We start from the raw sequence: 288,358 nt of genomic DNA on the forward strand, positions 1-288,358 counted from the left end.
TGCAAGGTAATTGCACTTGTGGTTGCCTGTTTAGTAGTAAAATATAGCATAGCTCTTGTATATTTACTTTATTTTTAACGTGTGATGTTTATTACAACATTTAGAGTTTGACCTTAAAGACCAAATAGATTACATTGAAAAAATCAATCCAATAAATGCCTACAAAGTGCAAAGAAAGGTACTGAAGCATGAATAGGAAATGCCACAAACCTTCTAAGGCTAAAACATCTGGTTTACACAACTAAGTAATAAAAGGCAAGCATTCCAACATACTGTCAGAAGCTGTATACCTTTTCCCTGGGAAGAGATCTTATTTTTGAGAGTGAATGAGGCTTAAACAGTGTGAACAGCTCCGGTAGAAGTATTGTAAATGTGTGCAGCAAGGGGAGTTAACAAAAAAAAAGTTTCACACAAAAGCAAATGAATACAGTAATTTGACTATCGGAACTGATAAGAGCCGCTTTGTAAGATATATTAACTACAAGAGATTTCACAAGCTCAGTGCAAGCTCTGTGCAGGCGAAACCTAAAAATTGGCTGTTCAATACTACTGATCATTACACGGTATGCTGTTACCACCGCACTCATGCTGCTTAACTCCTGGTGAAGTCAGTAGCCTTCTACCACTATAAGGATATCTCTAGGGGTGCCCCTCCTGGTCCAACAAGACCGCAATCCGTCAGAAAAGCCTATGTCATGATGCATATGCATAGTCCATGTTTGCCTATGAGAACAAAAATCAGCATTAGAGATCCATACATCAGTAAAGTTGGGCACTCAAGGAAGTGGTGCATGTCTATTTCCATGTAGAGGACGTTTCCATCGCAACATGGTCTCACTTAGAAGTACATCCAGGATCAAAAGCAGAACTCATGTCTGTCTGGAATGCCCCTGCAGTTATATTTTTCTATAGCCTGTACAAAATAAAACCACTTTTTGAGTCAAACTTGGTGATAAGTGGCGCGTGTGACTGCTTCATCAAAGTGAAATGGCGTCCCATATTCACTGTTATATAGCTATTATGTCAGACAGAAAACGCAGCACTTATCAAGGTCAAGTTACATGCAATTGTCAGGATCTGACCAGTTTTCTAGTGATCACACCAATGCAGCTATACACTTTGCAAATCTTGTGATGAAACAGAAATTAAAAACCATGACCAGAGCACTCCTCGGCAAAGCACTTTGGGGCACATGCATCAAGCATTTTTGTCTTCGCAAAAGGGCCGATTTCGATATTAAAAAATGCTTTTCAGAGGCAGCCAACTCTATTTTGCGGTTCGGTAACCTGTTACGGAATCGCAAAATAGGTTTGTACTTCGCTATTAGGAAGGGGCGTGTTTAGGGCATCTGTTCTAATACCGAATCGCATTGGTATGTAGGAATGTTTTGTGAACGAAATGTGATCGCAAAACATTCAAATTTAACACCTACTTTAAGTCGGTGGTAACCCATTCGCATATGGGAAGGGGTCCCCCAGGGACCCATTCCCCTTTGTGTATGTTTGTTACAGCGTTTTTTTAAGAGCAGGCAGTGTCTCAACAGACCACTACCTACTCGTACAAAAAAGAAAGATAACTTTTCATTTTTGTTTTTTGAACACTGTCAGTCAGTCAAACAAAACTTTATTTGGTTTGTTAAAACCTTAAAAGTACATTTTCCACATTCCGCAAAAAGAAGAAAGAACAGCAGCATAACATGACAGTATTCAGCCAAGAGAGAGAACAGCAGCATAACATGACAGTATTAAAACCCAATTACACCTCAAGATACGTGTAATTTAACTTCTCTTGTTCCTTTTAAAACGTAGTATTATAACATTTATTTGTTAAAATCGCTAAAATCTTACCTATACATAACTTCTTCAGAATGCAGTTTTTACTACTATTATACCTAAGTATCTCTACCTTTATTCGGTGGTAGGGGCTGCACTATACGTGTTCTTCTGCGCATTTGAGGAACAACTTAACTTTATTCATATATTTCCCCAGCGCACAGGCTATATCTAAATTCTCCATTTCCACCAAAAGAGTAGCAGCTTGCATTCTGTGCGTAATCTTATATTTTTTTTAAATCGGACATAAAAACTCCTTTCGAAAATCTAAAAATCTCGTGCAATCTAATAAAATATGTAAAATATCACAGGTGGTTCCTAAAGTGCAAGTGCATTTCCCATTACATCCTATCATTAGGTTTTGGACCCCGTTATTCGCATAACCTGGGTTTATACCAATTCGCATTTTCAAGACTTCTCGCCTCAGACTTTGGCTGGGTAGCCGATCCACGTAGGGGAAGTGTTGGCTACTCGCCCAAGCCACTTTCTTGTGTGCTACCGAGGACTTTTGAGCAAGGTAGTCCCGATCGTAGCTACGGGACATATTGACCCCATGAATCTTTAATTCTTTTTTCCCAAATATTATGGGGTCTTGCGGCAAGCATACCTTCAAATCTAACACCCCATAAGACTTACTTATTGAAGTTCTCACCTCTTTTGCCCAGGGTAGCTCACTGATGGTAATTTCCTCCTTAGCCCATTGGGAGATTTTAGTAAGTTCCCCTACTCCCAACCGCTGCCAGAAGCGTACAAGGCTCATACAAGCTGTTATGGCCCAGGAGGTTATTCCCAACTCCAATCGTGCTGCCTGCACCATGGATGATTTAGGCAGCGCGAATAAGCATTTTTATATATTTCCCTCCTCTCTATCCCAGGAGGTCTTGCCACTAAGGTAAAGAACCTCGGCTCCATACAAAAATTGTGGGGGGACCATTGCTTGATAGGCTTTTAACACCGGCCTATCTGACCTTTCCCCATAGGTATTATTAAATCTTTTTAGGCCTTTGACCGACGCCAATGCCCTTATTTTTAATGCTTGCAGGTGTGTGTGCCATTTCAAGTTACCTGAGAACCACATTCCCAAATATCTGTAATTGGTTACCCTCCCAAGCAAAACTGTGCCAAGATACCACGAGAACTTCGCTTTCCTTCTCCCAAAACATATAATTTTAGTCTTATCCATATTTACCACTAATTGTTTACTCATACAATATTCTTTAAACCTATTTAGTTTTCTATGGAGGCCTATCTCCGTTTGGTCCATAATGACCAGGTCATCGGCATAAAGTAGGCACGATATGTGCTTTCCTCCCAACTTCGGGTTCGCCCCTCTGACATCTCTTAATACTTGGGGTAGGTCAGCTAAAAACAGGGCGAACAGCAGGGGGGCTAGGACGCACCCCTGCCTTAAGCCGTTCCCAATAGGGATTTTCCCAGTCAGTCCTCCGTCCGTGTCCAATATTATCTGTGCCCAGTTTTCTGTATGTAGTGCTTGGATAAGGACCAGCAGGTCATCCTGTGGTTCATACCCTACTAGTGTTGACCACAGCTGCTCCCTGTCCACAAGATCAAAGGCTGCACGGAAGTCAACGAAACAGCAGAATAAATTACCCCTCTGATCAATCGACTTCCGTACAATGGACCACAGAGCAAAACAATGGTCAATCGTTGAGTGGCCTTCTTTGAATCCCCCTGCTCTGGGGGTATTATCTGTTTGTATTCCACCCACTCCTTTAGTAGCCCTAGAATTACCTTGGAAAAGACCTTTTCCCCTATATCCAGAAGGTTTATTAAGCGGTAATTTTTGGGGGAGTTTACATCTCCTTTTTTATGGATTGGCCTAACAATAGCCCCTTTCCAATTTGCAGGAAATTCACCTGTATTTAGGATCCCTAGAAACATGTTTGAAAAGAACTCTGCCCACCATTCTATGTTTGTTTTTATTATGACAGTTGGCAGGTTGTCTGGGCCAGCTGCCCGTGTTTGGTTTAGCCTAGTTATTATGTTTCTAATTCGATCTGGGGAAAAGTGGATTTTTAATTCTTCACTTATTCCTGGCCAAACATTTGCCATTATTCCCTCCCTCATTGGCCATTTCCCATAAATTTCCTCTAGGTAGGTCAGCCACTTGTCCTCTGGCACTGAGCATTGCATGGTCCCTTGTACTTTTCCCGTACAGTCCTGTATTAACCTCCAAAAGCCTTTCACATTTTTATCTTCAATTACCTCGAGTAAGTTATCCCAACATTTGTCCTTAAAACTCCTTTTTTTATCTCTGATAACTATCTTATATTTTAACTTCAATATTCTGAGTTCTAATACCACTTCCTTACTGTAGTTACCTCTGAGGCGTCTTTCTTGTTTCTTAATACTGGCCTTTAATTCCGGGCATTCAGCATCAAACCAATGTTTGGTATTGTTAGGGTGTAATGTTGCATTGTTTACTGATATGCGATTATTACACTTTAATTTAATCCGGAGGCATTCCACCAGTTGCCTTATTATACCCTCGTACCAGACTATGCTCTCTTCTGGTACAAGGTTACCCAAATTCACAGTAAGCTGATATGCACTTAGTTTCTGTATGTATTCATCGGTGATTCGTGTTGTTAGCCGCTTGGGGTATTCTACATCTACTAATAGCACTTTTTATCTTTGCGGGGGGCTATTTACCTGAAGTTCAACCTGTAATGGATAGTGATCACTACCCTCCACCCCCAGAATTTCAGACTGTTTAATAAGATGGAAATGCCAGGCCTGTATGAATACGTAATCCATGGGGCACAATTGTTGCCCTACCTTAAAAGTACGCTTCGCTGGCCTGTCCGCTTTCTTTCTACCGTTGGAACATACAAATCCCATAACCCCCAACAATTTCCCAAGCTCATCATCTTTAGTTGAAGTATCGCAGCAGGGAAATTGCGCCCGCTCTATTTTATATGCATCCAACAAGTCCTTCAGCCAGGAGTCCATTCTTTTAGGGTTCAATTTATGGTTGAAGTCTCCCAATATCATGAGCACATCCCTTGGAAAACGGTTACACACCTCTTCTAGGTCAGTTTTTAAGCGTTCCAAGTCTGCCTTATACTCATTTGCTTTCCCTTTCTGAATATACACATTTATAATGCATAGGCTTTCACCCCCCAACATATTATTTATTGTTCGCACTCTATTGCCCAGTGCCCAGTTGCACTTTAGTTCCAGGGGTTCAATGTCCTTGGCTATCCTTGTTGAAATCAACGTCATCAAACCCCCTGAGGGTCTACCCACCATATTCCTTTTAGCTGCTTTTACATAATGAGTGAAACCTAGCGATTTTAAAAAATGCTTTTCAGAGGCAGCCAACTCTATTTTGCGGTTCGGTAACCTGTTACGGAATCGCAAAATAGGTTTGTACTTCGCTAGTGGAAGGGGCGTGTTTAGGGCATCTGTTCTAATACCGAATCGCATTGGTATGTAGGAATGTTTTGTGAACGAAATGTGGTCGCAAAACATTCAAATTTTACCACCTACTTTAAGTCGGTGGTAACCCATTCGCATATGGGAAGGGGTCCCCCAGGGACCCATTCCCCTTTGTGTATGTTTGTTACAGCGTTTTTTTAAGAGCAGGCAGTGTCCCAACAGACCACTACCTACTCATACAAAAAAGAAAGATAACTTTTCATTTTTGTTTTTTAAACACATCTCGTTTTCCTTTAAGGAAAACGGGCTGCATTGAAGAAAAACAATTGCTTTATTTAAAAGCAATCACAGACACAGTGGTCTGCTAACCCCAACAGGCCACCATCCCTGTGATTTTTTAGATTCCTAGGGGGTCTTAAATTGCAATCTACCTCATTAATATTCATGAGGTTGGTCATTTGCGAACCCCCAGGAATCGCAAAAAGTGTTCAACACACTTTCATGCAAGCCGTTTTGAGATTTCTTAAATGCGAATCATAAGGATTCGCAATTAGGAAATCACAAAACGGTTTCTGCATGCATCTGGTCCTTTTTCTTTTTTCTAGCATAGACATAACGTTTATCAATGACATACTTTTCTGTCAAAAACATAGTCCACAATATATGCATGGTTCAGGGGGTGCCCCACCCCCAACCTGAACCTCTTTATCCCACTGGGGGGAATCCCATGAACATTGAGACCTGTTGCACCACTTATTCATAGTCTAAGTAGAGCATCTGTCCCCCTGGGACAAGTCAGAACCTATGCACAGGGGTGGGGGTGTGACTTTAGCTGAATTCTCTCATCAGTCCATTGGAAGACTTCCTCGGTTGAGGGTCTGCGAGTTGTCGTTGTTGCTGTACCATCCTAGTGTAATCTGGAAATATCATGATAGTGTGAGGTTGGTAGGTGAGCTTATCCTAGAGCTGGGTGTGCTTGAGGATAGCATCTCGATCCGTATAATCTGAGAACCAAGCTATCAAAGGTCAGAGCTGAGCCCCACGAGGAGGGGCTCCACAAATGCTCTGTGAGCTCGTTCAACAAAGAAGCAGAAGGACAGAGCCACTGAGGGCATCAAGAAACGTAGCCATTGGTCAGTAAAGTGGTCTATCACAGGGACCTTTCACCCCTCAGGGAAGCCCTCAAACCTCAAGGTATTGCGGCGAGCCCTGCCCTCCACATTCTCCACCTGTGCCACCAGCTCCTTGGTCGCAACTGTAAGTTTAGTCACCATCTATTGCAGGGAAGCAACGGAGTATTCTACCCCAGAGACCCTGGTTTCTGCCTCCATAATCCACTCGACGGCCTTCCTGAGGTCATGGCAGAGCAAAGTAACAACAGCACCTACTTCTCCAATGTTAGTATCCAGTATGTCTTGTGACTGCGTGATAGCCAATAGGAGCGTGGCATTGTCAAGAATTGAGCCATCGTGACTACAAGCCCCAGAAAGAAAAAGAGGCCCCTCGGGCAGAGCATACTTTTCCATGGTACTTTGTTTGCCAAGATAAGGAAGGTGGCTGGGAACACAGCAACCTCCTCACTTGAGCCTGCAGAACCACCATGACCTAGCGTGGGGGGCGGCACAAGCAGTCAGGGGCCGAGGCAGTCCCCGGCTGCAGCAATAAGGGAGTCTCAATGAAGATCCCTAAAAAGTCCAGGAGAAAAACAGGAGGAGGCACACTGCCACAAACCACAACGAGACCTGGCTTGGTCATCTCTGCAACAGTAGGCCTTCCCCTAGTGCGGCCCGTTATTGAGGTCACACACCAAATGATGAGTAGACCCATTGGGAACACCTGGGAATAGAGACAGGAAGCGGAAGAGAGAAACAGAACATATCAGGGGTATCAGTTGTCCACACCACAGGTATCTTAGGGCTCACCTTCTCTAGAATAGCGTGTGGTTTAGGGGCCCCACCGGACAAGGAGAAGTCAAGGTAGGGACCATATGAAGGCAAGTCCAACATTAAAAGCTAGGGCAATGAATATTATGCAGTCCGGGGACACTATCATGTGCCCCTGGTGAAGGATTCTGCAGCACCCCCTATGTCCAGGTGATGGGGGAAGGAAGGGAGTAATATGTGAAAAGGGCAGGAGAAAGCCAGGGTGGCATATCTTATGGTCATAAATCACTCCCCATTGGAAATGGAGAAAGGGATAAAAGGGCTGCTGCTTCTGTGGCAAAAGTGCAAGTGCTATGCACCATTCTGTGTCTCCCGATGTCCCCCAGGACCTGCCTGTACCTCTGCTGCAGTTACCAATTCCACAGGATTGGGCCCAGCTCAAGAGGCATGCCCCCAGCATCGGTCATCTGTAGGCCGTAGGGTGGCAGGAAGCACTGGCCACTGCGCAGGCCCACAATGAACATTTTTCACTGGTGCGGGACTACAAGGCACCCCGTAGAGTCAAGAGGGCAGGGGGCCTCCTGATGGCATTCACCACTACTCCTCCCCCAGACCCAGTGCCATGGGGACAGGATATGCTGCATAGCTGGCCTCAGAACACTGCCAGCCGCACTGCAAGGCCACTCCTCCTGCCAGCGTCTGGCGGCATCCTCCACTAAATTGCCCCAGAGGCCGATACTTTCCCCAAACCTCACCTCTGACGTCCCCACAGCCCAGTGGTGCATAGTGCATCAACTTGGCAGAGCTTGCAGTGCGATGTGGGCGAGGATGGTGTAAAGTATGCCGTAACCGCACAGAGCTGCCTTAAGGTGCAGCAGTCATGGTGGGCGGTCAAGCTATGTCCCCACATAGCGTGAACTTTTGATAAATATGCCTATCTATCTTTATGAATATCTCCTTTCTGCTTATGATTTTTCATTTAAAATCCAGGTTTTGTTTTTGTTTTTAAATCTTAAGCTTTAATTATGTACTGTGTCATGCCTCTCAGCTTGGCTGCTGATTCTGGCAGCAGGCATTGTGAAGTTAGAACTCAACTGTAATAAGTTATTATAATTGAGCAGCTAGGTTATTTCCTTATTACAGGTGACTAGAGATGCCACAAGTCACCTATAATAAGGAAATTAGAGACACACATTTGTATAGGGATAGCAGGCTCCTATCTATTTCCACTGAGTTCCATGACCTTCTAAAAGAACTAGGCCTTCCTCCCTGTTCCTATATATGATCATGGAACCCCTCTATGGCTTACAATATACTTATAATATAGATTGGGGTATTTTATTCCATGTAATACATGGTCATGGCATCAAACTTCCCACAAAACGTTTAAATCCTTACAGCATCATTCACAAAGGAATACTTATACTTTTGTGTCAGTTTACATTTTTTTGCAATCCACATATGATTCTACAAGTAGTATCTTTATGACTGCCCTGTCTTTTTATTTGTGGAGTTTCCACCACGAGTGTGGGGACTTCACAATTGTAAATATACTACTCATAAAATTTGTTTATGAGTAGCAAAACATTATAAACTTCCACAAAAGTGTCTACCTTTATGAATCAGGCCCCTAGTGTTTTGCTCTTTAATATGAAAGACATTTGATGTCTACAGACATGAAGAATCTGTACTGTAAAATTCAATTCACCAAAAACCAGTTCGATGTTTGTTGCAAAGGGATAATGGAATCCGTTTAATGTAAGTCACATTTAAAAACTACCCAGGGAGTGTAGAAACATGCATATATTCTCTCTCTCCAATAGATACCTAAAGTGTGCAAAAAAAGCATATACCATAAATATCGCCTTTCTGCTGACCATGCTCAAGTAGAAACACGGATTAGAAGAAGGAAAAGCCATGTTTTATTTTTATTGTTTAAACTGCAGCTTTAATTTTGCTCAATGTCCTGTTTTCCCTCTGTTCTGGCTCTGGAAATAATAACTTAATACAGTTGAGAAGCTATGTCATTTATTTATAAGAGCTACCCTGGTATACAGCAATGTTACTGTGGTATACCACAGCACAATATATTACACCGGGTCTGATTTGCAAAGGTAGACTTAAACTAAGTTTACGATAGTTTGATATTGACTAAAGGATTTACGAGTACTATCTTTACAAGTGCGCTTTCTCCACTCATAAAAAGACCTATCTTTTTATGTGCTGAGACTCTGCACTCGTAAAGACACTACTCGGAAATCTCTTTGTGAATAGCAAACAATCATAAAATTACACAAGAGTGTATGTTTACCTTTGTGAATCAGGCCGTAAGTATTTTAAAACATAACTTTAACACTACTTACACTATTTACAAATACTACAAAAAATGAACATTTACACCTTATAATCTTTATTCCTGGGACATTACATTTACAGCCGCTCACCCAATGTCAACTACTTTACTCTACTCTATGACATTCCACTCTACACTGTTACACTCTGCGCCACTCAACTCTACATCATTAGACTATGTGCCACTGCATTCTACACTAACCACTACGTCACTCCACGCTACACCAATACACTATAAACTTCTCCACTGTACCCAATAAACTCAATGCCATTCCATCCACCGACACTGCAGTTTATGCTACTGCACTGTACATCTCTCTACCATAGGCTACTCCACTCTATACTATTTCAGTGTATGCAACTACACTCTAGACACTGCATTCTATGTTAATCCAGTTTATGCCACTCCAGTGTACACCACTGCCTTGTATGCTATTCCACTTTACACCACTCCACATTGCACCACTCCGCTAAACGCCACTTTAGTACAACACTCGACTCTATGACACATCACTGAATGGTATTACAGTTTAACCACTCCTCTCTAAACCACTTCCATGTACACCACTCTGCTTTATGCTACTGCAGTCTACACTATTCCACCATACAACACTCCACTCAATGGCACTCTAATCTATGCTATTTTTCTATATGGCATCAACTCTATCTGTCACTCCACAGTGCGTCACTACACTTAATAATATTCTACTTTATAACACTACCCTGTATGCTATTTCACTGTATGCCAATCCCCTATATGACACTCCACCCTATGCTACTACTATCTGTGATATTCCACTCTATGACACTCCACTCTAAGCCACTGCATTCTATGACAGTCCAGAGGCAGCTCCGCCAGGGCTCGCGGCTCCGAGAGAACTGGAGCAGCGGCGAGTCACTATCCTGGGGGCCCGACGAGATCTGCAGCAGAGTGGCACCTATTCTCATCTGAAGAGCTGGAGAGGTGAACCTGTGCGAGAGGCTGCGGGCCCGTCAACGTTCCCAGTGAGTCGCTCTAAACCGTCGGGTCTTCCTGCCCCTAATATGGCCGCCCGCCTTCCAAAACTCAAGAAGATCAAGGACACAAAGTGAGCCCAAAATTCATCGAATGGGCCTCTGCACCCCCAGCCCGACATCGCTGATTGAGGATCTAAGCGCCGATCCACAGGGGCGCCTTACCCTGTCCTCCACACAAGAACCATCTCCGTCCACACACAAAGGGCCGCCTGTCCCTAATATGGCCACCACGATGGACATAAATTGGTCATGGAAACCGGACTTGTTTTGGCCGATTTCAGGTTACTAATGGCTTTCACCTCAGCAGACCAATTTCCCCTAGCAAAGGGGCATCGGAGGTCCCATAATTAGCAGCGACTCTTACTCCTGATTATGTAGCAGAGTCCCCACCTCTGGAAAACACTGGCCTCATCTAAACCTATCTCACTTCTCACTTAAAGGGCCGCCTGCCCCTAAAATGGCCGCTGATTCATTGAAACATAGAGTTTTAATCGGAGGTGGAATAACGTCACCCAGCGAAGATGCAGTGGAGGTCTCAGGCTAAGCTGCGACCCCTGCTCTCACCTGATTTTGCAGCAGAGACACCCCCTATTGACAACGCCGGTCACCCCAAAACCAACCGGCTTCACTCTCTAAGGGTCGCCTGTCCCTAAAATGGCCACCAAGATGGACATGTCCGGCCCGACTTCTTGAATTAAAGGACGTTAAACGAGGTGAATCAATTTCTCCCAGCGAAGATATAGCGGAGGTCAGAGGCTAAGCTGCGACCCCAACACTCACCCGATTTTGCAGCAAGGTCTCCCCCACTTGTCAATGCTGGCCACCTCAGCGGTTTGGCATTTTGCCTCTCTCCCTCGGGGTTGCCTGCCCCCATTTTGACCACCCGCCAGCGCCCGCCAGACTGAAAAGGACCCCCTCTATCACCTGCTCCGGCTAGAAGATTTGGGGAACCTCGCAACGACCCCAAGGGTTCCTAACTCACCACCACGCTCAACGCCCTCTAGCTCCAGCCCATTTCTCAGCAGGTAGGCTGCCTGACTTTAAAGCGTTGACATGTTTAGACTCCAAGTGTTCATCCAAGAAACTTGAAGCTCGTTGCTATCCCCCCTAACACATGATCGCCCTCCCCCACCCGCCGCGTGAACAAATCAACCCCACGCGAACTGTGAGATTGGCGCAGTCGAGGCTCACCCATTAGGTCACTCAGCCCCAGCTCTCACCCTCACAAAGGGGCTGCACGTTCTCTATTTGATGGCCATCTGAGTTAATCAATTGAGCTGAGGACCTCTGCATTCCTGGACTCAGGGCCCCGCCCTCAGAGAGGTCCCCTGACCACTCCTCCTACTCCCCCCGCCTCATAGGCATTCTGCCTCCTTCCCCCCTCCCACCTCCAGACCACCCCTTCTAAGCCTCCTCAGTGCGTAACACCCCATCACCTACCTCGGCGAACAGCCCAACCCCCCCCCACCGGCTTGACACCCCTTTACCTACTGCGCCGAACAGCCCAGACCCCCTCCGTCCTACTCCCTCCCTCGCCACAGAGGACCCACGCCTCCCCTAGTCCAGCTAGGATGCCCCCGGCCGTGCAATTAGACACGCATCCCTGCCCTTCACTCAATCACCTGTCACCTCTAGGACAGAACGCCTTCGCTATGACATTCCCACACAGTCTTTCCTTCAAAGCAAAAAAACGCTTTAAACAGAATTTAATCAGGCAACATCCCGAAACACTAGTTGTTGACACTTACCACTGCTCATCTAGAGGACAGAGGAAAATGGACTTCATTTTCCACACCAACAGGCCTGACCTTTGGGCCACCATCTTTAACTCACTATTTCCCATCTCCAAAACCACCTTCACAGAACACAACCGTAAACTAACAATCACCCCCCTGATCCAATAGTCCCTGACCGGAGACATCTCCATCACCATTTTCGTGAATGTCACCGTACTAATTCAGGCGAAAGTCGAGAACCTAGAGTTCTTCGACTCTCTCTTCCCCACACTTAAGATGGCAACTTCTCACTACCCACACCTTCAGATCCCCTCCCCCCCTAGTGGCTCCTCACAAACTCCAAGTCTTCGGAGTACGCTTTCGTCACCACAGCGACCCCACCCCCGTGCATAGTCACTCCACCAGTCATACGTCACCCTCAGCCTTAGCTACCCCTATCCCCCAACCCCCGTCCTCCACCCATCTCACCCAACCTCCCAGAACTCAGCCTCCTCTCATCCCCAACTGACCCCCAACCCCCCATCCCCCAGCTCCCGAAGCACTCCTAGTTCTCAGTCTCCCACCCTGAGAGATCCCAGATCCCCAAACAACTCCGATGCACAGCCCCCGCTAACCCCCACTCCACTAGTTCACATTGTCCTCCTCAGTGAAGAAAATATCACCTCCAACAGGACCCCAACCCCCCTCCCTCCCTAGCCTTCCCACAGTCGAACTCTAAACCTGAACCAGTTCCCCCCCTGTTAACCCCCCTAGTAGGGACTCGTCCCAAAGCCCCTCACACTCAGGGCCCAGCTCCGCCCACCCTCCCCTCCTCTCCCCCTCACTCAAGCTGACGCAACGCCTTGACCTTCTAGAAGCGCAGATCGCTACCCTGATTCATGGCCTGAAGGAAACCTTATCCTCCCTAGGGAAACTCCAGCTGCCCTCCCCTCACTCCGCAACACCCCACATCCCTCCGCCTCGCATTAGGAATGACTCACCGCACCTTAACCGGTCCCTGCCCCCCCAGGTTCCCGGCCTCCACTCACTAAACCCCAGACTGAGTCACGAGCAGACAATCCCAGAAGAACTATTCCCACCCTCTCCCCCCAGGAAGTGATCGCACTCGTCTCATCATACGAGCTCCCCTCTAACCAGCTAGCTCAGGCTCCACATCTTAACTCTACATCATTCTCCTCGATCCAAGTCATAACTGGAGTGGGCAGGGACCCGTCGCCCCCGAAGAGCCACTAGACCCCCAACTAATCTATCCTCCATACCCAGAGCCAAGCCTGACAATCTGATATCAAAGGAAGACCCTCCCATTAACTGTATGCTTATCAACAGCCGGTCCGCCGTCAAACATGCAATGGAAATAGCTGAAGCCATCCTCTCACATGACCTGGATGTAGCTTTCATCACGGAAACATGGCTAAACACCCTGTCCCACCCCATTCTGGACAAGCTAGTGCCGCCCGGTTTTTCAATAATCCACAAAGACAGGCCCGAACACAAAGGTGGCGGCATAGCAATTATTCACAAAAGTGACCTCTCCATCTCAGAAACCCCCGCCTGGGTGTATAACTCCTTCGAATGCCTATCGGTCAACTTCAAATCGCCCACTCATAGTTCACTTCAATGCCATCTCCTATACCATCCTCCAGGCAATTCCAAAGAATTTGAAGCGCAGCTGTCGGATCTGATCACCCAATCCGCACTCAACAGCGACTACAGAATATTTCTGGCCGACCTCAATATAAGATGGAACGAAACAAATAACCCGCTCATTCAATCGCTCAACACCCTCCTGCAAAACAACAATATGATCCAACACTGTTCAGAGGAAACGCACCATAGAGGAGCGATCCTGGATGCAATCCTTGCGGACAAAAATGCAATCACGATTGATTACATCATCCCGGTGGACTGATCAGACCATCACATCATTCTTTTTCGTATCAACCGTCCGTCCCTATCCCTCCCACCCACTCAAGCCTCTCCTAAATGGGTCAGAAACACGTCCAGAGTCCCCCAAGACAAGCTAAAAGAAGGACTTAGCTCACTCCTCCCCAACACGACGGAGCTCCTCTCAACCACGGAACTCATCTCGCTCTACCATTCCAACTTGGAGCTCACCCTGGATCAGCTGGCACCTCTGAAACTAAAAAAACCCAGAAACATCCCCTCTAGGTCTTAGTTCTCCACAGACATTAATGAGGAAAGAAGACACCTCAGATCCCTGGAAATAACCTGGAGGAACAACCCCTCCTCCCTCCACCGGGATCAACTTAAGGCAGCACGCAAAAACTACTATAATCATATCAAGAGCAAAAAGTCATCCTTCTTCTGTTCTGCTTTAGATAATGCTAAAACCCACCCCAAAGAACTCTTCAACATCATCAGGAGTCAAACCTCCAATCCAGTGACAGCCAACATAATGGCGTCCAAAACCCATTGTGACAACTTTGCAAGCTTTGTCAATGAAAAAGTCGCCAAGATTGAACGTTCATTCAGCTCTAAGCCCTCCTCCCGCTCAGAGACCCTGACTCCAGCAACTAACCAGAACATCCCAGTAACCTCGTCTATCCGCTGGTCATCCTTCCGGCCCGTCCAGGATGAAGTGATAAGCAATCTAATCGCCTCCGCTAAACCCTCGTCACACTCCCTTGATCAGCTACCCTTGAGACTGACCAAAGACCTTTAGCTTACCCTAGCCCCAATCTGGGGCAGGATCATCAACAGCTCTTTGAGCGAGGGATCCATTCCAGATTGCCTCAAAATAGGACAAGTCATGCCGCTTCTAAAAAACCTGGCCTTGACCCCAAGGACATGAACAACTTCAGACCGGTATCGAACCTCCCTCTCTTATCCAAAATTCTCGAAAGATGTGTGCTGTCACAGTTAACCCAACACCTAGAGAACACTAATCTACTTGGCCCACACCACTCAGGATTCAGAAAGGGCTGCAGCCCTGAAACCGCAACCCTAAATGTCCTGGATGATCTGCACATGTCACTCGACTCCAACCAATGCAGCCTTCTCATCCTCTTAGACCTCTCGGCTGCGTTCGACATAGTTGATCATACCCTGCTACTCAATGTCCTCCAGGAGAGAGCTGGCATTAAAAAGACGGTTCTAAAATGGTTCTCCTGCTTTCTCAACAACCGCACACAAAGATAAATTAACCAACACTCCGTTCTATCAAAGTAGAACGGAGTGTTGGTTTATTTATCGTATGTTTTAATATAATGTTATTTACATATTTTGAATATCTGTTTATGTGGCCCTTTATCTATTTTTTCCAGTACCCCTGAGGAAGAACTAACATTAAGTTCGAAATGCATTGGGTTTTGACACTGGTTGTTCGACAGGATGTTGAAAGCACATGTCTGTGGTAAAGCTTCGGCAACATTAGACATTTGAAAATGCAAATTAAAACATTCAAGTTTCACCTGGCTGCCTCTGGAGTGATTTACTTTTGAAATATACGAAGCATGAAAAAGACAAAAAAATCTATGGATGAATATGGATTAATAGGATGAAATATGACAAAATGACTCTATTCACGAGGAAAGTTCCCTCATTAACGCAGTGCAGCAGATTGGGACGCAAATCGCGAACCCCTCCTCTCATAATCTTTAGATCACTGTGTCGGGACAAACACAGTTCTGTTTTGCACGCAAGGACCTACTGCAAAAAAAGTTGAAGATAAAATAGATAAGAAAGGGAAGGTGTGCGCACGCTATTCTTTAATGATGCGCTCCAGAATTGACCATGGCATTGCAGCTCTGACTGGAACAGCCAAATCTCACCTGGGACCTCTTACCACTACCCTCAACGCCGCAGCAGGAATGGTCACAGGAACAAAGAAATATGAGCACATCTCACCGGCACTCAAGGAACTGAAGTGGCTCCCTATAGACCAACGAGCCCTGCACACAGGCAAACCAGAATATCTGGCCACCAAACTCAAAAGAGCCGGTCAGTCTAGGAACCTCAGAAGTTCCAACACGCTCCTACTCATCCCTCTGAAATCATGGAAACACAAAACCTCAAATAAATACTTTGCGGGAAATGCTCCCAGGATCTGGAACTCCATCCCCCCCATATCAGAATGACCGCCTCCTTCCCGAAATTCAAGACTCTACTCAAAGCCCTCTTCATCGAGCGCTCTGGAGCGTAACGAGAAACCCACATTTGTCTGTGAATGACCGCTATCTCTTTGATCACAGAGCCGGATGATTCGCTCTTGATCTTCGCCCTGCAGTGCGCTCAAGTTGATGTTGCGCAGACTTTTACTTCCTGCTTGTGTTCCTTGTTCTTGTTTATCGTCCACATTTTCTTTTTGATGCATATCTGTATTTGCTGTGAAGCGCTCTGATACCCTTGGGTCCAGCTAGCGCTATACAAAACTTAAATAAATAAATAAAAAAAACTCCAGTCTACAACCCTGAATGCTACTCCTCTCTACGCAATTCTACTGTATGCAACTCCACTCTACACTATTCCACTCTATGACACACAAATCTATGTAACTCCACTCTACTTCACTTCACTTTATGCAATTCCACTATACACCGCTGTACTATACCTCACTCCACTCTGCACCTATCCACTTTACCACTCTATTCCACAGTAAGTAACTTCACTCTACACCATTCCAGGCTACCCCACTGTATGCTATTCCACTGCATTATACAACACTCTACCACACTATGCCACTCCATTCAAAACACCTCCATTGTATGCTAATCTGCTCTATGCCAGCCCATTGCACCCCACTCTACTCCAGTCTATGCGACTCCATTACATTCTATGCCATAGCACTCTATGCCACTACACTCCACTCCACTGTATGCCACTTCAGTCTAGGCCAATCCACTGTACCCCGCTCTATGCTACTGCAGTCTACACTATTCCACTGCACAACTCTCCACTATATGCCCCTCCAATCTATGTTGTTCCACTATATGGCACTCAACGCTATGTCACTCCACAGTACGTCTCTACACTTAACGTTATTCTACTCTACAACAGTAACTTGTACGCTGCTTCACTGCAGGCCAATGCACTCTAGGGTGTGCCAATCCACTATATGCTCTTCCACTGTGTGGAACTACACTCTATGCCACTACACTTAACACTATTCCACTGTATGCCACTCCACTCCACTCTACCAAACTCCACTCTATGCCACTCCACTGTATGGTATTCCACTGTACAATATTACACTGTACATCACAACACTGTATGCTACACCACTCTCTACTATTCCACTCTACTGTACTACCCTCTACACTACTCAACTGTACGCTATGCCACTCTTTCTCTTTGCCACTCCACTTTATACCACTACACTGTGCACCCGTACACTGTATACTACCCTGTTTACCACTCCACTTTATGGTGATCCACTCTACTCTATTTAACTGTATGACACTCCACTGTACACTCCTACATTTTAGGCAACTCCAGTGTATGCTACTCCACACCACACTATCCCACTATACTACACTTCACTCTATGCCACTCCATTCTATGCTATTCCACTGTATGCCACTCCAGTCTACGCCACTACACTGCACACCACTCAACTCTATGCTATTCCACAGTATGCCACTCCCCTCTATGACAATCCAATGTACGCTATTTCACTGTATGGCACTCCACTATATGCTACTACACTGGTTACAGCACTCCACTCCCCACCACCTCACTCCACTCTACACTATTGTATTATACACCACTTTACTGTATGACACTAGACTGTACACTATTCCACTGTACGCCACTCCACTTTACACCACTTCAGTGTATACCATTCCACTCTCAGCTATTCCAGTGTATGCCACTCCACTCTCCGACACTCCACTCGACAAAACTCAATTACACGCTGTTCCAATGTATCCCATTCCAGTCTATGATACTCCACCCGACTCAATTCCACTGTATACTACTCCACTCTATGCCACTGGACTGTACTCCACTACAGTTAATGTTATTCTACTTGACACCATCCCACTCTATGCTACTCCACTGTATCCCACTAAATTCTACTCTATTCATCTCTACAACACTGCACTCTATGCCATTCCACTGTACATCACTCTATTCTACACTATTACACCATTCGCCACCACACTGTACCCCACTGCAGTGTACCCTATTCCACTCTGCACAATTGCACTCTACGCCACTGCACTCTACGCCACTCCACTGTTTGACACTGCTGTCTACACCACTCCACTGTGCAGTATTTCACGCTATGCTACTCACCTGTACGCTATGCCACTGTATGTTACTACCCTCTACACTATTCCACCTTATGCTGCCACTACAATTTACACCGCTCTACTGCATACCACTACAACGAACACTATTAAACTCTACACCCCTACAATTTACTCTACTTGACTGTATGCCACCTCACTCTAGGGCACTCCACTCTATGCCACTAAAGTGTATGCTAATCCATGCTGCGCCACTCCACTCTACACTATTATACTGTGTGCAACTACACTCTACCCCACTAAACTGTAACCCACACGCTATTCCATTCGACTCTAATGCACTCTACGCCACTCCACTCTTTACCACTCCAGTCTAAGCCACTCCATTGTGCCACACTCCCCTCTACCCCACCCCACTGTATGCTATTGCACTGTACTCCAATTCTACTGTATGCCACTCCTCTATACACTATTCCACTTTATGCCAATCTAGTCTATGCCACTCCACTATACACAACTCTACTGTACCCTATTCCACTGTACGCCACTTCACTCTATGCCACTACACTACACAACACTTCGCTCTACACCATTTGATTCTGAGTAGGGGTGGGTGGAATTTGCTTAATCACGTTCTATGTACACCACTATACTTGACCACACTCCTCTCTGTGTCACGCTGCTCTACACCACTTCCCTCTACACCACTCCACTCTATGCCGCTTCACTCTATCACACTTCATTTTATGGTACTCCACTGTATGCTGTTGCACTATACCATACTCTACTCTAATCCTCTGTTCAACACTAGACTTTACAGCACTACATTCTATGACACTCTCCTCCACTATACTCTGCATAACTCCACTTAACAATAAACTGAATGACACTCAACTCTACAATTTGAAACATTTATACCAAAAATAAAAACCATTTAAAGTTAATGAAAAACACAAACATTAAGGCTAAGTTATAGTTAGGAAAACATTATTTATTCTTTCTATACAAACATAACTTAAAGTATGCAAAGTTTAAAAATGATAAAGTTATAGTTATAACTTTCATTTCTGATTCGTGCATCACCAGTTATACCTTAGATTTACAATTTACACACCACCTTTAATTTGCTATACATCCTGCACCTCCATCCACAGTCTTATTGCATCACTCACCATACTACATTAACTGAAACTTGCCATTTCTCAATGCACTGGTTATACCTTTGCATATTATATAACTTATGCCATGTAAAATCATGAGTCATAATAAATAACACTTAGTACATTTCTAATGACATAGGGCCATATGTATCAAGGAACCATTTTGCGATTCTGTAATAGCGATTTTTAAGAAATCGCTATTTCAGAATTGCAAAATGGTATGTATCAAGAATTTTTTTTTTTGCGATTTCTTGATATTCCTTAATTGCGAATTCGCAAATTGCGAATTCGCAATTAAGGAAAACTTCCCCATTCATTTCTGAGGAGGCCCATAGGAAGGAATGGGAATTTCCTCTCAATTTGCGATTCGCAATTTGCTAATCGCAAATTGAGAATAATTTCGAGGGTGCAGGGGTGTCCAAAGGACACCCTGTTGCACCCCTGAAATAAGCATAGGTGCACATGTGGTTCACATACATGCCCTAAAGACATGTATGTGCGTCACATGGCACTTTGAAAAATGCAAAAATGTGCATTTTTCAAGGAATTCGCAACTTACCACCAACTAGAAGTTGGTGGTAATTTGCAATTCCTTAAGGCCATTTAGCAAAATTTGTTGCCTTCTTACATTGCATTTAAGGAATCGCTAAATTTGCGATTCCTTAAATGCAATCGCAAAATAAGGAATCGCAATTTTGCAATTCCTTATTTTGCATCGGGATTTCCTTCATACATATCATTTTGCGAATTCGCATTCGCAAAGGCCGAAATTCTGCGAATTTCGGCCTTTGCGAATGCGAATTTCAATGATACATATGGCCCATATCAGCCTGATTCATGTACAGGCCGTTTTGCGTGGCCCTAATAGCGAATCATAGCGACTCGCTATTGAGGACACGCAAAACGGCATTCATGTAGGAATTGCTAATTAAATAGCGATTCCTACATGTTCTTTATTTGCGAGTAGCAATTTGCTACTCGCAAAAACTCCCCATTCATTCCTATGGGCCAAGAGGCCCATAGGAATGAATGGGGAGTATCCCTTAATTGCGAGTAGCAATTTGCTACTCGCAAATAAGATAGCGATTTTAAGGGTGCCAGGGGTGTCCAAAGGACACCCTGTAGCACCCCTAAAAAGCACATTTCAACAGGTGTTGCGCACACACATGTCCAAAGGACATGTGTGTGTGCAACATGCAACTTAGAAAAATGCTTTTAAAAGCATTTCTCTGAGTTTTTGCTATTTACCGAGAGGTCTGACCTCTCGGTAAATAGCGGCCCCAAAAGCGCTAAATCGCAATTTCTTGATGTGTCATGAATAGCATTTGAGGAATCTCTAATAGAGATTCCTTAAATGCTATTCCTCGCATATTTGCTAATTCTTAAATAGCGATTTTTGCATTTGGGATCATGAATACCAAATGCAAAAATCGCACTCGCAAAGGGCCAGATTCTCAGAATCTGGCCCTTTTGCGAGCGCTATTGGCTACATGAATCAGGCTGATAATGTCTGAGAACACTGTGCACTGTAAAATGCAAGCTATAGTTAATTATATGTGGTGAGTGATGCATCAAGACTGTACGGAAGTGTGCGATGTATAGTAAATTGAAGGTTGTGCATAAATTATAAATGTACATTATTACTGGTGATGCACAAATTTGAAATTAAAGGTAGAACTTTGTATACTTTGTTTGGTTTGTATAGAAAGAATAAATAATGTTGCCAGTAGGTAGTTAGAATAAGACGTAGTTCCCATAGCCACAGAGTTTTTTATTTTGCTAATAAATTTGGTGCCGTTTGATGAATCTTCACGAAAGTTTCAAAACTAGTATGCTAATCACTTCAGCTGCTGTCGGGAAAGTTTTGGGTGATCTGTCAAGCGGGGGTCGAAAAAAAGGGAGGTCCCATATGCATTTTCCTCATGCAATTTCCTATAGGGATTATTGACACGATTACAGCCCAAATTGCTGAATGGAATTACACCAAATTTGGCAGAAAGCTAGATCTTGGTCCAGAAGGAGTGCTTTTTTAATTTGGTGTAAATCCATTCAGTAGATTAGGAGTCATTAAAGAAAAAAAGATTTATAGATATCTAGGGACGCAAACCCTCCAAGGATCTGATCTTATCATGAGATCTGATTGGCTGCCACCACTTCAACTATTTCATGAATTCATTCATGACTCCAAAGGCAGCAACTACATTCGTTACTTTACATGGACCTCTAGGCATACTTTATTGCATGCAATGAACTGTATAAAAAAAGGATGCAGACCGATTGTAAATTGAGACAGTCCTGTGACCCTATGCCTATAACTGAACTCCTGGCTGCAAGGTTTAATTAAACTAACACTTCCTGTTTTTTCCATACACTATTGTTTTTTGCCAATGTGTTTCATGTTCAATCAAGATTTTTGTGAGCCCTAACCGGAGGTGATTGGAACCTTGAACCCGACTACAGCCAAAGGAAGGGGAACTTGCCCGGATAAATGTATATTTGTGCAGCAAGGAAGGTGAGCAGACACCACAATTGATTGAAAGTTCTGCTGAGTCTGCAGGGTGAAGGCCCCTCCTGAAGCAGCCATCACAGAGGGTAAGAGCCTACAACAGAACCTAAATTTGAAGCATTGGGTGTATGGCAAACTAGGTAGAGGAGAAGTGTAAAAAGATAACCTGAGCTCCCTACCACTGACAGAATCTGGCATACTACCTACTTTCTAGGTCCTAGCTGACTAGTCATAAGGCGGCCTTGGACACGATCCTGCAGAAGTCACTTTTTTTCGATAGTTAGCACGCTCGGAAAGGTGAATATGTTTTGTATAGCACTTTATGGCTCCCAGGATGATATTTTAGTGATAAAGCTATCCTGATTGGGCAGAGGTGGCACCTCAATCTCATATTCTTCAGTCTAAAGGGGTTCTCAGTGCCAATGGTTTCTTAACACCGCTGGTGTCTGAAAGAAGTGAGAGCTGTTGGTTGCTTGGACCGCTGGTCATGACACAGATGGTCCCTGGGTGTGATACAGGGTGCGACATTTAGGAATTTAGGAAAAAAGATTTGGACCTCAGAAACGAGGTGTGACTTGTGTGTAGCCAAGAGGCACCTGTGGTTCTCGAGTTATTCCTTATTCCATATCTATTACCATTGTCCCGGAGCTGATACTGGCAGGCTATCAGGCTCACTTAGTACAGTGTACCACACAGAGCTGCCCCTGGTCACAGCATAGCATGCATTAGGAGCAAGCTAAGAGATTTTTGGCAAAGCCATTTTTTTCTGTCCATTTTTTGTTGAATTGGTAATGTACAAGATGTTATGGTGCTACTATTTATTGCAAATTGTATATAGTTGATATCATGTCACTGCTGTCCTTAGTTTCATGTTTTGTCATGTATGTTTTACACTTCATGAGGGTGCTGTTATTCATTAGAAACGTTATTTTGCGAAGAGTTGACACTGTGTAAATACTGTTTCATTGTATTGTTTTCACCTGTGTTGCAACCCTTTATATGCTTTGTTTTCTGTGTTTTTGAAATTTTCATATTGAATTGTTTGATGCATCTGTAGATAGCATTGAACTCATAGTACATAAAACTGTAAGAGTGCACCTTAAATGTTTGTCCCCATGATTAGATCAACACAAAGATTGAGTAGCATATTTTTCCACAAAATCACTAGAGTTATCATGGACTCCCCATTGAAACACATGAAGACCAGGTTCCCCACACAGGCAAAGAATCTTACTATGTTTTGCAAAGAATGGCACGCACACACAAAGGCACACACATTTCCCTGGCCTAAAGAGGGAATTTTTGATACTAATGCAATTGAACATATGAGAATACACATACAAACAAAATACATAGGTCAAAAGACCGACAGGAGAAAGGCATTACTAAAGTTATGGGCCATATCGAAGAGGCCCAAGTTGACAGTCCTACACAACCGATAGCAAGCAAGGCATCAGCGCCCCCCCACCATATGAAGGAAAGAAAGTGCTTACGCCAGCTCTGCCTGCATTAGGCTATCCCAATCCAACAATAGTAGGAGCCGGCGGGCCCCCAACCGAAAGATGTACAGTTAGGCTCAAGTACGAGAAACTAACAGGTTAGCATGCCCAGATAATTCCAGCAAAATCCAAGTCCCTTGAGACAGTCCCCAGAAGCCCGACCGCCATCTACCATGTCCAACACATAAAACATGAGCAGCATGGAGAATACGCACTCCCACTGATACAGGAACACATACATGAGTGACATGGAGATTTGTGCCAGTTCTGGACTGCAACACAGTAAGTAGGAGGGAGGAAGGGAGCCCTAGTGACCCAGAATCGATGACGAGGGTGAGGATAAAGGATTTCTCCCAGCTAACCAAGGGGGAAGAATGGAAACTGATGGTTTAAGAGGAAAAGGCACAAAACCACACATGCCCCATGCTCTCAACCATGGGCTGACCCGAGGAACAACCCGTCGTCACAGTAATCGTGAACAATACACTAAACTGCTTCCTTATAGACATCAGGCAACCAGGTTATTTTTAAAGGACGGGAGGTTCCCCTTATCGGAAAACACCACAGTCATGCAGGGATTTCTGATTCCAATGACAAGGGTCCCCTTCACGAAACCCCTTGTACTGGATATAGGAGGTTGTTCCATAAGAGGACAGTTATTATATTTTCCCTCGTACCTGAGCAATCTTTTGGGACAAGACTTAATGGCCAAACTAAAATTGACAATCCAGTTCTCTGATGATAGAACTATGGAGTATACCTCCCCAGAAGCATCTTCACTTGGACCTGTGTCATTAAAATACCCCACTATCACAGGCAGACACACGAAGACATCACCTGCCAACCAGACAGGCTTCACTGAGACAGTCTTGGAGAACATGAAAAACTTCTCGGATCTTTGTGATATTGTTAGGCAGTGGGTATGTCACACCCACCACCTCCTACTTGATACTACTAAAGTGGCAAAAGTCTCCATAGCCAATAAAGTATTGGAGATGAAGAAGAGCCATGCCTGCGCTACATATGTGCACCCTTGGCCTCCTGTGACAAATCTGGAAACTGAGGTGAGACATACGGAAACTATGGCTGCAACAGCTAAAATGTACACACCTTTAGAAAAGCTGACCTCAGCCTAAGCCACCACCACAGCTCCCCCATACACCTGGAGTTGGTGAAGGCAAGGCTACCTGGTGCTATGCGGGGCACTCACCATGTCTTTACCTCTTTCAGCTGTCCATTATTACTTTACCCAAACGCATAGCTGTAGTAAAGTGTGCAGCGCATATAGGGACTAGAAACTCATCACAAGAAAATGTCCCCACTCTGCGACCCACCGGGACCATCCCCAAACATCAGCAAGCCCAAAGAGATGCTGCAAAATTGGTCCAACACAAATTGAATAGGACCGACTTTATGGAGCCACATTGGTTCGACTAAGCAAATGTCACCAGTCTCCAGGGGGACGGACCCCCAGAGGGTTCCAACCCAGCTGTGGTGAAGACACAAGGGAGGTTGGCAACAACCGGACCCTTGGGAGTGTTACTATTGCCACAGCCTGGGTCACCTGGCACACAGATGACGGTTAAAGGCCTACCACGAGCAGAGATCGATGGCCAGCGACACCCACCACAAAAGACCCTAAATTCACAAAACCAAGCTCAGCAGGATCAGAATGCAGCCTACACTCACTTCTCTGGGAGGTCCACCATCCGCCACAACCCCAAAGCACTGGTCAGGTGGTTGGACAAGCACATGGCAGCAACAGCAGCAGACAGGGAGGGAACTCACCCCAACAGGGACTGTGGCCACAACCTTGGCAGGGAGAGGTAACTGTCATCGGAGGTAGCGCCTCCAAGCAAACACAGAGCCAATATGTGCAGTAATATAAACCCCTGCATAAGTAAACACCCTTTCACCCTGTTCCCTAAAAAGACTGTACCAAAAGAAGGACCAATGAGACACCACTGAAAATTCAAACTTTGACTTGCTTTCAGGGATTACGAGTGACCGAGCCCTGCTGTATATGTTCTGTTTACTGGGTATCCTCACTAAAGTTCAACATCAAAGGTGCCTCTGAAAAACAAGGCCCCACTCTGCTGCTGGTCCGGAGGGGTGGGGTTGGCTGATCATACCGGGGGGAGGGCATTCTGATGAGGGTGGCTCCCAGAAAAAATATCCCTGTTCTCTGCGTACAAAGTTAATGGGGACGGGTTCCAATCACCAAGTCGAAAGGTCCCCATTCTCGGATATCTGGCCCGGGACCTGCTTCCATTAAAGCATGGAGTTCTAACAGTGCCGTCTAAGGGTTAGAAGCCTCCACCCAAAGGAGGCTCCCTTTCAGTTCTTCAATGAAGCTGTCCTCAGCAGTGGGAACCAGAAACCTTGTGAGCCTCCGATAGTGGAATCCCTACAAACTCCACAGTGCATGCACAAAGAGCCAAAAAGCGGCAAGGGGTCTGCATGGAGTCGAGTCAGTTGGAGGTTTCACCACAGTGCCCAGGCTTCCCAGAATTGCCGAGGCGGTAAACAGCCATAACAACGCGGGCATTACTACGCTGCTTTTACAACGCAAGTCGTTACAACGACTTGCGCTGGAGGGCGCTTTTGGATAGGGAATATTTTAATTTTCTATTCCAACACCTTTCCTACTGTAACGTGGACTGGAGTTGGAATAGAAAATTAAACTATTCCACTATCCAGCGCTTACAGAGCAAGTCGTTATAACGACTTGCGTTGTAAAAACCGTGTTGTAATGGCACGTGGGGTAAAAGCTCGCATTGTAATGCCATACAACCGCTGAGGCAGTCCCAGTTTATCATCACCCAGCAGATTTTGTCAACAATTTCTGGTCAAAGCACCGGGTTTTCCACGTTGTTGTTCCCAGACCTGTTTTTTTCAATATTTTCAATTTCCAAAGTCTGACCACCATGCCATACACCTCCAAAATATCAACAAAAGCATACAAGATCATTAGGAGTTCCCAGCCATAAGCCAGGGACAGCAGGCCTAAATGCATTGAAAGGCATTGAAAGGCAGCAGGATGTGGTCTGAGGGTAGGGGGTGCCTGGGAGAGGGGATCCCCAATGTCCACAGCAGCTCCAGGCGAAGGTAGGACACTGGATGCGCTAGCCCACATATCAGTCCTAGCGACTAAGAGAAGCTCCAAGCCTTGCATGCACCATCCAGAAAAAGCTGTAGACCCGACCTCTGTGACCACAAGATGTCATAGGTAGGGGTAAATAGGTACAGCGGAGTAACCTCTGATCCCCTGCGCTTCATGGTAAATGAAGTAGTAGATCAAGCAAGACTTAGGGACAATGCCCAAATGTAATAAAAACAGCCCAATGCTAGCCCAAAAAAGAAGCTTCCACAATAAGGGCGTAGTCAAGATATCTGGTGCCACAAGGGAGGATCACATTGCATGCCACATGTCGGCAATGGGGAGATACAGACAATTGCAACACACCTCTTCTTCGCATATTCCTGCACACATGTAGGTTGGTTAACACAACTCACATCCATGGCGCATCCATGCGCACACCAAGTGATACACGTTCTTAGGTAGTTAGTGGTGCCCATGGAACACCCGCTAAAGCATAAAGTGATCTATCCCTGTGCTCACGAGTCTACCCCATAAACCTTTTGCACTAATCTAAGCAACCACTTAGGTACGAAGGAAGGAGGGGGCTCAATGGCTCATAAAAGAGATTAATCTGTCTGGTAATCAATAACTACACCTAAATTCCCCCCCCAAAAAAATCAAAAGGTACCCGGACTGGGGCCACCTTCCGGTGTCTCACTAAAATTGCGACTGGTGGAGTGTGGAGAACATACTCCTAAGGAAAATACACAGACCCCAGAAAAACTATTGACTGCAGCTAGCATGTAATATTTCTGAATTTACAAATGAGCCGATTTCTTATCCAACAGGGCAATAACAGAATCTCCAAGTGAACTACCACTCAGCTGTCACATCCACACAGCACGGATAATGAAAACTACAAATCAAAACTTTTGAACTAAAAACCGCATACTTTTTGTTTGAACTGATAAGGGAAACAACAGGCATTGGAGGACCACAGTTGCCTCCCAAAGGATCCATACTCAGACCTGCAATGTCCAATAGTAAGTTATGTATTATTACATTGTTATGTACCCTCTGTCTTTTAAGGGTGCTGCCACACCTATTCACTTTTGAGAAACTGCCTAGTCAAATGGAGTCTGTTAAAAAGTTATCAAAGTGCTAGCTTCGAGATCTCTCCCATGTCACTTATAATTTCACCAATCCAAACTCTAGCATCCCACATTCACTACAGAGCACCCTTTTGCACAACACATGGTTTCAGCATAACTGCAGAGGCTCCCAATGATCAGCCTGGTAATTTTACATCTATTCATTGATACCGCATGCAGTAGACACACAACAGACTTTAAACATCCAAAGAGGTAGCCCCCGAAAAAGCAAAATGCCTTCATTACTTATATCTATACAGAATTAGGGCCAAAATCCAACCCAGCAAATTAGAACCCCACAGTGTAGTAGTGAATCTGACCAGATACGAAACCAACCCAACAGCGTAATACCTTTTCACCGAGCCTAGTGATATCCAAATTGAGCTGGACAGGATGCACTTCATAGGGCAAGATACTGTTTGGTCCAACACTTCCCAGAGTAGAGATTCTTGGAGGTAGCAAACCCCCCAACTCAATGAACAAACACATCCGCCCCACCTCCATTTGTGGACTAAGGGCGACTATTAGTGTATCTGGGACAGTCTTCTTTAACAACAAGTGGACACGCCCATCATGGTAGTCCTGTGTAAGGGCGCCCATCTCAAGGATATGAAGGGGAATCAGTTGCAGGGGGGACTGGATGAGAGCATGACACCCCCTGTCAGGAAATCTAGCACACCGAGGTGGGTGGATACACTTGGCTAGAAGGGAAGGGGCAACCCCTAATTGTACGGGTACTTATACTGTATTCCTTGTGTTTCAACCGTAAAGGAAGGCTTCCAATGGGCATGAATGAAAACTGTGGCATGATCATGCATCTTCCGGATATGCAATGGGTCACCTCCCTGCTGATAGATTTCTACACTCAGCTCATCCCTCGATGGTGCAAACTCTGTTCCCTAATCACCATATACACCCGACCTTTGCTATCGAACCAATACCAGTACCCATTAAGGAAGAAGACAACCTTGCTGCACGGGACTCGCGCGAAAAGAACTGGGGACTATTTTGGCAGGGCTCAGTACAAGGACATTCCCGAAGAAGTCGACTGTTCACTAACACACAATTTGCAGCAGGAGGGTTGATGCCCTGCTTCACTCTGCAGACAAAAGCCAGCACCTGCTGGTTTCAAATAACTAGGTGAGAAATGCTTAACACGATGATTATTTAACAACAAGGGGTGGTGATGGACAGAGTTTCCGAATTAAGCAGAATACTCTCACCCAGTCAAGAGATCAGGGCTAGATCCAACACCGTTTTTTAGCTCACTGCACCATCCCAGTTCAGAACCTGGCTATATGCAAATTAGTCTGTTCCTGTCCCAGTGCATGATGGGAACAGGGCAAACCAAACTACCAAGCCAATTCTTACACTGGGAAGGAAACAAGCTTCCGCGGACCGGTTTCTGCCATTTCAGGCGTCGTCGGCCCAGCTTGCTTGAATCCTGATGGTGCAATGAGCAAGGGACTCACATCTGAGTATACCCTTCCACGCTTAGGGTGGACAAAATATTTAACAACAAGGGGTGGTGATGGACAGAGTTTCTGAATTAAGCAGAATACTCTCACCCAGTCAAGAGATCAGGGCTAGATCCAACACCGTTTTTTAGCTCACTGCACCATCCCAGTTCAGAACCTGGCTATATGCAAATTAGTCTGTTCCTGTCCCAGTGCATGATGGGAACAGGGCAAACCAAACTACCAAGCCAATTCTTACACTGGGAAGGAAACAAGCTTCCGGGGACCGGTTTCTGCCATTTCAGGCGTCGTCAGCCCGGCTTGCTTGAATCCTGATGGTGCAATGAGCAAGGGACTCACATCTGAGTATACCCTTCCACGCTTAGGGTGGACAAAATATTTAACAACAAGGGGTGGTGATGGACAGAGTTTCTGAATTAAGCAGAATACTCTCACCCAGTCAAGAGATCAGGGCTAGATCCAACACCGTTTTTTAGCTCACTGCACCATCCCAGTTCAGAACCTGGCTATATGCAAATTAGTCTGTTCCTGTCCCAGTGCATGATGGGAACAGGGCAAACCAAACTACCAAGCCAATTCTTACACTGGGAAGGAAACAAGCTTCCGGGGACCGGTTTCTGCCATTTCAGGCGTCGTCGCCCCGGCTTCCTTGAATCCTGATGGTGCAATGAGCAAGGGACTCACATCTGAGTATACCCTTCCACGCTCAGGGTGGACAAAATATTTAACAACAAGGGGTGGTGATGGACAGAGTTTCTGAATTAAGCAGAATACTCTCACCCAGTCAAGAGATCAGGGCTAGATCCAACACCGTTTTTTAGCTCACTGCACCATCCCAGTTCAGAACCTGGCTATATGCAAATTAGTCTGTTCCTGTCCCAGTGCATGATGGGAACAGGGCAAACCAAACTACCAAGCCAATTCTTACACTGGGAAGGAAACAAGCTTCCGGGGACCGGTTTCTGCCATTTCAGGCGTCGTCGGCCCGGCTTGCTTGAATCCTGATGGTGCAATGAGCAAGGGACTCACATCTGAGTATACCCTTCCACGCTTAGGGTGGACAAAATATTTAACAACAAGGGGTGGTGATGGACAGAGTTTCTGAATTAAGCAGACTACTCTCACCCAGTCAAGAGATCAGGGCTAGATCCAACACCGTTTTTTAGCTCACTGCACCATCCCAGTTCAGAACCTGGCTATATGCAAATTAGTCTGTTCCTGTCCCTGTGCATGATGGGAACAGGGCAAACCAAACTACCAAGCCAATTCTTACACTGGGAAGGAAACAAGCTTCCGGGGACCGGTTTCTGCCATATCAGGCGTCGTCGGCCCGGCTTGCTTGAATCCTGATGGTGCAATGAGCAAGGGACTCACATCTGAGTATACCCTTCCACGCTTAGGGTGGACAAAATATTTAACAACAAGGGGTGGTGATGGACAGAGTTTCTGAATTAAGCAGAATACTCTCACCCAGTCAAGAGATCAGGGCTAGATCCAACACCGTTTTTTAGCTCACTGCACCATCCCAGTTCAGAACCTGGCTATATGCAAATTAGTCTGTTCCTGTCCCAGTGCATGATGGGAACAGGGCAAACCAAACTACCAAGCCAATTCTTACACTGGGAAGGAAACAAGCTTCCGGGGACCGGTTTCTGCCATTTCAGGCGTCGTCGGCCCGGCTTGCTTGAATCCTGATGGTGCATTGAGCAAGGGACTCACATCTGAGTATACCCTTCCACGCTTAGGGTGGACAAAATATTTAACAACAAGGGGTGGTGATGGACAGAGTTTCTGAATTAAGCAGAATACTCTCACCCAGTCAAGAGATCAGGGCTAGATCCAACACCGTTTTTTAGCTCACTGCACCATCCCAGTTCAGAACCTGGCTATATGCAAATTAGTCTGTTCCTGTCCCAGTGCATGATGGGAACAGGGCAAACCAAACTACCAAGCCAATTCTTACACTGGGAAGGAAACAAGCTTCCGGGGACCGGTTTCTGCCATTTCAGGCGTCGTCGGCCCGGCTTGCTTGAATCCTGATGGTGCAATGAGCAAGGGACTCACATCTGAGTATACCCTTCCACGCTTAGGGTGGACAAAATATTTAACAACAAGGGGTGGTGATGGACAGAGTTTCTGAATTAAGCAGAATACTCTCACCCAGTCAAGAGATCAGGGCTAGATCCAACACCGTTAATGCCAAAAACCGGTCCCCGGTAGCTTGTCTCCTTTCTGGTGAAGAATTGGCTTGGTAGTTTGGTCTGCCCTGTTCCCATGATGCACTGGGCCAGGGACAGACTAATTTGCATATAGCCAGGTTCTGAGCTGGGATGGGGCAGTGAGCTAAATAATGGTGATGGATCAAGCCCTGATCTTTGGACTGGGTAAGAGTGGTCTGCTTAATTCAGACACTCTGTTCATCACCACCCCCTTTTCTGGATCGTTTTTGGCCACTATAGGTGTGGCAGGGTATACTCAGACATGAGTCCCTTGCTCACTGCTCCATCAGGATTCAAGCAAGCCGGGCCGACGAGGCTGAAATGCCAGAAACCGGTCCCCGGTAGCTTGTCTCCTTTCTGGTGAAGAATTGGCTTGGTAGTTTGGTCTGCCCTGTTCCCATGATGCACTGGGCCAGGGACAGACTAATTTGCATATAGCCAGGTTCTGAGCTGGGATGGGGCAGTGAGCTAAATAACGGTGATGGATCAAGCCCTGATCTTTGGACTGGGTAAGAGTGGTCTGCTTAATTCAGACACTCTGTTCATCACCACCCCCTTTTCTGAATCGTAAAATGATGATTAGCACTGAACTCAGCCTTAATTTAATCAAGGAAGAACAATGAGCAATCTGCTCTTGGTAACGACCATGATGGTGGGTAGAAGTATATGCCAAGATCGGTGTGGCCTGCTGCACCTTCATTCCATGGAACGACGCAGACAATGGGACATTGCCATTTGCCACAGATGCTGTACTACTTACAAAGAGACATGCATGAGGAGGAAGGTGCCCTTGAGCAGGAGTGGTTTTCGAAAGAGCTCTCCTGGCTCCCCCGGTGTATCACTGATTTGTGCAGATCGTTGTTGCCAGTTTTTATTTGTGCTCCTGTTTTTGTGTGAATCTGTACAATTGGGGATTACTTGCTGTAAAAACACAGTCCTAAAAATGGGTAAATTGCAAGTAACTAGGAAGATAGTAATTGTCGTGAGCGATCATACAAAGCAACATATCCCCAATAAAATAAATGTAAAAAATTGTGAGTCAGACAGTGTAGTTGACAAATCAACTAGAGGGAGGAATGTTACTATTGAAAAGTTGATGTTTTTATGAAAAATGATACATTCAAGTATAAGAACCAAATTGCATCTTTATTGATGAATTTGCCCGTTGTAAATTCCACATCAACTCCGACTCGCAAATATGTAGTCAGGCAGGCAGGCAGGCTCGGAGACCTAGGCCCAAGGTCAGTGATTGATAGGTCACAGATGAGGTGGCACGTAGCTGATAAACATACTCGCGGACAGGAAATCCCAGATCAATCCCACACATAGGCGCATTGACACCACAATGGTCCTGGGAGATTGGCCCTAGCAAAGCATACATAGCCAAAGGGGTATGCGCAGTCGCAAAAACAACATAAAGTCAGATGTCACATTTTAGGAACCTACAGCCAATCATGACACAGCACATGCAGTGATCACACGCTCCCCTTGCCGGACATCTGAACACGTTATCCACTGGCTGCATTGTGTCCATGCAAGGTTGACGCCCAAGTCAGTAACTACATTCCTTACCTTACATAGACCTCCGGACATACTGTATTCCTTACAACAAACTGTAAAAATAGAGGCCGCAGGCTGATTGTAAATAGAGACAGTCCTCAGACCCTGTGCCGGTAACTGATCTCGCGGTCACAATGTTTAATTAAAGAAATTGTTCCTGTTTTGCCAAACACCTCTCGCCTAACCCTGGGCAAAGGAAAACCACGATGGGAGCACACTGCTAGCCCCTCCTCCGGATCGCCCCTCTGCATTCTGGTATATGCAATGCGTACAAATAGAAGAGTTTCGAAAAAAGTTCGTGAATGTTTCACCAAAGTTGATGCAAGTAAGTACTTGATATTTCCATTATCTCTAGACATGAGACATGGCTCGTGTTTCGGGATAGTATCCCTCATCAGTAGAGAAAAGTTCTGGAGTGGTTGAGAAGGCTGCCAAACAACCGTCACTGGCTTCGTTGCCTCTCTGGCGCACAGGTGCATCTCCAAAAGCTTGTCAGCTTAGGGGCTCACGGGAGTCCTTTAACAGGAAAACCACGATGGGAGCACACTGCTAGCCCCTCCTCCGGATTGCCCCTCTGCATTCTGGTATATGCAGTGCGTACAAATAGAAGAGTTTCGAAAAAAGTTCATGAATGTTTCACCAAAGTTGGTGCAAGTAAGTACTTGATATTTCCAGTATCTCTAGACACGAGACATGGGCAAAGCACTACGCAATGCTCGCGTAGTTGGCAAAGTTTGCGCTACTTCACACAATGTGAATTGCACGTAGCACAGTGCAAACATTCGTAGCATAGTGCAGCAGACATTTTTTGCTTGCTCGCGGTCCTCACCGGCAAGTTGCCGACCGCGAGACTTTTTCCTCGTTCGCGATCATCAACATCAAGTTGCCGATCGCAAAAATAAACCTCCCGGTGAGATTCTCAATGCGGGGAGGTCAGGTTTCTCATTTTGAGTGGTCGTGTATGCTCGCGATCGCTCGCGATGAGAAAATACCAGTCCGCGTAGAGAAAGCTGTCACTCGAGTAGAAATCTCCTCGAGCGACAGAAAACGACCGCTTGCACTGTGCAAGATGCGGTTTGCACTGATTGCACAGTGCGGACAAGCATCCGGCACTGTGCAATTGGTGCGAACAGCATTTTGCACAGTGCACTATGCAGTTCGCGTAGCTACGCGTAGCTACGCATACCTCGCGTATTGCGAAGTGCACTTCGCGTAGCTACGCATAGTGCTACTACGCAAACTACGCCCAGGGTTACTCTTGTGCCTTGTTTTTTCCAAGACATTCCATGTTCAAGCAACAAGCTATTCTTTGGTCTCTTGCGATAAGTGATCGATTCTCGTGTGGGTCTCTCCATTCGTATCTGAGGTTTACTGACAGAATATTGACCACAAAAATATAGCTGTAAAAAATATCGAGGTAACAATATAGAATGCAAAAATATCTACTCCTTACACTTAAACAGGTATGTAAAAAAATATCGAAAAAAATATAGTTTACAAAAATATAGTTGTATTAAATATCGAATTTAAAATATATATAATTTAAAATATTAAAATAAACATAAATGAAATACTAACTTTGATTTATAAAAAATATATAATTAAATGTATATTTGAACAAATAAACTTATTTAAAATGTGTAAATGTGTAAACACACACATATGAATATTTATACATATGTAAAAAGTATTTTCTAATATTTTAATTAATGATATACTTTTAAAAATCTTAAACAGCATAATATTATCAAAAATATATTTAAACATATTTAAAGATACTAAAAACATAAAATATTAAAAACAGGAATACATTTAATTTAAAATAAAATTAAACAAAACACATATTTTACAATTTAAAAAAATATATTTTACAAACAAAAAATATTGCAAATTATATTATTATTAATATAATAAATAAAACACATAATTATATAAATTGCAACATAAAATACATTATTATAAATTAAAATAAATATATAGATAAATTTCCCACCACATTAAAAAGAAAATATTTTTCTACTATATAAACATAATTACTACCACCTAAAACAACACAATAGTAACAAAATATTTTACACCACACAAAAATAAGATTTACTCTTCTAACTACAATAAATATAAAATACATAGAATGTAACATTACAAAATACTACAATTTACTATTCCCATTACACTTAACACGACCACTTTTTTATATAAAAACAAAAAAAGCAATTCCCACTCCAGTCAGTAGAACAGTAGGGATAGTGCAGGACTGCAGAGGGGTAAAATGTACTATTCCCACACCAGTCAGTACAACAGTAAGGAAAGTGTCGGATTGCGGAGGGGTAAAATGTACTATTCCCACTCCAGTCAGTACAACAGTAGGGAAAGTGCTGGATTGCAAAGGGTACAATTTGCTATTCCCACACCAGTAAATGCAACAGTAGGGAAAGGGTTGGACATCAGTGGGGTTTGATTTACTATTCCCACTCCAGTCAGTTCAACATTAAAAACAAACAAAATACTTTCAACAAAATAAAAATGTTTTAAAAACAAAGTAAATAAAAACAGATATAAATATGTTGAAAATATATATATATATTCAAAAAAATAAAAAATAAAAACATATTATAATGTTAAATACATATCAGAAATACCTCCAAATATTATTATAAATGAAATACAAAAATGATTTTCATACAAATAAATATTTTTATTTAGAAATTATTATTTAAAAAAACATGAATTATTACATACATTTAGTTTCCTTACTTCCCACCCTGTAACAACACAAAAGTCACAACCTGCACCTAAAAAATGTATTTATGCTATTATTATAAATATTTCTCACCAAATACATTTTAATTAATTAAGTATTTATTATTAATTCATTATAGTTAATGTACTCCCACAATCTACCCCACAAAACACGCAACACAATTATTAAAATAATAATAAAAATCATTTTTTTAATTAATTGCTTAAAATTGATTTACCTCCCATCCATATCCCTACAAAACTCAGAACCCACACCTAAAATGTAAAAAAAACATTATTTGCACAATTAACATAATTATCAATTAAGCAAATATTATTAATTAAAAACCAAATTATAATTAATTAAAATTAATTAACTTCCCACCCTTTACCCCAAAAATCCCCACAACCCGCACCTAAAATGTTACTTTAAAAACATTAGTTATACAATTAAAATTCATTTTAATTGTATTGAACAACTATTTTCAAATTAAACTCAAATTAATTTTCTCCCCACCCTTTACCCCTATAAACTCAAATCCCAGACCCAAAGAAAATGTAATTAAACAATTAACATAATTAAATATCAATTAATTAATTAATATTATTTAACAACTAATTATTAATTAATTACAAATAAATTACTTCCTACCCTTTCTCCTATTAACCCCGCAACCCGCACCTAAAAATGTACACAATTACCATAATTAATTATCTAGTCAAGTCAAGTTAAATAGCTTTATTTCGATAGCAAGTATCATAAAAGCATCAGACAATCCTTTAGTACAAAAAGGAGAAAATACAATGTATTAAAATTAATAAAATATAGCAATACATAGATTAAAAGCAATCAGGATATAAAACTGTTTCATCTTGAATTGAACATTCCATTTTTTTAATTAATAGGATAAAAACGATAAAAGCATGATTAGAAATAAGGGTATTTGATGTTCCATATAGGAGATAGTGTATAAAAATTTAGATTACATTGGTCCTCCACTTTGGCTCAGCTGTGCATACTCGTAGAGGTTCTGGATCAAGATCAGGTCGCCCTTCATATAGCTCTTTGCCTGATTATCCAGGCACAGCCTAGGAAATTGGCGACTCCGCAAACAAAGAGGGTTCTCGGATCAGATTTTAATGTACTTAAAGCAACTCAATGATCGAGAGTGCCTGGTTGTTTGCAGATTGGCTCAAGCCACCTAGACCTAGCATTTGCGAACTCTGCGCATTAATTAATTATCTATTAATTAATATTATTTAACAACTTATTATTCATTAATTAAAAATAAATTACTAAAAGACACAAAATGTAATTAATTTAAATGTAATAACTACTAGAAATGTAAAACATATATTAAAAAACATTAAACAATGCAAAATAATTACAACAGACATGTAAAATATATACTAAAATACATAACACTAATTAAAAAATTGTTACTATAAACAACTATATTTTTGCAAATTATATTAATTACATTCAAGTTTTTTAAAATCAATATTACTTACCTTCAAATCGATATTCTTCACAGGAATATTCTTGCACTCGATATTTCCATTCCCAGATATTTCCAACTCAATGTTATTGTAGTTCTAATGTTTTGCCTCGATATTCTGTCTCATTACCATATCTGATGTTCCACTCCCACTCGCCCTATCCCTTGTTCCGCCCTGGATGATCTTGTCCTTACCTGTCTGTTAACTGATCGTGTCTGCTACTGGTGAGATATCCTTTAGTCTTTTGGCAGTCCCAGCTCAGTTTTATCTGTACGTTGAGTCCAGTTCTCACACAGCACAGGTCTCTTCTAGATCCATCCCATGCCTCCTGTGGAGTTTCAAAGAAGTGGGGTTTTGTTTGATATATTACTTTAGGCTTAGCTGGAAAAAATAACATGTTCTTAAGTCCAAAGACCCTCAGCTTCTGTTTTACCTGCACATAGGTTTTCCATTGGTTCTCTACTGCTTTTATATAAACAGGAAATATAATTATTTTCCTCTATTCAAGGAGTACTTCTCTTTTCAATCCAGACTTTCAAAGGATCATATTCCATGTTGATGATTGAGAAATCAGGCAATTATCTGCCTTGGGGGCCCCGGAAGGCCGTAGCGTAATTACGGCTCGATGTACCTATTCTATAATGAAGCAGTAAGAAAGGTTCCTTACCTCAATATTAGAGATCAGCCAGTCTTCTAGGAGCCCTGTTGGATAGTTGCCCTCTCCAGAAATCAGATGAAGCAGATGTTAGCTATTCAAGAGAAACCGTCTGCATTTTCTGCTAGGGTCACCATTTCTGTGGATGTCGGCACCAGCTGAGTCACTGTCGTCTGAAGTTCCTGAACCATATGTTCTAGCATGGATATGTGGTCGTCAGTACCCATCAATCATTCTGCCACATTTCTAACATTTTAGTTAAAGAGCATCACTTCCAACCCAACTTCTCTGATCCTATGCTTAAATGTCTCTTTGGATACCTGTATTGCTAACAAAATCTTCTCCGTTGCCAGCCTTTGGGGGTAATTTTCTTCTCTCATCTTTTCTCCCTGTGCGTCCATGCTCATGCCCTAGGTTTCTGGCATTATTTGAATGAATTTATATATTTTCCTTGTTTGGAGGCCTTTACCTCTTGTCTTTGGCCTTATGAAATTCACTGGCATCATCAGCGCCCAGACGCAGCCGCCTTAGTTCCACTCATAGCAGGCCATCTTTCCCACTTTCTATGATGCAGGACTATGAACTTATGACTCCAGGGGTTATCCAACTCGTCTGAATCTAGTTGCCTCAGCATGCTCAATTGTCCTACTGAGCTGTGACACACCTTCTTTAAGATTGCTGAGTAAAGATTTCCAATCAGCCACTCACATCCATTGTGGTCTAGCCTATATGGCTCTTCTATGCACTCCAGGTGTCCAACTGGTGTTATCTTCCCCATCAATTATCAGTACAACTCCTCCCACTTGCCCCTCATAGCAGCGGGTAGCATGAGCAGTTGGACTCTCCACTGAATCTGGCAGTTTTGTAGGGTTTCCATAAGCATTCTTAGTCCACATGCATTAGCAGGGTTCAGGCCTTTCTTGCTTTTTGGAGACCTCAATCCGCTTCCAGACCCTTGTACCCATCACATGGACTACCACAGACCTCTGTACAACCTTGAAGGCCTCCTTGGTATTATACTATCCATGCAAGGGCCACCCCACAAATTTGTGTTCTTATTTTGGGGTAATCTGACAGTCAAAGTCACCATGCCAACACTACATCTGTGTCCAGCAACCCCAGATCTTGTTTTGAGGTCTTGGGGATAGAGAAGAGCTACTTTGTGTGAAGTTAACAGACAATTTTCAAATTGAAGGAGATGCCCACCACTAGCGGCCTGGCTGTATTCTGCTATCTCAACCCCGCAGACCACCCATGCCCCTCTTGAGGGCTTGACTCACCATTATGTTGCCACAATCAACAGCCCCACGTCCCACAGTCAGGGGAGCATCTGTGCCTCCCAACACAAAGCTTCTTGCTGCCTTCATAAGTGCCCAGGTGAACCTCAGGTCTCATATTTCCTACCCGTAGTAACCTACTTTTCATCCATCCCAATTCAAGATGGCGGACGGAGTGTGTCAAAGTCCCTACTGTGCAAACACTAGGCTTCACAGCAGACTCCTTACATGAAAAGGCCAACTGCCACCTCCACACTCTTTGAGGTGTTGGACTCCATTGGTGAAATGCCAGGAGATTCCCCTGCAGCTCATGATTTGACAAGATTCATTGCAACATTAATGGAGCCGAAGCGCACCACATCCGATTGGCCATCTTGCTGGCCATGCCTTCCAATGATACTTATCAACGTTTTATACTTAAAAGTTAAATAAAACCTGAATGACCTGAATTTAGCACTCTCCCATTGTTAGCTGTGCCCTGCAGAGAACAGCTTCAACCAGTTATCTTATTACAGGCAGAAGGTGCTTTCTAAAAATCCAAAATGTATTTTTCTCTAAAATTAGTATCACAACTAAACAACTAGCATTACTACCAACTAAAATTAGTAAACAACCAGAGAGTATGGTCAAGTATTTCACTTAGTGTTTTCAATAAACTTTTAAGCTTGCGGCACAGCAAGCTTAGGGAATAAAACATCGGCCACGGTCATAGGAGGCTCAGCAAGAGGCAGGGTGCATAGACACATCACAAATAGTCTGTACACATGTGTGCATGCCAGTTTGCAAGCTATAGAAAAATAGAACAAACTAATTTGGTTTTGCTGGTGAATGTTTCCATTGTGAACAGAAATCAGGTTCTGATTCCGATGAGTTGTTACCTTTGCAGTGAAGAAGAAGGGGTAAAGCTATGTCCCTGAATCTGTCCTGGGGTTGTAATGGACCTGCATATTTGGATGCTATCATGCAGGGCTGGCAGCATTATAGAAACTAACTGCCAAGGTTTCTGATTTCTGAAGAATTGGTAGGGTGGGGTATTGTGGGGAAAAATAATAGTCAGTGCCATTCCCATTAATTCATGAACATTCTGTAGTTATGGCCAGGTGTTTCTCTGTATTTTGAGGTATTCTGTATGTTGCAAAATATATATGAATATCCATATAAATTCATGTGTATGTACTTCAAAAGATATCATGCTTAGACAGATCACATTAACATGAGACCTGGAGCTCAAAAGGGCTTCCTATCTGAGCATGACTGGACAAGCTTCAACAAGCTATTCTGTACCCCCTTAGAGGTCACCTTGCTTGTCCTGACTACATGATATTACTTATTCTGGTTGTGCAAGTTGCTTACACAGTGCTGAGCCAGCCTTTCTGGGTGTTTATAATTTGCATGGTGCTGACATTGCACATCCATGTTAGCCATATTTGGCGTGGTGCCTTATTCTAGTTCCGCTGACATGGCATTACTCAATGTATATAGCACCTAGAAACCTGTCACTCAGGGAAGAAGCAGTCTGAGAGCCCCTAAGGTGGCAGATCTGACTTCTTCCTTGCTAATTAGCAAGGATGCATGCTTTTTGTACCAATAAATACATTTCACTCTGTTTCTGAGCAAACCTGCTATGTCTGGTGAGTTTCGTTCATTTGCTCCTGGGAGGGTGCCAGTATTTCCCCATCACCTCATCTAAATAATGTGCAGTTGTTACTCGGATTTAAAAATGTTGCTATGGATGCAGCTGTTTGTTGCCATCCACGGGTTGTGGTGTAAATTACCTGGCCAGCCTCTCTTCCATGGGGATAGAGTAATTTAATCTGTACCTATGTCAGACCCCAGGGTACCCAACCATAATTTAAATCTGACCCTTTTTTTTTTATGGAGCTCAAAATTATCTAGTGAGGCAAGCCTGAAGCTGTATCTGAGGAAATTACATTGAAATCAAGCACAGTTGACACAGGTCCCCCTAATGACTCTAGTACCCACATTCAGGGTTTCTGGAATTGTTCCTCTGGGTCAATTCTAAGGTGACAACACTTATAGGCCAAGACTCACTCCAGCAGAGGCCACCAGCAAAGTCCAGTCCAGGTCCGGTTGGTATTGGGAAACTGGTCACTTCGGGAAAAAGGGTTCTTGCAACTTGTTGTGTCCCTCTAATCACACTGTAGGGCAGCTAGCCGACCCGTGGAGTCCTTGTCCTGGGTACAAGAGGGAGAAAACACAGTCATTCAGAGCTCTGACCTGGTCACATACCACAGGTGCTGTCCTATTCTAATCTTATGCATGTGATAGAACCTAGGCTCACCTGCTCAACATACTCACCTGGGCCCATATGTTTATATATACATTAAACAGGTAAACCTACACTCAAATCAATTTGGGGCTTTTTACCATTTGGATTTTTGTACCATTTATCTTACCAATCCAAGTCACCGATACCTAAAATCTTAAAGGATCAAGGGAGTTTGAGAGAAAATAGGTAGCAATAATAACATTTAGCATTGCATAAATAACCACAAACTCAGGAAAGGTTTAAAATCTTTAACTAAGTAAATCTTTGAAAAACTCATGAAACTCAAATTAATTTCTTATTCTGTTTAGACTAATGCAGATTTAAAACATAACATTTGCAATAACTTGGAGACAAAATTTCATTAAGCATTTGAGCAGAGGGTGGGTAAGAGAAAAAGGGAAAACAGTACAATGAAAAACCCAAACTTAATAGTTGCCTATTTCGGTGTGATGACCAACCCTGGTCATAGGCTGAGACAAAGAAATAGAATCCCAAAGTACACAGCAGAAAAGAACAGGTGCAAACCAGAATCAGGACAGGTTACGGACCAAATTGGATCAGGATAGCACCATCACAGGCTAAGACCAGCACCACAGTTAAAGTTCTAAACGCCAGCGTTGTAAACTCTCTCTGCAGCTAACAGTCGAACCCCGATTGGGTTATCGATCTCCTCCCCAGAACCCCGATTGGGTTATCGAATCTTCTGACAGAGTGCTCCTCCAGTAACTCTGCTCCCGATCACATACTGAGTGCGTTTGGGTCAGTGACAGGTCAGCTATTCGGACAAGTCGGACACTCTAACTAACTAAGCCTACCCTAGTTATACTATTTTTAAGGTCAGTGTAACCCCAAATATTGCAAATGTGTGAATCCCACAATTTTATTGGACAAAGAACAAGGAGTAGCCATCACACCATACGTTTCTAGAAGCAACTTGTCAATCATGTATTTAAGTCGTTCCCTCCTATAACTTTATCTACCCATGTTCTTTATTCCTCCCGGTAGTGGAATGTGTCAATGATCATTTTAAAACAATTTAGTCAATTCAGCTTCCTCTGGCAAGGCAAGGAGTTCACTCTTCTCCGCCTTCCATGTCCGTCTTGGCCATGATTCAAGGCTACAGCGTCTGTGGCTTCAGGACATTTGTCGCACAGGCGCAGTTTCTCCAAAGATGGAGTTCAGCAAAGCATTTAGGCCCATAATTTTGATAACATGTAAAAATAGAAGAGAAACAGTTTTAGAAACACAGAATAAATGAATGCACTGTATACCACTTCTTTCTACTCTATTCCCATTATTTTTTTATACTATTGCGTTAAATGTTAAGCGAAAACAAACAGCTTAGCAAGCTTCTTGCACATTAGGACACATAATAGCCATCTTAGTTCTATTGCGCAGAAGCAAAGGTTTTCCCACCAAGCATGTCACGTGGGCATGACAGACGCATGCGCCAGAGAAAATCCCGCGGAGCAGCAGCCATTTCAGTGCAAGCGGATTATAGTTAGTAAAAGCACACTGGCAAGCTTCCCCTAGATATCTAATATGTCATGTAACGCAATATTAATAAGACAAAATATGTTAGTTAGTACATTAATATTATTTTGGAGAGGGTTGAGTACGAGCAAGTCACTTTACGTGTAAAATCTTGCTCCATCAATCCCCTCTTTGATGATATTTCATATGATCACTAATTAATGAAACAGATGCCAACTTTTATACTTCACCCATCTCAATTTCTTCAAACTTTCTGTTAATATTCTTTTCATTCTTCATATGGAGGTCTTTCACCTTTTTGTACAAATGTCTATTATATTCTTCTAATTGTATTTCATTGATATTTCTTTTCTTTCCCTTTTTATTTATTGAATATGTCTTTTTATGTTTGCGACATCTACAACAAATTATTATCCCTAAAATCATTAAGGCTATTCCCAACATTGGCATCAGTATTTTACCTACAAAACTTTTCCCTACATTAGAAAACCAACTACCTATAGAGAAAAGACCATCTGTTAGACTTTTCCATACACTATCAACCTCCAGTGGTTTAAGTTATTTTTCTAAATATGTAATATTCGTTACATACCCTTTCAGTTCTACACTTTTGTCAGGTATGTAAGTATAACAATGTTGCGCTTTCAGCATTCAGCAGACTCCGCCCTCTGTTGCCAACAATGTATCAAGAGCAAGTCGATTTTGTAAAACCATTGATCTTACCGCAACTAATTCTGTATTAATCATTAAGAACCTCCAGCAGTGTCTGTTGATAAACGTTCTACTACTGTTGATAATTTACAAATTCTTTGTGTATTTAAAACCACTCTCACCGAAGGTATCAATGCACTAAATATGTCACCTACAATTTCTGCTATACTTGCTCTTTTACCACATAGTCCATTAGTATCTTCATTACTTCCAGTGATTCTATTTATATGGTATTCTTTTGGGAATACTATTCCAAAATAGCAATTCCCATACCAATGACTAGCTCAATTTGTAATACGCTTTGTTCCCACAGATATAATAAATTTCAGGAAACACCGGTTCAGTTCCATCTTTGAAATCCCAACCCCCAATTATTGTATAATTGTGTTCACATTCACTGGAACCAATGAATATATTGTTATAATAACTTGTTCTCTCCCTGTGGAGACAGAGTTTCCCTTTCTTTTCAAAGTCCAGCAACATAGCAGCCTGAGTTTTGCCATTCAAGGGGTACTCTTTATTTTCTGCCCATTTAGGAATCTTTCGTTTCTGTACTATAGCTTTTCTTTGGAAATCCTCTCTCCTTTTCTCAACTAAATTCAAAAATATCTTCTCTTCTTCGTGTAAAATGCATGTTAAATTATTCTTGTGTGCTTCAGCTATATCTATTGTACCTATTGTCAGAAAATATTCTCCCATATAACGAGCTATGTTACCTTTACTATGTACGGAATTCAGGTTATTATGAATAGGAAGTTCAGAGAAAATCACATCTATATTAGAATAATAATATTGTAAGGGTCCTCTCTTGTAAAATAAGCTAGCTAAAATACTACATGAAATACCAAAGTCAGGTGCAAATGATGATAAGTGACGCCTTCCGCTACAGACTATGGTAGCTCCATACATACGTAGCAATCGCTTATTTCCATTGCCTCTACATAGTGTACTAATAGATTTGCAAATACATTCAAATGTGTTCTATTTCTAACTTTATCGTAATGCAATCCTTCCTCCTCTGATACTTCTACTTCTATTCTTTGCTGCCTAACATTGTCTATATTCCCATGTGTGTCTAATTTTGCAGGTACATCTACCTTCTCATGAATGTTAGTATCATTCTTTTCACTTTTATTCATTAGATAAGGAATAGCTACTGTCAGTCCTAACCATACTATAAGTACTATTACTATAGTACCTGTGCATATTCTACAGCATGTTTTTAAGCAATTTCTTTTCGGTTTACCATTAACAGTATGATCAGCCATTTTTTCGATTAGGGAGACTTAGCCCCTCTTTGAGACTTTTTCACAGAATTCCAACCTGTGAAATTTTCAAGTTGGTCTTACCTTGAAGGACTGGGTTCTTAAGGCCCAGCGGTGCCAGGGAACAACACCTGAAACCTTCGTGGGTTACCTGCTCTGGCGTACAAGTGACAGAGACACGGGACACTTCCTTCGGCGTCAAAGATCAGCGTTTATTACTGCAGGGATACAGAAATCGCAAGAAGTACAACATAGTGTAGGTTCTGAGAGTCTGCTTCAACTTGCATATGTGGAATCGCTCCTTTTATACACATTTTCGTCATTGCACAACGTAATGAACAAAAGGTTACAACTCAGTTCCCACAGTAAAACTTCAAAAGGATTGCATTCATGTTTTCAGAAGCCCGGAACATAATTACAGTGACATTGCCGGTTCCCAACTGTAAAAGCACATCATCTCGCCATAAGGCACATTCCACTCTAGTTGTAAACAGGCGAAAGAAAGAGACAGGAACAGGTGCAAGAAAGACAGACAACCGTAACAGAAGAGTGTGGGGGCAATATCGGAAGCGTGATCACAGGATCAAAGGACTCAAACCTAACACATGTAAAGCTGAAACAATAGACCAACAAGGCAGAATAAGCCTCAAGCTGAGCCATCTGCCTTTGCCGTGTCATTCCCCCGGTCGTAAAGATGACCTCAAAGAATATTCATCTTCCGCCAGAGCTTGGGAATCCCAGGGTCACGAAGCGGACATTGTCCCTTCGCTGGCTACGTGAGGGCAAGAAACAAAATGGATGCCGTATCTAAAATGGAACCCGAGGGTTCAGATGGAAAAACCTGTAAAGGAGACGAACCCTTCTAAGTAGTGTAGCGTAAACGCATACACCTACTAATCTAGTCATTTACGGTTCATAGATATCAAACTCGTCCATATCCGAGCATGCCCAAAACGTCGTAATAATTCTCACGGAACCTCAGACGCTCCTTTTGCCCTCAGGTAGGCAAGCACTAGTCGAAATCAGAATCAATTTCGATATTCATCAGATCATTCAGGTGTTGTTGAAACATCATCCTATCCATCAATGTCTCTTTGGTCACAGATGGCCTTCTTATACACGTTGTAGCACAAAGGCCACATAAGGCAGGACCACACTGCACGCAAAGACAACATGTGAACAGAAACGCTACAACGACTCCTATGATCATCAGAAGCTTCCAACCCCAAGTCGACATCAGACCCCAAACCCATCCTAGAAGCGTCCAATCTCCCTCGTCCACGTGTATGGACTCCGAGATTTTATGCAACTTTGAGATGGCTTGATAAACAGTTGGAGCATTATCAGGGATGAAAATGCAGCAGCTCGAATGGATTACCTGGCACACACCACCTCTATCTGCAAGTACAACGTCTAGAACCATACGGTTCTGTAGCGTCATAAGTCTATCCGCTTGAAGCTCTGCTGTCAGGTTACCAAGGGCACTTGCAGTGATATTAGCAGTCAATTCCACCACACGAGTCAACTGTCTCAAGTTCCTACTATTAATCATAGGACCCCAAAACGGTAGGAAACCCTTAAAGAAGTCTCCTGCCTCTTGACTAGCAGTGTCCTCTTTACTAACAACGCCTCTTACAACTCTGGTCTTGTGATAGTTTGAGGCAACCGTAAAAGTTGGTGGTAAAAGATTTGCGATATAGCAGGTGCCTGAAAAGTCACGAGGCAACCACGTATAAGCACGATCGTAACACACAAAATAAGTACCCTTGGCAGTCAGGAAGACAGGGGAAGAGAGCATCGGTAAGACATACGTCTCAGTACAAGCACTCTTCCCAAGCTGAGCTCTTGGATTTCGACCAAGGCCTTGCAGACAGAAATGGCCGAGATGAGGTACGATCCAAATCGGAGATGAGCTCTTAAGCTGTCTATCACTTACTGACATACTATACTCAACCTCACTCAGATCTCTGTAAGCTCGCACCTCTTCCTCTGGGATAATTGTTGCATCAAAAATATCTTTATCTAAATCAGCAATCGCTATCGCCAAAGGCTTGTGATACGGGCCAGAACTAAGGTCTGTGGAGCGAGGCTCTCGACGGGGGTAGGAATCTAGTGCACTACGGAACATAGTTTGGAATGCTCGAGCTGACCCCTGGGTGCTGTAAGGAAGAACCAAATACGGAATACCTTTCTCCATAGTATGTGGCATTAACCCACACACCCAACAATTGGTAGTATTCATCACCAACTGATGCTGATGCAGGAGTTGGACAAAGGAATTGTTCATAAATTCCGCACGTCTGGCCTGTTCATGTTGAGGCAGAAGATGAAAGGAATGCGGTGAAATAGTGGAAACAGAATTTAGGTCAAGTGAGAAGGAAACGGGTGAAATGGAAGGCAATAATAATTGAATCCCAAAGTACACTCCACCCACTAGTAGCATAGAAACAGTCAGGAACAACATAAAAACCTGAAACAGAAAACATTTTGTTCGAAACATCTTATGCAATTTGGATCTTTGTACCGCCATTTTGTCTATTTCCGACAGCTTAGAAAACTCCATCCTCTAAAAACCGTTCGTGACGTTCTTGACGCACTTCGTTCTGAGTAGCGATTATCAATTCCCAGGAGTTCCCAGAAATTGACAAAAGGCAATCGACCTAGTGTCAGAAACCTGCTAAACAGAAGGAGGTACCCGCACGGCCCTACGGTCAACCCAGATGGTAGGTCTAATCAATTTATCTCTTAATTAACATAAGTCTTCTAGCTGCAGAAGGAAAAAAGTACACACACAATATGCAAAATCATAACATTCATGGCAACTGTAGGGGGTAACGTGAATTCAAAAATAAACAAATGCATTAGTCTTTATTTTATTTATTTATTTAAGCTTATATCGCGCACAGCTACCCACAATGGGTTTCCCGGCGCCAGGGATAGACTGTAGAAGAAGGAGGGTGTATCACCTGACTTGAGGCCACAGCCGACTATTGTTCACGCTTAGTAAAAAGCAGAGTCTTCAGAGCCTTACGGAAGCAAAGCAGGTTGGTCTCTGATTTTAGTGCTAAAGGGAGGGAGTTCCAGTATTTAGGACCCAAAGTAGAAAAGGAGCGGCCTCCCATTTTTGTCAGCTTCCATCTTGGCACTGTGAAATTACCAGTGTCCGATGACCTTAGTGAGCGCAGGGGACTGTAAGGTTTTACCAGCCCTTGAATATATGCTGGGGCGCTGCCCTGCTTGGCCTTGAACATGTAGCAGAGTACCTTGAATTTAACACGTTCAGGGATGCTCAGCCAGTGGAGGTCACGTAAGGCGGCAGTGGCTGAAGTACGTCTAGGGACGTTCTTTAGCAGGCGCGCAGCTGCATTTTGCGCAACCAGCAGCACATGTATGGTGGCTTTATCTGCGCCCAAGTAGAGAATGTTGCCATAGTCCAGGCGTGATGTTACAAGTGCCTGGACTACGGTTCTGCGGGAGGAGAGGGAAAGCATCCACAGAATCTTATAAAGCCACCGCAGCGTTGAGAAACAAATAGCTGCAACCTTAGTAGCCTGTTGCCTCATGGTTAGCCTGTCGTCAATAATGACACCCAGGTTACGAACTGCAGTAGATGGTGTAGGCGCCTTTCCCAGTTCGGTGGGCCAATGGTGGGGACCCCATAGATGTTTGTTCCGTCCCAGAATGACCACCTCGGTCTTCTCCCCATTCAGCTTGAGACAGTTTCTCCGCATCCAATCGGCCACAAGAGTGAGGCCCGACTTGAGTGCGGAGATATTGTTCTCGTCTCTCCCTGATAAGGAGAAGACAATCTGGGTGTCATCTGCGTAGGAAAACAGGGTTAGCCCAGCCTGTTCAACTATGGTTGCCAAAGGTTTAACATAAATGTTAAATAATAAAGGGCTAAGGATTGAGCCCTGAGGGACGCCGCGGGTAGATGAACAGATGGTGGAAGCTGCTTTAGAAGAGAACACTTGAAAGCTTTGGTCGTTGAGAAAAGACACCAGCCAGGCCAAGGCCTGGCCTGCCACACCTAGGGATTTCAGAGAGTCAATGAGGATGGAGTGCGACACGGTGTCGAAGGCTGCGCTCAAATCCAGCAGGATGAGCGCCATGGTGTTTCCCTGATCGACACCGTGCCTAAGACTCTCTGTTACCCCCAGGAGGGCTGTCTCAGTTGAGTGCCTTGGCCGAAAACCCGACTGAGAAGGATGGAGAAAAGCAGTGTTTTCGACCAGTTTAGAAAGCTGGGAATTTATATGTCTCTCCAATATCTTCGAGAAGATTGGCAACAGAGATATAGGGCGAAAATTGGCAGGGTTGGAAGAATCTGCACCCAGTTTTTTTAATAAAGGTACCACCATGGCGTGCTTCCAAGGTTGGGGGACATGGGCCTCACTCAACGAAGCGTTTAGTAATTTGATAATGGTGGGGTGAGTGAGGGGATCTAATAGTTTCAGTATTTTGGCCGGGAGAGCGTCCCGTGGGGAGCCCGATCGCACACTATTTAGGCAGGAAACAAAGGAAGTGGCATCTAAAGGCTGCCGGATGGTAATTGCAGCATCAGTGGCCGTAATTTCTGGTTCCTGGACCATATCAGGGACAGTAGAAATAGTCCCTTGAAGTATAGTAAAATGGTCGTAAATAAGATCAACTTTATTTATAAAGTAATCTGCTAAGGACTGACACTGGGTGGCATCAAGTGCCGGAGGAGGAGGAGTAGAATTTGCACCAGTCAATTTTTTAACAATGGAGAATAGCACCTTTGGGCAATTTTGTGCATCCGTCACTGTTTTTTTAGTGTAGTCTGCTTTGGCAGTTTTACAGCTGTTGTGGTACTTCTTCAAGGCTTCTTTATATGTAACTTTGCGTGAGGGAGAATAGCCTTGTCTCCATTTACGCTCCAAGGTCTTACATTGTGAGCGGAGGCTTTTCAGTTGTTCCGAGTACCATGGAGCCGGGGGATGGTGTGAGAGTGCGGACTTTGATGTCATCGGTAGCGCTAAATTGACCGCATTGGTTAGCCAGAGTTCAGTGGCGCAATTGAGTGCAGTAACTGGTAGTTCAGCGCACGGGAGAGTTTTGATCAATAGCTTATTGAGTTCAGGTATATTGATCTTCCCCCAATTCCGAACTGGCCTCGTAGTTTCCACCTTGGGTCTTATTGCTGTTTCAGCTATATCTAAGGAGAAGGGGACAGCTAAGTGGTCGGACCAGGCAATTTGTAGAGCTTCGCGAGAACAATGTTGTTCTCGCGATCGAAGAAAATACTGAGTTTTCCCAGGTCGAGTTTGCTCTTCAAATAACGGTTCTGATGACAAAACAGTGTTCGATTGTTCAGGTAACAGTTCAGAACTTGAACTCTTCAATGCTGATGATAACGGTATTGTTTTCGATGATTCAACAGGGATATCTGATTGAACTAAATCGTTCCCTACAGGCTGGGCATCACTAAATGGTACATAGTGCAAAGGAGTCTCTGTTTCAGTCGAGGCGATTCCTTTCTTCATCCATGCGTCTACTGGCAAAGGAAGCGGAACCTTCTTGGTGTGGGTGGCATGCACCCAGTGCTTTCTTCCTTCTAGTCGAACTGCAGTCCTCGTCGCCAGTAACACCTGGTGGGGTCCCACGAATCTTGGCTCAAGATTGCGTTTTCGTCCAAAATTTCGGGTAACGACCCAATCGCCAGGTTGGAGCCGATGACCAGGCCCTTCTGTTTGCGCCGGTAGAGTCTCGTAAACCTGTTGGTGAATCAAACTCAATTTAGCAGTCAGATCATGTAGATAGTCAATCAACATTGGATATTCAAGTCTGTTAAATTCCTTAGGCCTTGGGACTCCCCAAATGTTCGCAGGACGGCCGAACACAATCTCATATGGGCTAAGCCCTACTCGAGAGTGCACAGTCGCTCTGGTCGATAAGAGGGCTAGAGGCAAAGCATCTGGCCATGATAAACCAGTCGTGGCCTGGATTTTGGCAAGTTTCAGTTTCAGGGTACCATTGTATCCTTCCACTAAACCCGCTGACTGAGGATGATTAGCACTATGGTATTTTTGATGAATACCAAGGCCACTGCATACACTTTTCATCACACTTCCCACAAACTCACTTCCGTTATCCGACCATACAATCCGTGGCATGCCATACCTAGGGAAATACTCTTTGAGCAACACTTTTGCTGTAGATAGGGCAGTATTATCTTTAAGGGGGTAAGCCTCGATCCATCTAGAGAATGTACAAACTACAACCAAGACATACTTCAGGTTGTTGCATCTCTCCATATGGATGAAATCCAACTGAATAATTTCAAAGGGACATGTAGGAGGGGCAAAATGACCAGGTGGAGTAGGAGTGCCCTTGCCAGGATTGTACATCAAACATATCATGCAATTCTTAACCACTCTCTCCGCACACTTAGTAATTCCCTCATTCTTCCATACTGGGGACAACAACTTACATATGCCTTTTGTGCTAATATGTGACGTGCCATGAGCCATGGTAACAACGGCAAGCACATATGCATCCGGTAACATCCATCTCTGCCTTTCTGAAAAATCAACCCAACATCCACTCTCATCTAACTTCCCCGTGCTTTCTTTCCACTGAGTCTTTTCCATCTCGGTAGCCTCATTCTGTATCTCCTTCACACTCTCAACTGTGTCTTCACACATACCAGTCTCCGCTGGCCATCTTACTGAACTCGTAACGTACATTCGATTTGTCAGATCTCTAGCTGTCTCCTTAGCAATCTCATCCGCAAACGCATTACCGCGGCCAACATCATCTGTCACTTTCCGATGCGCACTGCATTTGATTATTGCCACCTGTTTAGGCAATGTAAGTGCATCCAAAAGGTCATTCACAAGCTGCCCATGCTGTATCTTCGTGCCATGCGACGTAAAGAACCCACGTTCTCTCCACAATCGACCAAAACTATGCGCTACACCAAATGCATACTGACTATCGGTAAACACATTCACCCGCTTTCCTCTAGACAACACACACGCTCTCGTCAACGCGATCAATTCAGCTGCTTGGGCTGAATTCTGACTCAATCTCGCAGTTTCCACAACCGTACTCAACGTCACTACAGCATACGCAGTCGTCGTATCACCATTCGGCAACTTAAAGCACGAACCATCAACATACAAAGTACCATCGGGATCTACCAATGGGGTGTTTTTCAGGTCAATGCGACCCTTCGTCTCTTCTTCAGTTCTCAAGTAACAATCATGTGGTGCTACTTCTTCTGATTCCATGTTGATCGGCAACAATGTTGCTGGGTTCAACACATTACAACGCTTTATCCGTATATGACTTGCCAAAAGTGTCAGCTCATACCCAGACAACCTTGCGCTCGTCAGGTGTTGAGTTTTTGTTCGGTTTAGAAGAGTGTCAACTGCATGCGGAACCATCACCGTAAGCATATTATCCATGACCAAACCTGCGGACTGTCGAATGGACACCGCAGCTGCTGCTGTTGCTTTCAGACAACTCGGTAATGCTCTAGCTACTGGGTCTAAGGTTGAGGAAAAATACGCACATGGGCGTTGGTTGTCGCCAAATTGTTGCGTCAAGACACTCAACGCACAACCATCCCTCTCGTGAACGTACAGTGTGAACGGCTTACTGTAATCTGGAGTACCTAACACAGGAGCCGAACACAACGCATCACGTAATTCCGAAAAACTTTGCTGACACTCTTCAGTCCAAGGCAAAGGAGTCGAAACATCCTTGCACGTGAGAGCTAACAATGGCTTCGCTAATAATGAAAAATTTGGAATCCATTGTCTGCAGTATGACGTAATACCTAGAAAGGCACGCACATCTCTCTGAGTTTTTGGCACAGTCATTCGCGCAATCGCTGCAATTCTTTCTGGGGTCAACCTTCTCCCTTCTTTTGACAATAAGTGACCCAAATAGGTTACTTCTTGACAACAATATTGCAGCTTAGAAGGTGACACCTTGTGATGTAAGTCACATAAATGCTGCAACAACGACACTGTAGTGGTTCTGCAAATAACCTCGGTATCAGCAGCCACTAATAAGTCATCAACATACTGAATCAAAGCTGCACCCGTTGGTAATACAAATGCATCCAGTTGACTTTTAAGAGCTTGACTGTAAATCGATGGACTCTCACAATAACCCTGTGGTGCGCGTTTAAATCTAAAACTGCGACCACCTAATGAGAATCCGAATAGATCTCTGCTTTCCTCAGCAATCGGAATGCTAAAGAAAGCATTCTTTAGGTCGATCACCGTGAACCAGGAGGCAGAAGCTGGAATTAAGGTCAACAAGGCCGTGATATCTGGCACTACAGGAAATTGTGGAACCACGATCTTATTCACCTCCCTTAAATCAATTACAAAACGGTACACAGGAGGCTTAGATGGATCAGTTCGTTTCAGGATGGGTAACACAGGACTATTACACACATTTCCCCAAGTTTCTTCAATGACATCCTTTTTGATCAGGTCATAAACGATCGCTAATAGTGCTCGCTCACCATCAAGAGAAATACGATACTGAGGTATACGTGGTAATCGCACATTTGATTTCAACTGGACCACATAAGGGGAAATGTCCAACAAACCCACATCATTGGGGCCCGTGGCCCATAGTGACGCAGGAAGGGAACTCAGTTCCGGTGGGAACTTATCGATCGATAAGTACATAGGAGAGATTATTTTCTGACCTAATGTAAGCTCCACTCCCGCAGGAGAGCAGTACAAAGTCGCATATAACCGTTTTAACAAATCCAAACCCAAAAGATTCTCGCCACAACCAGTGGAGAGAATCAATGGAGCTTCCAGCTCACGAGGACCAATCGTAAGGGGCAAAGGGCTGGAGACAGGATTGCTAACAGGGGCGCCAGAGAATCCAACGGAAACATTCGTTAAGCCAGACAAAGGTGCGCCAGAGAGTTTTGAATGCATGATGGAACTTTTTGCTGCACCAGTGTCCAACAGAAAAGGCTCAACTACGCCAGATGTAGCAACTGCGACGTAAGGCCCTCTCTGATCAACCGGAACTGACACTACTCCCTCTCTTTGTCGGTGGCTGTCCTAGTAACGATCACCTACCTCAATCTCATGTCCAATGTAATAATCGTCCACATGGTACTGTGCCGATCTATCGGACCTCACATTTCGCTGGTCAAAACAATTATTCGTATCCAACGAAATAGGAGAGCGCTCATTCTGATTCTGAGAGTTACCACGACCTCTACCTCGAAATGCCTGTTGGGGACCACCACGTCCCCCTCGAGCCAAAACATGATTATAGCGATCACGTAAAGAGGGACAATTAAATTTGATATGTCCCTCTCCCCTACAATATGCACACTGATTATATCCAAGCATAGATCTAAAGTCAGAAGAGTCAGAGCGTGACTGCATCCTGGAAGACTGTGCCTGTGGCCGATACTGCTGTTGCGAATCATTTTGATTCGAACGCAGAGGATACGCTTGTTGCAACAAAACCTTTGTTTTAAGTTCCTTCGTTTTCTTATCTGAGCGATCACTTTCTTCTTTTTCCCTATTTTCGTAGTATTGAGCCGTCGCTAGTATTTGAGCAGTGGTTGAAACGGCCCATGCACTTTCTGAATTTTTCAATTTGTTGCATAGTTCAGGCAACAAATTTAACACAAACTTATCAACAAATAACCGCTGGCCTCCTTCCGTACTCATGTCCTGACCACTATGATCAATGAATGCTTCCTCAAATCTAGTAAAGAAATCGGAGACACTTTCGTCTTTCTTTTGCTTACAAGCCGACAATTTGTCCCAATTCACCCTCATCGCTGGCATAAGCGTTTTCATGAGCGTAATGATTCTTTGGGGCAAATCCGTAATTAACTGCTCGGGCTTAGCCCCACCAATTTGTCGTCCATCAGCCGCTAATAGCGTAGCCCAATCACCACCCAACTCAGCTAAATGATTCTCTTGGCGGATTTTTGCCCAAATCGGTTGCGGTACAATATTACCAAACAACATGTCGATGTCAGCAAGGTTCATAATAGAAGCATCCACCAGTTGGGATAACTCCTTATAATAACCTGCCGGATTTTTGCGTGGATCAGGCAAGGATTGCTTCACCTGTAAGACTTCCGATCGCTTCCATGGGAGGTGTATCCAAACCCTTTGGAAATACGGCAGAATCACAGGATTAGCGTTCGGATCCCCTGGCATCCAAACTGGCGGAACCTCTCTCATAGGATACTGACCGGAGTTCGCTTTTGGAGTATCGGAATCGTCATCAAACGACACCCGAGAAGGCACTGTAGACCTAAAGGCTAATAATCGCTCTAATGCACGTCGTACATCTGCACCTACGATCATACCATTCAAAAAACGACTCTGAAGTTCGGTCATCTCGGGCGGTACATCATCTAAGTCATCATTATCCCACTCTTCCCTCAAGGAGTTGCACATTTCTTCAAACACAAATCTCTGTGTTGGCTCATTGAACTGAGAAAATGTATCGAAAACTATGTGTGAGGTGTATTTAACAGGGTGTCTAATCCATCTACGCGCCATAGTTTCTAACGTCGCTCTCTCTCTTCCACCAGGGATTTGACTTCGTCTCTGGGGAGTTTCAGAGACATCGGATTGAAGTAACGATCCGGAAAGTGGGGAGTAGAGGGTAGCAACAGAGTTAGGGATACGATTACGAACGGAAGGAGAAGAGGAAAAAAGAACAGGAGCAACAACATTAGAAGTAGTCGTAGGATCAGTGGGGGTAGCAGGAACAATAAACTGAGAAGGTACAGGCAAAGAAGCAGTAGGGAGAGGAACAGGTAGAGGAGCAAGAACAGGACCAACAACAGGCTGACCAGCAGCCACCAAAACAACAGGAGGGGGAACAGGAGGAACTACAGGAGCCGTAGCACCCTGTGCATAAGGAGGTGGTGATTTCATTAAATACGCTAACAAAGGATCCTCTTTCGAGTCTTCCTCCTTTTTATCAAGATTTGACGATAACACCGGATAACATTTATCCACCCACATGTGATGCAGTCTAACTGAAACTTCCGTTTCTTTATCTGCTTTATCTTGATGGTGACGTTCTGCATCTTGCATTATCGTAATAATACTACTTTCTTTCTTATTTTTCTTAAGCTGCTTGATTTCTTTCTGCCTGGCCTCTTTGCGCCATAACCGAAAGGAATCGAACATAGCCGGCCTAGATTTTCTTTTAAACAGTTTCGCTTCGAGATTATCTAAAATTTTTGTGTCGAAACTTCCATGTGGTGGCCAACTAAGGTCACCGTCATTTTTCGTATAACGAATCCAATATTCATTATATATAATAGGGCCCACACCATGTCGACTATAGAGCTCATATATCGGAGTTCCAACTGGAGGTATCGGACACGAGTCCTCCAACCGGGAGTCCAGACTGTGACATTTAAAGAAACCAAGGAAACCACTATGGCCAGGCATCTTGCACGCTAACCTAGTATCAAACTTCAAGGGTTATCGAAGTACAAAATCTTCGTGAAATACAAAACCCTCGGTTTTTGGCAATTGCAACTGTCAAATAACAACTAAGAACCAACAACTAAGAACCACAAATGCAATGGAACCATGCAAAACGACTAAGCACCAACAACAACCAAGGATACTGGGAGCGACCCACAAATACTTAACTGAGAGCTCAATGGCGTCACCAGGAAGGCCCGTCTATCGTCTCGCCGTACAAAGGACTACGCCAGGCGCCAAAACAGGTCGACAGTCAGAGCATCGGTCCGTCGCAACCGTCAAGAGGCGGGGATCTTCGCAGGAAAAGTCTTCGGACCACTTATTTCGACAACAGGATCGATGAAGCGGGGTGCACCTTTCCTCAGAGATTTCACACGAAGTTCCTCACGATCGTCAGGTTTTGGACCGGTACCGCTGATGTCGCCCTACGTTGGGCACCAACTGAAGGACTGGGTTCTTAAGGCCCAGCGGTGCCAGGGAACAACACCTGAAACCTTCGTGGGTTACCTGCTCTGGCGTACAAGTGACAGAGACACGGGACACTTCCTTCGGCGTCAAAGATCAGCGTTTATTACTGCAGGGATACAGAAATCGCAAGAAGTACAACATAGTGTAGGTTCTGAGAGTCTGCTTCAACTTGCATATGTGGAATCGCTCCTTTTATACACATTTTCCTCATTGCACAACGTAATGAACAAAAGGTTACAACTCAGTTCCCACAGTAAAACTTCAAAAGGATTGCATTCATGTTTTCAGAAGCCCGGAACATAATTACAGTGACATTGCCGGTTCCCAACTGTAAAAGCACATCATCTCGCCATAAGGCACATTCCACTCTAGTTGTAAACAGGCGAAAGAAAGAGACAGGAACAGGTGCAAGAAAGACAGACAACCGTAACAGAAGAGTGTGGGGGCAATATCGGAAGCGTGATCACAGGATCAAAGGACTCAAACCTAACACATGTAAAGCTGAAACAATAGACCAACAAGGCAGAATAAGCCTCAAGCTGAGCCATCTGCCTTTGCCGTGTCATTCCCCCGGTCGTAAAGATGACCTCAAAGAATATTCATCTTCTGCCAGAGCTTGGGAATCCCAGGGTCACGAAGCGGACATTGTCCCTTCGCTGGCTACGTGAGGGCAAGAAACAAAATGGATGCCGTATCTAAAATGGAACCCGAGGGTTCAGATGGAAAAACCTGTAAAGGAGACGAACCCTTCTAAGTAGTGTAGCGTAAACGCATACACCTACTAATCTCGTCATTTACGGTTCATAGATATCAAACTCGTCCATATCCGAGCATGCCCAAAACGTCGTAATAATTCTCACGGAACCTCAACCTCTTCGTCTGTTGGTTCATCAATTAATTCATCATCATCATCACTCAGTTCTAATCTTTTAAGATCTTCAAGGATGACATAAGTCCATTCAGGACCTCTGAACTTATTATTCAGTTTTTTCAATCTCTGACTTTTTCTTTTTGGTTGCTCCGTGGAAACCTCAGTTTGACTTGATCTTTCGTTTACTTGCTCTGGTTCTTCATTTATTGATTTAAGACGAACTTTTAGTTTTTTAACAAAACCAGGCCAATTATCTCCTCTTCTGAGTCTTTTAGCTGGCACTATGCTTTGTTTTTCTTCAATTGTTACTTTGTTTTCATTGGATGTATGATATTACAACGCATGCTTTTACATCGCATGCCTTTACAACGCGGTTTTTACAACGCAAACCTTTACAACGCATAGCGCTTTGGGGTGCTGGATAGTGAATAGTTTAATTTACTATTCCAACTCCAGTCCCCGTGGACACTAGGGAAGGTGTTGGATAGTAAATTAAACTTATTCCCTATCCTAGAGTGCCCCCCAGCGCAATGCGTTGTAATGGTTTGCGTTGTAAAAGTTGCTTCGTAAAGGCACTGCGTGGTAAATGTTGCGTTGTAAAGGATGTTTCCCGTTTTCATTCAGTTGTGTCACAATTTGTATATCTTCGTCATCTGTAGCCCTCTCTATCTGACTTCGTCCAGGTCTTTCTTCTATTTCTTCTGCCTGGATACTAATCTGGCCTTGTTCAGGTACGTGCTGCAATTGACTTTGATTTGGTTTGTTTTCTTCTTCCTGAACACATTTATCTACATCTATCTGATCCTGCTCATGTATCTCAATCTCTTGCTCTTCTTCTTCCTGAGCCCTCGCCCTTCTACTTATCTGTCCCTTCTCAGACTCTGAAACTGTGACAGGTTTTTGGAATGTCTGAGTATATTGATCTTTCCTTATCTGTTCCTCCTCAGAATTACTTTTGCCTTTGAGTTGTGTAATCTGAGTACGTTCTTCTATTCCTGTCTCATCCTCACTATTAATTTGTCTATCTAAATAAGTCTGGCTTCTTGTTCTCACAACATCTGCAGGAATGTCAATCACTGGAATCCATTCATCCTGACTGGTGCTCGGTTGTTCATCATCAACTACTTCGGAATCACTTTCTCGAGATCCCTCACCTGCACAACCTTCAGCTTCAGTTTCATCAGGTTCAGCCACTCTTTTTGTATGGTTCGCATGAATCCAATTCGGAACTCCTTTATACTTTACTGCTGTAGTGGTAACTAATATCACTTGTGTTGATTTTCCCCCACCTTGGAGCTAGACAAGATTCTCGTGTATGTTCTTTTATTACAACCAAGTCACCTGGAATCAGATTGTGTGCTGGAGTTGTTTGCCTGGTGACAGCGTCTTCTCCAGCCTGGTGAGAGATAGAATGCACTTGGTCAGCCAGTTCTTTGCAGTACTCTAGTACTAAGTCATCAGATATATTTATCAACTTATGTCCTGGCACCCATGCCTGCCTCATTGCTCTTCCCATGAGTATTATATGAGGACTCAAACCTGCTTTCTGTCTGGAATGCTTCTGAGTCCCATCAGAACAAGAGGTAAAGCATCTAGCCATTCCAATCGAGTTGATTCATAAATCTTTCCCAATCTTGATTTGATTGTGCCATTCAGTTGTTCTACCACTCCAGAAGCCTCTGGGCGGTATGCACAGTGCAGCTTTTGCTCAATTTTAAATACTTCACAGATTAGACCAATTATTTCATTATTGAAATGTCTTCCTCAGTCTGATTCAATCGTTACTGGAAAACCGAAAAGTGGTATGAGCTCTCTAAGTAATAGTTTGGCTACTGTGATGCTATCATTCCTACGTGTAGGATATGCGTCCACCCATTTTAAAAATAAGCAGACAATGACAAGGACGTACTTCATTCCTCTGCAAAGGGGTAACTGAATGAAATCAATCTGAAGTTGAATAAAAGGACCTTCTGCCTTTCCAATCTTTCCTGACAATACTACAGTTCTTTTCCCAGGATTAATTTGTTGGCACACCAAACACCTATGGCAAAGACTCTCTGCAATGTTCCTGAACCTTGCATTTAACCAAGTTTGTCTGCATAGTCTTACCATAGCATCTCGCCCTAGATGAGAATCACCATGATACATCCTAGCCATAGGAGCAAGCATACAGTTTGGCAACACAGGCCTCACATCAAGGTAAACAATGACACCATCTTCAGCCCTACTCTGATATCCTATTTTTTTACACTCTTCCTTCTCTTCATCATTTTGCAAATCTCTCACTTCTTCCCACATTTTCACTTTCTCAAGCAACATAAGTTGGCAGCTGTTTCTTTTTGGTTCAATTTTCGTGTTTATTGCCATTTTATTCTTGGCACAATATTGAGCTAGTTGGTCAGCATATCGGTTACCTGCTGTCACTTTGTCATTGCCATATTGGTGAGCAGCACACTTGACCACAGCTACTGTTTCTGGTAATTGAATTGCTTTTAGTAAATCTTTCACAAAATGTCCATGTTTAATTGGAGTACCTGATGAAGTCAGAAACTCTCTTTGCATCCAGAGTTGACCAAAATCATGCACAACTCCATAGCCATATTGGCTATCAGTAAAAATATTCACTTTCAAATTTTTCCCAAATTTACAAGCTTTTGTCAACACAATTAATTCTGCTACCTGTGCAGATTTTACTCCAGGTAAATATGATGCTTCAACTGGACCCCATAAAGTGCAAACTGCATAAGCAGCACTCAAACCTCCTTTCTCATGTCGCATACATGAACTATCTACAAATAGCTCATGTTCTGAATTTATTAATGGCTCTTCTCTTATGTCTGGTTGTGGTTTAGTGCTGTATTCGGTAAGGTCAATACAATTATGTTCAATTTCATTTTTGACTTCTGCAAATTGTGATTCACGCAACAATGTTGCTGGGTTCAGAATGTTACACCTAGCAATTGTCACATTCTCTGCACCTACAAGAATTCGTTCATACTTAGTCAGCCGACTAGGTGTTAAATACTGCGTTTTAGTCCTAGTTAGTAAAATCACAACTGCATGTGGAACATACACTGTTACTGGATGTCCCATGATAATGGACTCACTTTGCTCAAGACTCGCTCAAGTTGCTGCTACTGCTTTCAGACATCCTGGCAATGCTGCTGCCACTGGCTCTAGAGTAGAGGAAAAATATGCAACAGGTAGTCTCATCAGACCATGAGTCTGAGTCAGAACTGAAAGTGCACAATTGTCTCGTTTGTCACAAAACAATGCAAAATCTTTTGTATAATCAGGCATCCCTAATGCTGGAGCTGAACACAAACAATCTCGTAATTTTAGAAAAGATGACATGCTTTCATCATCCCATTCTACTGGGTCCTTTAATCTTTTCCTTGTCATTTGTATTAATGGTTTTGCTAGACCTGCAAATCCCACAATCCATTGCCTGCAAAGCTGATTAAATACGTGGTCATTAAACACACTAAAGGTTACAACATCATTGACAGAAAGAGTCTTGTAAGTATAAGTAATGACCGTGTTGAGGGGAGAAAGAAAGAAGCGAATACCCTCTCATATTTGAACAGCAATACTCGATAATGGGCCCAATCATTAGGAATACCAAGAAAAAGGTGACTGCCCTCTCAAGTTAGAACTACACTTCACGATAAAGCGCCCAGCCATTGTCAATACGTAAAACACAATTTCACCAATCGTTTCCTATCCCTATTCACAAACACCTCTAGCGCCTGCGGATGGGCGGAAACAAAGCCATACTGTAGATAGTTACCTTGAGGTCCATACTCTCAGGGATCCAGGGAAGTGATTCTGTAGGTAAACTAAGCGAAAGCTGCTTCAATATTTGCCTGCTCTGTGCTTAAATCTAGCATGAGAAAGGGGAAAATGCCGTTAAATAACAACCCGCGTATACTAACAATACTCTATTGTTGACCAAGGGGGGACCCCTCCCATTTCAAACTTACCACAGTAGTGGCTGTATCACCGTCCCACAAGATCGCATCAGTGAGATGGCAGGCGAAGCAGAATTGAACTATTTAAAGGCAGCCGCAGCACGTCACCAGCGCGTGAGGCTGCACCAGCTAAATGCCCGCATGTCGCGTCATACTGTACCATCGGAAAAATAACGGACACAGAAAAAAGACTGATCATATCGTAAAGACTCATGTAAATTAACCAGGATGACGAAGGCCGCTCAACCTAATAGGTATAAGTGAGGGTCAAACAAACTATTTAGGGACGCCAGAGTAATTATATTGTTTATAGATTGGCAAAACCAACAGCGTTGTAGCAATGGTTAGAAAATTAGAACAGGCCAGATAAATGCACAAAGGTCAACTAAAGTAATAACCATTAAACATCCCATTGGGAAGGGTAAAGTAAGCTGATGGGCAGAAAACAACTGTATTACGTCAAAGGGGCAATATAGTGGCCAATAGTGAAGTGAATTGTCGGGCAAAAACATATTGGGTAGGCGTTGGAGCACGTGGTGAGTTACATGGTGTGGCTTACAGGGAATAAACAAGATATTTGTACAAAATGATTTAACAGGCAACAAACAGAATCGGAAGCAGATTTACATCTACAAAGATACATGCATCACACACAATTGATTACATATGTTCATCTGTGATTGTCCTGCAAGTGGGAGAGAGAGAAGAAAGGGAGAAACACAGTTTCTAATCCAGATAACTAGATCACCTAATCAGAAGCACCTCAGTTAAGGCACGCAAGTTGGGCGTAACTGGCATCCTGCTCATTTAACCCATTCATAATGGTGTCAAAACGCGTCATCCATTTACTTTCGCGTAAATTGAGAATGGAGCCTACATTGCCACCCCTGGGACCTAAGGACACTTTCTCAATTACCACCCAGTTCATGGCATCTATTCCATGGCCAGAGCTCTTCCAATGTTCTACTAGAGGTGGCCCCTGTAAATCACACCGTATTCTGCTTTGATGTTGTAGAATACGTGTTTTAATTTTTTGTTGAATTTGGCCTATGTAGGCCAGGCCACAGGGACACGTAATAGTTAGTGTTGCAATTAGTAAACGCTTTTAGGTCTACGTTATGGTGTTTGTAGATGAACGTTTTGGTTTGAGTGCATGTAGGACATGCCTTACAGTTCCCATATCTAAAATGTCCATTGACTGTAGGTAAGTTCCACATAGTTTGTAGGGTAGGTGGTTCAGGGGTATCCAGGAAGGAGGAAACTACATGGTCTCTTACGCTCTTGGATTTTTTGAAAGAGTGCATAGGTAGTTCACGTTGGTCAATGTCCTCTGCAATCAATGCCCAATGTTTGTTGATGATTTTACAAATGGTATTACTTTGTGTACAATAGGTAGTCACACAGATCATCCTCTCCATCATTGCGTCATCCTTCTCTTGTTGCATGAGGAGGTCTTCTCGAGGGCTGTACCATGCCCGTTTGTGTGCTCTTTTGACAAGTCGTCGTCGGTACCCTCTGTCTAATAGTCTGGCACTCAAATCTTCTGATTCCTTGAAGTAGTCTCCTCTCCTTGTGCACTTACGCCGTATCCGTAGGAATTGTCCTACAGGCCAATTATCCCTCAAGCCTCGTGGGTGGTGGCTGCTGTAGAGTAACAGCGAATTACGTTCAGCTGGTTTACGGTAGAGGGTAGTGGAGAGCTTGCTATCTTCATGGAAGATGGTGATCTCAAGGAAATCTATTTTATTACTGTTGGATTGTATTGTGAATTGAATATCCTCACTCCGCTGGTTCAACCAGTGATAGAATAAATGAAGGTCTTCCTTTGTGCCTGTCCATAACAAAAGCACATCGTCTAGGTATCAACGCCAAATGGTTACATTGTCCTGGTAGGGGTTGGTTTGGTTCAGCACCTGTTTCTGTTCGAAATTGTCCATATAAATAATGGCCAGGCCCGGCGTGAAGGCTGCCCCCATCGCGACGCCCTTGGTCTGCAGGTAGAAATCGCCCTGGAATATAAAAAAGTTCTTTGTCATTGCAATGGTAAGTAGTGCAACGATGAATTCTGTTGGTACTGCCATGGGTGCTGGTCGTCTGTCCAATACTTCTCTAATAATGTTCAAGGCTTCTGTCCGAGGAATGCTGGTATACAGCGAGACTATGTCACAAGTTACTAGAAGTTGTGTTGCTGTATCAAAGTCCCTACCATCCACCAGTCTGATAGTCTGAACTGTATCTCTTAGATATGTTGTAGTTCCTTCAGCAATGGGTTTAAGGAAAATGTCGACGTATCTGCAGAGTGGCTCTAGAATAGAACCACAACCCGATACAATCGGTCGTCCAGGATGTTCCTCCATACTCTTGTGAATCTTGGGTAGAGTATATATGGTTGGTGTACGAGGGTCATTCTGATTAGGGTATTTAAACTCAAGTTCACTCACAAAACCTTGGTCCTTGTCTGACATGGTTAAGTCGAGAATCTCACGTGCCATGGCTTTGGTGGGGTCACCGCGTAGTTTTTTGTAACTCACTCCATCCCCAAGTTGTCGGACCCATGACAAGGGCATTTTTTCTTAGCCTCTTCGCGATTAAATTTAGCTTTAAGTTTATTACCATTTCCATCTCCTTGGGTCTGCATGTTTTTTAATTGAAGTTCTTGTTGCTCTGCTAATTTTACCTGTACCCACATTACTTTTTCTTTCAAATTCTTTCGTTTATTATCCAATTCGTCTTCACAATATTTTGCATATTTCAGTGTTTCATCTTCAGGTTTGGCCTGCCGATAGATTTTATTATCCTTAATCTATTGTGAAATTTCTGGTCTTAATCCAGATACAAACCGATAGATAAAATGCGTCATATCTTTGGTGTCAATATTTTTTAAACCACTATACTGTTTAAAAACTTGCAAAAGACGTTCATAATATGCATGCACAGATTCAGCTTTATTCTGCGTAGTTCTGTCTATTCTAGTCCAGTCTGTCTCTTTTGGAGGTACTTTCCCTTTCAAATACAGTATAACCTGATTATACTTCCTCATCACCTCCTCTGATGGTGCTCCTGTTTTCGGGTCTCTAGGGTACTCATCATTTGGCCAGTTTACTGCAATTTTACATTCTGTCCTTAAATGGACAGGAACAACGATGTCAAATTACCCGTCTAGATCTTTTAATAACACTTTAGAAACCTTTACAAATCTCTCAACCTGTCTGTACCAATCTACAGGTTTCTCTCTGAGTTTTGGAAATTCAATTGTAAATGACAATATATCTTGTCGGGACCATGGAACATGCACATAACCACCACCTGGTACTTCTCTCATTGGACACAACCTTTCCACTTTTTCTGTTTCTTTCAACATATATTCTGATACAGTGCTTTTCCCTTGTGCTTCTTCCTTTTTCTTTAACCATCTAGCTTTCCATCTGTCTATGAGACCCCATTTTTGCAACAATGATAACAGTTCTTTTATTTGTAATTTACGACCTGACACATTCATATTTTCTAAAACTTTGTAAGAAAATTCAGCTCGATATGGTTTCTGTAACACTTTTGATATACCAACGTCAATCCCCATTTCACTTGCTAAACTCGTTAATTTTTCATGAAATGTTTTTGTATTTCGAGTAATACTTCAACATATAAACAACTATTCATCTTCATTTAATACATTCAATCGATCTAATCCCACATTCCCAGCAATCATTTCTTCTAATTCAACTCTTAGTTTAAAAATATCCAATGTCTTTGACCATGATTTTGTTTTTTCTATTTCTCGGGACCATCTTTCAATTTCTTCTGGAGTAACTACAGTTGCACTTCTTGTACCTGAAGAGGTTTCTATTTGTACTTCTCTAGTATTTACAGGTGTAGTTTTCCTAGATGAGCTACTTACTGGTTCTCTTATAGGTAAATCCATCAAAGACATTTCTGACCCACATTCACTTGCTTGGTCATCCACTATTAATGTTTCTTTCCTTGGCTGTACTACAGGTGGAGTTAAAACAGGAGGTCTGGGACTAGTCTGTTTTTCTCCATATAAAGGAACAACTGGGCCTATAGTCACCGGAATTGTCAAGGCTTCAGGACTGATATTTAACTGTGTTATTTTCTGAATTAACTCATTCCTTTGCTTAATTATTGCTTCTCGTTCCTTTTCCTGCAGCACTTTTTCTAACGATGCCTCATGTAATACTTGTGGAACTAAAGGTGGCTTTAAAAACGGAGCACTAGCTTTTGTCGGATTCTGCTCCTCATTATAAGGTGGCGGATTTTTCATTAATAAATCCTCCAAGTAATCATCTTCTGGATCAGCACTTGTCATTACATTTTTCTTTTTCTCAGTACTTTTACTCCCTGTTTGTTCTTCTAATACTCGGACACGATATAATCCTTCCACCAGCATGGACTGTCTCCATTGTTTCATCTGCTTATCTCTTGTCTCTTTAGAAAATTTAGGATAAAATGTACTAATACTTTTATCACTTCTGGATATGTCTCGCTCAAAAGCTTCTGTTTCCCATTCCTCCAATGCCTCATATTGGGTTAACCTAGGTCTTGGATCTAATTCATTCATAAGTGCTCTTAAACTGTGCAAAACTCTACCATTAAAGGTACCATTTTCTGGGAATGCCAAAATTCCATCATCTTTTGTGTATTTTATCCAGTTTTCTAACCATATGCAAGTATGATAGCCCCTTTAAACCATCATTTATGATGCGGGCGTATTCGGTGGTGGAATAATAATCCCTTCTCTGGTTTTATTCGGTTCATCCTTTTTAAAGAAATGTTTAACTTTCTTGACAAATGACTTTTTTTTTTCTCCGTACATGAAATGAATGAAATTAAATTAAATGAAATGAATGAAATGAAAAGGGGTTTTATTAAGCGCGACTGCTGCCCTAAGGCGTCCAAGCGCTAAGAAGAAGAATAGTGTCTCGTGAGGTCACAGCTTAGAAAAAAGTTTAATTGGTGAAGAGGAAAGTTATACGTTGTTTGCGGAAGGATGGTAGGTTGGGATTAGATCTTAGGTGTATGGGGAGTGAGTTCCACAGCTTGGCCGCGTTGAACGTGAAGGATCTTCCTCCTGCTCTTGACCTTTTGATCTGGGGGACTGCCGCCAAAAAAGCTTGGGTGTAGCGGAGCTGCCTATTGGGGCCATACGGGGAGAGAAGGGAGTGGTTGATCTTGGGACCGGTTCTCCAGAAGGCTTGATGGGACACGCACATAGCCTTAAATTTTATTCTCTCCCTAACTGGGAGCCAGTGTAGGGTTCTCAGTCCAGTTTCTATTGAGGTTCTACGTGGGATCTGAAGCAGCATGCATGCAGCACAGTTCTGGACTCACTGGAGTTTTAGCAGCACATATTCAGGTGCCCCCACATATAAGGCATTGCTGAAGTCGAGTCGAGATTGTATTAGATCCTGTATCACGATCTGTTTAGCTTCAAAAGGAAGGACTGTGAGGATTTTTTTGAGCATCCTAATAAGGCCAAAACAAGTTGCGGATGTTTTGGTAGCTTGGGTATTAGGAGTTAGGGATTTATCCAGCCAGACCGCTAGACTTTTGATATTGTCTTTCGGGGTAGGCGGAGTGCCCAAGCTGATGGGCCAAAGGTGATCCAAGGTCGGCAGCGCTGGGGGACCGAGTAACATAAGCTCGGTTTTGTCCCCGTTGAGTTTAAGGGAGGAAGTAGTTATCCATGCCCTAACCTCCTCCATGCATGCCGCTAGATTGGTCTGTGTGGGCACGCTGTTCTTCTGTGCAAGGGACACCACTAACTGAGTATCGTCCGCGTATGAGATGATCTTGATGTCATATGGGCGGACGATCTCAGCCAGCGGCTTCATGTACACATTGAACAGCGTGGGGCTTAGTGACGAGCCCTGTGGTACCCCGCAGTCCAGAGGTCTGCTCGTGGAGGAAGAGTCTCACTCAAAGACTTGAAAAGTGCTTCCGCTCAAAAAGGATCTCAGCCAAGTCAGAGCATCCCCGGACACTCCCAAGTTGGAGAGTCGACACAGCAGGGTTTTATGGCAAACCGTGTCGAATGCGGCACTCAGGTCGAGGAGGATCACTGCCACTGATCCTCCTCGGTCCAGAATCCGCCTGGCTTCCTCCGTTACGGCTAGGAGGGCCGTTTCTGTTCCGTGTTTGGGACGGAAGCCTGTCTGCGAGGTATCGAGTAGATGGTTAGACTCGAGGAATCTGGATAGGTGTAGGTTGATATGTTTCTCCAGTATCTTACTCGCCCAAGGCAGCAAGGAGATGGGGCGATAGTTGTTGAGGTTATTAGGGTCCAGGTTGGGCTTTTTCAGGAGTGCTCTCACCATAGCTTTCTTCCAGCCAGGTGGAACAGTACTCTTTATTATGGAGTTATTGAGTAGCTCCATAAGGGTGGGGAGAATAACTTGGCTGGCCGCAACCATGGTGCGTGGGGGAGCTGGATCACAGGGGATCCTGATTTTACCTGGAGTGACAAGTTTTCCAGAGTCTCTAGGTCTAGCAGAGGGATATAAGGTCTCCCTCTTATCATTTGTTCTTTAGCAAAACCTAGATATTTTCTATCTGGTCTACTTCCTATGAATTCTGGATCTAAATGCCACATATATTTTATGCCGCTTTACTTCGTAATGACACTAAGGGGCACATTAGGATTGCGGTTAATCCGCATCCTCCGGGCCGGCGGAAGCCACCGCTGGCCCGGAGGATGCGGATTAACCGCTGCCGACAGAAAAAAGACTTCCGCCAGATTAGGATGGCTGGGGGATCTTTTTTCCATCCGCCGCTTTTCCGCCGCGGTCGCCTCCCGTCCGCGGCGGAAAAGCACTAACATGGCTGGCGGTGTCTATCAGTGTCTATGCGGACGGTCCCTCCTCCTCCGGGGTGGCGGACGGACGAAAGTCCGTCCGCCATCCTAATGAGCCCCTAAGTTTGTTTACAAGAAACCTCCAATACCAAAACGTTTCTTATTTTCAATGACCAATCAACAATTAGAATCCAAAATATATTCAACCAATGGTTGCGTGGCTTTTTCCCATGAGACGAGCTCTCGCGCTCCTGTACTCACCCCTCCTTTACAAAAATTACCTCAGCTACACACCCGCTGTATTAACCAATACCAGCGCAGCTCTGAGTGATGTCAGCGCAGCTCTGCAACTGACTCTCTCCTTTGCAAGGTAATACGAGAGATTTATTTTAAATGCTCATTTTCATTAATTAACAACGTAAAAACATTCTCCACTGTGTCCGAGTAACTATTTCGAAAGAAAAGACTGATTTTTATTCTTTGCGAGTAACTTCCTTCCGTTTACTCTTCATACACTACAAGTAGATCTCTTCCGTCCACCTTTCACGCAAGCATCGGAGAACCTGTTACTCCCTCGGGCTTACCTTTTTTAGGTTATGCAAGGCCAAAGTTTCACCAACTAATCCCTTTGCTGTCAATCAAGCTCAGAAGAACCTGCTACTCCTCCAGTGTGACCCTTTCTAGGTGATATCCCACCAAGGTTTTACTAGCGAACTCTTTGCTATCAATTATTCACACATATATTCAGGAAAATCCCTGAAAGAGTGCTTCCGGTTTTACCTAACCATGCACTTACTACCTCGAACAAGTGACCTCCCTACAGAATGGCTTACATTTACCAGCTGTTATTCTGCCCTCGGGGTTTCCAGACAAAACATAAAAGCAGGTACGAACAGTTTTGGTTAATACATAAATTCAATAAAATCGATATCTAATAATCAATCAATAATCAATATTTACTAACTACCTATCTACACTAATCCTTAACCTTGCCTCTGCTACCAAAATAACTGATAGAGCGCAGGCTCACCTGCTCAAGATACTCACCTGGGCCCATATGTTTATATATACATTAAACAGGTAAACCTACACTCAAATCAATTTCGGGCTTTTTACCATTTGGATTTTTGTACCATTTATCTTACCAATCCAAGTCACCGATACCTAAAGTCTTAAAGGATCAAGGGAGTTAGAGAGAAAATAGGTAGCGATAATAACATTTAGCATTACATAATTAACCACAAACTCGGGAAAGGTTTAAAATCTTTATCTAAGTAAATCTTTGAAAAACTCATGAAACTCAAATTAATTTCTTATTCTGTTTAGACTAATGCAGATTTAAAAGATAACATTTGTATTAAATTGGAGAGAAAATGTCGTTAAGCATTTGAACAGAGGGTGGGTAAGAGAAAAAGGGAAAACAGTGCAATGACAAACCCACACTTAATAGTTACCTATTTCGGTGTGATGACCAACCCTGGTCATAGGCTGAGACAAAGAAATAGAATCCCAAAGTACAGGTGCCAGCAGAAAAGAACAGGTGCAAGCCAGAATCAGGACAGGTTACGGACCAAATTGGATCAGGATAGGACCACCACAGGCTAAGACCAGCACCACAGTTAAAGTTCTAAACACCAGCGTTGTAGACCCTCTCTGCAGCTAAAAGTCGAACCCCGATTGGGTCATCGATCTCCTCCCCAGAACCCTGATTGGGTTATCGAATCTTCTGAAAGAGAGCTCCACCAGCAACTCTGCTCCCGATCACCTATTGAGTGCTTTGGGTCAGTGACAGGTCAGCTATTCGGACAAGTCGGACAATCTAACTAACTAAGCCTACCCTAGTTATACTATTTTTCAGGTCAGTGTACCACCCCCAAATGTTGCAAATGTGTGAATCCCACAATTTTATTGGACAAAGTACGAGGAGTAGCCATCACACCATACTTTTCTAGAAGCAACATGTCAATCATGTATTCAAGTCGTTCCCTCCCATAACTTTATCTACCGATGTTCTTTATTCCTCCGGTAGTGAAATGTATCAATGATACTTTTAAAACAATGTAATCAATTCAGCTTCCTCAGGCAAGGAGTTCACTCTTCTCTGCCTTCCATGTCCGTCTTGGCCAAGATTCAAGGCTACAGCTTCTGTGGCTTCAGGACATTTGTCGCACAGGCGCAGTTTCTCCAAAATTGGAGTTCAGCAAAGCATTTAGGTCCATAATTTTGATAACATGTAAAAACAGAAAAGAAACAGTTTTAGAAACACAGAATAAATGAATGCACTGTATACAACTTCTTTCTACTCTATTCCCGTTATTTTATTTTATACTATTGCTTTAAATGTTAAGCGAAAACAAACAGCCTAGCAAAGCAGCGATGCAAGCTTCTTGCACATTAGGACACATAATAGCCATCTTAGTTCTATTGCGCAGAAACAAAAGTTTTCCCACCAAGCATGTCACGTGGGCATGACAGACGCATGCGCCATAGAAAACCCCGCATAGCAGCAGCCATTTTAGTGCAAGCGGATTATAGTTACTAAAAGCACATTGGCAAGCTTCCCCTAGATATCTAATATGTTGTGTAATGCAATATTAATAAGACAAAACAAGTTAGTTAGTACATTAATATTATTTTCGAGAAGGTTGAGTACGAGCAAGTCACTTTATGTGTAAAACCTTGCTCCATCACATGTCCATAAAGAGTTCTGAGTAGAGTTCCTTGGGTGCTATATTTTTGATTGCCACTAGCCAGTTATTGAGGTGACTCCTGGAAACTCCCAAAACAATGGGAAAAAGTTCTGAGGAGCAGCCCTACCCACTTTTTCAACAATGTTTGTCTTCCCTACAGCAAACAACCCCACATTGCCCCTAACTTTTAAAATCCAATATTAGGAAATCATTTCTCCCTTGTACTGACATCTTGTGTCCACCCAGATGAGTGGTCAGGGAAGTAGTCAGACTCCTTACCTGTGTCCACTCCAAACCAGTTCTGGGGTAGCTTCCTTTCTATTGAATTTTGGACCAGCATGAAAGGGAGGACAAATAATTTTATTTTTCAGGTCTCACCTTTCACTTACTTGTGAAAGGGTAGACACCTTTACAAGTTAAGGATGTTCCCTGGTCCATCCAAACTGGTCTTCCTGCAAAGGAAAGAGAAACACTTCTCCATACCAAGATCTTTGTTCCTGCCCTGTTTTCACGTCTCATAGAGGCTCAGCACTGGTTGGGCAGCTGCTGGAGAGCTAATACAAATCCAATCAGAGGAAATTTAACTTTATAGAAGTCATTTTGTCCTAAACATTTATTACAAATCTAACTTCACCAATGAATTGGATTTTTATTAAATATGAAAAATAGCTTTGAATGACTATTTTAGCTGTTTGCTACACAAATATAACAGATTAAAGTTAATAATTTGTACTTTGACATTTTCAGGTATTGAGCAATAGCCCTGCCAGTGAAAATAGCTTTTGAGGACTAGTCACTGGAGGAACATGCCAACTTTTATTCCACACATGTTCCACTTTAAATATCAGGCACCCTACCTTGCTGGCAACAAGGTTTACTTAGGGGTGACTTATTATTAATATTTAAAAGTCAAAAGGGTTATCTTCACAGGGTTGATAGCAGGTTTTTAGACTGCTGCAGTCTGGTTACAGATGATATGCTGGAAACCATGTTTTATATGCCCAATCTGGGGATGGCACAAAAGATGCTGCAGTTCACAGGCGGTATTTAACATACAGGCCCTCAATGCATTACCATATACTTCGGACCAAAATGCTAGTTAAATATGTTAGTCATGGATTGACCAATTTTTTCCAAGTTTAAAGTGAGAGCACAAATGTACCAACCTAATGGCACATGTTCCTGTAATGTTTTATTTCAATGCAAACTCAAAAAAAGAGTTATTAATAAAAATAAAGTGGGAGCATAGGTACTTTTTTCCTGCTTTGCAGGAGTAACTGTGAACACAGATTTCGTCCAGCAAAAATAGGACATCGAGAATGTGTACAATCTGGGTTGACCATGCAGAAAAAGCGGATTTCATATAGATGCATGATTGGGCAAGGTTTTTCAGAGGCATCAAATGGGTTCTTTCTCTTTCTATCTACTGAGGCTATTTTAATTTCAAGTAGAAAATTCATATTTGAAAGGATTCTCTTAATGTATAACATTCTACATTCAAATATACACTGCCAAAATATGTGATCTCCAAAGCTTTTTAATGCACCCATTTAGCGTAGGGCAGTAACAGGACATCTGCTTAATGGCAGATCTCCTCTCTGCCCTGGTGTACTAACAGCATCCCTGGAAGATGACAACAAGCAGCGATCTCAAAGCCACTGTATCACCATGCCTTCTGTCGTCTTTACATGTAAGAGAATAATGGCAGCAATGGCTCACCAGAAAAAAATTTGCAAATAATTGAGAACACTCATAGCAGAGTATGGTTATTTTGAATATGGGTGCTGAAAAATGTGCCTCCCCTGTCAGTATATGTTTGCTGGACCAACAGTGGCCCAGAGAAGTGTGTTTGCAAAAAAGGAGCAGAGTCGAGAGCAGTACACAGGACCGCTTGTCTTGTACAATGGATTAGAAAGGTCAGACAAGAATAGCTAAAGTGTATTTTGCCTTAAAGGTTCACGTTTCAGGGGAGAAAGGCTAAGTGCACCCTCGAGAACTAAACTTTGTCAGTTCTTCCACAGCTGGTGTGGCTGGGTGTGTGACTCCCTTACTCCAGTAGTTCAATTGTGGAATTTATACCAAAAGTAAGTCCCTTAAATTTGAAGGTCGCAAAATCGACAATCTACAGTTAACGACTGTGGTAGGCGCATAATTCTTTTAGCTGCTGGCGACTGATGCATCTGCTTGGAAAAAAACAACCAATGGCAAAGCCAATAGGTCTGGCATTGGCTGCTAGACCTTCAGCTTTGTTAGTTGCTCAATTTGTTGTGGTTTTAGCAAAACCTTATGGTTGGGTAAGCTGCTGAGCCCCTGTCAAGCTAAAATAAAATGGATAACTTAGGTTTCAAAACGTACACAGTGCCATAGTTGTCCAGGCACTCAGGGAAGCTACTTCAGTGTGGATGTGCTTCCTGTGAAAGGGCAAAATGTCATCACTCACAGTAAGATTTGCAAGGGCTGAAGTGGGCTGCCCATGCAGAATACTTTAGTAGTTGGAAGAAAAATGTGAATGACTCAGAGGGTCGACCTTGGGCATGAGCGAGCTGTGCCCAGGCCCAGGGCGCCAATATTCCAAGGGGCGCAGCAGGGAGCTGCCTGACTTAATGTCATGCAAACAGCAGCTCGACCATCACACTTGGCCTCAATCTGGTCCCGTTAAAGTTTTTGCAATCAGCCCTTAATATATCTCAGTGTTATTGTTAGCACCCCATCAACTCCTGCCCTCCTCCCATCTTTCTCACACCTCCGGCCATCACATCGCAACAACACCCCACAAAAACTCCCACATTTTCTTTACACCCAGGGCACTGTACCCGTCAATTTTAATTTAGGGCCGGCCCTGATGACACAATAATAGACCAATGGTGAAGCTGGCTGATTGAAAGCCCCCACTAAGTAAGCACATTACAGATAATCTTTGCAAAATCAAAATATCTTGGATAAAGACAGAACTAATCAGCTGCGGTAGCTGGAAAAGATGGACGTGGTTGCCTGTGGTGATGTATAAATTAATCTTTCAGTTACAAAAAGTACCTCCACAGTGTTAACTGTCATTCCATTCTAGACACAGGAGGAAGGTACTCAAAACTCGAGCAACTAGAGATTAGTGTGAAGGAGCCTTGTGGAAAGGCAGTTCTAAAGGCACTAAAGAAACAAATAAGCACAGATACACAGAGAAAGGTAGCATGGGGGTTGAGGATAGACTATGTCCATGAACTAGGAGATACAAAGAAAAAGATTTGAACAAAAACACTATTGCAACCTAGATCAGGAAACACAGTAGAATGAAACTCTGGCACACACCCATAGAGATTGATTAGCAGGAACCAAGTATGGTCACCCAAACACTAACGATTAATGGCCAACCCTGCTGCTTTAGCCGACACAGGGTAACTGTGGTGAGTCCCATCCCCATGCAATCTTGCAGACAAACAACAAAGAGAAATTCCATGACATAGTTCACACTTACAGAGGTTAGTGCGTAAGGTCGCAAGATCTTCTCCATCTCCTATGGAGAACCACCAAAAGCAAACCTCTACCTACAGTCTCACTCTCAAAGGTCAGAAGAAGGTTTGGTGTACCATCACAGCAAGTCTCTCCTTCACAGATACCCTCTGTCTGGGAAACCCACAAATTGCGGGCCTGAAACTGCCAGCCAAGAACCTAAATTCGTCAAGAAGCAAAGTAAATGGTGAAAGCGGTGCTATACAACAGTATTAGATCAAATAAACTAAGTTGATCTTACAAGCCGGATCTCGAGTTTACCATAATGTTGGTAATTTAAAGCCCCTAGTGACAGTCATTCCTTGCTGCATGAATTACCGTGAACCTCAGAAAACATCAGATCCGCAAAGTGGTAGTAATGGGGAGGGGACCTGGGTGCCTGTGTATTGAAACGGCCTGTCTGGGGCCTTAAGGAGGCAGGCATTATCCAGCCACTCCCTGCACAACAAGCACTTACCTGGCACTTTAGAAGCGTGCCACTAACAACAACGGCATGTAGGAAAACAGTTTAATGGAACTGGAAAAGTGTCAGAGCGAAGTTTAGATTGGTAGATAGTGTAAAACAATTGTGCGGCTGGAGAAGTGTCTGTGCAGGGATTAGGCTAAAGGAGGGAGGTGGGGCAGGAAAAAAGCAGAACACCCTTGAGACGAGATAAACATCCTAACAAGCAGAATTTTCCAGAGCGAGGCTTACTGTTGTTCAACTGGCCGAAGCGGCAATTTAAAATGCACTTTGAGAGGAGGAATCCACTTTACTTGTTGGTAATCAGGTAACACAGCAGGTAAATTAAGCTGTCGGATTTCTGAATGGGTCTTGTTTTGCTTCATTAATTGAGATGTGTTTGCGCGCCTGGCCATTCACAGCGAAAAGACTTTGAATCTCGAGATAATATCAAAGCAGGCAACATGTCTACCATTTGATATGGTTTATGTCCTGAAGCACAATACCTCAAGCAGGGGATTACTTAACCTTAGACAGGCCCTGTCAATCACGCCGTGCAAGCGCTGAGAGGAAATATGTAGAGGCCGCCGTTCTCGGAAAGATATTTGTGTGCGAGGCAGGCACTGTCTGTGGGCTTTAGCAGCACGGAGCCTTGCCGGCTGTCTGTGTGTTTTATGAATATCACTGCTTTGGGGCAGCGAGTCGACGTTTAAGAGACATTATAGTCCTTTACAGAGTAAAAATATTGTCAAGGGCCCTACAATGTATATACTCACCGTTTATTGTATATGCTAAATAAATATCAATTGTTTTAGTCTAATAATAAAAATAAACAAAGCAAACTTATAGAAAGTATAGTTATTTTGAGCCATATTGTTTGTTACAAGCTTCCAGGGCCAACAGGTTGTGTTTTTGGTTTTTTTAAAGAAATATGCTGTACTATATATTCACCCTCATTGCTTTTTTTACTGGTGCCCTGGCACCCACTTTGTTGTAGTTAAATGCAAGTAGACTCATTAAGTTTGCAGCTAAATAATGAAAAACAATTATAGATATTTGACCAGTTCTGCGCCGCTTTTTTGCAGTTTAAATCTTTAATAACACGATTGTGAGAACAAACCATTGAGTAGGTATGGAAGTGAACCCATAAAATATCATTAAGATCTTTTTGGCACATATGCAACATTAGAATTCGAAAATATTGACAGTTGCGCCGTTTGTGGCCTACTGATGTCCCTAAAGCCCAGTCTCCTAGAGCGCCATGAAAACAGCCAATCCCACAAGGCATGAGATGCAGGTCCCAGCGCGTGCCTTCTCACGTCCGCGTCACCCGTCATCAAGCAGGAAGACGCTCAACCGTCTCACAGAGTAAACCGGCGCCTTGTGTGGCACACTGAACGGGCGACAGGGAGGCTGTTTGATTCTGGTGCCAAGATCACAGTGGTAGGACTTCTGCACGTACTTAGGTTTTCAGCCAGCGTTTGCTTTTGGGCAGAGCCGTTCTCTGAGAGTTCCTCGTAGAGTGACATATTGACTCACAGTTGGCAGTTTGTAGCCCTGATGTCGCTCATTCTTCTTTCTGCCGGTAGTGAATGCCAGCCGTACATGTGTGCAAATTTCTCAAAAGGAAAAGGTCTTTTTACATGAGTCATTATGCTGTCAGATCAAGCACTGCATTTAGGTATTTAAAATGTTTTTACAGGTATAATGTTACTTTAGCAGAGAAATCCATGAGTAACAGCCTTTTCAGTACTGGCAGAATTATTTCTTCGGTTCCTTTGATACAGTTCTGGTAATTTCTTCTCTCATGGGAATGATATGTTATATCAAGGCTAAAAGTTCTAAAGTTCAGAGGAGCATCGCCCCAGTAACTAAATTGCCCCCAGAGATGAAAAATAAAATGGTAATAAAGTCATTTTATTACCATTTTATTTTTCCATAGCCCAATCCTGAGCCGAGCGTCAGGGCGGGCCCACTGCTGGCAGGCAGCACCAGAGAGCAGTGATGGGCATGGCACTTTAACTTACGTCAGCCGGTCAGACATGCACATTTTAAATCTAAACAGCTGGGTTAGAGAAAGCACAGGCCTCCAGTGCTCTTAGTAGCGTTTAGAGAGCCCACTCTATCCAATCCTGACACTGCTCTCTTGTTGGTTAACAGAATGAGAGCAGCAGCAGGATTGGTTAAGGGAGCTGCCTGGAGCCTCGGGGAGAGAAGAGGACCGAAGCAAGAGGACGTGTTGTGCAGGCTGCAGCAAGCAAGTGAAGTCATTTTTTATTTTATTTCCTAGGCGACTTGCATCTAGCGCTGGTGAATACTCCCACCCAGCACCCATTTGCCTCACCTCTCTCAGAATTGCCAGCCGTCACTGCTAAAGCTATAAATCCAGCATATGTTCCACTGGTTGGGGCAATGCTCTTTGCTTGTCATAATGGAAGTTAAGATGTGTCAGCATAAATATGAGCAGGGGCGGCTCCTCCATTAGAGTGGAGGAGCGTCATCCCACTGACTAAATTGTCCTCAGAGATTAAAAATAAAACTCCATGCGTAGCACCAATGAAGACTGCTGACGCGGTTGTATCACTGCTTCAAGGAAACGCATTTAAAGCGAATCATTGTTGTCATATGACTCATCATTATTCGGAATTCTGTAATTAACTGGGAGAACTTGATTTTTTGAACTTCTAACTCATTGATCGATGGGTCTTGTCTGTTCAAAAGAATTGTTTTGTCCTGAAGATGATCTCATAGATTTTCACTAGAGAGACCGAAACGTCAACGTCTTAACCCAATTTGTTTTTTAGTTATTGTTAAAATTCAACTGGGGAGATTTTGATCCTATGCTGGCTCTGGGTCTCAATGTACGGGATTTTGTCACACAGAAGGCACTAGAATTTCACCAGGAATCTCGATCAGCCCAATAAACAATAATTTGTGCTCACCACAAGTGAGACCCCGGTCTCCGGCAAAGTACAGCAATCGGCTTCCCCAGAAGTACCACCCTGCTGGAGTTCGTCATGAGCCTCAGACCTTGGACACTTCATGGCGATCTCAGGGTGTTTACTGCCTCAGGGATTAACCAAGGGATATCTCACTAGAGGGCTGCCAGTAATTCGATCTGGGTCTTTAGGTGTGGCTAAGGGTGGTAGTGTGGTACGCCTTGACTCGCTTGCACCCATCGGCCTTGTGGATTGGGTCAGCACAAGCAGCCGCAGCAATAACTGGGGGGTGATAAGGAGTTGTTGTTGCAACAGTCTCTCCTGTGTGGGAATACAATGACACCCCATCACAGACGGTTCGCACATTATGGCAGGCAGTCCATCCCCACAGTGGCTGGCCCCTCACCCCGAAGAGGCCACATGGAGACTCCTGCCGCACAGTTGCCACCTTGTTCATGGTCTACTGGGATCCGCTTTAGAAGGGACGGAGAATAAGGGGGAGCTCAGAGGTTGCCAGGAGCCTCTCTCTCTAGAGCCTGCAAGCGACCCTCAGCTTCACGTGGAAATGTTCTAGACTTGTGTGCTGGCTGGGAGGGGGGCACCACGTCTCACTGGGCTCAAAGTAGTGCCACCTTGGGCCCAAGCCCAGCAGGAATCTAGTCATCCAGTTGCCCAACGGAACTCTGAAGGTTTTTTTTTCTCCAGGGATGTGCAGTGGTTTGGCGGGTACGTGATTGAGATTTTATCATCCTGGATCAATCAGGAAGGCAGCGGATGGCGGAGAAGGCGATGGGGAATTTCTAAAACATATCTGCCATCTTGCCTGCTTCACACTTTCAATGGATTAGTTAGTATATTTTGTTAACTTTTTGCTGATGGAAAATTAATATTTATCATTCAAATGCTTTAATCTTTCCTGGAACCATAGAAAATCATGCAATCAATTGCTCCAACCTACTGTTGGATTTGTAGAATATAATTACTATAGCCTTTAATATTCCCAAATCAATTTTAAACCCCAGAAACCAAAGGGAATACAGAGGTTTATTTTACCTGGCATCCTAAATGTTCCAAATTCTCATTAAGTGGGCACAATGCTCACATTCTTACCTGCTATTTTTCCTTTCTTTTCTATGTGTATATAAGATAATTCATCTTCATTTAAACTACTGTGTTTTCCTATCAGTTAATTCAATCTTTCATAATGAACCCTCTCTTCTTCGATTTTTTCTACTTTAATGTCTACAGTCCACCCTGTTTTCCTGTCTTCCTTCCATTTTATTCATGTAACTATTTAAACATTAGCAGTTTTTTATAGCACTGAATTGAGTCAGCATGTGACAGAGCGATTCATACAAGACCAAGTAATAGTTACTAGCTACAGAGAAGACTACATGAATGTAAAAAAATAAAGCCAGAGCATGGTATCAAATTGAAAAACAAGTTATACAACACGTAAGTGTGTGCACGAACAATATAGATATATGTACAATGATGTGGGGATGCGCTACAAGCAATGTAAAGAGTGCGTAAAATAGTTTGGGCAAAATATAATTTATAATTGAAGAATGCAGGCTTTACAGGAGCAAGACATCTGGTGTACATACAAGAATCTCCGGATGCGAGGTGGCATTGAAACATCAAACTTATCCGACGGGAGGGGGGGTCAGGGGGGGGGGGGGATGAGGCCCACTCAGTATGGGCACTGCCTCTGATGCATTGCTTTACTGTTTTTAATGTCATTAGGAGTTCAGCGAAGCAGGAGCGCTGACATTAATTGACAGAGCTGCTATTTTGCCAAACTTTTGGAAGCCCGCCTCATTTAGAAGTGGGGCAGCCTGTGTGTTTCCAACAGAGGAACCACAGGGTATGGTCCATCAGTGCTTCCACCAGAGGGTCACCAGCGAGTGTCTCTTCCTTTTTATAGTGTGGCAGCCATCACTCATTTTCCGCATGCAAGGCATGACGGATCCGTACATGATACATGCAATGAGTTCACCACACACAGATTGAACTCTCTGTTTGTCATTACCACTGTTATGTTGTATTTCAGCCTCAAACCCCCAATTTCTGGAGTCTGTGGCTGAAAATGATAAGAGAATGGCTAGGAAGCTGAAAAACATGGTGATGAAAATGCACCAATTTCCTCCCGACATCCATGTTTACCTTATACCTTCCTTTTTCCCTTCATTTATTTGTTCCATTCTTCATTGCTTCCCTTTTTTCTATTGTTCTCCTTCCTTCCATTTATTCCTTCCTTTCCTTCCTTCCTTCCGCCTCTCAAAAGCTCTCTTTTCTCTCCATCGTTCATCCTTCCTTCCACTCGTAATCCTGCGACTTGCATTAGAGGACCACCTGCTGTGATATTTTAGTCTTGCAATGCAGCTCATACCAATTCATCCCAAAACGCATGTTGCTAAATTCTAAATCTCACTTTGCTTTGAATTTTATCTTCTTTCCACTCCCTAATCCACCGTGTGGCTCCTTGATCTCTCGAAGTCTGGGCTCATCTGTTGAACAAATGTCACTGTCACAATCCTTAGAAATATTTGAGTCTGACAGCTGCAACTGCCCGAAGGCAATTCTACTTTTAAGAAAAGAAGCTGAGTGTTTTCAACAAAAGAAAGCGCACTTGTGAAGGACCTTGAACAAATATTTATTAAAGACGTTAACCTCTCAATGGAATAGATGTCCAGTGTACAAAATCAAAATGACTTGAAAAGGCATGTGCTTGTGTGTATTTTTGTTAATATCGATGGATACAATATCAATGTACACCATGATATATGCATGCCCAACAGCGGCAGTACCAATAAATGCCATGTCGATGTACGCCATAAACTATGCATGCATAACAATGTCAATAACACTAAAAGCAACGTCAAAATACACTATACAACTGTATGTATAATAATGAGAATGTTGGTTAATACGATATCAATGACTTACATTTTCTATGTACATGCAATAATGAACTCGTATTGTTGCTATCAAATTCATCCAAAGGGACCTCCCCTTCAGCCCCGAGTCAGAGATATATAGTCAGACTGGCCCTATGACCCAAACCCAGGACTACAGATTGATGGGCTACAGGTGGGGTTACACTCAACCCAAAGACAACAACCAGGGTAAACCCATATCGATCCCATAGATAAGCAGTTACACCACAAGCAGGTCAGAGGAAACTGGCCTCAATAAAACATGTTTGGCCAATGACGGATCCAAAATACCACAAAGTTAGATACCACATGTAGTCAGGAACACTCAGGCAATCAGGACACGGTTTGCACACCACACATAATGATCATGCGTTGCCTATGCCGGACATCTGGACACATACACACTAGCTCTCCCTGAGGTCGAGAGCCACCTGTGTCCCCCCTTATCAGATGGTTGTATTCATGATTTGTGACGAGGCCCAGACACACATGCTCTCTAAGATAGTACAATTGTTTTATTGTACCTCACAAACTGTATATATGATCAGCCAAAACTTCTGTACATTGGGACTGTCTTCAGATGCAACTCTGTCAATGCTCTACCGGTCACTGCATTTAATTAAACCAACCTGTTCCTGTTTTGCCATATGCCTCTTGTCTTTTCATTTTTTCAAGGTAAATTCATATCCGAGCAACATTTTATTTAGCATTTCAGCTGGTATCCTGCAAAATTAATTCATATTTCTTTTCCAAGACTTTCCTTTTATTGCATACTCACCTAAGATACATATAGCACACCTGCTGTGGGAAATGACTTCCCTAAGACAGTGAACTTTAAATTAAAATGGTGTCAGACATGGTCAGAGACGTTACTTCGGGTGAGCCAGGGATTGCAACTTCTGCGCCTTGCTTATCCCTTAGTACGCCGGGTGTCAGAGATCATAAAGGCAGTGACAAACACAGAATGCATGATGAGTGGCAAGAGACTTGTTTACTTCCTGTAATGTCCACACTTAACTTATAACTTGTCTCCCAACAGTAAATAGGAAGCTATTAACCACATGAGCGCTAGCGAAATTCCGCTCCTGTGCTCATGTTTTAAAAAACCCATTATTCATGACGAGCTGGGCTCGTCATGAGCGTGCTGGGAGGCTACCTCATGACGAGCCCAGCTCGTCATGAGCGTCGAAGGGGTTAAGGGTCATGGGATGGGACAAGGGGAGTCCTGTGACGTCATTTGAAGTCAAAAGGTCTGAGATATCCTCCTATTACTGCTGGTGTTTTGGTGAATTGACATCCATGGGCATGGCAGAGGTAGTTTGCTCTCACCCCAGTAGGTTTGCTTGCAGATCTTTCAAACTTAGGGCCTGAGTTAGAGTTTTGCGGATGGGTTACTCCATCACAAACATGACAGATATCCTATCCGTTGTATTACAAGTGCTGTAGGATAATATGGACTTGTAATACGGCAGACGGGATAACCGGCACGTTTGTGACAGAGTAACCGATCTGCCTAACTGCAAATCAGGCTCTTACTAGAAATATCTTTTAATGTTCCTTCTCTTTAAGCATCATGTGCTTTTGTTTCCTCAAGTGACAACATGATGGCAGAGGCATTGGCTCTCTCTTTTACTAACAGCTGTGAAGGAATTAAGACCCGTTCAAACATATTGACATAGTTTTCAAGGGGTAGGAGTCTGAGTTTCACATCGTCTTCAAAGACTTCCTCCTCTGGCTTGACAACTGTCATGGCTATCAACTGGCTCTCGAGCTTGTCACACCTTGTCACACCTCACTACCCCAATTCTTGAAATTGCCTGTAGTTGTATGTTAATGGGTTTAGGATGTAAAATTGTCCTAGCGTAATGTTGTCTTTTTCATGATTACCTAACCTCGAACTGAACTCATCCGAATTACTGATGATTCCTTGAACCATGTAGGCCTTTCTGTTGGAGACGCTCATGTTGTCAAATACATGAAAAAACACATAAACATACAGGACCCTAACTGTTCTAACTCCAAATATGTACAATACATTTCTGAAAAAATTGCATTTTGGGATACCAACATATCTCATTTTGTGAAAATATAAGACTGATAGAGTAGCTTTTAACAATAAGCCGTATTGTGTGAGGATCTATACACTACCGTCAACTCTCAGAGCTTCAGGAATCTCTGAATGCCTGCATGAATCAGTTTCAGTAGAAAGATTTTGGAAGCATCCACCAAAATTGTATTCTGCTCTTCAGCCACTTTATTTCCGTTAGTGCTAAATTGTTTTTCAGGCCATTTGGCATTATCTGTCACCTTATTTTGACAATTTCTTTTTGTTCCAGTGGCCTTGCTACAGCACCGGCCTTGGTAAGAAAAAAGGCTCCCCACCAGCTTCACATGAAGGGCGTGGTGAACCCTACAGGTCAAACAGAATAGAGCACCTCGCAGGAGGCGATTGGCCATCCTGACCTAATGTCATGCAGCCAAATGAACTAACTTTTATCCATGAAAAGCTTTTTGACAAACAAAAAGACTTGATGTGAGCACAGGGTGATGACAACTACAAAATGCAAATGTTAAAGCAGAGAGATATTTAAGTTAATATTTTGTAAATATTTGCATATGCCTTTTAGTAGAAAGACATTGAATGCAGCCCCATTAAGTGAGATTTATGGCCTTTCGTACTCACTTGAATTAGGATGGTAAGTGCTGAAACATGGATTACATACTAAGTATCAAGGGCTTAGAGCTACAAGTGAAAACATTTACAATAGCATTTAGCACATTACGTTTGATTCGATTTGAAAATATCTCATCTATGTGGTTGTTGTTGATTGTATGTGGTCTTATATTGGTCAGGCATATTTGTATCATTGCTTCTGTATACGTTTAGGGTGATCAGGTTGAGCTCGTAAGATGTTAGAGGGTGTGTTAGCATTTCTATGCTGAGATGGTCTAGGATTTTGGCCACCAGGATTAACTCAGCAATTGATATTTTCTGGGTATCAGGTATAGGGGTTTGGGTCCAGATGTACGACCATTTTTTGCAGTTGCAAATGAGAAATCAGCCAATTTGCGACCGCAAAGTTGGTATGCCATATGTACAAACCATATTTTGCGAGTCTGTAATCTATTACTGACTCGCAAAATAGGGTTTGCGTCTCGTTATTAGGAAGGGGCGTGCCAAGGGCGTCCCTTCCTGATAGCGACTCGCACTTCAAGGTATGATAGTTTTGCGACTGCAATTGCGGGCGCAAAACGCTCACAGTTTACCACCTACTAAGTAGGTGGTAATTCACTCGCAAATGGGAAGGGGTCCACAGGGGACCCCTTCCTCTTTATGAATGGATGCAAAAATATTTTTTAAGAGCAGGCAGTGGTCCCACAGACCACTGCCTGCTCTTTAAAAATAAAACAGAACTGTTTCATTTTTCTTTTTTAAATGCATCATGTTTACATTTAAGGAAAACGGAATGAACCTGCTTGATTTAAAAAGCAGTCACAGACATGATGGTCTGCTGACCCCAGCAGGCCACCATCCCTGGGAGTGCTAGCCATTCCCAAATGGGTCACAAATTGCACCTGCCTCATGAATATTAATGAGCCAGGCAATTTGCGACCCCATTAGGAATTACAAACAGTGTCTGAGACACTGTTCTACATTACATTTAGGGAGTCGCAAATTGTGAGTCGCAAAACTGAGCAATATGCATCTCGCAAATTGCAAGGGTCGTACATCTGGCCCTAAATCTGTTGTTGGGTAGTTGAGGATCTTGGACCATTCCCCCATAGTAGTTGGTGCTGTGATGTTTTGTGATGACCAGGCATGCTTCTCTAGTGAGTTGGTGGATTTAGGTGACGGGTTGCATTTCAGTTTTAGGTCTGTGTGGGTGCAGGTGGCTATTTTCAGACCTGCGCTTTGTCGACATTGGGAAACTGGACTCAGAGATAGAAACTTTAATAGAAAACAACAATACAAAATCTTCAGCTATATTGTATACAAATGACAGCTTCTATATTTTTAAAAGCAAAACTTTATTACAGTGTTTTACATGGACAGTTTCATTTTTATTTCAACTACATTAAATTATAGGAGAAGTTCACATTGCATACTAATCAGGTGGAAGATGGTATCTCGTCTGATATTTTTACCCTGTTTTGGTTGTAAAACAAAATATCGAGTGTAAAATTATCATATTGTAAAAATTTAATTGCAGAAATACTGCAGTACATAACATCGACTTTTCAAAGCATTTATAAAAATAACAAAAATATTGACAACAAATATATCAGCGATAAAATTATTGTGAAACAAACACCATTGAAAACAAAAATATCAAAAATAAAATCAAATGCAACGCAACCTAAATATTGATACCTAGAGCTTTAAATGGGATGAACAACTGTGGGGGTCTCTCAAAGGCGCTGTAATTAAGGGTGTGGCTTAAAAATACCAAAGCTAAAAATATGTGCTTACCAATGTGTCGCCCCACTACTATTTTGCTGCTTCTGTCAATGCATCCAGACATATATTACAACAAGTAACATTACACCTACAACAAGCCAGGACTATTGGCTTTGTCAATGGTTATTAGTTGTGTTGCATAAGATAAATAAGCAACAACTATGGGTTCGTTGTATATAATATTGAAAATGCTTCAGTTATGAAATGACGAGACTGTGAAAGTATTATACAGAGTCTCTTTGAAGTTACATCAAAGGATGTGGAGCAGGGGCTACTCCTCCATTAGGGCGAAGGAGCGTCGCTCCACTGTTTTCTTGCAGTGCGATAAGCAGAAACATAATTATACCATTTTATGTTTCTGCTTCTCACGCTGAGAGAAAGCAAAACGGTATGCCTGGTTGGGGGCGGGCGAGTGGGCGGGTCGGGGAGGAGTGGCGTGCACAATGCTGTGGGCCTTAACTGTTTGGTCGACCCCCAAAATATGTAAACACATGTTAAACTACAGTGATATAAAATAAAATATATATAAAAAGATTCCCATTTGCTAAAAGATACAAAGAAAAACAAATTAATTAGCATCTCGAATGTAAGTTAAAAACAAAACAAAAACAATCAGTCTTTAGCCAATTAAATTTGAAGGTAAACAATCCATGCCTAAAAGCCTCACAACTCGTGTTTTGAAAACATGGCTGGACTCCGAGGGCCTTTATGTCTTCGCTAAACTGGCTATTTCTAAATCACACACAGCTGTAGGCTTTATGTATGCCCCTGTCACAGAGAAAGTTTGGCAAATCTCCGATGATTCTTGGAGGGGATGGTTGTGTGACACCTGATGCCATAACAGACAGATCAGGACAGGCTGACAAACCTCACACAATAAATCCATACCTTCTTCAAGATCTTAAAAACGACCATGCACTACTGGAGTCATGGGAATTAATCCATCTCACAGAAAGGGAGTAAATCAGCGGTGGCTGCCTCTGAAAAGGTGTGGTGGGGGAATGGATCAAAAAAATTAAATAAATGAACTTACCTTCCCTTCGTCTCAGCTGCTGCCGGATGCCTTTCCTCCGTCCTCTTTGTATGCACTGGAAGCACCGGAAGCAGACTCTCCCAGCCAATCAAGACCCTGCATGAGCAGCGTCATGATTGGTCTGACCAGCCTGTTTGCCTGCTCAGGCCGTGCTTGGAAGCCTGGGCATGTTCTCCATTGGGCTGTGCAACACAGCCAGATGGAGAACATGGTAAGTGCGCATGAATGTTTGGCCACCCAAGACGTCTGGCCAAACATTCATAAGCACTTAGGGAGTGCAAACCATTCCTCTCTTTGCTCAACCTCGCCCACTCCGACCTGGCTCCAGTACCACACAGAAAAATAAAATTTTAATAACGTCTTGTTATTATCATTTCATTTGTATCTTTTTGCACTACTCAAATAGTAGTGTGGTGACGCTCCTCTGCTTTGGTGGAGGAACCGCCACTGGAGTAAATGTCCTCGTACAGTGTCCAAAGCATCCAATTATGAACTGATTACTTTCTGATCTCTGGCACTATACTTCCCAAACTTACTCAGTGCTCAATACTTGAACACAGGGTCTCTGACTATTACTTGTTTAGTCTTGCCCTCCATTTAGATCTACTAACCTCGACTTCATTCAAATGGCGATTATCAACATTAATATTTGGAGACCCAAAAGGGAAAATAATTTACAGACCTACTTGAAAGACTGCCTGGCGGTGAGCAAACACTCAGTAGCCTTCCCACAGATCCTCTGGGCCAATTGCAAAGCCTTCATGATAGGCAGCTGATGCAACATGCAGTCAAAACTGAAAGAAATTTTCGACCAAAGCAGTCAGATCTGGAAAAGGAGATTACAGAAATTATTTAAAATCACTGAGAAAAGTCTACTCAAGAGCTCTTGCGCACAATTACCAGATCCAAACTGCTGTACAACTCCATATTGTCACAGAAAGCTGAATGGGCACTGAACCAAACCACATGTATACAATTTGAAGAAGCAGAAGAAACTGAACACCTCTTGCCCTGGCAACTAAAGCAGAATGAAACATCAAAAATGATATGAGCTGTCTGCTCATACGTCCGATTGAAATCGCCACATAATTCAGTGCTTTCTTTTCATCACTCTATAATTCAGAGGCAGGACTTTCAAATTAACTGGAGCATGGATTTCTCAATGATATGCCCCTTTTGACACTGACTTCAGAATCAGCAGAGCTTCTCGAAGGGGAAATCTTGGAAGAGGACATTTTAGATGCAAATAAGATCTTACTGACCAACAGAGCCCCTGTGAGGATGGTCTGCCAAACACATTTTATAAAATCAGTACAACAATTTTGACCCCTCTGATATATAAAGTCTTTCCAGAAGCATCAACTGAGAATGGTTTCAGCTATAATTCAGTTAAGTTATTATCACTCGCATTCCATAGGAAGGAAAAGATCCTACTATATGTACCAACTTAGGCCTATAAACGTTGACATGAAAATCCTAGTCAAGATGTTGGCAAATACCCTGTAAAAATACATAACATTGTTGTTCCATAAAAAAAATGCAGGGTTTGTTCCAGTAAGGTCCCCAAACCATCTTATTAGGTTCCAACACTTGCTGTAGCAGGGAAAAAGGTGACCATAGAGAATCCCTTGCAGCCTCATTAGACACCAAGAAGGCCATTGTCCTCGTTGAGTGTTCATACATTTCTGCATGATAAAGGTGAATGGGCTAGGGCCGAAGTTCATACGTACATTTGATTGATTATAGAAGCAGACAGCTGTAATAGTATACAGTAATGGCTTCATATCAGAAGATTTCCAGATCCACTGATGCACCAGCAAGGGCTGTTCCCTGCCACCCTTACTCTTTCCTGCTTGCATGTCTTTTTCCTTGCAGGTGCGTTCACATGGTTTGGTAGTTTGGGAATAAATACAAGCAGTGCTTAATTTGAGCCGGTGGTTTTTGGTGCTCGGCAACGGCACTTAATTGTCTACACCGCACATATGACAGTCTGGCACATGATGGCACTGCTCATCTAATTTCGAGATGAGCAGCGCAACAGTTGTGTATTGATACAATATACTTAAAAAATTACTAATACCTGCCTCCCCAGCCATTCCTTAAACTTTCGGGACCTGGAATATCAACACTGTCGCACTTGCAGATGAGAGAGATGGTTAATAGTTGTCTTGGTACTGCCATTGGCAGCGATGACGGACAATGGGTGGTGCAAGCTGCAGTGGCCTCCTGGTCAGGGCCCTGGCACTTATTATTTTGCAAATCAAGCACTGGATACAACACTGCACGAGCGATAGGGAGAGAGCCTGATAAGAAGACCTTGACAAGGAACATGGAGAGCCTAAACGTTAACTGAAAGGTCCTATTCAACACTGCTGCAATGTGGCTTTGGTGACCAAGGATGATGTCATTCCCATGTTCAGTGTGGGATATTTCGTAAATGCTGTCGCTTATAACGTGAGAATGAAAAAAAAACAAAGGAACCCCGGATGATGCGAACAGAGGGGTGTTACCTGATTGATTCTGGTGGAAACAACTAGTGTTCACCCTGATGTTACACCACTTTTCCTCGGTCTTTGAGAGGTTTAGACCTCTAGGCTTTCCCTTTGACTCTTCCAGAGTCTGGCTTCGGCTAACACTTAATTCCACTGACCCAAGAAGACTCTTGACTGATCTTCTCAGATACTCACACCTTCTTTTATTTTCCCAAACCTTCCTGTATATTCCTATTTTTCTGCATTTTCCCTGAATTTTGAGATCTCTTTAGACTATTGAAACATCGTCTTAGTTTGGAGTTTAACTTGGACGATTTTAAATTTTACTCATTAATGTAAGAGAGAATCAGAAACTCTTCTGTAAACACCAAATCCTGTTTTGACCTTTTGTTCTGCTGTCACTGAACTACTTGTTTGCTTTATACTGGTACACCTAAATTTCTTTAGGAGATTGGGTTTCCTGGTTGTTGTTCTGTGCCTTTACAGCACGGTGCTAAGATTTGTGTATCTTAACTTGCCTGCTAACTTGTAAAAAACCTTTCTAAGTATAGTCACTGATGCCTGGTCCTTATTGTGTAGCCAAATGGATTACCCTGTTAATTGAAATTGATTGATTTAATGCTAACTCCCTTCACCTCACAGATGGTGAAGAAAAGGTCCATCAGAGAACAAATGGTATGGGGGTTGCCCAGAGTTCTGCACCACTGCCCAGCATGGAACTGTACTATACATCTCTCACACTTGGTCCAATGGGGAACATCCTTTACAACGCGGATTTTACTCAGCAAGGCTTTCACAACGCGTCCGTTACAACGCAAGTCGTAACCACGACTTGCGCTGGAGGGTGCTAGAGGATTAAGAATAGTATATTTACTATTCCAACACCTTCCCTAGTGTCCACGGGGACTGGTGTTAGAATAGTAAATTATACTATTCTCAATCCGCGCCCCCAACGCAAGTCGTGGTAACGACTTGTAAGGGACGTGTTGTGAAAGCACGCGTTGTAATGGAACGCGTCGTAACGTCCTACATCCGGTCCAATACGTGGCTGCAGCAACTGACACATCTGACTGAGTTCCTATTGAGCTCCACTGACTGGAGTCTTCACCAAACCTTTTGCCACCCTACTATGATACTAAAAACACCATCTATTCATATAAGCTGATGCTACTAGAAACAGAGAAATTGTAGCTTGACGTTCATAAGAGGACAAGACTAAATGACCTTGAACATCTTTCCACAGCCATATGGAAACACAATGTCGTTATAATTGACTGGGCAATGCTAACCTGGTCAGAATGTTTGAGGAAAATTTGTCATCTCCCTAGACCACATTTTTCAGGATGAAAAGTTACTACCCTTAGTTTGCCTTCAAGACAATTTCAGCTTCAACAACAGCCAATACTGGAGATATCTTCACGCGAAACACTATTTAAAGAGCAGATTTGGGAAACCTAAAGCCGAGATTACTCTCACTGCTTCATCAGTACCTCATCAGATGGTGGGACTGTAAAAGCCTGGTGACAGGTCTTTACAAAATACTGAGAGAGGAGCTTAACTCCAAGCAGCAAAGACTTACACTTAACATGTTTTGGCAAACCAAACTTTCACATGACGTCACAGATGAGGAATAGAATGATTTATTAGTAAAGCATGACCATGGCGTCAGAGAATCCCTACTAAAACATACTTTTTCAGGATACCTAACTCCTAACTGCATAATTAAGCAATTCTTTCATGTGCTGAATATGTGGTGACCAGGGAGCTGATACAGAACATATTCTCCACTTCTGTAGTAAGCTGCAACTTTTCAAACAACAAGAGTGGGGGATGATAACATCCATAGATGGACTGACCATAATACCCTCCCTGTGAATACCAATACTCCATGACACTTCCTAAGGGAAGGGAGTGACAAATCACTGGAAGTGATGGCCCAGTACCCCTCTGGCTATTGACAAGATGTGTATTCTACAGAAATTGAAGATTGAACAAGGGACCTAGCAATAGCAACTCATACAAAAACATAGATTATAGACTGGTGTACAACATCAGATATTTGACCAGATTTTGGGATTGTTTCTACAAGATCTGCAGTAGAGTAACTCCTGTACTAGTGACTTCGAATTACATTTCATCATGTCCTAACCTCTACTTATCCTTTCTTTCTTTTGTACACCGAGTATTATGCTAACAGGGACATTACGTCTTTCCTGCTGATGGATTTCCCTCTCCCCAGGCATCATTTGAAAAGCGCTGTCTTTTGATTATTACTTTTTTTGTTTCTTTTCTTTCCAATTCATTTCACTTCTCCTTTCTTCATGGGTCACTTCGACCACGCCTGACAAACCAGAAATGGGTCTGGAATTCCTGAGTGAAACCAAAACTGTGATTCTTATTTTAATTTGTAATAGGTAAATCTCCTTGCATCTGTCCGGAGAATTTGTTTCAAATGATGCAGCATGATCAAAAACATAGAAAAATGCATTACCATTATATACTCTGTCTTTCATTACTTGAACAAATCAATAAATGATATTAAAAACAGTTAACAAATTGAAATGGAGCACGAATTACTAAATAAAATAACACAAAAAGAACAGAAGAATAAACCAAACTTCTGCACACGAAGTCAGCTTCTCGTGAGATTGTTAGAGAGAAAGGCCACCAGGAACAACTTCAGCAATTGAAAACAGCAAATTATTCTAAATTTCGCAAAAGTAAGTAAATTACTGATATTTAAAAAACTTGAACCTAATACATCAATAATCACAAATATATTGAGCATGTAAACATCTAAGAGTAATTATGGTTGTATATTATTGTCACAACCTCTTTCAGAGGGCCACAGGGCAAGCAAGGGTTACTATGCCCAACCATGGTGGTTGTGACCTTTTACTCCTGCTGTCCCGGATTAGACTTACTATGGGTCCTGAGTAACTGGCCAAGTACTTGACTCTCAGTGGTAGCTCAGGTTGAGCAGTCAAATACTCTTCAAGGAGAGGTAGGTTCAAGGTAGCAGCAGGCTCAAGATTCAAAATGCCCACAGTGACCCCAATAATACGACTGTCCAGTCCAATACTTACTTTTAGTGGGAAAGCAGTATTTCTAAGCACAAAACACAATACACTAAATAATCCACAGATCCAACCTCTCAAGGCTAGCACCCTAGCTCTTATCTGGGCAATGTCCCCCTTCAGATTCTCTACCCCCTCCTCCTCCATGCTAACCAAAGTGTCCCTGGTAGATCTATAAAGGTGACCACCCAGTGCTGCCCACCTTAGAAGTGTGAATTAAAGTGTGCCTTTGGCCTTGGTAGTTCAACTCTTCTACTGCTACTCTGTCAAGCTTGTGCTAGTCTCACAAGGGCCTGAGGCTCTGCTCTAGTCACATCTGACTGCTTCCTTTGCAATTGTAAGGGAGCCAGGGCACGTGTTCCGGTAATGAGCAGCTTACACTGCATCCTACTGCAGTCAGAGGCGTGACATACTGAGATTGTCTCAGGCAGCCACAGCTTCAGTGTGCAACAACTTCTTTGTCCTCATGGTTCCTGCCGGTAAGGTAGTGGAGAAGCAACAATACTGAAGGGTGACTTCTGATCATGATCCTGAGTCACTCTGCTGATCGCATAAACATCTTTCTGCATGGCCAATGTCCCCAACGGTTCCAGTGGCCCCCTTCCTGGCATCCAAGGATCAAGTGCATGGGAGACAGCCCCAATTATGTCAGTTGTATGGGGCAATGGCCCAAACAGTTTCAATAGCCCCTCCTGTCATAGACAAGGGCAACAACCCCAAGAAAGGCAATTGCCCTCTCCTGACATACAGGGGTTACAGACACAATGATGGCCCAAATGAAGGCAATTACAACTGTCGATGACCCACAACTTCACATCAGCCCTGTCGGGGATTCCAACTTCTGTAAGAGAGCAGACAGCTTTCTCGCAACATCAGTCCCGAATGGACAATGTGCCTCACACTCTGGTCACCAGAATCCACTCACCAGGATCTCTCCTCCTCCTCGAAGGTTACTCCTGGCAGGCAGGCAAGAATGCTGTTGTTCCAAATACAAGGCAAGTACTCTTGACTTCCTCGGTGATATCCAAGTTTCCCAGCCCCAGTTGCAGCACCTCAAAGTCTTGGCAATCTTATTTCTCTGATGAACAGTGCTGCTGAGCCAAGTGTGGAGCTCAGCTCCCACCTATATAGTCCAAATCCAGACACAAATGTGAATTCATCTCTACTCCTTTGAAATGTCAGTTCCTTTGAAGTGCTCTCTATTCTGCTCTGCCTTTTGCCAAAGGGATAGTCTGTCACTGCAGGAGTGGCTCCAATTCTGAATGGCCCACAACACAGGCAAGGGAGTAACTGGGGCTCACATCCGACTGTCAGCCTCTACAGAAATATGCCTCACAAAGGTTCAAAGGCCTAAGCCTTCCTCACTATAAAGATTCCCTGGCCCACAATACCAACTTTACCAGTACCACCATTTTCATGAGAATGAGACCTGGAACCATCTGCCAGTAACTCTTCCTGGAATCAAAGAGACATTTGATGTGTACAGATGATGCTCTGCTCCCTTTCCCACCCAAGCCCTCCAGAATGCCAGCAATCATCTTCTCCTCTCTGGTGGTTGCAGTCCTCACCTCCACTGTCCTTTCTAGGCCTCTATGTTATGTACCATACATAGGCACGCAGATATCCCTTGACACAGGAACAACAGTCTTTTCACATTACTGATCAGTACTAAACATACAACGGGTATGCTGTCAATTAACTTCAGGTACGGGTAGAAGCCTCGAACAAAATGAGGGTAGCGCTTGTGGTCCAAACTGGGGTGGCGAAGTGAGCTAAAGAACAATGATGGATTCAACCCAGATCTGAGACTGGGGGTGAGTGTCTGAAAAAGTTTCAGTACTCCGTCCATCATCTTCTTGTGTTTGCTTTGTTCACTCTAAGTTGGCAGGGTATGCCCAGACGTGGGTCCCTTGCTCACTTTGACATTGGATTCAAGCTAGCCTGGCTGATGAGGGGTGTTACCTCGAAACCGGTCCCACGATGCTTATTTCCGGTCCAGGGAGGACCTGGCCTGGCAGTTCGGGCTGGACTGTTCCCATGAGGCACAGGGTCAAGACTGATTTGCATATGGCTGGGTCCAAACTGGGTTGGCGAAGTGAGCTAAACAACAATGATGGACTCAACCCAGATCTGTGACTGGGGGTGAGTGTCTGAAAAGTTTCAGCCCTCCGTCCATCATCTCCTTGTGTTTGCTTTGTGCGCCCTAAGTTGGCAGGGTATGCCCAGACATGGGTCTCTTGCTCACTTTGCCACTGGATTCAAGCTAGCCTGGCTGATATAGGGTGTTGCCCCGAAACCGGTCCCAGGGTGCTTGTTTCTGGGCCAGGGAGGACCTGGCCTAGCAGTTCTGGCTGGACTGTTCCCATGAGGCACAGGGTCAAGACTGATTTGCATATTGCTGGGTCCAAACTGGGGTGGCAAACTGAGCTAAAGAATGATAATGGATTCAACCCAGATCTGTAACTGGGGATGAGTGTCTGGTAAGTTTCAGCACTCCATCCATCATCTCCTTGTGTTTGCTTTGAACCACCTAAACCTTAACACAGATAATTCTGAACTGATGATAGTTGGAAAAAAACATCGGGAGTGACATATGGTGGCCTCTGGAATTTGAAACCTTCTCCTCCTCCAGCTTATGCTAAGAATCTAGGTGTGACATTTAATAGGCAGTTCTCTTTTAAACATCTAATTTTGTCAGATTCTTCCACTTTCTTTAGACTTTTTAAATTCCGCTGCTAAGTGTTAGAATTTCTCCCCCTCAAGGCCAGAATGAGGGTGATCCATGCATTAATAACATCAAGGCTGGATTATTATAATGCTTATATCTTGGCCTTCACAAGCGACCTACTAATAAACATCAGCAGCCAAGGTCCTCCAACATCTAACCAGATATTTGGTATCAACTAAATTAAAGGCCCTGCTTTGGCTTCCCATTCAAATGAGAGTTTCATTTAAAAAATCGGTCCACATACTAACAGCAGTTTTACAATCTGGTCCATTTAGTCTTTGAAAAACTGTTTACATTTCATGTTCCTTGCAGATCCCTTAGATCCTCATAAACTTTCCTAATTCTGCCCCCCCCCGCCCCGATGCAGCAGTACTCAGTTGGAAGGGTTCTGTGCTGCTGTGGCTGAAGCTAAAATCTGGAAATCTCTATAGTTATTTTTTTGCTTTGAGCCCAATAGAGCCAGGTTCACCAAGAACCTGAAAACCTTTCTCTTTGCAAAAGAATTGATCTCTGCCACCCTCCCCCTACTCTGTACTGTTGCTTCTATGTTTTCTGACTTCCTTGAGATTTTAGCACCTTGAAGCTCTTTCTTGAGCATAAGTTCAGCTTGACAAATTCTATTTGAATTCAATTCAATGTAGTAACTATAACTAAAATGGATGATATAGGGGAGCAGCGACTGTTAACAGAGTAGGAAAAGATTAACTACCCTCCCAACATAACAGACGTGCAAGTATGAAACAGTAGTGCAAAACCTAAGGAAGGCAAGAACAGGTTCTTCTGTTCCAACAAAAGCAATATTAAAAGATGTAATAACAAAGCAATTGGCACTGGGGAAGCTGCAAAAAATGTCTAACTTAGAAAATACCCATAACTAGAATCAGAAAAGCCGCCAGACAACACATAAGACCCCCGCCAAGGGTCTTTAGAGAAATAGTAGTTACAGGCAATTTAAAAGTCACACATATGAACCAAAACAAGGGGAGCGACCCTTGACCCCACCAGGTAGATCGCTCCCACTCCCCACAGCACCGTCTGTGTGTCCCTGACCCAGCTGTAACTGCTGAGGAAGTTCGAGGCCCTCCACCACTCGCAGGTTACCACCTGCGCATCATCCCTGGTGGCCAGTGGTAGGCCGTAGGTAGGTTTGTTCATCCTCCGCTTTATTGCTTTTATTGTATTGCCTGTATTTTCATTGTTGTGTCTGTGACTGCTGTTGTCTGTCTTCCCCCGCTGCCTGTACATGGTCCGTGCCCTTTTTTCGTCCCTCTGTTCCCCTTGCTGACCCAGTGCACTCTCTGCCTGGTCTTTCCTTCTGTACCCCTCGCTGCCCCCGTGTCTCTGCCCGGTTTTCCCTTCTGTTCCCCTCGCTGCCCCGTGTCTCTGCCCGGTTTTCCCTTCTGTTCCCCTCGCTGCCCCCGTGCTTCTCTGCCTGTTCTGCCTTCTGTTCTTAGCTGCCCCTGTATTTCTGTGTTCTATATTTTGCCTCTGTGCCACTTGTTTTTCCGGTATTTCTGTGCCCTTTTGTCCTCTGTGCCACTCGTTTTTCCCTTGTTTTTTTTCCCCTTTTGCCTTCTGTTTCACTAGTTTTTTGTGCCCGTCTCCCTTTTGTGCCATTTGTCTTTTCCCTCGTTTTTGTGCTCCTTTTGCCTTCTGTTCCACTCTTTTTGTGCCCTTCTGCCCTCTGTTCAACTCGTTTTTTGTGTCCTTTTGCCTTCTGTGCCACTCGTTTTTCCCTTGTTTTTGTGCCCCATTTGCCTTCTGTTCCACTAGTTTTTTGTGCCCTTTTGCCTTCTCTTTCACTCATTTTTTGTGCCCTTCTGCCCTCTGTGCCACTCGTTTTTCCCTTTTTTCTGTGCCCCTTATGCCTCTGTTCCACTCGTTTTTTGTGCCCTTTTGCCTTCTATGCCACTCATTTTCCCCTCAATTTTGTGCCCCTTTTTCCTTCTGTTACCTTCGTTGTCCCTCACCGCCCTCGCCGCTGCATCCCCTGCGGCCCGCACCCCTGACTGCCCACTGCCCATTTGCTGCCCCACCTCCCAGCTGCTCCTCCGCACAGCACCACCGGTGTGTCCCTGCCCCAGCTGCCATTGCTGAGGAAGTTCGAGGCCCTCCACCACCCACAGGATACCACCTGCGCCTCATCCATGGTGGCCAGTGGTAGGCCGTAGGTAGGTTTGTTCATCCTCCGTTTTATTGCTTTTATTGTATTGCCTGTATTTTCATTGTTGTGTCTGTGACTGCTGTTGTCTGTCTTCCCCTGCTGCCTGTACGTGGTTCATGCCCCTTTTTCTTCCCTCTGTTCCCCTCGCTGTCCCCATGCTCTCTCTGCCCGGTCCTTCCTTCTGTACCCCTCGCTGCCCCTGTGTCTCTGCCCGGTTTTCCCTTCTGTTCCCCTCGCTGCCCCCGTGTCTCTGCTGCCTGGTCTGCCTTCTGTTCTCAGCTGCCCCTGTATTTCTGTGTTCTATATTTTGCCTCTGTGCCACTCGTTTTCCTGGTATTTTTGTGCCCTTTTGTCTTCTGTGCCACTCGTTTTTCCCTCGTTTTTGCGCCCCTTTTGCCTTCTGTTCCACTTGTTTTATGTGCCCGTCTCCCTTTTGTGCCATTTGTCTTTTCCCTCGCTTTTGTGCCCCTTTTGCCTTCTGTTCCACTCGTTTTTTTGTGCCCTTTTGCCCTCTGTTCCACTCGTTTTTTGTGTCCTTCTGCCTTTGGTGCCACTCGTTTTTCTCTTGTTTTGTGCCCCTTTTGCCTTCTGTTCCTCTCGTTTTTTGTGCCCTTTTGCCTTCTGTGCCACTCATTTTTCCCTTGTTTCTGTGCCCCTTATGCCTCTGTTCCACTCGTTTTTTGTGCCCTTTTGCCTTCTGTGCCACTAATTTTTCCCTCAATTTTGTGCCCCTTTTTCCTTCTGTTACCTTAGTTGTCCCTCACCGCTGCGTCCCCTGCGGCCCAGCCCCCCTGACTGCCCACTGCCCATTTGCTGCTCTGCCTCCCAGCTGCTCCTCCCTCCCACCTCCCCATATAGGCCGGCAACTGTGCGGTGAGGAGAGTGACCCTTGACCCCGCTAGGTAGGTCGCTCCCCCTCCGCACAGGACCAACAGTGTGTGCCTGCCCCAGCTGCCACTGCTGAGGAAGTTCGAGGCCCTCCACCACCCACAGGCTGCCACCTGCGCCTCATCTTTGGTGGCAAGTGGTAGGCTGTAGGTAGGTTTGTTCATCCTCTGCTTTATTGCTTTTATTGTATTGCCTGTATTTACATTGTTGTGTCTGTGACTGCTGTTGTCTGTCTTCCTCCGCTGCCTGTAAGTGGTCCGTGCCCCTTGTCCTCCCCTCTGTTCCCCTCGCTGTCCCCGTGCTCTCTCTGCCCGGTCTTTCCTTCTGTTCCCCTCGCTGCCCCGTGTCTCTGCCCGGTTTTCCCTTCTGTTCCCCTCACTGTCCCTGTGTCTCTGCCCGGTTTTCCCTTCTGTTCCCCTCGACGCCCCGTGCCTCTCTGCCTGTTCTTCCTTCTGTTCTTAGCTGCCCCTGTATTTCTGTGTTCTGTATTTTGCCTCTATGCCACTTGTTTTTCCGGTATTTCTCTGCCCTTTTGCCTTCTGTGCGACTCATTTTTCCCTTGTTTTTGTGCCCCTTTTCCCTTCTGACACACTCGTTTTTTGTGCCCGTCTGCCTTCTGTGCCACTCAATTTGTCCCTCGTTTTTGGGTCCCTTTTGCCTTCTGTTCCACTAGTTTTTTGTGCCCTTCTGCCCTCTGTTCCACTCGTTTTTTTGTGCCCTTCAGCCCTCTGTACCACTCGTTTTTCCCTCGTTTTCTGCCCCTTTTGCCTTCTGTTCCACTCATTGTTTGTGTCCTTCTGCCTTCTGTGCCACTTGTTATTCCCTTGTTTTTGTGCCCCTTTTGCCTTCTGTTCCACTCGTTTTTGTGCCCTTCTGCCCTCTGTTCCACTCGTTTTTTTGTGCCCTTCTGCCCTCTGTGTAACTAATTTTTCCCTAGTTTCTGTGCCCCTTTTGCCTTCTGTTCCACTCGTTTTTTGTGCCCTTTTGCCTTCTGTGCCACTTGTATTTCCCTCGATTTTGTGCCCATTTATCCTTCTGTTACCTCCTTTGTCCCTCACCGTCCTTGCCGCTGCGTCCCCTGCGGCCCCGCCCCCAGATGACCCACTGCCCATTCGCTGCCCTCGCTGTCTTTGCCCGGTTTTCCCTTGTTTCCCTCGCTGCCCCGTGTCTCTGCCTGGTTTTCCCTTCTGATCCCCTCACTCGCCCCTTGCCTCTCTGCCTGTTCTGCCTTCTGTTCTTAGCTGCTCCTGTATTTCTGTGTTCTATATTTTGCCTCTGTGCCACTCGTTTGTCCGGTATTTCTGTGCCCTTTTGCCTTCTGTGTCACTCGTTTTTCCCTTGTTTTTGTGCCCCTTTTGCCTTCTGTTCCAGTCGTTTTTTGTGCCCATCTCCCTTTTGTGCCATTCGTTTTTCCCTCCTTTTTGTGCCCCTTTTGCCTTCTGTTCAACTCGTTGTTTGAGCCCTTCTGCCACCTGTTCCACTCGTTTTTGTGCCCTGCTGCCCTCTGTGCCACTCGTTTTTCCCTTGTTTTTGTGCCCCTTTTGCCTTTTGTTCCACTCGTTTTTTCTGCCCTTCTGCCCTCTGTCCCACTCGTTTATTGTGCCCTCCTGCCCTCTGTGTCACTCGTTTTCCCCTTGGTTTTAGTGCCCCTTTTGCCTTCTGTTTCACTCGTTTTTTTGTGCCCTTCATCCCTCTGTGCCACTCGTTTTTCCCTTGTTTCTGTGCCCCTTTTGCCTCTGTTCCAATCGTTTTTTGTGCCCTTTTGCCTTCTGTGCCACTCGTTTTTCCCCTCAATTTTGTGCCCCTTTTTCCTTCTGTTACCTTCGTTGTCCCTCACCGCCCTCGCCGCTGCGTCCCCTGTGGCCCCGCCCCCTGACTGCCCACTGCCCATTTGCTGCCCCACCTCCCAGATGCTCCTCCCTCCCACCTCCCCATATAGGCCGGCCACTGCGCGGTGAGGAGAGCGACCCTTGACCCCGCCAGGTAGGTCGCTCCCCCTCCACACAGCACCGCCTGTGTGTTCCTGCCCCAGCTGCCACTGCTGAGGAAGTTCGAGGCCCTCCACCACCCAAAGGCTACCACCTGCGCCTCATCTTTGGTGGCAAGTGGTAGGCTGTAGGTAGGTTTGTTCATCCTCTGCTTTATTGCTTTTATTGTATTGCCTGTATTTACATTGTTGTTTCTATGACTGCTGCTGTCTGTCTTCCCCCGCTGCCTGTACATGGTCTGTGCCCCTTGTTCTCCCCTCTGTTCCCCTCGCTGTCTCCGTGCTCTCTCTGCCAGGTATTTCCTTCTTTACCCCTCGCTGCCCCTGTGTCTCTCCCCGGTTTTCCCTTCTGTTCCCCTCGCTGTCCTCGTGTCTCTGCCCGGTTTTCCCTTCTGTTCCCCTCGACGCCCCCGTACTTCTCTGCCTGTTCTGCCTTCTGTTCTTAGCTGCCCCTGTATTTCTGTGTTCTGTAGTTTGCCTCTATGCCACTCGTTTTTCCGGTATTTCTGTGCCCTTTTGCCTTCTGTGGCAATCGTTTTCCCCTCGTTTTTGAGCCCCTTTTGCCTTCTGTTCCACTAGTTTTTTGTGCCCTTCTGCCCTCTGTTCCAATCGTTTTTTGTGCCCTTCAGCCCTCTGTGCCACTCGTTTTTCTCTCATTTTTGTGCCCCTTTTGCCTTCTGTTCCACTCGGTTTTCGTGCCCTTCTGCCCTCTGTTCCACTCGTTTTTTTGTGCCCTTCTGCCCTCGGTTCCAGTCATTTTTTGTGCCCTTTTGCCTTCTGTGCCACTCGTTTTTCCCTCGATTTTTGTGCCCCTTTTGCCTTCTGTTCCACTTGTTTTTTGTGCCCGTCTCCCTTTTGTGCCATTCTTTTTTCCCCTCATTTTGGTGCCCCTTTTGCCTTCTGTTCCACTCATTTTTTGTGCCATTCTGCCCTCTGTTCCACTCGTTTTTTGTGCCCTTCTGCCCCCTGTGCCACTCATTTTCCCTCGTTTTTGTGCCCCTTTTGCCTTCTGTTCCACTCATTTTTGTGCCCTTCTGCCTTCTGTGCCACTCGTTTTTCCCTAGGTTTTGTGCCCCTTTTGCCTTCTGTTCCACTCATTTTTTGTGCCCTTCTGCCCTCTATGCCACTCGTTTTTCCCTTGTTTTTTTGTCCTTTTTGCCTTCTGTTCCACTCGTTTTTTGTACCCTTTTGTCCTCTGTTCCACTCATTTTTTTGTGGCCTTCTGCCCTCTGTGCCACTCGTTTTTTCCTCATTTTTGTGCCCCTTTTGCCTTCTGTTCCACTCGTTTTTTGTGCCCGTCCCCGTTTTGTGCCATTCGTTTTTTCCCTCGTTTTAGTGACCCTTTTGCCTTCTGTTCCACACGTTTTTGTGCCCTTCTGCCCTCTGTTCCACTCGTTTTTATGTGCCCTTCTGCACTCTGTGCCGCTCGTTTTCCCTCGTTTTTGTGCCCCTTTTGCCTTCTGTTCCACTCGTTTTTTGTTCCATTCTGCCTTCTGTGTCACTCGTTTTTCCCTAGTTTTTGTGCCCCTTTTGCCTTCTGTTCCACTTTTTTGTGCTCTTCTGCCATCTGTGCCACTCGTTTTTCCCTCGTTTCTGTGTCCCTTTTGCCTTCTATTCCACACGTTTTTGTGCCCTTCTGCCCTCTGTTCCACTCGTTTTTATGTGCCCTTCTGCACTCTGTGCCACTCGTTTTCCCTTGTTTTTGTGCCCCTTTTGCCTTCGGTCCACTCGTTTTTTGTTCCATACTGCCTTCTGTGTCACTCGTTTTTCCCTAGTTTTTGTGCCCCTTTTGCCTTCTGTTCCACTTTTTTGTGCTCTTCTGCCATCTGTGCCACTCGTTTTTCCCTCGTTTCTGTGTCCCTTTTGCTTTCTGTTCCACACGTTTTTGTGCCCTTCTGCCCTCTGTTCCACTCGTTTTTATGTGCCCTTCTGCACTCTGTGCCACTCGTTTTCCCTCGTTTTTGTGCCCCTTTTGCCTTCTGTTCCACTCGTTTTTTGTTCCATTCTGCCTTCTGTGTCACTCGTTTTTCCCTAGTTTTTGTGCTCCTTTTGCCTTCTGTTCCACTTTTTTTGTGCTCTTCTGCCATCTGTGCCACTCGTTTTTCCCTCGTTTCAGTGTCCCTTTTGCCTTCTGTTCCACCCGTTTTTTGTGCCCTTTTGCCTTCTGTGCCACTAGTTTTCCCCTCAATTTTGTGCCCCTTTTTCCTTCTGTTACCTTGGTTGTCCCTTACCGCCCTCGCCGCTGCGTCCCCTGTGGCCTGCCCCCCTTACTGCCCACTTCCCATTTGCTGCCCCCGCCTCCCAGCTCCTCCTCCCTCCCACCTCCCCATATAGGCCGGCCGCTGCGCGGTTAGGAGAGCGACCCTTGACCCCGCCAGGTAGGTCGCTCCCTCCCGCACAGCACCGCCTGTGTGTCCCTGCCCCAGCTGCCACTGCTGAGGAAGTAAAAGGCCCTCCACCACCCGCAGGCTACCACCTGTGCCTCCTCCCTGGTGGCCAATGGTAGGCCGTAGGTAGGTTTGTTCATCCTCCGCTTTATTGCTTTTATTGTATTGCCTGTATTTACATTGTTGTGTCTATGACTGTTGTTGTCTGTCTTCCCCCGCTGCCTGTACGTGGTCCGTGCCCCTTGTTCTCCCCTCTGCCCGGTTTTCCCTTCTGTTCCCCTCGCTGCCCCCATGCCTCTCTGCCCTTTCTGCCTTCTGTTCTTAGCTGCCCCTGTATTTCTTTGTTCTATATTTTGCCTTTGTGCCACTTGTTTGTCCGGTATTTCTGTGCCCTTTTGCCTTCTGTGTCACTCGTTTTTCCCTCGTTTTTGTGCCCCTTTTGCCTTCTGTTCCAGTCATTTTTTGTGCCTGTCTCCCTTTTGTGCCATTCGTTTTTCCCTCCTTTTTGTGCCCCTTTTGCCTTCTGTTCCACTCGTTTTTTGAGCCCTTCTGCCCTCAGTTCCACTCGTTTTTGTGCCCTGCTGCCCTCTGTGCCACTCGTTTTTCCCTTGTTTTTGTGCCCCTTTTGCCTTCTGTTCCACTCGTTTTTTGTGCCCTTCTGCCTTCTGTGCCACTCGTTTTTCCCTTGTTTTGTGCCCCTTTTGCCTTCTGTTCCAGTTTTTTTTTGTGCCCTTCTGCCCTCTGTGCCACTCGTTTTTCCCTTGTTTTTGTGTCCTTTTTGCCTTCTGTTCCACTAGTTTTTTGTACCCTTTTGTCCTCTGTTCCACTAATTTTTTTGTTGCCTTCTGCCCTCTGTGCCACTCGTTTCCCCTCATTTTTGTGCCCCTTTTGCCTTCTGTTCCACTCGTTTTTGTGCCCTTCTGCCCTCTGTGCCACTCGCTTTTCCCTCGTTTCTGTGCCCCTTTTGCCTTCTGTTCCCCTCGTTTTTTGTGCCGTCTCCCTTTTGTGCCATTCGTTTTTTCCCTCGTTTTAGTGACCCTTTTGCCTTCTGTTCCACTCATTTTTGTGCCCTTCTGCCCTCTGTTCCACTCGTTTTTATGTGCCCTTCTGCACTCAGTGCCACTCATTTTCCCTTGTTTTTGTGCCCCTTTTGCCTTCTGTTACACTCGTTTTTGTTCCATTCTGCCTTCTGTGTCACTCGTTTTTCCCTCGTTTCTGTGTCCCTTTTGCCTTCTGTTCCACTCGTTTTTTGTGCTCTTTTGCCTTCTGTGCCACTAGTTTTCCCCTCAATTTTGTGCCCCTTTTTCCTTCTGTTACCTTGGTTGTCCCTTACCGCCTCGTCGCTGCGTCCCCTGTGGCCCACCCCCCTGACTGCCCACTTCCCCCCGCCTCCCAGCTGCTCCTCCCTCCCACCTCCCCATATAGGCCGGCCGCTGCGCGGTGAGGAGAGCGACCCTTGACCCCGCCAGGTAGGTCACTTCCCCCCCCCCCGGCACAGCACCGCCTGTGTGTCCCTTCCCCAGCTGCCACTGCTGAGGAAGTTCGAGGCCCTCCACCACCCGCAGGCTACCACCTGCGCCTCATCCCTGGTGGCCAATGGTAGGCCGTAGGTAGGTTTGTTCATCCTCCGCTTTATTGCTTTTATTGTATTGCCTGTATTTACATTGTTGTGTCTATGACTGTTGTTGTCTGTCTTCCCCCGCTGCCTGTACGTGGTCCGTGCCCCTTGTTCTCCCCTCTGCCCGGTTTTCCCTTCTGTTCCCCTCACTGCCCCCGTGCCTCTCTGACCTTTCTGCCTTCTGTTCTTAGCTGCCCCTGTATTTCTGTGTTCTGTATTTTGCATCTGTGCCACTTGTTTTTCCGGCATTTCTGTGCCCTTTTGTCTTCTGTGCCACTCGTTTTTCCGTCGTTTTTGTCCCCCTTTTGCCTTCTGTTCCACTCGTTTTTTGTGCCCGTCTACCTTCTGTGCCACTCGTTTTTTCCCTCATTTTTGGGCCCCTTTTGCCTTCTGTTCCACTAGTTCTTTGTGCCCTTCTGCCCTCTGTTCCACTCGTTTTTAAGTGCCCTTCTGCCCTCTGTGCCACTCGTTTTCCCTTATTTTTGTGCCCCTTTTGCCTTCTGTTCCACTAGTTTTCTGTGCCCTTCTGCCCTCTGTTCCACTCCTTTTTAAGTGCCCTTCTGCCCTCTGTGCCACTCGTTTTTCCCTCATTTTTGTGCCCCTTTCGCCTTCTATCCACTCTTTTTTTGTGCCCTTCTGCCTTCTGTGCCACTCGTTTTTCACTTGTTTTGTGCCCCTTTTGCCTTCTGTTCCATTCGTTTTTGTGCCCTTCTGCCCTCTGTTCCACTCGTTTTATGTGCCCTTCTGCCCTCTGTGCCACTCATCTTTCCCTCGTTTCTGTGCCCCTTTTGCCTTCTATTCCACTTGTTTTTGTGCCCTTTTGCCTTCTGTGCCACTCGTTTTTCCCTTGATTTTGTGCCCCTTTTTCCTTCTGTTACCTCCGTTGTCCCTCACCGACCTCGCCGCAGCGTCCCCTGTGGCCCTACCCCCCAGACGGCCCGCTGCCCATTCCCTCCCCCGCCTCCCACCTCCCAGTTGCTCCTCACTCCTACCTCCCCATCTATGCCGGCCACTGCAGGCCGCGCCAAAGGCGAGCCTAAGGCAAGCCCGTCTAAGCCCGCCCGTGCCTGGACTGCGCTCAGCGTCAGAACCCCTGGCCCTCGCACCCGCCACGCCGACCGCCGCCACTACGACACCAGCACTCTGCACACTCTGAACTCCGGACGGAGCCACACCTACTTCAAGGCCACCCCAAAACGCACACACTGCCCCTTCACCTGCCGGAACTGCAGCTACACCACCCCCAACCACCTCCGATGCATACTACTAAACACCCGCTCCGCACGCAAGCATGCCGTTGAGCTCTGGGACCTGCTCGACACAACATCCCTGGACGTCGCCTTCCTGACAGAGACCTGGTTTAACGACTCCTCTGCACCCGACATTGCCATAGCCATCCCAGACGGCTACAAGATCACCCTCAGATGCACCCTCGTCTCGCCGACTTGATCAGCACGCACTCCCTGACCTCCACTGACTACATCCTTCTCAGAGACCTGAACTTTCACCTTGAGAAAAACAACGACAACAACCCCACAACCCTAATCGATAACCTCGCCAACCTCGAACTGAAGCAACTCGTCACAAGGCCCACCCACTCCGCCGGCCACAGGCTCGAGCCCGTCTTCTCCTCAAAGCCTGCACGTCTCCGTCAGCCACACCACCGAACTCCTCTGGACCTACCACAACTGCATCCACTTTGCCTTCCAGAAGCCCACCACACACCACCGCACCCTACAGATCCCCGCCGCTCTGGAGCAAAATCACCGAAGACCAACCACACACAATCCTCGTTCACAGCCCACCCACCAAACCCTCCAACACCGACGACGCTGCCCACAGCCTCAGACGATGGATCGAGGACTGCGCCAAAACCCTCGGCCCGCTGAAGAAACCCTCCCACAAAGAGACCAGCAAGAGGGCCAGCTGGTTCACCCCAGAACTCCTAGCCTCCAAGCAAGCCTGCCGGAAACTAGAGAAGAAATGGCACGGTGAACAAACTCCGGACAGCCACGCAGCACACAAGGACGCCATCCACAACCACCACCACCACCACCACCACCTCATCTGGGCGGCCAAGAGGACCTCCTTCAAAGAGCGCCTTGACAACAACGCACACAATAGCAAGGAGCTCTTCAACATTGTGAAGGAACTCTCAAACCCCAGCTCGAACACCAACGACATCCAGCCCTTGGCAAGCCCTGTGCGACTCCCTGGCCACCTTCTTCCAACCCAAGATAGTAGACATCCACGACAGCTTCAACACCCAGACAACCCCAACAGACAGCAGCACAACAGACCCTCCGCACACCATCGACCACGACCCCCTGCTAGCCTGGGCCAGCGTGAGCATCGATGACACCATCAAGACCATGCGCACAATCCACTCCGGCTCTCCGTCAGACTCATTCCCGCACCACGTCTTCAACAGAGCAAGCAGCTCCATCGAACCCCAGCTGCGCAACATCATCAATCTCTCCCACGAGACCGCGACCTTCCCAGAAATCTAGAAACACGCCGAGATCAATGCCCTACTCAAAAAACCTAAGGCAGACCCAAGAGGCCTCAAGAACTTCCAGCCCATCTCTCTGCTGCCCTCCCCGGCCAAGGTCATCGAGAAAACCGTCAACAGACAGCTACCCCGATACCTTGAAGAAAACAGAATCCTGGACCCTTCCCAGTGAGGGTCCCGCAGCAACCACAGCACTGAGACTGCCCTCATCGCCGCCACCGATGACATCAGGAGCCTGCTGGACAACGACGAGACCGCAGCACTCATCCTCCTAGACCTATCTGCCGCCTTCGACACCGACTGCCACTGCACACTACTCGCACGCCTCCGCAGGGATCCAAGACAAGGCTATGGATTGGACCACCTCCTTCCTCTCTGGCAGAACCCAGAGCGTCCGCCTCCCCCATTCTGTTCCAAAGCCTCCGAGATCATCTGCGGCGTACCCCAGGGATTCTCCCTCAGCCCGACGATGTTCAACATTTACAAGTCCCCGCTCGCACACGTAGCCCAACAGCACGACCTCAACATAATCTCCTATGCCAACAACACTCAGCTGATCCTCTCCCTCACCAAGGACCCCGTCACCGCCAAAGCCAACCTCCACGAAGGAATGAAGGCCGTCGCCGACTGGATGAAGACCAGCTGTCTGAAGCTGAACTCGGACAAGACGGAGGTCCTCATCCCCGGCTCCAACCCTTCAGCCTGGGATGACTCCTGGTGGCCGACGGCACTGGGGGCAGGGTCGACACCCACTGACCACGCACGCAGCCTGGGAATCATACTCGAATTAACGCTCTCAGTGACCAAGCAAGTCAGCGCCGTCTCCTCCTCCAGCTTCAACACCCTCCGCATGCTCCGCAAGATCTACAGATGGATCCTGACAGATACAAGAAAGACAGTCACCAAGGCCCTCGTCAGCAGCAGACTCGACTACGGAACCGCCCTCTAGGCGGGAGCCCCGACCAAGCTCATCAAACTACTACAGCGCATCCAAAACGCCTCGGCAAGACTGATCCTCTACGTACCACGCCACATCACCCCCACCTGAGAAACCTGCACTGGCTCCCCGTCAAGAAGAGGATATCCTTCAAGCTCCTCAGCCACGCACACAAGGCACTCCACAAGACCAGCCCAGCCTACCTCAACAGACGCATCTCCTTCTACATCCCCAAACGCCAGCTACTCTCCGATGACCTCTCACTCGCCACCGTCCCGCGCATCCAAAGAACAACCACCGTGGGAGATCCTTCTCCCACCTCGCCTCCAAGACATGGAACACCCTCCCACTGAGCCTACGACAGACCCAAGACCTGCTGACCTTCAGGAGGATACTCAAGACCTGGCTGTTTGGTCAATAGCGCCCCCCCCCAGCGCCTTGAGACCCTTGCGGGTATGTAGTACGCTTTATAAATGATTGATTGATTGAAAATTAGTGCTACATTGGAAGAACACTAATAAAGACATTATTCAGTACTTGGTCCATGCTCCATCAAAGAGACAACATATGAAGAGACAGTGAAGACAGCAGGCTATGGCAAATGGTAAGCAAGGAAATGAGATGGACAATGAGGCCAACCAGTGGCAATTTAGGTGCGGGCTCTACATCTATGTTTATCTCTTTTATGTAACAAAACATCTTGCAAGCGACAGCATCTGCACTGTTTCAGAAAAGACGTTTGAAAGAGCAAACCTACCAAGAATAATGCATAAAATCCTTAGCACTAACCTAAATCCCAAGTAACCAAAAAGCAAAGCAAACGCAAAACATACTAGTCAGTAAAGTTCATCTATTACACAACAATCAAGGCCTTTAATATCTACAGTCCATTGCAAGAAAATTACTCAAACACACCACACCATTCAAAATAAGTAACTACCAAAACCAACTAACAAAACCTAACAACAATATATCACTGATCTTAATAAAAAAAAATTGTATTTGATGGAAAAAAGTTTTATTGAGGGAAGTGGAAACATTAATTGTGATAACCCATACCTATTTCTGTGTGTAAAGTAATATTTTTAGTATTTAGGGCACGTTTACGATGTCGGGCGAAAAGCCTCTGACCAGTTGAGGCTTTCTGCCCGACATTGTAGTTTTCAGTCCGACCGCCATATTAGGATAATGGTAGTAGGAGTGAAACCTGTGGGGGGGGACCGAAGGTCACATGTGTAAGGTGATGTCATAAGCAAAGTGGGGTTATGTTGTCAGACATTCCTGCTAGAGTGTCTGGCTGTATATGCGTAATCCTGGGATTTCATCTGTGATGCCTTTATGGGCTGTAATTGCAATGCATTATAATGATACCCAAATGTGATGAGTACTATCATTCTAAAATGATGCTTAAACATGTATTCTTGCTGCTGCACTTAGGTGAAGAACCCAGACTGCTAGCCCTTAACCCCTTGCGTGCGTTCGTGGGCCAATGTCCGTCACAAGCATTACCTTGGTAGTGCTGCGCACGTCCGTTGGCCGACGCGGCCCCACCCGCGCAATGGAACGCCCGTACCGCGGCGGAATTGCAGCCACGGTAAACGGGTTAAGATGTAGAGGTGTATACTTCATGGTCAGTAGGAAATGCTCAGTCAGGGTTGTGTGTCACCAAGGCAGTATTACCTATTTTAAATGCTTGTTGAGATACTGAAGGGGTTGCCACTGGGATGGTGCCAGTGTGCAGGGCCATTGTTCCAGGTTATGTTCAACTAACTGCATTGAAGGCAAGATGATGTGCATACATGGGAGTGGTGGTACCAGACCCCCCCCCCCGCGGTAGGGGTGGGGATGTTATGCAATGTCACAAAGTAATTCCAACAGCTTATGTATATTTGTAAATTGGTGCATAGTATTGAGTAGTGTGTGTGTTTAATAAACGTACTCTTACTTTTATAAATAAAGTACAGACTGGACAATCAATTATTGAGTGTTATTTCTGCGCACCTGCTGTTTGCGATTACTAGCCCACACCACCTCCCTTGAGTACGCCTCAGACTGCTCTGCACTGCTACCCTCTGGGAGTCAGGTGCTACAGTTGGGTGTTTGGTTCCCAGTGAAGGACAAATGTAGTCATGTTATTTGTGCAGGCCTCACAGATGCTGCCTCATTTTCCAACAATAATTATTTAAAATGATCCAAAAATACATAACATAATAGTGACTAGTAACAAGTACACCATAAAAATGTAAATATACAACACATAAATAATATCAAATACTAATAAAACATCCAATAAAGGGCAACATTTTTCAAAAATGCAACTTTAAAAATAGGACTACAAATTACAATATCCATAATACATCCCTAAATAAAAAATACAAATATAAAAATATTATTTTCATTCCTAAAACATGTATGTATCTCACACATCACTTGAAAGTAAAATTTAAAAAAGTTAATTAGAGTTCTGTAGCTGAAGTAATTGAACAAGAATCCAAAGACCATAATTGAAATAATCATCTGGAAAAAAAATCCCCCAAAATTAACATCTTTTTTTCAAAAATATAATCCATGCAAAAGTCCATATCACATACTTCGTGTCCCTACAATAAACGAACCCACACAACTGAAAAGCTTAAGGGAAATAACTGTATAACTATGGACACAAAGGTACAACTTATTTTTACTGTAAGAAAATATTCTGGAACAAACACTATTCTATCCACAACCGTAAGATACCTTTAAATAAATAAATACACACCCACTGTAAAGAGAAACAATGCACATATACAAACACTAAAAAACTGTAAACGTTTACTTAAATGCACTTACATAATATATATACATATATTACCTACTGGCGGTCGCCAGTAGGTATATATAGTTAGGATTTTTTCTCTATGGGATTTTTGAAAATTCTATGTCTAATAACTTTGGCGTTTGTGGACGGAATTGGCTGAAATTTTCAGGAAAATGGCACATTTTGTTTCTGAGCAGCCCTTGAAAATTTGGGGGGGGTTCGTCAAGGGGGGGCCGAGAAAAAAGGGGGGTCCCAAAACGTGTTTTTAACATTGAGTTTTCCATAGGGCGGTTGGCCTCACTTTTAGCCCGAACGGCTGAATGGATTTGCACGAAACTTGGCAAAATTGTAGGGACTGGTAGCCCGATGTGCCTTTGCTAGGTCTCAATATATGTGCTCCAGTGGATTTTGAGAAATTAACGTTCAAAAAAAGATATATATCTGTAACAGCGGACCGGGCAGCGCTCCGGTTCGCGGACTTTACGCGTAACGGAACTTCGCGTAGCGAAGCTGATTGGCTCTCCGGCGTCTGTGAACATTCCAAACAGTCCGTAGCGGCCGCCATCTTGTCTCTCGGTAGGATCGAGAGACAAGAGGAGGCCAAAGCGAAGGGGCAAATGACCATAAGGGGGCATAGTAGATCCTCGCTGACCCCCTAGGTTTGATGTGGAGGTTTTAAAAGGGTCCCGCGGGGCAAAAAAAAATAATAATAATAATAATCGAACGGCTGAATGGATTTGCACGAAACTTGGTAAAATATTAGGGACTGGTAGCCCGATGTGCCTTTGCTAGGTCTCAATATATGTGCTCCAGTGGATTTTGAGAAATTAACGTTCAAAAAAAGATATATATCTGTAACAGCGCTCTGCTTCGCGTAACGGAGGTTTGCGAAGCTGATTGGTTCTCCGGCGTCTGTAAACATTGCAAACAGTCCGTAGCGGCCGCCATCTTGTCTCTCGGTAGGATCGAGAGACAAGAGGAGGCCAAAGCGAAGGGGCAAATGACCATAAGGGGGCATAGTAGATCCTCCTTGACCTCTTAGGTTTGATGTGGAGGTTTTAAAAGGGCCCCGCGGGGCAAAAAAATAATAATAATAATAATCGAACGGCTGAATGGATTTGCACGAAACTTGGCAAAATTGTAGGGACTGGTAGCTCGATGTGCCTTTGCTAGGTCTCAATATATGTGCTTCAGTGGATTTTGAGAAATTAACGTTCAAAAACAAGATATATATCTGTAACAGCGCTCCGCTTCGCGGAGATAAAATTATATCTGTATTACCTAGCTGTTGCTAACACCAGTTAGCGACGGCTAGTAGGAGATAGCGACCATCTTGGGCCCCACTTTGCATGTGAGTGATATTTATCACTAATGACATGCAAAGTGGGCATGCCAAGATGTTAGCGACTGGAAACAGTCGCTAACATCGCTATCTCCTATTATCAACTTTTGGAAATATTCGAGATAAGCGCGAATATCTCCAAAAGCTAGCACCTGCCCTGAGCAGTTCTTAGCCATGTTATCCAATGGGAGGTGGATAACATGGCTAAGAGCATTAGCTCGGTAATGCATGAATATCGCTGAGTTTTCAGCGATATTAATGCATTGCGGTCGTTTATTATCGTATTTGCGATAAACCTTGATAATAGCAAGGTTTATCTGCGATAATTTCTGACGATGCTTAGCGGTAAAAAAAATCGTTGCTAAGCATCGTTAGGGATAAATATCGCTTAACTTTGGTAATATGCCCCAACGTCTGTTAACGTTCGATTCGAAGGAAATCAGGAAGTGTTGAAAAACATTGTCTGCGCCATCTTGTCTTTTTTCAAATGCCACACTTTTGTCGTGCACGGCAGCCATTTTAGATGCCTTGACCAGACCCACTCTGTGCACGCTGTCGATCCTTAGCATGGCTCCCCACCCTCGCAAGCATCTCCCCCAGGCAGTGGTCACCCCCGCTCTCTGTCTTATGCATGGGTAATAAACCTCCCCCCATCTGCGCTGCTCTTCCCTGAGAATCACACCCTGTGCCCGCCCGACACCTCCCTTTCGCCCTATTCACTACCGCACCCTCTGACACTCCTTTTCCTCTGTGTCCGATTGTCCAGGCTGGTCCTAGGGTATCAGCTAGCCCTGCAGATGTAGTTTATGGCCCCAGCTGTAAAGAATCACCCCTCTTCAAAGGAGTTATAGTAGATCAAGGCCCACACTCGATGAGATCCGTCACAGCAGACGCGTTCCTATTATCTGAAAACCATCCTGTATTGTGATTGGGGAGGGGACCGAGCCTGAAGCGGAAGATTCCAGGGATGACTCTTTGTACATCAAAGTTTTTACAATTATGTGTCACATTAAAAATATATAGCACTCCGACAAAGTAGTAAGATTATAAAACTTTAATAACTTATAAATATATACAAGAAAACAAAAATAGTAATAACATATAAACCTTTTTAGGGAAAAACAACGAAGTAGCGGTCGGCTGTGCGAATAGTCCCAACGCAGCACAACGTCCAGATTTCCGGCGTGGGGCGTCGCGGGGGGTGGGTCATCAGTAGCAAACTGTTGTGCGAATAGTTCCAAGGCAGCAGAACGATGGCACCAAGGTGATGTCCAGTAAGTTGCCGCACTGGTTTTGGTATCCTACAATGCTGCTCCGAATAACGGCGTGGGGCGCCCCGGGGGAGGCGGCGTGAACGGGCCTCTCCAGGTGGAGTGTCATCTGTTGTAGTGGGGCGCCCCTTTACCGTTTCAGTTGCCATTCCGTCCGTTTTTGGTCCACTGTGTCAAAAGCCGCAATTCAGCTGAGTTGCGCCCACTCTTGCGGTGCAGCGATAGGCGGCTGTCACAGGACTCTCAAAATGGCGGCAGGCTCTTTCCTTTTTGGGCCTGGTCCACTGAAATGGCCCTGGGACACCTTGGAAATCGGACGCTTGTCTGCTAGGTCTTGGACCCCATTCTCGAAAGCGTCCCCTCCGCCTTGAGGATTCATCAAAAGTTTTGGGGGCCCCCGACTCCTGTAGGCTTCTGGTGGGGAGCGGTTGCCATGATTGCTCGCGGAATGACCACGACGGAGCTACGAGATGGTGGTGCTCTCATGCTGACGCCAGCTTCAGTCTGAAACATCCAGAAACAAGGTGGGGCTTTCATCGTTTGGGAAAAAAAAAAAGTTTTCATCCAATGAAAAGTGTTGTTTTTAGGTCATATGATCAAGCCTTCCATCATTAGGAAACCAAAAGTAAAATGAACCAATGAAAAGTTTTATAAACAAGTCACATGACCTGTTATGCGGCATAGGGTATAAAATGCGGAGAAAATACGTTGGCACGTGAGGCGGCGTCAGTAGCGGACCGATGTGCGAATAGGCCGAAGGCAATACAACGCGCCAAGATCCGGATGGCACCGAGGTGGTGTCTAGTAAGTTGCCGCACTGGTGTGGCCATCCTACAATGTTGAAAGTCGGCGTGGGGCGCCCCGTTGGCCTGTGAGATGGCGGCAGTAGCGGACCGATGTGCGAATGGGGCCAAAGGCAACGCAACAATATTTTCGGAATAGAAGACACCACAAGGCGCTGAGATGCCAAGATCCGGATGGCACCGAGGTGGTGTCTAGCAAGTTGTGGCACTGGTGTGGCCATCCTACAATGGTAAAAGTCGGCGTGGGGCGCCCTGTTGGCCTGTGAGATGGTGTCAGTAGCGGACTGATGTGCGAATGGGGCCAAAGGCAGCGCAACAATATTTTCTGACTGACACCACAAGGCGCTGAGATGCCAAGATCCGGATGGCACCGAGGTGATGTCTAAGTTGCGGACCGATGTGCGAATGGGGCCAAAGGCAGCGCAACAATATTTTCTGTATGGAAGATACCACTAGGCGTTGAGATGCCAAGATCCGGATGGCACCGAGGTGATGTCTAGCAAGTTGCTGTACTGGTGTGGTCATCCTACAATGCTGAAACTCGGCGTGGGGCGCCCTATTAGCCTGTGAGATGGCGTCAGTAGCGGACCGATGTGTGAATGGGGCAAAGGTAGCGCAAGAATATTTTCTGAATAGAAGACACCACAAGGCGCTGAGATGCCAAGATCCGGATGGCACCGAGGTGATGTCTAGCAAGTTGCTGTACTGGTGTGGTCATCCTACAATGCTGAAACTCGGCATGGGGCGCCCCATTAGCCTGTGAGATGGCGTCAGTAGCGGACCGATGTGCGAATAGGCCGAAGGCAGCACAACGCGCCAAGATCCGGATGTCACCGTGGTGGTTTCATAGTTGAGAGGCACTTCATCTGCAGTGGGGCGCCGAGATCCGGATGGCACCGAGGTGATGTCTAGCAAGTTGCTGTACTGGTATGGTCATCCTACAATGCTGAAAGTCGGCGTGGGGCGCCCCATTAGCCTGTGAGATGGCGTCAGTAGCGGACCGATGTGCGAATGGGGCCAAAGGCAGCGCACCAATATTTTCTGAAGAGAAGACACCAAAAGGCGCTGAGATTCCAAGATCCGGATGGCATCGAGGTGGTGTCTAGCAAGCTATGCAGTTGAGTTGTGTGCGCACTTGCGGCGAATAGGTCGAAGGCAGCATAACAATGTTTTCTGAATAGAAGACACCACAAGGCGTTGAGATTCGGTTACCACCGAGGTGATGTCTAGCAAGTTGCCGCACTGGTGTGGCCATCCTACAATACTGCTCCGAATAACGGCGTGGGGTGCCCGAAGGGGGGGGGGGAGGCGGAGTGAACGGGCCTTCCTAGGTGGAGGCTCGTCTGCTGTAGTGGGGCGCCTCTTTACCGTTTCAGTTGCCATTCAGCTGAGTTTCGGCTGCTCTTGATGCTACAGCGACAGGCGGCTGCAACAGGACTCTCAAAATGGCGGCCTGTTCTTTGGATTTGGGCCTGGTCCACTAAAATGGCCCTGGGACACCTTAGAACTCGGACGCTCGATTTTTTTTTCCTTTCCTGTACATGCAAAAAAAGGTAAATGCCCGGTACGTTACACGCTTCATCTGCCACGATGAACTCTCCAGAGGAACCGAAAAAAAATATAGTTATGGTAACTATACCATGCATCGTCATATGGAGAGGTGGCACCAATTAATTATAGTGCTGCATAAAAGAGAGATTTGGAGGAGAACCCCTGACCTGCTAGTACATTCATCAAAGAAGTGGCACTGACAGCATCAGAGGCAAGGGAAACGGTCCCAAATATTTAGAAGAACTTTGGAAAGATTAAAATGACATGTTTAGATTGTGGCAAATTAATTTCATGTGGACAGATGAGTGTTACTCTAATAAATACAGCATATGAACATCATCATAGTCGATGGTTGGTAGAGACATTTTGACTATATCCTGGACCTGCCCGTCCTCGCCCAAAATGGCGCCGGAATAAATGGGACTCGTAACTCCTTGTTGTGTACTGGTTGCAGAACCTTGAAATCACGAGATACGTATGCAGTTTTGAAGCACATGGCGGGCGGGGACGAGAATTGATTGAATATTTCGACATCCCTATTGATATTAAGTTCTGATGTGTTATTGATTACTGTACTATTGAAAGTTCGAATTAACGTCACCCATGGTACTTGCCCGCAAATGTATATCTAGATAATTTTATTGTAACTGGCCCTGTCGTATTTTAATTATAAAATGTACGTCCACCGATTCCGTAACTGTTAGACACCTTAGTTCTTGCAACCTAATGGCCCGCCCGTTACGTTCCTCTACAGTGTAAATGTCTACTCATCATATACGATTACAGTTTGCTCCGTGGCAGGCCCACGTGGTTATAGGCTCGTATTTGTATAATGAAATTTTCACAATAAAGGTTTTTAAAAGAAAACATGGTAGTAGTATATACATTGGTAAAGTTTTTAATAATAGTCACTGTTTTAGAATCATTAAAAGGCAAGTGAAATAAAGCAGACCAATTACATGAAGGGTAAAAGGTATAATACGAAGGAACGCAGTAAAGATAAATGGTCAAGGGCTGTTGTGTTTTCTATTCCTGCAACATAAAGTGATCGATAAGAATCTCATATTCAGGCGTATCGGCGACTAAGACAGCAGGTCGACCCTCTTTTGCTCAACGGCTCCGTCATGGGACGAAGAAACGCTCTTTTTCTCGAAAAAAGAATATATTTTACTTGCAGGACAGTTGTAAATTTTCCGGGAAAGTACATTAGCCTGGAACATTATAACATATATTTAAGAAAAAATAATGTTCGGAAGTAATAAAAAGCGTAATTTTTAGGTCATATGACCAAGCCTTTCATCATTAGAATAAGAAAAGTAAAATGAACCAATGAAAAGTTTTATTAACAAGTCACATGACTTGTTATGCTTACGTTACGCGCTGCGCGCCCCGGATGACTTCCGGATGCGCTAACGCGGCGCGTCATATGACGCATTACGCGACAACGCAGGTCCAGAATATAGTCAAAATGTCTCCACCAACCAGCGGTCGGAACACAACCCCTTTCAGCAGGCTAAATAGTTCTGTTAAATGACAACAGAAGGGACAGGCAACAAGAACCATCAGTCAAAGAGGGGAGGGCTAGTTCTTCTCTACCGGGTTACATTGGGGCGCTACCGGAACTGATCGAATTGGTAGTCTACAGTGTTTCTGGATGTTTCAGACTGAAGCTGGGGTTAGCATGAGAGCAGTACCATTTCGTAGCTCCGTCGTGGCCATTCCGCAACCAATCATGGCAGCCGCTCTTTATCGTTATTTTGGGCGGGGTGGGTGGCGGAGCCGAGCTGTTTTGCAGCCATCATTGTGTGGAGTTCAGTTCATTTCACTAGTTTTGTATTTGTCATGAGGGGTTGTTCCTAATGTTTCTATTTTAGGGAGGTCAAAAAGAGATCCCGTTAGTGGCCTACTGATTTTGCTCGATTCCTTTTCTTTTTTTTTTTACACGATTTTTCGTTATCTGCAAAGACTAAACAGAGTATTGCGACTCTGTGTTTGTTTGTAAATAGAGAATGAACCAAAGAGAACCAATTCTAAAACAGTAAATACTTGGATAACAATCAATCAAATGGAGAGAGAAGCAGGCACGACGTATTACAACGGGGGCAAAGGCCTGCGTTAACTACCCTTCACTATGTGCAAAGAGAGAGTACTCCTAATAGAAATGAGGGGGGGGGGCACCATTCAAAGCAGATCAGTGTGCATAAACACGAAAATGTTTTCACTTACCACGTACTTGACATTCGACAGCTTATGATATTTGCTATTAAAAAACCATTGAAATTCACTGAAAAAACCATAGGTTATAGATCATATATAGTTAGGAATTAGCATTTACAAAACCTTGAAAATTCACTGAAAAAACCATAGGTTATAGACCATATATAGTTAGGAATTAGCATTTAAAAAACCTTATTTTACTCACACAAAACAATTGAAATTCCATATATAGTTAGTTGCACTAACTATATATCGCGCACCCGCAATCCACTGCTGATGATGTCACATATTACATCATTCATGACATGGTCAGTGACATCACTGATGACATCACTGATGACATCTCAAATGACACAGTGGACTATGAGGAAGGCTGTATCTTTACCTTCTCCAGGAAATATGACTTTTTCAAACAAATGTCTCCACAAAAACGAAGCACAAACTTGTCAAGCAGTGCCTCATCCTCATGCTCACTTATATCCACAGAGGGAAATGAAGAACAACAAGGGGCACCAGCAAATACAGAAAGGATGCCTTTTTTAGGGGATATGCGCCTCGTGCTGCAACAAAGGCAATGGGAACAGAGCCGAGGCGCACAAAATCAACAGAGAGGAAGAGGAAGAGGCCGACGGTGGACAACAAACAGAAGAAGACAAGAAGGGGCAACCGGAACAGAACAATCAACCGAGAAGATAGGCACGGAAACAAGGAGCATGCGTCAGAAGAAGGGGAAATAATGGATGAGCTACAAATCATAAACCTCTCAAAAAGAACAATCACTGAAACTGAAACGAAGCTTCTCAAACGAGGCATCAACTTCTGCCCAAAAAAGAAAATGAACATCGCTCAAGCAAGGATTGATTTATACCTCTATGTGAGAAAGATCAAACTAGCCAAATTTTTTGAGGAAAACAAATACAAAAACATCAAGAGTACACAGATGGCAAGCCAGGAAACCCCAGACTTGCAGGTAAGAGAGGCAGAAGCCTTTACTACCCTCCTGAACCTTGACACTATGAATGAGGATGAAATAACTGTGAGTCAAGTAATCACACAAAAGGGAGCAGGCATATGCAATTTGAAACCGAAATCGAAATTCTATCCCCAATTACCACCGGGCAACAAGGTGGACACCTTCCAGGAAGCAGTAATTCAGGACCTATATAAAATCAAGGGAACCAACTATCAGGATAATCTAACCCAAGAAGAACGAAAAGGGTTAGAAAACCTCTGCAATGATGATCAAATTGAGATAAAAATGGCCGATAAGGGCGGCAATATTGTGATCTGGGACAAAAGCTCATATATCATCGAGGCACACCATCAATTGAAAGACACTAAATATTACGAAAGATTAAGAACAAATCCAACTCAAGAAATCAAGATCAAGTTAGATGAAAAATTGAGACAATGGAAATTAAACAATCTCATTGACAGTGATGAAGAAAAATACCTTACAACCAGTCACCCAATTACAGCAACAATATACTTCCTACCAAAGGTGCACAAAGATCGCAACAAACCACCAGGCAGACCAATATTATCTGCAAAGGGCTCTTTGCTGGAACCAATCTCGAATTATATTGATCATTTTCTCAAACCCCACGTAATACAACTCAGCTCATATATCCAGGATACCAACGACTTGTTGAGACGACTAGAAAACACCCCATGGCAAGAAAGTTATCAGCTAATATCGATGGATGTTGTATCATTGTATACAAACATACAGAATAACCTGGGCCTCAAAGCATGTAATTACTTCCTACAACAGAGAGACATCCGGTATAAAAATCATAACCAAATGCTGTTAGACATGATGGAACTATGCCTATCACAAAATATCTTCTTATTCGGGGAAGAAATATACAGACAATGCAGTGGAACCGCGATGGGTTTTTCATTCAGTCCCAATTACGCCTGTCTCACGATGGGGTATTGGGAAAAGGAAATAGCTTGGGCCCCAGAATTTGACAAATTTACAAGCAAGGTCATGTGTTGGATAAGGTTTACAGACGATTTGTTGATTATTTGGGACGGAGCCAAAGACGAATTCCAGGAGTATTTCAACATCATCAACGCCAGTACGGCCGGATTAACTTTCACCTATGAGATCAGCAACACTGAGATTACCTTCCTGGATACTCGTATTTATATCAAGGAAAACCATATTCACACGACACTTCACAGAAAAGCAACGGCTACCAATGCAACATTGGAAGCAACCAGTTGCCACCAAGCTTCTCTTATTTCAAGTATTCCATATGGAGAGTTCCTCCGAATCAGAAGGATATGTAGTGAAGATTCCGAATGGCAGGAACACAGCACCAAAGCAAAACAAAGATTCAAAAATCGTCAATACAATTGGGGAAATATCGAAAAGTGCTGGCAAAAGGCAAATGAAAAAACAAGACAGGAGTGTCTGACAAAGTCAATTGAAAAAGAAAAAACCACACGAGAACCAATTCGACTCATCATGGATTACTCAGAAAACAGCAAGGAACTGGTTAAAATAATGAGAAAAAACTGGAAAATACTCCATCTGGATGACACAGAAGGAAAAATAGTGGGCTCACATCCGGTGGTAACCTACAGAAGAGCTCCAAACCTGAAAGATCAACTGATCCACAGCCATTGTAGTATAAGCAAAAAGAAAGACTGGTTGAAATCCACAGGCTTCGTAAAATGCTATAACTGCAAAATGTGCCAAATTGCTAAACCCACCAAAGAAATACCGCTACCAGACAACAAAAAATGGCAGATAAAACAACTAATCTCCTGCACGACAGAATTTACAATCTATGGCGTTGTATGTCCATGCCCCCTGATGTATGTGGGAAGCACCAAGGGAGAGCTAAAGAAACGAATAATGGAACATGCCAGAGCAACGACACACAAGGACAGAGCGAATGCGGTGGCAAAACACATGGAGCAGAAGCACAATGCGGATTGGCAAAAACTAAAATTCTTCGGCATAGAAACGATACCGAAGAACATACGTGGAGGAGATCGTGAGAAAATCATGCGCAAAAAAGAATCGCGCCACATCTTAAACTTCAGAACTCTACATCCACACGGCCTGAACCAATCGGAGGAGTTGTACATTCACCTCGTTTAAGAAATCATAATGAGCTGGTGAAGGACAATGAGACATGAGTGATACCATGTATGGAAGGACTGAGCAAACCAAGCTATGATGAATCCCACTGGAGGGATAGAAACATACAATGGTACTAAATGGATCTCTGACAAACTGGTTGACAGTTAAGTATTCCCACTGGAGGGATGTAAATAATGCCAATATGGTCCAAAATAATAATTATTCATGATGTAATGAATAACCAAAAACATTGACTTCTGCATAAGTATTTAACTAGCGGACCTAACTTCACAAAACAGACTCTTTTTATAAAAAACTACAAAAACCATAATGCCTAGAGTAATACAGGATGTGAGGTAACATCCAATGTCATTGGTTACTTTAAAAGTTTTGAAAAAATGTAAAAAAAGTGATCGTGAGCAAGGTGCCAGGAGCACTGAAACGCGTTGATCTTTTTGTTTGTTTCCAAGCTGGAATAATTTAATAAAATTAATTGTGGAAAGGCAGCGCGTGTGCGCCCATTACTTTCGTGAATTCGGAGGAGTGTGGAATATATATATATATATATAAATATATGTTAAAAACAAGAAATGCCCGAAAGCTTGGCGGTGCACTCGCAGGTAGCCGTCCCACAGGATTTCACATTTCTCAAAGCTCCTTGGCAGCACGGAATGATCAGTAGCCTGACGCGTTTCGATGTGAGAACATCTTAATCATAGGCATGCTAAACCGCTTTTGCAGAAAAGGCTCTCTTTTATTTCCCTCAATTAGCATATTTGATTAGTGCGTGACCCTCAGTGGGCTTGGTTTAGCATGATGTTCATTGCAGGGAATGTTGGGACATGTAGTCCTTCTTCGAGCCATTTTTTCCTTGGTAGGTTTCTGTCATGGTTTAAATTAAATGCTTTTATTCCTCCTTTGTAGGATCCGTGGTGCTTCGGGAGCTTGCTTTACCTTTGGCTCCCCGCGCTGCCTGGCTTCACAGAAAAGTTCCGGCCACAGCCCCTCTATTTGTTTTCCAGAGGCGGTGCATCCACCCACGGCAGGGCAGCCGTGTCAGATTATGTTACAACAAGAAATGCCCGAAAGCTTGGCGGTGCACTCGCAGGTAGCCGTCCCACAGGATTTCACATTTCTCAAAGCTCCTTGGCAGCACGGAATGATCAGTAGCCTGACGCGTTTCGATGTGAGAACATTTTAATCATAGGCATGCTAAACCGCTTTTGCAGAAAAGGCTCTCTTTTATTTCCCTCAATTAGCATATTTGATTAGTGCGTGACCCTCAGTGGGCTTGGTTTAGCATAATGTTCAATGCAGGGAATGTTGGGACATGTAGTCCTTCTTCGAGCCGTTTTTTCCTTGGTAGGTTTCTGTCATGGTTTAAATTAAATGCTTTTATTCCTCCTTTGTAGGATCCGTGGTGCTTCGGGAGCTTGCTTTACCTTTGGCTCCCCGCGCTGCATGGCTTCACAGAAAAGTTCCGGCCACAGCCCCTCTATTTGTTTTCCAGAGGCGGTGCATCCACCCACGGCAGGGCCGCCGTGTCAGATTATGTTACAACAAGAAATGCCCGAAAGCTTGGCGGTGCACTCGCAGGTAGCCGTCCCACAGGATTTCACATTTCTCAAAGCTCCTTGGCAGCACGAGTGTGGGAGAGCATAAAAGTGCAGAACGCGGAGCCCCCCCCCCCTGGCTGCCAAACACAACTGTGTGAAACAATATTTGCCGAGGGGAGGGATGGTTTAGACATTTCCCATGAACTCACCGTGTGGATTACATCGACGAAACCCTGCTGTGCATATTGTGCTGTGAACTGGCTAACCTTTGTCGGGACACCACTGTGTGTCGGACACGCTAATCACTGAATTGGCTCCCTGACTAGAACCAGCGCTGTGTGTTGAACAGCAGGGCAGAGTAGCGCACGCAATGGAGGTAATACACCCTTAAGGAGAGGGAAAAGGGGCCGTGCTATCACCGCGAAGGAGTGATGACGTGAACATCTGAAAGAACCCCAGGTGAAACTGTCTACAATTTGAAACTGGCACTGAAGAAAGCGGTAACGCTGAAACGCGTCTGCCTGAAGTTTCGCATTTAAGGATATTGCGCTTTTGTTGGTGAAGAATAAAGCAATTGTGGATCTGCCTTGGCTGTGTCAGACCCCTTTTTCTGCTGGAAGAGGGATTGGTAACGATGTTACGAACGGTATGCTGACACCGTTCTACTGACACCCCCTCCCGATTTGGTGCACCGCGTTGGATCAGCAAGAGTGTGGTAGAGCATAAAAGTGCAGAACGCGGAGCCCCCCCTGGCTGCCAAACACAACTGTGTGAAACAATGTTTGCCGAGGGGAGGGATGGTTTAGACATTTCCCATGAACTCACCGTGTGGATTCCATAGACGAAACCCTGCTGTGCATATTGTGCTGTGAACTGGCTAACCTTTGTCGGGACACCACTGTGTGTCGGACACGCTAATCACTGAATTGGCTCCCTGACTAGAACCAGCGCTGTGTGTTGAACAGCAGGGCAGAGTAGCGCACGCAATGGAGGTAATACACCCTTAAGGAGAGGGAAAAGGGGCCGTGCTATCACCGCGAAGGAGTGATGACGTGAACATCTGAAAGAACCCCTGGTGAAACTGTCTACAATTTGAAACTGGCACTGAAGAAAGCGGTAACGCTGAAACGCGTCTGCCTGAAGTTTCGCATTTAAGGATATTGCGCTTTTGTTGGTGAAGAATAAAGCAATTGTGGATCTGCCTTGGCTGTGTCAGACCCCTTTTTCTGCTGGAAGAGGGATTGGTAACGATATATATATATATATATATATATATATATATATATATATATATATATATATATATATATATATATATATATATATATATATATATATGTTACAACAAGAAATGCCTGAAAGCTTGGCGGTGCACTCGCAGGTAGCCGTCCCACAGGATTTCACATTTCTCAAAGCTCCTTGGCAGCACGGAATGATCAGTAGCCTGACGCGTTTCGATGTGAGAACATCTTAATCATAGGCATGCTAAACCGCTTTTGCAGAAAAGGCTCTCTTTTATTTCCCTCAATTAGCATATTTGATTAGTGCGTGACCCTCAGTGGGCTTGGTTTAGCATGATGTTCATTGCAGGGAATGTTGGGACATGTAGTCCTTCTTCGGGCCATTTTTTCCTTGGTAGGTTTCTGTCATGGTTTAAATTAAATGCTTTTATTCCTCCTTTGTAGGATCCGTGGTGCTTCGGGAGCTTGCTTTACCTTTGGCTCCCCGCGCTGCATGGCTTCACAGAAAAGTTCCGGCCACAGCCCCTCTATTTGTTTTCCAGAGGCGGTGCATCCACCCACGGCAGGGCAGCCGTGTCAGATTATGTTACAACAAGAAATGCCCGAAAGCTTGGCGGTGCACTCGCAGGTAGCCGTCCCACAGGATTTCACATTTCTCAAAGATCCTTGGCAGCACGGAATGATCAGTAGCCTGACGCGTTTCGATGTGAGAACATTTTAATCATAGGCATGCTAAACCGCTTTTGCAGAAAATGCTCTCTTTTATTTCCCTCAATTAGCATATTTGATTAGTGCGTGACCCTCAGTGGGCTTGGTTTAGCATAATGTTCATTGCAGGGAATGTTGGGACATGTAGTCCTTCTTCGAGCTGTTTTTTCCTTGGTAGGTTTCTGTCATGGTTTAAATTAAATGCTTTTATTCCTCCTTTGTAGGATCCGTGGTGCTTCGGGAGCTTGCTTTACCTTTGGCTCCCGCGCTGCATGGCTTCACAGAAAAGTTCCGGCCACAGCCCCTCTATTTGTTTTCCAGAGGCGGTGCATCCACCCACGGCAGGGCAGCCGTGTCAGATTATGTTACAACAAGAAATGCCCAAAAGCTTGGCGGTGCACTCGCAGGTAGCCGTCCCACAGGATTTCACATTTCTCAAAGCTCCTTGGCAGCACGGAATGATCAGTAGCCTGACGCGTTTCGATGTGGGAACATCTTAATCATAGGCATGCTAAACCGCTTTTGCAGAAAAAGGCTCTCTTTTATTTCCCTCAATTAGCATATTTGATTAGTGCGTGACCCTCAGTGGGCTTGGTTTAGCATAATGTTCATTGCAGGGAATGTTGGGACATGTAGTCCTTCTTCGAGCCGTTTTTTCCTTGGTAGGTTTCTGTCATGGTTTAAATTAAATGCTTTTATTCCTCCTTTGTAGGATCCGTGGTGCTTCGGGAGCTTGCTTTACCTTTGGCTCCCCGCGCTGCATGGCTTCACAGAAAAGTTCCGGCCACAGCCCCTCTATTTGTTTTCCAGAGGCGGTGCATCCACCCACGGCAGGGCAGCCGTGTCAGATTATGTTACAACAAGAAATGCCCGAAAGCTTGGCGGTGCACTCGCAGGTAGCCGTCCCACAGGATTTCACATTTCTTAAAGCTCCTTGGCAGCACGGAATGATCAGTAGCCTGACGCGTTTCGATGTGAGAACATCTTAATCATAGGCATGCTAAACCGCTTTTGCAGAAAAGGCTCTCTTTTATTTCCCTCAATTAGCATATTTGATTAGTGCGGCACCCTCAGTGGGCTTGGTTTAGCATAATGTTCATTGCAGGGAATGTTGGGACATGTAGTCCTTCTTCGAGCCGTTTTTTCCTTGGTAGGTTTCTGTCATGGTTTAAATTAAATGCTTTTATTCCACCTTTGTAGGATCCGTGGTGCTTCGGGAGCTTGCTTTACCTTTGGCTCCCCGCGCTGCATGGCTTCACAGAAAAGTTCCGGCCACAGCCCCTCTATTTGTTTTCCAGAGGCGGTGCATCCACCCACGGCAGGGCAGCCGTGTCAGATTATGTTACAACAAGAAATGCCCGAAAGCTTGGCGGTGCACTCGCAGGTAGCCGTCCCACAGGATTTCACATTTCTCAAAGCTCCTTGGCAGCACGGAATGATCAGTAGCCTGACGCGTTTCGATGTGAGAACATCTTAATCATAGGCATGCTAAACCGCTTTTGCAGAAAAGGCTCTCTTTTATTTCCCTCAATTAGCATATTTGATTAGTGCGTGACCCTCAGTGGGCTTGGTTTAGCATAATGTTCATTGCAGGGAATGTTGGGACATGTAGTCCTTCTTCGACTGAGGGTCACGCACTAATCAAATATGCTAATTGAGGGAAATAAAAGAGAGCCTTTTCTGCAAAAGCGGTTTAGCATGCCTATGATTAAGATGTTCTCACATCGAAACGCGTCAGGCTACTGATCATTCCGTGCTGCCAAGGAGCTTTGAGAAATGTGAAATCCTGTGGGACGGCTACCTGCGAGTGCACCGCCAAGCTTTCAGGCATTTCTTGTTGTAACATATATATATATATATATATATATATATATATATATATATATATATATATATACCTAATTAAAAATAATCACTTAAACAAGTTAGGGCCTGATTATGACTTTGGCAGTGTGGGAACGGGCCGCCACGCCAGCGCCCACTCCCACACCGCCTATTTCATCCGGCGCCCGCCACATTAGGAGTTCTCTCCTGATAACTTTTTGCACGGCATTGACTGTTAAATCCATGCCGGAAAGGGACTGGGGGTGCATTCAAACATGAGGCACACCATGTGTACCCCTGCATGAATCCCCATGGCCCTGAGGCAACAGGGGGCCCTGCAGGGCTCCCTTAGTTTCCTCACTGCCACACTTTTCATGGTGGGCAAAACGCTGGGGTAGTCAGGAAACTCGTAATGTGCTTGGCGGTGCTGCAGCAGCACCGCTAGCATATTGTGGGCCTCAGACAGCCACGTCACTGCTGAGGGATCACAGATCACCAGTGGTTGTGGTGATCAAATTGTGATCCGACCGCCAAACTCATAATATGGTGGTCGGACCATGGGTGCGCACCGATAGCGGTACGCCACCCTGGGTTTGTCCATCCACAAACTGTCAAACTCAGAATCAGCCGCTTCATGTATTTCCGAAACCCAATTAACCCAATTAACAAAAATACTATAACTATACTAAACTGCATTTACTATCTAAATAATAACTCACCCAATGCGCTCTAATTGGTTAAACTAGTAAAAAAGATGATTTACATGAACCGGGGAACTACACCCTAGAGTCACCATCCATAAGGCCTGGGTTGCACCGTAGGATTACAGAAGCAAAAAGACAAAAAGTTCAGTCTACAGTAAAATATGGTGAAAAAAATGACATTTTTATTTATATTACAGCAAATGCACAGAAAGTATTTCAATCATGTAAAATAAAAAGTACGATATATAAGAAAAGACTATGCAAATGGAAATATATAAGGGATACTGGCAAATAAATGCGAAAATAGTTTATTTACAGACACTATTAAAATGTGAAATATTATTTTACATTGGAAAAGATAAGGTATGTGAAATTCATTCATTCATTTTTGCTAAAAAATATACTATGTTGTGATGGAAAGCATAAAAAATAATAGACATTTTGCTAAAAACCTATGAATTGATGTTAAAAAAATCAAACCATTTACTTTTAATAAATATTAAATATATTATAGCAAATAACATTTTCAGAACCAAACTTCATCAATTTATTTTTAGTAAATGGTAAAATATGTAAAAATATTTTTGAACACAATTACAATAAATTTCGTAATAACATGAATACATGTACACTTTAATAATAAACATTCTATTTTAGAAGGGTTCAAACTGACTATTAGCACACTCGACCAATTTACATTGGGGAAAGTGCTTGATTTGAAAGGGATCAGATTTATTATTCACTCTACAATCCAAGCAACATTGGAGAAAGTGTTGGACTTTGGAGAGGTCAGACTAGTACTTCCTCTCTAGCCTAACTACACTGGGGAAAGTGCCGGACTTTGAACACATCAGATTAACTATTCCCACTGAAACCAAGGCAACATTTGAAAACAATTTTGACTTTGGAGAAATCATACTAAGGGCCCGATTCCGATTTCGTTTGGAAAGCAAACCGAACAACTTGTGTCCGGAATGCTTTCCATTCGACTTGTGTCAGGGGAGTCTGACTGAACAAGTACGATGCATTTGAATGCATCCGGATACAATTCAGTCGGGCTCCAATTGATTTCAATGGGAGCCTGTGTACTGTACACGTACACAGGCTCCCATTGACAAGAGGGGTGGTAGGGGATCATCCTGCACCCTGTGGTGGGCATCCCTTGGTGCCTGCCACACTGTGCATGGTCTGACAGGAGGACCCATGGGTACCCCCACGGGCCCTGGGTGAAGGGGAGCCTGCTACGGGCCCCCAAGGACCGATTCCGGCAGCCTTTTCGTTCCGGGCAAAATGAATCATAAAGGCTGTCTGAATCGTTCATCATACTGGCTAGAGTGGCAACCCTACTCCATAGAGCTGTACGATTCGGCTGCTGAGGGATCTTACTCTCTGTATGCTTTCCAGAACCGATTAAGCCAGCGCTAAGGATTTCCAGGCATCGTACTTGGGTGTTCAGAATTGGGAACGAGTCTGTCGGAAACTAGGGCTCCGGATCGGTGTAGATAAAAACCAAATCCGATTCGGAACCCTTCCGACCAAGATCAGAATCAGGCCCTCAATGTTAAATAATAAAATAAACATCATTACATTATGTTATTCAATTTTGGGTGTGAAATTTTCTATCAACACTCTGGCCTTCATTATGATGCCTGTCAGACTGCAACCGACAACCTGACGGTTGCGTTACGGCCACCATCTAGTGCCGCAGTCCAAATGCCGCATTATCATGCATGGCAGTCAGAGACAGCATGCAAAGCGACCAACCGGTGATTCTGTTGGTCAGAAAGTAATTCCCTAAAGTGGGGCGGTGCCTGCTCAGCCACTGCCTTAGGGATAACGATGCCCCTTTCAGACAGCCTTTCTATGGCAATCCAACTGTCATAGAAAAGCTGTCGGAAATGGACTTTAGGGGCCCCTAGCAGTGCCCCCATCCCCCTGCAGGCTCTGCTATGAGGCCTGTGGCACCTGGGGTGACCCCCAAACATCCATGCACTGTGTGGCAGGCACAAAACGTGCCTGCCACATGATGCATCGATGTTTGAAAAGTGTATTTTTCCTATTGTGGTTTGTGCTGCGGCTTCTTGACGGGTGATCCCGTTTCCTGACACGATGCCATTCAGATGCTCGTCCGACCGGCATCATAAAGAGGCCCTCAGTATTAAACAAATAAATAAAAATAAATTAATTTATTAAACAAATAAAGCAACCAGTACTAATTAGAATAAGCAGGTTCTACAAATACCTATTAAAATAATATTTGAACAAACATTAAAACATATATAATAATATTTATTTTTTTACTTAATAAAATAATCTATGGGAACAATCATTATTAATTTTAGGAAACCTGAATGACACTAAAATAATTAATATATGGTAAAAGTACAATACATTTTATTGAATTCTACACACCATAAAAATAGCACAAAACAAATATTTTTTCCAATTAATCATTTATACATTTTATTTTTAAAATAAAATAAAATAATACTCCAAAAAGTAACATGAACTAATTAAAGATATAATTAACAAACTAAAAATTTGTTTTTTTTACCATATTACAATTAAAATAAAATATATAGGGCCAAAGGCTTTCCAACCAACATGGTAGGTTTAAAGCCCGACCGCCATCATAATATTACGGTGGTTGGACTTCAAACCGGAGGGGGAATCCAATGCGGTTCCGACGGGCTCAGCCCGTCAGCCAGTCGGAAAGCACTCATAATCCTTTAAGGACAGTGTTTCCGCTGTCGGGATTATGATATCGGTTTCCGACAGCTAATCCATGTCGGTCTTTTGGACATGGATTGGATGTCAGAAACTGACTTTGGGGGCCGCTAGCAGGGCCTACTTCACCCCTGGCCCTCAGCATTTGGGCCTGTGCCCCCTTAACACCCTTGCACTGTGTGGCAGGCACCGTGTGCCTGCCACACGGTGCAGGGATGTTTTCAAACTTCCACTTTTCAATAGGAGCTTGTGCTGCAGGAGGTTTCAGCCCACCACACAAGCTCCATAGAAAAATGGAAGTTTGTGACTGCACCATGTGTACTTGCATCCTAATGGGGTTGTCGGAACCGCCAACCTATGGTCGGGTGGTTCTTTCCCCAAAACCCTGTTAGTCTGAGGCAACTCCGCCCATCATCGTAATTAGGCCCATAGTTTCCACCCTACTCCAATACAGACCCAACAGCCTTCAAGAACACATTTTAAATTAAAAGCATCAATAAATATAATAATAAATTAAAATAACTTCCTCTGTCTACCTCTATATTTCAAAATCTGATTTTAAATTTAAAAAAAATACAAATAAACTAATAATGAAATAAGGATTTTACATATTTAATAAATTAACCAATTAAAAATTAAAAAATAATGAATTACAAAACATATATAAATTGAAATACTTCCACTCTATACTCTTACAAACCCAACAACCTGCCAAAAAGCATATCAATTAAAAAATAATTAAAGTGTGGTGCTTTTCACAAGTGTGACTTGACAAGCTTTTTCCTCATACTCCATGTGGAAAGTACATCAGTGTCTGAGACCTTCCTCTCACAGACAATGGAGAGTGGTGGGAGAACTCTACTCTAAAATAGTCTTAATTCTTTGTCCGGACTCAATAGCAGCAATAATACTCCAGTCTTGTACAGACCCCTCTAGCAATCAGCCGTCCAGAGCTTAATTTGAGCCAGTGTTGCATGTGGGGTCTACCCGCACTCATTTTTGGATTTGGCACATATTTTCCCTCAGCAAACTTTGATCCAGAGCAAGAGAAAGAAAAACATAAAAGGGAGAAAGAAGGAAAAGAGAAAGAGAGATAAACATTTGCAAAGGGAGAAAGTGGGATGAAACAGAATTTGAATGAGTGAGATGAACAGTCAGGGAGTATTTGATGCCAGATTAAAGAGTCATGCATCAGAATCAAGACTGCATCCTTGGTATAGGGCACTCTGACCTTTGATAGCACCAAATCTTTTACAAATTATGCACTACAGCAGACGTAATGGCAGCCTTGCAAGTGGTTGGGACTCAGAATTTTTTAGTACATTCAAGCAAGTTCCAAGCATGGCCATCTTCCTCTTCTCTTTTAGGTTACAGCAACAGCAGACTTTGTTCTTCGATCCTCAAGCCTGGCCCCAGTGCTGTGCGAGAGCTGCCAGGATTACTGCCCTTGATCCTTTCCTTTCTGTAGGCTAGAGCACAGACTCCCCCATCGAAGTCAAATGTAGATACCAGGGCATTATTATATTTGAACACAGTGCCAGATGGTGCTAGAAAGTGGTCCAAAGCACTATATGAGACAAATACATATTCACTGGTTCTATCATGGATACGTGCTATCACCATGGAGTCGGGACTCTGAACATTATTGGATGTGTGTAACCATTAAACTAAACAGTAATCAAAAAGATACCCTTCTACAATGAGCAATCTCGCTGGGCACCAACCTTCCTGAATCCTCCCCTCTCGAGGATAGCCTCCTCACTGACTACCTGGGGCAAAAAGCTATCTCACAAACATATTGAAAACTAGTAAACAACCTCCCAGATCCTATGGTGGTATTGCGGAGCAAATGGGAAATAGAACTAGTAGATATAGAAGATTCGGACTGGATGAATGCACTGGCATCCGCTAGGGAGGCGGCAATCCCGTCTCGACTGAAATTAGTGCAACTTAAGGTGCTATACCGTGTATACTACTCACACACCATGCTACATAAACTGGGCCGTGCGCCTGACCCACTTTGCTTGCGAGGTTGCGGGCAGAGGGGTACGTATTTCCATATCATTTGGGAATGCCCAAGAATACAAGCCTACTGGGAACGGATATTATTTGAACTCTCGGAGGTGGGCGGGGCGGAAGTTCACCTAAATCCGGGGTGTTGCTTATTGAACATCTGGAAGCCTACTGACCTTAGCCAAGCATTACAGACATGGGCAACGTAAGGTATGGCACTTGCAAAAAGAAATATTGCAAGGACCTGGGGGTCTGGGATACTGCCCATACTGACACAATTGGAACATGACATGGACATGGCAATGGTAGCTGAAAGGGCAGTTTGTATTCATAGAGGCTGCCCCAGGAAGTGGTCTGTGATCTGGGGGAAATGGAATGTATCTCGAGGGAACATCTGTGAACCTCCGCAGTCCACAATTGACTCTGGACCCGATCTGTGAACTCCTGTGGAGTGACAGTTGATTAGGCATGGCTGATAGGGAAAGCAAGAGGAACAAATTGACAGGAATAAGGTAACACCAGGCATAACCAATTGCATATATTCATTATAATCCAATGTATTTGTGAAGAGATGGAACTAAGCTGTGTGGTTGCTTATAACACATGTACGAAGCTCTAGATCACAGAAAGGAATCATGATGGGGGAGGGAGTCGGGCGAGACCTGTTAACTAAAATTGGGAACTGTATAGCAACTATGTACTATGAGACAGAATGATATATAACGTACTTGTGCATGATCAATGGAGACTTTTATGTTCACTGTTATTGACGACTATGCTTTGATAAAGACTGGTGATAATTGTTGAATAAAAAACTTTAATAAAAAGAAAAAAGAAAAAAAAAGATACCCTTGATTGATTCCATTGAAATATTAATTACTGCAACAATAAGGGATGCTTCAGAGACTCAAATTTCCTGACCAGCGGGGAGCACTGGATGTGTAGAATGGGCAGACTACACATTCCCATTGTTCAGGTGAGAGACACAAGACCATTCTCCGGGCCATTTAAAAATAAAAGATTTTGCTTCTCCAAGACACAGATTGGTGCCAAACCCAACTCTATCTAGTGAGGTGAACACAAGGAATTCTTCCATATTCTTTTGACATGGTTCTCTGTCCAAATAAGATTCCCAAAAATCTGGCTACGATGGCATGTATTTGGCGGAAGAAAGGAATAAGCAGTTCAGGAACATTAAGGGGACACGAGTGACAAGTTTCTACTATCAGGACATCAACTCTTCTTAAAGCTAAATATGCACAAGGGACTAGCATGGATTATTTCAACTCCTCATGTACAACATAACAAATGGCACACATATATAACTCACACTCTGGAGGAAGAGAGAACTTCCAGTCTTGAGAGGCTACAGAGTTGTACTAGGGGACGCCAGTGGGCAGCATCTCCAAACTGAGGTGCGGGTAAAGAAGGCAGTAGCCTACAACTGTAAATCAGTTGCTAATAACTGGTGGTCATGCCCTGGCTAGAACATGGGAATGATACTCATCCATGTTATGAGTAGTTCTGCCTGAGGTAAATCACTATCATGAGCTGACTAAGTACTCTTTTGTTGAGAAATGTATTCCAAAATCATGCAGAGTTCCTGCCAGTGTACAAGTGACAAAAGTCACCAATTTATAAAAAACATACCAGGTCAATCAGAATTGTTGAAAGGTGGAGTGGGGCAGCACAGGGCTACAGTACAAAGGTTTTTCAACCTTGCACACATTCTGCATGAAAGTATACATGGCGATTTCTCAGCTGGAGAAGAGTATAAATCTGGAACATATGTGCTTGAATTGGTATACTTGTTTTCAGGAATCTTCCCAGACTTTGCCCATTCCCTATACTTTTCTATCCCTGCCCGATTCGTGGATGGGACCAGCTTGTGGTGAAATTTGATCATATATGCCTTAGGAGATGCTTATATGCATAAACATGTTTGGTTGTCCAGAAACTCTTGTTAGACAGATGGCTTTAAAGATTCAGGATTCAAACCAGTGAGATACCTAAGGGGCATGCTGCTGTCATCGGCTGATTCAATAAACAGATTGTTAACACATCACAGAGACACTATTATTTAAATAAATCGGTATTTTGGGGTATTTGAATGTACCAATTTCTAGAGGCTACCATTCCAAGGGGCATGATGTACAAATATTCCTAATGAGAAATCATAGGATCCATCAATAACGGTTCGCACTTTGTGAATTGTTATTACCAAATACATTGGTATTTTGTGATCCCACCTATGTATTAATAGATTTGCTCACAAAATAGTGAATTCTAGTGAGCCGCACTTCAACATACCGCAATAGTATGCATGAGGGAGGTCGCAAAGACCCACTATGATTGGTTAGAGTCACATGCATGGTCGGCAACGCTACCATGTCTGTGAATGCTTTTAAATAAAGCATTTTTTTCAGCAGGCTGTTTTCCTAAAAGGAAAACAGGATGCATTTGAAAAAGAAAATGAATAATTTTGCTAGGAGCAGGCAGTAGTTCCTGCTCCTAAAACATGTTTTTGTTGACATTCACAAAGGGGAATGGTCCCTGGGGGACCACATCCTGTTTGCTAAAGGTTACCACTAATTTGGATTTGGAAGTAACATTTAAATGTTTTGCAAACACAATCTGTGATTGGATAAAATGTTACTGAATCATCAGTTTGGTTTTGTACCATGAAAAATTCCTTTTTTTGGTTGCAAAGGTTCAAATTGACATTTGTGACTGTAGAATCACTTTGTACATCGGGCCCTCGTTTCTCCTTCCACTCCAGAGAAGCTACTGATCAGGCCTGACTTATAAGGTCACCACTTTACTGTCATATTCTCCCTTATTCTGTCATATTACCTGCTTTTTGGTTGTTTAACGGGATCTCATTGTTTGGTTTGCTTTACTTATTTATGCCACTGTCTGCAGTGAGTGCTGTATTTGCAAATGGGTAGTGATTTAAAAATTAGGATTTTTCTTCATCACCTTGTATGAGATGGACCAGTTGAGAATAAAAAAAATATATATTCTGGAACTCTTCACCCAACCCTGGAGCAGAGTCCGAATCTAGTGACCCAATCTATTTTAATGTGCTTCGATCTGATAAAAAACTAGAAAGGTATGTTGTGCCCTACGTAGGGCAAGGAGGAACAATGTAAACATATAAGACACCAACACTTTCATGTATCTAGCGATTCCACTGGAAGGCAGTGGGGTAACATAAACAATGAGGGATCAATTGGCAAACGTTTTACCTATGATTAGGCTATATTGAAGACCTTGGGGGTTCTGGTGAGGAGGTTGCCAACAGTTACACATCAAGGATTGCATCTCACCCTCTGCCATGTCGCCAGGTGCATCCCTAACTTTCTTGCATCCTGTTACTCTGACATAGCCCGGGACTGTGGTGCATGTGTGGTCACCGGCGCTGATGTGCACAACTGCGCAGGTCCTCACATTCAATTTAAGAAAGGACAGCTAACAGAGGTAGCTTTGCTTTTACGTGAAGCTTGGCGCTATCTTATTTAATAGAAGAAGAATGAGCTGCCATTGTGTAAGCCCTACTATTCCCACAGTGGTGAGCAGCATTAACTCAGGGAGCAACTATCCTGCACTAATTTGACAAAACGTCCTGAACAGACTGCCTGAAGCTGCCATGTGTCTTCCACATTGATCTGTAGTGGTACATATGACATCCGCCATCTTGGAAACATGGTAGTCCTGCCTGGCTCTCTTTTAGTAAAATGGTGGCAGTAACATTCCCAAACTGTCAGGCTGCCCTTACAATACCACTCACAAGGTTTGCCACTCTGATTGCATATGAGGTGCGGACTTTTTGTTCACATCATTAAAATTCCTAAAGAAACACTCACAATTACACCTCTTTGTGTTTCTATCTGTACTGGCGCCTATACAGTGTTCTCCCAGTCGGCGTACACATATTTCACCTTCAATCTCACACAGATAACATACAATTACATAATAGTAAATGCCCCAAATATATAGCTGGATATTTTGGACTGCCTGAATCTTTCACCCTTGCCACACCAAAGGGAGGGTTAGATTAGGTGTCCTTATATCGTCACAGTTTTTAGTTAATTTACATTGTGGAAACTAAAGCTAAACACTACCCCTAATCTCTATGCTATCTGTGTTTTGTCACAGTAATGCCTAAAAGCCAGGCAGAGCCCAGGAATTGGCAGAAAATAGCATTAGAGGCCTGTGTTTGTACTTGCGTGGCTCAAATAACTGTATAAAATGTTTACTTTAGATGTGCTGTTACTGTTTCTGTCTCTTGCACGCTTTCATGTTTATGGTCTATGTAATGCACTCTGGTACCCAGCAATAGGCCTGGTTTGCGCTATATAAAATCAATAACCATCATTACAAAACATGGGCTAGTTGTTGTTAGTATTGTTCAGTAGAAGTATCTGTCAGACTCACATGCCTCATGCTGCAGGCTTTGTCATAGGAAAGAATATCTTAGTCATGCCTATTGATGTTTCCGAAAATTCTCAATTTCCAAGCCCATACGGACCCATTGATACCTTCTTTGCCATCCTTTGTTTCCTCAAGGGGAAATCCAGCTAAATTGGCTAAGGGCTTGATGGTTTTATCTCTTTACTCACATAAGCATAATATACACTCTGATTTTCGGAAGGACAATGGAGCTGGTCTTACAATCTGGCTAGTTTGCTGGTATGCATGCAATTGAAAGTGCATATTTTAACTGTGTCTCGGGCATGTGGCCCCATGCTTTTGCTAGCACCACTGTGTCCATTTAAAAGCCTATGAGGGGAAATCACTGTTTCTCCCTCCTAGGATTTGTGGGTACTGGTCTCTGTTCATGGATGGGACACTTGCTACAAACAGGTCTTGATAATTTAATGTAACTCTGTTTTAGATATCTATGATAGTAGATACAATTTACCTGAAAGTAGAAGAGAAAATGAAGAAAAAGCGTTGCAAACACTGGATATCTGCTAATGTTGTGTTTGTAGAGTCCAGTTGATATTTATATTTTAACGCCTTAACCGCAGCGGCAATTCCGCCGCGGTGCGGGCGTTCTAATAAGTGGGCGGGGCCGCATCGGCCGTTGGACATTCCCAGCACTGGGGAGGGAGTGACGGGAGCACGGAAGGGGTTAATGTAAAATCATTTTTGTAAACATTAATGCATTTTTGAAAATTAATATTAGTTTTAAAATTACACATTTAAAATGAGAGGTATCTATATATTTTAATTGCAAATGTAAATATATTTAATTTATTTCTTTAACATTGCTTACAAAATATTTTACACATTTTTTAAATAATTACAATTTTATTGTATATTTTATTGTATTATTTACAAATATTGGTCCGTTTTGTGATTACCTATTTGCGATTTTTTGAGACACGCAAGTAGGCAATTTCAAAATGGGGATTGTACATATTGGGGATATTCTCAAGGACCGGCGATACCTACCGCAAACGCCAGTTAGCAGCAGTTTTTGTATCGACGCCTAACCCTGAAAACTATTGCCATGTTAGCAATGTATTACCAAGCCGTCGCTATATGGCGATAGTATCAGGGAACAGCAGTGAAAACTGCCGCTAACTTCAGCGCAATAGGAAATCTGGCGTTAGTGAGCGATAACTACCGATAGGCCCATTAGCGGCAAAAAACTCACGTTAGTCAGCCCAACAAGAGTTTTTTTTGTCTCTAATGCAAAAAATAGCCTGTCAGTCAACCTCCATTGAAAAATAGTATTAATCAATGGGGATACCCAGTATAGTGCAGAACCTGGGGACAATTAGATGAAACGAATAAGTGTTTCTGCCACAACACACTTAACAAAGCTTCATCAAATTCAAATGTTATATATCCCTTACTGAGTTAGGATATCGATCAGTGCTCCAAATGGTAGTCTAAACACCTAATCAAAGCAAATGGCACAAAATAATTCTGTTATTCAATTATTTATTTTATGCAAAAACCGATTTTTTTTGTATATTCACAAGGCAGATCATACACACCTATGGTCTAATGTGCAAGGTGAAAGAAAGTGAAATAAAGTGTATTGAATTGATAACATACATACACAAACAACATTAACAATAAAACATAAGGAAAAAATAAAGGCACGGAAAAAAAGTAATCATTCTCAGCATGACCTAGACATTATTCATAATCCTTTTGGCTGGTCAAAGTGGAATATACAAGCTTCTAATTTTGTGTTGACGTTTCAACCCTTGTCTGTGCTAGATAGAGGCATCAAACGCGGGTCTTCTTCTAATTTTTAATTTTTATTTATAGGTATTGTGGGAAACTCTTGGATATACTGATCACTACATTGAACTTGTTTTTGGATATTATGTGCTTACCATGATCTGCCCAGCAGTACAATATGTAGCCCACTTGGGCGAGGACATGATCAACATTAATTCGCCTATTGAATTAGATACTGACGCCCACTTGGGCCTGAATTTTGAAACAGATATTCGCATTATATGGAACAAATGTTCGGTCCGTAAATTGCCACAATTACTCGCTAGACGATTTGTAATTTGAAGCATTTTGTTGTTATGGAATATGGTACCACGTATCATAGCAACCACAACCAATGATATCAGGTTTTACATCTGCCTGTTATTTAAGAACCAATGAGCGAATGGGTTACGTATTTACGTACATCACATGATCGCGCTGTATATCTAACGTATGTTGCAGTAAGTTTAGCGATATATGGCCCAATACAAATCGGTGCAAATTATTTTTAGACTCAATTACGGTGCGAAGATTTGTGCGATATCTATGAACATGTCCCAATATTATAGAATTTATTTAGTTTTGTTGACATGTAGAACTGCCCAATACGAATATTTAACTGGGATGATAGAAATCTAAAGCACAGCGATTACCATTGATACTAGCACTTTTAGATATATAAACAAGTAGTGAAATACAATGTATAAATACTTTTACAATATGTCAGCCCACAGTGCCAAAGTATTGTTGTGCATTCACTTGGGTGTGTGTTTTTGAGCACTTTAAAAATGGCCGTCAATGTAACCTAGACGAGCGTGAGCAAGCCTTATCGGCGAAACGCGTCGCACTTTTTTCACTTGCTGAATAAATTCTACATACGGATTCCGGGTGTCCTGGTTTACTTCGGCAATAAGAGGTATTTGTGGTACATATATATATATATATATATATATATATATTCAATACAAATGTGTCCCTCTTCACAGAACACGCAGAACACACAGGGGGTTGTTTGTTCAGCTCCTTTATTGCACTTGGCATGACGCGTTTCGTCTTACGACTTCCTCTGTGTGCAATGTGAGGAAACTGTCAAAACTGTGATCTGCGGATATATGCCTGCCTGAACCGCCGCTGTAAGGGAGCTCCGCCATCTGCCAACAAGTTTGGACTGTGACTTACACATGGCAATGCTGTTTACTCAAAACGGCTTGCACAGAAGTGGTTTTCCGATCAACGGCCAGCGTAAGGGGAGAAGCGGACCAAAGGGCTCAACAAGTATCGCCGGTTGAACGCACCATCGGATTTAACAAAAGTGTGTTTGGTTTCCAGAACGAATGGAGGACTATGAACTGCACGCTAAGCAATAAACATCAGTATTGCACCAACAACAATTAATTTACTAAACACACTCCAAGATGGCGTCTAAAAAACTCGAAGGGGGAGGACTATTGGAGAAGCCCCTCTTCGCTGATGCCGGGAAAGGAGGAGCCAAGGCTGACTTTCAAATGCTCGTGAAATTGACAGTTTCCTCACATTGCACGCCGCATCTGAGGAAGTCGTAAGACGAAACGCGTCATGCCAAGTGCAATAAAGGAGCTGAACAAACAACCCCCTGTGTGCTCTGCGTGTTCTGTGAAGAGGGACACATTTGTATTGAATATTTCACGTGCAATGCCGCTTGCACGACAGAAGCACCCGCCTCATATATATATATATATATATATATATATATATATATATATATATGAATCTAAATAATACAAAAGAAAATCATGAAAGGCTCAGAATTTCTCTATGGTGTGGTTTAGGAGGTGGGCTTATGCAAGTTCTCAAGGAATCACAGGAAGTAATAGGATTTCATTTGAGGTTACCGCTTGGACTGCCCACAGGGACACTCATAGGACTGAGGATGCAACAAAGGAACCATGGAGCGCTATGTGGAAATCATTCAGACACCCTACTGTTGATAAATACGAAGGTGCAGAGAATGTTTACCAAATGCCTTAGACCCATCTAAAACAAGCAAATATATTCTTCACCCCGACCTCAAGCTGGGTAAAGAGAAAATCTGGACCTACTTCTAGTCAATGATTGTTTCCAAAAGTCTTTATTCTATGCGACTAAGCACGAGTTACTGAAATCAGTAGCTGATCCTACAGATCCTGTTTGATTATATACCCCATATGCAGTTTTTTTTTTAGCTTTTCCAAGCTTGAGAGAATCTGCAAAACTAGAACTGACTGCTTGAAGACATTGGCATGTTTCCACTGCATAAGTTGCCTCTAAACTTCAAATTTTAATTCTTCATATTGTCTGCATTACTTTTCTGTAAATTCCATGACTTTTAAAGGAATACCTAAAGGTATCTTTTTTTATCTCAATTTTTATACTTTCTAATTGTTATTAAAGTATGCAAGTACTACATTTTTACTTGTTGAAAATCTTTGGTGTGAACCTTTAAGCCAGTTATCTCTTACCTGTAACATTACCTAAGTTGTTGTTCCCTTGCACCTGCACACCATTATCACAACGCTAAAAACCTGATTATGAATATAGGACAAAATTCCAATCCCTGTTCACAATTGTACTTGCATAGGAATAAGAATTCTGAGTTTGATTTATATTATAACCCTCAGTTTTTGCCAGGTCAAATTAGGCAGGTGTACTGTGCCAAAATGTATGGGGGTAAAAGTGCACAGTTATTATGGGACATATGGATTTGGGTGGTAGGCACCCATTTCCAGGAGCAGCCTGTGCCGGTAGGAGTGGTGGGGAGGGTATTGACCGATGATGACGAGGGTAAATTCATTATTTATTTCATTTTCCTTCAACGTCGTCTGTTGAATCCCACACACTGCATTTTGTCTTCCATTTTTGAATGAAAACTTCCAATAAGAGATATTTACTAGACCCAGTAAATGTCCGTGGTATCAATATTTATTACGACCTTAACCTTAAGTCTTGTGCTTTGCTTGTGAGAGAGCACTGGGCCTTGAAACATAATCTCTTTGTTAAGTTTTCAAGGATTTTCCGCCATTGGTCATATGGACCTTTGCTAGCTGACTTGAAGTATTGTAAAGGGGTTTCAATCAACAATGCATTTCTAACTTGTGAAGCCAGGATGACTCCACAATAAGGACCTGGAATCACTGATTAAACAAATGTCATTATGGATTAACAATCAATTCAGTATATATACAGACCAGAAATAAGTTCAGTAGATGTAAAGTTACAAAAGGCAAGCTGAAGTATCTCAGTAGGTTAAAGTGCAACAGAATAATATATTGAATTGCAGTAATCAGAATTGTATAAAAACAGATTAAAGCAAACAGGTGTTCCAGAAAGATACTTTGGAAAGGAAGTTTCTCTCTGCTAGAGTAGACTAAATATAAGGCCACCTAGTAAACTCTCAAAATCAGGAGTTTAGGACAAAAGGGAAGGAAGGTGTCAGTATTACCAGACTTCTGTAGAAGTCGAAAAGAAAAAGAGATCAGTGTTGAGCATAAAGCTTCACACTTGCAACAATAGGGAAAGCAGAGAGGTCCAAACCTTTCCAAGTCTAAAGGGAATCTGCTAACTCTACCTACAACTGTGTGAACACCAATTTAAAGGTAACTAGATTCAGGACATTCTTTTCTCTCTCACACCACCAGGGACCAATCACGTGACTGCTAGAATACATCCTGGTACATGATTAACAAAAGGCCTCTTTTGACCATTGTTACTCCACGTTCCCTGCCAAGTTCCTTCTCAGGCCTCTCTATCAGTCATCTAATACAGACAACAAGCTTTTCTCTATCTAGAAAACATCATGATAATAGACCTGCAAGAAAAAAAGAAAACCTGCCGGCAAAGCAAAATACATTTCAACTGAGGCCTGTAGTCAGGCTAACTTTTGTGAAGCATTTTAATGTGCACTTAGAATACATGGTTATACATGCATTTGAAACTTTAAGATTAAATGTAAATCGTGAGTAAAGGAGTGCATTGTTTCATATGCAATGGCCACTTTCAAAATAAATGCAAAATAACTTGAAACGTAAGTGTAAAACATAAATGATAATTACATTCCTTCATGTTTAAGCTGAATATCAGTGCACAGTGTATACATTTCATTAGTGTGTTTAAATGTAGCACACACGTTAATAAACTTACGTCACACAGTGAATATAATGTCAAGGGCACATATATAGTTTTCCCTTCTGTGACGTATGAGGGTGGAGTCTACATTGTGCTGCTCCACTTTCTTCATCAAAGGTTGAGACTATTTTGGAAGACGTTTGACCCTGTGGCATCTCTAGGATCACGTTCTTGTGCGAGGTTTGCAGTAAATTTTATATAAGGCTTAATCCTCATTTAGACCATGGTGGGTTGCAGAGATCTTCACATTTGTCCCTCATCAAAGTTTGACATACCTTATTTGTAGATTTCCCACTTTCCTGTAAGATCTCCCTCCCTACGGTGTATATCTTCGTATGCTGAACAAACTGGATAAAGAGCATTCTGCTGAGCGGACATAAAGATTGTTGGCCTCACTCACCATAGTTTATTGCTTTATTCAAACAAAGCTCCTAAAGCGGGGAATTGTGACAATAAACCATAAAGCCATGGCCCTGACAAGCAGGGAGATTTCTCGCTACGTGGCTGTGGCTGGATCAATGCTTGTGTCCCCTGCCTGTGGCTGCGAAGCTTGCAACTGGAATGAATGTCACTGTGGCCTGTCACGCCGGCGGCAGACAGGCCATCAGGTCAAGGAATTATATGGGCATATTTAGCTCCCGGAAGCCCTATGGTTTTTCACCTCAAAATGGGGCAATGAATGAGGCATTTGCCTTTTTTTGGCAGATGCCGGCATACACCCACCCTCTAAATGAGGCTGTTATAATAACTGCTCACATCCCCCTTAGTGGTTATCATGCACTCTTCTTCTAAACCAGAGGTCTTCAAACTTTTGAATGCCGAGACCACCCTGTCAATATTTTGAGGCGTAAGGACCCCCCTCCTGTCAAAAATTTCTAAACCTGTAGGCAGGGCTACTAGAATTATGAGGTAGGTGAGGACCAAATTACGCGATAGGCTTGACTAAAATGTGTGGAAAGAAAATGTAAGTGATGTTATGTGATGCTGCGTATTTTGGGATAGCATTGCTTCATTATTTTGACATTTTTTACACATGGTAACACTGAGGAAAGATTTCACCCCATCAGTACCCGTTTATAACCAAAATACAGCAATTAACATCAGAAAGATTTCTAGTCAACCTTTGGAAGGGCCTTCCACTCCGCAGGAATACGTGCTGCCACATTAGAAGCTCACCTGGCCCTGGCCAGGAGAAGCAGGGGTCCCTTAAAAACCTGGCGGTTTTGTGCAGAGTTAAGCAGTTTACCCATGCAGCTTTCCTCTCACCCCCTCCCTTCCATCCCTCTCTCCTCTCCTAAGCCCGGATCCCTCTCTCACTTTGCAGGCCATTTTCTTTCACCCCTTTTTACAACTTCTAAACTCTTCCCATTCAACCTCTCACTTCACCTTTAATCACCTCTTGCCATTCTCTCTTTTCACTGCCCTCATCTCTTACAGTCTCTCGCATTTTTCTCATGGCCTCTCTGGTCCTGTCACCTCCCGTGCCCCTCAGCACTTCTCATTCACCTCGTCTCTCTATTCAAATTTTTGTCTATTTGTATCTTACACCTCTCCAGTCCCCACATTCAACTTTCACATCTCCCCTTTGTTCTAACAGAAGCCCTCACCTTTGGCTCACACTCACTCTCTTTGGCAATTCACATTTCTCCTCATCGCGGACCTCTTCAATCGAATTCTCTCACTCCCTTGCTGTCCTCTCTCATCCTCTAATCTCTCCTCACCAAGCATATGGGGCGGACCCATATGCTCCTCTCGGCCTGTGCCACTCCTCTTATTGTTCCCTAATTCAAGAAGGCATGAGTTGTCTGTCTCGCTGTTTTGGTGCAGGCCACGCAGTTATGGAACTTGCACCCTCCTTTGCTTTGCTCCACTAAGAATCTATTATCCTTTAGGAAGATATACAAACCTTTCTCTATGATTTGTAGGTTACCCCATTTGGCTGGTTCTCCTTCTGTGTGTTTCTCATTTGCCTACAGGCAGCAGATGGTTAGTAGCCCCAGGACATCTTTTGGTAACAGTAGTGCACTACAAATGTAAATAATAATAGCCAGAAGCAGGGGAGTCACAAGACCAGAAATTCGGAGGGGACCAACACTCCCAGCCAGGGCTGATCCCAACACTGGTCGCATATGGTGCAACAGTCTTTTTTGGTGCTCCACCCCCATTTCCTCCTCCTCCAAGAAGTCCTTCACTGCCACTCACCAACAATGCACCTCATGTCTCTATAGCACCTTTCTGACAAACATTTCATTTTTTATAGCGCTACTCATAGTTTACTCACACTCAGTTCTGTGATCTGCATGGTACACGTTCTTTGTAGCAGGCACATTAACCCTCTGCACACTGTGTGGGTGGCAAGAGTGCCCATGTGAGTGCACGGTGAGCGATGCAACAGTGCGAGAGTAGGGTAAGAGGAGTGACTGCAGGGTGAGTGAGGTGGCGTATGAATTTGGGTGCGAATGCAAGTTCAGAATGGGACGAATTAATGTATGATTACTGATGGGCTTGTTTGAGTGAGTTGCATATTGAGCAGTGAGGGGGACAGGTGAGTGAAGTGTCACATGAGTGCAGGATGAGTAGTGTACTCGTGTGACTGCAGGGTGAGGTATAGGGTGAACAGCGCAAGTGCATTGTGAGTGCTGAGTGATCACTGTAAGTGTAGGGTGAGTGGGTGAATGGTGTGAGTGCATGGTGATCAGTGTGAGTGCATGGTGAGCGTGAAAGTGAAGGGCGAGAATGAGGAGCGAGTTGTCTGAATGCAGGGTGCATTCCCAGACACTTGAAGTAACTCAGCATGTTATTGATGGAGGCGTAGGGTTTAAGATCTAAGTTAAACTATTGCGGCATTAATCTGGGGATTGAGGGTGGAGGAAATAAATAATGTGATAATCCTGCAACAAATTTACAGTCCTATGGTTAGGGTAGCCAGCAGATTATTTTGATTGCCCAGTCGGTACACAAATAAGCAGTCACCCAAAGCTGTATTTTCAGCACTTATCTGTGCATACTTCGAACAGCAAATATAAATAGGAAGCACTTTTAATTGTGTTCTAGGGCTGCCTCAATGATCCATGACTGACAAAGAGAAAAAAGACAGAAAAGTCACATAAAGAATGCATACATACTTTTGTATTTAAAAGTCTATTTAGTGTCAAGATGAGGTCTTTACAGACTCTTTAAACAAAACAGGCAGGCATTTTTCTTTTGGGAACCCTACTTTATATTCCTTTTCATTAAATGCATTCTCACAGTACAACAGTAATTGTAAAATACAAATGTAAGGAACAGGCAGAGTGGGGGCCCAGGGGGTACTGGCACCAGGAAGAAAACTAAGCCTCTTTAACTAGTTTACCAAGCCATGTAAATATGCAAATGGTCTTTAAAGACCTGTGAAAAACTCGGGCGTGCTGGAGATGACTCCAGACACTAGCCAGCCGAGCCCCCAGCAGCTTGAGTTTCACTGCAGCAGCAGCCGGACTGAGACACACGATGAGGGAGGAGGGGGGCTTAAGCCCTTGGGCCTGAGCAAAAGTGTGACTGTGAAGGCGCAACCCCCTTTGCATCGCTCCACGGCCCCCCTGGGGGTTGCGCCCCACAGTTTCAAGACCCCTGTTCTAAACAAATGCTGTAGGTAAAATGATTTTGAAGACTACTAAAGCACGAGCAAGTTGCCTTCCTCCCTGCAACAACATTAAAAATTAACCCTAGTTTTCCCCTTAGTATCACTTACTGCTTTGAATTCCTTAAAAAATGTTCTCATCTGCTTGCCATGTCACAGAGTGATTAACCAGCAACTATGTGTGCAAAACCTGTGAACCTTTACCTTTTAACCTTTAACAAATTTCCAAGAAATTAAAACTTGTGTATTTTTCATTAATGTACATTTTAATTAAATGCTTTAACTTCTTCCTACCTGAGTTTCACTTACCAGAATGTTTTCCTTTTTTTGGCAAGCATATTTTTATTTATACCAAAAAACTACCAGTGCATTTCACAAAACTCACACATAGTTGGGAGAGCAAGATGGAAGCAATCTGAACATACAGATGTTTTTAGCAAAATGGGCACCTTACTTAAGTACTATCCAAATGAAAGAAATTCCCTTGAAATTGTTATTTTAACCCTGTGTGTTGAACTATGAAATTTAGATTTAAAATTTTAAATCCAAAGACGGAATTGCTGGCTGGATATCATGTACTGTGTTCTACAAGATATGTTTGGTCCAGCTATGATATGTTCAATGGTAGAAGGCTGAAATGAAAAGAAAGATATCAGTTTTTCATTCATTGAAGGTGGTTCATTTGACACTTGAGCACTGGATCAAGTATGTTGCAGAAGAAAGGGCATTGTACCCAGTGGTTTTACTCTATGCTCATTCTATTTAAAGAATGGGAGCCAGAAGCTGGATTGTAGGTTGAAGTTGAACCAAGTTTGAACAGAAGGTGAAAACATTCAGAAGGTCTATTTTCTCCTAATAAAATATTGTGTTAAAATAATCCTCAAGGGAACTGGATAGTTGAAAAAGATCAAGATGGTGTAAGACCAGTAAACATCTTTCTTTCCTGCTTGTGAACATATAAGGCTCATGGGTCAGAGCCACAAGAAAGGACTTGTTTTCAAAGTATTATTTTTTCACCATTATTTTGAGTAGAAAGTATGTCTTTAGATTGTGTATTTTCCCTATTTACATGCCAGAGTGCCATTTCATATCAAAGTGCCATTTCAGGGTGAGGACATACTCAAGGGTTGTGAGAAGTATGCGAAAATCTATTTTTAAAGGTAATAATTTTTTTCAACTTCCAGTTTTTTTATATAGTGTAAACTACCTGCTTTTATTTTGGTTTGAGTGTTTACTGTGCATTTTGTAGTATTTTGTTTTAAAAACCTTTATTAAAGGCAAAAGGCATTGAGCACAGCATGGTGCCTACATCCCTGGGCGGGCCGGCATCGCAAAGCAACGTATTTCAAAGCGTTATAGACGGGGAAGGAATATACAGCAAGCCGCCCACAACCACTTTGAGACGGCTGCATCGGGTGGGACGAGTTGAGTTAGTATCAGCATAAGATCATAAGCATTTTGCCTTAAAACAAACAAAGAAGAAAATAACAGTACCACTTGTACACATTTGCAGGTGGAAGACGCCCATGTGTGTTAAACATATTCTGAGCGGTGGGTTATGGAATGATGCCACCTGGTAATCTGTCTCCCTTCCAGGTTGTGTTTCCTGGCCTGGTGGGGTCCTTAATGCATCAGTTTACCTCCTGGAGGTGTGAGTCATCTTCATTGATGCAGGGGGCAGCAGATGGGTGTGTGGTGACGGTGTGTTCCAAAAAATACATATGGAGGGGGGCCCATATGTCACGTGGACGGGAAGAGGGGGCAGAAGTTCTGCATAGATGTGTAATTGTTCTTGAAAATAGATCAGATCTTGTAACCAATCTTTGAATTTGGGTGCCCTCCCTCTTCCCCATCTGCAAGCAATCCGTCTTTTGGCAAGGAGGAGTGCAAGGGAGGCATACCTCCGTACCTTGATGGCCAGTGTCTCAGTGTATCCTAAAAGCGTGGTTAGGGGGTCGTCAGGAATATGTGGTCCTGTCATGTGGTCCAGCGCTGCCAGCACCTCCGTCCAGGAACTACGAATAGGCGGGCAGTCCCAGGCAACGTGTCTGAAGTTCCCCCCTCGCTCCCGCAGCAATCACAATAATCGCTATCTCAGAGGCGTAGGTGGTGTAAGCGCGCAGGTGTGTGGTAAAGACGATGAATGTATTTAGAGTGGATGATACGTAATCTGCTGCTAGCAGAGATGCCTCTAGTTGCCTGCAGCAGAAGGACCATTGGTCATCGGTGAGGGGAGACCCCAGTTTCTCACCCATCTGCTCCTGGCCAAGGGGGGATCGTACGTCCTGGCCCTCTGTACGGTGAAATACAATAGTGACACAACGTGCATGGGAGCGGTTTGCTGTAGGAGGGCCTGCATGGGAGACATAATGAGGGGCTCCTGTGGAAAGCAGGGAGTGAGGGCCGTCATATCTTGACGCAGTCTGACATAGTAGATTTGCTCCAATGGGGTAGGAGATGTGGAGCCAAAGAAGTCTTCGCTGGTGCAGAACTTTCCCCCAATGTAAAGTTGCCTCCAGGTCTGGACGGACAGTTTACGAAGGAGTCGGCGGCAGCCTCCCTCTTGTGTGGCCGGGAGATCGTGTCTTCTGAGGATAGGAAGGAGGGGGGAGTATAGCAGGGTGCATTGCAGCAGTTTAGCTAGATCGTGTCAAGCGCTGGTAGTGCATCGTACAGTGGTGGAGGCTGAGCGCCGCGGGACCGCAGGGGTGCTCAGATAGGCAGTGCACGGGGTCGGAGTCATGTATCCGTCCTCTATCGCAAGATGAGGCATGTAGGGGGGGAGGATTTATCCAATATGATGCAAAGGGAGCTTGGGCACACATGAAATATAACTCCAGATCAGGTACTTCAAAGCCACCAGAATCAAAGGGCCACGTGAGAGTGTCCCAGCATAGTCTTGCTTGTTTCCCACCCCAAATGAGGCATATGAGCTGAGTTTTAACAGATTTGAAAAAGTGTCGGCTGGGGGCATAGGGGATATTAGTGAATAGGTAGAGCAGCTTGGGAGGGACTACCATTTTTATAAGGGCGGCTCTCCCAGCCAGGAAGAGGGGTAGCGCAATCCATCTGGTAATTTTCTCAGTGATTAGGTCAAGTGTGTGACCATAATTGGCTCTCATCAGTTCCTCCCAGTTGCGAGAGATGACATTACCAAGGTAGTTAAGTGTATCGTTGCACCACGTAAGGGGATAGTCAGGCCTAAAACACAGAGTTGCGCTGTTAAGAGGATATAGCTGAGACTTCCCCCAATTAATATTGACTCCGGAGAGATGACCAAATAGAATAAGTAACCTGAGAATGGGATTAAGACTTTCGTCCGGGTTCTGTAAATAAAGGGTGAGGTCATCCACATATAGGGAGATTAGTATTTGTCTCTCTGGATAAATGAGGGCATGGTCACGGAAGTGTTGTCAGACCTTAGCGGCTAGGGGTTCAAAGGCCAGGGCAAAGACAAGGGGCGAGAAGGAGCATCCCTGTCGGGTGCCCCTGGTTATCGTGAAGGGGGAGGATCGAGCGCAGTTGATCATCAAAGTGGCTCGCAGGACAGTGTATAACAGGTCTATTCAGGCCAAAAAATGAGTGGGGAATTACCTGGTTTTGGTAGGGAGATAATGAGCGCTTCGCGCATGGTTTGGGGTAGTGTGCCCGTCTCGCGGGCTTCTTCAAAGACATGCCATAGCAGAGAAATAAGAAGGTGGCGGTATGTTTTATAAAATTCGGCCGGAAGGCCATCAGGCCCTGGGACCTTGCCAGATTGTAGTTGATAATAGCGGATATGATCTCCTCGTCCTCATGGTGCGCGAAAAGGAATTCTCTTTGGTTGTCTCCCAGCCACGCAATGGCTGTGTCTTCGAAGAAAAGGGTAAAGTCTACTGGCTGCGTTGTGTACGTCTTATATAAGGTTTTATAAAACCGTTTGAAGACATTAACTATCTCTGGGGTATTTCTATGTAGCTGACCATCATCATCCTCAATTTCTAGAACAGTATTGGAAAAGCTAGGGAGGTGAATCACGGAGGCCGGTGCTTTGCCAGGCATCTCTCCCTCACCATAGCAGCGCGCTTGGTTAGTATCTTCCCCTAAATTTACATTCCTTCTCAGCCGTCTCCTGGTAATCCGTAAGGAGGTCCCACAAGCATGCCTTTAGTTCAGAGGTGGGCGTAGTTTGTATCAGCAATTCTGTTTCTTTAAGCTCAAGCTCTAATTTCTGAAGTGTGGCACGGATATCCTTTAGGACAACACCGCTTTTGGCGATACAGATTCTGCGTATGGTGACCTTAAAGGCCTCCCACACCGTGGAACATTGTGGGACAGAGTTATCATTTCAGGGAAAAAAATCTGAGATTTCTTGTTCTAGTTCCTCTTTAAAAACGGGGTCTAAAAGGACCTGTGGGGTAAGGTGCCAGAAAATATAAGGGTAAGAAGGACAGGCGAGTGATCGGAATATGTGCGCGAAAGGTGAGAGGCGTGTGACAGCTAGGGTGCTAGCCCTTTAGTAAGTATCCACCCATCTATTCGCGACCAGGAGGAGTGAGCTATGGAGAAGCAGGAGCCCTCCGGAGTTTGTGGGTAAAGGGTACGCCAGGCATCAGTTAGATCATGGTCTCCCATGATACGGTTGAGGGTGTAATGTGCATTAGAATAATGATGGGGTTTTGGGTGTGATCTGTCTATTGTCGGATCCGAGGTGACATTAAAATCTCCCCCCCACACCAGGTGTGTAGACCCAATGTCAGGTATTTTACCCCAAAGGATCCAGAAGAATTCCGGGTCATCAGTTATAGGCCCATAGCAAGAGACAAGGCTTATGGATTGGGCGGATAGTCGCCCCCACAGGATACTGTATTGGCCTTGTGGGTCTTCGTAAGATCCGATGGGGGTTAGGGAAGTGTGAGTCTTACTAGGATATCCGTGCCCCGGGCATAGGAGGAGTAGGATGAGAAGCATCTGCAGGTCGCGCAGGGGGATGCGAATGTGGTGGATGATGTAGAGGCGAGATGCGTTTCCTGGAGCATAGCACAGTGAATGTTGTGGAGATCTAGATAAGATGCTTGTGGGGGTCGCCCTGGCCGCGCACAATCCATGTCAGAAAATTATATCTGGGGGGACTAGGTCGGGTCTCCACAGATGTTGTGCATATTGATAACGGTGGAGAGCATGTGTGTCTATCCTGAATAATCAGTAGGGGCATATATGGGCAAATTAGTGCGACAGCAAGTGGTATAAAACATTCCCAGTAACCTCCCCCCTCCCCCATCAGCAGCCCAACCCTGCTGTGATATGCCCCCACCAGCCAAAGTCCCCATGAGTCTCGCACCCAATAGGGGAGATTGAGACCAGCATATTAACCATTTCAAACTAAGTCAGTTTAGGGTTCACCTGAGTGGGTGGTAGATAGAGGGCAGCCATTAACCCCTTGCATCAGCAGGGGTGCTTGGGATGTATTAGTGGTGATCTTCTCCAGTCCATAGCGAGTGACTCCACAAGCAGCGAAGCATGTTTCGCAGTTCAACGTAGGGTGTGCGGGACCTCCGTTAGTGTGGAAAATAACAAGGGGAGATACTCGCCATCTTAGAATGTGCCACATTGGGATAGTTAGGTGTGTTACGGGTCAGGCCAAGTCGTCATTCCACATCTCATATATCTCCATCTTCTCGGGTGCATATAGATGGGGAGGATCTGTCCTTTGATAGTCCTGGCAGACTTTTTAGGAAGTCCTAGACGTGTTGTGGGTTTGTAAAAAAGTACAGTTTCCCCTGAAGATTAATCTTGAGGCGCGCAGGGAAGAGCATGTCGTATTCAATATTCATTTGTTGGAGTTTGTTCTTTACTGGGAGGAATTTTCTGCGACTTTCTTGAACAGCCAATGTGAAATCAAGGTATATTGAGACTTCTGTGCCGCCGAAGATTACCTTTTTGTGTTCCCTGGTGAGCCGTAGGATGGCATCCCGGTCCTGGTAGTTGAGAATCCTCGTGATAATGGGGCAAGGAGGGGCACCAGGCACTGGGCGGGGGGCCAGTGATCGATACTCCCTCTCTACTGTAAACACCGAGTAGAACGCCTTTCTACCAAAAGTGGACAAGAGCAAAAGTTCCACATAGTCCTCCATTTTGCCAGTGGCGGTTGATTCTGGTACATCTAAGATGCGTAAATTATTGCGCCTGGAGCGTGATTACAAGTCCTCATTCTTTGCGGCTATGAGCTTCAATAATTTCTCCATGTCCAGTGTTTTAGTGATGGTGGTGGCGGAGGTCTTTTTTAGACAAACAAGGTGCCCCGATGAGTAACTAAGGACCCCGGGTATCAATTATTTTCATAAACAATGGTCCTTAGAATGGTGGTAGCGGAGGCATCATCTAAGTCAGAAATGCGTTGTTCAGTTTCCTTGAACCTCTCTTCATGTTGGTCACTTTTGTGCGCTAGGGTGTCGATGCGCACATGGTGTCCATTTTCGATTGAGGTGAGGTTGGATCGTATGACGAGAAGGAGGGCTTCAGATCATCTGTAGACGTGGGTTGATCAGGGCCTGTAGATTGCTTGCCCTCCATTTCCACCTGCGATCGTGAGAACTAGCTGGCTTCAAAGTTCAGTTTGGGTTGTTTAGCGTCTGTGCAGCCCATGTCGGGGTATAGGCTCCGTGGGGGGCAGAAGCGCCGGACCGGGTTGAAGGGGTAGTCGTGAGTTGCTCCAGAAGGGAGGGCGTTGGTTGTCGCGCTCTGCGCTTTCCTCCGTTCCAGTGGAGCCCAGTGGCACAGCACTATGTAGAGGGGAGGAGCCTGCAGTCTCCGATACATGGGGGTCAGACCGTCTCTCTTTTTGCTCTTATTTCCAGGCAAGCACAGTGGGGCAGGTTGGTAGATAGGGCGCACAGTGGTGGTGGAAGAGTTGTGGGCAGACCGGGAGCAATATAGCAGTGTGGATGTTATGTAGGCGGTGTGCAGCGTTATGGGCGAGTATCGCCTCCAGCACCTCACGGGACCCCTAAGCGTCCACAAGCAGTGTCTAGCAAGATCTTTGCCCAGAAGTCTATATGGTCAGCGATATATTCACCAGGGGCCGGGCAGAATGACAGAAGGGCCGCTCGAGGCAGCGCTGTCAGTCAGCAGTCAATCAGTGCAGTCAATGAAGCAGGACACAGGCCGACATTGGCCCAGTGCTCTCAGCCCACACCAGGGGAGTTTGCCAGGATTCTCTGATCCCGCTGGGAATGGCGGTGGAGCGCGGGGCGGCAAGCAGGGTCAGCAGGGTAATGCGGCAAACTCACCCGGGTTCCAAAGGTAGGGCAACTCCCCTCCGGTGGTCGTGCAGTACGGCCTCGCAGGGCTCAGGTAGAGCCACACCAGATCTGGTAGCAAGCGCCCTCCCCTAGACCTGGGAGTAGCGTCGGCGCTAGCCACGCCCCCTCCACCAGCAGGTCCGCTGTATGGGATCACCGGAACGAGAAGGCATCACGGCAGCAATACGGAGCACAGGCGTCTCCCTGGGCCTCAACAGTCCCTGTCCTCCTGGTCTTGGCGGGAGCTGAGTGGAGCGTTGGCAGCCGGGGTCTATACATGCTGCAATTGGCCGTGCGGTCACCTCTTACCAGCCTTTGAGGTGATGTATGTGGCGCAGTTCCTCAGGCTAGACGTATAGCAGGAGCTGGGAGATCGCAGCACACTGAAAAGCTGTTTAAAAGGCCATGACCATCGCGGCCATTTTGATGTAGCCCGGTGCGGCAAGGTTGGAGGGCGTTTCCGGAGTTTCCAGGCGATTTGCGGCAAAATAACAGTTGTGGAGTGCGGTAGAGGGTGATATCTATCACATTAGTACGTTTCCAAGTATGGGGGGCTGGATTGGATGAAGATGGCTAACGGATCTTGTCCCGAGCAGCAGGAGCCTCACTGAGGTGCGCCATCTTGCTTGGCGCCCTCTAGCGCCCCCCCCGCATTTTGTATTAATTGTTTTAAAAGCGGTATAGTTAAAATATGATGTAGTGCTGTAATCCTACCATAGGAGAGCACTCTTTGTAATTTTATTGTGAGGTACCATCTTTTTATAAACAATATTTAAAATGGTAATTATCACATATGTACTTTTCATATGGATATCTAATTTGCATTTATTTTTTTAATGTTTTTCTGCATCTCTAACATTTTAGAAACTAGAGAGCTGATTATGAGTCCAGCAGTCTTGGGCTGACCATGACATCGGTGGCAGGAACACCGCCGCCGAGAAGGCTTTTCAAACAGCCGATTGCAGACATGGTGAAAGGACCACCCCAAGACCACCATCGCTGCCAGGATCCTGGATCCCGCAGCAACAGCTGGGGTGGAATGGAGGTGGTGTTGATGCCGGCACGGAGGTGCCAATTAGGAGTTGGATTTCCGACAACCTTTTCATGGCGGGACCCTGCAATGAAAAGGTCAGCAGAAAGGCCAGGAAGGGGCCCCAAACAGGGCCCCCAGGTGCTTTTGCCCATTGGTTATGGGGCCGTGGGCACGTTGTGCCCTGCCTTTCCATGAACTGATGTGCACGCACTGTGTCCCATGAACGACATGGTGCCTGGCAACAAGGCGCGCATGACAGTGCAGGAGCTGCAGTGCGGTGGCATTGTCTTCAGGCTCAGTCTGTCAGTCGAAGCATGCCGCTGCCTCTAGACCACCACCAGCACACAGATGGCCCGGCACTTAACTCATAATGTGGCGGTCGGGATGCCATCGGCATGGCGGCGTTGTCTCTCGACCAGTGCAATGGCAGTTCGGCAGTCAGCTCTCCAGACTCATAATCAGCCCCTAGCTTTTTTGTAATTTTTATTGTTATATTATGTTAAGTATAGGACCATATTTTTTTACTTAGTTATTTTCAACACAAGGCTTTCCCCTGTTTTAAGTGCAATCTTAATACATTGGAACACCTATGGAAGAATTCTAAAGAAGTTATTTACTAAGATTTTGCATTGATGCTTTGAGAAAGTTCATTTGTTTGCTGGTCAGCCCCATATGTTGTGGAATGATGCTGCTGATTTTTGACTTTGCAGTGAGACACTGCTAACCAGACCTAGTGCATGTGCTCTAACCCCCTAAAATATGACAAAATTAGCTTACTTCCAATTGGACTATTGATTATCCTAGAAGGCCATAGTATTTGGTGCTCAAAAAGACACCCATGGTAAGGAAACTTAAATGTCACCTATAGACTACTGCACTACTGTTCCATCCACAGGTGTGACAAGACAAACATAATTTGAGGCCTACCACAGCGGCCTTTTTGACAGGAGAAAATCTCCTTTTGAATATTAATATGCCACTCCTTGTAGGCCTTGTAGCCCACAAGGCAGGGTACCTGACACTTAAAAAACTAGGACATGTAAAAATGTTAAGTTACCATACCATGTCCTTACAGTGGCTAGCACTCAAAAGCTATTTTGGATGGTCCTTACAGAAGCACTGGGATGAAATGTTAAATTATAATTCTGCTATATCAGGCTAAAGACCAACTTGAAAAGTGAAAAAACAACAGTTTTTTTATGTTTATTAAAAGTCCAATTTAATGGTGAATTTGGAGTTTTGATAAATATCAAAGAAATTGACTGTTAGAATTTTACCTTTTCCCTGCCTGAAGCTCTTAGAGGTTAATTTGCATTAGCCCTCCAGCTGTCACTCATGAGGTGAATCAGCCCTTATGAGGTGTGAAAATGGTACCTAGAACATAGAAAATGGTCTTGGTGTGGGGAGGTGTTTTGTTTCCCTGGCAAGAAGACCAGTTGGTTTGTGCAGGAATGTAGGGCCTCCCTTGCAAGCAGATATCAGAGGATATCTGAACAGATCCCTTTTTATGTCCTCCCAGTCAGGCAAGCACCAAATCTAGTGGTGGGAAGATGCCCTCAGAACTGGTTTAGAGTGACCACAGAGGAGGGGGCTGCTCATTATCTTGACCACACCTCTGAGTGCGCATACATGCTCTACTCAAGAGGGCAAGGGTTTCTCCAGCTTGGATTTAGTGAGGGACAGAGACTTTGGGATTGTTTGCAGTATGGCAAACTGGCAAGCTGCAAAAATGGGTTAGATTAACCCCTGGGAACTCTTGCCCTATTGGTTAGGGAGTGGTCAGGAGTCAATCCAACCCACAAGCTAGTACCAGGAGTAAATGTGGCATCTTCTTCACAACACTCTGGATCTGTGTTTGAAACCCGTGAGGAGATCTTTAGGGCTAGATCTGTTTCCACCTTTACCCAGGACAAAGAAGCGGAATCCAAGGTCAGTGGACTGGCTGACTGTGTAAATTAAAGGCCACAACAAGCTGCAAGAGGCCTTATCCTGAAGTGCCCAGCTGGCCAGTACCAACTATATCTGATCTGGTTCCTGCTTTGCTGGAGCAAGGCCTGACCCCCAAGTAGTGTTTCTTAGATCCTGGCACCCTTGGCTATTTCTAACTCGACTTCTCTTGTCACCTCTGAAATCCTGGAACTTAAAATAATTTTGGACTTGAAGACCTCTGGAGGACCCGGGAAAACCAGCCAAGCCAATCTGTTCAAGGCACAACTTTGCTGGATGAAGAAACAGGATTCCCCTGCTAAGAGCTTTTCTGCAATAGCAGATACATTTCAGTAGGACCTTAATGAGAAGGTAACTGGCCTTCTGGATGCTTAATTAAGCGCATCCCACAGACTTGCTCCAATGGAGGTTCCTGAGCTTAAAACAGAGACTCAGTCCAAAGGTAAAAATGTATTTATTTTATTTATTTATTTTTATTTAATGCGATTTTATATAGCGCGAACATTAACCAAAGGTGTCAGAGCACTTTACAAAAGAACCAGTTGCGATACATAAGGATATAGGATTACATGAGTTACATAAAAGATACAAATAGACAAAATGTTGCAAGTGTACAAGTTGTAAAGTCACACAAGGAAGAGATACAAATGGATAAACTCTAAGAATCACATAGGGATGGTAGTGAGTACAAGGGTCTACTACATATACTAGTGGTTAGAGTTATCTCTCTCTCTCTATATATATATATATACAAATAGTAGATTTGCTCAGGATTACATTTTACTAGCGATTAGGCTGGACAAGTATATATCACATATTTACAGAGTTAACGGGGAAATTTAAAAAAAAAATCAAAAGGGGTACAGAGCGGTAGGTGGGGGAGAAGAGTCAGAGGCTGAGATTGGTGAGAGGAGAGAGGGGACCTGAGGGGGAGAAAGAGGTAAGGCAGTCCAGCGTAAGTGAAATGTCTGAAGGTCAGCAGGATGGAATCCAAGAGACCAAAGGAAAGGACAAGAATCAACAAAATGGTGGACCCGGGTCGTGGACATCGATGGAAACCATCTCAACATGGCAAGATGCACCCAGGGCAAGAGCGACAACAGGAGAGGGTCCCAAAATGGCGGGGCACACACGAGTTCCAGTCCAAAAGTTACGAGGGCCAAGTCCAAAGCAAACCAGGGAGCCAATCCAACGGAGGAAGAAAAAGAGGGGAAAAGGAGCCAGACAGTCAAAAGGAGGAGCATCTTCAGTATTTGCACCTCCTTTCACCACTGCTGCACACACATGATCCCTGGTCTAAATGCTCCCACCCTGTACTGGGCAACACAGTCCACCCGTGTCATTAGCTGGAGGGGTGTTAAAACAAATCCCCAGGTCTCCACCCAGCTTTCATGCTAGACAAAAAGCTGATGTCTATCTTGGCTCTCCCAGGCGGGCGTTAGCGGCTTCAACAAATGTAGGGGGTGAGCGATGTAATTAAAATCCTCTCCCGGTCGTGTAACCTGTCCCGCCCGTCCGCTGTGGCCAAGGGCCCCCATCCACACACTGCCGTCGGGCCACACAGGCGGATGGAGGCTGCAGATCCGGCGATCACGGCCTGCACCAGCTGCAGGCGCCCGCCAGGGAAGATGAAAGGGCAGCAGGGGGCCCTTTCATCTTCCCCTGCGGGGTCCTGGTATCGCGGATCCCCCGCATTGTTACCTCATAACGTGGGTCCGTTTCACCACACCCCTCCCCCACTGCTACCTCAGTTTCACCTCGGGCGCCATCTTGAGGTGTTATCGCCAGGGGGGGATATTGCCAATATCACGGCAGAGCAGCCGCTGGAAGTATCAGCGGCCCCAGCGGCAGACGCTCCAGATCGTCTGATTTTGGCATTTGGCCCTTACAGATAATTTAGTGGGGCTTGGATGTTGGATGTTGTGCGCGTGGTTTCCACCGGGTGAAGACTCCTACAATATCTGGTCAGTGAGGGGACTTCTCTGTGCTTGAAATTAAAATTTTCTAGTTCTGAGATTTTCGTAGAAAAACCAACAGCTTCACAGGATCTCATCCAACGTCTACCCGTCATTGTGGAATTCTCCTCAGATACAGCCTTCTGCCGTGCCCCGCTGAAGGATTTTGACTTTCTTTTTCAGACTAATTCCCAAGTTAAAACATCTGTTATAAACAGATTGTAATAATTGAGCTGTTACCTATTGTTTTAATTTGGACTTGTATGCTACCTCATAGTATTTTTGCAATTTTTATATCTACCCATGTGACCCTTGTAAAGCGCTCTGATACCCTTGGGTCCAGCCAGCGCTATATAAAACTTTTAAAATAAAATAAACAAATAAAATCTGACCGGGTGGAACCTAGTTAATGCACCTGACCCGCATTCTATTGGAGTCAGCCTGAAGTGGTGCCTAGGTCTGGGTCTACTGTGGCCAGTTGAGCTGCATTGGCACTTAGTGCTTTTCACGCTATTCGTGCGTAAATCTTTTAACATTCATATGTCCGGGTTCCCATATTTAATTTGTGTCATTTTACTCATTAACTAATATCTTTTTGTATGTATTGGAGTGGGATTTTAATTGTGTTGTTTTTGTCTTTTCAACTGTTTTGGTACTTTCTAAGTCAAGACAACCTGTTTTGTGCCATAGCTACCAGAGTTTGAGCTCAGGTTTAAATTACTTACAGCTTTAACTAGATCTCACATGATAGTGACTTTATTATTTGTGGTGGACTATCATCCTCTCCAATTAATAATTAACTTTCTCCCAGTGCTCACATGACGCAAAGTGATGCAAAGTATTGTGTAGATTTACTTACAAGTTTAAAAGCTTGTGGGTGCAGCACATAGCTATGCAGCGCCACACAAGTGCCTACATAACCATTAGAAAATAAACCCCTCAGGCTCTCTATTTCTTGAGATAAAGGTAGTAGCACATGTTAGGCATTCACTCTAATCATCAAAAACTCCATTGACTTCTGCTAACCTGACAACGAGCTATTTGTTAAGGAGGCAGTCTTTGTTGGGCATTTGAATGGCTTAATGCTTCTACCATTCTCTTGAAAGTAAAAATGTTAACCTTTTCCATGCTGATTAGGAGTCATGAGGCACGGTGCTCCGGTGCTCATGACGAGCTCAGCTCGTCATGAGCCGTGGAACGCTTAGGTGCGGGAAGAATTCCCCTGCTGTGCTGAGCGTTCCACGGGAGCCGGTGCACCTGTGAGCACAGGAGCGCCGTGCCTCATGACGAGCTGAGCTCATCTTGAGCATGCGGGCGCTGTGCGCTCCCCCCTTCCCCCCAGCACAGCGGGGGAATTACCCCCGCAGCGAAGGGGTTAAAAGATGCAAATATTTAAGCAATATAGCCCAACGCCAAGGGTAATGTTAAAGGCCCAGAAACCATTGTAGCCTGAGGCAAAAGGGTTTGAAGGCCATTAGAACATTCCACCCACGGGGTACAGAATGTTGCAATGTGACGGGGAAGAAACGGAAAGACAAAGAATTGAATATTGATGAAGAAGGCCTGTACCTCAGGCATTCCATTGTGTTCAATGGACCTCCATCATTTCAATGTATCAAATCAATGACATCTTTTTTTCCAAAGGATTAAATAGTTCTAACTGCAATAGAAGTGATGAAACATGGATTCCTAGTATCTGCTGCCTCTTTCCCCAACCAGTAGAACCCTTGATCTAGTTTGTGACAGTAATGTAATGGAGCTGTAAAGCAGTCTGGAAATCCAGTTCCTGATATTTTTTTTAGGTCCACTCTGTTTAATCTGTGACAGATGTGGAAGCTACTGATGGTAACCTCATTACTACAAGTTATTCTTAGTCTTTTCTGGCAAAGCTCTAAAAACGGCAAACAAAATACATGAGGTAGCAAAGGTGCCATGAGGAAAAAGTGACAAGTGTGCAGGTTATAAGAGAAAACAAAGTACAAATAGAGGTATAATACTGCAAAATAAGCTAGACACTCAGGCACAAGAATAAACGTAACGTAGGCAATGGTGGCACTTGTGCAAGTATCAAAGGTAAACAAAATGTGAGAGGTAGCATAATGTGTGTTACAAGGGAAAGTGGTGTGTGCAAGTTACAAAAAGGTACAGTACAAACACAAGTACAAGGATAATACAGCAGTGAATGTTAAACACTCCAACCACAAGAACACACTGGGAAGGCACTTCCATAGTCAATGAGAATAGAATTTTCAGTAAAGGAAGGTCTTCCTTCAGATAAAAGAGTGGGCGTGGATTACTTTTGGAGGTGTTTTTGGAGGAGGAGAACTTTGAGGTCCGTTTTGAAGGCCTGGGAGGAGGCGGTGGTCCGGAGCTGCGGCGGAAGGGAGTTCCAGATTCTCACCGCGTTGCCTGAAAAGGATTGTGCCATCGTTTTTTCCTTCTTGAAAGTGGGAGGTTCAAGCAGAAGATTTTCCGCATTACGTGATGGTCTAGAGCCTCCGGAGAGTTTCAGTTTATTCGCCAGGTAGCGAGGAGAGGAGGAGTGCAAGGCTTTGTAGGTGATACAGGCAGTCTTGTAGATAGCTCTAGCCTCAATTGGAAGCCAGCGGAGGGTGGATAACATCGGTGTGATGTGGTCGCTTCTTTTGGCCCCATGAATTAAACGAGCTGCTGAATGGAAAACAGATTTAAGGGGGGACAAGTGGGATTTGGGGAGGCCAGTAAGAAGAGAATTGCAGTAGTCAAGTCTGGAGAGGACCAGCGATTGCACCAGGGTTATAAGGAAGCGACGGATTCCCCAAAGAAGGCGCAGATGGTATTGAGCAGACTTTGCAATGGAATTGATGTGGGGGATTAGATTGAGTTTTTTGTCGAGAATGACACCAAGGGATTTTGCACTGTCGGCAATGATGGGTTTAGTGTTAAGTAGATTCAACTGATCCATCCATGATTGCACCGGGAGAGGAGAGATTGAAGAGGAGAAGAGGAGGAATTCGGTTTTGGAGGGATTCAGAATCAGTTGATGAGTAAACATCCAGTTATGAATGGAGTCGAGAGTAGAGCTTAGGATAGAGAGATCGTGAGTTGAGGCAACCTTGAGGTAGATTTGAGTGTCGTCAGCATAGAGATGATAGTGGATCCCGGATTTACTTAGGAGATTTCCTAGAGGTTCTAAATAGAGATTGAACAACATGGATGCAAGTATAGAGCCTTGAGGAACACCTTGACCTACCGCCAAAGGAGATGAAAGACTGTTCGCCATTTTGATCATTTGGGATCTATCAGAGAGGAAGGAGGCAAACCATTTAAGCACAGTGCCCTCCATGCCCATTCTTTGTTTAAGAAGGTTGAGGAGGGTGTTGTGATTGACAGTGTCAAAGGCTGCAGAAAGGTCAAGGAGAATTAGAAGACAGGACCCTCCCGAGTCGAGGATCCTCAGCGCGTTATCAACCACTTGCAGTAGGGCTGTTTCAGTCCTGCAGTTTTGAATGAAGCCAGACTGGAAATTGTCAAGAAGATCATTGTCCTTGATATGACGAGAGTTGATTCGCTACACATCTTTCTGTAATCTTCTCAAGAAAGGGTAAGTTAGTGATGGTGCGGAAGTTGTTGAGGTCAGACGCATCAGCAGTTGGTTTTTTAAGAAGCGGGGTGACCTGCCCAGTTTTGAAGGAGACAGGAAGGGAGCCTTGATAGAGGGAGAGGTTGACCAGAGTGGTCCAGTAGGAGAGGGAAAGGGTATAAAAGTCAATGGCACTGGGGATGAGGTCCAGATGATGGTTGGAGGGCTTTGTTTCGCGGATTCACTTGAGAAGGGCATCTTCAGATATGGGGTCAAAGTTTTGCCAAATGGCTAAGGATTTGCACTCTTCTGGAGGGGTAGGATGAGCGACCTGATCCACAAGTGATTTCACTTTTTCGTCGAAGAATATAGCGAAATCCGCTGCTCTCTTTGCAGAATCCTCCAACTTGGAGGATGGGGGAGAGCAGTCAGGAATCTTGATGAGATCGAATAGTTTTTTGGGTCTATTTTTGGCTGAGTCAAGGAGGGTTTTGAAGTGCGCTGCTTTCCCAAGGAAGATGTGGTTATAGTACTTGGATCTTGCGGAGCGAAGCGTGGACAAGTTATCGGTGGAGGACACTTGCCTCCATTGTTTCTCCAGGAATCTTAGCTGCTTCCTTTCTTCATAGAGGGATTTGTTGAACCAAGGTGCTGAGGGGGTGGGCCTTAACCTTTTGCTTTTGACGTTATTGATTTCATCTGCAAGAACTGTGAGGCATTGGGAGGTGAGTTCGTCAACATCTAGGTTCGGGTCTAGCCTTGGAAGTGATAACAAAGCTGATTCACAGAGGGGACCGACATCAATATTTTAACATCACGGAACCAGGAGATAGCCCTCTTGGGTTGGCCAAGTGTTATAGAGTGTGATAGTTGAATAGAGGGTGGGATGAGGAGGTGGTCAGACCAGTCTACATGAATAGGGGTAGTGATTGAAAGCATGCCTGCTTTAGAAATAACAAGGTCCAAGATTGAGCCCTTAGAGTGTGTTGATTCTGTGCAGTGTTGGATGAGATCGTTTGCAGGGAGGAAGGTGGCCAGGGAGTTTGCGGAAGAGTCTTGCGGTGAGCCCCAGTGGAGATTGAAGTCACCCACGAAAGTCTGATTGTCACTTTGCGAGTATTGGTCACTGATGAAGTCAGTGAGTTCCTCCAAAAACGAAGGGCAACTACGAGGCGGGCGGTAAATGACATGGAATCTAAGGGGTGAACGGTGGTGCACTTGTAACTCAAGAGAAAGGCATTCAAAGGTGTGGAAGGAGTTGATAGGAGAGGCCTTAAGTTGAAGGGAGTTTCTAAAGATGACTGCAACACCTCCCCCCGTGCTGTCAGTTCTGTCATTCCTAAGTATAGAATAGCCTGTAGGTAATAAGAGATCAAACATAGAATGCGAGGTATCTTTGAACCAGGTCTCTGTGAGGAAGAGCATGTCAATATTGTGGTGGGTGATGGTATCTGAGATTTCAAGTTTGTGTCTTACTGCAGATCTGCAGTTGTGGAGCAGACAGCGCAGCTCTGTCAGGAGTGTTTTGGTGACGGGGGCACTTGGGCTCTGAAGGGTGATCGGGATGTTGTGCTTATGTGGGGGCGCTCGGGAGGGTTGAGGTGGATGCTTGGTTCTGACAGAGGAGTTGGTTGGAATAGTGTAGATAGTAGGGTTGCTAGGGTATGCAGGTTGAGGAAGGGCAGCGTTCAAAGGCTTGTGCGAGTTAACAAAGTTTTCAGAAGACTGATTGAGCTTGGCTAAATTGAGGTGAGGGGGCGAGGTGCATCTCGTGGGAAGTTGGGAAGGAGTGGGGGTGCAAGGAAAGGTGGAAATCTTAGAGCTTAGAAGTGAAATTGCAGCTGTAAGCTGGGAGATGGAGGTGATAAGAGAACCTTGCTTATTTTCCAGTGAGAGTAATGCAGAGCGCGGAAAGTTGGGTAGATCGATGGAAACAGGGGGGGTGGAATTGGTGGTGGAAGGCAGGGAGAGGTGGGGGGACAGGAGGTGAGTTGGGGTGTAGGGTTCAAAAGTGGGGAAAGGTGGAGGTTGAGAGCGGGGTTAATGAATCGGAGGTTAAGGGAGAGTTGCCTTTGTTGGTGTTGCAAGGAGAGGAATTGGGGATAACTTTAGGGGGAGAAGGGTGCGGAACACAGCGGTAGGGAAGAAGGAGAGGGGAGGACTGTGTGGAGTCATGGGAATGAAGGAGGTTTGGGAGGAAAAGAGGTGAGGTGGTTGTGGAGGGCATGTCAGGTAGGAGAGGTGGCTGTGAGGGAACGGGCATCTGGCAGAGTGGGGGGGGTTGAGAGAAAGGGAAGGTGGGGAAAGGAAGTGGTACTGTTGGACCCGAGGGAGGGAAATGGACAGGGTTACCAGGGGGGGAAAGGGAGTAGCATAGCATTGCTGGAGGAGTGGGAGGGAGGAGAGAGATGCAGTGGGATTGTGGAGAAATCCAGGTGAATAACGAGGGGAGGGTGTGGTGGACAGGAGGTATGGAAGAAGAGATAAGGGGAGCGTAGGGAAAGTTCACTGGGGGAGAAGATTGGAGGAGAGGTGGACTAAAAAGGGGGGTGACTGGAAGGAAAATGGGGGAGGAGAAGAGATTGGAATACGGGGATGATGCAGATTGGACGAGGAGCGCATTAGCCAGCGGTGAGGCTGAAGTGAAGTGGGAGGGGGCATACTGTGAGGGGGGAGGAATAGGAGAGGAGGTCACAGGGGAGGGGGAGGGAAGAGGGCCGACCTGTGATTCTTGAAAGTGCAGTCAATTGGAGTGTAGTGGGGTCAGGGGAGGAGAGATGGAGTAATGGGTGGAGCTAGAAGGAGAGTCGGGGGAAAACCCGGTCGCAGAGGAGGGGGGTAGGGAGGGGAAGAGGTGGTCAAAGAGCGAGAGACAGGTGTCATTGCCTTGGATCATGACAGTACCGTTGTTATAGAGTGAGATAGTGATGTTTCTCATGAGGGATAGAGGAGGAGGAGGTGACGTTAAGGGAATTGTATAAGCTGGTGGACCAAGAGGGGGTGTCGTGAGTGAACAAAAATGAAATCATTTTTGAGCCTCCCAAAACGACTATTGTGAAATTGATCAACAAAAAGGGAATCCGGGAAACGTTCAATAGTGTTATGCTTCAATCGTTTTGTTGCAGCTTTAGTCAGGCTGGGAGGATAAATGATTTTGTAGCAATTAGTTCCAACCTCAACTCGAGTGGTGGCCATGATGGGAAAATGTGGCGGAGGAGGGTGGGGGGGATAAGAGGAAGGTGTTACTGGGAAAGCGTTGGAGAAGAGAAATAAAAGGGCATAAAGGGGGCACATAATCCAGACGTTAAGGTGAGGATATCAGAGCTAATGTGCCGTCCGGGACTAGCAAAGCCTAAGTATGCACAACAGCCTCATCCTCTTAAGACCACCTGTAGAGGTGCTCAGAACAGGGTGCGGAAAACATACTACATGAAAAGCAATTTCTAGCACCAACATATATGTACAGGCCTGGCGCCCTACAAACCTTGCAGACTCCCTGGCCAACTGGCCATCTCAGAGGGGGACTCAAATGCCCTGAAACCATAGTGTCAATGGTGCTGTCCCTGCAGCAGGACTCCAACTTAATCTGACCTGTCCCCACGGAAAAGTTATTTACAACAAGGGGTGGAAAAGTAACTTAAAAGGTGCAGCTGGCAAAATAGCCGCGCAGCTGAAAAAGGTCTAAACAATGCAGCTGGAAACAGCTCTACTTGCTGCACATCTGTTAACGGCCTAAACGATGTAGCTGGCACTATTTGCTGCCCAGCTGTAAAAGTCCTAAACGGTGCAGCTGGCACTACTTGCTGCGCAGCTGTAAAAGGCCTAAATGGTGCAGCTGGCACTGCTTGTTGCGCAGCTGTAAAAGGCCTAAACGGTGTAGCTGGCACTACTTGCTGCGCAGCTCTCACTGGTAGTCCGGGGCTCCCATCCCCCGCGGGCGGGCGAGTGCCATCTTGGAGAGCGCCGGGGCGCTGGGGCAGGGCTTCCCACTGAGTTTGGACTGCAATGGGGAGTTAACCATGACAAGTACCATGACAACCATGACAAGTTCAGGCAGCAGACACCATTGCAATGTATTTAAATCTGTTTCCGACAACCATTTGGCTAAACTTGGCCAAAGCAGTAGATTGGCAGCGAGGACTTTATCACTCATGCGCTGTGCCCAACAAGTTACCCGGGACTTCAGCGCCGATCCAACGCTAAAGAAACAATGCTCACCTCTGTCTTACTTGGCGGCCATGACGGGGTCAGGCACAGTTAGTTGATTGAGACAACAGCTGGGTCTGGTCTCCGCTTCAAACCGCTGCGCTCAGCCGCTCTTACAGTCACACCAAATCAGCTGATTACGTGCTTACCCAAGTCGCTCGGTTAATTTCACTTGCTGTTGAACAGACGGACTTCTCTCGTCCTCAGTTGCAGCCGCCATTGTAAGATCAAAGCGCCGTAGCGCCTCAGTTCCCAGCGTGTCAATTAGCAAAGGTTGTAGTCCTTTAAAAATACTTTTCCCCGCGTTTCTGCAACTTTTTGCAAGTTTGGAGCAGGGTGTACGCTTCGTAGCGCTCCTGTGCGCTCCGAACGGGAGAAATGGACGTCCCCTACAAATGCTCACGCATCTAGCGTGAGCAACCGTATGTGGCGTACAGCTTCGTAATGAGGATCGAAGCGTACGGGTCTTTTACGGGTGGCTGGAGTGCCTGTCGCGCAAGTATAATATTTGATGTCCCGCTATCGGTTAGAGCAACCCCTTCACCTCCAGGCGCTGCGAGTCCTGGTGAGACCAATCTGATTGGAGGACCATTTTACCCCTTGGCTCAGTTAGCCGCCAGTTAATAATCAGAACCATAGTTCATTAGATTTCATCCTAACGCTGATAACAACTGATGAAGCAAAGCTTCGCATATTTTGCGACTTGCCGAATTCATGAACCTCGTCTATGTGTAATCCAGTAATAAGTTGTACGTCTTACTAACGTTTATTCTGTGTTTAAACGAAGTTGCCCGACGCTTGCCTATGTGTTTTACTAAAATAATTAACTTGAGTCTTTTAAAATGGCCGCTGCTTGGAAGTAAGTGTCTGCGCATGCGTCAGTCACACTCACGTGTCCTGATGTGTTCGCGGGTTTGGAGGGAAATAGTTGCGCATGCGTAATGCATAGCTTTGCCTGTAACGTGGTACTGCTCGTGCCACTGCTCTTGTGCCTGTTTATATGTAGCTAACATTTAGGTCGCATAAGTATATTTTATAGTGATAAGTTGAAAGTACAAACCCTGTGATGTGTTTTCATAATGTTATTTCTATGTATTAATTTGTTCTCGCTTACTTTTCATGTACCGCGGGGAATGGGGGTCTGACTGAACTGAATGCCATCTTGGAGGGCCTTCCTGCGCATGCACCTCCATCTGGGGAACTGACAGCCTTGACTGGTGGAACTTGGCCAGCTGGCAGAGATGGGCAAGATGCTCCTGAGAACTGACCTGAAAACCCAGGAAAATGGAGCCATGTGTCCCTACTCGGCAACAATGTTAATTGTCAATTGTATTTCCCTGCAGTTTCTCATGGGAACCCAATCTTGCTAGGCGGTACCCAGAGATGCAAATTAAGCATCCAAATAGTGTGTTATGATTGGTGTGTTACCCAAAGCCTACCTTAGGACCAATCCAAATTGAGGGATTCTGACACTTTGCAACATTGGGGGGTGGTACACCGTCCCCAAACTGTATATCTACCCTGGGTTCACCTAGGGAATTGTCCGACTTGTCTGGTTTAGCTGACCTGTCACTGACCCATCGTACTCAATAGGTGACTGAAGATACAGAGAACTGCGGAGCACTCTGTCCGAAATTGACCATAGACTAAGGTTCTACTGAACCTTAAAGTGCTGGCGAAGCACTTTGCTGGGAGTTCGCTGACCCAATCGGGGTCTTGATCGATAGCTGCAGAGAGGGTGGAGCGCAGGCGTTGCTTCCAAACTGCGGGTGTGGTCCTGTCCTGAGCGGTCCTGTCCTGAGGGTTTGCTGTCCTGTCCTGAGGGTCCTGTCCTGATTCCTAATCTGAGGGTATCCTGGCCTGTCCGGGGTGTCCATTCTGCACCTGCTGTCCTTTGAGGGGTATCCTTCCTTGAGGGTTTCCTGTCCTTAACTGACCCGTGGCCAGGGTTTGGTTTTCACACCAGTCTAGGTAAATATTGCTCTAAATCTTTTAAACTTGCACCTTTCTATTTTTCTGTCTTTGCTTCAATAAAGAGACATCTTGCACATGTTGATTTTTCCATGCTTTTTGCCGCAGCTATTGAAACGTAAAGGTAATTGCATATTTTCTTAAACTTGTTCCTATGTTATCCTACCTTTTAGAAATCATATTTTGCATTGCAGTTTGTCATTTTCTGATATGGTCTAGAACGGCCTTACTTAAATTTTCCAAAGAACTTTTGCCCTAAATGCATAGCGTTTCTTGTTGCATCTCATATTAGTATTTTCATGATTACCCTGACTTTATTTCTCTATAGTTATGTACTCTTCATTATTTTGATTATTGATTGTCTCATTCTTGTAAACTTAATGCTCAACGAAAACGAACTTTAGATAAAACTTTTAAAACTTCCAGTTGTCCGTGGTCATTTACAAACAGTATTGAATGTCATTTTGGGTTGGTATTTTGCTGCCTTTCCTTTTACAGCTAGCTCCCTGATCCGTTGAGGTCATAGGTACCCGTGTCGGTGGATGGTAAGTCGGGTACACTGAGTAATAACAGTAGGGAAACACACACAAATTGGTAGCAGCCCGTGAAGTCACCCTGTCAATGTATATGGTAAATTGGAAGTATATGGGCCCTGAAGCCGGAAACGGCGAAATTATTGGCTGGGTGACCTCGCGCGCTCTATCAGTTTTTCTGGCTAGCAGAGGATGGTTAGGGACTAGTTGAAGGTTAGGCAGGATTAGTCAGACTAGTTAAGTCGGTAGCTGCTAGTATATTAATGCTGCTATAAGAGCGGCTGTTCCGAGGGACCTGATCAATCCCTTGTGAATACGCATGAATAATCTCTTGTAAAAACAATTCATGAACTGTTTTATTATTGTTATTCTTGTTCTTATATTGTTATATGTATTAATCCATGCGTTTGTAAACCGTGTCAGTCAGTGTTGTCCGAACTCCCCGGGGAATTGAAAAGGCAAGTGGTGAATAGAATCCATTGTCTTGAGGTCACAGGCTTAAGGAAAGTTAGGTGCAGGTTAGGATAACCGGGAAGCACTAACTAGGGTTTTTTCTGAATACATGTGTGAATAAATGTCAGTAACGAGGTTCATTGGCAAAATTCCCATAGTGGCGTAACCTGTAAGGGTCACATCGGAAGAGTAGCAGGTTCCTCGGAGCTTGGGTGAAAGCAGAGGGGTCCGCTGGGAAACCTTAGACTCGGATATATCCCGGAAGAGTGGATGAGTTTAGGGGAATAACAGGTTCACCGATGCTAGAGTGAAGGGTAGGCGGAAGAGATCTGCCCGCAGCGCGTGAAAAGTAAATGGAAGTAGTTTACTTGCAGTAAAACAACGCTGTCCTGTCTAGACACTTGAGCACTGTGGCGAATGTGTATTCGTTGTTAAATAACCAAGCACTAGCACTTTAAAAAGAAAGAAAATTTCCGTTACCTTGTGAAGGGAGGGAGTCAGTCGCGAAGCGCCTCTGACGTCACTCCGTGCCGCGCTGGGATTGGTAGAAGCAGTGGGCGGGTAGCGGGGCTGGAATTGTAAAGGAGGGGTGAAGCGCCGGAGCGTGAGAACAGTCTCACGAAGGGGCAGCGCACCCATTGGCCGAGATTCTTTGAACGCGTGCACCTCATTGGTCGCACGGAACTGCAAGGCGCATTCTGATTGGAGGTGACTTTGTAAACAGAATTAAGCGTAGAAATCGTATGTGGCACTCGTATTGTCCAGAGACTAGACCCGATCCAAGAAACCAAGGGTTTGAAAGGGATCAGTGGAAAGCCAATAGATACGATATTATGTACGGAGCTAAGACAAAAATGTCCCTTGTAAATAGGGTGAAGAATTATTTCAAAACGGACAAACCAATTAAGTCCAGAGAGGGCGTTATTGTCCCGCCACCGAATGCTCCCGCCTCGTTCATGATGTTTGACCGGGGGTACAATACCTGTGTGTGGTTGGAAAATTGGGTAAAGTACACAAAAGATGACGGAATATTGGCTTTTCCGTTAGACGGTACTTTCAATGGCAGGATTTTATTTAATTTGAGAACCCGAATGAATGAATTGCATCCCCGACCGAGACTAACGCAGTATGAGGCATTAGAGGAATGGGAGATTGAGGCTTTTGAAAGAGAGAAACCCCGGTTGGACAAAGGTCTGACCAAGTGGTTCCCAAGGCTGAAACAAGAGACCAGAGATAAAAGGATGAAACAGTGGAGGCAGAGCATGATTGTTGAGGGTCTGTTTCCCATGATGCCAGCAGGTACCCCTTCTGCGGGAGAGAAAAAGACAGAAAAGAGTAAGCATTGGGGAGCGCTTGGAGAGTCAGACGATGAATTGTTAGATGACATCTTTACGAGAAGTCCGCCCCCTTATGATGAGGGAGCCCGACTTTCCAGTACAGGAGGGAATCCCCAGCGTCCATCTATTAAGGAGGAGGACAGATCCCTAAGTAGGGGGGGAGGTGGTCAAGTACTGCCCTATTTTGAGAATCCTGGACCCGCGGAGGTACGAAATATATATCCTAGTATGCCTGTGAGCCCGGAGGAAAAATATTCCCGTGAAAGAGCCTTCTTCCCCGGACCTCTTTATGAAAACGAAGAAAAGCCATTAAGTTCAGGAATGCCCTTTTTGCAGCCTCCATATGGGGAGGAGCGCAGGTCATTTGGCACAGGAACTTTGTTCCCAAAACCAAATTATGGTGGGGCACCAAGTGAAACGCATCCTACTGCCCCGAGTCTTACCCCTCACCTGACCCCACAGATGATACCTGACCGGACATTAGGAAGAGTACTAGATGAAAGGGAGCAAGAGGCCCTAGCTAGACAGAGGACAGAAATAATTCAGAAAATCTCCCAGTTAAATACCAGTCCTGAGGCTTTGACTATTCCGGTAACAATCGGACCAGTGGTTCCATTGTATGGGAATAATCAAGGAGGTCCAAACCCTCCAGTTATGAACCCTATCATGGCCCCGCCGAGGCAGGAGCCCCTACTGATAGACGATCAGTCCAGTGAGTGCGAGTCCGAAGTTGCGTTTTTGGACCTGCCAAACAAACAGACCGGGAAGGGAGTGCAGAAGAGGCATAATCCTTTTAATGCGAAAGAAATTAAATTAGAATCAACGTCAGGTACTAGGAGTGTTTCTGTGGTAACTCCGGAAGAAATTGAAAATTGGAGTCGTGAATTAGAGAAACAGACTCCGCAGACGAAACCTTTAGACCTCTACAAACTGAGGGTAGAAATAGAGGAATTAATGGCAGGAAATGTGGGATTAGACAGATTAAATACCTACTCTGAAGAAGAGTTGCTGTTTATGTGTAAAAGCCTTACCAGAAGTACTAGGGTGCTCCACGAAAAGTTGACAGACACTGCAGCTAGTATGGGGGTAGATATTTCAAGATCCAAGCCCTTGCAAAAACCTTACAGAGCTGAATTCTCAGACAAAGATATAGAGAACTTGAATGTGTCAGGGAAAAAGTTGCAGATTAAAGAGTTGATTGCAGTTTTGCAGAAATGGGGAGATGTGGAAAAATGGAGAAGCAGGTGGGCACGAAAGAAAGATGAGGCTCGATCCAGACAAGCCACCCCTGAGTTCCCTTTGAGAGAAGTAGACAAGCCCGAAACATTATGCCCCATGCGTGAAGTGCCAGGTGGGAGGTATGTGCACGTTCCATGGTCCAGACAGGATATTGTGTCTTTTACTAACGATTTCCCGAAATTACGCAAGAAGCCAGTTGACTGGTACCGGCAAGTGGAAAGGTTCGTAAAAGTGCAAAAATGCCTGTGGAAAGACCTGGATGGATTTTTCGACATTGTGGTCCCGGTAGATCTATGGACCGAGTGTAAAATTGCCATAGGCTGGCCTAGTGAGGAGTACCCGAGGGACTCTAGCACAGGGGAGCCATCGATTGAAGTGATGAAAAAATACGAACAAGTAATGCTGCATTTGAAAAATAAGGTGCCAGCAAAGGAAACTGATTGGACCAGGATAGATAGAACCACGCAGGAGAGAGACGAGACAGTGCACTCCTATTATGAAAGGCTGTTGCAGGTGTTTAAAACATACAGTGGTATAGATAACATCGAGATGAAGGATATGACGCATTTCATTTACAGGTTTGTAAACGGTTTAAGGCCTGAAATTTGTCAGTGGATAAAGGATAACAAAATTTGTTGGCACTCCAAAAAGATAGACGAGGTCCTGCGGTACGCAAAGTACTGCGAGGACGAGATGGCAGAAAAGAAAAAGGCACTCAAGGAAAAGGTCATGTGGGCTCAGGTGAAGCTCGCAGAACAACAGGAAAAACAGTTGAGTAATATGGTCAAAAACACTCAGAACCAAAGTCCTGGGGGTGGGGGAGGAGGCAAGCCCCGGCCCAAAATGAGCAGGGAAGAGGCTATGAAGAAATTTCCCTGTCACCAGTGCGGAGAAATTGGACACTGGCGTAACGAGTGTCCTTATTTGCCTGACGATAACCCAAAAACACCTGATTTAACTCCACAGACGCAGAAAGAAAGACCAAGAAAGACTCAACCACAGGTAAAAACGGTTCAGGTGCCCCGGGCTCCAAAGCAAGTACATAGGGGAAAAGCGACAGAGGGTGATGAGATAGAAGTCTGGGAAAGCAATGAGAACAGAAATGCAGCAACTTCGCAGTATCTGTTGAACGATACCTTCCTTTGTGATGACCAGTACTGACAGGGCCTGAGAGGGGAGGACGAGGAGTGCGTACTTGGCGCCTCCTTGCCGGTAGACCAGTCCGGACCATACATTGAAGGAAAGGTTGACGGAAACGATGTCACTTTTCTGTTGGACACTGGTGCTACCCGTTCTACTGTGAGAACAGTGGACGTTCCAAACCTACCCCTCTCGGGAGAAGCCATCCAAGTAGTGGGTGTATCTAATCAATTGATTAGTACTCCTGTTACCAAGCCCATGGAGATCTCAATTGGAAACTTTAAGGAAAAGCATAGATTTGTCGTTTGTGACACCAGTCCAGTGAACTTACTGGGACGTGATTTGCTGTGCAAAATGAACTGTACCATCTTTTGCACACCAAAGGGTGTTGAAATTCAGACCCCAGACGAAGACGGCATTTATAAATTAATGTTAATCAGACCTGACTCAGAAATTAAACGAATGACCATGCAGGATTTGCCCCAAGAACTCCAAGAAGCAGTAAAGCCAGAGGTATGGGACTTTACTGGGAAAGATGTAGGGTTAATGAAAAACGTGGACCCCATACAGATAGCAATCAAGGACAATGCGGTATACCCCAATACTAAACCCTACCGAATGAATGCAGAAGTGAGAGCTGGTGTCACTCTGGAAATACAGAGATTGTTAGAAGGAAACATCATACAGGAAGTAATGAGTAGCCCATGCAACTCCCCAATTATGGGCATCAAGAAGCCTAGTGGCAAGTACAGAGTAGTGCAGGACCTACGAAAAGTCAACAAGATAGTGGTCCCCTGCTGCCCTATTGTCCCGAACCCAGCAGTGATTCTGTATCAGATTCCCTGGGATGCTGAGTGGTTCACTGTGATAAACCTGTGTCATGCATTCTTTTCCATTCCCTTGCATCCAGATAGCAAATTTCTTTTCTCATTTGCCTTCAATGGTCACGTGTATGTCTGGAACCGGGTCCCTCAAGGGTACACAGAGAGCCCCTCTATCTTTAATCAGATCTTGAAAAAATGTTTGGAAACTTTGGTCTTACCTGGAAACTCTGTCCTAGTGCAATACATAGACGACCTCTTGGTGGCGTCTAAAAGTCATAGGGATTGTGTGATTGACACCATTGCCCTCCTGAATCATCTGAGTGAGAAAGGACATAAAGTGGCCCCTGACAAATTACAGTTCTGTGCAAAATCAGTGAAATATCTGGGGCACCAGATAGAGAAAGGGGTCAGGAAAGTGACATCAGAAAGAGTGAGAATAATTCAAAAGATGCAGTTACCCCGTACTCAGAAAGAGATCAGAATGTTCCTGGGAGTAATAGGATACTGCAGGCAGTGGATTCTGGGATTTGCAGTCCTAGCTAGGCCCTTGATAAAAATGACTAAGAGAGGAACACCCGATGTCGTAGAATGGGATGATGAAAGCCTAACAGCCTTCACAAAATTGCGAGATTGTCTGTGTACAGCCCCTGCATTAGGAATGCCAGACAATTCCAAAGAATTTGCCCTATTCTGTGACACTCGTGATAATTGTGCGTTGTCAGTCCTGACACAAGATCATGGCACAACGAGAAGGCCTGTGGCATATTTCTCTGCCACCCTGGATCCAGTAGCTGCTGGATTACCAGGTTGTCTGAAAGCAGTAGCTGCTACCTGCGCAAGTTTAGAGCAGATTGAGTCCATTGTCATGGGACATCCGGTAACTGTGTATGTCCCACATGGAGTGGTAATTTTACTGACCAGAACAAAAACTCAGTATCTCACCCCTAGTCGGCTGACTAAATACGAGAGGATTCTTGTGGGTGCTGCAAATGTAAACATTGTTAGGTGCAGTATTTTGAACCCTGCCACTTTACTCCCCGACCCAATGGATATGGAAGGTGGGGTGGATGATGAGCATGATTGCATTGATTTAACAGAATTCAATACCAAGCCACGTCCAGACATTAAAGAAACGCCATTGCCTGTGCATGACAAGGAATTATTTGTGGATGGTTCATGTCTGAGACATGAACAAGGAGGCCTGAGTGCTGCCTATGCGGTAGTCTCCTTAACCAAAATTGAAGAAGCAGGTTATCTATATCACATAAAGTCTGCACAAGTAGCTGAATTGATTGCTATGATAAAAGCTTGCCAAATTGGGAAGAACCTACGCATAACAGTGTATACTGACAGTCAGTACTGTTATGGGGTTGTGCATGACTTTGGCCAGTTGTGGCTACAGAGGGAGTTCCTGACTTCATCAGGTACCCCAATTCGAAATGGAAAAGTTGTTCAAGACCTTTTAGAGGCAATCCAGTTACCAAAGGAACTGGCAGTGGTGAAGTGTGTTGCTCATAAGAAGAGCATGGACACTGTATCACTGGGAAATGATTTTGCTGATCGAGTGGCCCAATGGTGCGCCAGAGATCGGTATATCGTAAATCCAAAACGAGGGGGGCCAGGAACCAGCTGCCAACTTCAGGTGTTTGAAGAAGTGCCTACATGGGATGAAGTGAAAGAGTGGCAGCAGGCGGCACCTTGGCAAGAGAGAGAGAAGTGGAAGGAAGATGGGTGTAGACCAAGACGAGTGGATGGTGTCATCTTGGGCCCATCACCATGCCCCGTTGTGAAGGGAAGCGATATGTCCTTGTCATGGTCTGTTTATTTTCAAAGTGGGTGGAAGCTTTCCCTACTCCCCAAAATGACGCAAAAACAGTAGCTAAGTGTTTATTGAAAGAACTGATACCTAGGTTCGGGGTTCCAGTCACTATTGAATCAGATCAAGGCTCACATTTTCATAATGAAGTGATCGACGAACTCTGTAAGGCCTTTGGAATTTCACAAAAGCTTCACTGTGCCTACCGTCCAGAGGCTTCTGGAGTAGTGGAACAAATAAATGGAACTATCAAAAACAGACTAGCAAAACTGTGTGATGCATCTAAATTGACCTGGGTGAAGGCCCTGCCCCTGGTCCTGATGGGACTCAGAAGTGTTCCTGACCGCAAGACAGGCGTAAGTCCCCATGAAATCATTATGGGAAGAGTGATGAGACAAGCATGGGTGCCAGGAAGCAAACTGTTGAGTATTACTGATGATTTGGTGCTTGAATACTGCAAGAGATTGGGTGACCAAGTGCGTTATATCTCTCGCCAGATCGGAGAAGACGCCATCCTCAATCCAACGACTCCCCTCCACAAACTGGTCCCGGGGGACTGGGTGAAGATAAAGAAACATACTCGGAAGAGCTGCCTGGAGCCAAGGTGGGGAGAGAAACGTCATGTGATCCTGGTAACTACCACAGCAGTAAAGTGTGCAGGGGTTCCACGCTGGGTACACGCCAGCCACACCCAGAAGGTATTACCAGACGAGGAGCCTGAAGAAGAAGGGCGTCCAGCAGAGGACTCTGCAGGAGCCAGACCAGAAGTAGCTGACGACGTACAGCCCAGTACCAGTCGAGCTGCAGAATCAGCAGACGTTGGCCCAAGAATAGTTGAAAACGAACTACCAAGAGTCCAGCCTGCTGAAGGGGTCCAAGAAGCTGAGCCAGAAGTAGCTGAAGACGAGCTGCCGAGCATATGGCCAGAGGAGTGGATTCCATTGATTGATCTCACTGAAGACCCCATTCGAACAAGTGAGCGACTTTGGGAAGGTAGAGAGTGGACTAGAGAGGAAAAGCAAGGCACAGGCGAAGAACCTCAGAATCTTGAGATTCACATCAAAACTGAGGAAGGAGAAGGTCAGACAGGGACAGAACAAGTGATTGATACTCCTCCACTGACTCCTGATATCGGGAAGGGACAGACTAGACATAGCGTAATAGTTCGAGCAGAAGAAAGTCCAGAGATCGAAGTGCTTGAACAGGATCAGATAGGATTAGAAGAACGTGTTCAGGAAACAGAAACAGAGACATTTGAAAAGCAAAAACAAAATTCTCCTGAACCAGGCCAGATTAGTAACCAGGCAGAAGAAATAGATGCTAGCCCTGGAAACAGTCAGATAGAAGAGGAAGAAACTAAAACAGAATTGCCACAAACTAAGGAGAACAAAAGGGCAAGAGAAGAAAACGAAGTCCAAGTACCAACTAAAAGACTCAAGAAAAGAAAGCACATTGAGCCTGGATACATAAAGAAATTGAGACTGAGAATAAAAACAGTAGAGGAAAAACGTGCAGAAGAAAGGAGAAGTGCTCGCATAGCAGAACAGCCAGAAGATACTTCCAAGAGAAAGAGTGATCGAATCAAAAGACAAAACAAAAAGTACAAGTCACCTGAATGGACACTTGTGTTGGAAGAATTGGAAGATCTTGATCTAACTGACGAGAGCGACGGAGAACCCGTCCCTGAGTACTCTGCCGAAGAAGAAGACGAGCCACCGTGAATTTGCACAAAGTAAGCTACTGGTGTAAAGACACAAAGAGGGGTCGAGAAACTTCTTCTGAGCCAAAATGTCTGATTCAACTGTGGATGGTAGACCTAGTCGCAGCTGTTGCAAAACTTGCTGCAAGGTATGTGTCTGTAGTATAGTTATACTGATATTACTCTGGATAGGACTAACAGTTTTCATTCCTTTTGCGGTGAGCAAAAATACTAATATTGTCCCTACTGAAATTGTAAATACTGACAGTGAGGAGCTGACAACACAGAGTGTAGCCAGACATGAGAGAGCACTGAGACAAACAAAACAAGACTTAGAAGCATCAGATGAGGGAGAACTACATTATCATGGAATTACAAATAAGACGCGCTTAAATGTTTTCGCAAACTTGTTAATACACTATGTAGAGACTATGGAAATTGAAGATTGCTATGTCTGCATGAAGCTACCTACCTCTGTGGCTGAAGGCGTGACATACCATCACTTGCCGCTGACATACGGAATCTCCTGTAGCATTTTAGCTAGTTTATTTTACAAAAGAGGACCGTTACAATACTATTACTCTAATAATGACGTGATCTTTTCTGAGCTTCCTATACGTGGGAACTTGAATCCTGTACATACAAAAAGCGACGTAATACGATATATGGGAGTCTACTTTCTGACTATTGGTGATATTGACATAGGTGACGCACACAGAGATAACTTGACTTGTTCTTTGCGTGAGCAGGAAAAGATGTTCCTGAACATGGCAGAGAAAAGGAGAATTAAAATACAAAAGAAAGCAAATGACGAAAGTCAGAAAAGACCAAGGTGGGCAGAGAACATGGAAGGCACCTCAACTGGTGGGGCGGGTCCTGCTCTGTTGCTGGATTTTGAAAAGAAAGGCAAGCTATGTCTTCACCGCGAGAAGACTAGCTATCATAATAACATTTTCATTGGTTCCAGTGAATGCGAACATAATTACAAGGTAATTGGAGGTTGGGGTTTCAAAAATGGGTCAGAGCCTGTGTTTCCTGGAATTTATTATATTTGTGGGGACAAGGCTTATTTCAAATTGCCGGATCACTGGTATGGAAGCTGCTACTTTGGCATTGTCTTCCCGAAAATATACCATGTGAATGGAGTTGCTGGAAGCAGTGAAAATACTAATGGCTTAGTGCGTAGTAAAAGAGAAAGCATAGGTGAAATAATGGGTAGTATTTTCAGTGCACTGATACCTGGAGTGGGAGTGGTTCTGAACACTCACAGAATTTGTAAATTGTCCACTATAGTGGATGCGTTGTCTACTGACACAGCTCATGGATTTCTGCTGGTCAATACCGAAATGGTTGCGATCAGATCAATGGTTTTGCAGAACAGACTTGCTCTTGATACCTTATTAGCAAAGGAGGGCGGAGTCTGCCGGATGTTGAAGGCGCAACATTGTTGCACTTATATTCCGGACAAAAGTGTGCAGCTCAAAAGATATGTGAAAAACATTACTAATTTGGAAAGGGAACTCAAACCACTCGAGGTTGACAGTGCCTGGAAGAGACTGGTAGATGGTCTCTCAAATGTAGGTCATTGGTTTGCTAGCATAGGTAAAAGCTTATTGTTTAAGATACTGATGCCAATTGGAATTATAGGTCTTATCCTATTTTTCATATTTGCCTGTTGCAAATGTCGCAAACACACCGGAAAGCATCAAGTGAATGCCAGAGGAGTGAAACGAAGTGTGGATGAGCTTGAATTAGAGGAAATGAATAATCAGATATACAAAAGGGTGAAGAATTCTCACCCTACTAAAGATGAGAAAGAAAAGTTGAGCAAATTGTTGGAAGAGATAGAGATGTATAAGGTGTGAGAAGTTGGCATCTGGTTCCATTTATTTTGTGATGATAGTAAATATCATCAAAGAGGGGATTGATGAAGCAAAGCTTCGCATATTTTGCGACTTGCCGAATTCATGAACCTCGTCTATGTGTAATCCAGTAATAAGTTGTACGTCTTACTAACGTTTATTCTGTGTTTAAACGAAGTTGCCCGACGCTTGCCTATGTGTTTTACTAAAATAATTAACTCGAGTCTTTTAAAATGGCCGCTGCTTGGAAGTAAGTGTCTGCGCATGCGTCAGTCACACTCACGTGTCCTGATGTGTTCGCGGGTTTGGAGGGAAATAGTTGCGCATGCGTAATGCATAGCTTTGCCTGTAACGTGGTACTGCTCGGGCCACTGCTCTTGTGCCTGTTTATATGTAGCTAACATTTAGGTCGCATAAGTATATTTTATAGTGATAAGTTGAAAGTACAAACCCTGTGATGTGTTTTCATAATGTTATTTCTATGTATTAATTTGTTCTCGCTTACTTTTCATGTACCGCGGGGAATGGGGGTCTGACTGAACTGAATGCCATCTTGGAGGGCCTTTCTGCACATGCACCTCCATCTGGGGAACTGACAGCCTTGACTGGTGGAACTTGGCCAGCTGGCAGAGATGGGCAAGATGCTCCTGAGAACTGACCTGAAAACCCAGGAAAATGGAGCCATGTGTCCCTACTCGGCAACAATGTTAATTGTCAATTGTATTTCCCTGCAGTTTCTCATGGGAACCCCAATCTTGCTAGGCGGTACCCAGAGATGCAAATTAAGCATCCAAATAGTGTGTTATGATTGGTGTGTTACCCAAAGCCTACCTTAGGACCAATCCAAATTGAGGGATTCTGACACTTTGCAACATTGGGGGGTGGTACACCGTCCCCAAACTGTATATCTACCCTGGGTTCACCTAGGGAATTGTCCGACTTGTCTGGTTTAGCTGACCTGTCACTGACCCATCGTACTCAATAGGTGACTGAAGATACAGAGAGCTGCAGAGCACTCTGTCCGAAATTGACCATAGACTAAGGTTCTACTGAACCTTAAAGTGCTGGCGAAGCACTTTGCTGGGAGTTCGCTGACCCAATCGGGGTCTTGATCGATAGCTGCAGAGAGGGTGGAGCGCAGGCGTTGCTTCCAAACTGCGGGTGTGGTCCTGTCCTGAGCGGTCCTGTCCTGAGGGTTTGCTGTCCTGTCCTGAGGGTCCTGTCCTGATTCCTAATCTGAGGGTATCCTGTCCTGTCCGGGGTGTCCATTCTGCACCTGCTGTCCTTTGAGGGGTATCCTTCCTTGAGGGTTTCCTGTCCTTAACTGACCCGTGGCCAGGGTTTGGTTTTCACACCAGTCTAGGTAAATATTGCTCTAAATCTTTTAAACTTGCACCTTTCTATTTTTCTGTCTTTGCTTCAATAAAGAGACATCTTGCACATGTTGATTTTTCCATGCTTTTTGCCGCAGCTATTGAAACGTAAAGGTAATTGCATATTTTCTTAAACTTGTTCCTATGTTATCCTACCTTTTAGAAATCATATTTTGCATTGCAGTTTGTCATTTTCTGATATGGTCTAGAACGGCCTTACTTAAATTTTCCAAAGAACTTTTGCCCTAAATGCATAGCGTTTCTTGTTGCATCTCATATTAGTATTTTCATGATTACCCTGACTTTATTTCTCTATAGTTATGTACTCTTCATTATTTTGATTATTGATTGTCTCATTCTTGTAAACTTAATGCTCAACGAAAACGAACTTTAGATAAAACTTTTAAAACTTCCAGTTGTCCGTGGTCATTTACAAACAGTATTGAATGTCATTTTGGGTTGGTATTTTGCTGCCTTTCCTTTTACAGCTAGCTCCCTGATCCGTTGAGGTCATAGGTACCCGTGTCGGTGGATGGTAAGTCGGGTACACTGAGTAATAACAGTAGGGAAACATACACAAATTGGTAGCAGCCCGTGAAGTCACCCTGTCAATGTATATGGTAAATTGAAAGTATATGGGCCCTGAAGCCGGAAACGGCGAAATTATTGGCTGGGTGACCTCGCGCGCTCTATCACAACATCATATATAGCTTTCAGTAATGCTTACTCGAGAAATGTTTGCAAGTGGGGTAATAGAGTGCAATACATGAAGAAGTAAAAAGACTATATCATGAATTCTATGGAGAATGTCGTTTCCGCCATTTTCCATACATCAAACTAAAGTCAGTCCCTGCTCCTTCTCAGGCTCTGGTTTAATGGTATTGAACTCTTTTATGACTTCTTCCTAGTAAGCGGAAGCCGATTAATAATTTCTCTGGCACATATATCAGAACGGCCTCCGCCATTTCTCCTTCAGCCCTGCTCCCGTGATTCACTGCAATTTACAGCTCTAACCTGCGACGCTTGGAGTTCAAACAGCTTTTCATAGAGTCGTAAACCACGCCAGCTAAGCCCGCGCTCAATAGGCACGAATTAAATTGACTTCAAAAGTGATAAAAGATAAAGTTGTGCTACCTCTGCTGAGGGATCAGCAACCATCAAAGGAAATGACCCGGATGGTTGGTTCAAGCCCATAAAACGTAGTTTGGAAATGTGGGAAGACTTTTTAAAAGGCGGGGGAGCTGAGGAGGGGTGAGGTGTCCTCCTGGCCTCTGTAGACTGGATGTGTGGCTCTTCAGATCCGACTGTTTAATAGGGCCTACCTCGATGAAGGCGCGCAGAAAGCCGTCTTTATAAAAATAAAAGTAATTGGGTCCAGATTAAGCTTTCAGTGGTGTTCCCATGGCTGTTAACGGGCCTCGGTTATCTATCTCTGCGCATCTTCGTATGTTTTAAATAGCACAGTACATTAAGCAGGTCACAAAGTGAGCAGAAAAACGTGTTATATAGGAAGCAACCAAGATGATGTCTGTTAAAGCGGACTTGGAAGCCTACTCTGTGAAATAAACCAGATACTGCCGATTCAAATGTTTTTCCTGATTACTTTCAGAAAAAACATTTGCTTTAGTAGAAAAACGTGTTCTTAAAAATGACAGGACAATGCAAATTTAAAGAAGAATTAGGCGCACCCTGGTTAGTTTACAGAAATTAAATCGTTTTTATTTCAGGTGATTAAATTATACGAGCTGACACTTTCAAAGTTCCACAAGTGTCATTCTCGAATATCGCTAGGAGCAGCGAGCTACAGGGAAGGGCACGGTCGTGAGGAAGACAATATAAAAACTATTTGAAAAACTACAATTGTTCGATCTTACTAAAAAAAAGTGCATATCCACCCTGGGGGGCACTCAAATATACACAAATATAAAGGTGGGTGTGTTTGTGTATCTGTGTGCGTTACCTCACGTCATGCTTAGATACTAAAGTGAATACAGTGTGGCCGAAATATTCTCCGAAAGAACCTAAAGTGACGGATATTATGGGATAAAAAACATGAAACCTCTGACACTGAAATAAGCTATATGAACATTACTCCCCCAATGCTCGGCTCATGACTTAGCACATGTCAAAACATAGGCACTTCACAGTAGGGGTGGGCGTACATTGCGTAATTCCCTGTTGTTTAATCACCAAGAATTACATAACATTTCCACAAGATTATGCTTGAATTACATGAGAAAAATAATTCTGAGTTTAGCACTATTCTGTAGCACAAAAATGTCCCCTCCCGTGTAAAATTGATGCAAGTATGCATTTTTCACTAAGAAATCGGGGGCATATTACCAAGCCTGGCAAAATGACATTATCGCCGCTTTAGCGGCCATTTTCGGACGCTAAGCGGCGATAATATCATCGCCCTATTAGCAAGCTGTCGCTAACTGATGTTAGCGACAGCTTTTAGGCGATAGCAAGCGGTTTGGGGCCCGCTTTGCACGTCAGCGATGTTTATCGCTAATGACATGCAAAGTGGGCGTACCCAACCTGTTAGCGACTGTAAGCAGTCGCTAACGTCGCTATCGCCTATTAGCAAGGCAGGCGTAGCGATGGAAATATTTCCGCTATTGCCAAAAACTAACGCCTGCTCAGAGCAGTTCTTAGCCATGTTATCTAATGGGAGGTGGATAACATGGCTAATAGTATTTTGTCGCTAATGTGTGAATATCGCTGTATTCTCACCGATATTCACGCATTTTGCCTGATTTTTATCGCTTTTGAGATAAACCTTGCTAATAGCAAGTTATCTCAGCGATAAAAACCGGTGATGCGCGGCGATAAAAATATTGCCGCTAACCCTACTTAGCGATAAATATCGCTATTTGTTGGTAATATGCCCCCGGGTTCCTCCAAATTACTCGTAATTACACAAGCAAAATCTGTGTCAAAGAGTAATGCGGAATTTCTGAAATCACTAAGATTACTAACCCATAATTGAAACTCAGCCCATGCCTACTTCCCACATGACGTGACTAAAAATGTCATCATTGTCTTCACTGAAAACCTTGCATACCTTGCAGACTTCACCGAAGTTATAGTGATGTACCAGCAGCTATCAAAAGGTAAGGAAAGACCAGGAATGGCATGAAAGGAACAACACAACAGATTTATTTTCCAAAAGTACATTACATTTCCAACTTGTGTTGGCCTGTTTTTTAAAAGGGGGCACAATATCTTCAAATGTAGGGAATACATATCTAAAAAATTCAATTCGCAACTGCGTTTTCTTATTCTGATGTAAACAATACATTTTTTCCTAAGCAGCCCTGTAATTGATAACAATGAATAGACTAAGCTTTTCCCTATCTAATAACTGTGATAACGTACTAACTGATGTTATCAATGGTAAAGAAGTATTCTGACTGCCCAACTGCTTGTATATCTGGTATCCTGACTTTTATTTTGACCCTGGTGTCATCCTAATCTAAAAGTATGCACAGATGCTTAAGTCTGTCCCTGCCTATGCAAGGTCTTGGACTTGTTCGGTGACATAACAGGGGTGTACCAAGAGTGTCCTGATTGCTGGAAATACACTGTTGTCCCTGTAGTGAATATAGCACGTAGAGAGGTGTTAGCATTACTTCATGGTTAAGAGAAATCTATTGTGTTCTGTGTCACTAGGTTGAAGCCTACTGGGCCATCAGTATAAAGTCCTGTTTTTATGCAGATGCCCAAACCACAGTGCTAACATCCTGGTGCATGTTGAACATGTGTGCATGAATAATGAGAATGCATGGTGTGCGAGTTTGCCAGAGTAATGGAGGCCAGTTGGATGCATTTTGAACAACCATGGCATGGTCTAGCAAAAGATGTAGAGTGAGTACTGTGCTCCAGGACAGTGGAAGTATACTGTCTGCATTCTTGTAGCTGGATGCAGGAGACCCTGGCACTGCAGTGAGGGGTGTGGAGTCAAGGCTACCTAGAGAAATTTTAAGAAGCTTTTTGGCTGGCTTGAGCTGCTAATTAGTCTTCCTGAGCATTGCCAGTTGGTAGACAGAAGGGGTGTGGGATTGGGCTGTAGCTTCTGCTGTGAAAGGTGAAGCCATTTCTTGGTGAGGTCTGCCATTTTATCTGTCCCTTGTTACTCCTTTAGTTTGGCTAATGGTATACAGGGGCAGAAACCTCACATCTTCATTCCAGTTCCAAGCCCTTTTTGGCCAAGGAAGGGACAGTTCCGCAGAGTATTCAAAGGCTTCTGTACACTGAAAGCTTGTGGCTGCCCGACAGCCAGTCTCAAATATGCAAGGTACATCACCTGGAGTCTAGCCTTTAAAACAAAGGAGCTGTTGATCTGCTTGAAGCACCTAGAAGAGTACTTACCTGCTGGTGCAATTGATGGCTCCGGGGTTCCACGCCTCCGGATAGCCGTCACAACCCTTAGCCCCGCCCATCCTCGGCAGCGCGGCCGCGGATTTTTGCGGCAATGGCGTTCTGCGTTTTTGCGGAGCGGAGCTTCAGGAAAATGAGCCGCGGCTTACTGCCCCTTTGATTTGGAGCTCCCCCGGGGTGCCTAAAGCCTGTGGCAGAGTGAGGATTGATTTGGATGTTTTTTCCCGTGCGAGCACTCCCCCCCACCTCGCCCCACCTCCCCCCTGGCTGCCAGTGAGGTGCTGCTCTGGCATTTTCCCTTTGTCTGGATTTGTGGCTTGTAGCTGCCAGCTGCACAGGACAGTAGACTCACTCCTGCATCGTTTCTAGAAAGAAGGTCCTGGTCCTCGGAGTGACAAGTGGAGAGGCAGGCTGTCCTCCATTCTATCCAGTACACTTTCAGCGAGTTAAAGGTGAGGCGAGGGGAGCAAGGGGGAGCTAAAAAGAGACATTAAGACTGTTATGTAATCGCTATTCGCTATTTTGCCCTGTTAAAATTCAAAACCCCTGTGGGGAGATATGGGGAGGTGTTGGACAGGCCACATGAAGGGCCGCTCTCCCCCGGCCCAACCAGGCCCGAACCAGCCACGCAAGTACCACCCACCACCATTGCACGTCCACCGTCCCCGCAGGGACCCCTACACTCGAACCTGTTGACCGCGTAGGCCGACCCACTACCGGCCTGCGCGCCCATCCTGGGCGCCATCTTGGACACTCCACCACGAGGCCGCCTGGCCCCCGATCGACCTCAACCCTGGGCCTGGCCCGGCCTCAGACATTCCGGCACCAACATCCACCCAGGAGGTGAGCGGGCTACTTGGTCAGTCAATGGGAGCAGGAGGTGTCGATGGCTCTCCCCCGCCAAGTGCCGCTCGCCCATCGCCTCCCCGGGCGCTGGCTCCACCCCCCTGCTGGGTGTCTGAACCCCCTCATCCCGGACCTCCCGACCTCCAAGTGCGAGGGTCCGGACATCAAAGCACACCAGCCCTATAACTGGGGCAGCTCCAGAGCAGGAGGGCAGTTGTATCTTGGAGTCGAGAGACGCAAAGAAGAACTCATCCTTGACGGACTACTGGCGCTGCCGTAGCTCTGCCTTGTGCACCCTCGTCTTGCCTGCTGGCGCTGCCGCGGCTTTGGGAACCACCCTATCCTTCATCATCGTCGGGACCTGCTGGCGTGGCCGCGGACCGTTTGTAACCACCACCTTCATCGGGACCTGCTGGCTCTGCCGCGGACCGTCGTCTTCCTTCATCCATCTCGGGACCTGCTGGCTCCGCCGCGGCCCGTTCATCTACACCACCGAGCTCGAGGATTGAGAGCTATTTTCCATCTTTTTGGTAATAAGACTGTCCCGCTACCCTTTTCCCAAACAGAGACCAGAATAGAGGGGACCCCTGAGTCCAGACCTCCTTGTACCATCCTACCGTACGTGAAGAATTGTCTATAAAGTATCGTTGAGCTTTATCATTGTGTGGTGTCCGTCTGTGGGGGGGAAGTTGCTTGTCTGTACGATTTACTGGAGACGGCTCTCCCCGGAGACCTCTCCCCGCATCCTCGGCCGACCCTCCCGGTCCGTCTAACATTGGTGGCCAGCGACGGGATCCGAATCACCGCATAAACCGTACAGAGAGTAGCTCACCCCACGGCGAATCACGATGTCAACTAAAGACAGCGGATCAACGGAGAAATTCCAGATGGAGAAATTGGGCGAGTACAGCCATCGTGAACTTAAACAGTTCTGTATCGAATTAGGTATCGCTACCACCGGACTAAATACCAAAGATGACTTTAAGCAGGCCCTGGAATCTTGGGCAGAAACCGGGGCTGCCGGAACCCCCGATCAAGACATCGCAGCACAAACCCCCATGGCCCCTGAAGAACGAAGAACGGGTCTCTCGTCAGACGAGATCCAGGAACGAGAAAGAACCCGACTACACGAGCTGGAAATGGCCCGGCTCAAAATGGACGTTGAACTAAAGTTGGCCGAACAGAAAATCAACTTAGAGCACCTGCGTCTCCGAGAAGAAAGAGAGGAGAAACAGAGACAAAGGGAGCTCGAGGAAAAGAAACTGGCATATGAACATGAGCGGAAATTAGCTGAAATCGACCTACGCAAACAGAATAAAGAAACAGGGGTGCCCGAGCAACCCCACACTCCAGGGGCAACAGAGAAGAAGGTACACATCCCCAAGGATGTCGTTCGAGAATACTTCCGAGAGGACGACATCCAGCAATGGTTTAAGGCCTATGAAATCGCTATGACTGCACACCGGATCGATAGAAGCGATTGGGGGGCCGGTCTGTGGGGGAGATTCCTCAATGAGGGCCGCGACGCCCTGCTGCAACTCCCGGACCAGCAGATGACCTCCTATGACCATATGAAAGCTGCACTCCTCACCCGCTATGGCCTCACACCCGAGATGTACCGTCAGAGGTTCCGAGACTGCACCCGCATCCCAGGTACAACTTGGGTGGACTATGTCAATTACTTTAGCCGAGCCTTCGAGGGCTGGATCAAAGGAAGCAAGGTCACAACCTACGAACAACTGTTCAATCTTATGGTATGGGAGCATCTGTCGAACAATTGCTTCATTGAACTTCGCCAGCACCTCCTCGACAGCAAGTTAACGGATCCCCGGCAGCTCGCAGCCGAAGCAGACCGGTGGGAGATCACCAGAGTGAGTCGAAATGGGTCCTCCGAACAGAACCGGAACAACAATGGTCAGCACCGTCCCCGAGGAGGTGGAGGCCAAGGACGCGGAAGAAGCAACGCTCCGGTCACCCCCACTACCAGCCCCACCCCCCCGGCCAACCGGGGCAGCACCCCAGCGCGACCGGGACATCGAGCCAATGTTACCTGCCATCGTTGTCAACGAGTCGGACACTATGCAAACGACCCAAACTGCCCCCAGTACCAGAGCCCAAGACCCCGCCAAGTAGCCGCTGCTGCTCTGGGGGAGGAACGGATCTCAGAGGAACAAGAAGAATATGAACAGGAACACCAAGAATGGGAGCCAGCCGCCATGGCTCTCGCCTGCCTAGGGGGGAGAGACATGGTCCCGCGGGTCCCCCTACCCGCTAATACCCAGAAGTACAGCCAATGGGTGGGCATCAATGGACGCCGGGCTGAAGCCCTTCGTGACACTGGGGCCAGTGTAACAGCCGTCCGCTGTCACCTGGTGACCCCCGAACAATACTTACCAAACATTCTCTGCCCTGTACGTTCAGCCGATAACTCAGAAAGTCTGTGTCGGATGGCCTGCGTCCCCTTCGAATGGGGAGGGGTCTCCGGCATGTTGAAGGTGACGGTCCGAGATGATGCCCCCGTAGACTGCCTCCTGGGTAATGACCTGGAAAGCTCTCCATGGGCAGCAGTCGAACGAAAAGAGCACCTGGGGATGCTGGGCGTCCCGGACTGGGCGTGCGTCACCACCCGGTCCATGACCGCCCGTGCCAACACCCGCCCAGAGGAACTCGAATGGCCGGCGCCACCGCCTCCGGTCGCCCCCGCCGAAACCACCGACCGTGACGTCCCCCCCGAACCAGCTCAACCTCCAGACCTCGCTAACCTCGACCAGTGGCCTCAAGAGGGGGGGCCCACGCAAGAACAATTTCGCCAAGAACAAAAGACCTGTCCCTCCCTCGAGGGACTCCGCCAGCAAGCGCTAGCCCAAAGCGCAGGGGATACCTCCGGAACTCACTGGGTCTACTGGGACAATGATCTGCTGTACAGTGAGCAAAGAATCGCGGAGCTGGGGGCCAGCCGAGTTCTAGTGGTACCCCTCCGTTTTAGAGACTTTCTGCTAAACCTGGCCCACGATGTCCCCCTGGCAGGACACTTGGGTCAAGACAAAACCTATAGCCGCCTGGTGACCCACTTCTTCTGGCCCAAAATGAGGGACAATGTACACCAGCATTGCCGATCTTGCCCCACGTGCCAAGCCAGTGGGAAGAGCGGCCGCAAACTGAAAGCCCCCCTGCAACCTTTTCCCGTGGTCACCACCCCGTTCGAGAGGGTCGGAATCGATATCGTGGGGCCCCTGGACCCGCGCACAAAACAAGGCCATCGATTCATCCTGGTGCTAGTGGACCACGCCACCCGCTACCCGGAGGCTGTTCCCCTGCGGACTGTGACAGCCCCGGTAGTCGGCCGGGCTCTGATGGGGATCTTCTCCCGGGTGGGCTTCCCCCGGGAGGTCGTCAGTGACAGAGGCACAAACTTTATTTCGAAATATATGAAATCTCTCTGGCAACAGTGCGGGGTTACCTACCGGTTCACGACCCCCTATCACCCTCAAGGAAACGGACTCGTTGAGCGGTTCAACCGCACGCTCAAAGGGATGATCGGGGGGTTGGAAGAGCCCCTCCGTCGCCAGTGGGATGTACTGTTGCCGTGCCTTCTCTTCGCATATCGAGAGGTTCCCCAGAAGTCCATGGGCTTCAGCCCATTTGAACTGCTATATGGACACCCCGTGCGCGGGCCGCTCAGCCTAGTTAAGGAAGGCTGGGAGATGCCCCCTCTAAAGAACCCACCAGATGTTTTCCGCTACCTCCTAACACTCCGCAACCAGACCCGGCGATTCCGAGAACTAGCAAAAGCCAACCTAGAGGCCAGTCAGGAGGACATGAAAAGGTGGTATGACCGGAATGCCTCCTCCATCGAATTTGAACCTGGGCAACAGGTATGGGTGATGTCCCCCACTGAACCCTGCGCCCTACAAGACAAGTGGACAGGGCCCTTCAAAGTGGTCGAGCGCAAGGGTCCGGCTACCTATCTCATCGACTTGGAATCTTCCCGGAACCCCCTCCGGGTCCTCCACGCTAACAGACTGAAACCGCACTTTGTACGGACAGAACTCAGCCTCCTGATGGCCACAGACAATGGGGCTGAAGAGGACTCCGAGCCCCTCCCGGACCTCCTACGAACGCGGGAGAAAGACGGTTCCGTAGATGGGGTCCGACTCTCAGAGGCCCTCACCCGAGAGCAACACCAGGAGTGCCAAGTTCTCCTGTCACAATTCGCCAGCCTGTTCTCCCTCACCCCAGGTGTCACTTCCTGGTGTACGCACGATGTGGACACGGGGGACAGCCCCCCTATCCGCCACCGGGCCTACCGCGTGCCAGATCGGGTACGGGCCTGCATCCAGGAGGAAGTAGCCAAAATGCTCACGCTCGGGGTCATCGAGCCCTCAGACAGCCCCTGGGCCAGCCCTGTAGTACTGGTCCCCAAAGCAGCTGCCCCCGGCACCACACCAGAACTCCGGTTCTGCGTCGACTACCGGGGCTTGAATGCGGTCACCAGGACAGACGCACATCCCATCCCCCGGGCAGATGAACTAATCGACCGCATGGGAGCTGCCCGCTACCTCAGTATCTTCGACCTGACGGCGGGCTACTGGCAAATCGGCCTCACACCCCGGGCACAAGAACGTTCTGCCTTTTCCACGCCCGATGGCCATTACCATTTCACAGTCATGCCCTTCGGCATGAAGAATGCCCCAGCAACGTTCCAACGGCTCGTCAATCAGGTCCTGGCGGGGCTCGAAGGATTCAGCGCCGCCTACTTAGACGACATCGCTGTATACAGCAACCAGTGGTCCGAGCACCTCCACCACCTCCGAGCAGTACTGCACGCCCTTCAGCAAGCTGGCCTCACGATCAAGGCCAGCAAATGTCAAATTGGGCAAGGGTCTGTAACCTACCTCGGGCACCAGGTGGGAAGCGGCCTGGTGGCCCCTCTGCAGCTAAAAATTGCCGCCATCCAGTCCTGGCAGCCCCCCACTACCCAGACCGAGGTACGAGCCTTCCTGGGCCTCACGGGCTATTACCGGAGGTTCGTGAAAGACTATGGTACTATCGTGAGGCCCCTCACAGAGCTCACGTCAAAAAATCAGCCCCAGAAAGTCAACTGGACCCCAGAGTGTCAAGCTGCATTTGAACAATTGAAAGCCGCCATGTGCTCCGCCCCTGTGCTCCAGGCCCCCGACTACAGCCGGGAGTTCATCGTCCAGACGGATGCCTCCGACCATGGCATTGGGGCAGTCCTGTCCCAAGTGAACACCGAAGGCCATGACCAGCCGGTGGCCTTCATCAGCCGGCGACTCCTACCACGGGAACAACGCTGGAGCACCATAGAGAGGGAGGCCTTCGCGGTGGTATGGGCCCTCAAGAAGCTCCGGCCCTACCTTTTTGGCACACCCTTTCGGGTACAGACCGACCACCGACCCCTGCAGTGGCTGATGCAGATGCGGGGGGAAAACCCGAAGTTGCTACGCTGGTCCATCTCCCTACAAGGGATGGACTTCACAGTTGAACATCGGCCTGGGCCCGATCACGCCAACGCAGATGGCCTGTCCCGGTTCTTCCGCCTCGACGAGAAGAGTCCCCAAGAGAATGGGTAACTCTCCCCGCCTTCAGCTGGGGGGGACGCATGTTGGACAGGCCACATGAAGGGCCGCTCTCCCCCGGCCCAACCAGGCCCGAACCAGCCACGCAAGTACCACCCACCACCATTGCACGTCCACCGTCCCCGCAGGGACCCCTACACTCGAACCTGTTGACCGCGTAGGCCGACCCACTACCGGCCTGCGCGCCCATCCTGGGCGCCATCTTGGACACTCCACCACGAGGCCGCCTGGCCCCCGATCGACCTCAACCCTGGGCCTGGCCCGGCCTCAGACATTCCGGCACCAACATCCACCCAGGAGGTGAGCGGGCTACTTGGTCAGTCAATGGGAGCAGGAGGTGTCGATGGCTCTCCCCCGCCAAGTGCCGCTCGCCCATCGCCTCCCCGGGCGCTGGCTCCACCCCCCTGCTGGGTGTCTGAACCCCCTCATCCCGGACCTCCCGACCTCCAAGTGCGAGGGTCCGGACATCAAAGCACACCAGCCCTATAACTGGGGCAGCTCCAGAGCAGGAGGGCAGTTGTATCTTGGAGTCGAGAGACGCAAAGAAGAACTCATCCTTGACGGACTACTGGCGCTGCCGTAGCTCTGCCTTGTGCACCCTCGTCTTGCCTGCTGGCGCTGCCGCGGCTTTGGGAACCACCCTATCCTTCATCATCGTCGGGACCTGCTGGCGTGGCCGCGGACCGTTTGTAACCACCACCTTCATCGGGACCTGCTGGCTCTGCCGCGGACCGTCGTCTTCCTTCATCCATCTCGGGACCTGCTGGCTCCGCCGCGGCCCGTTCATCTACACCACCGAGCTCGAGGATTGAGAGCTATTTTCCATCTTTTTGGTAATAAGACTGTCCCGCTACCCTTTTCCCAAACAGAGACCAGAATAGAGGGGACCCCTGAGTCCAGACCTCCTTGTACCATCCTACCGTACGTGAAGAATTGTCTATAAAGTATCGTTGAGCTTTATCATTGTGTGGTGTCCGTCTGTGGGGGGGAAGTTGCTTGTCTGTACGATTTACTGGAGACGGCTCTCCCCGGAGACCTCTCCCCGCATCCTCGGCCGACCCTCCCGGTCCGTCTAACAGGAGGCAACTGAAAGACGGCGAAGACAGTGAGGATGTGAAAAAAAACGCGAAAATGGAGTTAACTGCCCGTCTCAAAAGCAAAACACGCTTAGCCCTAGCCAGAAAAGCTGCACGGTGAGCTGCTAAAGAAAGGGAGAAGGCAAAAACAGGAGCTGGAAGCTCAGTTTCGCCTGTTTTGGGGAAGGATTCTACAGTTGAAAGCTCTGAAGATGAACTCCACATCACTTTAACTTCTCCCCCAAATGGAAGGGTAGGAGAACTAGGAGAAAAAGATGTGGGAGGAAGTCACATGGAAGCTGCGACGGAAAATACCCCAGCATCACCTAAAAATGTGCCAGGGGTCGAGCAGCCTTCAGGTGAGAAAAATATGAACAGAGCGAAGGAAAAAAGAGACTTTCCCTTATTTGAAAAAAAGACCGTGCGCACTCCCCAAATATCTGCAGCCCTGCTTGAAAAGAACTCGGAAACTGTAACTGAAATTTCAGCTCTATCCCCGGTAACAGTGGTAGGGAATGACTCCCTCGTACAACTGCCTGAGACTGTTTCACTACCTATATTTGTAGCTCCCTCCCTGTTAAGGTCAAATGGCTCTGTGGTGGCAGAAAAGCTTCAACCAAGTAGTGCAATATCTGAAACGGAATCAAGTTCGAACATGATCAGGGAAGATCCTAGTATAGAGACCTTATCCGAGCAGACCTTATCCGAGCAGAGTTTATCATCCAACGCAGCTCTTCAATCTCCCTCTCGCCCACCTGTCGGAATGCCTCAAGCAGGGAACTTAAGGGGCTTAACACCAGCAATCCCAATATCTGGGACCCAGCTGCCTCAAAAGGGGAAAAGTGGCACCCCCGATAAGGAAGTGAGCTATCAAATGGACATTCGCGAGATGCTAAACCTAATTCTGGATGAGATCCGGGAGATAAAGTCTAATCAGCAAGTTGAGATAGCCGCTTTACACTCTAGATTGGAGAAATTTGAAGAATCGATGCAAGGACTCCCTACAAGATTGAATGAGGCGGAGGTAAGAATATCGGCTCTAGAAGATCACTTCAACCAAGCAAGAATAGAAGCCGAAAAGACTGCAAGTAAAAAGAGCCTCCTGGAAAGTAAACTTGAAAACAAGCTCGAAGAGCTTGAGAACCATTCTCGAAGATCCAATCTTTGAATAGTAGGGGTACCTGAAGGACTGGAAGGCTCAAATATGCTCCAATGGGTCAACTCCTTTATTCATTAAAAAGTACTACCAGAGTTTGAAGGAGATCTGTCCATTATGAGAGCGCATCGGGTCCCGGCACAGAGGTTTGCCAATTCAACATTTCCTAGAACTATCTTGATGAACTTCGCTGATTACAGGATTAAGGAAGAGATTCTATCAAAGGCTTTTCAACAAAGGCAATTTTCTGTTACAGAAACAATTAAATGTAGAATTTTTCCAGACATGACTGCTGCAGCTGCACGCCGCAAGAAAGAATTCGTTAAAATTCTCCACCTGTTTAAAATGAACGGCGCTCAAGCCTCAATCGCTCAGCAGTCTAAGTTAAAAGTACTTGTAAAGGGAAAGTTCTATATGTTTTCCGACCTTGAAGAAGCTCAGTCTCTCCTAAAAGAGATAACTTCAGAGACGAATGTCTGAGTAATTGGTATCAGGTCGCTGAAAAGAGATAACTCCAGAAACGATTGTCTGAGTAATTAAAACCAGCCCGCGGTGCAATAATGGTAGAGCTTGAAGGAAAAATTGCAATTAGCTCCCAAAAAAAAAAAAACTTTAAAATAGAATAGGATATTAAAAAATATATATTTTTCTGGCTGTCGAGGCGGGATCTGGGCTTAAAGGGTCAATAAGGGTGTAACAAGAAGACACCCAGGTTTCCAGTGGGGGGGGGGGAATGTGGTCAGCGTGGGGGGAATTGAAGGGGCCACTTCCCAGGGGAGGGTGGGGGTCCACTCGGGGAGGGAGAGGGGGGGCTGGGGTGGAAGCAGTAAAAAAGAGCAGAAGTTGTAGGCAGAATGTGTACCTAATTTTGAATGAAGATTTAATGCAGCGAAAACTTTATTATGGAATTGAATAAATGTAACATCCTATCAGTTAATGCCAATGGTGTTTTAAATAAACAAAAATACGGTCCTCTCATAAAATGGGCAGTCTCTCTAAATCCCCATGTGATATTTCTCCAAGAGACCCACTTAAAAACTAATACTCCCAATTTATTTATCCCTAAATATTTCTCCCATGTGTATTTCGCTTCAGCAGGGGTGGCCCAGAGAGGCGTTGCAATTTACTTTTCAAGGAGACTATCCGGAGAAATTTTAAAAACTAAGAAGGGATCCCAAAGGGACATGGTTATGGGTAGCAATTAAAATCCAAGGGAAAGTATTGAATTTCGTAAACTATTATGGGCAAATATCGGATGAGGTGTCTAGTATATTAGAAATCAACGACCTTCTAAGGGGGGTCCCTGGTCAGATCATCATGGAAGGGGGATTTCAACTACATACAAGACTTAAAAAAAGACACCACTAATAAAAATAAGAAACAACTAAAGCCTAATACTAAAAAAGTTGTGGGAGCCTTTATCTTAGAATACCAGCTTATAGATCCATGGCGTGCACTAAACCCTGAAGGGGCATCCTTCACCTGCTATTCACACCGCTTCCAGACAGCATCAAGAATCGATTACTTTTTGATATCAAGATCGATTCAGATTTTAAATTCATCTATTGGATGTAATCCCTTTTCTGATCATGGGAAAATAGAGTTGGAAGTTAATCTAAGTGGAGGGGGCAGGGACCAGTCCAGGTGGCAGCTGGATTGTACCCTGCTCCAGAATCATGACTGGGTGGCTGGTTTCGGAGAATGGATCTCAGAATATTTTAAAATTAATAGTGATTCAGCAGAACCATTCTCGCTCTGGGAGGGATTCAAGGCGGCAGCACGTGGCCAGATACTATCTTTTACATCAGCCCAGGTTAAAAAGAGGAGACAAAAGATATCTACGTTCAAAAAGGCCGTAGTCAAAGAATATGCTTTACAGCTCCTCCGTTGCCCGAATCACCTGGAGCAAGCAAAGGCAGAATTAAGGGATTTCTTTGTACTGGAAGAGATCAACAGTTCTAGAACCTTCCAACAAAGGATATATGAGGATAGCCAATTGGCAGGAAAGCTCTTGGCGAACTCTGTGAGGAAAAAACAAGAGTCTGCTGCGATAGTTAAAATCAGAAATCCGTTAAACGATCAAGAGATAGTAGACAACAGTTTGATTCAAAGGGCTTTCCTGGAGCATTTTAATCGCATTTACTGAATATCAAGTAGAAGAGGGTCAGATTCAGGATTATTTTATGAACTTAGATATCCCGAAGATCACGCCCAATCAGGCTTTACAACTAGGGTTTGATATTAATATAGGGGAAATAGTCGATGCTATAAAGGCAACACCAGGGGCGAAAGCCTGTGGGCAAGACGGGTTCCCAATTGAATTCTATAAAATCTTCATAAAAGAACTAGTAACTCCTCTTATGAATCTATTTAATTACATCAAACTAGGAGGAATGGTACCCGTGTCCTTTAAAGAAGCGATAATAATATCTTTTGTAAAAAAAGACAAAATTCCAGAAGATATTAATTCTTATAGGCCAATAAGTCTTTTGAATTCTGACTACAAAATCCTAATGAAAATCTGGGCCCATCGTTTTATGTATGTGGCGCAAGAAGTCATACATTACGATCAGTCAGGATTCATAGCAGACCGTGTTATGGCTTCTAACACAGAATTTTTAATTCAGGCACTAGACTATTTTAATGTTAATTCAATCCCCACCTGTATCCTAATGGTCGACGCGGAAAAAGCGTTCGACCTTGTTAACTGGGCAACCCTGTTCCATTCTCTCACCAAATTCGGGTTCCCAGAACAAGTGATCAAGATGCTCCAGAACATCTATCAAGGCGCCTCAGCACAGATCATAATAAATTCAGAAAAAGCTGGCTCAATCCAAGTTAACCGTGGGACCAGGCAGGGCTGCCCTTTGTCTCCTCTCCTTTTTACTTTTTTTATTGAACCCTTGGTTATTAAAATTAGAAATAACCCCGACATTTTCCCCCCTGTCTCCGGGATGGCGAAGCTTAAGCTATTCGCGGATGATATTATCCTTTATGCAAAGCCAGACAAGGAGAATATTGAAAGCATATTAAAAGAATTTAAAGCATATGAACAAATAGGAGGTTATAAAATCAATACAAAAAAACAGAGGTCCTCGCCTTAAACACCAGTCTTAGTCATCTTCCATCGTGCTTGCATGCTCAGGCAGTAAGCCGAGACCCAATTAGATATTTAGGCATATATGTGACCTGTGACTACCATCAACTCTATCTCCTTAATTATGTGAGAATGAAGAATAAAATCAAGAATCTTCTCTCTCAATGGCTTTTAATTCCTCTCTCCTTGATTGGTAGGATATCCCTGATCAAGATGTCGATCTTACCTTTACTAATATTTTTGTTTAGCAATGTCCCTATTAAATTGAATTCTATTTTTTTCAAAGATATTGAATCTATGATCAGAAGTTTTGTCTGGGGTGGAAAGACCCCTAGGGTAAAGCTTTCCGTGATTCAACTCCCAGTCGACCAGGGGGGACTTGCTCTTCCACACATAAAAACATATTATGAGGGAGCCTTTTTAGACTTGGTGGCAGGTCTGATAGGTCCAAAAAACAAACAAGATAACTTCTTCTCAGCAAAAATGTTACAAGAGTCCGATTCTCAAACCCAGGTATTTTTAAAGATTGCAAAACACCCTAAAAGGACGAGATATAAGACCATAAAAGAACATCTATCCAGATTACAGTCCTTTTTCAAGAAAAATCATAGCTCCTCAGCTTCCCAGTTTTTAAGCTTAAGAGAGTGTTCCGGATTGGGCCTCCAAATTAGTAGTAGCCGAGTACTAAATTGGGAGAATTTGGGATTTCGGGAGTTAAGACACTTCTTTGTCCAGAATAGAATCATCTCATGGCAAGAAGTATTGGCTAGAATAAACACTCACATGCAACCAACGTTTTTTGAATTTCTACAAATCGTTCACTTTTTGAGACAAACTATCGGTGGACATCTCCCCACAATGGGTGAGCTGGTAATACTCCTTTATGAGGTTAAAATCATCGGCATAGGAAATTGGTACAAAAGGCTCCATTGCGCCTGTCAACTAGACACGGTGGATACCCATCTTGAGAAAATATTTAGACAAACTCAATGTAATTTAACACATAAGGAATGAGAAACTATAAGTTTGTTAGGCTATAAATCACTACGTGCCGCTAATTTTAAGAGGATGGCCTTCTTGTCCCGCTGGCTAGCGTACTGGACTCCAGAAGCTCTCGAGAAAAGGTTCCCAGAGGTCGAGAATACATGTTTTAGATGCCAAGCAGCCGGCCAGGGAGGTTGGCTCCATACCTTTTTTTCTTGCCCTCAACTGAAATCTTTTTGGGAGGCCATTCTCCAAGACATTGAGGAGGCTTTAGGGAAAACACCAATACCCTCAGCTGAATTGGCCCTCTTTGGTATTTCGAAAGTTAGAGGTACTCTCAATGATAACGAGGAAATATTTGTGTTTATTTCTTGTGCAGTTGCTCGTTCCTTAATACTCCAAAATTGGAAATCCAAGGAACCTCCATCCCATTTAAAATGGTTGAACAAAATGAGGAGGTCCGGGAATTTTGAAAAAGCACATGCCTGTAGAGTGGGAGTAGTTAGAAGTTTTGAAAGAAAATGGCAGTACTTTGAGAATCTGGAGGCAATAAAAGGGGGGTTAAGTTAAAAATTTGATTGAATACTAAAACTAAACCTACATGAAATTTCCTTTTTTTTTTCTTTTTTTTTAAAGCAGTCATGAAATGTTGCTAGACTTAATTAAACAAGCAAAACATTTTTTTCCAGCTTAAGCACTTTGTTCCAGGTTGGATTGCACTATTTTGCACTTGCACTTTACATTTAAATCTTGCGGATGTTGCACCTTGCCTGCAGCCGGTTGGACTGTACTGTATTGCACTTGCACTTTATGATCAAAGTTTGCGGATGTTGCACATTGCTTGTACTTGAAAAATATTTAACCAATATTTTGTGTAATAAGGATTACAATAATGACTGCTTTCGAGTTTTATGTATCTTAAATTTCACCCCCCTTTTTAACTTGATCTTCAATCATGTTTTTACTCTTGTGTGATCCTATTTGAAGAAGAAGCTTTCTCTTAACTTTGTTTTTATTTCCATTGCTCTAAATTCTTCATTCATGAATTGTATTTTCACCTCCTTCTGCTCAATAATAAATAAAAAAAAAAAAGAGTACTTACCTGCTGAGAAAAGAAAGGAGTTTACTTGACCCTGAATGAGGAGTGGCTTTCCAGAAGGGGTGAGATCCAAGACGTCCCTGGTGGCTGTTGGCAGTCTAGGGAGCGAGAACTGATTGAGCGTGAACTTGGGTGTACCCTTATGCCTATGGTCCTCCCCCTCCGTCCATCCTCTCACTTAATAATGGGAAGGATTACAGTATGCTCTTTATCAACTTGGACAAGGATTGCAACTTCATGATTGCCTTTTGCTCAGATTTGGGGTGTAGCTGTTTGAGTAAAGTAGTTTCTTTCTTTCAATGGCAAGCATTGGGCTGTACATTAAGATTACTGTATCTCTTGGTTGATTGTTAAGTGCTGACCTCAAGTACCCCCACACTACCTCCCTGAGAAGCCTGTGTCTGCTTAGCCTCACTATCCTCAGAGTCAAGTGCGGAAGGATTGTACTTGGTCCAGTTTGTAGAGACATAGTAGGACAGGTCCCAGGACATCATTAGAAAACAACCTCGAACCTCTGACGTGGGGCCAGTAGCCGCTCATCCCAATGGCCACATGAACAAAGTCTGACAAACACTGAGCACTCTGCCCATGTTAACTTTCTCCTTCAGCACTGCCTGCCCAAGACATATGCTGCTGAATATACATTCCTCACTCTAAATGTGTTCCACTGGTATGCCCACAAATGGATTTCAAGTTCACTGTTCCTAGGGGCTTCAGTTGCACTTCACTGATGAGGATCAATAAACCTGAAAGCATGTGGTGTTTCTTGTGTTCTCAGTTATGGACAGCATATTTTGGACTTGACCATTCCTTTTGGGGGGGATCCAAGATTGATTTGCATGGAGTTGCTGTTGTCTGCAATTGGACAGGCATACTAAATATTAGAGAATGAAATACACTCCACTCATTCGAATACTTTTTTGTTGTTTCCCTTTCCACTTGTGCCACGAAACTATTATCTGCAATAACAGCATAAACTGAAAAAACACTTGTTCTTCACGACATATGAACATTCACTTCAATTCTATTGTTTCCTAAAAGGAAACATGCTTCCCATCCATTTTTTAGAAACGCCTACTCTGCCATCTCCCCTTCTGGAAAACTTGATCGGAATTGACTATAAAGTGGCATAAACAGCACCAGAATACACTAACATGAATTGAATATAATGACTAACAACTATAACCACAAATGGTCTGTGGTTTTTACTGCTATGCCCATAGTAATTAGGTGTGATGCAAACATTCTGAGCACCTGCCAATGACTGAATAACTATGTATGCCTTGCTAATTAACTTTAGTCTTTCTGTCAATATACTGATATATATTTTTTTATAAAAAATTGTTATTGTTTTTTCCCCTATTTTATGCAAGGAATGTATAGCTCAAATTATACAAAAAACATAAAATCAGCAAACATAACATGGAAAAAACAAGAGAAAGACAAGCAAACGGCAAGGAAATTCATAGTAAAAAAATAAAATAATAAATAAATAAAGATAGGGTACAGGAAGCCAATACATACCTTTCCAAAAAGCACATAGCATCCCATTACCCTCTTTCTTCTTCCCTTAGTCTTATATATGGCTTGTTCCAGATTATACATAGCAAGTAATCTTGCTCACCAGCTCGAAAATGAAGGAGGATCCGGACTAATCCAGTCGTTTGTAATACATGCACGTACCACAGCCATACAAAAATAAACAAAAAAGATATCATAATATTGGATCTTGTATGAACGGAGGTATCTGAGCTAACCCCAGTCAAGACCAATTCCCCAGTTATACACACTGGTGACTCCATTATTAATCCTAAAAATTGTTCAATAGAAAAAATAAATTCAGTTAATTTGGGACAAGAAAAAAACATAAGAACGGCGTCTGCGGCAAACAGACCACATCTATTACATTTAGTCCCAACAGATGTCCCCCACTTAGAGATCTTTCTTGGGGTATAATACAAATCATATATAGCCATGTAGTGCTGAGTACGCATCCTCCCTGTCATCAAGACATGATTCACTAGCCTTAAGGATTCTGTGATATTAACTCCCTCTTGACCTAACTTAATTACCCACTTATCTTGGCAACTCTCAAGATCATCTGGGAGTAACTCAGTAAAATAGATATATATTTGACCAATCAGTGTTTTTTCCGCATGCTTTCGATAAGGGGGAATTTTCTCAGTTGTTGTTCCATCTCAGGGCCTAATGTATTCAGATAGCTTCGAATTTGGAGGAATTAAGAAAATTCATGTTTGGCCAACCCAAATTTACTTTGTAACTCAACAAAAGATACTTATAACAATATATCTCTTCGGGTCTTATTATATATGATGAGCCTTAAAAGGGATCTAGAAAAAGTAAGTGCGTTCTACATTCAACCAAATCTTATGTACAGTAATCATGTTGATATAATTATATCCTATTGGGAATTCATCCCATAAGGACAAGAACCCTCACTCACCCTTGGGTGACATGCTTCATCATTTGGGTTCCTCCTTACCAGCAAGAAGACCTAGTCTCGCTGGGAGCTACGACTTCGCAGATTTTAATGAAGCAGCTCAGAGATGTTTTCCTTGTGTGTTATAATATGTAGGAAATATATCCCATATGAGAGTTAGTGGGGTAAAAATGATTGCAGTGCAATAAAAAATAAGCAAATTGTGAAAATAAAGTGTTTTAAAACTGTCTAGATTGATACACTAAACGATTTTATTCACGTGTTCAATTTGACAGGGTTAAAAGTAAGGCAATTAAGTAGTATGGATTTAAACTACTTAAGGTAGACATGTTTCAGCCATGTGATCTACAAATAGTATCGGTGGCTTTCTTCAGGACCTAAAAAGGATGTAAATTTGCTACTGCTAATAAGTGTATAATAAATAAAAAGTGAAAATTTTATATACTAAACCAGTATTCCTGTGGCGTGATACCTGGTAATACTACATTTATCTAGAAAAGTCCCGGGTGTCTAACAAAAAACAACTTTGTTTCCAACCGTTCCTTATTTTTATGTATTACCAAAAATACATAAAAATAAACCACCTCCACCAGGTAGACTGATTATTGCAGGTATCGGGTCAATACTCAAACAGTTATCAACCTTTGTTGATTTCTTTTTACGACCAATGGTGTCGGAGATGCCAACTTTTTTGTTAGACACCAAGGACTTTCTAAGATTGCTTGTAGAGACTCCGTTTGATAGGGACCAGGATTTCCTGGTTTCATTCGATGTAGAGTCACTCTACACTTGCATCCCTCAAGAGGAAACTCTGTTGACCATTAAACGCATGCTGGAAGCACGTTCATTTGATAGCATCACACCGGTGGCATTCATCATTGAATGTGCCCGTTTGGTTTTAAAAGAGAACTTTTTCAAATTCGAAGAGTCAATGTACCTCCAAATATCAGGTACCTCAATCGGGAGTGTTTGTGCCCCCAGTTTGGCGAACCTTTATGTTCACGAATTTGAACAGCTACAGGTTCTCAATGACAACAACCCCTTTTTCAGAAACATCCGTGTCTGGAAAAGGTATATTGATGACATTTTTGTCATATGGAGGGGTGATCAAGACACACTAACGGCTTTCCACATTTGGCTAAATGAGAGAAATACCTTTTTGAAGTTCACTTTAGAATCCTCAAAGGAAAGTCTTGCATTTCTTGATGTCAAGGTACTCCCCAATGAAGATGGTTTGTCGACAGAACTGCGTAAGAAACCAATGGCCTGTAATTCGCTGTTGCCATACCAAAGCTACCATCCAAAGGCACTACGTGAAAACTTGCCATTTGGACAGTTTCTTAGAGTAAGACGGAACTGTTCTTCATATGAAAAATATCAAGAACATGCCAATGCTCTAGCAAATGACCTGAAAGAGAAGAATTATCCGGCAACGATAATTCGGAAATCTAAAAAAAGAGCTGCACACAATAACAGGGAGGCCCTGTTAGAAATTCCGCCAGAGAAGGATAAGAATTCCAAGATAACTTTTGTTAACACCTTCTCAGGATATTCTAACCAAATCAAGAAAAGCATAGTACATCATTGGAAGATACTTAATACAGGAGACAGTAAATTGGAATTACCAATGTTTGCATACAAAAGAAGTGCAAATATTAGAGACAAACTGGTGCATACACGACCAAAGGAGAGCAAGCCCATTGACTCACAGACATCGCTATTTGGCCTAGCGCCAGTGATCGGCCATTATCCCTGTGGCACCTGTACAGTATGTCCTCAAACAGAAAAGACATTACAGGTAGATATTGGCACTGAAAAAACATGGAAAATCCTCAAGCATACGAATTGCAATTCTGAGAAATTGATATATCTAATTTGGTGTCCTTGTAAGCTGCAGTACGTCGGCATGACAACGCAAAAAAATAAAAACAAGAATACAAGAACATAAGAGCACGATGAGGTGCAAAAAGCGTTCAACTAAAATGACTAATCACTTTTTGGATCACAATCATACAGAAACTGATCTAAGATGGATTGTTCTTGAACAGCCATGGATTCCAACACATATCAGTGATGTCTCGAAATTCCTGTTGCGACGCGAGCAGCGATGGGTCTTTAGATTAAAAACAGATGTACACGGTTTAAATGATGAAATTCCATGGCTAGCCCTTTCATAATCTGCCATACACTCAAGGACGAGCCCATTCCATAGATTGGGAGAAACATAGTGAACATATTGCATAGTAGAACTTTTTAAGTTTCTTAAGTTCAACTGTAGTGTACAGCTTGCATACTTATAATACAGCAATGTGCCGGTTTTAACTACTAAAGCAGGTATAACATCATAGAAAATAAATGCAGGTTTCTGTTGATAACACAATCATGATATGTCATTAAGAAGTATGACAATACTATACTATCTAGTCATCAGACTAAAAAATACAATGCTGGCTTTTTATGTGCCTAATAATTAATGATTCAGAAAAGGGGGTGGTGATGAACAGAGTGTCTGAATTAAGCAGACCACTCTTACCCAGTCCAAAGATCAGGGCTTGATCCATCACCGTTATTTAGCTCACTGCCCCATCCCAGCTCAGAACCTGGCTATATGCAAATTAGTCTGTCCCTGGCCCAGTGCATCATGGGAACAGGGCAGACCAAACTACCAAGCCAATTCTTCACCAGAAAGGAGACAAGCTACCGGGGACCGGTTTCTGGCATTTCAGCCTCGTCGGCCCGGCTTGCTTGAATCCTGATGGAGCAGTGAGCAAGGGACTCATGTCTGAGTATACCCTGCCACACCTATAGTGGCCAAAAACGATTCAGAAAAGGGGGTGGTGATGAACAGAGTGTCTGAATTAAGCAGACCACTCTTACCCAGTCCAAAGATGAGGGCTTGATCCATCACCATTATTTAGCTCACTGCCCCATCCCAGCTCAGAACCTGGCTATATGCAAATTAGTCTGTCCCTGGCCCAGTGCATCATGGGAACAGGGCAGACCAAACTACCAAGCCAATTCTTCACCAGAAAGGAGACAAGCTACCGGGGACTGGTTTCTGTCATTTCCGGAAGCTTGTTTCCTTCCCAGTACAAGAATTGGCTTGGTAGTTTGATTTGCCCTGTTCCCATCATGCACTGGGACAGGAACAGACTAATTTGCATATAGCCAAGTTCTGAGCTGGGATGGTGCAGTGAGCTAAAAAACAGTGATGGATCAAGCCCTGATCTTTGGACTGGGTAAGAGTGGTCTGCTTAATTCAGGCACTCTGTTCATCACCACCCCCTTTTCTGAATCATTTTGTCCACCATAAGCGTGGAAGGGTATACTCAGATGTGAGTCCCTTGCTCATTGCACCATCCGGATTCAAGCAAGCCGGGCCGACGACGCCTGAAATGGCAGAAACCGGTCCCCGGAAGCTTGTTTCCTCCCCAGTACAAGAATTGGCTTGGTAGTTTGGTTTGCCCTGTTCCCATCATGCACTGGGACAGGAACAGACTAATTTGCATATAGCCAAGTTCTGAGCTGGGATGGTGCAGTGAGAAACGGTGATGGATCAAGCCCTGATCTTTGGACTGGGTAAGAGTGGTCTGCTTAATTCAGGCACTCTGTTCATCACCACCCCCTTTTCTGAATCATTTTGTCCACCATAAGCGTGGAAGGGTATACTCAGATGTGAGTCCCTTGCTCATTGCACCATCAGGATTCAAGCAAGCCGGGCCGACGACGCCTGAAATGGCAGAAACCGGTACCCGGAAGCTTGTTTCCTTTCCAGTACAAGAATTGGCTTGGTAGTTTGGTTTACCCTGTTCCCATCATGCACTGTGTTAGAACCGGGAGTCTCTGGTTGGCAAAGGTAAGTACCTTGGCCCAAGTAGGGACCCCTAGTTCCGGTCAGGGCGACGGAATAACCCTCTGAGATAACCCCTGCTCACCCTCTAGGTAGCATGGCGCGAGCAGTCTAGGCTAAACTCGGAGACAATGTGGATAACATTTGCACTTAACACAACAGCAATTCCCCATCCACCACAAACTGAGACCACACAGGTAAGTATATATAAAATATAACTTTATCTAGTTTCAGCCTGTAAATGAAGCAGTTGCATGATAATCACTTCTTTAGAACACATAGCATTCTAGCTTAAAGGTTGCACTTAATTTCTAGGATGGTACTTGTAAATAGGCAGGTCTGTTCATTCACAACAATAGTCTCAGGTTCCAACAAAAATAGTCTCTAGTCTCTTAAATCAGGCCTAAAAATATGCCCCTGATTTCTATGCAATTTGCTCTCAAAACGAGCCAGGAAAACAATGTCAGCGCTTAAAAATAGCCAAGTCGATCTGCCCCTAATGCCAGGAATGCCAAGCGCGGCAGCGCGTCTCACCCGAAGGCTGGGGGGACTCCTTTTCCTTCCCCCGGCACTTCTTTCTGCCTCAGGCGAGCCTCCCTTGCCAGCGCTCACTCGCGCTTGGGCCCGGCCGGTCCCAGCAGGTTCTCCGCCCGCTCCCAGTCTCTCGGGGGCGGCGAGGAGCAGGGACGGCAGGCCGGGGGCTCGAGCACTCCTACAATTCCCTCGGCGAGGTCGGGTCAGTCTTCCCCGGTCCCGGCGGTGATTACGCAGGCAGACGAGGTCCTTGGCGACGGGAACCAATCCTGTCGCGGCCCTTCAGCCGAGCCTCCCGTGACGACACCGTCACTCAGGGGGAGTCAGCCAATCCGGTCGCGGCGCTTCTGCCGAGCCTCCCGTGACGTCACCGCCTGCTCTGGGGAAATCGACCAATCCGGTCGCGGCGTTTCTCACGCAGCCCACGGCGGCAACCAACCACTGCGCGGCCCCTTCGTGGCTGCGAGAAGACCCTCGGGGGTGATTTCAGGGCCCGGGCCCGTGGCGATGCTGAGGCGGGTCAAGCGTATTTAGCCCTCACCACGCTGGAGGGCTTCAGAACCCTCTGGCCCCCCACAAGCACGTGTCGATGAACACGTCGATCTTGAGATGCAGCAGTTAGTAGTCAGCGCGGCGCTCTCAAGCAGAACAGAGAGCAGCCAGCGCGCTACACGGGGCAATCAGCAAGGCTTCGTCCAGCAGTCCCCGAGTTTCCCTGCACACAGCAGTTTCACGATCTCCTTGCCACACAGCAACTTCAGGGGGGCACCGCAGAGTCTTGTTTCCTTGGGCAACCTTTATGTTCCTGGGTTGCAGACAGGGGGCCAGCTCTTCTCAGGCCCTTGGTGTTGGGAAGTCCATAATAACCACATAGAAGGCAATTGTTACTCCTGGATATTTATTCCATCTTCTTCCATCAAGTTTCAAGTCGGTAATGCCGGATCACAGATCACGAGCATAACCGACAACCATTGCTTGTTTAAATCACAACATGACGTTATATTAACACGAGCTTGTCACGAGCGACCCGGAACACTTGACTGCTCGTGACAGCTCGTGTACATATGTACAATCCCTACACACCTTCCCCCCTTTAGAAAAAAAAACATTAGAAGAATTAATCTAGTTCATTACAAAGTCATTAAATCGAACAGGTAAACGATGACAACGTGTCGCTCTAGTGTTGTTAGTGATATTTTCTTCATGGAGATGTTCCATACTGTCATTCTGTTTTCCAACATCAAAAAATACATTGCTGTCAACATCATTTACTAATTGACTCGGACCTTTAAACAATGAAATTCTGCTTAAGTTCCACACAGAACCACCATCAACCCTGACTGCGTTTCTAAAGACTTCAATAACTTCCTTAGGACTTGACCAAACCGGTAAACCTTTACTTACACCCTCTTTTCTTTTTACACGGACATAATCACCCACTTTAATGGAACAACAAGACGTAGAACCATTTCTTTTGACCATGTTATGTTTCATTTTGTCTTTATATGATTGAACTCTGTTTTTAACTGCTTCAAAATCTACTTTCAGACAGTTTTCAGTACCAGCTAAATTTCCTTTTAACCACCATGGAACTAATTTAGTACTAGGCTTCCGTCCTCTTAGTAGCTCAAAAGGTGTGACCAAAGTCACTGAATTAGGTGATGTCCTATAAGCCAACAACATGGATTGTAATGCATTTCTCCAATTCAAATTGCCCTTGATAGAGAGTTGTATGGCTTCTTTAATTACACGGTTGAACCTTTCAACCTGGCCATTGGCTTCTGGATGGAAAACTGCAATTTTCCTATGAACAATACCGCACTTAACAAAAAATTGTTCTATTTCTTTGCTCACAAACTGCGGACCATTGTCGGTCACAATCTCCTGAGGTATACCTTCCCTGCAAAAAATCTCATCTAGGAATTCTATTACCTGACACGAAGTGACTTCCTTCACCATCTTGACCTCTGGCCATTTAGAAAAATAGTCTATAAGTACTATGCCAAAAGCCTCTTGTCTTGGTAAACAACTAAAAGGTCCGATGATATCTATCCCTAGTTTACGCCAGGGACCTGAAGGTAACTCGACGGGACATGGTTCAGGACGTAAAGCGACAGCTGTCTTGTCACTATTTGAGCAATAAGAACAAGAACGTACAAATTGGTCCACACATGAGTCAATGCCCGGCCACCAAAAGGACTCCTTCAAACGTCTTCTGGTGAAAGATATCCCCAAATGTCCCTCATGGGCAATCTTAAGAATAGAGTTCCTAACAGTAAAAGGTGGTACAATTTTATCGCCTCGAAGAATCAATTCGTTCTCTACTGCAAGTTCTTCTTGAATTTTATAAAAACCCATTAAATTCCCTGATAACTTCCTCTGTTCTGGCCAACCATGAACAAGGTACTTCTTGACACTGCACAATTCTATGTCCTTACTCATCTCTTCCATCCAAACTTTTTCTTGTAATGACATTTGTTCACCATACACTAAATTAATATCGTGAAAAGTAAAAGCTACTTCACACTCTTCTTCATTAATTGCTGCAGAGGTATCCGAATCAGAAATCAATCTGGACATGCAATCGGCATGCATATTCGCCTTTCCTTGAACATATTCAATAGTGCACTGAAAAGATTGTAATCTTGATGCTAATCTTGCAAGACGTGCCGACATAGTTCTGCCTCCACCTGGAGCCATGAGATATACTAAAGGCTTATGATCAGTCTTTATTAAGAATCTTGTACCCCACAAAAAAGGTCTAAAGTGCTCAGCTCCCCAAACACACGCCAGTAACTCTCTTTCTATTACAGAATAATTCTTTTCTGCATCCCTCAGAGCCCTCGATGCATAAGCAACAACCCATTCTCTCTCATTATCTTTCTGGAGAAGTACTCCACCCAAACCAGAAGAACTAGCATCTACCATGATGATACATTTCATGCCAACCACAAAGGGTTTGAGACACGGTGCATTAACAATAAACATTTTTAAAGATTGAAAAGCATTTGTCATTTTTTCAGTCCAATTAAACTTTACATTTTTTTTTAACAGGCACCTGAATGGGTCAACTTTTACAGAAAAATTCGGGATAAACTTGGCATAAAATTCGATAAGGCCTAAAAATGCTACAAGTTGTTCTTTTGAAGCGGGTACAGGAGCATTTATGATGCTCTTGACATGATTTTTCTTAGGTTTGATTCCCTATTCCACTTATAGTATGTCCGAGATACTCTATTTCTTTTTGTTTAAATTTGCATTTGTCAATACGTAGTGTTAGTCCCTTGTTTGCTAATGCAGCAATCACACATTTTAGATTGTTGTCATGCTCAATGTCATCTTTTCCATATACTAAGATGTCGTCTTGAAATGCTATGGCCCCACTTAAGCCCTCCAAAGTATCCCTCATTAATCTTTGGAACACTGATGCCGCACTCGCTAAACCAAAAGGCATGCGACAGAATCTGTATAATCCTTCAGGTGTGATAAATGCAGTTATGTTTTTGGATTCTTCAGCAAGTACTACTTGATGGTATGCACTGGCTAGATCAACACACGAGAATACTTGTGCGCCAGCCAGTGTCGAGACCATCTCATGTAGATTGGGTAAAGGATGTGAATCAACCCAAATTGCTGCATTGACACTGCGGAGGTCAATGCATAATCTGAGTTCCCCATTGGACTTAACCGAAATAACAATGGGGGAAACCCAAGGTGATGACTCTATAGGTTCAATAATGTTTTTCTCACAGAGATCTTTTAGCATTTCTTTAAGTTTGATTCTGTATGATAAAGGAACATTCCTTACTCTATGTCTTATAGGAATGGCGTTTTCATTTAACTTGATAACGTGTTCAAATCCTTTATACTGGCCTAACTTACTACTAAAAACGGTAGGAAAAGAATCACGCAATTTCTCTACCATTAGTGAACTATTCTCAGTGACACTTGAAACATTTAATATTTGTTCAACGTATACAGGTGGGTTGGCCCTGGGATCAATTTTCATTCCTAATTCGTATTGGTGTGGCCAATTTAGGAGTGACAATCCAGATCTTGACACATAGATTTTTCCTGATATGTGTCGGTCAGAAAATTGTATGTTTGCTATAAAGTAACCAATAAAGTCAATTTTGTGGCCTGTGTATCCACCAGGAGAGACATCAGACTCAAGTAATTTTCTGTTCGGGAATTTTTCTCTAAATACATTTAAGGAAATAATGGTATACCATGCGCATGAATCTACGAAAATTTCTAAACTCACTCCATCAATATTTATAATGCATGATGGGAATTTTTTGCAATCTTCATCCCCACATACATTGATAACAGTATTAACCTGAAACCTTTCTTCATTATCTGATTGGTAATCATCACAGTATTCATGTATACAGTTCATTTTCCCTTGTGCTGATCTACAGCATTTTGTGAAATGGCCTTTCTTGTTGCACTTTGAACATGTTTTTCCTAAAGCAGGACAATTCTTATAGTCTGCTAAATGACCTTCACTGCCGCATCTAAAACATAGTAGTTTGGAAGTTTTCCTTTCATATTTCTGATTCTTGAATTTGTTATCACTTCTAGAAGAGTATTTGTTTCTCTGAAAAAAACTTTTCTTAGACTTATCTACTTCTTTAGTTATGTTAAAAACATCACCTTTATCATTGCCTCTAATCTCTTTGACAAATTTTTCTGAATGTTCTATAGATTTAGCGATATCTATAGCATTATTAAGTGACATGTCAGATGTTGTCCAAAGACGTTCCGGTACTTTTTTGTTGTTAGTTCTCATTAAAATCTGGTCTCGCAACACTTGTTCATATGATATGTGTTCGAAATCACATGTGACAGCCAAAGATCTCAAGGCTGATACAAAATCCTCTACAGGTTCATCATTTCGCTGTTTGCGAGAATAAAATATAAATCTTTCCATGACCACATTCTTTTTCTTTCCATATCTTAAACTTAACTGTAAAGAAGCATATTCATATACATTAATGTTCCCTGGGTTTACTAAGGCTGGTAATGTTTTGAATTCTTTCAAAGCTATCCCACCCAAGCAATGTTTTAGGAGTGATAGTTTTCTTTCTGGCTCACACTCTCCTTCTTCTAATACATCAACATAAGCCAAAAAAACAGGTTCCCAAATCTCCCAAGTCATGGGTGGTTCACCAGGTGATGATAAAAATGAAGGTGGAGGTACTATGCCTGACATGTTAATTCTCTGTTAAGCACACTAAGTATAAGATAATTTAAGTTCACTAAATATAAGTTAATTGCAGGGTAGTAAAGGAAGGAATTTAAATAAAAAACATTAAATTATTAATTATCAATGTTATTAAATTTTAAATTGTTGGACACGCAGTGTGCGTGTCACTGAAAACCTTATAATGGGTGAGATCTTCAACGCGATGTCTCTTGTAGTTGTGGAGTTCACAAAATGATTGTTCAATAATTGTTGCGCGCTGTGGCTTTAAAATTCAGGAAGCGTCTTGACTGGGTGCGTAGTCCCGGAAGAACAGTCTTCAGGAACCCGTCTTTACTGCTTCCGAAAGTCGCGTGATGACATCAGCGCGTTATTCATTGCTGACTATTTTGCCCATGCGCGAGTCTTTCACGCGTATTTCGGCAATGAAAGTTCGAGCGTTGGAGTCGGCGGTTTCCACAAAAAACGCTACAACAATTAGTAAGTTATTGCTCTTCTGTAGGTCGTAGTCTTCCCTCTATCGCTGTGTGTTGTGATCCAACACTGTTATTTAAATTTTGAAAGCGCTGGTGAATTTTATGTAGAATTGCAGAACACAAAAAAAATTACAAGAAGAAAATTTTTTTTTTTTTTTTTTTTTGCAGGATGGTAATTCCTTATCTTCTTAGATGTAGAATCCGATCCCGATCGTCGCCAGTGTTGGGAAGTCCATAATAACCACATAGAAGGCAATTGTTACTCCTGGATATTTTTTCCATCTTCTTCCATCAAGTTTCAAGTCGGTAATGCCGGATCACAGATCACGAGCATAACCGACAACCATTGCTTGTTTAAATCACAACATGACGTTATATTAACACGAGCTTGTCACGAGCGACCCGGAACACTTGACTGCTCGTGACAGCTCGTGTACATATGTACAATCCCTACACTTGGAGATTCAAGATTGTAGACACAGCACACAGCAGAGTCTTGGCAGTTTCAAGTAGGCAGGGTCACAGCACACAGCAAAGTCCCTTTCTTCTCCTTAGCTTCCAGTGGGACAGTAGAACAGGTCAGCCCTTAGAGCACACAGCACGGCAGTCTCCCTTTAGTTCTCTAGCCGTCCTCCTTCCAGCAAAGGTTCCTTCTTGCTTGCAGAATTTCAGAATCTAACTCTCTGTAGACAGGGGTCCTTTCCTTATACCCCTCAGTGCCTTTGAAGTTCTTTGAAGCCTTTGTGCATGGAGGCCCTGGGTCCAGTCTAAACCAGTTCTGGGGGTTGCGGAGCACTGAGGTGTCTCTGGTTTTCCTCTTCCTGTCAGCTTCAGGGCCAGGGGGGTCAGTTGACCACCAGGAGAGAGCTAACGTGGGGGAGGTAGGCAGGCGCAGCTCAGCACTTATCAGGCATTCCTTCCTCCCTCCTCCCAGGCAGGCAGATGTGCCCTTTCATCCCCGGGATGGCTCCGACCCTCTCCTCTGGGGCTCTGCAGCCCCTCCCTGTCACATCCAGACCAGGCAGGCATTCCACAAACCCAGGCCCACAGGAAAAGGTTTAGACAAGAGAACAGCCACTTTCTAAAAGTGCTATTCTCCAACACAGGATTTAAAAACACCCTTCACTAAAAGATGTGTCATTAAATTCTGAGTCCAGGGATATCTTTCACTTATGTCCCATCTTGTTCTTAGGGGAAGATAGGCTGGTATCACATGGGCCCAGCCCCCTCCATGTTACTCTATGGAGCAAGATAGCCTTACCGCAGTGAGCACATAAAATGGCTGCAGCCCACTACCAGAGCATAGTACCTGCACTAGCACATGCTCTACCTTATCCATACACTGCACCCTGCCCAGGGGGGTACCTTGAGCCTTCTATAGGGGTGTCTGATGTGCACAGACAGGGAAGGATTAGGCCTAGCCAGTGGGGACACTGGCCAGGCTGACATGGCAGTCACTGACTGCACACAGGCTCTGCGCTGGCAGGCCTGAGTCACCATTTTAAAGCTACTCATGTGGGTGGTGCAATCTGCGCTGCAGGCCCACTAGTAGCATTTGTCATCACCAGCCCTGGCACACACAGTGCACTTTACTAGGGACTTCGTGGTGATACAAATATGCCAATCAGGTATATTCAATCAATATCACCATTTACAGAGGGAGCACTTACACTCTGACACTGATCAGCAGTGGCAGAGTGTCCAAAGCATCTAAATCAGCAAAAACGAAATCCAGCACAGCATCAAAACACATGAGTCAGAGGCAAAAAGATGGGGGAAGAACCACGCCAAAAGGTGTCAGGTCTAACACGTGTCCCCTCCAGCTGACGGTGGGGAGAACTACCCAACCTCTTGGGAGTCCTCATCACTAAGGCGGAAGAATCTGGACAGACCGTCAGCATTGGCGTGTTCTGTACCAGGGCGGTGCTCCACCGTAAAGTCCATCCCCTGTAGGGAAATGGACCACCTCAACAATTTTGGATTCTCACCCCTCATCTGCATTAACCATCTGAGGGGCCTGTGGTCGGTCTGAACGCGGAAGTGAGTCCCAAACAGGTAGGGCCTCAGCTTCTTCAGAGCCCAGACCACAGCGAAAGCTTCTCTTTCGATGGCACTCCATTTCTGTTCCCTGGGGATTAGCCTCCGGCTAATGAAAGCCACAGGTTGGTCTCCTCCCTCATCATTGATCTGTGAGAGTACTGCTCCCACGCCTTGCTCTGAAGCGTCAGTTTGCACAATGAACTCACTGGAAAAGTCAGGTGCCTTAAGCACCGGTGCTGTGCACATGGCAGTTTTGAGGGTGTCAAAAGCAGTTTGACAGGCCTCAGTCCAATTCACTTTCCTGGGCTGATTCCTAGATGTCAGCTCTGTCAAAGGGGCCACAATGGTGCCATAGCCTTTGACGAACCGTCTGTAATACCCAGTGAGACCAAGAAAGGCTCTCACCTCCGTCTGAGTCTTGGGGGTTCCCAAGCCAGAATGGTATCAATTTTTGCCTGTAGGGGCGCCACCTTGCCGCTCCCCACCTGGTGTCCCAAGTACACCACAGATCCCTGCCCTATCTGGCATTTACTGGCCTTGATAGTGAGGCCTGCCTTCTGCAGAGCCTTCAACACTTCAGTGAGGTGTTGCAGGTGTTCCTCCCAAGTGGATCTGAACACCGCAATGTCATCCAGGTAGGCTGCGCTGAATTGCTCCAGCCCTGCCAGTACCTGGTTGACCAATCTCTGAAATGTGGCGGGAGCATTTTTCAACCCAAAGGGCATGACACGGAACTGGAAGTGTCCTTCTGGCATTGAAAATGCTGACCTCTCCTTTGCCCCGTCAGTTAAGGCAATCTGCCAGTACCCTGAAGTCAAATCAAAAGTACTCAGGTACTGGGCAGCTCCCAACCGATCCACCAGCTCATCCGCTCTGGGGATGGGGTGCGCGTCAGTCTTCGTGACCGCATTGAGCCCACGGTAGTCCACGCAGAACCGAAGTTCTGGGGTGCCACCGGGGGTAGCAGCTTTCTTAGGCACTAAGACCACTGGGCTAGCCCAGGGGCTGCTGGAGGGCTCAATAACCCCAAGCGCCAACATCTTGGAAACTTCTTCTTTGATGCTAGCTCTGACCTTGTCAGCCACCCTGTAAAACTTCTGTTTCACAGGCATGCTGTCTCCAGTGTCCACGTCGTGGACGCACCATTTGGTGACACCTGGGGTCAGGGAGAACAGTGGGGCGAACTGACCCAACACTTGGCGACAGTCCTCCCGCTGTTCTGGGGTCAGGGTGGGGGAGAGGACCACACCATCCACTGACCCATCTTGCTCCTTGACTGCCAGGAGGTCAGGGAGAGGATCACTATCCTCCTCCCCTCCAACATCTGTAGCCATGAGCATAGTCACTTCAGTTCTTTCAAAGTGGGGTTTGAGGCGGTTCACATGTAGCACTCTCAGGGGCTGCCTGGGAGTCTTCAGGTTAACCAAATAGGTAACCTCGCTCTTGCGCTCCACCACCTCATATGGGCCAGACCACTTGTCACGGAGCGCACAAGGCTCCACTGGCGCCATCACCCACACCTTCTGACCAGGTTGGAACTCAACCAGAGAAGTGTTCTGGTCATACCACCTCTTCATTTCCTCCTGGCTAGCCTCCAGGTTCTCTTGAGCGAGCTTCCTGAAGCGCTTGGTCTGGTTGCGGATGGCCAGCACATAGCTGAACACATCCTGAGGGGTTTTCCCACGGGAATTCTCCCACCCCTCTTTCACCAGCGCCAGAGGCCCTCTGACAGGGTGGCCATACAGCAACTCAAAGGGACTGAACCCTAAGGATTTCTGAGGCACCTCCCTGTAGGCAAACAACAGGCATGGCAACAAGACATCCCATTTCCGCCTCATGGGCTCCTCCAGGCCCATGATCATGCCCTTCAATGTGCGGTTGAATCTCTCAACCAAACCATTTCCTTGAGGGTGGTAAGGAGTGGTGAATTTGTATGTCACCCCACACTCACTCCACAGGGACTTCATATATTTAGAAATGAAGTTTGTCCCGCGGTCCGAAACGACCTCCTTCGGAAATCCCACCCGGGAAAAGATCCCCATCAGGGCACGGCCCACCACTGGGGTGGTGACTGTCCTGAGCGGAAGGGCTTCCGGGTACCGAGTGGCATGGTCCACCAAGACCAGGATAAACCTGTTGCCTAGGGCCGTCTTGGGATCCAGGGGCCCCACGATGTCAATGCCCACCCGCTCAAAAGGGGTGCTCACCACGGGAAAGGGTTGGAGGGGGGCCACGCGCCTCCCTCCACTCTTGCCACTGGCCTGACAAGTCTGGCAAGACTTACAAAAGGCAGAGACGTGCGTCTTCATCTGGGGCCAGTAGAAATGGGTGACAAGCCTGTGATAGGTCTTGTCTTGCCCCAGATGTCCTGCGAGAGGCACGTCATGAGCCAGACCCAGTAGGAAGCTCCTGAAGCGCTCCGGTACCACCAGCACACGGGCTGCGCCGGGCTCAGCGAACTTAGGCTCACTATAGAGTAAGTCATCCTCCCAATAGATCAAATGCTCCTTGGACCCCAGGCCGGCGGCCTGGTCTGCAGCCTGCTGCTGCACACCAATGAGAGAAGGGCACTCCTTCTGAGCCTGGCAGAATTCCTCCCTGGAGGGACCACCCTCTTGCTGCCACTGGGACAGCTCAGGCAATTCCCCTAGTTCGGCCACCTGCTCCCCTATAGGTTCCAGGGCATCCCCTTCCGGGTCTGCCTCCTCCTGGACCGTGGGAACAGTGGGGGCCGGTTTCCCGCGCCCTCTACCCCGTCCTCTCTTGGCAGGTCCCTGGGCCATTGTTCCAGGCTCTAGCTCTGTTAGACCGCCCTCTCTTGCTGTCATTGCACGGGTGGACACGAAGATCCACGCAGGCAAACCCAACATCTCCAAGTGAGTCCTGTGCTCCACCTCCTTCCATGGGGAGCTCTCCAGGTCATTACCTAATAGACAATCTACAGGCAAGGCATCACTTACAACAATCTCCAAAATACCGGAGACTCCTCCCCATTCAAATGGAACTTTCGCCAGCCTGCAGTAGCGCACTGAACTGTCAGCTGCCACCACAGGCCGGAGTACCTGGGGAACAATTTGCTCTTCAGACACCCACTGACACCTAACAGATGTCACGCTGGCCCCTGTGTCTCTCAGAGCCTCCACCACCTGTCCATTGATGGTCACCTTCTGCCCGTATTTCTTAGTGTTTTGGGGCAGCAAGGTTTCCTGGGCCATCTCTTGGTCTCCTAGAGAGACAAGGGTCATCAATGCTAACCCCTCCTCCCCACTAGAAATCAAATCCCCTCCCAAAGCTACACTGGCTATCGCCGGAGCTGGAGCTGGAGCACCAGTGGGGGCAGATTTCTTCTTTGGACAGTTTGGAGCAATGTGCCCCACCTCCCTACATGCATAGCAAGTGAGGGTCTTCTTGTCCTGCGGGCCCTTATGGGGCCAGGACTTCTTAGACTTGGGGGGTTGAGACACCTTCTCTTGGGAACTACTTTGGGGCCCTTTAGAAGACTCCTTTTGATTACCCGTGTCCCCCCCACTCTTCTGCTGGGGACCCTGTCCACCTTTGGCTGGGGTACTTACCACCCCCTTGTGGACCCTGGTGCTAGTCCACCGGTCCGCCTCTTTAGCAAGCTCACTGGGATCAGTTAACTTACTATCCAAAAGATGCTGGCGCAGCTCTGGGACACATAAACTACTTAAGTGCTCCCTACTAATCAAGTGACACAACCCCACATAATCAGTAACCTTGCTGCCCTTCATCCAACCTTCCAGTGCACGCGTGTACATACTCACACACTCCACCCAAGTACTTGAATCAAGCTTCTTGAAGTTCCTAAACTTCTGGCGGTACTGTTCAGCAGTGAGCCCATACCTGAGGCACAAAGCCTCCTTCATGGCAGAGTAGGCTAAAGCATTCTTTGCGTCTAAGGGTGCCAATACATCCCTCCCTGAGGCCTCAAAATGCTTCCACAATCCTGCTCCCCAATTCTTTTCAGGCACCTCATTCATCTTCAAGGCAAGTTCATACGCTCTGAACCATGCATAAATATCCTCACCCCTCTGATAATTCTGTACCAGATCCTTTGGTATGTATACCTTACCCGCCTGTACTGGTTGTGCGCTGCCACCATTAGAACTGGACCCCCTCTCTTTATATCTGAAATCCAATTCCTTCATGCTCCTCTCATGAGCCAATTGGAGCTTCTTCTCCTCCAAAGCGAGAGCATGCCTTCTCTCCTGTGCCGCTCTCTCCTGTGCCTCTTTCTCAACTTCTAGGCGCAGTCTCTTCTCGTCGGCTTCCGCCTTGAGCTTCAAAAGCTCAATCTCATGGGCCCTAGCTCTCTGATTCTCCTCCACCTCCTCTGGAGAAATAATCCTACTGGAGTGGGTGCTGCTGGCCCTAGACGCTGGCTTCGCCACTGGCAATTCACTGGGCAAAAACCCATTCTCCTGTGTGTCTCCCTCTCCAGTAGCAGCTTCCGGGGCACCATGTTTGGCCTCCCACCAGGCCCTCAGAGCTGTCCGTAGCTCTTCCTTATTTGCGCCGCCCCTTACTGGGCATTCAAGCTGTCTGCAGAATTTTCTCAGTTGCTCCTTGTTATAGGTGAGCAACTCCTGGCTTTCAAATTCCACTTCCCCTTCTGCATTCATGCTTTGCGCGTTCTGAGACATGTTACCTCCTACCCTTTTTCAACTAAAAAGGTTTCACCAAAAAGAAAAAATCCTGCGCAACCTGTTCCGCTAAACTAGACTAGTGATGTACAAGAAATCACTGCAGGTCAAGTGCAATCATTAGTTCAAAATCCGCACCGCGAGCCACCAATGTTAGAACCGGGAGTCTCTGGTTGGCAAAGGTAAGTACCTTGGCCCAAGTAGGGACCCCTAGTTCCGGTCAGGGCGACGGAATAACCCTCTGAGATAACCCCTGCTCACCCTCTAGGTAGCATGGCGCGAGCAGTCTAGGCTAAACTCGGAGACAATGTGGATAACATTTGCACTTAACACAACAGCAATTCCCCATCCACCACAAACTGAGACCACACAGGTAAGTATATATAAAATATAACTTTATCTAGTTTCAGCCTGTAAATGAAGCAGTTGCATGATAATCACTTCTTTAGAACACATAGCATTCTAGCTTAAAGGTTGCACTTAATTTCTAGGATGGTACTTGTAAATAGGCAGGTCTGTTCATTCACAACAATAGTCTCAGGTTCCAACAAAAATAGTCTCTAGTCTCTTAAATCAGGCCTAAAAATATGCCCCTGATTTCTATGCAATTTGCTCTCAAAACGAGCCAGGAAAACAATGTCAGCGCTTAAAAATAGCCAAGTCGATCTGCCCCTAATGCCAGGAATGCCAAGCGCGGCAGCGTGTCTCACCCGAAGGCTGGGGGGACTCCTTTTCCTTCCCCCGGCACTTCTTTCTGCCTCAGGCGAGCCTCCCTTGCCAGCGCTCACTCGCGCTTGGGCCCGGCCGGTCCCAGCAGGTTCTCCGCCCGCTCCCAGTCTCTCGGGGGCGGCGAGGAGCAGGGACGGCAGGCCGGGGGCTCGAGCACTCCTACAATTCCCTCGGCGAGGTCGGGTCAGTCTTCCCCGGTCCCGGCGGTGATTACGCAGGCAGACGAGGTCCTTGGCGACGGGAACCAATCCTGTCTTGGCCCTTCAGCCGAGCCTCCCGTGACGACACCGTCACTCAGGGGGAGTCAGCCAATCCGGTCGCGGCGCTTCTGCCGAGCCTCCCGTGACGTCACCGCCTGCTCTGGGGAAATCGACCAATCCGGTCGCGGCGTTTCTCACGCAGCCCACGGCGGCAACCAACCACTGCGCGGCCCCATCGTGGCTGCGAGCAGACCCTCGGGGGTGATTTCAGGGCCCGGGCCCGCGGCGATGCTGAGGCGGGTCAAGCGTATTTAGCCCTCACCACGCTGGAGCGCTTCAGAACCCTCTGGCCCCCCACAAGCACGTGTCGATGAACACGTCGATCTTGAGATGCAGCAGTTAGTAGTCAGCGCGGCGCTCTCAAGCAGAACAGAGAGCAGCCAGCGCGCTACACGGGGCAATCAGCAGGGCTTCGTCCAGCAGTCCCCGAGTTTCCCTGCACACAGCAGTTTCACGATCTCCTTGCCACACAGCAAATTCAGGGGGGCACCGCAGAGTCTTGTTTCCTTGGGCAACCTTTATGTTCCTGGGTTGCAGACAGGGGGCCAGCTCTTCTCAGGCCCTTGGAGATTCAAGATTGTAGACACAGCACACAGCAGAGTCTTGGCAGTTTCAAGTAGGCAGGGTCACAGCACACAGCAAAGTCCCTTTCTTCTCCTTAGCTTCCAGTGGGACAGTAGAACAGGTCAGCCCTTAGAGCACACAGCAAGGCAGTCTCCCTTTAGTTCTCTAGCCGTCCTCCTTCCAGCAAAGGTTCCTTCTTGCTTGCAGAATTTCAGAATCTAACTCTCTGTAGACAGGGGTCCTTTCCTTATACCCCTCAGTGCCTTTGAAGTTCTTTGAAGCCTTTGTGCATGGAGGCCCTGGGTCCAGTCTAAACCAGTTCTGGGGGTTGCGGAGCACTGAGGTGTCTCTGGTTTTCCTCTTCCTGTCAGCTTCAGGGCCAGGGGGGTCAGTTGACCACCAGGAGAGAGCTAACGTGGGGGAGGTAGGCAGGCGCAGCTCAGCACTTATCAGGCATTCCTTCCTCCCTCCTCCCAGGCAGGCAGATGTGCCCTTTCATCCCCGGAATGGCTCCGACCCTCTCCTCTGGGGCTCTGCAGCCCCTCCCTGTCACATCCAGACCAGGCAGGCATTCCACAAACCCAGGCCCACAGGAAAAGGTTTAGACAAGAGAACAGCCACTTTCTAAAAGTGCTATTCTCCAACACAGGATTTAAAAACACCCTTCACTAAAAGATGTGTCATTAAATTCTGAGTCCAGGGATATCTTTCACTTATGTCCCATCTTGTTCTTAGGGGAAGATAGGCTGGTATCACATGGGCCCAGCCCCCTCCATGTTACTCTATGGAGCAAGAGAGCCTTACCGCAGTGAGCACATAAAATGGCTGCAGCCCACTACCAGAGCATAGTACCCGCACTAGCACATGCTCTACCTTATCCATACACTGCACCCTGCCCAGGGGGGTACCTTGAGCCTTCTATAGGGGTGTCTGATGTGCACAGACAGGGAAGGATTAGGCCTAGCCAGTGGGGACACTGGCCAGGCTGACATGGCAGTCACTGACTGCACACAGGCTCTGCGCTGGCAGGCCTGAGTCACCATTTTAAAGCTACTCATGTGGGTGGCGCAATCTGCGCTGCAGGCCCACTAGTAGCATTTGTCATCACCAGCCCTGGCACACACAGTGCACTTTACTAGGGACTTCGTGGTGATACAAATATGCCAATCAGGTATATTCAATCAATATCACAATTTACAGAGGGAGCACTTACACTCTGACACTGATCAGCAGTGGCAGAGTGTCCAAAGCATCTAAATCAGCAAAAACGAAATCCAGCACAGCATCAAAACACATGAGTCAGAGGCAAAAAGATGGGGGAAGAACCATGCCAAAAGGTGTCAGGTCTAACACACTGGGACAGGAACAGACTAATTTGCATATAGCCAAGTTCTGAGCTGGGATGGTGCAGTGAGCTAAAAAACGGTGATGGATCAAGCCCTGATCTTTGGACTGGGTAAGAGTGGTCTGATTAATTCAGGCACTCTGTTCATCACCACCCCCTTTCCTAATAATTAATGATAGCATACTTTTTCGTTTAACAGAAATGTAATCATAGGTACACTTAAGAGGGCTAGTGTATTATCATTTGACCAGAAAATATATATATTCTGAGTATACGAGAGTGTGTAATATGCACCTTTATATAATGAGGTCTGTGGGTCTCACAACTAGTAATAATAAGGCTGCATTAGGGCATAATATATAACGATCACTGTATCTGTAGACAATCTGAGTACGTTAAAAAGAACAGCAGCGCAGCACCGATGAAAACGATGAAATATGCGCATACGCGAGAATATACTATCTCGTAATCGCGCGTGTGCCCATGTTGTTTGTAAGAGCTAAACAGAACGATATAACATGCGCGAGGGTATAGCGCATATACAAACTCCCCTTCGCAGCTTTACAATGAGGTAAAGATACTGACTAATAAATATGAGGAACAACGAGCTAAACAGAACGATACATCATGCGCAAGGGAATAGCGCATATATATAATAAAACCCTGCTCTGTTGCTTTACAATGAGGCAAAGATATTGATTTAAAAATATGGGGAGTAACGGGAATGCGCATAAAATTAGTGTTCCACCAGCGCTCATGCTTTTGTGCATGCACCCATCCGTTTCTTTGAAGCAGGCAAACACTTAAACAACTAAGAAAAGGCCCCCTTACCATCACGAGGCAGAAATGTTTGTTAATCAAGACACTTTATAAACCAGCTTAGTCAGCCAGTACCTTACCTCCCGAGCCAGACTCTACATCTACAACAAGGTACCGACTGAGAGGTAAGGTTTATGGAGCTAGATGCTGGGGTTTTGTCTATATATACATAATGAAGGTGAAACTCTGCTTCTAACATACTGCAGATTCTCTCTTGTTCTTTGTTTTTCTAAATCTAGACTTTTGAGAGACACCATTATAAGATGATAATGAATAGAGTATGATATATGCATAAATATCACTAAAAAATGTTTTGAGAACATGCTCTGAGCCTGTTGCCTGTGTAAATATGGCATGAAGTCACGACATCTGACAAAGTACTGTATGACACAATATTTTGTTACATCAGATTAATGGGTATCTATTAAGGTGGATATCCACCATTATTTTTCCTTTTGAAATGTCGAATAGGGAAGCTCTCTATCTCAGTGTACTAACTGGGCGCTTTCTAGTGATTTACAGCAGTTATGTTTTGATCTAAAAGCACTATAAATTATATATTAGAAGAGCTTACTACTTCTATTTTTTCCGCAGTGCGGGGCCTCCTTCCCTGAGCTGCCTGCCAGGTTGAGGTGAGGTCTATTATCCTACTTATGAGGGTAAGTTAAACACAAGCATTGAGATATTCAAGAATAATTGACAATAGGGAATGTCAGAAATAGAGCACTGTATACATAAAGGGATCTGTGTGATTGTATATATACATTTTTCTCTTTTCTTTCTTTCTTATTTCTAGATAAACGCAGTATTACCAGGTATCACGCCACAGGAATACTGGTTTAGTATATACAATTATCACTTTTTATTTATTATACACTTATTAGCAGTAGCAAATTTACATCCTTTTTAGGTCCTGAAGAAAGCCACCGATACTATTTGTAGATCACATGGCTGAAACATGTCGACCTTAAGTTGTTTAAATCCATACTACTTAATTGCCTTGCTTTTAACCCTGTCAGATTGAACACGTGAATAAAATAGTTTAGTGTATCAATCTAGATAGTTTTAATACACTTTATTTTCACAATTTGCTAATTTTTTATTGCACTGCAATATTTTTACCCCACTAGCTCTCATATGGGATATATTTCCTACATATAACACACAAAGAAAACATCTCTGAGCTCCTTCATTAAAATCTGCGAAGTCGTAGCTCCCAGCGAGACTAGGTCTTCTTGCTGGTAAGGAGGAACCCAAATGATGAAGCATGTCACCCAAGGGTGAGTGAGGGTTCTTGTCCTTAAGGGATAAATTCCCAATAGGATTTAATAATAACAACATGATTACTGTACATAAGATTTGGTTGAATGTAGAAAGCACTCACTTTTTCTAGATCCCTTTTAAGGCTCATCATATATAATAAGACCCGAAGAGATATATTGTTATAAGTACATATGATAAAGGGGAAACTTTTCTTCGCTGGTCTATAAAAATCCATTCCCTTGGATCCTAAAATCCTATTGTTGTGTTCACACTCAACAAAAGATGCCAAATGTCCATCTTCCCACAGATCCCCTAAACACTGAATTCCTTTTAGGCACCATCTATTAGAGATTTGATCACGGGAGATCAATGGAAGTAACCCGGCAGCCGAAAACGGAGTGTATGCATTAACATTCGGAACCCCCAGATGACGCTTAATTAGTCTCCAAACCGAATATGCAGCTTTAAGAATTTTATATTTAGTTTTTTTTAAAATAACTAGGTTCTATTATTTTAACCAAGCACCCACCAGCCACGTCACCCAACCCAAATTCATAGATTGGAGGACTATGACAAGGCAAGATTCTGGCCTTATCCCCCACTACCAAAGGACTAATAAATTGCAGAACCGCTGCAATATAATAAAACATAAAGTAAGGTATACCCCAACCACCGCATCTTTTCGGGAGTACCATCTTTTTATAGGCCCTTCTCTGCTAATTATAGCCCCACAAAAATCTGGAGCTGATCCTCTCTAATTTCTTAAAGCATGAGATTGGAAATTCAAGTGGGATCGTTCGAAACATATATAAAAACTTAGGTAATACCAGCATTTTTAAAACATTAGATCTTCCATATAAAGATAAATGTAAATGGTCTAGTCTCTTCAGCATTGAGTTTACTTTAGTGAGCACAGGGTTCATATTTAACTCGGGAATATTGCTAACTGGTAGAGGGATTTTGATTCCCAAATAAATAACTTCTGAGACAGTTGTTACATTGTCAGGAGGTTCCCCACCGATAAAATGGATCTGAGTTTTGGAGATATTTACTTATAACCTGAAAAGGATCCAAACTGAGATGCCAATTCATCAATTGCCGGTAATGCAGTGACAATATCGCTGGTAACAACTACAATATCATCCGCATAGGCCAGAACTCAATAATCTTTGTGCCGCAATTGAATACGTTTAATGTTCTCGGCCTGATTTAACTTGTTTAAAAAAAAAATCAATGTATAAAGCAAATAATAAGGGTGAGCATGGGCATCCTTGCCGTGTGCCGCGACCTATTGTAACCAAGCCCGACTCTTGGGCGGCTAATCGAATACAAGTGATTGGGGAACAATACAGTACCTTCAATGCCTGCCGAATCGTAGGGCGGTATCCCTTCAGTCTTAAAACCTCCCACATATATGGCCAGGAAACCCTTTCGAATGCCTTCTCGGCATCCAACAGGGTTACCCCCATTGTGGAATTGGTTTCTTGTGCCCAATCCACTAGATATCAAACGTGAACGTGATCAGCAGTATCACGCCCGGGAATGAACCCGTGATGAAATTGTGAAACCAGAGAAGAGATTATCCCAGATAAATGTGTTGCTAGTAATTTGGAATAAATTTTGCTATCTGAGTTTATGAGTGAAAAGGGCCTATATGACAACGGCAGTAAGGCGGGTTTGTATATAATTCTTTTAAACGGTGATGATGGATTTCCGCCAAGACAAAGACGCATTCCCCTTTTGTGCATCCAAAAAACCACCATGAATTCCTCTTTCAACACATGCCGAAAGGTTCTATAGAACTCAAGCGGGATGCCGTCAGGGCCCACTGCCTTGCCAACCGCCAATGATGATAAAGCTGCCTCCACTTCCTCCCAGGTGATATCAACGTCTAATTCTTCCGATTGGTCAAGTGTTAGTTTGGAAGTTTCAATATCAGCAGTGAATTCCGCTACTTTACCTTCAACCTCATAGATGGCCTCATTCCATATACAACTGACTGTAAAATTTACAAAAAACTTCTAACACTTCTGCAGGCTTAATATGGATTTGCCCCAACTCATCCTGATTACTATCAATCCGTTTGGCAACCCCTTTTTGATGTAGTCTTTTGGCCAGTATTTGGCTCGAGTTTTCCCCCACCTCATACATTTCTGATCTATGTACTGCAATTTGCGCTGATAACTTTGTGGCAAAATTCTGATAAAGCCTCATCTTTTGAACGGCTAGATTACTCTAAATTTGATCAATATACTGACCATTACTAACTGCCACTATGAGTTCATTTTCTACCACCCGAAGTTTATTCATCTCATCCGCTAGCCCTTCTCGTACTTTCTGTTGTTTATTAATGGAGTAGCTTAATGTTTGTCCATGAACCCCTGACTTAAATGCGTCCCACACCATGTTGCCAGGAGCAGATCCGTGATTATTTAAAAAAAATTCTGCTATCCATTTAACCATTTGTTCACAATAGACTGGATCAACCAGTAGTTTGCGTTCAAAAGTCCAGGCCCTTAAAGGAGATCTATAACTAATATCTAGCTCCAAAGTAATAGGATTAGGGTCAGAAATTATTTCGGGCTGAATATCAAACCTAGCTTTATTAACAAATTCTGCAGTAACAAAAAATATTCTAACCGCACATGCTTTTGATGGGGTGCGGAGAAGAAGGTACTCCCTGGAGCTCCCATTCCTTTTGCCCACCAGACATCTACCAGCCCAAATTCTTTGACAAGTCCTCTAGTGGCTTTAAATACTTTATTTTTCTTCCCTTCATAGATATAGTCGCCTGTTATATCAGAATTCCCTGCCAAATGGAGATTAAAATCCCCACATCGAATCAATGGTGATGGCCAAAGCGCAAGCTCAATGCTTAGATAATTCATCATATCTGGGTCATCTAGATTGGGACCATAGATTGAGCAAACGGTCAATGAAAGGCCTTTCAAAGACAACTCGATAATCCCCCATCAACCATAAGGTTCTTTTTTTACACGCTTACACACCCCCCAACCAAATCTTTTCAAAATTGCCACCCCTCTAGTTGTTGAGCCTTGACGTGTACAGCCCATCAGTTCCATACCCAGGTCTTTTAGCCACCTCCTATTATTAAATGCAATATCAATCAATCAATCAATCATGGCATTTGTATAGCGCGCTACTCACCCGGAGGGGTCTCAAGGTGCTTGGGGGTGGTGTCTGCTACTGCTCGAAGAGCCAGGTCTTGAGTTGCTTCCTGAAGGAAAGGTGGTCCTGGGTCAGTCGAAGGTGGGTGGGGAGGGAGTTCCAAGTCTTGGCTGCCAGGTAGGAGAAGGATCTTCCTCCGGTGGTAGCTCTGCGGATGCGTGGGACGGCAGCGAGGGCGAGGCTGGTGGAGTGTAGCTGGCGGGTGGGGGTGTAGAAGGTCAGGCAGTTGTTGAGGTACCTGGGGCCCAGGTCGTGGAGAGCCTTGTGCGCGTGGCTGAGGAGCCTGAACGTGATACTCTTACTGACGGGGAGCCAGTGCAGGTCTCTCAGGTGTCCGGAGATGTGGCTGTGTCGGGGGATGTCCAGGATGAGTCGTGCAGAGGCATTCTGGATGCGTTGGAGTCTTTTCTGAAGTTTGGCTGTGGTTCCGGTGTAGAGGGTGTTCCCGTAGTCCAGACGGCTGGTGACGAGTGCCTGGGTGACCGTCTTCCTGGTTTTGGTGGGGATCCACCGGAAGATCTTTCGAAGCATACGCAGGGTGTTGAAACAAGACGTCGAGACGGCGTTGACGTGTCTGGTCATCGAGAGGGAGGAGTCCAAGATGAAGCCCAGGTTGCGAGCGTGGTCCGTTGGCTTGGGTGCGGTGCCCAGGGCAGGGGGCCACCAGGAGTCGTCCCGGGCGGAGGGTGATGATCCCAGGATGAGGACTTCCGTCTTGTTTGAGTTCAGTTTCAGGCGGCTGTTCTTCATCCATTCGGCGATCTCTAATCTCTCTTTTTTCCCCTCTCATTCAGGCCACAAATGTTCCAGGAGCAAACCGTAAATTTACCCATACTCACACAGAAGCTGTTTTAACTTAGCTAAGTCATTAAGCCTAGCCGCAAGCCTACTTAGCAGTATTAATACGCAAAGTGCAATTGTGAAAACTTTATTTACCCAACCCTTGCTGCTGCACTGGTTCAGAAACACAGCTATACTATTCCTTGCCCCGCTACCCCACCCACCCTCCCCACCCTTACCACCCCCAAGACTACCCCCCACACCCATACACCAACCCAAATGAGGCAAAGGGACTGGATAGTCCCCGTTAGCGATGGAGAGAAAGGGTTGAATGACCTCCCCCGACCGCCCTATCCATCTGGAGTAGCAAAGAAAAAAAAGACAAGGCCTTGTGAATTACCTATACAACAATCACAGTCACCCCACTAAATTGTGCCTAAAAACTCCTTTGCAGAGATCTCAGATATAAAAAAATTATGTTTTCTCCTGGTGAATGATTTTAAGCTTTGAGGGATTAAGTAAATAGGCCTGTGCTCCTTTGGCTTGAAACAACGGAATGAGTTGCCGCCAATGCCATCTCTGCTGCACCGTGGCCTGACAATAATCTGGACTTACAAAGAAATCACACCCCTCCCCCTTCTCTTACTGTCTGGCCTAGCTAAATCATACACAGATTAACGGAGAAGAAAATTATTTAAGCAAATCAGTATGGCGGTAGGTTTTCCGTCAGCCCCCCTAGTACCATTCCGCATATGAAAGGGGAATCGGTGTACTCTCTGCAGTTCAAGTTCCCACTTTCATTGAGCCAGTTCAGGAAAGGCTACAGAGAATAAGTCAATAACGAATTGGTGAATGTCTTTACCTTCCTCCCCTTCAGGAACACCTAGTACTCGCAAATTGTTCCTCCTTGATCGATTCTCTAAATCAGTTTACTTCCAGTTTATATCATCCCAAAGAGCGTGTAGGGAAGACACGTCCGTTTTCTGCTGAAACATTTCGTCCTCAATTAGGGAAATTCTGCCCTCCGCCTCCACGATCCTAACAGACATCTCAGTGCAAGTCTTGACGACGCGGCGCACCGTGTTTTGAAACTTGCAAACTGCGCCTTGCAGCTGCAAGCCTTCTGCCTTTGTTTCTTCACAGTGTGACATTATAGCTTGATAGATAGTGGCTACGGTGATCTCATTCTCTATTGGTTCACCCAGGCAAGTAATCCCTCCATAAGCGCCTGCAGAACAGTGTGCAGAGCCACCCCTGGAATCCCTCATTTCCCCAGGTTGTGGCTCAGAAGAAGAAGAATGGCCCAGTACGGGGGACCCATCATTACCAAGGCATTCCCTAGACAAAGAGTTAGGTAGTTCCTTTATTTCCTTTACCTTGCGTACAGTACTCTTTTCAGCAGCAGTTAACAAGATGTTTTCCTCATCTTCCAGCGGAACTGAGCTAGTCAGACTTCTGTCATCACCTTCAGTGCTCTCAATGTCTGAGGTGTTAGACAGGTCTGACATGGAGTATAATTTTCCACCTGAGTCCCCGAGTCCACCTCAATAGTCACCTCTCTGCTGGTCGCAGACCCTTGAGGGATTTTGCCACGGCTGGCACTGGCCATTGTTGGAGATAGGGCCTTTTGAATACTCATTACATTCTCTGCTTCCCCTGAAGTCGACAGATGGGACACAGCATTTCCTATGGAGGTCTGTGCAGTCTCTTCCTCGCCCATATTATCAATATCATCATCCCCCGTTCCCCCCAAAGTCCCCTGCTCTTTCGGAGGAGGAGAGGAATCTGAACTTATTAGGGATGTGGGTGTATCTGTGTTGGTTCAGGAGTGCCACAAGCTCTGTCATAAGATTTGCCACTTTGCGGGGTGGTCGCTGCGCCCGTCATTTGGTCAAGAGCAGAGGTCTTACCTTTGGCTTGTGGTTTCTTTTTAAAGATCGCAGGAATCTTTACCTTCGCCCACCAGCTCCCGGGGAGCAAGCCGCGTTCTCTTGCGCAGCGCCAGGAATGCCACCATCTCCATTGTTCACTGTGGCGTTTACACCCCCCACAATGTCCAGGGGAATGTCCAGGGGCCACCCCCATAGCAGCAGCCGCAGCACGAGTCTTGGGTCCTTTCGTATTGGCACTGGCGTTCTTAAGTGCCATTGCTGCTTTAAAACTCCAGCCCAGGTCTTGTACTTTACTCTCCGTTTGCTCCGTTTGCTCCACTGCCGGTACGGTCCTCTCTGCTTGGAACCGAGAGCCAGCGACAAACCTGCACTGCCGATAACCCTGGTAGTTCACCAAGCACTAAACACGGTGACGTCCACACTGATACAATTGTATCCAATCCAGGAGCATTTCAGGTACTTCAAACAGCGTCTCCAACCGTATGCGGCAGTAGGCACCGTTTTTCAGAAGCCGCCGGGAGGTATAGGGGAGGTTACCGGTGGAAAGCACACATTACAGACTCGCACTGCCGATATCCCCGGTAGTTCATCAAGCACCAAGCACGGCGTGCGTCTCAGATATTTCGAACCGCGTCTCCGACAGTATGCTCCGTTTTCCAAAAGGCCGTCGGTGGGGTATAGGGGAGGTTATCGGTGGAGAGCACACATCGCCAGCCTCACTCGGACACTGCCGTGTCAGCCATCATCCACTGAACGCCCAATATACTGATATATAATATGGTTATTTGTTCCACGCCACACTGATATTAGTATTGTGTTGATGGTATTGTTGGCATTGGTGATGGTAATGTTTTTTGTATTCACGGTGGTGTTGTGTGAGGTGTTGGTGGTAGAGAGCATAGTGGTGATACTGGTGGTTGTATTAGTGTGTCTTGTGCTGGTGGAATTGGTTGTGGTGGTTTTTGTCAGGTTGTGGCACTCCGCAGGATCAGTGCGCCTTGATAAAGCTCCACCTCCGGACCTCCCAAACACCCCGATATGTAATCACAGGGTGTTCAAGTGATACGGCGAGGGAAAAAACCCCAAAAGGGGAAAAACCCGGGAAAGGAAGGGAAGGGGACAGCTGGGAAAGGGAAGCTGTAAAACAAAGTACACACAGGTTAATACAATTCCTTAAACCTACTCTCATTCAATTCTTGCTAGATAGATAGAGATATCACCTGCCCTGTTTATGCTTTTGAGCTTCCAACCAGCCATGTACTCCTCCTTCACTCCTTCCTTAAACAACAAAAAAAACACCATTAGTGTCTATGGTTTATCCTAACATGACTTGTATATTAGAACACTAGGGAACTGTACATACCCCTGGGGGATTAACCACCCACTCCAAAACAACTCCCAAAGTATTTCCAAACCAACGATAAAGATTCTCTCATCCACACCGTTGGAAGACCAAGTGCCAAGAAATGTCATAAGCCACACCAAACACGGCAGGGCGCAGTTACAACACTACCGCCGCCCGCTTTGGTATTTGCAATCCACAGTAGTTCACAAGCCACACCAAACACGGCAGGGCGTAGTTACAACACTACCGCCGCCCGCTTTGGTATTTGTAATCCACAGCATTACTCCGTAAGTCATGAATTCATGACGGCAATGTGGAGGAGCCCCCCCTGCATTCACCCACTGGATGGATCACTAATCCTCCTTGCAACAGCAGACTCGCTAGGTACTCCTCTCTCACGGAGTCTGTAAAAGTGACCAAACTAAAACGAAACTAGAAACAATATCCAAGTCTCAGAGCTAACCGCTCAGTAACAAACGCGGTAACACCATCCCAGGAACCGTGGGTACATTACCGAATCGAAGGATTTGCCTGCCGGCAGTAAATCACGGGAGACAACGCCTCCAGAAATCCAATAGGGAACGCGGCCAGCGCGGCCAGCGCTCCCGCAGGTAACCGGGTAAAAATCAAGTACACTCGCTCCCCCGCCCTGACTCACTTTATCCCATTGCAGCAAAGGATCATGGGAGATGTAGTCCGAGGCCCGAGCTTCATGGGATATGTAGTTCGGTAGGCGCGAGTCTAAATCCTGACAATACGCCCTCCTCCCAAGCACCTCCTAGGACCCGGCTTGGAGGGATACCGCAAATGGAAAGATCTTACAGCTCTCGGAGCATGCACATTGCTCCACGGTTCCCACGTGTCGTCCTCCGCAGAGTATCCCTTCCAGGAGACCAAGTACCAAAGCACACCCCTGCGGAATTTGGAATCGCGAATGGACTTAACCTCGTATTCCGTCCCCACATCTCAATCCACAGGTGGCGGCGCCACCCTACAAGCTGTGTGAGCTCCCTTCAAAAGGTGGACATGGAACACAGGATGAATTCTCAAAGAGCCAGGCAATCTCAGTCTATACGCCACAGGGTTGACCTGCCGTACAATCGGGTATGGACCAATGAAGCGTGGATGGAACACACTCCTAAGCTTAAACCGAATGTTCTTGGTGGAGAGCCACACCCTGTCTCCAACCTTAAACTGGGGACCAGGATTTCTGTGTTTATCCGCCCATCGCTTGTACACCTCCTTAGCCTTCAGCAAATGCTTCTGCACGCCCTTATGCACCTTTCTCATGGCATGGACGTGCGCCAGTACCGAGGGGTAATTGCTTAAGCCTACAGGGATGTTTACGGGCATTGTGTTGGCTTCATAGCCGAAGTTGGCCTTAAAAGGAGACATACCAGTGGAGCTATGCCATGCTTTATTATAGGCCAGTTCGGCCATCCACAACAAGTCCACCCACGATTCATGCGCTTCTTTGGAATAACAACGTAGATATTTCTTTAATGTCTGGTTCAGCCTTTCGGTCTGCCCATCTGTTTGTGGATGGAAGCTGGTCGAGAGAGCCGATTCGATGCCCAACGCTTTACACCACATTTTCCAGAAACGTGCCACAAACTGTGGGACTCTGTCAGACACAATCACCTGAGGGATGCCATGTAACCTTATGACCTGAGAAGCCAACAATTGGGCGGTTTGTCCTGCTGTAGGGAGATTCTTACATGAGATGAAATGACCCATTTTGGTCAGATTGTCCACCACCACCATGATTGCCGAACACCCCTGATCCAAGGGCAAACCTGTGATGAAGTCCAGGCTTATGTTCTGCCATGGGCGAGCAGGCGAGGGCATGGGCATCAGCAAACCTTTTTTCCTGCTATTTTCTCCTTTTGCTCTCGCACATACCTCGCATTTCTGTACCCACTGAGACACGTCCTTTACCAAGGAATCCCACCAGAAATATCTTCTAAGTAGACTCACTGTTTTAGTAAAACCTGGGTGACCTGCCATAGGTGCTACATGACACCACACAAAAGCCTTTTTCCTTATCTCTATGGTAGGAAGGTACAAACATTTACCTTGCAAGGGTAAACCTTGTTTCAGCACCCTTCCAGGAGCCCCAGCAACCCAGCGCTCCCAAGCAGCCAAAGATCTAGAGCCCTTGATTTCTTCCAGGAAGTTTTCCGCACGAACCACGCACAACACCTTAGCTGTGGGGATGATAGCTTGTTGGACTTCCTTCTGTTGGTCACTAGGTATCATTTGCCTGGACAAGGCGTCAGCCTTTCTGTTGTCTGAGCCAGGTCTGAATGTCACCACAAAGTTGTATTCCGCAAAGAAAAGCATCCAGCGCATTTGTCTTTGCGTTAAGTGTCTAGCGGAGGACATGTATTGAATGTTTCGGTGGTCAGTGTAGACCGTTACTGCATGACAAGCCCCCCATAAGTATTGCCTCCACTCCTGAAAAGCCCTCTTAATTGCCAAGAGCTCTTTCTCTGCAATGGTGTAGTTAAGTTCAGCAGGGCTCAACTTTTTGGAGAGGTAGGCTACAGGGTGGAGTTGACCAATGAGTGGGTCTCTCTGAGACAAGACCGCGCCGATCGCTTCATCAGAAGCGTCGGCTTCTACCACAAACGGATTTTCCACTACAGGGTGCGCCATCACAGGAGCCGTGATAAAAGCTCTTTTCAAGGTCAGGAAAGCCTCATCTGCCTCTTCAGTCCATACGAAAGGGGCCCCTTTTCTCAACAATCTAGTTATAGGGACTGCTGTTTGTGAAAAGTGCAGTATAAAACGGCGGTAATAATTGGTGAACCCCAAGAAACTCTGCACTCCACCACGCACGTTCCTTGGGGCTGGCCACTCTTGAACCGCCTGGACTTTCCTGTCTGACATCTGCAAACCTTTAGAACTAAGATTCACCCCCAAAAACTCCACCTCGCTGACTCCAAACTCGCATTTGCTCAACTTCACATACAATCGGTGTTCTCTCAACTTATCCAATACCTTTTTTACTTGAGTCGTATGACAGGTTGCATCCTGTGAGTAAACCAGTATGTCATCGATATACACTACTACAAAGTGATCCACATACTCCTTCAACACGTCGTTAATAAAAAATTGAAACGCAGCTGGGGCATTACAAAGCCCAAAGGGCATCACCAAGTACTTGTACAGCCCGTATCGCGTCTTGAACGCCGTCTTCCACTCGTCCCCCTCGCGGACTCTGACCAGGTGATAAGCCTCCCGTAAGTCCAAACGGGTATAGATCTTCGCTTCCCTCACCTGGTCGAGCAAGACAGAAATGAGGGGGAGAGGGTAACGGTTTCGCACGGTGTTCTTGTTCAAGACACGATAGTCTACACAAGCCCTTAGGTCCCCGTTGGAGAGCGGGAAGGCCTAATGAACCCCAGTCGAAGGTAGTGATCTATGTATTCCTTCAAATGGGTGGTTTCAGGCACAGATAACGCGTACACCCTGCAAGAAGGAATAGTGGCCCCTTCCACCAAATCTATCCGGCAATCGTATTCCCTATGCGGGGGTAAGGTTTCCGCTTTGCTCTCGCTGAACACGTCTCTGTAGAGACTATACTCGCCAGGGAGTTGAACGTTTTTTCCACTGCCGTGGCTGCCGAATAAGAGGAAGTTAAAACAGCAACATGAGCGGAAGGCCCAGGCACCATATGCACTTTGCAATACTCGGGCAAAAACTTGAACGATTTAGTCTTCCAGTCCACCACAGGGTTGTGTTGGCACAACCAAGGCATACCTAGGATCACCTCGTACTGAGGAGCCGCTATGATGTTCAAAGACAACAACTCTGAGTGTATGTTCCCTTGCAGCCTAACAGACAGCCCTACCTCGCTGGTTTTCTCCGTTATCTGTCCGGATTTCAACGGCTGTCCATCCACCGCTACACTTCCTCAGGGTTTTCTCTCGGAATATGTGGTAAGGACAGGCGAGACACCAAGCCATTGTCAATAAAATTGCCGGTGGCTCCAGAGTCCAACATGACCAACACCTGATGGAGCTCTTGCTCACATTCAAGGGTCATGCCTATAATGAGATGGGACTCGGTCTCTCCTATCCCAATGGTGGATAGAGAAGTGAGTTTCCACTCCTGCTCCCTCTCCACTCCTGGTCTCTTGTCCTTTGACTGTTCTGCCTCACCCCCCGTGGAAGACACTGCTACTTTCTTGAAGCGAGTAACACTGGAGGTCTTGGGCTTGGAAGGGCACTCACGGACGTAATGCCCCTTCTTTCCGCAGTACATACACAATCCCTGCGTTCTCCTAACTTCCCTCTCATCTCTGGACAACGGGGCTCTGAGGGCTCCTATCTCCATCGGTTCTGGGCTGTTATCCATCCCCCCTGACACCTTGCGAGGGGAACGTTCCACATATAACGATCCTTTTTCCCACCTTCTCCTAGAGCCCCCTCTTTCTGTCATCCGACTGTCTAATCTTAGTGCCAGGTTAACCATATCCACACATGTCCTTGGCTGTGGATCCACCTGAGCTATTACATCTTTTAAGTCTTCCTTCAACCCCTGATAAAAAAGGGACATCCTCTTCTCTTCAGGCCACTCAGTCTCAGCCACCAGTCTATTGAACTTGGTCAAATAGGTGATCAACTCGCCTCTTCCCTGCCTCAACTCCAGGAGCTCCTTGTCTGCGCTAAAAGTAGTAGCCCTGCGATCGAACACCCTTTCAAACTCGGTCCTGAATGCCGACCAGTCTGACAAGATGGCATCATTGCTTTTAACTAACGGCATCGCCCAGTTGGCCGCATCCCCTACCAAATAAGATATGGCAAAAGCCACTCTTGAATGGTTGGTAGGGAACGATGCGGGTTTGCACGAAAAATGCAACAATACCTGGGTTAAAAAAACCTGTATTTTGCAAGGGTCCCCTGAGAATCTTTCGGGATTGGCTAAAGGAATGGGTGGAGGCACCGTCACCTGTATGGAAGATGCAGCAGAAGAAGCATTAAAAAGATTTTTAGACAACTGTTCCACCTTGTCTCGCAGTGCTGCTGTTTCCGCTTTAGAGGAAGCCAGCTCCTGCTGCACTAACACTAGAGCATGCAACACATCCTCCATGAACGCCATTTATCACGACAAACCGACCAGGCAGAGTGAAATACATGGGTACTTGGTTCTGTCAGGTTGTGGCACTCCGCAGGATTAGTGCGCCGTGATAAAGCTCCACCTCCGGACCTCCCGAACACCCCGATATGTAATCACAGGGTGTTCAAGTGATACGGCGAGGGAAAAAACCCCAAAAGGGGAAAAACCCGGGAAAGGAAGGGAAGGGGACAGCTGGGAAAGGGAAGCTGTAAAAAAAAGTACACACAGGTTAATACAGTTCCTTAAACCTACTCTCATTCAATTCTCGCTAGATAGATAGAGATATCACCTGCCCTGTTTATGCTTTTGAGCTTCCAACCAGCCATGTACTCCTCCTTCACTCCTTCCTTAAACAACAAAAAAACACCATTAGTGTCTTTGGTTTATCCTAACATGACTTGTATGTTAGAACACTAGGGAACTGTACATACCCCTGGGGGATTAACCACCCACTCCAAAACAACTCCCAAAGTATTTCCAAACCAACGATAAAGATTCTCTCATCCACACCGTTGGAAGACCAAGTGCCAAGAAATGTCATAAGCCACACCAAACACGGCAGGGCGCAGTTACAACACTACCACCACCCGCTTTGGTATTTGCAATCCACAGTAGTTCACAAGCCACACCAAACACGGCAGGGCGTAGTTACAACACTACCGCCGCCCGCTTTGGTATTTGTAATCCACAGCATTACTCCGTAAGTCATGAATTCATGACGGCAATGTGGAGGAGCCCCCCCTGCATTCCACCACTGGATGGATCACTAATCCTCCTTGCAACAGCAGACTCGCTAGGTACTCCTCTCACACGGAGTCTGTAAAAGTGACCAAACTAAAACAAAACTAGAAACAATATCCAAGTCTCAGAGCTAACCGCTCAGTAACAAATGCGGTAAAACCATCCCAGGAACCGCGGGTACATTACCGAATCGAAGGATTTGCCCGCCGGCAGTAGATCACGGAAGACAACGCCTCCAGAAGTCCAATAGGGAACGCGGCCAGCGCTCCCGCAGGTAACTGGGTAAAAATCAAGTACACTCGCTCCCCCGCCCTGACTCACTTTATCCCATTGCAGCAAAGGATCATGGGAGATGTAGTCCGAGGCCCGAGCTTCATGGGATATGTAATTCAGTAGGCGCGAGTCTAAATCCTGACAGTTTTATCACTAGTGTTGTTGGTAGCAGTGCTTTGGTGTTATTTTTGGTGGTATTGGTAATATTATGAGTGGTATTTGGCAGTGGTAGTATTGGTGGTGGTATTGACAGTGAAAATATTGGTATAACATGTCAGGAACACCAAAGTTTAACTTACGTTTAATGCAAAATAGCAAGCAATCCAGGACAATAATTCAATGAAAATTGGAATTTCAACTGACCAGAACTCTAGTTGGAAAAGGGTCAGTTTGAGCACAAGGAAAATATACCAAAAAATTGGGAATGTTTATATAGGTGTTCTTTCAGTACAAGTTCATGGATCCGAAAACTGTGACAGAAAACCATCACTTTTAGCAAACAATTATCCAATGAGCGGGTGGCAGGATATTGTTGAGGAGAAGATATAATGCATGAATACAATACTGAGCGTATTATTCTTACAAAATCTCACTTACAGTTTTCAGAACTGAAAAACAAGATTATGAATGCAGAAATGTGCAGCCTTGAGTAACAAGACTTCTGGATCCAGTACAGCCACGAAATTTAGCATGCATATTTGAGGTTAATGGATGATTCAAACTAACAAGAAACAACACCAATATTTGGTTTTAAAATACCACTACACACTTTGTCAGAAATATATAAAATAAGACTACTGTAATAAATAGGAATATACAATAATGTTTCCACAATGGTATTAGTATGGATGTAGGTGGCATTTCCGGTGGTACTAGTGGTGGTGATATTGATCGTGGTGATTTCTGTGGAGTGCTTTTGGTGGTATTGTGGTGGTAGTGTTGTGGTGATGGTAGTGGTAGTGGTGGCATTGATGTTGCTATATAGTGTAGTATTGGTGGTGGTAATGGTGACAAAATGGTGGGGTATTGGTGGTGATGATATTGGTGGTGATGTCTGGTTGAATTGGTATTGCTATGGTAATAAAGATGGTTATATTGGTGGTAATAAAGGTGGTGTCTGTGGTGATGTTAATGGTGGCAGTATCTGTAGTACTGATGATTCAATTGGAGTAGTTCTATTGAAATTGATGGTCATGTGGTAGTTTAGCATTATGAAGATGCTACTCCGTGCTGGGATAAACAATAAACTTCGAGAATATTACTGAAGAAACCTGTGAAGGCTCTTCTTTTCACAATTCTTATCCCCACTATTGCCCACTGGTTGTCAAAATCCACCCTTTGACCAAACCAAATAAATAGAAAGGAGGGGATCGTCAATGCCCGTCCCTTTCTTGTGTGATATACCTGCATTCTATTTTCCCGTACAGATTGGCGTAGTCCCTGAAGTTTCCTTTGGTCCACTTATAGGTGGGATCTTTTGCTCACAATAATGTTGTTTATATTATGAGATAATTGTATATTCACAAACCTAGACTCCCATGGACACAAACAGACTCAAATTGTCTCTTTGGACGATTATTCTAATAAATAAATTCAAAACATAACTGGAAAAATTACCTTCTACATCTCACCTAGACCCATGGGCACTTACCTACTCAGATTTTTACCGCTCAACTTCTTACAGCTACTGCTGCCTACACCAAATATTTCTAAGGCACTTTTATTCAATAACTAGATTAAAAAGTCTTTACTTCTTGTTTAGACTACAAGTGCAATCCCTTACATTATGGTGCTTGTATGCTTCAGTCCGCTAATCTCCCATAAACACTTTGCTCCCAGTTCCTGTGCTCCTGCGGGTGGTACACATGCCCTGCCATGTACCCGATCCTCCCAGCACCCCAAGGGCACCTGCACAGTAGCCGGATACCGACTCCTACAAGGGACCCTTTGTATAGCGGTTAGGAGTTAGAGGAGAGAGAGGAGACATGTGAGCTGCTTCTGGCAGCAGATTCAAAGAATAAGATAGACCGTTGTGGTGCCTTCATGCTTCACTGTTGTTAATCACCGCAAAAGGACAGTTGTGGGTTGTGTACTGGTGCTGCTAGGCAAGTAACTTCTTGACTTTTGGTGTACAAGCTTTGGTTGTGGACGGCGGTCAACGGCGTGAATCTGAAATGGGTGAGCACAGCAGTGGCACATTGAAATGGCTATTTGTTTGAAATGGTTTTATACCTTCCTGTTCATGAAGAGCATTACTTGAATGCATTTCTCCATTACTATACCTGTATGGGCCAGATGTAGGAAGCCCAATACCGGTCGTTAACGGCCGAAAATCGGTATTTTCGGCCATTACTGACCGATATTGAGCTTTCGGGATGTAGGAGACCGAAAATAGCCTGAATCGGTAAATTTATCGAATCGGAAAAGTTACCGAATCTGTAAAATACCGAATCGGAAATTTTACCGAATCGGTAATTTTACCGATTCGCGACGGTTTGCGATTCGGTAAATTTACTGATTCGGTAAATTTACCGAATCGGTAACTTTTCTGATTCGGTAAAAAAACAAATCGGTAAATAAGAAGTGGTAAAAATGGAAATTGAGATGTAGGGAAGCTCTTAAATACAGAATTTGCTTTAAATTCGGTATTTAAGAGTCGGTATTTACCATGGATTGGAATCAGGTGGTAACCAGGTGCAACCTATAAAAAAGGACCCAAAATGCAATTCTGTTTGCACAATGGCGGCTTTTTATGTCATTGCAAGACGGCTACGGCTACAGGAGGAAGGAGAGAGGGAATGGCAGAGAGAGGAGCAGGTCTACAGGCAGAGGGTCACCTTGTTCATGCTCACAGAGGCAGAGATACTGCAGAGGTACAGGTTGGCCCCAGACACCATCTTGGAGCTCATCAGGGACCTCCAACCACTGTTGCAGCACACTACCCCAAGGGCACTGCAATTCCACCCCATGTGCAGGTGCTGTGCAGCCTCCACCTGCTTGCGTCTGGGAGCTACCAGAGCGTGGTTGCTGCGGTAGGTGGGGTGACACAGAGCAGCCTGTCAAGGTTTTTCCACAAATTCCTTGACGCCATGTTACACAGGATGGAGCATTACATTTATTTTCCTGCTACCCATGCTGAACTGGTGCAAACAAAATCTGACTTTTACCAGATGGCTCGATTTCCAAATTTTATTGGCTGCATAGATGGCACACACATTCCCATTTGTCCCCCTGCTGACACAGAATATATCTACAGGAATAGGAAGTCAACCCACACCATCAATGTGCAGGTGATTTGCAATGCAAAGTGCACCATCACTGACATTGTGGCAAAATTCCCTAGGAGTACCCACAACGCCTATATTTTTCAAAACAGCGGCATCTATGCACGGCTGACTGCAGGGGAATTTGGTGAAGGATACCTCCTAGGTAAGACACAGTGTCTGACCCCCATAATACCTATTGCAGTAACAAGTAAATGTATGCATGTGACTAATGTATTACCTTTTCCTTTTAGGAGACAGTGCATATGCCCTCCGCTCTTTTATACTCACCTCCTACCTCAACCCCTCAACACCCAGCCAAAGGAGATATAACCGGGCCCACAAAAGCACACGGAATGTTGTTGAAAGGACCTTTGGTATCTGGAAAAGCAGATTCAGATGCTTGCTCAAGAGTGGAGGTGCAAGGCAGTATACCCCATCACCTGCTGTAAGATAATTGCTGCCTGTGCCATGTTGCACAACCTTGCTGTTAAGAAGGGTACTGAGGTGGAGTTGTCTGACTACGAGAATCATGACGACAACATTGCTGTGCCTGACACACCACCTGCTGGAGTGACAACACCAAGTGATGGCAGATACAGACGTGAGGAGATTACACGCAACTATTTCTGAGTAAGTAATGAGACACAGAGAGTTTGTGAATGAGAAGAACGTCATTTAATGTTGCCACAACGTTCATGCACTGAAGTGCAACAAATTAAAGAAAAGAAAGGTGGGGACTACATGTCCTGGGTTACATCACCCACACCGGCAAAGTCATTTGCGCCCGCGCTTCCCAGAGCCACTGGGATGTTGCTCACTGCTTTCCTCATGGCCTGCAGGCTCAGCTGGGCGCCTGCTGCTCCTACGTGGCTGAACCACAGCGCTTGCCAAGCTGCTGTGGCTACTGCTGTCGTCTCCCTCAGCCATATCCAGGGCAGGATCCAGTGCAGTGTGTGATATTATCATTGCCTCGAGGGCACTGGTGATCCTGGCCATGCCCCTGGGGACCTCGGCCGTGTTCTGAGTGAGGCTTTTCTGCATGTTAATGCCTCTACGGCATAGCTGTGATGTGGCAGTGGCCAGACGATTCATGGCCCTATTGTTTACACGGGCGTCCCTGCGCCTTGTGTGCTCCAGGCTGTCCAGTTTTGAGCACAGCTGGGTTATTGAAGTGCTCATTTGCTGCATTCCTGCAGCTAGGTCAGCATTGGTTTTTGATATCTCCCTGTTGCTTTCTACCATGTCTCTGATGCCCTTCCCCTTTTCTCCAATTTGTTGGTTTAGGACACGAAATTGGCGGTGGCAGGCCTGTATTGCTTTCCCCTGAATGCGTTGGATGCGCACCATGCTCCCCTCCAGGCCACGGAACACAGTGCCATCTCCAGGAACACCTGCACTGCTGGGCCTGCGTTGCCGTCTGCGCGAGGTGAAAGACTCTGTGGTGGGCTGCAGTGCAGCACGACCCTCAGGTGCAGTGGCTTGGGCCTCTCCCTCTGCTGCCTCCATCACTGGCAGTGGGGCCACGACTCGCCTCCTGGCTGGTGAGGTTGCAGGTGCAGGCTGTAACAGTGATGGGGAGGTCTCAGGAGAGAAAAGCAATGGAGGGGATTGTGAGAGGTGTGGGGAGTGGGGAAACTCGGGTGTCTGGACTGTCTCCTCTTCCTGGGAGATGACAGTTGTGTGTTCTTCCTCCTGCGAGGCATGGACATGGCTTGGCCCTGCCTTGTCACTCTCCTCCCTCGCTGGTGCAGTCCCTGCTGTAGCTGTGGCTTGACTGGCTGATGTTGCCCCTAGGTATAAATAAGCGTATGTCAACTGAGTGCTACTGTGTCACAGTCACTAAAATAAATGCTTTACACATTTTACTGTCATTATTCAGCATTACTGTCACTGCCTTGCTGATATCTGTGCAGTTACACATGGTCTTATATTAGCTGACTACATTTCCCATAATGCATTGCTCCTGTATAGTGCTAGCAGTACTGGACTGGGGTTGGCCTGTGCACAAAGGGTTAAGGGAAGCAGGTTGGTATGGGGTGTCATGCTGCACATGCGTCTTACCTTTTCCTTTGGCTCTGGCTGAGCTGTCCACATCTCCCAGTCCCACAACACTGTCTGGCTCGATGGTTGACGCCACCAACTCCTCCAGGTCAGTCAGGGGGGCGCTGGGTTTCTGCCTCCACCGGTGACACCAGCCTGCTTATGTAGCTCTGCCATCTTTTTCTTGGTGAGGCTCCTGATGTCGTAGAAGCGTTTCTTGAGGTCATCAATGCTCCTGCTTGTAACTCCCACGGCATTGACCCTTTCTCCAATATCAAGCCACATCTTGCGTTTTGCTGACTCTGCTACAGTGAGGGAGTGCCTGCCAAACAGTTGTTTGTGGACTCTCACCACCTTCCTCCACTAGTACTTGCAACTCCATGCTGCTGAACTTTACTTTCCTTTTCCTCTCTGCCTTCTGACTCTCACTGCTGCTAGCCATTTTCACTGAAGTAAACTCCCAAAAATCACTCCCTGCTGCTCTGTGTCTCTGCTCAGCTCTGACTGCCTCTGCAGAACCTTCTAATGAGTTGCAGCTGCCTGGGTAGCCACTTCCTGGTAGGGAGGGGGAGGGTGGTAGCACCTGATTGGCTGTTTTCATTAGTTTCACTTTTGCTTGCTTCCGATTCGGAATTTACCGAATCGGTATTTACCGATTCGGTATTTACCGATTCGGTATTTTCAATGCATTCCTATGGGCCTTTAGGCCCATAGGGATGAATGGGAAATACCGATTCGGTAAATACCGATTCGGTAAATACCGAAAGTCTGATACCGTATTTTACCGATTCGATAAAAAATACCGATTTTTTACCTACATCTCATTTACCGATTTTTGAATACCGAATCGGTAAAATTTGGTATTTAAGAATCGCTAAAATCTGATTACCTACATCTGGCCCTTATGTCTCTTGTGTATGGCTTTGAGACATTTTTCGTTGCTCTTGGATGGACTCAGATAACTTACCATAGCTATCTGTATACAGTCACTCACCTGTTGACCCCATGAGAATATATAAATCATCTAGCAAGACTGACTGAACATAGTGCATTCCCAGGGTGCTCATCTGTTGTGGGTGGGTAGGTTCCATGGAGCCCATACCCAATCAGGTGCCACAATTAACGTTAATGTAACCTATTCTCTTTCACTCTACTCTTCAGCAACCCTAACCCTAGGCCCAGCGATTTAAGACAAGATAAGAGCAACAAGTAGGTCACGCACATACAACTCCAAATGCTGCAGATACAGGCATCAGCACAATTCAACACTCTTCCAATCAATGAATCCACTAGAATGTAGTGTGCTACCCCTCCACTAATGTTCTTCAGCACCCTGTCGGAGTTATGGAGCACCATATAAATGCATTTACAGTACAATTACAATATGATGACATATAAATACGATGTTTTGAGGTGTCTCCTAGATGCAACACTCCAACCTTGTGTCATAATGGCTCCTGAAACAGTGCTAGACTTTTCTCTGCTCAAAATTTAATTTTTTCCTGAAAGAGTTTGAAACACAGGTTGATGAACAAATAATATTGTTGACCTTCCCTCCACTGAGAGTTAATAATCTTAAAAGCATCTGAGGGATTTGCCTTTCAACATTCGAGGATGTGCTAAGACACTACAGAGTGAATCTACTTACTATGGTCTTCTCCAATATATTTTAATCAATATTTTTCAGCATTATAAATCCTGAGGACCCCTGAGATCACCACTATTCTTTACTTTACACATCCCATACCCGAAAGCAGAATGGAAAATGTTGTTCCTTCTCTGTTGTGGTGAATAAACTCATGAACAGGTTGCTATCACTATTAAAGCAGAATAATTTTCAGTTTCAATAAGCATTCAAGAAGTTTTTTTTCCTTTAAAATTAGTAAACTGCTGCTGTGATTAATACACCAGATTTCAAAGCCAAGAGGCTATATGGGAAGTAACTATCCTTAGCAAAATTACTACAATAGAGCATAGTATGCTAGAAATTGGTAAATAAACAATTTACATTGCTGCAAATGTATCTGTTTTTAGGTCTCGGCTACAGACTGTGCTGACTTTTTGTTGGCAGACCTATTGTTTCAAATACATACCATTATCTTAAAGCAGACTTTATGTCAACCTCTTGTTCATGATTGGCTGGCTTTGTTGTCTAGCTCAGGTGTCTGATTTTGATTAGATGGTTTTTCCGACTATTTTTTAATTTTATCTGACCAGGTGCATTTTGTTCTAACAGTAAATTAAAAATGTCTGCCATGCATCACTAGGCAGGCTCTCACAAGCCTCACTATGCATATGCACACATGCATCAAGGGGCGCAGGTGCATTATGAGGCATTGGTGGCCGTCTAAGAATATGGTTCCTTGAATAGGTTACCCTTGGTAAAATTGCAAGGTATGCATCCAGATGCATGCACATGTATAATGAGGCATGCATTTGCATAAGGCCAGTAAAAACACCTTAGCCAAGCCAATAACTCTGCCTTTTAGAACTGAGACATATTGCCAGGGCCGGACTGGCCGTAGCTGGCACCGGGTGTTTCCCTGGTGGGCAGCCAGGGTGATGGCTGGTTTTGGACCCCTGGTGGGCCGTTTTTATGACCTGGGGTCGGTTTCAGTTCCCAGTCCGACCATGTATTTTGCTTTTGTTTTCTTCTATTTACGTTTTAGAACCATTCAGATGCAATCAGTTGTAAACCAAAAATCACCAAACTACTATAGATTTTTCTGATGTATTTAGCGCCCATGCATGGCGGAGGGAACCAGTGAGCTTGAACCACAAATGGGAAGAAGCTATCAATGAGTGAAGCTACATATTTAGCCAATGAAGTAGTCATCAGACATCTGAGATAAGGCAATTATAAATTCCTGCTACCCCAAACTTCACCAGCTAGGTTAGCGACTAAAGTGACTACAGTGCTATGTTCAGAAAGAAAACGGGACTCAGAACTGTGAATGATATGACTACTTTCCTGCACGTGGTAATCAGTAATATCAAGCCAATGGCCAAGAGTTTGCTTTGAATTTTAAGACAAATGACACTAATTCAACTGCTTGGTCTAAAGCCTGGTTCTAGTCTCCTAGCACCCAGTATCTGTCAGTATTTTGAAAACAAACAGTGGCAACTTTCTCCACGATATATCATTAAAAAGAATGTTTGTATCAGACTTATAATTGGCAATAGACTTTAGATCATCAAGGGCTGGTGTCTTTTACAGAAAAGAAACCCACAATTGTTTGATAGATGATGCACTAATTTATTCATAAAAAGAGGCATTGACACAGTTTGTTAAAAGAAGGAGTAGGTTTTCAATAATTGTGCAACAGTGATTCTAAGATAAGGACATTGTTGTAGTTACTACAATTCCTGGGACATGGATGACTCAGGATGACTTGCTTGGTTGATTAGTTGATGACTAAACTGCTGCATGTAGCCTAAAAACTATTATTTTGTACCATGTGAATAGTTTGCCATGCTACTGCACATGCTATTGTAATGTAGATTAAGTTTAGCCTCCATTTTTGCTTTTCGTTTTTAATTTAGCATCGTTTTCCAATAGTGGTTAGCATGTTTTCCCCAATGCATTCTGCATGCATTTATTTCTGATAGACGTTGTCGCTCTGTAGTCTGCACATTTGGTTCCAGGGTTGCACAACTGAGAACACAATGCCTTTTTGCTTGTTGGAGATGAGTCCTCTTCTTTAGTCTAATTACAGGTGCTGTTCTGCACCTTTGGCACAGTGTGATAAGCTTGCAGTTTTACTGTTTAAACGCGATCCATGCTGAAGGTGGTGAGAGGCACTATGAAATAACTCCCTCGTGACCTATCTATTTTATTAAGCAATTCAGACTCTGAATTCAAACATGGGCAAAACCAAAATTCAAAAACATATACATATTACTTTCTCATTTTCTTTTATTTTGCTATTTTTTCATTGAAACTCTTTTTTTTAAACATCATTGTTTTCAACATAAAACTTTATCAAAAATACATCATTTCATCAGAGATCTACAATACATAAATTTGTTTTCCACACTACAATCCATTCACTCCCAAGTAGAGAACTGACACAACCAAACCACTCATTCACACATACCTATCTTTTACACCCCATACACATCCCATTCACAGCTCAATTATTCTGTACAAGTTAACACGTTTAGTTAATTTTCGTCTATAACCCTATTCAGGGCTACTACATTCAGTAGGATTTTACAAGGACTGGGTCAACGTGTTTCGGTGGCATACAGCAACAATAGGAGCCACCTTCATCAGGACCCGCCAGATAAAACACAACTTGTTCTCTATACCCTGGGATTTCCTGCAAAAATGTATATAAAGAATCTACAATAAATTACATGCCCATGACATATCAATTACAAAAAGACATTGATTGGACCAGTTACCAATTTACAACATTGTTAGAAACTCAACATGCCAGTGCCAATTTATACCAAGAATCACCCGTGAATATATATTTACAACAATAGTGAAATTTCTGTAATTCTCTTGCCCCTACCTACTAAGAGCAAGACAAAACAGAATTACAAAGAAAGAAAAAAAGTTTTGTGCAACTCAAAGTTCTTTAAACACCATCACCACATTTGTCTCCACTGTTCCAACATCTATTACTCTAAATCAGCATTCAACCGTGCTCCATAGATACTTACTAATAACGAATCTTCAATCTCCATGTCAGATTTTCAACACCAAAATCTAGGCAGGCACCCCCAACTGATATCCTTTATAAAAGAGAGCCTGCTTCCTAATAAATGACAAAAGGAAGAGTGCCATCACCTATCATATATCAAAGGATATTTTCATATTCAACCCCCAATCCCTAAGCTATGCTTCCGCCAAGTATCTTACCAATGGACAGCGTCTTCCATCCTGCTAGTGGTGGCGGACACGAGTTGCTAAGAGACTCCACTTAATAGTTAGATAACCTGCATAGGGAAGATACATAGTATAGGTTCTAATTTAGCCCCTTAAAAACTGATCACAACATTTGACAGCCTATAATACTTTTCTTTCCTCAATCCAAATACCTTAAATATATTTCTTCGCATATCTCAGTATGTGCAGGCTACTTTTTCAATGCCGGTATCCATCACTTCATGGCGTCAAATCGGTACACGTTCCTTTAGTGTTTCCACAGCATAACTGCAAAAGGGAAGAGCAACAAGGCTCACTATTTAGTTTATTCAAGATCTAATTACCTATAGCCCACATTATTACCCATACTCCTTTAGACACTCTAGCAGGTTAGATATTAACCACTATTTACTTTATAGGAATTCTCACCAAAAATACACTAGTCCCTCGTTACGCAGCTCATTTAAAAAAAAAAATAAATAGAGAAAGCGCTTCCCTCCATTATACGGATTGCATAGCCCTCAATTCCGCTAACATTAATTGGCGGACTGCAGTCTTCTCAGTACATCAGTCGCACTTCGCAGGTTGCGCCCAAAAAAGAACACCCCGATAACCTTCTGGCATCTTCTCCAACCTTCAAAACTACTACCTGTCACTAGCAGAGATCTCTCTCCATACCTATCTAATTCGTACTACATAAAAGATGAAAATCCAACCCTTCTCCCATCATTCACTTTCAGCAGCAAGACACTCACCTATTCCAATTGGCGTGTTCGTCCCTCAGATTCCATCATTACCGGTTATGTCTCCATAGTTGAAAAAACACTCAACATCCTATCTGCAAACATGGACATTTATATCGAACGCAAGCAGACAAGTTGTGCACCTAAGTCATAACCCTTTACACCTGATGTATTAACAAAAACTAATGGTGGACTCACCCAATATGACCTGGCGACCACCATCTTTGTGGGGAGAGTAATCCTTTCCCTTTTGCTCAGTCTCCACACCACCGCCGTCACCAACCACCAACACTGACAAGGGACTCCTACACTCTAAGACTAGTAGCGCCATATTGGAAGTGAGTGAAGCAACCATATTTATGGCGCAATGCTTCTATATCGATCTCTATTGATCCCGCCATCTAGTCGTATTTTTCAACCACTAATAATAAAATTATGTCGATATCGTTGCACCCTAAAATGTGAATTCACGATCCTTTATCAATCACTACTTATAAATCTTACTTGCCGGTTTTCTATCCTTCCCTACTCCAAACTATAGGTGCACATAGATACCCACCTACTGTATAGTCTCTACTTAACCAAAAGCCATAAAGTCGCTATTTACACACAGGGCATCCTTCTGTATATTCCCATTTTCATATCTTTAAACCCCACAGTTCTGTCGGCATACCATTTACCGACGATCGACATCTACATCCACTGCTATACCAACAGCAGAAGCAGACAGCCGTCTGCTTCCATCCTGCCAACATCATTATGTGGGCCTGCTAGAACATCCTTCTTGATTCTATATTCATCAGAAAAAGTACCAGGAGTAAACAGCCGTCTACTTCTCTCAACCCAGTCCTATTGTATCAGTTCACTCATCTTTGTCACTTGACAGCGTCTGTAGAACATTTACTATCCACCAAGCATGCCACCCAAATTAACATCCCAGTAGAAATGGAACACCACTGGGCCTATTGTCCTCACTAAGCTTCATATAGGTACTAAGCTTCATATAGGTACTAAGGATTTACCACGGTTTCGTGATGTTCCACTAAATTTCTTCGTTCAGTCCATGTTTTACACTATCCAGAGTAAAAATCCAGAGGGTCTCCCTTCTTTTCCGAATTATCTCCATGGGCGTTCCTGCCTGTTCTTTCACCTTTTCCAAAACACACCATTTGATGTCCCTTTCAGAATGCTGTTTGGCAAGAAAATGTTGGACAAGCGGAGCTTCAGTCCTAACCGTACGTATCGCCGATTTGTGCTCACTGTACCTTACTCTGAATTCACGCGATGTCCCACCAACATACAATGAATTGCATGGACAAATCAACATATACACAATATTCTGACTCCTGCAATTCGTAAGATCTTTCAACTTAACGTTCCCACCTTGATGCACAATGGAATCCGTAACCTTAGCCGAATCACTGGCATGACAGGATCCACATCTGTGGTTGCCCATCACCATTAGAAGACCTGTGATGGTGGTCTGACGCATTTGGTGTTGTATATTAGTTCTAGTATGTATGAGGATGTCACGCAAGTCGCGATTTCTACGGTAGGCCACCAATGGTTGCTCTAACTGAGCTTCATCATTATTGGTGTTAAGAAGTTTCCAATTTTTCTGGATAATGTTTTTTATCTTAAAATTAAAGGGAGAGTGATTGAGAACACAAACTACCTGCTCCTTGGAAGTACAATGTGTTCCCTCCGAGAGGGCATCACAATTATAGTATTTAGCCCTTTTGTGCGCATGACAAACTAATCTATTCGGGTAGCCCCTAGCTAGCAATCTTGTTCTAAGAGCATCACTATGTCTGTGAAATTCAGTCATGTTGGTACAATTTCTTCTTATCCGTAAGAACTCACCAAACGGAATTGAGTCCTTCTGAATAGTAGGATGATAGCTTTGGTACTGCAAAATGGTGTTCTTTGCCGTTGGTTTTCTGAATAAGCTGACTTCCTGGACCAGGTTGGACCCCGAGATCAGGATATCCAGAAATTCTACATGCCGGGCACTGCTCTTGGCTGTAAAATTAAGATTATTGTTGCTTGCATTCAACCACAAGATATATTAATTGAGAGAGTCACTATCTCCCTTCCAAATAAAGAATTTGTCGTCAATGAAGCGTCTCCACGTTCCGACATTGTCAAAGAAAGGAGCCGCCTCATTGAAAACATTTCTAATTTCCCACTCTCCCATGTAAATATTCACAATACTGGGAGCACATGAAGCTCCCATGCTAGTGCCTTTTATCTGTTGATGCATAGGCCCATTAAACTCAAAGAAGTTGTTCATAAGAACTATTTCCAAACACTCGAGCAAAAAATCATCCGATCTGTCTCCTGGGGTTCTCTGCAAGAGGGCTGCCACCACCTGTAATTGAGGGATGTTGGTATACAATGCCTCAATGTCAAGCATTACCAGTATTTCAGTAATGGGGTTGAATTGCATTCCCTCAAGTTTACCAATAATATCTCCAGTATCACGACTATAGGAGGCATATGTCTGAGTCAAAGGACACAGATATGAATCAATATACTTTGAAAGCGGCTCAGTACTTGAGCCAATGGTCGATATCATAGGGCGCATAGGTGGATGTAATATATCTTTTTGCGTCTTAGGGAGACCATACAGTGCTGGAATTTTAGGGCAAGATTTATTAAGGAAATTATACTCCTGCTGGCAAATGTCACCCCGCTCTAATGCTCTAGCTGGTATTTCCTCAATGGTATTACTCAACTTAGATAGTTCTCTCGGGTGGGATTTTTTATAATGTTGTGGAACAGACAGCATTTTAGAAATCTTGTCATCATAGTCAAGTCTACTCATAACGACTATACCACCTCTCTTGTCACAAGGTTTTACAATCAGATTCTTATTTGATTTAATGTTATGTAATGCTTTATTGTCTGTAGGTTACAAGTTGTTGCGCACCAAGGGGGTATATTTAATAACCTGGGCAATCTCTTTCAGAACATTCTGTTAATAAATGTTCACTTCCGGTCCCACCTTCTCCAAAGTTGGTGTAAATTGAGATGGGGGCTTACATTTGGACCTATTTTCTTCCTCTATTTTCATAGTTCGATCCTGAAAGAATTTCTTTAGTCTTACTTTTCTAAAGAAAGAAAACAAATCCTCATAAAATTTGAACAAATTGGGCCGGGTACTAGGGACAAATGATAGACCCCGACTGAGAACCGAGCTTTCTTCTAAATCCAGATTTGCTGATGACAAGTTAAAAATAGGCAAAACATCCACTCTTTCCTGATCTCCTCTTTCAAAAACATCTAGCGCCAATACTGATGGTTCCTGGTTTTCAAATATGGCTGCTGATGTTGAGGGGCCTGACGTATTTCAGAATAATCACAATGGAGCTATACCTACCAATAGTCCCCACATATCGTCTTACCAAATAATCAGTCAGTTGGCAGTGAAGAAAAGTCAATTGTTTATTAAACAAACCAATACTCTATAGAGGAGCCCCTCCAACGTCACCCAGCCAGTGCGTGGAGAAGACTGCCGATTCACACTCAATACATGGCATATATACTTTCAGTGAGTTACATGAGAGCACCTTACATGGAAAATTACTGGTAGGCACAGTGGTTAAAAGGAAAGACCATATTTGGCACACAAAGCTCATTTGGAAGTCTGCTTCTGCTATTATTGGGGAGGGTCATTAGGGGTGACTCCCTTTCGACTCGGTGCCTGGGAGCACAAGTACGGCGCCTCCAGGAATGCGCTTATCATCTCTGACACCAGATGCGACCTTGGGTCTCAGAACAAGAAAGAATAGAATGAATTCAGCTGTCTGTGTAACTCAGCTGACGGGGCTTACTCGTTTGCTGGGGGGTGGCACATGACCACCGTTCGAGTCTAATACATGAACAAACAAAATGGAGTCTGTTTGGTTCTCGGTCTGCGTACGAGAGAATATACTACAATGACAGAAAGGGGGTTCCTGTATTGTCATAACTAATAAACATGGTTTATAAGATGCATATGCATATAGATACATCGTGCTAACACAAAAAGATTAATGAAAAGGCAAAAGATAAATTTTATCCCTCAGAACCACCCTTTTAGCATGATGTAGCTAATAAAAGAAATGAATCCTCAAAAATACCCTCATCAATCTGCATTATCTCTTGTATTTCCTGTTGGACATTTGGTGGCGCAGTAAGAACAACAAGCAGGTCCACAGTGTATGCAAAGACAACAGGTAAAGATGACACCTGCTATACCAGCTAATACCATCAGGATCTTCCAACCCCAGGCAGACAATAGGCCCCAAAACCACCCAGAAAGGGACCAGGTACCAGTGTCGGCATGAATTTCAGAAGCTAAACAATGCAATTTTTGAATAGCCAAATGGACACAGGGGGCGGAGTCAGGGATATACACACAACAGGAGCTGCCAATCACTCTGCAGGCTCCTCCTTGATCTGCTAAGATAACGTCTAGCACCATACGATTTTGAAGAGAAACAAGTCTCATAGCTTGAAGCTCTACCGTCAGATTAGTTAATATACCAGCAGTGGTATTTATAACTCTCTCGACTACCCTGGAGAGGCGCCTCACTTCTTTACTAGTAATGATGGGCCCCCAGATAGGAAATACTCCCTTGACAATGTCAATGAAGTGTTGTTCAGGAGTATCAGTCTGATCTATCTCAGATGTGTCCAATTCCCGTTTATCTCGTATTACAGGCAAACTTTGTCCGTCTAAAGTATGATCTTCATGATAATTGGAGGGCGCTATAATAACTGGTGGATACAAAAGGACAAATAACACCGACCCATCCATCCCCGAGGTAGCCATGTGTAAGCATTTTCACCACACACGAAATATACATTTGGAGGGGTTATTAACGGAGCGCTGCTAAAGGTGCGTAATCGATATGTATAATTACAACGACTGTCTCCTACTGAAATGTGTCCGGTTCCCTGTACACAAAAGGCGGAGGTGCTATTCAATATAGGCACTAGGATAGCTTTGTCGTCAGTAACATTCAGATCCTGGAATTGCTGAAAATACTGAGTAAAATTAAATTCTGCAAAATCAAGGATTTCACTCTTCAACCATGTAACATTCTCATATTCTGTATATAGATTCATGCAGGCATTTGGGTCTAATGATCCCTCTCCATCATTCTCCTGTGCGTCAAAACCCTGGTGTACCTCTATATAGGCCAGAATCATTTCATAGTCACGCCCAGAGTATCGAGATGAATCTGCAACTTAATGCAGGTACATCATCGACAGCAATTTAAACCAGGCCTCACAACTTCCCAAATAAGATAAAGGCAATGAAATAAAAAGATCATGTCTGTGCATCACTGAGGGCAGCAGACCACAAACCCAACAATTTGTCGTATTGGTAGCACTATGCGTTTGATGCAACATTTCTAGGAATACATTTTTAACATAAGTCTGACGGTGCCTTTCCTTATGAGGGGCCAACGTAAGAAAATAGTGCTCAGTCGGCGGAGTAGTAGTTCCCAACACGGTATGCATCGGATGATGAAATTCTAAATATAAAAACACACTCATTATTATAATAAAGAATGCAGCAATAGTGATTACAAAATAAACTTTCACACGTGTTGTCCAAGAAGAAAACATAGGTACATAGGCAGGCATATATCGAGGAGCGAGGGACGTTCCTCCTCAGGAATAAAACGACCAAAGGGATACATTCTAACTAAATGTCCAAACTACACTAAGGGACGCAGTCGAACATGCCAGAGGGTGCTTCTTTCTTGTGTCCGTCTAGAGCCTAACAGGCAGGCTCCTATCGTTTATCAAAGAGAAAACAGATCCGTTGAATAATGTATATCCAGTTGCAACCTGGGCCCTTTATTCGGCTTCTTAGTCTTTCTTTCTGAACAGAGCAATACAATGTTCAGCTCTCAGCATGTTCAGTCCAGTGTCTCGCTCAGTACCCCCGTTCTAGTCTAGCAAAGCCCTAGTACTCAAGTCTCTCTCTATCTCCTGCCGTATTCATAGGGGGTACCACGTTGTTTTCTGGGACGTAGGTTGTAGCGAACATGACCAGGTAACTCCTGGTAAACAAACAAAGCAGATGAAGTGGCACCCGTGATGCCTGGATTATCCTGAACTCCTTGTACAATAACCGGGGCAATCGATTCAGGGGTCAATTTCACTGTTGACGATGAGATCCCTTTCGTGCCTGATGCTCCTTCCTCTTGCCTTTTCTCACTTTCTTGGGCATCAGAAAAAGGAACAACATAAGGAGCCCTCTCACTCTCCAGGGTCATGATTCCTTCTGGATTTGTTTGATCACCAGGAAGCGGAAGAGGTACTTTCCTAAGATGGAAAACATGTATCCAATGTTTCCGGCCGCTCACTATCACCGCTGTCCGGGTTGCAAGCAAAATCTGGACTGGCTCAGTCCACATCGGTTCCAAGCTAGATTTCCCCTGATAGTTCCTCACCAACACCCATTGGCCAGGTTCCAAGCGATGTCCGGGACCCTCCAGCAGGGGATGCAGCGTAAATGACACCTGTTGATGGATAGAACGAAGATCTTTAGTCAAAGAGTACAAATAATCTGTCATCATTGGATAATCTATTTCTCGAAAATGTCTTGGTCATGGAATGCCCTAAACATTAGCTGGCCGCCCAAAAATGACCTCATAGGGTGACAATCCTGACCGGGAATGAGGGGTGACCCACAAAGACATTAAAGCTAAGGGCAACGCGTCGGGCCACTTCAACCCGGTGCTTTCCTGGATTTTTGCCATTTTCTGTTTCAAACTTCCATTATATTTCTCAACCAACCCTGCAGACTGAGGATGCCGAGCAGCATGAAATTTCTGTTTGATGTGTAATCCATTACAGATATGCTTGATAAGATCTGCATTAAAGTGTTTCCCGTTATCTGACCAGATCACTCAGGGTAATCCGTATCTAGGGAAATACTCCTTAATCAAGGCTTTGGCTGTGGCCAGAGCAGTGTTTTCCTTGGTGGGGTAGGCTTCCAACCATTTACTAAAAGCACAAAACACCAACAAAACGTATTTCAAATTATTCACTCTCGCAAGCTGTATGTAATCCATCTGAAGTACTTCAAAAGGTAAGGACGGGGGTGCAAAATTTCCACCAAGGACAGATTCCCGCCCTCCCGGGTTATGTCGTAGGCAAACCATACAATGTTGAACTAAATGAATTGCAGTCTTGGCAATATTAGGATTATTCCAAACTGGGTCTAACAAAGCGCAAATACCCTTTGTTCCAACATGAGCTGTTCCATGAGCCGTAGTTACCACAGCATTAACAAATGCATTGGGACGCATCCACCTTTGTTTCTCACTTAAGTCGATCCAACAACCATTATCATCCAACCTCCCCACCTCATTTTCCCAACGGGACAGTTCAGCAGGGGTAGCTTCTTTCTGTATTTCTCGAACAGTTTCCATGGTATTATCAAATAGATCAGACTCCTCGACCCATCTAGCTGAACTTATATACATGGAAGACACCTTAGACCTAGCTGTTTCCTTCGCTATTTAGACAGCAAAAGCATTCCCTTCTTTTACAGTATCCACTATTGTCTTGTGTGCACTACATTTCACAATTGCTACCATCTAGGGCTGTGTCAACGCAGTTAGCAACCTTAAGATCAAAGGGCCATGTTGTATTCGTTGGCCATGTGAAGTGAGAAATCCCCTTTCCGCCCACAACTTTCCAAAGCTATGAGCCACGCCAAAGGCGTATTGGCTATCAGTATAAATGTTTACCTCCAATCCCTTACTCAATTCACAGGCTTGCAGCAGTGCTATTAACTCAGCTGCTTGTGCAGAATGATAGGGAACTCGTGCAGTCTCAACTATAGTGCGAAGGGTGGTGATTGCATAAGCAGCTGTTGTTGTGCCATCTGGTAACTTGAAACAGGAGCCATCCACATACAACTCCCTTTGGGGTTCAAATAGGGGCGTGTCTTGAGGTTCTATAAATTCTGAACCCGTGGGTTCCATTTTGTGTATGGCAGCCATTTTGTGGTTGCCCTCACATAGGCCAATGACTGTGGCTGAACTAGTCTTTTAAGGACATGTACACCTTAGCTCGAGTTCGTGCTGACTCCTGTTTGACCTGAGTGAACTGACCCTGTTGCCTTAAGCTGACCTTGTTAAACCAGTTCCTGCCCTTTAGCTGATCAGGATTAAGGATCAGAGCACAGGACATCATAAAGTTTTACTGCACACAAACATGCCTTATCCTACTTCTATCTGTTTCTGTTTCTTCTTTTATGGTCTATTTACGATATGGGTTGTGGTCCTTGTTATTACGGGTTTGTCCGGCTTGTCTAAAGAAGAATGTTGGGTTTGTTCGATGATTGTTTATGGGCCGGACAACTGTAAAATGGGTTTGTCGTCATGCAATACTTTTGTTGTGGAAACATGTGATTGGTTAAACTGTAAACAAGGAATATTTACCTGAAGCATAATGTTTGGCATAAAAAGGGATGACTTGCTTTATAAAGTTGTACAAAAGGGGGTGGTGCTGGACGGAGCATCTGAATCAATCAAACACTCACACCCAGTCAAAAGATCTGGGTTTAATCCATCACCGTTCTTTAGCCCACTCTGCCACCCCAGTACTGACATGGCTATATGCAAATCAGTCTGACCCTGTGCCTCATGGGAACAGTCCAGCTCGAACTGCCAAGCCATGTCTTCCCTGGACCGGAAACAAGCTTCCGAGGACCGGTTTCTTCTATAAAGTTGAGCAGTCTCCTGAGAACTCATACCGTGATGATTTCTAGGACTTCTGTTACTGGCTGCAGCCAATAAATTTGATCTTTGACGCCACTCAGAAGTATCCCGTGTCTCTGTATTCTAAGACAGGTGAACCCGAAGACTTTGGGCATGCCCCTGGCGCCACTGGGTTCTAAAACCCGGTTCTTCAGTCTGTGAGGTCCACCCGTCCCGTCATCTCTTCCTCAGTCCGGAATATACAATCATGTATGTCATTGTTTGGTTCATCCGAAGGGAGGGATAGTAACGTGGCTGGGTTCAGAGTGGCACACCTTTTTATGGTAATATGGGGAGCAAATAAAGTTAATTCATATCCAGTAAGTCGTGCCCTCGTAAGGTGATGAGTCTTAGTTTTATTCAAAAGTGTGCCCACAGCATGCTGTACCATCACCGTGAGGTCAGAATTTAGGATAAGTCCTTCTTGTTGTCGGATGGCCACCGCCACTGCGGCAGTAGCCCTCAAACAGCTAGGAAGTGCTCTGGCAACATAATCCAAAACCGCTGAAAAATAAGCACAAGGCCTTTGCTTACCACCAAATCCTTGTGTTAATACTGAAAGCGAACAACCGTCCACCTCGTGTACATAAATCGCAAAAGGCTTCCAGTAATCAGGAGTCCCTAAGACAGGGGCCGAACAAAGAGCAGTTTTTAAAGAATCAAAAGCCTCCTGACATTCATCAGTCCAAGGTAAAGGTTCATGCACATCCTTAGTGGTTAGATACAAAAGAGGTTTAGTAAGAAGGGAAAAATTAGGTATCCACTGGCGACAGTAAGAAGTTATGCCTAGAAATGCATGAACATCACATTGAGTACGAGGGACAGGCATGTTAAAAATAGTAGACACACGTTCAAGGGTTAGTTTCCTCCCCTCTTTCGACAGTAGATGACCGAGATAGGTCACCTCCTGTCGACAATATCGAAACTTTGAGAGACACTTTATTACCATTAGCTGCTAAGTATAACAATAATTTAACCGTAGCTTCCTTACAACCTTCCTCCGTGGCTGATGCTACCAATAAGTCGTCCACTTATTGGAGGAGGACGTTCCCTGGGAGCAAAATCAATTCATCTAAAAGTACTTTTAAAGCTTGACTGTAAATACTAGGACTTTCCGTATAGCCTTGAGGGGCGCGACAAAATCTAAAACTGCATCCAGATAACGAGAAGCCGAATATCTGACGGCTATCGGAGTGTATTGGAATGCTAAAGAAAGCATTCTTCAGATCTATAACGGAGAAAAACTTGGCTGTTGGGGGAATCATGGTAAGAATGGTTGTAATATCTGAAACCACGGGATATTGAGGGACTACTACTTTATTAATTTCGCGCAGGTCAATTACAAAACGATAAGTATCAGCATAATCGTGGCCACTTCCCGTAGGGGTCTTTTTCAAAATCGGTAATATAGGGCTATTACAAGTATTACAAGTATTGGAAACCGTTTATTCCACTACACCTTTGTCAATGAGGTCCTGTATGATCGTCAGCAATGCCTTCTCACCAGCCGGTGAGATCTTGTACTGTGGAATACGGGGCAAAGAAACATTCGGCTTTAAAGTAATAGAGACTGGCGGAATATTCAAAAGTCCAACGTCCGTATCACCAGTCGCCCACAATGTAGATGGAATTACAGCCAACTCAGGAGGAAGGGGTTCATTTTGCATAAAACTCTGCCCAGTGTGCTGACCAGCTGGTTGAATAGTTAAATACACTCCATCCGGAGCACAATAAATCTTTGCATGCAATGTCTTCAGCAGGTCCAGTCCCAACAAATTTTCCCCACAATGTAACATCAACAAAAATGGGGAATCCACTGTGACTGGACCTACGGTAAGCGGAAGAGGCTTAGAAATGGGGCTTACAACTGGGATTCCAGTGAACCCGACTGAAATAATATTTTGCCCGGACAGAGCAGCCCCTGGGACCAGTAAACGAGCAATCGAACTATTCATTGCACCCGTGTCTACTAGAAAATCCTCAACAGTTCCCATTAATTGTCCTTTAACATAGGCCCCTTTTGATTGACGGGTACTGCCACTCGGCCCCTGCTCTGTCCGTGGCTGTCGTATGCATAATAATACCCTTCTGGCCCTCCTGTTCCACAATCTTCATTATAGTACTGTCTCCCTTTTGGCTTATCAAAACAATTTTCCCCTGACTCACCTCAAGTTGCTTCCTCTCTTCTCATGTCACCCCGATCAACTCCTCCTCGTCCTCTACCTCTACCTCTCACAGCTCCATTTTGTGCTAGAAGGAAAGGACACTGAGCTCGCCAATGCCCTTCCTGTTTACAGTAAGCACATTGGTTTGCTCCCAATGCAACAGCTGGGCCTCCTCCTCGTCATATTCCCACCCCTCTTGGAACCAATCCTCGTCCAACTGCGTCTCTAACCCATCCTCTGACTACTTGCTGTAATAACACTCGAGTTTTAAGATCCTTCGCCTTCTTGTCAGATTCATCTTTACTCTCGTTTTCTCTATGTTCGTAATATTGGGCCATATTCAAAATAACAGAAGGAGTAGAGGTGGTCCAAGTTCTTTCAGCTGCCTGGAGCCGGGCAGATATTTCGGTTAACAGATTAGTCACAAACCGATTCACGAATAATTTTGCCCCACCTTCCACTGAGAAATCTTGCCCACTGAAATCAATAAACACCCCTTCGAATCGAGTAAAGAAATCAGATACACTCTCATCCTTCTTCTGTTTGCAAGCAGTTAGTTTATCCCAATCCACTTTCCAGGGTATAATTAAAGAATGCATATACGTGATAATTCGACCCAGCAAAGCCAAAATTTCCGGTCTTGGTTTATCTCCGGGTTTCCGATCCATGTCCCAATCTTTAATTTGGTCCCAGGTTCCTCCCAACTCATTAACATGAGAATGATCATGTACCTGTCACCATACGTCGACAGGTACCAGTAACCCAAAAAATATTTCAATATCAGCTAAGGTCATCACGGCTGATGAAGCAGCCTCAGTAAGTTCCTTATATTAAGCAGTGGGATTTTTCCGAGGGTTGGGCAACTGGGACTTTAGGAAGAGAACATCACTCCTTTTCCAAGCGGTATAAACCCATTGCTCTTGAAATCAGGCTTCAACACGGACCTGAATAACTTGATTACCATTGTCTCTGGCCTCGGGGATTTCAGGGTGATAGATCGGATGCACTTCCCTCGTGGGATGCTGAGTATCCCAACTCGGGCATTTAGTGAACAACCTTTCTCGATACTTCATTATGGTCACCAATTCCCATATACATCTTCTAATCCTAATTCAAATTTATGTGCCCAATCCACGATGTCATATAGGACCTGTGGGGCTCTGCCATCTGCAAAACATTGCTCCCATAGGGAAATTAAACGATTGGCCATAGTTTCTAAAGCATATTGCTGCATAACTGGTTCGTAATCCTGCATGGTCCCCCATATATCTGTAACCGTGTAAATGGCATTTCGCACCCATTGGGATGCTTGATCTATCACCATCTGTTTTTCCCTCGAGCCCACCGTATTGCTTCCCCTCCCATGCCTCCCGGAGGCATGGGAGGGGGTTGAATCAATCATTGCGGGAGTCGATGTGGCCGACAGGGAAGGCCAGGCCGAAGCCGGTGAAGCTAACCTTACAGAGGACATAATGGGAGGAGACGGGCCACTGGTCAATAAAGTAGCCGTGGCCGGTACGGGGGAAGCAGGAGTGTACGTTGGCCCCATAAGCGTAGAGGCCGCAGCAACGGCCGGGGCCGTGGCTTGTGGGACGGACGAGACGGGGGCATTTACAAGTGGTATCGCAGGATACACTCGTTGCGGAGCATAAGAAGGTGGGGGACGCACATCCAATAAGTCCTCAATTTCATCCTCTGGTTCGGTTCGAGCGGTGTAACTTTTATCCACCTGCAACCTAAACTGCCTATCTATGCATTCAACATTTTTCTCGGTTTGTTCCCTAACATATGCTACAGCCTTCTGGGTTATAGTCTGACCATTTTTTACTCTAAGTAATTTCTCTTCCCTAATACGATGGTGTTTCGCCTCCTTCTGCCACAGTTTTAAAGAATCGAACATTGCCTGCCGGCTTCTTTTGGCGAACAATGGATCCTGTAAATACTGTATCTTTTTCTCATCAAAGGATCCAGTTAAAGGCCATTGTAGTTCTACATTATCTTTTGTGTACTTGTACCATAAATTATTAAACAAAATAGGCGTAAGGCCATGTTTTACATACATATCGAAATGTGGGCTTCCCTCTGGCGGGGCGGGCTGACTTTCTTCCAATCGTCCACTCTTACGGCGGCAACAACATCCCAAGCATATTTTACTAAAACACGACATTTTATTTATCCACAGTGCACCCACTCAAATGCTCTCAAACATGGCCATGTTCCCTCGTGTTCAATCTCTCCTCAAACAGGATTTGTCGTATAGCAAGACGGACAAAACATACGATTTTTACATTGACATGTCCTTTTCTCAAAATCGAACAACTAAAGAACGGAGCCCGTCGACTCCTGTTCGTGGAGAACTCGTATGTTTCTAATTACCAGACCAACAGATACCAGAAACAGGCAGTCCGAAGACTACCAAGAGGCCATCAGACAGGAATTAAGCACAGACCGGCCTACAGACCATCCCGTAGTCTCCCTGGTTCACCTTCAGGACAATTCTGACTGAGCCCGCTGCCTTCGCGCCGCTTCAGATGTGTCCAAAAGGCTTCCCAGTTGCAATCACGCGCTTTTCCGAGAACAGTTCGGCCGGGTGCACACAACACGTGCCACAACAAGGCGTCCGATGGTAACCTCTTTTATTCACCGAACAAGTCCGTGGAGCATCTGCCCGTGTAGCCTTAATGCCACCCCGTGAGACCTCCAAAGTTCTCCGTGGTACATCGACCACCAACCAAATACAGTTAACTGTTTCCAAGACGCCGCTCAACAGCGTAATCCAAAGACACCAAATTAATACACTCACCTGGTGCACACAGGTATGATTGCGTGTTCTCCACTGCCCACTCCTGAGGACCAACACGGTCAGCTCCTGGGTTACGCCCGTAGGACTCCGGCGAGGGGTCTCTAGCAGCTGGGGCTCTCTGATCGTGAGAGCGGAGTTCAGCCAGAATCGTTAGTCAGTCCACCCCGTCGACCAGAGTGACCCTTCATTTGTCCTTTCTTCGCCCGTTCTACGGGAGGACGACCCCAAACGCAGAGTCCCACCAGAGTCGCCCACTGACGTATTTCAGAATAATCACAATGGAGCTATACCTACCAATAGTCCCCACATATCGTCTTACCAAATAATCAATCAGTTGGCAGTGAAGAAAAGTCAATCGTTTATTAAACAAACCAATACTCTTTAGAGGAGCCCCTCCGACGTCACCCAGCCAGTACGTGGAGAAGACTGGTGATTCACACTCAATACATAGCATGTATACTTTCAGTGAGTTACATGAGAGCACCTTACATGGAAAATTACTGGTAGGCACAGTGGTTGAAAGGAAAGACCATATATGGCACACAAAGCTCATTTGGAGTCTGCTTCTGCTATTATTGGGGAGGGTCAGGAGGGGTGACTCCCTTTTGACTCGGTGCCTGGGAGCACGAGTACGGCGCATCCAGGTATGCGCTTATCACCTCTGAAACCAGATGCGACCTTGGGTCTCAGAAAAAGAAAGAATAGAATGAATTCAGCTGTCTGTGTAACTCAGCTAACGGGGCTTACTCGGTTGCTGGGGGGTGGCACATGACCACCGTTCGAGTCTAATACATGGACGAACAAAATGGAGTCTGTTTGGTTCTCGGTCTGCGTACGAGAGAATATACTACAATGGCAGAAAGGGGGTTCCTGTATTGTCATAACTAATAAACATAGTTTATAAGATGCATATGCATATAGATACATCGTGCTAACACAAAAAGATTAATGAAAAGGCAAAAGATCGCTATTATCCCTCAGGCCATCTGTTGTGCCTCGAAAGATGGTGAGAGGTTCACTTCCCGCTGGAGTCACTGTGGAATGCTGCTATGAGTTGTGACTGAGATGCAGTTCATCCTGGGAAGGAAGATAGTCATGTGAGAAGAATTGTGTAGGCCCAAGACGGGGTGCATTTATTAAAGCATTAAGGCTGGCTCCTTGACAAACAGTATAAGGTATGGGGTTAGGTCATTCCAATAGTCCTGGCAGATGGGTACTCCTGACTTACTCCCTTTACCTTAGAGAAATGAGTGATAGATAGGAGTAATCTTAGTAACATTATGAAAAATTAGCATGGTTGAATTGATGTGTTTTTCACTAATAATGCTTATAACAGTGATGTTTCTCATCTTGCTGATAATAGCAGTTCATGTTTAATTTACAAAGATTAGAACTTTTCTATAAACATTTGAAAAATAATTATTGTATCTTCTCTTTGTGACACCTTGGGCATTCAAAATTGGCAAGTGAAAAGGTTAGAGTTATTTCCACATATTTCTTGGGGATTTTAGAGTCATGCCCAAGGTTACCGACAACATCTATAACTCTACAAGGTTAGGAGTTTAGACATGGTACTGTGAGCTAGCCAAACAAACCAACATTTACTGATTACATAGGAAGACTCAGTACCTGTATTATGAAGTGTTCTAAATACACAGTCCTACTAGATTTGTAGGAACCGTATAAAACCATAGTGGTCAAATCCTAGAAAGGCCCACTTGTTCATTGTCAAGTGTGACCGTTACTTATATTACACTGAAGCCACATATCAGTCATAGTTCCAGTCATCTTACAAGTTGCGTAAGTGCTTTTCTTTTGATCTTAAAGTGTGTTTTCAAGTCACATTTTGCTTTTCAGAACTGTGTCTTGTCAATTGCCAAACTCTGGTTAAGGCAATAAACCTCACTAGTCTCCAAGGGATAAAATAGACCAGCCTGAAGGCCCAGAAAAACTTTCGGTCATTTGCAAGACTCTTTACAATGTACTCATTTTAAACTGCAGTAAAGTGCTTGTGCTTAACATTCTACACATAGTCAAATTGGCATGTACCTATTTGGCACATTTTTTTTACTCATAAGTCCCTAGTATATTGTACTACATGAACCCACCGCCTGTAAATTAAATGCTACTAATGGGCTTGCAACTCGGGCATTTAGTGAACAACCATTCTCGATACTTCATTATGGTCACCAATTCCCATATACATCTTCTAATCCTAATTCAAATTTATGTGCCCGATCCACAATGTCATATAGGACCTGTGGGGCTCTGCCATCTGCAAAACATTGCTCCCATAGGGAAATTAATCGATTGGCCATAGTTTCTAAAGCATATTGCTGCATAACTGGTTCGTAATCCTGCATGGTCCCCCATATATCTGTAAGCGTGTAAATGGCATTTTGCACCCATTGGGATGCTTGATCTATCACCATCTGTTTTTCCCTCGAGCCCACCGTATTGCGGATATACAACCGTCGGGTGCCCAGAGTCCCGGAGGCATGGGAGGGGGTTGAATCAATCATTGCGGGAGTCGATGTGGCCGACAGGGAAGGCCAGGCCGAAGCCAGTGAAGCTAACCTTACAGAGGACATAATGGGAGGAGACGGGCCACTGGTCAATAAAGTAGCCGTGGCCGGTACGGGGGAAGCGGGATTGTACGTTGGCCCCATAAGCGTAGAGGCCGCAGCAACGGCCGGGGCCGTGGCTTGTGGGACGGACGAGACGGGGGCATTTACAAGTGGTATCCCAGGATACACTCGTTGCGGAGCATAAGAAGGTGGGGGACGCACATCCAATAAGTCCTCAATTTCATCCTCTGGTTCGGTTCGAGCGGTGTAACTTTTATCCACCTGCAACATAAACTGCCTATCTATGCATTCAACATTTTTCCCGGTTTGTTCCCTATCATATGCTACAGCCTTCTGGGTTATAGTCTGACCATTTTTTACTCTAAGTAATTTCTCTTCCCTAATACGATGGTGTTTCGCCTCCTTCTGCCACAGTTTTAAAGAATCGAACATTGCCTGCCGGCTTCTTTTGGCGAACAATGGATCCTGTAAATACTGTATCTTTTTCTCATCAAAGGATCCAGTTAAAGGCCATTGTAGTTCTACATTATCTTTTGTGTACTTGTACCATAAATTATTAAACAAAATAGGCGTAAGGCCATGTTTTACATACATATCGAAATTTGGGCTTCCCTCTGGCGGGGCAGGCTGACTTTCTTCCAATCGTCCGCTCTTACGGCGGCAACAACATCCCAAGCATATTTTACTAAAACACGACATTTTATTTATCCACAGTGCACCCACTCAAATGCTCTCAAACATGGCCACGTTCCCTCGTGTTCAATCTCTCCTCAAACAGGATTTGTCGTATAGCAAGACGGACAAAACATACGATTTTTACATTGACATGTCCTTTTCTCAAAATCGAACAACTAAAGAACGGAGCCCGTCGACTCCTGTTCGTGGAGAACTCGTATGTTTCTAATCACCAGACCAACAGATACCAGAAACAGGCAGTCCGAAGACTACCAAGAAGCCATCAGACAGGAATTAACCACAGACCGGCCTACAGACCATCCCGTAGTCTCCCTGGTTCACCTTCAGGACAATTCTGACTGAGCCCGCTGCCTTCGCGCCGCTTCAGATGTGTCCAAAAGGCTTCCCAGTTGCAATCACGCGCCTTTCCGAGAACAGTCTGGCCGGGTGCACACAACACGTGCCGCAACAAGGTGTCCGATCGTAACTCTATTATTCACCCAACAAGTCCGTGGAGCATCTGCTCGTGTAGCCTTAATGCCACCCCGTGAGACCTCCAAAGTTCTCCGTGGTATATCGACCACCAACCAAATACAGTTAACTGTTTCCAAGACGCCACTCAACAGCGTAATCCAAAGACACCAAATTAATACACTCACCTGGTGCACACAGGTATGATTGCGTGTTCTCCACTGCCCACTCCTGAGGACCAACACGGTCAGCTTCTGGGTTACGCCCGTAGGACTCCGGCGAGGGGTCTCTAGCAGCTGGGGCTCTCTGATCGTGAGAGCGGAGTTCCGCCAGAATCGTTAGTCAGTCCACCCCCTCGACCTGAGTGACCCTTCATTTGTCCTTTCTCCGCCCGTGCTACGGGAGGACGACCCCAAACGCAGAGTCCCACCAGAGTCGCCAACTGACGTATTTCAGAATAATCACAATGGAGCTATACCTGCCAATAGTCCCCACATATCGTCTTACCAAATAATCAGTCAGTTGGCAGTGAAGAAAAGTCAATCGTTTATTAAACAAACCAATACTCTATAGAGGAGCCCCTCCGACGTCACCCAGCCAGTTCGTGGAGAAGACTGGTGATTCACACTCAATACATAGCATGTATACTTTCAGTGAGTTACATGAGAGCACCTTACATGGAAAATTACTGGTAGGCACAGTGGTTGAAAGGAAAGACCATATATGGCACACAAAGCTCATTTAGAGTCTGCTTCTGCTATTATTGGGGAGGGTCAGGAGGGGTGACTCCCTTTTGACTCGGTGCCTGGGAGCACGAGTACGGCGCATCCAGGAATGCGCTTATCACCTCTGAAACCAGATGCGACCTTGGGTCTCAGAAAAAGAAAGAATAGAATGAATTCAGCTGTCTGTGTAACTCAGCTAACGGGGCTTACTCGGTTGCTGGGGGGTGGCACATGACCACCGTTCGAGTCTAATACATGGACGAACAAAATGGAGTCTGTTTGGTTCTCGGTCTGCGTACGAGAGAATATACTACAATGGCAGAAAGGGGGTTCCTGTATTGTCATAACTAATAAACATAGTTTATAAGATGCATATGCATATAGATACATCGTGCTAACACAAAAAGATTAATGAAAAGGCAAAAGATCGATATTATCCCTCAGGCCATCTGTTGTGCCTCGAAAGATGGTGAGAGGTTCACTTCCCGCTGGAGTCACTGTGGAATGCTGCTATGAGTTGTGACTGAGATGCAGTTCATCCTGGGAAGGAAGATAGTCATGTGAGAAGAATTGTGTAGGCCCAAGACGGGGTGCATTTATTAAAGCATTAAGGCTGGCTCCTTGACAAACAGTATAAGGTATGGGGTTAGGTCATTCCAATAGTCCTGGCAGATGGGTACTCCTGGCTTACTCCCTTTACCTTAGAGAAATGAGTGATAGATAGGAGTAATCTTAGTAACATTATGAAAAATTAGCATGGTTGAATTGATGTGTTTTTCACTAATAATGCTTATAACAGTGATGTTTCTCATCTTGCTGATAATAGCAGTTCATGTTTAATTTACAAAGATTAGAACTTTTCTATAAACATTTGAAAAATAATTCTTGTATCTTCTCTTTGTGACACCTTGGGCATTCAAAATTGGCAAGTGAAAAGGTTAGAGTTATTTCCACATATTTCTTGGGGATTTTAGAGTCATGCCCAAGGTTACCTACAACATCTATAACTCTACAAGGTTAGGAGTTTAGACATGGTACTGTGAGCTAGCCAAATAAACCAACATTTACTGATTACATAGAAAGACTCAGTACCTGTATTATGAAGTGTTCTAAATACACAGTCCTACTAGATTTGTAGGAACCGTATAAAACCATAGTGGTCAAATCCTAGAAAGGCCTACTTGTTCATTGTCAAGTGTGACCGTTACTTATATTACACTGAAGCAACATTTCAGTCATAGTTCCAGTCATCTTACAAGTTGCGTAAGTGCTTTTCTTTTGATCTTAAAGTGTGTTTTCAAGTCACATTTTGCTTTTCAGAACTGTGTCTTGTCAATTGCCAAACTCTGGTTAAGGCAATAAACCTCACTAGTCTCCAAGGGATAAAATAGACCAGCCTGAAGACCCAGAAAAACTTTCGGTCATCTGCAAGACTCTTTACAATGTGCTCATTTTAAACTGCAGTAAAGTGCTTGTGCTTAACATTCTACACATAGTCAAATTGGCATGTACCTATTTGGCACATTTTATTTACTCATAAGTCCCTAGTATATTGTACTACATGAACCCACCGCCTGTAAATTAAATGCTACTAATGGGCTGCAGCTCTCATTGTGGCATCCTGTGAAGCAGCACTATAAAACATGTCTCCAGGTCTGCCCCTGCAGCTTGGGTGGGCTTCTTTTAAACTGCCAATTCAACCTGGCAAAATAACCCTTCAGCCCAATCTAAACCTTCCTTTTTAATACTTATAAGCCAGCCCAAGGTAGACCCTAAATAATGGTGCAGGGTGCATGGTATTTAAGAAGAAGGGCTTGTACATTTAATGTTTGACGTGCCCTGGCAGTGAAAAACCTTGAAACCAGTGGCGGCTGGTGTAGTCTGAAAGTGGCGGGGCGTAGGACCAATTAATGAAATATGGTGCGCAAGCGCAGCGAGCGAGCTGGGGTTTAAGGCGGCTTCTCATGCTTAGGATATTTTTAAACCTTAGTGTGAGATGGCGTAGTTTCTTTCCAGCATAAACTCTTTAAAGAAACAATGTTGGCCACATTTAATGAAGAGGCTTCAGTTGACCCAAATGACATATTCCGCAAGTGATCAAGTTACCACTGTGCTGCTGCTGGACATAGACAGCTATAGTTACACATTTTCAGATTACAAAATATAAAAACCGAAAATAGTTCGTAGGTGGCGAGTGGGCATTTCTTAGGAGAAGAATTTAAAATCAGTATTAGGTTTGTTTTCATTTTAATTTGACCTGGTAATGTTGCCGATGTCACGCGAGTCGGCCTTACAAACTAATCTTTACTATTTTTTTACCCTCGAAGAGTTATCAAGATAATAACATGTTTAAACATTAAGTACCATGCATTGGCCTTATGAGAAGTGGAGGGCTCAGTTGAGATTCGGTCACCAGCACGGAGTTCTACAGCAGGCAAAATAACCCACTATGTTCTTCAGAGGCAGAGTTTCTGCAACGGTTTTAGGGCAGCGGCAAAGGAGATCAAATTCTAGGCGGACATGAATAATGATTTACTTTTCCCCACTGGATATTCAGAGGAGTGCTTTACACCAGTTCAGGGAGTGAGTGTGAGGGATGGAGATGCCATACCACTCATATGTTGGCCCGGTGATACTGTCAACAAGCTGTATAAGTATAATGCTATGTTGCATAAATACCATTTCATAGTACAGATTTCTAAGCCTTTCCGATATAAGAGCGGGAGCGCATACTTAGGAACATGTGGGTAAATTCATTGGCCCAGAATCAAACAGTATATTAAAGTTGGGAAGCAGGGATTTTACTACACGGGCGATTAAAGTATTTAATACACCACACCAGCATTCTTTCCACACACACAATTTTACAAAACAGTAAACAATACATGTTCATAAAGAAATGCATCTTCAAACTCACTCACAAAAGGTGGTTCTACAGAAAAGGCAGCCCTGTTGGGTTTCCTGTGCTAGTAATCAAACCGCGTATCCCCTTTTCTCGTTGCACATAAATCTGTCTCCCAGGAACAGATAAGAAACGGCCAAACAGATTCGTTAACTAAACCAAGTCAGTAGAACAGCATAATATTGTTTAGTTAAAGTTCGTTTTTTCACCACAAATGCTGGCACTGGGGAGGTAAGTGAACTGTAAGGTTCTCGTATGGCCAGCACGACACACCACCGCGACCTGGACCCTTTGGGCCTAACCTTCATTTTACTCTCTGCGCATCCACTCAACCGTAGCGTTTATTTAACGTTACTTGGCAGCCCAAAAAGTGATCCTGAGGGAATCAAGTTTATTCGTGCAAGACTAGTTAATGTGGAAAAATAGATGTGACTGGCGTTGCGGTGTACAACCCGGTGGCCACTTTAGTTAGACTTTTGTCCGGCCTGCTTTTGGAGTGCTGTGGATGTGCACGAAGGTGTGGGCCACCCCCGCGCCGCACGGCCATCAGCTGCTGCGTGTGCCCCCCGCCTGCCTCGCTGACCCTGCCTGCTGCCGGCTGACCACGCCCCCTGCCTCCGAGCGGCGTGGTCTCCTGCGGTCTGGGCATATATAACTGTGTTTTCTGTTTTTTCGATTTGTGTTGCCTTTTAGGCTTTGTGCCCCCGCTATTCTCCCTCTGTGTGCCCCATTGTGTTGATTGTTTTATTTCTCGCCTGTCCCCCGGTACTGTCCTCCCCTCTGTTCCTAGGGGCCCTCCCGCCCCGCTCCCCGCTTCCCGCCTCCGTTTGGTTGGCCACGCCCCCTTTGCTTTCTGTGCCCTCCCCGCTCCCGCCTCCCAGCTGCTCCTCCCTCCCTCGCACTTGGCCATAAATGGCGACCGTGCAGCGCAGGTGAGTGTGACCTAGCTTTAGGACACCCCCGCGCCGCACGGCCACCAGCTGCTGCGTGTGCCCCCCGCCTGCCTCGCTGACCCTGCCTGCTGCCGGCTGACCACGCCCCCTGCCTCCGAGCGGCGTGGTCTCCTGCGGTCTGGGCATATATAACTGTGTTTTCTGTTTTTCGATTTGTGTTGCCTTTTAGGCTTTGTGCCCCCGCTATTCTCCCTCTGTGTGCCCCATTGTGTTGATTGTTTTATTTCTCGCCTGTCCCCCGGTACTGTCCTCCCCTCTGTTCCCCGGTGCCCTCCCGCCCCGCTCCCCGCTTCCCGCCTCCGTTTGGTTGGCCACGCCCCCTTTGCTTTCTGTGCCCTCCCCGCTCCCGCCTCCCAGCTGCTCCTCCCTCCCTCGCACTTGGCCATAAATGGCGACCGTGCGAACGCGCAGCGGTCACGCGCAGCGGGCGCGCCGATTGTGCGCCGAAGGCGCGCCAAAGGTAAGCCGGTCCGCGCCTGGACCGCGCCCAGCGCCAGGACCCCTGGCTTCCGCTGACACCAGCCCACCCGCCGGACCTACGACGCCACCGAACTCTACGCACTCAACGCCGGCCGAATCCCGGGCTGCTATCAAGCCACCCCGAGACGCACCCACGGACCCTTCTGCTGCCACTCCTGCAAGTTCACATGCTCCCGGACCTGCACCACACCAGCACAAACCAAGCCGAACTGCAGCAGCAGCCATCTCAAGTGCATCCTGCTCAACACCCGCTCCGTCCACAGACACACCGTCGAGCTCTGGAACCTGCTCGACACCACAGCCCCAGACGTCGCCTTCCTCACGGAAACCTGGATGAACGCCTCCTCAGCGCCCGACATCGCCATCGCCATCCCAAACGGCTACAAGATCATCCGGAGAGACCGCGTCAACCAGACTGGAGGAGGCATCGCCATCGTCCACAGGAACTCCATCCGCATCATGACCAACACCGACGACACCCTCGCACCCGCCGAACACCTGCACTTCCAGATCCACATCAACCCCAAGACCACCCTCAGAGGCACCCTCATCTACAGACCCCCGGGACCACGTACACAATTCTGCGAAGACATCGCCGACTTCGTCAGCCCGAACCCCCTCCCCTCCGCTGACTACATCCTCCTCGGGGACCTCAACTTCCACCTGGAGAACAACAATGACCGCAACAACACCACCCTGCTGGACAACCTCGCCAACCTCGGTCTCAAGCAGTTGGTGACCACCCCCACCCACTACGCCAGACACACACTCGACCCCGTGTTCTCATCCAGCAAGGACATCACCTTCAGCCACGCCACCGGACTCCACTGGACGGACCACAGCTGCGTCCACTTCAGCTTTAAAAGGACCACGATCCACCACCACCAGCAACAGCTCGCACGCAGAAGTTGGAACAAGATCACAGCCGACCAGCTCATGGCCTCCCTGAACCTGAACCCCCCCACCAGCGCATTGAACCCTAGCCAGGCGGCCACCAACCTCGCAAAGTGGATCAACAACTGCGCAGACGACCTCGCCCCCCTGAGGACCCCGCCCAGCAGACCCGGCAGCAAGAAAGCCCCATGGTTTACCGACGAACTCAAGATCTCCAAGAAGAGCTGCCGAGTCCTCGAGGAAGCCTGGCGCAGAGACCCTACACCGAACAACATGACTGCCCTCAAGCTCGCCACCCGAAAACACCACCAACTGATCCGCGACACCAAGAAAACCGCGTTCAAGGAACGACTGGACAACAACGCCCACAACAGCAAGGAGCTCTTTAACATCGTCAAAGAGCTCTCCAACCCCAACGCTGGAAACAACGACATCACCCCTTCGCAAGACCTCTGCAACTCCCTCGCCTCCAACTTCCACAACAAGATCGCGGACATACACAACAGCTTCAGCCCCCAACCGGCACACGCCACGACTGAACCACTGCCCCCTACCACCACCCTCAGCGCCTGGACCCCAATCAGCACCGATGACACCATCCGCACGATGAACTCCATCCACTCCGGATCTCCGACCGACTCATGCCCTCACCACGTCTTCAACAAAGCCGACGCAGTCATCGCACCCCACCTGCGAGACATCATCAACACCTCCTTCGACACCGCTACCTTCCCGGAGAGCTGGAAGCACGCCGAACTCTGCGCTCTACTCAAGAAACCGTCAGCCGACCCCACCGACCTCAAGAACTACTGCCCCATCTCGCTGCTCCCGTTCCCTGCAAAAATCATCGAGAAGACCGCCAACAAGCAGCTGGCCGCCTTCCTCGAGACGAACGGATCCCTCGACCCCTGGCAGTCTGGCTTCCGTGCCAACCACATCACCGAGACCGCCCTGATCGCAGCTACCAATGACATCCGAGCCCTGCTCGACAACGGAGAGACAGCGGCCCTCATCCTCCTAGACCTCTCCGCAGCCTTCGACACTGTCTGCCACCGCACCCTAGTGCAGCGCCTCAGCAACGTCGGAATCCAGGAGAAGGCACTAGAATGGATCACCTCGTTCCTCGCCGGAAGGACACAGAGAGTCCGCCTCCCCCCGTTCAAATCAGAAGCCACCGAAGTCATCTGCGGCGTCCCTCAAGGCTCCTCGCTCAGCCCAACCCTCTTCAACGCCTACATGAGCCCCCTCGCGGCCATCGCACGCCATCACAAACTCAACATCATCTCCTACGCCGACGACACCCAGCTGATCCTCTCCCTCACCAACGACCCCCTCACCGCCAGAGCCAACCTACACGAAGGGATGACAGACGTAGCCAAGTGGATGATGAACAGCCGCCTGAAACTGAACTCGGACAAGATGGAAGTCCTCATCCTGGGATCTTCACCCTCCGCCTGGGACGACTCCTGGTGGCCCCCCGCCCTGGGCAGCGCACCCAAACCGACAGACTATGCACGCAACCTGGGCTTCATCCTGGACTCCTCCCTCTCCATGACCAGACAAGTCAATGCCGTTTCCTCGTCATGCTTCAACATCCTGCGCATGCTACGTAAGATCTTCCGGTGGATCCCCACCGAGACCAGGAAGACGGTCACACAGGCCCTCGTCACCAGCCGTCTAGACTACGGCAACGCCCTCTACACCGGAACCACTGCCAAACTCCAGAAGAGACTCCAGCGGATCCAGAACGCCTCAGCACGACTCATCCTGGACATCCCCCGTCGCAGCCACATCTCTGGACACCTGAGAGATCTGCACTGGCTCCCGGTCAACAAGAGAATCACCTTCCGTCTCCTCACCCACGCACACAAGGCCCTCCACAACCAAGGCCCAGGATACCTCAACAGCCGCCTCAACTTCTACGCTCCCACACGCCAACTTCGATCGACCGGCCACGCCCTCGCCGCCGTCCCCCGCATCCGAAGAGCCACCTCAGGAGGAAGATCCTTCTCCTACCTGGCCGCCAAGACCTGGAACTCCCTCCCGACCCACCTCCGCCTGACCCAGGACCACCTCGCCTTCAGGAAGCAGCTCAAGACCTGGCTGTTCGAGCAGTAGCGGACCCCCCCTCAGCGCCTTGAGACCCTCCGGGTGAGTAGTGCGCTATATAAATGTTATGATTGATTGATTGATTGAGAGATTACTGTGGCAATTCTATTGTTAATTGGTGAATGCGCTTGGAAAAACAGTTTTGAGAGGCTAGCTCTCTGCCTGTCGTGAGCTTAATTTCCCCATACCGTTAGGGAAGCGCGTAGGGGCAGCACGAACTCTCAGAGACTTTGTGTTGCCTTTTAAAAATAATTTTTCTAGCTGTAGTGGCGATCGCTCCAAATTTCAAAAGTGGCATTGTTAAGTATTACGCTCAGGGACATTTCAAATTCTGACATTCCAGCCTCCCTGCCTGTTGCTGTGCAGCAGCGAGCAGACAGAAGCAAGCTGCAGTAGTGCAAAGCCCTAGTAAACGGGTTTATATAACTTTCAAAAATGCCCGCCTGGGCCTTACCTTGATTGGTGCACTGCCGACTCCAGAGTTTACTTTAGTCCAGTCCAGTCGTACTCCAGACAGCAACCTGGGGAACTAGCTGCTGCCAACAGTGTGCACTGCAGTAATGTCTGTCTCTGGACTCTAGTCGGAGTCTGCTCTAAATTAAGTCAAGTCCGTCTTGCTGGAGTCAAAAGATGACGCTACAGTAAATAAAATGGCTTCCAGTAAGTTCCACCACAGTGGAGAGTGCAGACTCACGGCGGGAAGCAGTCTGAGGTCGAGTCTGCGCAGACTCGATTCCTTGGCTTCCCGCCTGCCACACCCCTTTCCCAACTCGTCACAGGGTGGGTCTCACCACGCCCTGTAATGAGTTGTGAAAGGGTGAGGTAAAACGCTCTCCACTCTCTGATTGACGTGGAGGGTTAGTGATCCCGGGCTTGTTTTAAAAACGCCCGGGGCTAACTGTACCTCCGCGCCATCAGGGAGTGGAGATTGCGCCTCGCAGCTAGGTCTTTGCCGAGCTGATGACATCACAGCCTTCAGGGCTGTGAGGTTCTCAGCCGGCAAACACTTAGGCTTCTTTGGGACCGCCCAGGAGCATGCAGAGAGTCAGTCACGTTACGTGACATGCATCCAAACTCCACATGTCCACTGTCACGGCTGCGGCATCGGCGAGTGGGGCAGACAGTGCCCCGTCTTCACTTCTAATGGCAATAATATTAAAAGACTACAAAAAATGGGTATTTAGTTAATAAAATGAAATACAAACACTTTTGGTTGAATCTAACGGGGGCGGAGCCCCGACGCCCATGGGGAGAAACCGCCACTGCTTGAAACTTGTTTACTGTTTCAAGGCTGGCTCTCCCGTAGGCTAACACGGGTTTACTGTGAAGACTCCACTCACTTCAAGCGCAGGAATCTGTAGGAGCAACAATGGTGCACCTAAGCCCTTCAAGAACAACCTTCAACACGAAGTAATCCATAAGTGTTGACGACTATCCAAAGGCGCAAAGGGGAACAGAAAAATGGGACGGGTAGGGTAGGTAGACAAGACCCTCTGGTTCTACTCGCAGCTTGAAATTTGGATTCCACCAGATTTTCATGTGTCACCATTGCAGAGAGTCTAAAAGGGCGCATAGACACAGAATTTGTACAAGTACAATTTTTCACTGATCCTGATAACAGTTATATAAAGGCATTAATACCACAGATTAATTCTGTAAGCACACTCGCCCAAATCCCTCATTGAGGTGCTCACAATTGCATTTAATGTCCATCGAGGTCCAGTGTATAGAAAGATTTTGACTTAAACATAATAATTGCTTTTATTCTGAAGAGATAACCAATTCCCTTGGTTTTGTCAAGTTTTTATACGTGAAATGTTTTTCCTTGAGGAGAGTGTCTTAAATCTCAGACACTATTCTAAAAGGCTTTTGGGTTTTTATAACATTCTTCAATCAAAACAGTGTTGTGTATGTGAGAAATCTTTTTTTGCCAAATATAGATCTATCTCTAGCTGTTGCGAACTCTTTAAGTTCAGTGCACTGACCTTTTTTGTCTCGTTTTCGTTATTTCTTTGTTTCTTTTCTTTCAGGAAGATGTCCACAGTCATGGAAGATGGGAGCCAAGAAGGAGAGATGCCAACCGACCTCTGCAAAGGACTTCTGGACTTCAATCAGGTAAGGAGGTATCAGGGAAACTGGAACCAGGACCTTCTCTGATCAAGACTCTTGAAGCCAAGGATCTCTTTAGGCAGCGGTGCTTTATTTATACTACTACTCCCAAGTTGGCCACCAAATCTCACAGGATGCTAAGGTCTCACACGATTTCAGCAGTTTGCTCTGAAAGGAGGCAGGAAGTAGTTTGGGGTGTTGGCGGCTTCAATGAATTACAATGATTGGGGATTTGGATGTTTTAAATAAATGCTGTAGTGAAAATAAAGCACAAAGCGAACATTGGGACAGGTAGGAGCAGTGTACGGGAGAGAGGGGAAGTCCTACGGGGTAATTTTGCTGTACATACAAGCCATTAAGCAGAAAGTAGGAACAATACTTGAAATCAAACATTTGCGAATGGTGAGTATGGCCTAGGGGGTTACTTAGTACAACTGACAATGGAGGGGTATCCAAAACATCTCCTGGCTGTGAGCCATTTTTAAGCGCAGGTGGAGTGGGGCATAACATTTACATATTACACTTAATAAATTGTAACTCCAGTTTGGGAGTAGCTAGTACTGTCATTCAAAGACTCATTTTAATAGTAATTTAAAATCCAATTTAATGGTCAAGTCAAAATTTTAATATTACTATTTTAGAATTTACATTTATAGAAAGTTGCAATTTTCGTGCTCTGCCAAAATGGCCATTGTGACAGTGTTCAGTGACTGTTGATGCTTCCTTGTTGTGAGGTATGGATTGCTCCTAGACAGTGGACAAAGGGCTGTGGTGGGATGTGGGGCTTTCTTACCTTGAGAACGATGGCATGGGGGTAGTGCACAGCCCCTTTCTGAGCTTCAAAAGATGCCTACCCTGTCACTGGCAGATGTAGCTTCTTCCTGTATCCCCCTTCTTCCGGTATCACCCAGACCCCCACAACATCTTAGACCTATTCCCCCTTACCCCCCACTCAATTGTCCGACCCCATTCCCCTCTGTTTTGCAGGTTGATTAACTGCCGGTCCGCCTCCTGCCACGCAACGGAGATTGCAGAAACCATTCTCAGTGAAAATATAGACATCGCATTCCTAACCGAAACTTGGCTCAAAGGCCACTTCACTCCTATCCCCGACTTGCTCATTCCCCCAGGTTATTCCATCATTAAGAAAGATAGAATCGATCAAATAGGAGGTGGCCTTGCCCTTATCTTTAAAGATGAACTTAATCTCTCGCAAGTCCATCTACAAGACCCTTCCACTTTCGAGTACCTTTGTGCTGATCTCACTATTCCTGGCTCCCCCTCCATTCGGTTACACACTATTTATCACCCCCCCCCCCCCCGGAAATTGTATCTCTTTTACCTAAGGAGATGTCTGATCTTATTATTCAATCTTCGCTCTCCCACTCCAAGAATCTCTTTCTTGGTGACTACAACATCCACTGGAATAATAACGAAGACCCTCCTGTCATCCCATTTAAAGACACCATGGACATCACTGACTTGACCCAACTCTGCCAATCCCCGACTCACAACAAAGGTGACACCCTTGATGCTATTTTGACTAACAAAGATCTGGCCTCGCTCTTAAGGATCCTTCCCGTTGACTGGTCTGATCACCACCATATCCTCTTCACCTTGAATAGCTCCATTACTCGCCCCACCCTCATCGGCAGTCTACCTATGAAACCTACTCGTAATCTTTACCTTATTCCACCGGGCGAATTGGAATCCTCAATCAAAACTCGCTTACTTCTCCCCCCTCTCTCTCACAACACTAATGACCTAACCGAACATTATAATAATTCCATTCTTGAAGCCCTCGACCAAATTGCCCCAATCAAACTCAAACAACAAAAAAACATTCCTCCCAGATCATGGTTTAACTCCGACCTTAACAATGAAAGACGGGCCCTCAGGCAATCGGAACGTGCCTGGAGGAATCACCCCCCTCTGATATTCTAATTTTTTCCGTTGAATTGCCAGAGCCAAATACAAAAAACACATTTTCAATGAAAAAGCCTCTTTCCTCCGGTCACAACTTGATCAGGCTAGAAACCGTCCCAGAGAACTCTTTAACTTCGTTAAAAAACAAACTTCCTCTGGCCCTCCGAGAATAACTGCCACTGAGGAAAGATGCAAAGAAATCGCCATCTTCTTTTCAAATAAAGTCAACACGCTCGAACTATCCTTCTCTTCCCCCCCTCTCTCACTCCAATCTCCTCTCGGCCAACACCCCCCGATCATTCCTACTACACCTTTATCCTCCTTTACCCCGTTCCACGATCCATCTCAACCCCTCCCTGCTCCCCCACAACATGACTCCATGCGTATTGGCCAACATGCTAAAAACAATGCCTGCTGGTGTCAATTCTGTCCAGTATCAGAAACCACTATCATCAACATCATTTCTAAACTTAAACCATCCTCTCATACCAAAGATCCTCTTCCCGCCCATTTGGTTCAAGAACTCAAATACACCATTGCCCCAATATAGACCAATATGGTCAACCCTTTTTTCCACTGGCTGTGTTCCTGCCTCTCTTCAGTTAGGCCAAATCTCCCCCATTCTCAAAAACACCTCTGCTGACCCTAATGACTTTAACAATCTTCGCCCTATCTCAAACCTTCCCTTCCTCTCTAAAACCCTTAAAAAATGTGTCTTGTCTCAATTAGATAACCATATCATCTCCTTCAATCTCCTTGACGTTTTTCAATCTGGTTTTAGAAAGGGATGCAGTACCGAAACTATTATGCTCAATATTACAGATGACATCCATCGCTCGTTAGACAAAGGTGAATCCTCACTACTTATCCTCCTGGACCTCTCGGCTGCATTTGATACTGTCCACCATCCCACCCTTCTTAATACTCTCAAAGATCGCTTTAGTTTTGAGGGCACTGTACTCAAATGGTTCTTCTCATTCCTTCAAAACCGATCCCAACAAATTAAGCTCAATCACTGCCTCTCGAAACCTCAACTGGTCTCACTTGGGGTCCAACAAGGTTCTATCCTTTCCCCAACCCTATTCAATCTATTCATGGAACCACTCACCCTCATTCTCAAACAGGCTAAAATCAGTTACCACCTATATGCTGATGATACCCAACTTTACTACAAAGTCAAATCCCACAATGACATTCTTCACCTCAATAATACCCTGAATAAAGTCCAAACCTGGTTCCATCCTAATCATCTCAAATTGAATCCTAAAAAAACGGAAATCATCCTCTTCACTCCTAAAAACAACTCCCTTCCTATCCAACTCTGGATCACTGACATCAAAGCACTTAATTGCTCCCTCTCCACCTCTAATTCTGTCAAATCCCTAGGCATCAGCGTCGATCAGAATCTTAATCTCATTCCCCACATTAAAAATGCAGCTAAAGGTTCCCTCTTCACCCTGTACCACCTCAAAAAAAATAAACCTTTATTCCAGCTGATGACTTTAAAATCGTTGTCCAATCACTTGTCCTTTCCAGGATTGACTACGGTAACGCCACACTTGCTGGCACCCCTAAAGTCCACCTTGCACCGCTCAAATCGGTTCTCAACCTAGCTGCCAGACTTATCTCTGGCTGTAAAAGATTTGACCACATCTCTCCTGTCCTCAAAAATCTCAACTGGCTCCCAATAGAAGGGAGATCCACTTACGAGATTGCATGTATTACTCACAAAGTTCTTCACCAAAACACCCCCTCTTACCTTTCAGACAAACTACAAAAAGCAGGGTGCTCCAGATCCCTGAGGAGCACTGACTCCCTTGTCCTAATCCCCCCAGACTTAAATGTAAAAAGACTCAAGCTTGTGCATTCTCTGGTAATGCTCCCACAATTTGGAACTCTCTCCCCAAGGATCTCCGCTGCAACCCCTCCTACCCTCTCTTCAAAAAAAGACTCAAAGTACTTCTTCTCAACAAATATTGGGGTACCTAATTGTCACTGAACCTGACTCTGCTCACTCTTTTCTTCTTTTTCTCTCCTCAACCCACCCCCTCTCCCACATTTCTTTTTCTCTCTCCCCCTCTCTACACTCTCATCTATCGCTTAAATCTCAACACTCATTGTCCCCTTAATAGTTCTCTCTTTCTTTGCCTCCATCTCTCATTTGATTGCTATTTCTTATCCTATGCTAGGAAACTGCACATTGTTTATTTTGTCATGATATGTTTACCTGCCTTGTAAAGCGCTCTGATACTCTTGGGTCCAGTAGCGTTATATAAAACCTTTTAAATAAATAGATAAATAAATAAATTTAAAAAAAATAAAAATAAAAAAAAATATGTTTGCCTTACTTTTGTCCTCCTAGTCAACTTGGCTCCAAGCCCAGTGGGAGAAGGGAGCTGCCTCAAGTACTGGTTTGGAAGGATCACATGGGAGGGCTTGACTATTATCATAGCCATACATCTGGGTGTGCACAAGCAGCTCTTATTAGGGGAAGAAGGGTTCTGCTTTGTTGGATTTAGGCAGAGAGGGGCACTGAGGGATAGTTTACAATAAAATATACAGGAAGTGCTGCAATAGTGGATAGGGTCACCCCTGGGAACATTTACTCCATTAATTAGGGAGTTGCTAGGAGTTTCCCCGACCCAAAAGTTGGCATTGGGCATAAATGTGACATCCCCATTTCCTCCGTAGATCCATTCTGGACCTGTGGAAGAACAGGAGAGTCCTGAGAAGAGCCTTGAAGACTTGACCTGCTCTTCATCTTCTACCCAGGACTAAGACGTAGACTCTACGTATCATAAGGCTGGCGTCCTATTAAGGTTACAGGGACACAACAAGCTCTAAGAGGCCTATTCCTGGATTGCCAACTGACCAGTTCCAACCAGACCTGCCACATACCCTGCTGTTGACCTCTGCTGGAGTGAGTCTTTACCTCCAAGTGCTGTGCCCAAGGCCCTTCCTAGACCCATGACTGGTGTCAAAGTGTGTTCCTCCTGACGTTTCCTGAAACCTGGGACATAGAAACAGTTTGACATGTTTTTGATCTGGGAACTGACACTGGACCGAGGCAAACCTGCCAAGCCGATCCCACTGAAGTACATTGCCGTCAGGCCACAGGCCAAAGATTCAAGTTGCTCACACTACAATCTTCTCTGTAGCAGCCAACCCGATTCAATGGGACCTCACGGAGAAAGTGTCCAGAATCTTGGAGGCTTCTCCAGCTATAGTTTGCAGCCTTTCCCCACTGGAAGCATCTGAGCTCTAAAACGTGACTACGTTTGAAGGTAGAAATCTTCACAGGGCAAAGGCATGAAAAGTATCCTGCTGGCGAGGAACATTCTCTGGGCGCAAAATTCATATTTCTCTCACTGAGAGTTTTCCTGCTAGAAGTCAACTGCCTATTCGAGGCCTCATCCAATGGCAAACAGACAACACAGAGCCTTGTTGAGGATTTTTGACATCCATTCCAGAGACTTTGGGCCTGATTCAAATTTGGGGCGGATGGTCCATGAGTCCACCATGGGGACAGAGTATATGACTCAATCCTCATGTTGGGGAGGCCGCCCACCTAATTTACAAATGACGCCCCAAGCAGGAAGTCATTTATAAAGGCATTGGCAGTAACCGCTGTCATGAGTTCATGCCAATGCATTTTTATGTTTGCAATGGGGCTGCATTGGTAGGACGCAGTCCTGCAGTAAACAGTATTCTTTTTTTTTGTTCTTTTCAAAAAGAAAATCCTGAAATGGGATTGTCTTTTTGAACGAAAAAAGTAATGCTCCCCTCACCATTGGAGGCTTCTCCCATGGCAGGGGGAGCAATGTAATGTTTTTAACTTTTCCTTCGGTCAGGTTTTACCTGGCCGTAAGAAACAGTAAAAAATTACTACATGTCCACCTATCTAAAGTGGGCGGACACGTAACCATTTCTCCGATGGCTCTTACTCCCCAGAGCCGTAGGAGAAGTTTTGCCATTGCAGAGACAGAAAAGTCTCCACAATGGCCATACTTAAGGTCCACCTGCAATTAAATTTGGCGGGTGGACCTCTATATAGGCAGGAAGGACCCAATAAAATATATGTAGCCTAGAACTTCCCATAAGGACCAAGAGATTAAGACAATCTGCATTCCTGCTGTTCATTCTCCTTCCATATTATATTGTCAACATGATATTTTACTTTTTCCTTCTTTTCACAATTTTGAAGAATATCCCTGCGCCACGGTAATGATTTTTGTCGACACCACTTACTAATGCTGGAAGACTGTGAACTCGATGGTTCAATAAGTGTCTCTTTTTATTTCTCGTAGACCTAGACTCTTCATTCATAGAATGTACATCTGAGTTTATGAGAAAGATCCATGCATGATATGATCTGAATGGCTAAGAAGTGTGTAGTGGTTGCAGGTGGTTGCAGGTTGTGGGCATCAACACTTTTTTGGGGGACCGGTATTTATTGTTCAATCGTTCATCATTGCACTTTGACCCAGACCAACAGAAAGAAAGTCATAAAAGAGAGAAACAATAAGAAGAGAAAGAAAGAGAAATGTGACAAAGGGAGAGAGCAGTGATTAAAACACAGCACAATGCATAATTATATTTGAGGCCGGGCGGCTTTGCTAGTCAGCATCCCCAAAATTGAGCAGTACCAGAGTCCAGCTCCTTAGAATAAGTTAGGATCCATGTTTTTTTTTTACAAATTAAGAACTGTCAGGTAAAGTAATTACACCAATAATTTCGTTCTTTTGCAAATTAAACAATTTACACATTGAACAACCTTACTTTTGTAAGCCAGCCTAAGATCTAAAATGCGTAAAAGAGAGTGGCCTGATGTGCAGACAGACCACAGAGGAGGGGCTTACCACCAGCCGCCCCGCTCCACCCTGTCATCGGAATCCACCGCAGCATAAGTGCAGGAAAGGAGGCAAGCACTAACTTGTGGCAGTTACGCATTACCGAGGATTTAACATGATCTTTCGCTGTGCCTGTAATCCACGTTAGATTCCCAGTCCCGCGCATTGCATTAAGTCATCTCCCATTCAGCCATGTTTAATAAATACACCCCTTCAAGATTTTTTTTTTTTTGCACAAAAAAGTTTGTTGACGGTGTTAATGGAAACGCAGTGGTAATGGAAATAAAACGCCAGGAAAAAAAATATGGCTTTTCATCTGTGTTTACCCTTGATGGTGGGAAAATGAATAGAGTGGCATTCTGCGGAGGGTTTGTAATTGAAGTTAGACCTCAGTGCGCCTGCACTTGAGGGGGAGCAGGGATATGACCGAAGCTCGTATAAAGGGGCCTCTTAACTCTTTATGAGACATTATCTGAGGTGAAACAGAGAGGGAGGAACACACTTGAAGCAGGACGAGCTGGCCTGTCTCCCAGATGGTGCTCGATAAAAACATCTTTGTCAGTGTTTCTTCTCAGTTTTACGGCCCTCTTTAACTGCTTGGTGTTTGGGATTTTTTATCAGAAGACAGAAAAGAAAAGACTAGGCCCAAAGAGAAGTGGTTCCCACAAACCACGTTTTCCCAAGGACTTTATGAGAACAGAGACCGCGTTATCTGACCGTTAAGATAACGCCATCATTTCTAGTTGCCAAGAAGGCCAGCTACCTAGTCCTGGTATGCGCCAGGAATTCTTTACAGGAGCTATACATTTTCAAAGGGCTCACACTACCACCTCATCATTTACGGGAACATACACAGAGCATAATTTATCATCAATGAATATCATTTTATGAGGCAGATTATTCTCTGTATTTGATTTGGCGCTCGACCGTTTTTTGTAAGTACTTGAATTCGTAATGATAGGGGCACCCTTACAATATACAGTCGTGGTTAAAAAAGGTAGGTACAGAAAAAAGATTATAAACCTCCAGGCGTCGGCCTTTTTTGGTCCTTTAGAATGCCGATGTGACATTGCAGCTTAACACCGTTTCAAATGTGCTGCCTTTTAGCATAATGATTCCCAGAGGAAGCCATTGAAGAATTATCTACATTTCTCTCTTGGCTGAACCCTGCCTTCTCTATATTTCAGTCACTCCCTCTTCCCCCTTCAGTCTCTTGTTTATGTTTCCTGCACGGGAAAGAACCACATACGGCACTCATTGAAATACAGGGACATCAGGGCCTCTGATGCCAGAACCTAAACTCTCCGTCCATGTTACAAGAGAAGTTGATATTCGCCCCACTGGGGTCCCTTCACGCCATATTTTGGAAACTGTTGGATTCCAGGTTGGCATTATATAGCCGCGTGAGCAGAAGACATGAATGTATATTATTTTTTACACAATGTATGATAGCAACTTAGAAAATTAAGGATCATCAAATCAAATCAAAATAATCTTTATTCGGTTTCAGTTATTAAAACCATAAAAGCAAATGTTAAAACATGATAACAAATAACAGCCTTTACATACATACCAGGTTAGATAACAACTTGAGCTAATAAAAATACAATGATGCAAAAGCTCCAATAAAACACAGACAGTGCCAAATAAAAATCACTCAAAAGTAACACGATGGATCACAACTCATGAAATATAAAATCATCAAACAGGTGAGCAAGATTATATAAAGTGTGTGGTGCCATGAAAGGTGTACAAGGATCATTGTTTTATTGATGCTCATTTTGGCTAATATAAAGGTAGGTAGATCTTGAAGAGAAGAAAGCTCTGTGTGTTATATTGTGATTTGCTTGGTGGTACTGGGGGGTGTGGGGGGCTGGGTGGTTAGGTTAGAATTGCTATTCTTGTATCCAGAAATCAGGCCAGAGACCTCTTTGATATGCAGCAGTTTCATCCTCGGCGACTGGGAAGAGCAAGGTGGACTCTGAAGGAGGAAGGGAAACTCACCATTCCCACTCCATCTGCCGATTCAAGACTACACATGAATATAGTTCAAGACTAGAAAGGAATGAGATAGCTGAAGCAGCAGTCAGAAGACCCTCGCATGTAGTGTGCTCTATGAACCCGATTTGAAATCCTCCAGAGAGGTAGGTAGTCAGGAAAAATGCAAACAAAACCGTCCTCTTCTGTAGAGACTCCGGGGCATATGTATAAGAATGAGGCGGAGCGGGGTTAGTTCCAAATTTGCTAGTGCCGCACTCAGTCACTTTAGAAACGCAGGAATGTGCCGTACTTACAATAATATGGAGCACCCCTGTGTTTCCCCCTGCGCTGGCGCTAAATTCAGCTGTCTAGCACCAACACAGGCACCCTTGTACCATAATGCAAGGGTGCCTGCATTGAGGGAATGATTGTTTATGTGAAGGAAAGGACACCCTCCTGCACATAAACAATCATTCATGTCAATTCATCTTTTACTTTAAACATGTTAATAATTTAAAAGTAAATGCACATGATCGATATGTAGTACACATTTGTTTATTGTTACTTTTTCTTTGCAATGTGATAGTCAAGTTTGCTCATATATATTCACAGTATTTAATCTGAGTTTACTACTTTGTTCTAAATTATTATCATTAAGTTGTGATTAAACTTCTATTAAAAGCTGATTACTATGTTTCTTGTTTAATATTGTTAACAAAATACAGTCTGACAGAATGAAAATAAGTAAAAGGGAACCATGCGGATTTCTGTAAATTGTTTACTTTGAAAGGCTCAAAAATGACTAAATAATGTTATATAAGATTAGCACAGAATGTGAAAGGGTAGAGGCGGGACTCAGTTCCAGCTGACACAGACAACACAGGCCCTGCTGAATCACATCACCCACTCTTTCTGAAGGATAATGCAAGGTATTCAGCCTTCACGTGCTGAGCATATCATCCGATTGTGAGCATGGATAAGGATAGCAGACTTTGCTATTATACTGAACGATAGACTCAGGGTCTGATTTATAGTTTGCAGGAGAGGGTACTCCAACGCAACTGCTTTGGGATTTTATTTTAAACAAAGGAAACTTGTTGAAAGTTTGATCATCAGCTGTCATGTTTGATGGAAGCTTTTTCTGCCAGTGTTATTAGATGTCTGCAGGGCAGGTGCATATCTCTAAATGAGGAGTACTGGTATTATGTCAAGGCAATAGAGTATTTTTCTCTGTCACCCTGAAAGAGTAAATACTGTACTTCACACTCTAGATCAGGCCCTTACTGATAAAAAAAGGTATACAGGTGTGAACCATCGAGTCTGAAATGAGGGTTTATTTTGGTCCTAAGATTACCAATTTGATTTTGTAGGTTGATCTCAACCACCCTAACAAATTTAAGAGAGTGAGGAATACCTCATGCCCTGCTACAGTAGAGCTCCATCTTCTACTCTCATACAGTTATATTTATTTGGCACCTCCATTAGACGAGAGACTGTAGATCACATTAAAAACCTGTATGGCTTTTGTATTCCATTGTGATCTTGGTATATTACACCCTGTAGCTAAATATTCTCTATTTGTTACATGCTGTTAATTTCATAGAAATGTTTAATTTACATAAAATGAAATTGTGGAAGCCTGGATAAACCTGTAAAACTCTAAACTATGATTACAGTGTAGAGTGTGAGAGGGGACGCTGTCCATATATTCTGATAGATACATCTGCCGTGTGGATTCCTCACCTTGTGAATATCCCCTTGCGTCAGCAACATTCGGAAATTCTTTTTGTAGCCTCGCACCGACGTGGACTTGGACGTCATAGAGATGAGAGAGCGGAAATCAAGAAAAAAATAGAAGTGCACCATATTTACAAGCACGTTGTATTGGTTTAGTAAACATTATATAAGAGTGTCGAATCTATAGAGAGAAAATACATAAGAGTGTTTAACTAGAATAAACTGCTTATATCAGTGTGAAAAGCTAATGTAGAAGTGTGTAAAGATGTTATAATAATGTTGAAATACCATGTTATGTGGCTGTTGTAGGGGAAAATGTAATTCTGCTAAACGTAGAAATGTGTAGGCCACATGGCAGTTCACATAGAGTACAAGATGCTGTTACACTCTTACACGATGATGGATTTTGATGTTGTTATAATTCAAGGTATTTTTGATCATAGAACTGAAATATATGTTTTATAGATGTTTCATATAATCATTGTGTGTAATAAGTTAGAATACTGTTTAGATTAAGAAATTAAATGTTTTGCAGAGTGCACAGGCCCGTTCATGTAATTCTAATAGGCCTGAATAGACAAAGTCGTTTCTTTTGATCTGTATGTGCTCGTTAGAGAAAGGTCGTGCTAGGCACAATTTGTGGAGCTTGCTCAATGGTTTGCGACTCAGAAGATACGGTGGAGGCCGGAATTTGAGGCCCACAGTACAAGTGTCTGTTTGCAGGTGCGAGGAGGTTCCAATCAAAAAAGTGATGAATAGACTTTTGTTCAAGAGAACCAGGCACAGGCCTGGAGGAGGCTTCAGGAATTTCCTGGGGGGTACCGTCTTGCCGGAGAGGAGCCTGGGAAGCAAGGTCAACGCTAACGATGGGCCCAGAGGAGTATCAGCATGGAAAATGCCAGAACCAACACCACGTGAGGGGCGTCTCTAAAGGGCGTTTCTATTGTAAATGTGATTTTGTATTAGGGACAGCACCCCTGGGTGGAGTTAAGGCAGATAGTCTGAGGAACCTAAGAGAGCGGATGGGTAGGCAGATAGGGAACTGCGAGACATCGTTTTTTGCAACAGAGACTAAGGGAAGTGTGTGATCTTCTTTGGAAGTCACCACTGCTGACACCTTTTTAGGTTAAAAATCTTGCTAAATAGGGATGTCACTTAGTCTAGTGTAGGGAAAGTCTAATCTAATTTTTCTTCCTTTCTGTAAATGACTCATAAGCTACAGCTGGTGTCTATTCTTGCAACTTTGATGATTTTTGAATTGGTTTTGGTAATATTCTTCTGCCGACTAAGAGCATTTAGAAAATGTATGTTTGTATTGATACCCGTATATCTTTTGAACCTTATATTGAGATGTTTGTATCTTCAGTTAAGTTTGGCTTTGGAATAAACTTTTAAACTTTTAAGCTTAAGTGGTTCTTTAGAGTGGACTAAGTCATTAACTGATTGACCTAGTAGTGGATTGCCTTTTACTCTATGACAGGTACCAACGGTTCAGTCGACCGGAGTTGGGATCTAGATCTATAACAATAGACCAGAAATCCCGCGTTAACAGTTGGTAGCAGAGTGAGGATGGTTACCTTCTTGAGGAAGGTGATCTAGACTAGGTTAAGTTTACCCTAAGGTCCCTAGAGATCGAGAGGTGGCCTGCCGAAGAGGGTGCTGACGGCGCGAGAGAAAAGCAGCAGAATCGGACGAGAGTGAGTATAACAAGGGTCATGCGTGGACAGATTGCGGTGTTTTGTGTTGTATCTGTATTGTAATGTCATGCAGAGTTGAATGCCTGTAGAGTGAATGAGAGAGGGTTGTGAGCGCGCGCAACCTGGCAGACTGGTAAACTGGTAACCTGGGAAATGGGGGAACCGGTGAACTGGTGAAAATCTTAAGTTCAGGGAAGAGCTTAAGTGGTTCGGGTGTATCGAACATCCAGAGTAGTTGTCGACCAGAGAAAAGGGGGTCATGAGGTACCATTGATCGCCCGCAGGACCGAGATAGGGGGAATGAAAGAGTGAGTGTGTGGGTAACGGACGCAGGTCGGAAGTTACCGTGTGCAAGTAACCTATCAGAGAAGGCGATTGTCTAGACCAACGGAGAGACATTTCGTCAGTTAAGGTGACAATTACGGTTAGACTGTGGACGTACAGTCAAGGAAAAATGATCGCTTGGTCGGAAGTAATCATTTTCCAGAGTATGAATGGGACGCATGCATGACCGGGAGACGAGCGGAGAAAGGAGGGGAACTGCTGCGAAAGGGGGACGAGTGACGTCAGCGAGAGCCGCGCTGTGATAGGCCGGTCGGTGTGAAGCCGCGCTGAGACGAGTGACGTCAGCGAGAGCCGCGCTGAGATAGGCCGGTTAGTGTGAAGCCGCGCTGTGATAGGGCGGTTGGTGTGACGTCAGCGAAGAGCCGCGCTGTGATAGGCCAGTTAGCGAAAACCGCGCTGGGATTGGTGGATTGTCATCAGGAAGTAAACGAACGCGGAGAAAATAGAAATTCGTAAATTTTGAACATGAAGTGTTTTAAATGTTTGAGAGGGATTTTTAAGAGAAAAAGAAGAGAATCTTATTACGGGGAAGAGGCACCGCCAGAGGGTACACCAGCTCACTATATGGCAACGAATGTTGGGTTGCATACTATACTGTGGCTTGGTACTTGGAGTAAGATTACAGAAGGGAATGAGGAACTGACTTTTCCGAAATACAGAACGTTTAGACTAGAAGTGTTACATCAGTTGAAAGCAGTTATGTCCTCATTGAGACCTTTGCCTAGACCAACACAGTTTGAGGCGCTTAATGCGTGGATTAGGGCGGCGCACGACAGGAATCAGAACAGACGCCAGGAAAGGGTAAGGCGATCAGTAAGGGCAGTGCAAGATGCCAAATGGGATGCGGAGGCTAAGAGATGGAGGGTACAGACGATTGAAGTGGATAAGTTGTACCCAGTGAGAGAGGTTACAGGAGAAAAGAGACCAATAGAAGAGGATGATGAGAGCGAGTCGGAGGATAACCTAATAAATAGGTTGTTGATAGATAAACCGCCTCCGGACTATAGGGAGACAGAAGGTACGGAGCTCCCAAAGGAAGACAGGGTTGACATGGAAGGAAATAGGCCACTCCCTATCGCAAATTGGGTACCTACCAAAGGTGAGGAGATACCTCAACATAGTCCTGTACAGGGAGTAGTCAGAAGGGTTGTGGTGCAGAAGATGCCAGCAACAGAGAGGGTTGAGTCTTATGGATTGCCAGATGCTCTTCAAGTACCCGTTACCATAGGTCCTATAGTGTCGGTTTATCACCCAGAGAAAGGGGGAGAGGAAGAACAGGTACGGCTAGACAGAGAAAGAGTTGAGATGGAAAGAAGGAATAACACGACAAATGCCTGGAGGAAATTGCCAGGACCGATAACGTGGAGCACCTCATTGGATTCAGCAGTGGATCCCGTAGTAGAAAAGGGGGGTCAGAGAGGACCGATGGACCTGAGGGGACCACGGCCGAAATCCTATAAAGAGTTGAGGGCTGACTTGAGGGAATGGGATAGGTCCACAGAAGCACCGAGCAATAGGTCAAGAGCAGAAGCTGAATGGGGAAGTCGAGGCAACGGGACATTATCTCACTGCGGGGCTAGCGAAGGCAGTCAGGAGTGGGACGGTAAAAGTCAGGAGAATAGAGGAGTTACACGTCATATTGACGGAGGAAATGGACAGGAGCAAAAAGGCAGAAGTACGGAGTGTGGAGAGACGTCTCGTCTCATCCAAAGTGGGGGAGACCAAAGAACCCAAGAATACAGGGATAGGTTTAGGTGCACTCACCACGCACCTGGCGATAATGTACAGCACTGGAATCGTGGGAGCATGGGGAACAGTGAAGGATCTTGCCATGCGTCGAGTGATCAGAGGTCACAGGCAAATTGTGAAGACATGGGGAATAATGGAATGTCTTACCATGCACCTAGAGAAACCAGGCAGAATGGGAAAGGTGGGACTATGGGAAATAGAGGAG

This window comes from Lissotriton helveticus, chromosome 7 (assembly GCF_964261635.1).
Source record: "Lissotriton helveticus chromosome 7, aLisHel1.1, whole genome shotgun sequence".
Classification (NCBI taxonomy): Eukaryota; Metazoa; Chordata; class Amphibia; order Caudata; family Salamandridae; genus Lissotriton; species Lissotriton helveticus.